Source organism: Pholis gunnellus, assembly GCF_910591455.1.
Source record: "Pholis gunnellus genome assembly, chromosome: 1".
In the NCBI taxonomy this organism is placed as follows: Eukaryota; Metazoa; Chordata; class Actinopteri; order Perciformes; family Pholidae; genus Pholis; species Pholis gunnellus.
Window position 1 is genome coordinate 20795210 of NC_136528.1, and position 288358 is coordinate 21083567.

The 288358-nt window shown below is 39.9% G+C and overlaps 14 protein-coding genes across 24 annotated transcripts; 7 read left to right on the plus strand and 7 right to left on the minus strand.

Annotated features, from left to right (window-relative positions):
• Positions 1-23920: 23920 nt before the first annotated feature.
• On the minus strand, positions 23921-46828 carry cpne7 (copine VII; the record flags this gene model as incomplete). Its single annotated transcript, XM_079156994.1, has 15 exons — positions 23921-24073; positions 25351-25587; positions 26521-26654; positions 27189-27240; positions 30634-30688; positions 35004-35137; positions 35758-35817; positions 36189-36275; positions 36473-36571; positions 36774-36863; positions 36951-37034; positions 40483-40557; positions 42282-42356; positions 42563-42745; positions 46655-46828. 15 exons carry the CDS (start codon positions 46826-46828, stop codon positions 23921-23923), a joined length of 1692 nt encoding a protein of 563 aa, XP_079013120.1.
• A 5706-nt stretch (positions 46829-52534) lies between these two features.
• rpl13 (ribosomal protein L13) lies at positions 52535-56567 on the minus strand. Its single transcript, XM_079159372.1, has 6 exons — positions 56542-56567; positions 55948-56065; positions 55029-55170; positions 53935-54108; positions 52940-52996; positions 52535-52736 (listed from the first exon to the last, which is right to left on the minus strand). Exons 2-6 carry the CDS (start codon positions 56049-56051, stop codon positions 52578-52580), a joined length of 636 nt encoding a protein of 211 aa, XP_079015498.1. The 5' UTR covers positions 56052-56065; positions 56542-56567; the 3' UTR covers positions 52535-52577.
• A 2681-nt stretch (positions 56568-59248) lies between these two features.
• Positions 59249-63104, minus strand: gcshb (glycine cleavage system protein H (aminomethyl carrier), b). The gene is made up of 5 exons (XM_079163363.1): positions 62915-63104; positions 61651-61730; positions 60010-60073; positions 59785-59916; positions 59249-59641 (listed from the first exon to the last, which is right to left on the minus strand). The coding sequence occupies exons 1-5, from the start codon at positions 63063-63065 to the stop codon at positions 59544-59546; spliced, it is 525 nt and encodes a 174-aa protein (XP_079019489.1). The 5' UTR covers positions 63066-63104; the 3' UTR covers positions 59249-59543.
• A 1376-nt stretch (positions 63105-64480) lies between these two features.
• kars1 (lysyl-tRNA synthetase 1) lies at positions 64481-72667 on the minus strand. Of its 2 annotated transcripts, XM_079164888.1 has the most exons (15): positions 72605-72667; positions 71624-71791; positions 71176-71320; positions 70921-71086; positions 70713-70806; positions 70101-70287; positions 68053-68178; positions 67715-67834; positions 67409-67571; positions 66827-67000; positions 66532-66617; positions 66331-66416; positions 66118-66244; positions 65841-65984; positions 64481-65153 (listed from the first exon to the last, which is right to left on the minus strand). In XM_079164888.1, exons 2-15 carry the CDS (start codon positions 71761-71763, stop codon positions 65082-65084), a joined length of 1830 nt encoding a protein of 609 aa, XP_079021014.1. In that variant the 5' UTR covers positions 71764-71791; positions 72605-72667; the 3' UTR covers positions 64481-65081. The 2 variants fall into 2 exon arrangements, with proteins under 2 accessions (XP_079021014.1, XP_079021015.1); XM_079164889.1 differs by lacking the exon at positions 71624-71791 and having other exon boundaries at positions 72605-72658.
• A 1811-nt stretch (positions 72668-74478) lies between these two features.
• nfat5b (nuclear factor of activated T cells 5b) lies at positions 74479-106629 on the minus strand. Of its 4 annotated transcripts, none has more exons than XM_079170007.1 (13): positions 106408-106629; positions 92329-92454; positions 88708-89338; positions 87177-87366; positions 86035-86225; positions 85532-85704; positions 84331-84465; positions 84174-84226; positions 82267-82399; positions 81800-81874; positions 81512-81615; positions 79473-81294; positions 74479-78953 (listed from the first exon to the last, which is right to left on the minus strand). In XM_079170007.1, the coding sequence occupies exons 1-13, from the start codon at positions 106478-106480 to the stop codon at positions 78715-78717; spliced, it is 3945 nt and encodes a 1314-aa protein (XP_079026133.1). In that variant the 5' UTR covers positions 106481-106629; the 3' UTR covers positions 74479-78714. The 4 variants fall into 4 exon arrangements, with proteins under 4 accessions (XP_079026133.1, XP_079026132.1, XP_079026134.1 ...); XM_079170006.1 differs by having other exon boundaries at positions 79473-81297; XM_079170008.1 differs by lacking the exons at positions 92329-92454; positions 106408-106629 and adding an exon at positions 90731-90745 and having other exon boundaries at positions 79473-81297.
• A 1179-nt stretch (positions 106630-107808) lies between these two features.
• On the minus strand, positions 107809-126272 carry LOC306697064 (polycystin-1-like protein 2; the record flags this gene model as incomplete). The annotated part of the gene is made up of 41 exons (XM_079160806.1): positions 107809-107999; positions 108108-108239; positions 108326-108427; positions 108557-108767; positions 109083-109243; positions 109327-109454; positions 109549-109682; positions 110268-110598; positions 111083-111268; positions 111352-111492; positions 111568-111664; positions 112016-112488; positions 113146-113365; positions 113456-113682; positions 113859-114058; positions 114176-114322; positions 114432-114610; positions 114711-114812; positions 115261-115491; positions 115610-115800; positions 115972-116197; positions 116287-116415; positions 117059-117179; positions 117272-117396; positions 117476-117622; positions 117931-118068; positions 118182-118361; positions 118686-118828; positions 119192-119371; positions 120915-121056; positions 121144-121255; positions 121361-121559; positions 122502-122640; positions 122739-122866; positions 122963-123373; positions 123460-123689; positions 123784-123931; positions 124377-124487; positions 124893-125081; positions 125168-125326; positions 125957-126272. The coding sequence occupies 41 exons, from the start codon at positions 126270-126272 to the stop codon at positions 107829-107831; spliced, it is 7437 nt and encodes a 2478-aa protein (XP_079016932.1). The 3' UTR covers positions 107809-107828.
• Positions 126273-127567: 1295 nt separating this feature from the next.
• On the plus strand, positions 127568-129056 carry bola3 (bolA family member 3). The gene is made up of 4 exons (XM_079166253.1): positions 127568-127721; positions 127828-127951; positions 128114-128202; positions 128433-129056. Exons 1-4 carry the CDS (start codon positions 127653-127655, stop codon positions 128496-128498), a joined length of 348 nt encoding a protein of 115 aa, XP_079022379.1. The 5' UTR covers positions 127568-127652; the 3' UTR covers positions 128499-129056.
• Positions 129057-130152: 1096 nt separating this feature from the next.
• vat1l (vesicle amine transport 1-like) lies at positions 130153-139893 on the plus strand (the record flags this gene model as incomplete). The annotated part of the gene is made up of 9 exons (XM_079164234.1): positions 130153-130370; positions 130902-131035; positions 131234-131445; positions 131862-132004; positions 133819-133922; positions 134553-134608; positions 134748-134942; positions 138892-138975; positions 139795-139893. The coding sequence occupies 9 exons, from the start codon at positions 130153-130155 to the stop codon at positions 139891-139893; spliced, it is 1245 nt and encodes a 414-aa protein (XP_079020360.1).
• A 3456-nt stretch (positions 139894-143349) lies between these two features.
• On the plus strand, positions 143350-144805 carry clec3a (C-type lectin domain family 3, member A; the record flags this gene model as incomplete). The annotated part of the gene is made up of 3 exons (XM_079162936.1): positions 143350-143461; positions 143541-143633; positions 144320-144805. The coding sequence occupies 3 exons, from the start codon at positions 143350-143352 to the stop codon at positions 144715-144717; spliced, it is 603 nt and encodes a 200-aa protein (XP_079019062.1). The 3' UTR covers positions 144718-144805.
• A 915-nt stretch (positions 144806-145720) lies between these two features.
• Positions 145721-163038, plus strand: usp47 (ubiquitin specific peptidase 47). 2 transcript variants are annotated; one of them, XM_079164639.1, is made up of 29 exons: positions 145721-145944; positions 149053-149109; positions 150213-150407; positions 151795-151911; positions 152002-152155; positions 152264-152360; positions 152456-152601; positions 152727-152806; positions 153892-154041; positions 154230-154325; positions 154415-154567; positions 154760-154918; positions 155868-155999; positions 156204-156280; positions 156539-156594; positions 156837-156949; positions 157077-157178; positions 157298-157505; positions 157715-157830; positions 157973-158092; positions 158221-159019; positions 159230-159405; positions 159492-159572; positions 159679-159794; positions 159874-159992; positions 160280-160410; positions 160889-160936; positions 161048-161178; positions 161356-163038. In XM_079164639.1, exons 1-29 carry the CDS (start codon positions 145900-145902, stop codon positions 161528-161530), a joined length of 4149 nt encoding a protein of 1382 aa, XP_079020765.1. In that variant the 5' UTR covers positions 145721-145899; the 3' UTR covers positions 161531-163038. The 2 variants fall into 2 exon arrangements, with proteins under 2 accessions (XP_079020765.1, XP_079020766.1); XM_079164640.1 differs by lacking the exon at positions 149053-149109.
• A 1852-nt stretch (positions 163039-164890) lies between these two features.
• On the minus strand, positions 164891-168464 carry dkk3a (dickkopf WNT signaling pathway inhibitor 3a; the record flags this gene model as incomplete). Its single annotated transcript, XM_079160817.1, has 7 exons — positions 164891-165030; positions 165117-165273; positions 165369-165513; positions 166423-166515; positions 167663-167722; positions 167810-167935; positions 168183-168464. 7 exons carry the CDS (start codon positions 168462-168464, stop codon positions 164943-164945), a joined length of 951 nt encoding a protein of 316 aa, XP_079016943.1. The 3' UTR covers positions 164891-164942.
• A 485-nt stretch (positions 168465-168949) lies between these two features.
• Positions 168950-203576, plus strand: mical2a (microtubule associated monooxygenase, calponin and LIM domain containing 2a). 6 transcript variants are annotated; one of them, XR_013767099.1, is made up of 25 exons: positions 168950-168992; positions 169609-169800; positions 177740-178109; positions 182388-182595; positions 182805-182921; positions 184036-184137; positions 185724-185879; positions 186032-186132; positions 186596-186853; positions 187398-187513; positions 187644-187770; positions 187898-187988; positions 188586-188733; positions 190251-190450; positions 191044-191147; positions 191376-191447; positions 191551-191685; positions 192080-192184; positions 193776-194042; positions 195695-195802; positions 197829-198009; positions 198103-198179; positions 198266-198362; positions 200088-202743; positions 203033-203049. XR_013767099.1 is itself a non-coding variant. In XM_079159947.1 (25 exons), exons 3-24 carry the CDS (start codon positions 177849-177851, stop codon positions 200144-200146), a joined length of 3090 nt encoding a protein of 1029 aa, XP_079016073.1. In that variant the 5' UTR covers positions 168950-168992; positions 169609-169800; positions 177740-177848; the 3' UTR covers positions 200147-200148; positions 202353-203576. The 6 variants fall into 6 exon arrangements, 5 of the variants coding, with proteins under 5 accessions (XP_079016073.1, XP_079016075.1, XP_079016072.1 ...); XM_079159947.1 differs by having other exon boundaries at positions 200088-200148; positions 202353-203576; XM_079159949.1 differs by having other exon boundaries at positions 200088-200148; positions 202356-203576.
• A 16361-nt stretch (positions 203577-219937) lies between these two features.
• Positions 219938-268338, plus strand: tead1b (TEA domain family member 1b). The gene is made up of 13 exons (XM_079156522.1): positions 219938-220056; positions 220537-220669; positions 234156-234408; positions 251748-251812; positions 254894-254956; positions 257891-258022; positions 258286-258332; positions 258436-258494; positions 259286-259410; positions 260661-260834; positions 263500-263640; positions 263774-263926; positions 265062-268338. Exons 3-13 carry the CDS (start codon positions 234252-234254, stop codon positions 265173-265175), a joined length of 1230 nt encoding a protein of 409 aa, XP_079012648.1. The 5' UTR covers positions 219938-220056; positions 220537-220669; positions 234156-234251; the 3' UTR covers positions 265176-268338.
• Positions 268339-272199: 3861 nt separating this feature from the next.
• rassf10b (Ras association domain family member 10b) lies at positions 272200-273516 on the plus strand (the record flags this gene model as incomplete). Its single annotated transcript, XM_079165471.1, has 1 exon — positions 272200-273516. One exon carries the CDS (start codon positions 272200-272202, stop codon positions 273514-273516), a length of 1317 nt encoding a protein of 438 aa, XP_079021597.1.
• Positions 273517-288358: the final 14842 nt, after the last annotated feature.

The following is a 288358-nucleotide window of genomic DNA, read 5'->3' on the forward strand; positions in this document are numbered from 1 at the left end:
GTATATAATGTTCACTAATTCAAACTGAATTCAGAAAATTGCATTTAATTACCCAACTACTGGGCAAAGAACCGTAATTGAAGTTGGAAACTACCTTCAGAAAGTCTTCAACTTGACTTTTCTGAATCTTGAGTCATTGCAGCCTGAAAATGAAAGTGATTATTACATTCAGTCCACCTCACACGCCATCGTACCCTCTTCATGAATCCCCTCGCTTGGGGCAGTGACTCACTAATTATGATAAACGGTTCTGATTCTGATTCCAACCCGGAGGGCACAATCAACTGTTTTCCGGCAGAGAACCACGCCCTCAGACGTAGTGACTGCAAACTGCTCCTTGTGTGCTGAAGGTCACGGTCTGATTAAGCCAACAGAACCACATCATTTTGAAAGAGCAGGGATACAATTCTGAGGTCTCCAAACCGGTCATTAATGGAGAGTGTTAAGCACCAGCAGCAGTAACTAAAGTTGCGTTATGCATCATATTTGTAATCAATCAGGATGTCGTGATCAGTGCTGCAGTTTCAACATATTGACATGACTAAATAATGTGGAATGCAATCTACAGGCATGTGTGCTCCTACTGGTTCAAAAGGAGCTCTAATAAATTTAGATAAGAGTCAAAGCCAACTGATGTCAAGTAAACTGATTGTTTAATGTTTTCTCAATAAAATTGTCAGCTTTCTAAATTACTGATCACTGGAGCATATGGAAAATAAATCATATTCTAAAATCATGATTTGACATGATGAGATCAAGGTTAGTGAAACAACGGGCAACTTCCAAAAAAAAAAGACAGAAAAAAGTAAAATAATGAATGACTTTGCGAGTGAATGCGGAAGGAGACTTGAATTGGAATGAGACAGGAATGTGAGAGATAGAGCTGTCTGCCACTGACCAATGACTGCATGATGATGCAGGAACCCTAATTATCAGAGAACTCATTTAGTCTGACAGAATGATTCACAGCCACTAGAAATATATGTGCTGTATCCATGGTCACACACACACACACACACACACACTATATTGATCGATGTCTAGTACATTTCCGTTTAGTTTCTTGTGTCTCTCTTTATCAATTAAAGAGTCTTTCAGTGGAGATCCATAAGTTATTATACAAGTAATTAAAATGTTTTTTTTATTTAGAAATTTCCTGTCGTCTCTAATGTTGGCTATCTAATAAAAGGCATAATATACCCAAATCGATCCAGTAACCATTTTCAAAAAAGAGTTTGCCAATATGTGCATGAAATTGTGGGAAATGTCATTAACTTAGCTTTTAATTTTGGCAGGTAATGTAATAATAAATGTTCAGTTTGGTATGAAAAAAAACATTTGTGTGTAGTGATATTAATGTGTAAATCAGAATGTGTTTCACTTGTTTACCTTGTATTTGCATCAGAGAAAAGAACATGCACCGGGATATTACAAACGCTCTGTAACTGTTATTCTTACAGAATTCAGATATGTGTAAGAAGGATGAATTATTGTTGAGAAAAGTCTCAAAAGAGACAATTTCATAGCTGGGTTTTCAGCCCATGGCAACTCAATTGTGCGAATTCAAAAAGCAAGGTTATAGCACCGGCAGTGATTAATAGCAAAAAGTTGTTTTTTTATTTTTTTTCTCTATCAAAAGGTAAACACGGCACTAAGGACACACACACACACACACACACACACACACACACACACACACACACACACACCTTGATTCTCTGCTCAGGACTTCACTTCACTATATCTTTATATAGCAAATAGTTGTTTGCTGCTTTTAATGCTCTGAATTTCAAATTTAGCACCTTTTATGTATGCATTGAACAAGTTTATTTCATATTAAAATGCAAACATCTACAAACAATTAGCCCATAAGGTTTTTAATTAATATGCTCCGACTATAAACCAGCGTAAAGTGATCGTGACATTGTGTTTCCTTCAGTATACTTACATTTTTCTAGCGTCTCAGTCCAAATATAGTCCACGTCTCACTGTCCTGACACAAGACTGGAAATTGGCATAATCTTGACGCCATCCCTTCAGACAAAATATGTGGCAGTGATAAAGCGTCAGTCAAACATTTTAAAATGTCAGGCACATCGATGCGAGGCACTGCGTAGGTGGAGGTCTGTTTGTGCCAGAGGGAGTATAAAAGAGAGAACTTCAGGGATGGATTTTTTTACCGCTGGAGACACATCACTCTGCCTTTTAACACTAAGCCATGGCCTGAATATCTGAAGAACAAAAAAAACTAAATGAAAAAATGGTATGATCTACGTATTGATAAATTGTTATTACCATTCCTCACCTTCATTGCTTCAGCTGCCCAATCTGTTATGTTATATGAACTACAGGCATATTTATACTCAGATAGGAAACAAATGTGCGTTTGAAGACATAAAATGTATACATTCATTTTTCTGCCTTGAGCTGCGTATCAAAATTGAATCATCCGTTTCCTCGACAAAGAGCCTCATTCTTCTCTTCGTGGAGTTCTGCTGCAAACTTTTGTTCAGGTCCTGTATACAATCTTCAGCACTTTTTTAATCTCTTTGCTGTTTTTTCTTGCGTTTTTGTCATCGGTGCAACACGTTTTCACTCCCAACTCAAATTACTCTGCTTGGTCAGTGTCGTAACCAGTACAAACGCGTCACTTCACACACTTTGGGACAAGCAGCCTAAAACACAGCGCTCCTGGATGAAAGTCCTATGTTTGTCTCCTCCTCCTCCTCCTCCTCCTCCTCCTCCTCCTCCTCCTCCTCCTCCTCCTCCTCCTCCTCCTCCTCCTCCTCCTCCTCCTCCTCCTCCTCCTCCTCCTCCTCCTCCTCCTCCTCCTCCTCCTCCTCCTCCTCCTCCTCCTCCTCCTCCTCCTCCTCCTCCTCCTCCTCCTCCTCCTCCTCCTCCTCCGGACTCTCGCACGTTTTATACTATCACATGCTTTTATCGTCCACTAAGGCCGCAGGAGGGTTAACATTGAAGTAAGTTGAAAGCCCAGAGCATCCAGTTGGTAAAGGGGGCCCCCGTGTGTCGATCTCCAATGCAGAAGGGCACCGACAAAGCGACGGTATTTGACCAGCAGGAGTGTGGGCGGGTTGATCTGGGGGCTCTGTGGCAACCTTCACTTCAAGGTGTAGTTGTTACAAGGCTTTCTCAGCTTTGTGATTTCTTCCTACATCTCTTTTAAACATGTCTCACATCATTCAAGTTTCTCAGGCGTGTCTTTTCCTGGAGTATATCCCATGTGTGCCGACAATTTTTCAGGGCCTCTGTCTTCTTCCAGGGTTATGGCCCTCAGTCTCTCTCCTGCCTTCCCAGGTCTCTTTCTGGTGCTCCATCTGTTTGTGTAGAGACTGTCTTTCTTACTCCTGGCCCTCTGTCTTTTTTTTTTTAATGGTGCCATCTTTTCTACCGTACAATCCTCGAGCTTCCTGGCCAATTTGAAGGCACCCCACCTCTGCTATCAGCCTTGTCCTTCATGTCCTTTATGTTTAGCTGGGCGATTCAGTGTTTCTCTCTGAGGTTGCTGTCTGCAGCGGTGTGTCTCTGTATCCGTCGAGCTGATGATGTTTAACCTAGTATGGTCTTGTTTTGGGAAATGGTGTTCCTTCAAGGCAAGTAAAAGCTGAAAAACACATCAATAATAAATTGTTCTTTAAAAGATTACCGTCCTTATCTAGACATATTGATTGATTGTCATTGTGATTTTGATTGTCATTTTGAGTCGGGTTTTCTTACATTTGGAGGAAGTTCCAGTTTCACTTAAGCTCTCTATATCACAGAATAAGTGAATGAATGGCATTAGCCAGAAAGTACAGATAAATAACAGTAATACTAAATAGAATATCATGTCTTATAACAACTTTGGTGCAGAAAGATTGAAATACGTGTGAAACTTGTGTGCACAGAGATTAAACTCATATCAATCCTACCATCTAATTTATCACCAAACAAGCATATTTTCGCAAAATGTCAGATTGCTTCTTTAAGATTAACAGTGTCTAATCATCCAATCAATAGGAATGTTATGGCACTGCGTACTCTACATATTCTGGCAGTAAGATCCTCTGATGGCTCTATATCAAATGTACTACGTTGGGTACAAAAACCGAAACATCACTCATTACTGTATGAATTGTCAATGACATGAAATCAAATGTTTTTTTTACTTTGATGGCAGGATGGTAAACCTCATTGAAAGTCGCTGAAGATCAAAGGTACTCATTTCAAAGTATCGCTCCCTCACTTACAGAAATGACATTTTGGAGGATTAAGCCATCTGTATTTTGAAAGGTTTGACTTAGATGATTTAGAGGAAGGATAGAGTGTAACACCTGATTGAAAGGAGTTCAAATACAAGAATTTTAATATATTCCCCGGTAAACCATTGAATGTCATGGTTGTGCAGAGCTGTTGTGACTAAAGGATTTACAGAACAAACAAATACCATATGTGGTCTCTCAAAGCATGTGGCCATTGTAATTTCAAACAAACAAACACATCCTGATGCTCATAAGGGTGATAATGAGCAAAGCACATCAGGAAATATAAACACATATTAAACTCAAGAAACTTTCCACTGTGAAGTTTTATTATTCACAGCAGGTTGCTGAATGTTCATGCCGGTGATCTTTCTGACCGAGGGTCAACCTTGTCCCAGCTGGCTTCTGTGTTGTAACTGTGACTCTTCCCTGACCCCAAACAACCTGCCTGTCAAATGATTAAAAAAATAGATAAATACAAGACAGAATAGTTTAATAAACTCTGCAGCATACCCAGTGAAAGAAGACAAGTACGCATTTTATCTTTAAGAAGCGCTATGTCTGCCTGATTGTTGTTATTTCACTACAAAATCAGAGGTATTTTCTTATGTTTTCCAATAGGAATCTTCCAGACCGTGGAGCATAAAACATGGACTCCATTCTAGACTTACATTGATTTTCTTATTTCCACAGAGCCGTTATCCATTACAAGACACTACAACCAACACCAAACCAATTTGCAGAGACATGAAACTTGTCACTTTTAGCCTTTTGTTATATTACCACTGAGTAGTAATGCAGGCAATTGTGTTGTCCACATGCTGTACAGAAAGGCATTGTTCAAGGTAACAGACTATTATTTTGAATACAAGAGCTTCATAACAATGTAGATAAATGTCCAAAGAATCCTCAAGAGGTTAAGAATCACCTCACAGCATGATGTTTCTCAACAAAACACACATTTTTAAAGGTATATTTAATTAGCTATTTCAATAATACAACATTGCTCCTCTGCCAAGCAGTGTTGGTCTCACAAGAAAAAGATTTTCGCTGCAAAATCTGTGCGTTGATTAGATATTTTTAAACAAGGATTTTATACTGGAACGACACAATCTGTTATATGATCACTTTAATAAACGACTATATTGTTTTCAAGTGAATTCATGACATTGCTTCTATTGAACCGTGTAATTTCCTGGCTACAGCTCAGGAAATGGAATAATACACAGAGCACTCTTTCAAAGCGACCAACAATGTCTCACATAATAGAGCTGCTTTATGCCAAATGCAGGCTGCATTCACAACCTGGCAGCTTGTTTTCTTTGTCATTGTTTTTTTCCGGGAGTGAACTGTGGAGGTCATTGACTGTTTAGACCCCTGAGGACGCCTGCTCTGTGTGAGTTCAGGTGGATGACAAAGCCTGGAGCAACCACAGCGTTCCAGCTCAAAGTCACCCGTTTACAGACTTTTTACCGTTACCAGTTTGACCAGGAGGTTTAAAATGTCTGATGCACTTTACTGACTGATGCTGAGTGAATATTTCACTGAAACACAGTGCAGTTTTCACAGTTAGCTTTTTATTCAGATTCAGTGTGTTTACGTCCTGGCAAAGAGCTCAATACAAACAATAAGAACAAATATATGTAGTTGTATCAGATAGTCTGTTTGTATACATGTGGCTTTACAAACTCACACTTGCAAAGAACTGCCTGTTTGTCCACTAAAAGTGACAACTAATCTGCCAAACGTTCAATGAAACTGGGGAATAGTGATAGCAGAGAGAGACAGGAAAAGGCATGGTGTGCTCGCTACACGTCTGATCTTCAGAACACAGTGGACCTGTGGAGAATCAATGGCATTGATCACAGCATTGTTGTACAGACCAGGGTGTTTAGGAGAAATCAAGAACTTGACCAATATGCTGCTCGGCTGCCAAAAAAAACACAGCTTATACTCTGTAAAAGTTGCTTTACCAAAGATAGATAGACAGACTGTGTGGAGGAGGCAGCCCCACATCCCTGTTAATCAAATACTCTAATTAAGTGGAGCACTTATGAATTATGTTGGTGGATTTTACCATTGGTAGAAAGCTGTCATGGTTCCTTTAGTTTGTGAAAAAATTTGCTGAGCATTAAGTTTATGATATGCTCCTTTACAATCTCAATTATTCCCACCTTAAAGCATTTTGTGGCTGATGGACAATTACCCTAAAAATCCCGTCTCTTTGATGTGTGTATTTTGACATCAAAACCTTTTCTTTGAGATGAGGTTTCACCACATCCACACAAAGTGCCTGATTTCATGCACAGAAAAATTAGAGCTCTGAAAATTAAATTAAATAACAGTGGGGATATGGGGGAAGTCAGAGGCTTGTGAAGGTAGTTGTCATTCATCCGTGCAGTCTGTCAGGGAGTACCAAAGCACTGAGGCTTAATCCAGGAAGTGCAAAACAGCAGAAATTTCACACCTACTCACAGCAATTCAGTGCTCTGACTGGTTCACTGTTTTTTCTTCAACTCTAAGCTTACTGAGATAAGAAGGAATTCCTTGCACCTGCTGTTAAATCTGGACCAGTTAACCTAAGTCACAAATGTCTAAAAATAGTTGACGCTATCAAGCTGAATTTTCGAAAGAGAGCGCAACTTAACCGTGTCACTTCCTGCATTACCCATAAATACCCGCCTAAACCACTGCTCCAGTTCCTCTCTTGTATTCTGCGCCCTTCCCTCCCACCCACCCTGTTCTTATCATCCTTTCCTCCACGAAGGGTCCTGGGGGTTTCGTCATTCCCGGGTGCCAACGCGGATTCCCTGACAAAGCTCTCCACAACTCCCTTGGCTATGCGGATGAGCTACAAGCGGTTAGGCCTCCCATATCATTCATGTTTTTTCTTTACTACATCGTTAAACGCATCACATTGATGTTGTGGTCCTTGCTAGTGAATGTATAGAGTAAAAAGTGAGACTATCCTCTCAAGAGAAACGATTGTTTCAGAAAGTGCCCCATGTGACAAAGCCCTGGGTCAATTTTTGATGAATTGAGAGACTATGGCACTTTGTTGTTTTCTCAACTTCCCAGACAAAGCGTTTTTTTGGATTTGCTCCCGCACTTATTCTCACCTATGACTTTGCTTCTTCTACATGGCAACGGTGGCCAAGACTCGTGGGTATGGAAGTATTTAGAGCCATGTGCCATGCCAAAGTGATGGACAAAACATGATTTATCTGTTAAAACAAAGCTGAAATAATTAAAACTGGTGGTCATTTCATAAACCTATAAGCGTGTTAACACATTTGGAACAGCCCAAATGGAGAAAGAAAGCTGAGCATACAATGTGCTGATGATTGGTAACTAATCTCTTCGGTTTACTGATAAAAACACACACACACACACACACTGAAGAGCGGGACCAACATTTATCTCCACCAGGTGTTCAAAAACAGATTTGGGGAGATTTAACTCACTGCCAATAACACAAGTCAACCAACTCTCTGACCATTTGTCTCCGTCTCTCAACTCTTCTTAAAACTAATTGTGGGCATTCGTGTGTGTGTAGAATAGAGTACAAAATCGTGCACTATCACATAGTGGCAGTAACGGCACATTAACATTTATAGCATCCACCTCAGTGGGTAAAGAGGAATTGCGTATTCTGGCCTCCAGATTAATCTATAATTAAAATGGGACTCGGACCCCTTCACTCCCATCAGGGCATTTTGTGCTTGCAAAACACTGAAACAGGATCAACATGACGGTGGTGTACTAATGAAGGGACAATGGCATTAACTCATAGACAGTCAGTCCCAGCAGAAGCTTTGACTTTGTCCACACTGGGCAAATATTTAATGGGCCAACATAACCATTATCAAGTTGCTAATGGACTATAAACTGTTTCTGTGCATCACCCACTCCTCCCCAGATAATTTATGACTGTTAGTATGATAAATCAATATTAGTGTTGCAGAAAAGGGTTCACTTCAGTCAAAGTGGCCCGGTTTAATTAAATACATGCTTTTGGGATTAATACCAGGAATTTCATCTCTATAAAGCGTCTAGTTTTACAACCGAGTTCTCACAGTCATTGTCAGTCAGATTAATAGAGGGATATAAAAATAAAGCACAGTTCCGTTATCTAACCTTTTATTTCTAATGTAACATAGCAAATCTTTATCAGGTTTCTGTATCATAAAGTTTTGCAAGTGAATTATGAGGGAAAATCTATTTAGCTATTTCCTGCACTCAGCTGGTCTCCTTCAAAAAAATCGAAAGGACACAAGCCACTCCGCACACGTGGGCATGCTGGGAAATTGTGCCTCTATAGTTTCAGTCAATGACACCACACGATACCGACTGCAGAAAAACACGTCAGATCCCTCTACAACTGAAACCCCGTTCTCACTTACGAACAGGATGAGGTTATCACTGCTGATGTGTGCGAGGTCAAGCCGTTCTCACTCCCAAGGCGTCACGTAACGCAGCTCGGTTAGTGCTCCGTGGTGTCTGACACCGATGTTCATTTAGAATATGTTTATTTTGAAAAGACAAGAAACAAGTTTTTATTGACACACTATCACTGGGAGATATAAAACTGACGCTGGAGGGGTACGAAGATAGTCATAGTTTTAAACTCATTGCCAACTGCTTATTGCCTGATCAATTTCAAATTATTTGACGCTTTGGTGCGAGAATATGTTGGCGAGTTACAAGGGAAGGACCAAAAAGCAGGTTTCAAGCAGTGCAGGCAAAAAAGATCTAATTGTCAGTGATTCATTGAAGAAATCAGCTGTCGCTACAGACGGACAGGAACAGGTGTAGTCACAGGCCCTGGCACAGGTGGCCAGAAAACAAAGGCATGAATCAACAGTGTAGCATTGCAACTTTGATGCATTATCAGGGTACAAGTGGAAGTGAATTGGTATATTTACTACTGGGCTAATGAGGGAAAATTGGAAGGAGGTGAGCAGGTGGGTGGGGAAGGTCAGGTGACTGGAAGTGGAGGGAAATAGGTTACTGAAGGGCAGCAGGGAGTGACTGGAGTCAGACGTGGCTGAGGCAGAGTCAAAGGACATATGGTGGACACATAGAAAATGGCCATGAACAGGTGTGGAGAAGTGGGAATGTGGCTGAGGGAGGGATAGAGAAGCAGATTATGACATGTTGAGTCTACTTTCATTCTTGAACACACTAGCCACATAAAAAAAAACATAATTATACTATTGTCAATACACAGTAAAACGTACCAAAAGTTGGGTGAAGTATTTATGTTAACTTCAAGGCCCTGCAGTAGGCATTAGGCTGTGCCATCAGAAAGCTACTGGGCAGGTGACACTATTCCCTAATGCTGCCTTTAAAACCTTAACTCTCACCTGAGCAAAGAGCAGATGCTCTGTGGCATGATCTTGGCCTTATGTCTACATTATATTAGGTTAAACTGCCGTGGCTGGTCCAAATGGCTTCATAGGAAACATCATCTTAATGTTATGGCCCACTCAGTAGCCCAGCAGTCATCAATACAGTCGTACAAATAGTTTTAATGGTTATTGCCACTATTCAAATGCTTTTGAGGATCATTTCAGACAGTGAGAAAAGAAATGCTGACACATTATTTCTTCCAAATCTTTTTTCAAATGTACTTCAATAATTTTTTTTCACAACAATAACTACTAGCATCTTCTGTGATTGAGTGAGGAACTGATTAATCAATCATGCGGCAATTCCACAGAAACATAGTGACAGATATATTTATCCACTTTGTCAGTTCTGATAGATGGCACCTCTGTCGTGAGTGTGCAGTTAGAGGCAGATACTGTTGGTGGCCATTATAAGAAAATGTCTTGTTCCCCTCGCACATTGTTCAGGGACATTAAGAGAAAGATGTTAGCAATGCATTACTCCCACAATGGATGTGCTTGGTGATGACAGACTGCTCTGTCTTGTGGACAGCACAAAATAAATATTAGTCTCCTTCTGGTTATTTTGCTGATGTCCCTCTGATTGATGATTTTAGAAAGTGCAGCACAGACAACAACTGTCCACCGTTAATCAAACGACTGACAAAGACAAACTCTGGACCGGAGACTATCTTTCTGTCACGGGGCATGGTGGAGGACTCAAACGCAGACCAGGCAGAGTAGAGTGAAGCAGGTACTTTAATAAATGATGAGATCGGAACAGAAGACTTACAGAAATACAACGGGGAATCCACGGACGAGACAAGAGACGAGGGGGGAAATCCAGCAGGACGCGACAGGGTAGGCAGATGGGAAAACTGGGAACAGGACAAGCCAAAACGGGCAGGTAGACATGGCAAGGATCTGGCAGTGAATGACTGAGTGACAGGAGTTTATGTAGAGGGATGAACAGGTGAGGGGAGTTGTGCTGATGAGGGGGAAGTGCTTGATTAGTGATCAGAGGCAGGTGAAGGGAATTAGACTGAGGGAGTGACTGACAGGTAGAGTGAGGAAGGTGTGGCGCAACGCAAAGACACACAGAACACAGAGGCAAAGCCTAATCGTGACACTTGCGATGGGATAATACCAGCATCGGAGCCAATTTGGGCGAGGGGGAAAAAGTCAGGGGGTCAATGACCCCTTCTTCACCACTCTCGTTCCCTACTTCCAGCGCCCTTGCTCAGGACTGCACCCATCTTTGAACTCAGACTTCATGATGTCAACTACACATCTGCAAAATGTTTCGTGACCCAAAATCGGGCCAGGACATAAAGTTAGGGAGAAAAGAGGAGGGGCTCTTGGCCCTTCGTCCCCCCCTAACTCAGACCACATCCATTTTTTAACTCAACCTTCATTTTTGTCTCAACTACACACCTATCGTGTAGTTCAGTGACTGCTTCTGGCACGGTTGTGACAGATTCAAAACCTGGTTATATACTACTTCTGTGGTAGTTTCCGCTACAGTAGGCATCTGAAGGACCACATTTTGCCGTGATGACACAGACTGACAAGGTGAAAACTATACCAGCGTCTCTCTCACGGCTGATAACAAAGGGATCTAATTACATGCATGTTGATCTATATGAAAACCAATTAAACACTCACTCCTTCTGTCTCTCGCTCTTTCTGTCTTTTCTCTCTGCACCTTTAAGTCTTATTCCTCTTATGAAATTATTACCTTTGTTGGGGGCCACCAGTAACACACTCTGTGCCAAATCTTTTTAAAAGTCTGACTACAAAGAACATAGTGTATGGCATTTCAATATCTAATCTAATATAATAACTGCAACTGTAAATAATTATGCTCAGCAAATAGTCTGGTAACATGAATGGATATGAACAATCAAAAATGGAAAGAGTGTCTTTTATGCATATATGTCTGTCCTTCAATTTTCGTGACAGCCGTTCATCCAATCGACTTCACAATTGGCAGGTGTATTGCTGAGGACCCACGATACACAGTGGAGGACACACAGTGGAGGACACACAGTGGAGGACACAGTGGAGGACACAGTGGAGGACACACAGTGGAGGTCACACAGTGGAGGACACAGTGGAGGACACACAGTGGAGGACACACAGTGGAGGACACACAGTGGAGGACACACAGTGTCGAGTGCAAGCTCTTGAGATCTACGGGACATATTTATTAGCAGTGTGTTATGTACACACTGAGTAGTGTATTGAGAGGGGAACCCTGTTAACTGCTATTTATATATATTATGTAATGTATATTGTATCTATTACTCATACCGATATACTTATATTGTACATACAGACAAGGCTTCTGGAGTTCTATTACAGGATTTATTTCGTACAAATACTTGCTTCACTTACAGTATATAGCCTGAAATATTGTAATGTATATATTTTTTATTTCTTATTGAACTTTTATTTATTTAACCTGTCTGTGTTGCTGTAACATGTGACTTTTCTCCCTGGTGATTAATTAAGTCTTATCTCTATTATTTACCTAGTGTTATGACATTTCTCTACTTCTTATTAAACAGATCGTTCAAAAACACAGTCAAGTGATAAAATATATCCTTAGTACAAGTAAGGACAAAAGGTTGATAAAATATTCTTAGTACAATAAGACAATAGGACAAAAGGTTGATTATATCTATACACAAAAGCTGCCAAAGAGAATGCAGACGTAATGTTAATCGAAAAAGGTCAGCAGAACAATGAAGAACCTCTGCCCGTACTCATAATAATGTTCAATTACATTTGAACTGTTATGACCAAGATCAAGCCCCTTCTTTAATAGGCTTTTCCTCTCTACGTGCTTGGATAGAAACTGGGCAGTAGCTCTTCAGTATGAACGAGATCAATAAAGAGTAATGTCAGTTTTCAGTGAAGCCGAATCATTTAGAAAAGTGAATCATCAAATAGACAATTGCTTTTCAGCCTGTGAACATCTAACCAGTAGAATTTGAGAAACAACAATGAGTAGCCGGAGGGTGTACTTATAGCGGTCAAAAAGTGTTGACACTTCTCACCATCAATGGTCACCATCTTGCATCTCGCAGAAGAGGAGATTCCAGCAGTGGTTGCGGTTGCTCTGATGAACACCGCACTATACAATAAGTCAAATATCGATCCTTGGCTGGGACTTGTTCTGTGTCGAAGTGTCCTTGAGCAAGACACTGACCCCCTAACGGCTCCCCGGGCGCCTGTCATGGGCAGCCCACTGCTCCCTGATACAAGGATGGGTCAAATGCAGAGACAAATTTCCCCCTTACGGGGATGAATATACTACTATAAAAAAAAGTTAAAAAAAAAAAAAATATATATATATATATAGTTTGTTGTATAACATAGATTTTTAAGGTGTCTGATTTTTCTTTTGCTGTTTTACATTTGGCTATATTTTGCTTCATAATAACGTTAAAAAAGTATATTTGACAATTTGACAATAACCACCTCCCTCTTTCATATAACCAATAATTGTCAGGATATAATGCCCAATTACAACTCAAAACATCAACCACATCATAACTCTCAGAAGTTGCAGGCCACAGGGAACCTAAACATGTCAAAATGGTTTGACAAACTCAAATGTGTCCTCCAGTGGGAAACCTGGGGCAACTTCTCCTCCAGGCCAGAATGAGGAAAGATGCTTTTCCCTTTTTCCTGTGCTGTTATCTTCCGTTTCTGTCTCTGTGTGACTCTTTTTGAGCCACAGAAGTAACCGCAACGATGTGGCTCCTTTTACTGTCGCTCCTTTTAATGTCGCTAGTTGGCTTTCTTGTTATGTGACTTGATGGTTATTGGTTTTAAATAAACAACTCACACAGTAACAAAGACAGTATTTCAGTCAAACACATTGATTTCTACCAAGGTTAATAATAAAGGCTATTTAACTATTCATGGTTTTGGATTATTCTCATCATTACTCATATGTAGCTGTCGTTAAGGGCATCCCATCTCTGAGCCACTGCTAAAGCTCACTTTTACGTCTTTAATTATTTTGGGGAAAGAAAAAGCTAATCAACGTAGAAAAATAGACGAGGTTAACAGGATTGAATGATAAAATGAATTGTATATAGCTACATAGTAAATTAATTAAAAAGTCTGAATAGGCTTGAAAGTTTTGAAAGAGAAATTGAACTCTATATCTTTACCTTTCAGAAAAAGCAAGGCAGAAACTACAAGGAAACAGATACTGATTTATCTATCAGTAACTGTTTTCTTGTAGTTTCTGCCTTGCTTTGTTGGTTTGGCAAAAGATACATGCAGGCTGAGCACTAGAGAAAATTAAGTCCATTTATCTCCTGCAGAGACAGTGAGCCACTGGAGGCTGTATATTGGTGCCTCTCTTTGTTGGCTTATTAAAAAACAAAGAAACTGAGTTGCAACACATTAGTTTTTTAATCTGATAATTTCTCTTACTGGTTAAAGTTATACAACAGCAAAAAGAAAACAGCAGCCAGCCCTATATCTTCTGTATCATTGTTAACGCACGAAAGATACTGAATACACAAACATAAAGTCACCAATGAAACTGGACAGAAAAGAACAGTAGGGGGAAGCATAAATTCATTGAGATGTCTTTTTAAGTGTGACTTGCGGTTTTGATTAAGTTGATGAACAGATTGACTGAAAGAGACTGAAGACTGGACTGTAATCACGGTTTTTTTGAGTCACCTTTAATCCTCCTACAGGTTACATCACTGTCTATGTGGCAGTTGTCTACCAACAACATTGAAATCCTTCCTTTCATACTTGAATACTTCTTTCACGCATACTTCACAGATCTCTGTGACTTTGGTGAGTACAATGCTATAGTAACCAGTAGAAATATGTATAATGCTTAAGCAACCAGTAAAAATGATGGCTAACACAATAAAAACAACATCTACATTGTATTAAATTGGAATGATTGGAAAGTGCTTGAATAAAATAAAACTCTGGCATCAGTTGGAATGTCATAGATTTGAATGCAAACTTGAGATCACAAGCACGAGATTACATTGATTACAAAAAAACAGACCATCAGCCAAAGGCAGTGTTGTCTCTTAAAAGACATCACCGATCAATAGATAACTAACTCAGGAGTTTAGCCACCTTGAACACTTAGGAAAGAGTTAGGATCTTAAATGGCATTACTAATCAATAGAAAACCGTCTCCGAAAAAAGATAACCTTTCTACACAACATCAGGAAACATCACCAATGGCATCCCTAATCAATACAAAATCTTCACAAATCCAATTTAAACACATCTTGATGTTGTTCTGGGATTCTTCTCATGAGCATAACTAGCTTGTACTCTTGTAAATACAACTTGGGATCAACAAACATGGTTGTTGTATTGCAATTTGCCCTCACAATCAATACAGCCCATCAGGAGGTGGAGGGACTCAATTAACAAAGCATCCACTTTAAAGTATTTTTTCAGACTGACACATGCATCAACCTGTCTAATTATCAAGCCTCTAAAGTTTCCATTCTATCTCATGTTCAATGTTATGCTCATTTCTAATAGCAAATAAACCTTAAAAGAAGAAACTTTTCTTATTGTCTTTGGCAGATTTATGCTGAATCACAGATGCACACTGTCCTTTATCTTGAATTGAAGGTCCCATAATAGCATGTTGTCTGTAACAGATGTCATTTTTGGATATGACATCACACACTTATGACCTCTGTAGTTTGGAGTTGACTTGCAACATTACTGTTACTTGATGCAGATGTTCAAATCTGTCTCTCCTTTAAAAAAAAACATATCACTGTAACTTTGACTGGACTGCAAGGGATAACATATTAAACTAGTTTGTTACTTGTGACTTCGTCAGTTCTTCTACTTACTTTTTCTGATAAAAAGAAATATAATCTCTACATCCTTCACTGGTACATAAATCATCAATTTTCATGACCAATTCAAGGAATTATTTTGTGATGTGTTGTGGTTATTGACTTCTTTTTTTATTTTTTATTTACCAGTCGAGGTTGAGAGTACCGGTGATGAAGTAAATGGTATTATTCTGTTCAATAACAGATTATGTCCCTTTATGATAGTTAAATTCAATATTTTGCACTGCATGTAAGTAGTGAGGGTAGAAACATTTCTCTTGAAGTCAAAGGACCTGACACTGGTGTCATTTTAACTGGATGAAAGATTTACTTTTCTTCAGCGAAGCTGTAAACGTCTGAACATGAGGTCACGCTGTCAAATTCACCTTGAGCCCGACGGACCCGGCATGTTTCCGGTCTGAGGAGAAGTTAAAATAAAAAGTGGCGATGGAATGTGGTCTATTTATAGAGGATATGCTAAGTTAAATATGTTAAGCTATACTGTTTTGAAAACATGGGGTCTTTCACTTTCATAATCTGTTAACCAAAAGTATGTTGTCCAAACTGTGAACTCGAAACATTAACGATGTGCACTCCTTTACAATCCTAATGCCGACTCCCACGGTTAGCGCAAGAGTGTACACAAGCCCGTTTAACTTGGTTCACACATAATTGGTGACATCATCACAGACAAATCAGCAAGGTCTCTTAAGACTCCTTGTTCCCTGCGTCTTGCATCATCCACATCCTCCAGCAACCCCAAAGCAGCCATTGCATTACACACAGATATTAAACACCAATATGCAAAATGTCTCTTTTTTATTGAGTGTGTGAATTATTCTTGTGATGTATGCCAGCACCGGGAGAATCTCATAAGGGAGGAGTCAAAGGGAAAAATGGCCTTCTCTGCTCCTTGTGTATTATAGTGTCATTCAGGTTGTTCTGCTTCACTGATTAATGCAGGTGCTGCATTCTCATGGCTCCAATGTTGCTGCCAATATATTGTGGATGACATCATTATCCATAGCAGTTGTTCTCAACGTGTTTGACTCATGGCAGTTTAACACCAACAATACAAATGTCTAATCCTGACCCTGCCGCATGTACAGTGTGCTAAACGGTTCACAGTAATTTCATTGTCTGTTATGCCTCTAAAAATCCACTGTACACATGCTCAGCACCAAATGAAAGACAACACAGTAAGCAACTTGATGGGGAACATAGTGGAGCATTTAGCAGTTAAAGAGCCAGATACACCCCCCATTTTTTATTATAATATGTATGGCTTTCATTTGATTGCAGAGGCCTGCAGGCTGAACACACTATTCATACACACATATATACATTTGTGTAATAAATGTGTTTGCCCTCTGCCACAAATGTTGTCACAACCCCTAATAAATACATTTTTGCTAAATTGGTGAAATAACACACCAAAGCAGCATTAGATGCACAGATTTGCCAATTTAAACATAATTTCGGTGTGATGCTTTAGTTTGCACAGCTTCTCTTGGTATTGTCAGCGAGGAAATTAGCAAGCTGCCGCACTGAGCAGTGACAATGATTATCAGGCATCACAAAGAAGTCAAACAAAAGTAAATATGTCTTAACATCTAACAAAACTGGACAAAGAAGATGGCATGAAATGAGGATTATTTACAAAGTTATGGATTTCATCTCTCACAGGCGTATTGTCTTATATCCTCAAGAATTATGATGATGATGATTTCTCAAACACAAACCTTCTGCCTGCTTTGTTCCATCAGAAACGGGAGAAGTGGACCAGTGCTTTAAGTGCAACTTAGAAAATGTTGTCATGTGAATGTCCAATCCAACTTTTTAAAACTAATTTAAAGGTTTCATTTCATATTGGTCAAGGGACACAAGGGGAGGTGGAGAAGAGTGGGAGGTTTTGTCAGTGGGACCGGCCCACAGTCGAAGTTGTGCAGTTACCGAAGGCGGTTCATGAAGCAACAAATGAGCGCTGCTGTGAGAGTAAAGAGCATTCAAGCTGGCCAACTAGACACTAGAGCCTAATTAAATAACTATATCTGTGGGTGTCAGAGACTGAGACAGAGGAGACTGGGACTGAGGCACAAAGTCACAGCGTGTCCTGCAGTCCAAGAAGCTTGTTAATTCTTCTGCGGTAGTCCCACTTCCAGCGGAGAAGAGACCCTTAGACCCTCTTTGTAACACCGAACATTGCTACATGTCAGTGTAAGAAAACTGTGTCCCACTTGAAACGTGTCTGGCTTACATTTTGAAACTAAATGAAAAATGGTATGGTGATACATATTTACAGATACACAGACAGTGTGACTTTCTGCTGGGTGCATATGATCGTTGTAGGGAATTTGCAAGCACATTATACTGTGCATATACATGTTAGATTTTATTGCCATTTTGAGTAAAATGGCTTGAGTATCAGATGGATTGCAATGAAATGATGTCCTGCTCCATCATCAGTTCCAAATCAAATTTTGTGAATGACCAAATACCTCCATAACTAATGACATTCCCATTAGCCTCAGCTCAATTATTTGTTTAGTTCCTTCGCATATTTAGCATGCTTCAACACTAAACTATGATGGTTAACATCGTAAGCATACTTGCTAAAAATCAGTATGTTAGCGTTGTCATTGCAACCATATTAGCACGCTGATGTTAGCATTTATCTCCAAAACACCACTGAGCCTCACAGAGCTGCTAGCATGGCCGGAAACTCTTAAGTCTTGTTTTTAATATCTTCCAATATTATGTTGAGAACATGTATTTAAAAACCCATATTATGGCAACGCTCATAATAAATGCTGATAGTGAGTTTTTTTTTTTGTTTTCTCTCAAGCAGTGACAATGACGAAGTTGAATCACAAAATGAATGTGAATATTGAAAAGTGTGTGTGAGAGAGCAGAGAAAGGATGTGAATGGAATGCATGAGGGAGCAGGAGAGTGAGACAGCAAGTGACACACAATGCAAGGCTGTGATATGACATCGCTTGATGGGGCTAAATGGTCCCGAAAGGTCATTTTAACTCGACTAAAAATCACAACTACAGTCCCCTCTGTTGAGCCTTGTCTGCTCTTCTTCCTCAGCATTGTGTGTGTGTGAGTCTTGATTCTAGATGACTCATCTATTTACATGTTTCAATAGACTAGCTTCCAGCTTTCTGAATGCAAATAACAGAATATTATAATGCTTGCAATGTATAGCACATTTTCCTTATTGTAATGTGCTGCATTTCTGTCTTTTGCTCACCAAAAGTATAGACAGTAAAGTATTTTCTATTCTATTCAAACTTTATTCTATATGTGACACAATGGGCTTGTCACGAAAGCCTCATTTATTATTATCAACTTTATTCTTCAAAGTGTGTTTGTATATATGTATGTGCTGTACAGTAAATGTACAAAGTAACTGGGAGATAGCTAGCATGTGAGAGACAACATCAGACGAGCTAGCTGGAAGCATTTCAAAGGTACGTGTTGCTCACCCGGGGGAAGGAGGAGACAGCTAATTACTACTGAGATTTCCCATTCTCCATCTCTTATTAGTCATTTCCTCATTACAGGCAGGCAATAGGCAACCAGCCACTGAAAATAAAACCAATGAATCCTCTGTCTTCCCTTTAACAGTGCTTCGAGCTAGACGTCCAAGGCATACCAGTGTTAGGGAAGCCCAGCTGTGTTTAAAGGCATTAAAGGTAATCTGATAACATGGAGGCAATGAGCTGATTTCACTAAACAACAGCACCGTGTCCCAGTGTGCAAATGTTCTGTTGATTTCATTGCCAGTGAATGTTAAGCAATGGTGAGTGTTTTTTAATTGTGCCCATAAATCAGTCGGTTGGGCACAAAAGGGGTTATTGGGGAGTGAGAGAGAGGAAGTGTTTATGTTGAACACAAAGCTCACCTGAGGCTCGGAGCCCCGCTAGACATTTAGTGGCCTTGCGAAGGACAGCAGCCATCACAGTCAAAGCCTCATCTTTTTCATAATAATGTGCGAATGGCCTCCTCCCAGAGACCTCAACACATCCTGGATCTTTGTCCCTGAATCTGACAAAAATGAAGGTCTATGTCTCCCCACAAGTAGGTGTCACCATGGAAACAACCGTTATTCAGTGCTCTCAACAATAGCAGTTAAATGAAAGGAGCTGTCTGATAGAATTAAAGGGTAGACTCAGACCCTCTTCCCATGTAATAGGTACTCACAGCATCCGCAGCATAACCACACAGTGAAAATGTATACATGAGAGCATAACCAGCATTACATCAAAGAACATCAATATCTTTTTCTTATTTCTGTTAATCCGTCCTGCACAGCGGTGAGCAATGAGAAAATGTCACATGAGTGAATAGGATCAAAGGAAACTGGATGACAAAAGCAGACAGATGTGATATACAATTGTTGACCCTCAAAAAAATCAAAACTTCATTTAATATGATAAGAAGTAACAGAGACAGTTTCAGTTAAATTATGAGATTTATTTACTTAACTGCAAGCATAAAGTACAAGAACAGAGGTTTGTGTAAAAGTAGGCTTGCATATAAGCACATCATAAGACCCAAAGGAATGACTGAACAGCACAGCTTAACAATAAAAGTAAGCATGCAAAAAATCCCTTTCCTCCTTTCGAAGAAATCAAATATTTACTATTGATGCATGGGTTGCTTCTCCCCCACACGGCCTGCGGTTATACCAGTTGCATATTATGGTTATGGGCTGTTAACCTTGTCCTGATTAGTAGTGGGTGGGAGAAAGAGAGAGATAGAAAGAGTGTCTATGAGAAATTTCGAATCCATCAGTGTGGCGTACAACCTACGATTTGTTAATTTTGTTGGACAATGGTGCAAGTATAGATAAGGGGAAATAAGCAGCTCAGTTAATTCTTCCCAGCTTTTTTTTAATCCGCAGTGCAAGATGGCCACATGAACTGTGCTCTTAATGTCTCCAGCGTTTCAGCTCGCTGCTGTTGCACCACTGTGGTACAAATGAAGGTTTCCCATTAAAACATGAATGGGTTCTTTTGTAAAAACATTTTTAAATAAATAAGACACCCAATTGCTGTGCACTTGGGTCCAGCTAGCTCTTGCACACAAGCACACAATGATAGACACTTTATACTTCATAGATCATTAATTGCATTGAAACTTAATAAAAAATAGAAAGAGTTAAAAAACAGGTCTGAACAGTTATTTGTTTGGGGCTAATCTGGTGAGGCATTAAAGACCCATGCTGTTTAACATGTACTACCATAAAACATCTACATTTTGTAATTCAGGTAATCCCAAAAGAGCATGAAACATTTGAATGGCTTATTGTATTCATGTTTGAATACAAACTATTATTAACTATTGTGTTAGCTGTTTGATAACAAAATAAAATAATTTAAAAAATACTTTTAAAGGAATACAATTTTGAATTTTATCAGGTCAATTGTAAAATCACATCTTAAATGTTAAGAGTACAGGGCAATGAACCATTTAAGCTGGTGCAGCTCGTAACTTCAGGCAAAGTAGCAATACATGGAGGCAGGTAATAGGGTGCAGATTCATTTTAGATAATATTTGAACTAGTGTGCTCTCAAGGAACATGAATATTGGCTGATATCTGCACATCCTGACTTATTTAATCAGAATAGGTAGCCACTAAAGTGGGAAAGCTATTAGGATAGTTATCATTTTAGATTGGTAACCTTTTGCTCAAACTTTTTATGTTGTAAGTCTTTTAAAAACCAAGAATTATTTTTAAGGATTTTTGGTTTTTAAAAGACTTACAACACAAAGATGTGTAAATATAAAAACTAATAATTCACCATACAGGAAAGACAAGGTCTCTCAATAAATAACCTTTTCATCTATAACTCCAACCTACGACTCCCTCCAGGATGATTCACATTGCAGTGACAGAGTATGGCTCCGTATCTAGGCCTGCTGAATCAATAGGGCTCATCCTGTGATCCACAGTGACAGAAGACTCCTCAATAGGTGATCTTCAAAGGAATTCAGAGAGCACAGCAGAGCTGAGCTGGCTGTGTTTAGGTGCATTCATGAGAAGTCAATAGTCTGTGTCTGGGGAGGAATGGTGAAGCTCTAGAGCACAAATCAAAGTCAGATTTATATATTTAGTTTGGGGGTGGATATGTGTATGTTAGAGTAGCTGTAAAGACTAGATATTCTTCCAATGCATTTAATGGCTTTTGGGCAGTTGAATTAGTCGCCATTCAGCGTCATTCAGGGCACAAATGTATCCTGTCAGATAAATGCAAAAGCCTGATGCTCTTCAGTTAGGCTGCTGGTAGGGTAACAATTTGTTAGGTTTTTTCATAAAATCGTTTTAAGGAATATATTATGCTTTCTTTCTAAAAGATCCACATTTGACTACTTTAACAGTTTGCATATGCAATCCAAAACCAAGGGACAGGCAAGAAAATGATCCATTACAGTAAATAATTTGCTTAGCTCTGATAGAGAGTTTGTGGGATTTATATTTCTATAATTCTTATCTCTAAAAGTTTGCTCTTATAGATGCTTGATAATAAATTGTCCACGTCATCTACTTCTGAAGGTGAAATCTTTGTTTTGGAACGGTTTGCTTAATAAAGCTAAGAAAACATTTCAAGGTAAGTGAAGGTTGTGTCTTTTTGAATATGATGAAGATCATAAAGCTCAATAGAAAAACAGAACATTCAAATGCAGCCTCTCAAGTAAACAGGGGTCCTTGCAGGCAAGAGCTTCTTAGAAATGAAAAGAATAGATTCACAGAACAGTTTGTTCTGGAGATGCACATTGATGAGAAAACAGTTAATACTTATTGTATGGTAAGAAACATTTAAATGATCACTGAGGAATTTTGGTAATAATTATACATTTTTCATATTCTGATATAAATGTAACTGATATAACAAGTGTTTTACAGCACTCACTGATAGGTTTTGTGCTTTCATTGGATTTAAACTGTGCTCATAAATCCCTTATGAAACATTGAGTAGAATTATATTGCATATAAAAAGCAGCTGAAAGGAAAACATAATGAAACACACTGCAGAAACGTGACGAATGCTACCTGTGTGTCGACTGGCTCAGGGATGACAACAATAACGAATAATTTAGATTTTCACAGTTTATACCATAGCCACCTGACAAAAGACCAAAAATGGAGTGCTGTTGTTCATCTTCTCTTGGAGGAAAATGTTATTTGGGCTTTGTTGGGTGACAACCTCAGAAAAGGCAGAAACCCAAACACATATCATACTTTAACTTGCCAGCTGATGACCTGACTGTATTTTCTGTCTTGCTATGATCTATTAGCTCCCTGTTGTAACTGAAAGAAGCATAAAGAGCTCAAGCATATAGCAAATATATCACATTGCGGAAAGTTATGTCACTTGCAGTTTCACAGATGTACGAGGTGAACAAGTCTGAAGCGGTGACACATCAGAATTAAACAAAGACTTTTCCACTGCTGCGGTTTTCTCCACTGGTTTTAAGAAGGCCTAATTACTGGGTGATTAGCTAATTATTTTACATAGAATACACTAACTTGGCAACTTGCACCTGCTAACTGCCAAACACGGTCAGCATTGCTTGCTTTCGTATTTGCTAGGTATTAGGGGTGGTGTCACTCATGTTTCATTTTGGGGACATTTTGGGGTTTGTTGAGGTTTTGCTTGTGCACTTTGAAACAGAGCTTCCATTTTTAGTAATCGATTATACTGTAGCTAATTCATGATTTGCCACTAGTCCGTTCCAATGTCAATGTTTGAAATTGTGACATGTGTGTGTCTGAAAATATTGTCTTATTGTAATCCAAAATAAAGCCAATCCTGTAGATGGACAGACTTAGGTACATGAGGGAAGGCCAATGTAATAAAGGGTCTGAATGCAGCATTGCCAGCAATATTTATAATTCCTGTAATTGAATATTGTCAGTATTTTCAAGTTGAGCAATCTAATTTTGATTGCTGCATACAGTACATCTTCAAATGATCTGAAGATATGACATTAGGGAAACAGTAACATGAAAGACAGAGGTGCTGAATTTCAAGGCCAGTAAGGAATAATTAGCCTTCATCCGATTGATGGATCAGCCCTGAGGGATTGGTCTGCATGCATAAAAATTAGGGAGGAAAAACAACACAAGCCTCCGGGACTCATGATGCTGAAACAGCTGGATGGTCATGGTTTGCACGGCCAGAGAGAAGCGCTGGATCCACACTGAGCAGAGAAATTTAACCCACAGCCTCTGTCGTACTGTCCTTGTGTAAACACTTTGATAGGTGTGAAGAATTAAATAAATGAGAAACAACACATTTAGAAAGATTTTCTCTCCAGTCCTCCAAAATTGCAAGGCATGCGTCTTTTCTCCCACTGACTGATGCTGTGGTCAAAGCTTGGTCCCAAAAGCAGGAAGGATGGTTATTCTGTTGGGGTGGTGGCGACAGGGCTGAGGATGGGGGTCAGTAAGTCCCTCATCGGAATCATAGGGGAGATGGCCTTATGGCTGTAGTACTCCACTACTTGCTTGGGCACCTCCGCCAGAACACATTTGGCCAGGGCTGCAGGGGAAGCCTGCAATAGAGACAGAGAACAGCTGGAGTTGTCAAAACAACTGTTCGATATTGTTTTAATCTGAGATAAAGAACATTTTCCAGTGGAGCTTTTAAGTTATTTCTATTCCTGATCAAGGGATAACTGACGGTGTTAGGATTACCTTTTTTGTTTCAAACTAATTAAAAGAGGTATGTCAGTGTCAGATATTGTATTCAAGGGTAACTGTTCTGTTCATGACTCTGAAAAAAGTCCCTTCTACTTTCTTCCTAAGAGCTACATCAAAATATATAATATGTCTTGCAGTGTTTTATAGTTTTATAGTTAATTATGTATTTGTTAAAACCAGTTTGCATTATGTTCTGTTGTTAAAGCATATTTAAAAAAACGATTTTCAGTACAAAAAACTCATTACATAAGGGTATAATTTATTACACATGCACGGCCCTGTGCAATAAATCCTGTCTAGATCTCTAACAAACGACTACTTTGTGAAAAAGGGGAGTGCAATTATGAATTTTGCAGATTTTATACAATGTAAGTGTTTCCTCAAACTGGGCGATTTACATACAAAATTATTCAGGTTATCTTCAAGGAAAAAACAACATGTGTTTTAAGAAAATGGGCCACCAGGAGCCTCTAGATTGCATAAATTCTGTAAGACTCTGCAACTTTACCAGAGGGACGACCAACATGTATTCCCTTAAATGGTGTCTTGATGATGGTGGTGAAAAAGCATTGTGCAATGCATCAGTTCAAAATCTCCCATAGGTGTTTTATTGGTGTAAGAGCTGGTGACTGTGAAGACCATATATATGATTCACATAATTTTTATACCCGTCTCCTCACCTCTCATCACCTTGTTTCCTGTATGGCAGTGTCTGCATTTGCTAGGTTTCTCCACTGATTTATTTCCGTTTTTTTCTTAAATGTGCCACCCTCAAAGAAAATATATAGGCCTAATACAATGCAAATGTTGGGAAATGTTTCAATTTAGAACGTGAGACATCAAATCTGCAACAGACAGTATAATTGCACAGCTGAAATGTTGCAGATTGCATGTAGCTACATGAAGAATACAGTTTTTTAAAATAATTTTTGGATCTTCTTCAGTCCATGATGTCCATCTGTGTTACTGGCAAAGTCAGTGAAAGCTTGCCACATGCTCTTTAGAATAACAAGTGAGGGGGGCGTTATGTAAAAAATATTTAATGTCCATCAACATCAGCAGTCAGAAGGAGTGTGGTTGAAGCTGAAAGTAAACAAGTGAAGATTGACAGACGGAGAGACAAACTGACCGTTTTGAAGTCTCTGAAGGGCACGAACTGCACAATATCCCTCAGGACTGGCTCGCCCTTCGGTGAGCGTAGAACTCCATCATCTCCATCCAAAATCTGCATGTCTGTGAAGTCTGCATTGCCCACACCAACAATGATTATGGAAAGAGGCTGATAGGAGGCTCGCACAATAGCTTCACGTGTGTCTGCCATGTCTGTCACGACGCCATCCGTGAGGATGAGCAGGATGTGGTATCGCTGGAAGAAGATAAGAGCTTTCAGTGTGTATTAATCCATAGGGACAATAACCCATTCTAACAGCATAGTGTGGTTATAAGCAAGAACACCTCTCAGTGTGTGTTGTGATCTAAAGGCCTCTCGTGCTATCTTTGGTAATTGTACAGCCTCCACTGAGCAGATAAGGGTATGTGTGTATGTCACTTTATTAAAGTGTTACATAGAAAACAAGGAGATCAGGAACAGATACAAAAGGAGGATATTCAAAACAAAAGACAGAGAACTCACAAATCACAAACGTGTGTGTGAATGTGTGAAATGTGTGTGTCCACCAAGCACTATAATATGAGAATATAAGAATTAGCATGGCATTGATGGTTTCTGATTGGTCCCATGAGTAGTAGTTAGTTTGTTGTTACCGTGTTTGTGTGTTACTCAATGTCCTGAGTGTGTGTATTTCTAGTGTGTTCCCTGGAAGTCTAATTGTTGACTGCAGCTCATTTACTGACCAAAATAAGGACTAACATTGAGAAGTAAACAATTAAATGGAGGTCAGCGCAATTACAAGAGTGTAAAAGTTTCGAAACACGATGTCCATGCAGCCGGTGGTAATTTAAGAGAGTAAATAGATAAAAGACTTGTGTTCTTACTCCCAGAGGGATGTCAAGGAGAGATAACTATTTGCCACTCATATTAAATCCCATTCAACAGCAGTTAATGAGGTAATTTCTAACACATAAAAGGGTCAGTAACATGGAAATATATCTAAAATATACAACAGCAATACGGTACTGTATGACCGGGCCCCTTCTTCGTTTTTGAGTCGTGGGGCATTATCACTAGAAACGGGGAGGTGAACCAGAGGCTACTCACTCTGGGAACTCAGTGGGAAGCATTACAACAAAGCCTGTATTACATCCATATATTTCTAATGGAGTATAAAGAGTCACTCACAGAAGCATCTTTAATGTTGCCGTCGCCTGCTGCCAGCTTGGCTATCCTGTTAATGATGGGAGAAACATTGGTTGGGCCATACAATTGGATCTTAGGAAGGCAGTTCTGGTATGCCTCAACCACTCCTTGGATCTCTGATCAAAAGAAAGCACAGGACAAAGTGAAGGACACATCAACATAGTTATCTACACTTCATTAAACACACATGTCATCAAACAAACCACTGTAAACTGAAAAAGGTACAGTCAGAGGAATTATCTGTTTATCACTATAGTTTTCTGCCTCACTCAAGTTAAATAAGTTAAATACTCTGAAAGAGGCAAAGTTTCAGATTTCGGCTTGTTCATGTGTATTTTCGGTAATAATCAATTGTGTAATCCATAAAGACAATCAAACATAAACACTACTATGACTCTGGTACAAAAACTAGGAACGAATGCACACCGAAATGCTCACAAAAATCTGTACTTAGGAGTTGGCTTTCTTCTTTACTATTGGATGTTATGAATATGATCTGTCAGGTATTAATTTACCTGACATTTGGGATGAGGGACCAGCTGAGTAATACTGATACTTTAGTAGCTGTGTTGTCAAATTACAGATGTTAACTCTAGTATCACTAGGAGATACACTTTTAAGGGAAACTGGTGTACAAAGCCCTTCCTTACCTTCACATTCATCATCCTCTGGGTTGAAATTAATGGCAAAGTCATGGGACACCTGTGGATTGAAAAAGAGGACATTGTGAAATACTTATTAGGTGTACATTAGGACTAGAAAAGTCCACTCAGTAGAGTGCTGATCCAGGTGTGTCTCCAGCTCCCCTCCCAAACTAAGAGGAATTGAATGTCACAAGTCTCACAATGGGACCAAAATGTTCTATGGATGTCAGTTTATGAGCCATGACAAAAAGCCCAAAATGTAAACAAACTAGGTTGGCTTGTTTGCCTAGCAGATGGCGTTGATAGGCATTGATAACTATGGTTAAGAGTAAGTCATAAATGACGTTGTAAAACAGTCAATGAAATACCACCACAAGAGGTCCTTGAGCATACAGTAACAAATATTAGGCTTATGAGTCCAGTAGTATGCAAGATTAGCTGTGGACAAACAGACAGAAAGACAGACAGACGCACACACACATGATGGAACAAATGATCGCCTCCCGACTTAAATACAGGTGCTAATACTATGTTAAGAGAAAACTATTTTTTTATTAGGAACTAATAGCAAAGGTGTGTTAACTGTATTTAGGGTTTGCACATAATTTAAGCTAAAATAGTCAACATTTTATTATGAATACAATAATGTCTATTTCAACCACTGATTAAAAATACCTCACCTTTTCAGGGGTATTTTACAGTGAGACCTGGTTATGTGTCATCACTTCATCACAATAGACAGTAATGAGCATTAAGCATGCACTATATGCTTAAATTCTGGTTTCTGAAAAGAGATTGCCACCCCTCTCCTTCTATCTGGTCCATTCCAAACATCATATTTACTTTTTTTTTCTCAAAGCTGTTAAATTGGCAAAAATAAAATCCCCTTCTTGATACCTCCCTCACAAGAAACCGTTTTTTTTCCCGCAAGCACCAACTGTCAGCCAGATCAGTGACAGCTGACTCCTCTCCAGCTGGCTACTTTCTTCTAAGTCATTTTTGTCTTTAATGTGATTAACAGCCTGCATTCAGACAGTGTATAGAAAGATATTAGTTGTCCTAGAGAAAGTAATCATACAGACCACCATTTGGTTTTTGTATTGGGCCACTGCAAGAGACGGAGTCTTGTTTTGTATCTCATTTAACAGGCCGGTTTCATAGCAGACCTTTTTGACATGAAAACCACAGGTGTAACTAATAACATTGATAATGGCTTTCATTTTGGTCTTCCACTTGTGAAGCTCTGGTATTGTTCAGGCTGGTTCAATGGCATAGCTTACAGCGACACTTAAATGGAATTGTACTGTTATTATATACACCTATGTTTTGTCCTGCCATACAATCTTATTTTCTAGCTTTGCCTTTTTTCCCCAAGTACATGAAAAATATTTTTTTGGCAGGTAAGCAAGCACCAGTGAAACAACAACACTTCTTTTAAAGACCCTGAAAAACTGTTGTCTTCGTCGTCTTCTTACTACACAACATTTTCTGCCAAAGGTGGGAGTCAGTTTTGTTTTTTGTGTTTGTCTCACTGGTTTGAAGAGGAGAGGGCTCATTTGGAAAAAGGTGTGGCAGGTCACTGCCAATCAAATATAATCAAACCACAATCACACAGTCGCAATGAGGCAGAATTCTTTTGTGTTCATTTGGTCCCGACTAAGGAAAAATGTGATAAATTGTTGCTTTTTAAAATCAGAATCTAATTTACTGCCCAGCAGGTTTTCACTTAAGAGCAATTTCAGTTCAGAGCTGGTTTAAGTGTCTTTTTTTATTTATGTTTTCTGGTGTCACAAAGAGCAAATACATAACTGATTAGGAGCAATATACAGTAAGTGTTATTTGCCTTACAAGCAGTAGGATACAAGCCCAACACGCTGCACTGCTTCCGACTGTCAGATTGTTCTGAAAAAAGCCCTGCACTCACATGCATACATGCATGTCACCATGGTTACCAAATGATTTGCATAAATATACACATCCCTTCCTGGACCGTTTGGAACCAGCAGGTGAATATGAATGTAGCTTAGCTTTAAATTCATGCAAAAATGACATATCTATTATCATACAATCCTGTGGTTTGCTTCCTCGTTTAGTTTCAAACCACCGACGAACCGAACCAGAGTCCGATTGGAAGCAAACCTGAGCCGAGACCGCCTGAAAGAGGGCTTCTTGATGTGGTTGTTAAGTCTGCATCAGAGTTCGATGGACATCTTTTACACCAGCAACCAACAAACCGCACTAAACGGGCAAACGCACTAGCGTCCAGCTTAACAAAACCAAACAAGTTAGGTGTGAAAGCACCCTTAAACTCTTAATAAACAATAGTTCATGGGAAGTGATGTCCTCTTCTAAACTTTAGCTTTGACGAGAGCAATTTTTCAGAGGCATTAAATTAACAAAACACAATAGCCCATAGTCGTTGCAATGAAATGTGAGGCTTAACATTTATCCTCAAGACCCACTATCTGATGCATCCTTGGCTGGCAAATGAACATCTTGGATATTTATTTATTATTTGTTTTCAAATCACACTTAGTGTGCATAACAGGCAGCATATACTGAGAAAGAGTCCGTCAAACCTGCACACTGGTGTAGCCTACATGAGTTAGATGCAGTTCGTGATTAGTCAAATAACTTAATTAGCATTCACCTGCACCACCAACCACAATGTGGCAACAGCATGGAGTAAAATGAATTTGACTCCTGCTGGGCATGTCACTGTCATGGTAAATTCAGACAATAATAGTTTGTATTTACTGAGCCACAAATCTTTGCATGATTGAAATGATAATTATCAGTGTTTCACATCAGCACATAGAACAGAACAATCTCACATAATAATATGCCGTTCTAGATATTAAATATCAAACAGCATTGTGATTCCACCATGCATGTGTCTGTGTGTGCGTGTGTGTGTGTGTGAGTGTGTGTGTGTGTGTGTGTGTGTGTGTAGGTGTTTGAGTGTGTGTGTGTGTGTGTGTGTGTGCGTGTGTTCGCGCACTCACTCTTCACATGTCACATGTTTCCCCAGGGCTTTAGTCAGAATCACTGATGGCTTTTGGTTCTCAAAGTCCAATTTGCTTAAACAAATGCTCTCGCACTCATGAATTCTTATGTAAATTGAGCATCAACACTATGGGGTTTTTGTTTCTTTGGAGCATGTCATTTTCTCAAGACAAGTTGATATTTTAAGGCATGGGGTTTATGAATAAAAATAAAGTATAGTAGTTCTAAATGTGAAATTTTGACAGAATGACAAATTGAGTCATAAAACAGTTCATGGAAATCAGATGCTTGACGTAAAGTTCCAGGGTAGTGGAAAGAGCATACAATACGTGCATCAAATTGTTCATGTGAAGGGAAGAACGGTGTTATGGAACAGAATAGAAAAAGAGGTGGTTGAGTATCAATTAAAAACAAGGAGTGCAGAGATATGCAGAGAGATACTCACCTCATAATTTGGAGGGATTCTGGCACCAAACCCCAAAGCTGAAAATCTTTTGTCACTGTAAAGATAAGCAAATTAAACAGTTGTGAACAGTGACTGCAGTTTAATCATGGAATAGCTTTTGACAGTGATCTAAAAAATATGGATGGCTTATCCATATGTTCACGTTTACAATGGCAAACCCTGTGCTTGTTTGCATTTCAGAAATGCTAAGAGCTTGAATTAAAATTTGAAATCTGTCCCACAGTCCCTGCAGCCAGCGCTTGCACCTGTTCAATAAGCTTCTCACAGTCTTTACTCTCTCCATTTTCCATTGTACCATATAGATGGGTAGATATTAGTTTAAGAGGCTCTGCTATGCTGGATTGTCAAAGTCCAGGGTCATCCTTTTAATACCCTGGCTGCACCGACGTGTGTAAATAACAACCCAAAAGCTGTGTTTCACCCTCACTGTTTAACAGAGTTGAAATATATCCACTATAGAGTGCTGCAGGAATGACTCCTTAAACCCGGAAATGAGTTAGTATTTTTGAACTTCTGGTTCCCTCGTCGTGAAGACAATGGGATTTTTTAATAGTTTTTTTGATGCCTGAAATAAGGTCTGTGGGTAACACAAGATTAAGATATTTCAACATTTTTGTTCTACAATATGACATACAGTATGTCTAGAGAAATACGTCATCCCTGCGCCACTCTAGCCACCACAATGTAACAAAAAACGGACTCTCCATGGCATATACACTACTTTCTGCTAAAAGTACCACAATGCAATGTGTCACATTTAAATTCACATGTGTTAGAAAAATCCTCTTAGCAATTTTTGCTGTACTCATTTCACTTACTATATCTACTCCTTTTTGAAAGACACAAGCTTTCACCAGGCAAGGATGAGCTTTAAAAAGAGTTGCATTATGGGAAGTGTAGTATATATATTGATATATATATATGACTGGCAAAACAGCCCCAAATCTCCAGCCCAGTGGAATCACAAGTAGCATCTCAAGCTCGACAGAATCATGAAATTATATTTTTGATTAGTTTACTCTGGAGATAGTGTGGAAGGGTACACAGCAAAATGTACACTGTTAATAAATGTTGATTTGTTTGGTTTCTTGACAAGTGTTGATTGGAGACTTGTTTGTCCACTCATAGAGCTAATATGGCTTTAAGGCAGTTGAAGTTTAATTAACTCTGATGGGTGTGGACTTATATAAACACTGGCAGAGTGAACGAAAGCTTAACTGTGAACTCTTGACAGAAGCAACTTTACTTTGGCAAGTTTTAGTTACTATAATAGTAGCAGTGGCAATCACTGTTGTTGCAGCATTTTTCATACACTTACACCAAAAAAAGAGGCATTTATTATTATTATTATCATCATTATGAGTAGTTGTAGTAATAATGTAAGTAGTAGTAGTAGCAGTAGTAGCCGTAGTAGAAGCAGTAGTATTGATCATTTTTATTAATACTTGGAGATGTTTTATTGATATAGCAACTGTATTACTATTGATCCTCCTCAAGGACATTGGATAAAAACAAAGATAATTTGTGTTTTTTCCATAACCTTGCAGAAATGTTTATTTTACAGTGGCTGCAAATGGTAACAGCAACAGCCTGTAGGCTTAGTTAGGAAGACATCGTTGCATATCTTACAACGGCCATATTGAGCACATATTTGGTTACCATCATTATCCTCTGTTCCAAAAAAAATCCTTTGAATGAGTCCAACTTTTATTCTCTGTAATGCAAACTCTCCACATGCCCTGGCTAATGTGCTGTACTTTAGCCAGATATAAACACACTCCAGTAATAATGTTCCAAACAAATGAATAGATTTCAGTGTCCAACGAGCTCTGCAACTGATACAACAGCATAACACATTTCTTTTCTCTACACTCACCTTCAACATTTACATGTTTTTGATTCACTTTTTTATCCATTTTCCCATCTCCGTTCTCCATCCACTGAATACAGGCCTTCCTCCCACTAGTGAACTTTCAAACACACAGGGGTATGTTGTATGGATGCAAAATAATAGGAAAAAAATAATTATGTGTTTGGTATTATATTGGTTTTACCAATGTAGAGCAAGAATTGTAATGAAAATATTCTTAAGGGGAAGGAGTGATTCATGCTGAGCCAATTTTATCCTGAGATGTATTGTGCAGGACTCATTATCTTGACCTCTCACTCCTTCCATACTTTTATAAATTTGCTCTGGGGTCCTCAATGAATTGATTTCTAAGCGCAATTTACAAATTTCTTGAGAGATTGCCTATCATCTCTCCAGGTGTAGAGTTATTATACAGTACCTTCAGCCCAGACAAGAGGGCAGAGAAGACTGACAAGTAATTTTCATTATATGAATTTAGCTGATAAGTCTAGTGGTCCTTGTTTTCTTTCTTCATCAACACACGTGAAAAGCCACGAGGAGATGTGCCCGGTAAAATAGCCCTCTCAGCGAGGCAAACGAGCCTCTGCCCACACAGACAAAAGCTCGTCACTCCAGCTCCATAATGCACTCCTCTGCAAGGACTCTAAAATCCCACATCACCTATATTCACTAAAGGCTAAAAGGTGTGCTTGCCCACGTAGTTTTACACCTCAATAACATTTGCAAATTAAGAGGGAATGGCTGCCTACACTTGCTGTCACTTTTCATCCAGAGGCATATTTCCATGTATGATGCTCTTGTTTAGTAAATAGGAAAATGATAAAGCTACGATAAAGAATGAGCTGCTAATTTTCCGGCAGTTTTTCAGTGTCTCCGGTGCTATCTCTTGGATGCTATAATTAGTCAGACAGTGCTCCCCTGATATTCAATAGGAGGATCTGCATAAATCAGGAGTCAGAGTGTTAATCCTCATCTAGTTTAGTTTTGACAGATGAAAAGGTCTTTCTCTGACACATATCATATTATAAATGATTTCCCATTAATTACCAAATACCTGCAAGCCTGCCTGCAATAACTATTCTTTTTTGCACATAATAACTTCATAACTTCATATTAGTTTTCAACAACAACAGACAATCAGTCATTTTCAAAACAAAATCTGTCATATATCATATATGTTAATATATCAGCCAGTTTTTATATTTAGAGTAAGAGATATTCTCATATGGATGCATAAGTTCATTTTATTAGCTTCAGTGTCTTTAATGATTCCTTAAACAGGCCTCCTGCTGCACCTACATCTGATTCTACGCCACGCTGTTATTTCACCACCCATGATGCCTCCCACTTCATGTTGAAGTGCTTGCTATCCTGGTATTAGCCCCTGTCTCTGCATGTGTCTGTATGTAGTTCAGGGTAATGAGCCCATGCAAGGTAAGAACGGGGACCTAGCTGCAACAGATGCTGAGAGAAAACTGTATCATTGAGTTATCCACAGAAGAAAGCACATGCAGCCACCACTGTGAGCATAGACACTGTGAACTACATGCAAAACATCACTGTCCTTACAAACAGCAAAGACACAGGGCATATAGAAAGAAGAGGAAAGGACAGAGACATCTATCCTTTTTTTTTTACTTTGGTTTGTTGTCTTATTTGCTCAAATAAATGTGTGAGAGATGTGGTGTTTGTTATCATTATCTCTTTATCAAACTGTTATGCAAGAACAGATTACAAGAGAAATCTCTGCCAAAAGTCAGTCAGTGAAAAAACTGACGTTTCTCAGCATTTAAATGCACGTGGCTATAAAGGTCAAACATGTTATCTTTTTGATGGATTGTTAAAAACTGTAAAGTGATGGATACTTTGACAAAATGGTTTGTCAAGTGTGTCCAGAATATTGTGTCAGTGTCCTTGACTGCTGCTACCAAGCACCAGCTTCAGCCCCATATTAGCCTCATGCATAAGTAATGCCAGTGAAGGCCAAATTAGTTTGCTCCAATTTTCCAGGTACAAACACTTTCTCATGCATTACTTTGCCACGGTTAAACAGATTAAAATACATGTGCCAATGTGAACATGAAGACGACATTCAACAAGACTGTAGTTGTGCTGCAGGTAACCGGCTGCTGTTTTGACAATAAGAGAGGCTATTCCCTGCACAAAATCCATTTCAGTAAAAAAATGAATCGGAGATGGAGGAGCTAGCGGCCAACAGTTCAGTTCCATCAGCTCTAGACCAAACTGGTGAGCAGAAATGTAATAACATGCGAGATTTACTGCCATTCTGTTTCAGTACTCCATGAGTTCCATTTCAATCCTTTTGCTGTGATACAGATAGAGTGGCTCGTTTTAGTGTGAGCGATCCCATCACAATGGCGTGCAAGGGACACTCTGCATCTCTATTTTACAAAAGGAGACACTGACAATCACTGTAGGCACCAACGAGCCTTTACCGAGAAACAAAAGACTGACAAACCTATCGTAGTCTTGACAGATCTCCCCCACTGCTATCAGAGCCTTCAGGTACTCGTTGGGCTGGTAAGGGTTGATGTAGTGCAAAGAGCAGCTGTTCCTGGGGTCTCCATTGGAGGCTGTGAAGTCAATGGCAACCTGGTAGAAAGAAATGTGAAGCAAGAACAATATAACAGAATCAATTAGGTTTTCATTTTGCTGCTTAACATTTTTATTTGGCTGCTTATGATATTGTAAATAATTCAGTATGAGCGAGCCTGAAATATGCATAATGGCAGTATAAATTAACTGATCAGAGGTAAGAACTTTAGCTTTTTACACCCACATAGATGGAAACAGCTACAGCTCCAGTACACTATAGATCTAAGTAGAGAACTATTTCCACAAGGGGGAACTGCATCTACCACAGCAAATTCCTCATAATTAATATTCATTGCTTCAGTAATCCAGTGAGTGAGAGGTAGCACAACGGAGAGCAGACCAAAGGGCAAGGGTTGAAGGTCCACAAAGCTGCCTACAAGAAACCCAATTGGTGGACAGTTTTTGATGGGAAAAAACACCATGTTTCAAGGATAAAAATATTTCTTGTAATCTTTCACAATCAGAAAATGTAACCTTTGCTGCATACGGAATCCATCCCAAAGCAATATCGTCTTAAAAAAAATGAGCAATCTGACAGTATTAGGTAATTCATACAACCAGCCAGTGCAGTTAAAAGTTCAATGACAGCGTCGCTAAACACGGACTGCTCAATTTACCGTAAAGTGAATCTGGCATCCTCCCATGATGTAATCTAAGAAGGAGTACACTCTGTGGAGCTGCAAAAAAAAACACATAATATTTCTTTGAGGCAAAACCCCAGAGACATCTGGTCATTAAAACGGAATTAACTCAACAAATCTGTTGACAGTAAAGGATAAAAAAAAAAATATATATATGAATATAAAAACACCTTCTGTTGAGGTAGCTGTGACATTTCTCATTTAGCTGTACAGTACGAGAAATCAAACAAGCTTGTTTCTGTACAGAGCATACATGCATACAAGTATTATTATAAGTTATTCATACTGTTCTTCAAATTCTAAGCAACTGTTTCCTACAACAAAAAGCTTCTGTGACAAGTTTTTTGTTCCTAATTCATAATGTAAAATAAAAGGATAAAACACTGATCGGTTCAACTGATTCCTACCTTCATGTCACTGAGGATGACAACTCCTGAATTTTTATAGTTTCTCTTCTTCTGTTTGTACTTGGGATTGACACAATCCCACGTAACCTTAAACAAAGCAAGTTGAAGACTAAGAACATGAGCCAAAAACAGCAGCATTGTGAATATTGCCGATATGTCTTAATCAACATGACATTTGTTTCATCTGGGATGGATTTCAGCAGAGTAAAATGAGAGGCATATTGAAAATGGATGAAACGGTTACACGGCTGTCTCCACTCTGCTCTGCCTCTCCATTCACTGACCTTATTTCCACTGGAAATTTTCTGCATTTCCTTGAATGTGACGTAGAACTCGCCGATGAAGTCGTGCTTCCCCCTGGAGTCATAATCCCACACTAGGCACTGTGGCACACAGGGACAATACTGTTTACTACTTTCTTTCTGTCGGTTTGGCCCTACATACAGTATTCTTACAATATGTATTCAATCATCCCTAAAATATTCAATGAAAGTCTTTTATTCTACTACTGTTAAATCCTGGTTGCAACGTTTCTTACCCCTGTGGTTTTTACTGATGTGGACTTAGTTGCTAAAGCTCCCTTACCTTGAGCTTCCGGTCCTCATCACAGCTGCACAGAGATATGAGAGACACTTTGAAGGGCTCCCACACAGGATTCAGGTTGTTTTTAATCACCTGTTAGAGTAGGAACACATTACACATGAAGCAAAGTTGCAGAAAAAAGCTGTTGCTTGAACTGAATAGTGTATATGATGAATCAACCTCAGTTCTGTGCACAAGCTGTTCAGTTTCATCGTCATTGATTCGGTATATTTCCAAAAATGGGTCAGACTTGCTGAAGAGATCCTGCAGAGAAAACAGAATATCAAAACTACTGACTCTCAATGTTAATACAGGACCCTGTAACAATCGATCTATAGGAAAGATTAGAACGTTTAATTAACAAGTATTGCTTCTGGTATCATCAGGTCAAATCATCAGGTTCTTCCAGACATCGCTTTTAATCAAATAAGGAAAAGACAGCAGGACTCATTGAGATCAAGATCTATTAAATGAGAACAAATTACACAAAAAACCTCACATTTAACGCTGAGATTTGACTTAATTTGATTTACAGTATTGAAGCTAATGTGTCGGCTGTTACATACCATGGAGCTGGGTTGAACTTTTACAAAGGCAATATTTGAGAAAAGCATTACCTCTATGTTTGGGTTATTTCAATATCTTTCTTGGGTTTTTCAGATTGTTTTTATCATTTATACAGATGGCTGTTGACACTGATTGCTATCACTGCTGATTGCATAGGTAATTGTCTCCGTGATTAAAGGTCAAGTAGAAGCAAGCATAGCATTCACAGCACAGCAGGGTGGATCTTTTTGAGGAGACACCATCAAGATCGAGAAAACAATAGTGTGTTTTATAACATTTTGGTAAGAAGGAAGTTTGAGAATATCTACAAGATTCCAGCTCATGCCATTCCCTGGTTACTCCTCAATCACTGACCTTTTCCTTGAGCCAATAACTTTTAATGACCCGCCATTTCCTTCCTTACAGCCTTCATTGCGGTTCTGAAATACCATTATTGGTTTCTTCAACCAATATTTGAAGCTCCCTAGCAGAGAATTTAATTCTTTCTTTTGCACTCCATTACTTTATGCAAAATGCATCTGAAATCGCCCAGCTTCAAGTTGTTATCAACATCTTGCATTTGAGTTAACTCAACGGTGGCTGTGTCCATATTATAATCAGTGATAGTAAATACCGTGATAAGTTGAAAACATGCATGAGATTTTGCATCCTTTACTGTTATTTGGGGTAGCCTTAAATCATCTTTTGAGTCTCAAGTACAGACGTCTGAGAGCAGAGCAACACTGATTATTTAGGTCAATTGATTCTTCAGGGAGGAAAACAAATGATTGCTCTGTGTGTGTGTGTGTGTGTGTGTGTGTGTGTGTGTGTGTGTGTGTGTGTGTGTGTGTGTGTGTGTGAGAGACTGTGGTGGCTGGAAGGGGGGGGGGGGGGGGGGGGGGGTTGCGGGTGAGGGGGCTTTGTGCACACCAAATGAGACAGTTAATGCTGCATTTCCCACCACATTAGCCAGATACATCTCCTGAGGGAGTCAAACAAAAAGGGATGTAGCATCCCCTCTCTGTTGTCATGGCAACCACTAGCCAGGAGTCATCGGCGGCACGGACGCAGATGTCAAAATCTAATCCTGGGCCAGTTATGATATCTCATCATTAATCCTCCTGCTCATCAACATCTGTAATATGATCCAGTAGTTTGAGGTGATGCAGACAACAAGCAGCTAATTAGAAACAGTTTGCTGCCTCAGTCATCATCTGTTTGATAAATTGCAACGCCTGACATTAGATTAGTGGCTTCTAATTTGCTTTGTTAAGAAAATGAGCATGATTTACACCTGATTGCCGATGAAATCAAATAATGGGAACTTGATCATAATAATGTTAAACAGGTTTATTGTGTGACCTGTTGACATCCACGTTTACCTTCTGTACAATATCTTTGTTTGCATGAATTATCCAGTTAAAGCTACACCCTAATGGCATTGAGTTGTGCACGAATGCGCTCTAAAACCGGGAAATTATTTAGCATTTTCGCACTTATGGTTCCTTTGTCTCAAATTCAATGGGTTGCATGTGGTTTTGGTTGGACGCCTGAAATGAGGTTTCACCACGAACACAAGCTTGAGAGATTTTAAGGCTTTGTTCTACAATATAAAATACGTCAGTAGAAAAGGCTTCCCATCTCGTGTATTTTTAAGCTTTTAAAAAAAGGCGGTTGCTAACAAGTGACTAAATTAAACTACAAAACATCATCATTAACTTTCGACGGCCATGCCGTTACCATTGCTGGTATTATTGCTTAATTTTACTGTCCTGCTCTCGTCCTCTAACATGATATCTGGTTTGCCGTCTGCCGGATTCCATGTGAGTGTAGCATCAAGCGGCGAAAAAGTTAAATCTAACCAAAAACCCGTTAGAGCGTTTATTCGTCCCGTCCCCGGTGTGTTAACGCTTTAACACATGGAGTGGAAAACGAGACACTAAGCTTTAACACGCCTACAGTTTGGAGGTATCTACTGAAAGAAGTAATCACATTAGTGTAGCCAAAATATATTTATATCTTAATTCTAACTCTGCATGAGTGACAGCAAACACAGCTTACACCTATGTTTGTTGATCACATCTAAATATTTGAGAGATGATGCATAAATGAGCCCAACTTTAGTGAGAATGCCAAACAAGATGTCCCAGAACCAGCTTTTCATGGTTTATTCTGACCAAATATTGTTTGCAATCCTTCACCTCAGGAGGGGATGTTTCATTAACCAGAAAGAAATTGTCTGTGTGCATCAACAAAGACAGTGTCTATTATTTTGTACATCAGTGTTGTTTGTTATTTGGCATCAAGAACCCAACTCTGTTCCAAATAAGCTGCTGAAATGTTTGTTCAGAGTGAAAACATGAACACTTTTGTGTCTCTGTGGTACATGATTACACAGCACTGTTCCACAGTGATGTGCCCACAGCTGTAATCAGTTTAAACAAAGCAAGCGGGTGGACTCTCCAGGCAGAAATTCAATACTTCCAGAAGCACACTGGATATATGAAGCAAATATCACATGCAGGGGAAGATTCACTTTTTTTATAATTTCCCTCGTGTAAGAGTCTGTCAGAGTACTGTCAGAGTAGCAGGAAACTGCACACTGCAATCTCAAAAATAAATGTACATGCTGCAGAAAATTTGAATTTTTCTCCCAATACCTCTGTGAATTAAGGGCAAACTGTGAGTGTGGCATCCTAAGGCTCGCTCCCAAGAACATGGAGTGACTTCCGATCATCAGAGTTGTAATTGGATGTAAGCTCCCGCTGTCTTTATGATTGAAATATGCCTTTAGTAAAGTTTGACAGCATGAGAACAGGAGCGGTTAAGGTCAGTGATATCCTGACTCAAAGTAAAGCCATATGAATTAAAAAAGAAACAATATTTCACATCGATATCATATCACATGTTGAAGCATTATGTCTCTACAAAGATGTGATGTGAAGTGTTTTTTTGTCTCACTTTAACATGAAATTATATAATGATTTAGAAAATAATACCATACATGTTCATACCTTCAAGGCCAGTGATGCATTGTGGGTACTTTCTGAAGTTGCACTACAGCATCACGATCATCACCTTACTGCTACTACTATCTCTGTTAAACCATATCTAATAAAATATGAACTGTGTTGGTATTACCATCAAAACCATGTGCTTTGCTCACCTTGTCATCAAGCTTCTTGGCACAGAAGGAGAGCTCCACATACCCGTTGTTGCCAGAAATTTCCTCAGAGTGCACCTGAGAGGAAATACGATTTGTCAGTAATATTTTGTGCTTATGGGATTTATTCGTAGCAAAGAAATCACAACCACATGATTTATGTTTCAGGAAAGAAAAGACTCATAAAAGCTATACTTTTGTGACCGGAATTGAAACTCCACTCTAAAAATATATATTTTTGACAAATGACATTTGGTTGCAGAGTGAGATTATTATTATGTAGAATATTAACGTAAAGGTAGTTACGTGCCAGTATTTTAAACAAACTGCTTTACTTCTTTTTTTGTGAGTTTTTATTATGTATGCCATTTTCCTTTACATTGCAAAAAGTAAGTTTTACTCTAGTAGCGGTTGCACTGTGGTAAGCAGTTAACAAAGTGACGTGGCTTTTACTTAACTCGGGATGCTGGACATGAGAGTAGAGAGCCCCATTAGATGCAAGCTAATGAGGCTGTTACAGCTTATAGTCTCAACTTGAACATAAAAGTTACACTGTGCAACAGTAAAGGCTTGTAACAGCGCTCTAACATTTTTAAGTGCCTGCTTTGTGTATAAGACCTTAGTTATGACTGCGTGTTAGTTACAAAGAATCACCGAGCACTCTATGCTGCTCCCTCTGGCCTACTCGCAGAGAACAGAAGTTTGCTCTCTCTCCGTTGTTCTTTTTGAAAATGCCATAAACTTTACATCAAACTGCCAGAGCTGTAGCTGCAGAGTAGGCTCAGCCATGGCTTGACACGCCTTGACAGTGATGATTGGCAAAGTCGGAAACTTGGACTTTTTATCAGACAGCTTATCCTGACAGATAGTTCAGGGAAACAAGGGATAAAAGGTGTGGGCAAAATATGTTCAGCTTTTTCGCCGGATAATATTTGCTTTCTGTGTGAAACAACTCATGACAAAAAAAAAAAATTGGTAAAATAATTGCTCGGAAAAAAACATGACGTAATGATGGTGCACTGAACTATCCCCCAAAAAAATCCCCTTGTGAAAGTTCTCACAGTTGTCCAAAGACCTTAATGTCTTTGTTGGTTTGAAAAAAAGTCTTTAACTTTTCCCTCAGCACAGGGATCCCATACTATCTATAATAGCGCTGCATAAAAGTGCTGCAGGTCCTCTTATCATGTCCACATCCTGTCTCTGTTTTCTCAAACAAGGTAACGTGAAAGACTGCACAATCTAGCTTGGCTTGTTTTTTATTATTATATGCTACCACCACTGGCTTGTTAACTGTAAGATTGTGGTTAATGAACCAACAGCTTTTCTTTCCACATCGGACACACGTGATTTCTTATACATGCATCATTTCCTCTTGCATCTCTGTGTGCATTGGCACGTTTAACATGAATGGAGCGCCATGGCACCAATGACGGGCACTAGCATATAGAAAGTACTCAGAGAGGATGTATACTTTGAAAAAGCTACCGCTGCAAAAAAAAAAACAACGATGTGCAGCAGCAACATGAAGCCATTCTGTGAAGTGTCTTCAACTTTATCCTAATATATTATGTTTAATAGTCTGAGAGCATATAGAGGTATAATCCATTATGGTGCCTGAGAGAGAACAGATGTGAGACTGGAAACAAATGTAAAATAATACAAAACTCAATTTTACCCATTCATTTGCCATTTATTATTTCTTTCAGCTCTCACTGGCCTTTAGCTATTAACTTTCATTTTCACATCTAAAAAATGCCATTCACCAGAGCAGCAAGGTCACAAGCACAAAGTAAGAAACTTACTGTGATGGTGGATTTGCCGGCATATTTCCCATACTTCAGCAACAGAGGCTTCACCATCTTCTTTTGGGCCACAATCTGCAAAGAGCAAGATTAACACATTTTTCACCTAAAGCCTTCCATAGCAGTAAAGAGCAGAGTCATCATCACCAGCATCAGGTATAATTACCAACATTTACCACCAACATGTTTTAGATTTTTTACGGCAGACAAATTACAGTTTTTAGGGCACAAATGTAACTGACACAACTGAAATAAATAGATTTGTAAAATAATCTACCTACCTGGCCAAGAGTACACTCCACCCCACCCAGAAAGTCATCATCCCGGGTCCCGATGCTGTGAGTGCCATGGATGTCATAGACTTCAAATCGCAGCTTCTGAACCTCCTCAAAGTAGTAGTCCAATGAGAGAACCTTGGCAAAGACCGGATGCAAGTTGCTCTTGATGACTTCTGTCCTGTCCAGCTGAGAGGGAAGACACACTTTCATTTAATATATTTAACCATTCTAATGTTTCTTATTTTAATTCACTACATGTGTGATCAAAGCAAAAGTGGACCTTATGGAGGGATAGCACAACAGATTACAGATCTCACAATATTAGTGTAAAACATAATATTCTTCTGTCTTCCTGCTTATTTTGAGGAATACCAGCGACTACAGAAGGGCAGATGTTATTACGTTTCGTCAAGCGGATGATGTGAGAGAAGATTGGAGGGCTCGGACACTTAATCTGAGCATACAGAAAACGTCCACGCTGGTCTTTCAATGCCTGACAAGGAAAAGCTGAGCTCTCTGAAGCCCCATCTGCTCATGACGGAGGATTCAGCTCTCACGCAGCTCTACACACACGTCTATGCCGCCCACTTTGTCACAAGGACAAATCATCATGGAACATGCAGCAGAAATCCACACACTCATTTTCATGGTATACTGTAGTTATGTTTATGTTCAGTGCCTGTTTTTGGACTCAAACCACAGGAGAGAACCGACCCATCAAAAGGTATAATCTGGAGCTGATATATTGACTGGTTTTAGACCTATAGATCCATCCTAAACATAGTCATACATTCGGATACAAGTCCAGACTTGTGTCCTAATGACATCGGAAAGTGGTGACATTGCTCTCTTATGTCTCGCTTCGGTATGGAGATAGTCTTTTTCAGAAAAGTTGAGACGGTAAGCTTTGTTTAAACCTCTCTCTAAAGCTGTGTCTTCTTTCCTTCTTTACTCACTTTGTCTGTCACTTTTCACAAGCAAAAACAAGTGCAACACTGTGAATAATTTCCAGGAGAGAAAATGTGTGCCATTATCTCCATTTTCAGATGATTACGGGATCTCCCCACCTCTATGACGGCAGGCTTTCACACCGTCTTCGAGTGTATTCCAAAGTGGTTGCCATATAAAAGTTAATTTCGAACACACCAGCGCCTTAAGGGGTTGTTTTACCACGAGCCACCAGTACAGCGTCAGTGCTTCATTGACTCTATCTGGGATCAACAGCATTCTTCCAAAAGACATTTGGTGTTTTGATGATTGTGGTGGAGGACACTGTCTAACACACCGTAATCTAAAATCTCACATAGTTGTTCAGTTTGTGTTGAGATCTGGTGACGTTGAGATGTTTTAAATTATTTTCATACTCATCAAACCGTTCAACAAGTGGCTCCCTTTGAGTGGCGGCATTATCATCCTGAAAGAGACCCCTCCCATCAGGATGGAAATATTTCAATAAAAGTGATGACTTTTGTATTGATTTGCAATATTATGATTGATAATATGATTCCCCCTCCATCTAATGGAACAAGTGCCGTATTTGTAATGTGTATGTCATTGCATTATGAAACCTATAATGTCACTATCCTTGTTTATTGTATTTCTACAAGTTTTTGTGTACCCTTGTTTCACATTGTTGCCAGTTTACACCCCAAGGAAGGGCGTCTGCCTGAACATCAATGCATGAATAAACAATTTAATTGGAGTGCTGTCCTGCTGTTGACTTTTTGCTTTTGCTTTTGAGCATCTTCTAAACACAACGAATCATCAATTTGCAATTACATTTTTTACATTTGTTGCTTAAACTCTAGGGTTTGTTTTGTCACATCTTCATTTGCTTGATCTGAAGAACAAACAGCACTGGGTTGAAAACAACCAGACCTTTGTCCCTGTTACAGTTCTATAACCTCACTAGTTATCTAGTTAACACCCACCTCACCTGAGCTTTGTATTATGGAAACAATAATAATAATCAGACAATTACAAATGCGATGGATGGCTGATAGCGGGGAATGCTCTACTGGTTCCTTCTCACTCTGGCAAACATCACAAAGAGAAGAGCGTCAAGCTAGGACTTGGCTTCCTCAGCCTCATTCATCTTCATTTCTCTTTATTGTCTTCTCCTGCCTTCTCCTCCTCTCGTTGTGCCATCTGGATCGACAGATTTGGAATGAGTCTGTCTGTTGATGAAAGCTTCTCAGAGCAACGAAGGATAGATGGTGCCGAAGTCTGTGACGCCTGTTTGTTGTTGGAGTGGGGCCAGAATTACAGAGCGATCCCTGACATAGAAACAAAGGCGTTATCTATCAGTTCTTCCAGGTAGGTTGAGCGTTATCTCTGTAGCTCAATCAATACAAGCCCTTGTAGCTGAGGTCAGATATCAGCAGAAGTATCTGGTTTTGAATGACGTCACCATCACCGGAGCACAGAGGGTCCAGTTTACACAAAAAGAAGACAAATCTGCTGTGAGAAAAAACCTCAAGTCATCTCCAGCCTGCCTCTGAGTTTGTCCTTGGAAGGGAACAGGTGGTGAAATAAGGTAATATTGAAATAAATGTTTGACAAATAGCAGGTTCAAGTCACAAACACTATATGAGCTCAGAAAAGAGGAAGAGGGTGGTGGTGGTATGAGTGGGCTCAGCTTCTTACTCAGTTGTTGACGTAAGTAACAATTTATGGTGCCTCCCAGTACTGAGGGATTTGACAGCGGAGGATTGGACAACTTCAGTACACTGTCATGACTCAAGTCTCAGAAAGACAGACAGACAGACGGATAGACGGATAGACGGATAGATAGATATAGATAGATCGATAGATAGATACATACATACATACATACATAGATAGATCAATAGTTACATACATACATAGATAGACACAGACAGACAGCTCTTCTGACAGTGTAATTGTAATACTTCACTGTGTGAGTGGTGCGTCATCGTTATTTAATATCATATGAATTTGCTTCAGTTAGTGGAGCTAAAAATAGTCACTCATACATGCTACATTGAACGCAGGTCAGTCATTTTCATATAACAGCCTCCTATCAAGTTACAACCAAGAAAAAATCCATAACTGTGTGCTCAACACTGCCAGCCGAGTGTTTTCGTCATAATAATATCTCCACATTCATACAGACCAAACAACCAATGGCTCTCGTGCGTGGGAGGAATCTGAGATAGCTTTTTTGTTGGACAAAGGGTAACGGGGGAAAGAAAAATCTGTGTAATTAGATATCCTCTGTCGTATTTTAACACATCCTCCAAATATTGGAGACCTGTGCTTTGGCTTTCCCTAATGAGCTAAATGACTTAATTAACAGGGAAATGAGAGACCTGCTGCCTACGCTCCAAATTAGCTTGGGACCAATCCAAGAAAGTAAACATTTTCAGCTGGTACACACCTCATCACACTGCTTATTAACAACCCACTGTTTATCCACACATGGACCAGTGAAATATATAGAGAGCAGACTGAACAATCTGCTGTGACTTAGTGAAATGTGGAGACAGACAGTGTTCACGTCTTCTCTGAAAATATACTCTGCGTTTGACATTTCTAATTCTGAATCAGACAGCTGTTGTCTAAGCCATGAACTTTTTCGAAAGAGTGACAAACGGCTGCAAGTTCAGCAAACCATTAACAGATGTATCTCCCTGGTCGAGTTTGTGCGACATCACACATTTTAGGTATAACTGGAGTGGGACTGAAAATTCCTCCCAATGTATAGCATTCCACACATCACCACTGCTTCATCTTAAAATCTGAGCTTTTCCAGATTTGTGAGGCAACTGTGCCCTCTCAGTTTCCTTCTGTACAACAAGTCTGTGTAACCATTATGAAAACATGTTGCTCAGATCACCCCAAGGCGCTGCAATTTGAACAACTCTATGTATGTGAGATTCAAGGCACGATTCTTTACACATTAAATTATGTGGTTAATGACTCAGATAGGGAGATTAATAAAAGATGGTGCATTAATTTTTAAAAGCTACATACTGCTGCCTATATGTTTTTTGAGTAGGTTCATACTTTTTCCCGACTGGTCCACCTATGTATTTGTCAGATGTAAATATAAAAAAAGGTGGGGGTTCTCACCTCTGTCCACTGTCCGTTGGTCTGCACCATGATAATAACACATGGGTCTGACTTATTCAGCGTGTCTCGGTCCAGCAGCGCTTTGCAAGACACACGCAGCTCTACTTTGGAGACGCAGGTAGCTGGACCGCTGAGGCTGGTCGCAGGGGAGACGGCCTCCAGAACATCGTTCATCCTGGCTCACGGCGAGAGGAGCTGCCAACCAGCGAAGCAGTGCGATGTGGGAGCTCCGAGGGATGGGAAAATGTAGTGCCGGGTCAAGGGATTTCAGTAAAGACGTGGCACGCTCACAGGAGACAGGCTCTTTTGACTTGGTACAGATGTCATGAAAAAGAACAGAGGTTCCTGTTGAGTCCCAGGGGACCAAAGCAAACCCAATCTGTTATCACTGCCTGTCAGAGCTATCCCCTCGTGAGGAGTATCATCTCACCTCAGTAATGACGAAAGACAGGACATGAAGGTGGTGGGCTTGTGTCTTTCAGGAGCCTGGATCAGATCCCTGGAAAAAAAGGTATTTAAGACGGTCAAATCTGGTGCGTCCTCTTTTTAAATGCTCCTAATTCCATTAAAAAAGTCAGAATTACAGCGCTAGGCACAAAAATATATACAAAGAAATAGACTTCATATTATTATTTTCTGAATGCCACTATTTGTCTTGTTTCCTGTTCAAAACATGAGAAATTATGAAAAAAACTAAAGTGGCAGATAAAATCAGGATTCTAGCAGACACATGGCTGTGTGGCTATATTGCCCGGAGGATAAACAAAAGGACATAGATTTTTTTGTGTGTGTGTGTGTCAAGCATCCACCCTGTGTCCTTGAGCTTGAGCAAAGGCTGTCTGACCCTGCTCAACTGTTTTTAAGAGGAAGAACGTGTAAGGGGTTTAATTTATCTGCCAGCATCCCTCGCTGTAAGTGTATTCCACTTAGGAGATAAACGAGCAAGTAAACGGTTGGCTTTCAGCACGAGGGACAGCGCCCGTATTTTGCTTTTGTTTTTTTTGTTTGCCAGCTGTGAGTCTGGAAACCAGATGTTACCCAAAAGCATCAATCTCAAACTTAACACAATAAAGCTCGAAATACAATCAGATTCAGAAGCTATGAATCCTGACCTAAGCAAAAGTTATAATGTAAAGAAAAAAAACGCCTTTTGGTAAAGCAACACGTCCTCTACCGTATCCTTACGACAACTTAATCATGAAGGCGATACAGGAAACGCTCCTAAGCGGTTTCTTAATAATGTATCACAATGAATCAACTCAGCTACAAATCTGTAATCCTTGAAAATTCAGTTAACGGTCAGGGTCGCACAATGACGACCTGGCGTTAGTTGTCCTAATCACAATCAGCAAAGCGTCGTACTGAAAATGACCCGTCTACTTTGACAACCGTTTGTCATTGTCCTACTCACTTCCGATAAGAAAACATAGGCTACAGCTGATCAAAACAACCGCACTTAACCCCCCTCGTCAACACCGATAAACCGCTGAAGATCAAGTTAAAAGCGCAAAAACTCACTTCCTACCTGTCGTTGTTCTTTACTCTTAAGCACACTTGTTTTAATCCTCTCTCATAACACACTGCTTGATTTATTTATTTTTTTTCCTTCTCCGCCGAAACTCATTGGTTCGCTGGTGAGGAGGGAGTCGGCTCTGCCTGTGGAGAGATGGGGAGTGGAGAGAGTCCTGCTGCTGATGTAAGGACGGGGCTTTCGCTGGGACTCGATTATTGGGAGTTCAATTCAAAATCGAGCATTAAAAACAGGACACTATGCTATGGAAATGCATTAGAGGAGAATTCAATGGGTATGAGTATCTGGCAGCTTTCACAAAGCTTGACAGCAGAGTTAAATCCGGTAAAATACATGCATAGTTTCTGTGTGATTTGCTGACATTCCGGCTGTGAACTTGTGAATTATGAACAAATCAATGAAATACATTTAAATCTAAGGGTAAGACATGCAATATCTCTCACTTAGTTGAAGTTAAACTCTTTGCCCCAGCAATCCTCTGGAGGCTCACTAGAGGGGTTTTTAATGTCAATCTAATCTAGCCATGTAATTAATGCGTCACACTGAACATGCCTATATGTTGTTCCATCATTATCACTTTGGTCATGTTTACATATTTGCATACATGGCATAGTTCTGCATACAGTCGGTAAGCACGTGACACCAAATAGACAGATGTGCCAACAACTAGCTCACAATCTCAATCCTCTCACAAAGAGCTATAGTTTGTCAATTTGCAATCAGAAAAGAAGGCAGTTGATGTCTAAATCAACTGGTCCTGGCAGGTTTTGTCACACCTCGATGATAAAAAAATAAAATAGCAGGGACAAATGTGAGACATTTCACAGCAAAACAACAGGAACTTAGAGAAATGGATTGTCCTGCAGCAGCACATCACAACCACATGTCCATGTGGGAGCTGCAGACAGCTTTGGACCTGTGACTCTCTGCACTCTTATCGTCATCACATGGACACATGCACACGCATACACCCACACGTAGCCTCTACATGCACATGTCTGGTGTCACTCACTTAAAATGGTCATGAGCTGATTGACAGTGTAGATTTTGTTGACAGCAATGTATGTTATGTAAGTATTGTTTCTACACAACGTTTATGCTTGAACCTTTTCACAGTCCACCCACAAATGTATTCTTTTCATGAATGTATTTCCAGGGATTACATAACGTTTATAGATTTTCAGATTGCACTGACAAAACATCAGCCCTCTAGTTTCTGCAAAACAGAAGCCAAGGCCACAAAAGCCAAAGCAGCTAAAAAAATAGACTAAATTATCAAATTTGGCCTCATCAGAATACAGTGCAAGACAGAAAAGAAAAGCTTTTATTTGACTGTTTAACGGTACCTTGAGTGATTATAGTGCACTTTATGATAGTATAAATATGTAGGCTTCAGCTGTTGTTGCATGTTATGCCTGAAGGGTTTGATATTTCATGATTCCTTCATGTCCTTCAGACAGAAAGAACTTCTTTTTTCATTAGAGCTTTGCATTACGAATGTTTTTTATTTGAAGAGGACTGATTCTCTGAGAGCCACCCCTGAGCCACTCAGGAGCTTTCAGCTGGCAAAATGAACTAGTGTGCAGGCAGGCAGGTCAATCAAATTATTCAGACAGCTTGAAAAATGAAACATTTGGCTCCCTGCTTTTTAATTATCTGCTCCGGTAAGCAACCGTGCAACTTGCACACTAAACAACACAAAAACCACGCCAATTTCCCCCACAGGTTAGTGTAACTCTTTCAACAAAGGCAACAAATCCGTGCCTGGATCTGCACACACTGTGTTAAACATGAAAAACAGGCTGCTTTCTGACATGGCCATCACCTAAAGTCATGTTCTCTCCTGCCGTTTTTTTTTTTTCAACCCCACTGCCTCTTCTTCCGTGGGTATTCAGAGTAAGTAAGAAGCGTCTGCTTTGGGGCTCACACCTGAGCCCTGTTACGCCACAGCTCCAAACAACGGCCATCTGCTGCTGCTGCTGTGTCGGTTCAGCACCTCACAGGCCGTTTCCTGCATTTACACATGGATTATCTGTTCAGCCACTGACTACGTTGCATTTACAACAACTCAAATAGACGGATCTCTTAAAATGGCCAGACACGCTCACATTTTCTGTCAAACTATAGCTCTGTTGTGTTGGTGTAACATCATACAGTTTTCCGCCAGCAGCCCCCTCTGAGTCGGGGTATTTTTGTACATAACTCATGTAGGTTTTTGGGGGATATTTTCAAAGACACTATCCATTCTAAAGTCTATCTTATTGGTGAGGCCAGCATCTGCATCCCTGTTAATTGGAATCAATCACTGAGGTTGTGTTTCAGCAGACTCTACTTCCAGTAACAGTTTATTATATTTGCCGTACTGACCTACAAATACAAAGATCTCCTTTCCCTTTTTACATAGTAAACGTGATACACACAATTCATCATAGGAGTGAAGCTGATACTGCACACATGCAACCTCATTTATTTCAGTTGGATAGTGGAACATTTGAGAGGCAATAATCAGAGAATTTTCAGGAAAGACTTCAAATGATCAACGATCAAATTTGTTGCCCATTTAATTTCTGTCAACAGACAAACATTTAGAGCAAATCTTGCATCACAAGTAATATTTGACTGATATTGGTATTGCTTTTATATACTTTATCAGAGGACAAACACAATTCTCATCGCTGGCGATTAATGAAATGTGGGAGTCGTTTTGGTTTAAACAACACATTTAGGAAAGGTGGTGAGAGGAAATGCTTGTCAAAACCCATAGTGTCCTGTTGTGTTGTGTTTTAGTACACCGATTATTTTGCTGTACCCTATCCCCAGGATAAATAGAAATACCCATTTGAGTTTCCATTTCAGCCGTATCAATCACCCCTGGTCCAAAATGTCTCCACTGTCCACTCACCTTCATTAACTGAATTATTTATTTGTGTTCAGGCAGATAGAACACAGGGAGACAGTAAAGGAGACACAGACAAGGACATTCAGTCTCACCCCATCCAGATTTTTTCAGTCTGTGCATGTTGACATTTACATTTTTGGAAGTGGACATTTTATAACGGTAATGACTAATGCATTTGATTGGGAGTTTCCCTGCACTTGTCATTTTTATTAACTTTTTATTTAATCATTGATCAGAACAACAGGGGCACACCGTTTAGAAATGTCCAGATTTTCTGTTGTCATGGTAATGTTTTGTAGTAAGCCTGTTGTGGTTCATGTCTGCCAGCACATAACCTCCAGTATGAACATTAACATTTAACTTTGCCCCCCCGTGCAGAAGCCTGGTGTAATATTGTCCCAGTGGAATGAGATTTTTATTCTTGCTTTCCACCTCATGACCTTCCTCTGTCTCGACGGCTGTCGTTGAACTTGACTTCTATCACCTGTACACTAATTAATGCAGCAGGTAATGTACAAGTCTTTTAATAATATAACATTCTTTTCCTGGTTTAGACAAATGGTCAAGAATGTTTGTATTTTTGTTGTCCTGACTAAAAAAAAAAGCCTTATTGGTTTAAGTTTTAAGTGTCAATGAACATGCATCAGTTTCTGTCACATGCTACCTTCTATAACGGCAAAGACACTGACCAAATTAATCCGGTAATGCGTCGTTTCATTGTCTGGCAATTACACTGACAAATCAGATTAAAACCTGCTATCAAAAAAATACATAAAAAATCCTCAATTACACACAACAAACCGTGCTCCTAAATGTTTTTATGTGTCCGTTAATGAGCTACATTTTGTGCCTCTAGTGCCACCTACTGCTGCAAATATGAACCAAATTCCTGACTTTGAAACTCTAAATCAACTGGTCCTGGTGTGACTCCCCACAGCTGTCCAGGGCTCAAATCGTTTTAAGTAACTGAAACGTCTGCAAAATAAGATTTGCTCATGAAGTTTATAAGCCTTTTGCTTTCTAGTCCTGGAATCCTGCCTGTCTTACTGGACAACAGAGCCCTTACAGTCATTAACGCCTGTGCTTCCCTTACTGCGAGAGGCCCGCTGTGTTAAAAGAAATTTTCATATTGAAATTTTTTAGCCATCAGCTTTACTCCTAAACATCTGTCTTCATCTTTTTTTCTATCCACGGTTCCCAAAATAAAATAAAAAGTATATTCTGGAGACTTTAATTAGTTCTGACCATCAGAGGTGCAATCTGAACCCAACTGTTATTTTAACACATTTGACATCTATACATAACAGCGTGTCGGTTTACATCTTTAAAAGTTGTTAAGACAGACACTTCCCCGATCAGCTGAGTGGCTCTATTCCATCAACACCTCTAATCTATGACTGCAGCATGAAAACAATAAAAAGAGATCATAATCACGACATTCTCACATTGATCTTTTTTAACACTTTATTCTGCAAAGTTCCATAGCGGCATTTTCACTTCTTCTTCTCCACATCCTGCTCAGCAGCCTCCTTGGCTCTCTTGGCACGGATGCCGAAGAGACGAGCATTGGCGCGGGCCATACGCAGGCTGGCGAACGCCTTGAAGTTCTTCTCATCCTCAGAGATGACCCGAGCCTTCTCCGTCTTGGGCACCTGCGAGAAGAAAGAGACAATCACGTGAGTGATTTTTCACATATTGCTTAATTTAATAATTCTATATCCAACACAATCCAGCCAATGTAAAAAAGCAGTCATCAGAAAAAAGGTTCAAATGTTTCATCAAAGAAATACAGAGATTCCGGAGTTTTGTCATCATCTGACCGCTGCGATGGAGGAATAAAGGAATAAAGACTCACCGATTTGATGGGCATGACTGGACCGCCAAGCTGAGTGGCCATCTTGAGTTCCTCCTCCTAAAAAGAGAAACCAACAGTTCATTCTTCATGGCAATGGAAAAAACATCCATATTACACAGTAAGGCGTGCTGTGAGGCAGATTATCATCTAGCTGGCACCAGCGTGCAACATAACATCTTAATGAACACTGAATTGGGAGTATAGGGGAACTGATGTCAATAAGGGTGCAGTCAAATGAGGCTGTGTTTGGCCTTCAGGCTCCATTGTTGTTTTGACTGTGCAGCAGATGTTTCTGGAACAATGACGTTTTATCAGCTGGGTAATGAACAAAAAGACTCAAATGTTGGGTGAATTAGTTGTCACATTTGATTGAATATAAAAAGTTAACTAGTGTTTCATGAGGTCCCATGTTATCAAATAAAAACTTGTGACACAACCAATCTAACAAACTAATGAGATTAAGAATTCAAATTATAATCGTTTACTGAAGGCGTGAGCACATCAGAATTAGCTCAATAAAACGTGTCCTGCAGAGTTTATGGAGGACTAATCTCTGTACTGCATTTAGAAAAGTTAAAATATATAGACACACAGGTTAGGGCTAAATGTTTGAGCTCCCTCATACAAATCTCTACATTTCCATTATTGGTGCTAAACTCATAAAGTTCATTATTCCAAAATGCGTGAGGAATAAAATGTACTTTTACACAGGGTTCTTTTGTTTTCACACATTACTCTTAAAAGCTGTTATTCATTTTCATAAGACGGAGCAATAGTAAACAAACACTCGAGGACTCTTGGTATTTTAAGGATGACTCACTCTTACGAACCACATGCCTTGGATGAATGTTTTAGCACTTGTTTTGCTCAGGAAAATTACCACACAATCAAAACATAAAACAATTCATTCACAACCACGACAGTCTGCCACATGCTTTTGAGACTGGATGGGAAGTTTATTGTTAATCTTTATGTTCCATGAATGAGAAACTTACAGTGCTGTCTCCCTTCTTGGGAGCAGAAGCCTTCCTGGGGAACAGGATGAGCTTGGAGCGGTACTCCTTCAGGCGCTGCACGTTGGCCTGAAGAGATTCTGTGGACCTGTTGCGGCGGCGAGAGTCGACTGCGATGCCGATGGTGCGAGCTGTCTTTTTGTGGATGCCAGCTGCCTGTAGGGAGGATCACAGCACAATAAGAGTTAAACATAAGAACTCGATAAGATGCTGATTAGATTTTCCATTTTTTGAGTAATAAAGAGCAGTCATCAGATAAAAGGTTCAAAGTATTCATCAAGAAAATACAGAGATTCCGGAGATTTGTCATCATCTGACCGCTGTGACGCAAAAAGCACATAAGATGGTGCTTACATTTCTCTACACGTCTGTCAATAATGACATGCTAGCCCAGGTGTGTTATGCTATATTCTACGTACATGGGACGATGCTCAACTTGCTCAACAATGCTGCAAGCTTGCAGCTCAGCATTGAATGCACATTGACTTGTGCTTTCACTTCACGATGGGCATTTGTTTTCCCTCTACAACTTGAATAAAACTGGTGATTGAACTAAATTGTATTACTGAAATTGAGGTCCGACAGAAAAGCAATGCGTACTGGTATACCGTTAAGTGTACAAAGTAGGCTGATCAGTAAAAAACAACTCACTAGTACTCATTTCTGAGCGTACAGTAAGCTAGTACAGGGGAGGAATGGACGATACAGTTTGGCAAGAACATCACGTCTTTGAGCAGCCTTCATGTTTCTCTACAGCTAGTGAGTGTTTTATTGGTTGGGTGGGATGCATGATTCAGCACCGAAAGGTTGAGTTTGTTGTTGTTGTTTGCATCCACAGTAGTGATCAATAGCATTTCTGCTAGGTTTTACAGTTTAGTTCATGCTAATTTTCTACCCGACTACACAACAGACAATCAGTTGCTTTTCTGCTTTATATTTCCCGTTGGTGTTGACGGATTAAAGTCAGTTATCAAACAGTGGCCAATATTTTGGGATAAAATTGTTAAAGAGTGACATTGCTGATTAATTATTCCTGCATGTAAAACTACCATCAACCAACAAATGGAAGGTATTACCTTGAGTTCCTCCAGTGTGAAGCCACGTCCGGCACGAACCTTGGTGTGGTACCTGATTGTGGGACACCTGACCTGTGGCCTCAAGGGTCCAGCGACAGGACGGGGAGCAATGAGACGGGCCTTAACCTGACGAGCCTTTCGCCTAAAGAGAGAGGTATCGTAATTAAACCCACAGCAACAGAAAGGGCCGCTTTCGGTCCCAGGAACCAAGAAATATACAAGTCTGTTTTGCAGACTCCTGATTGTGTTTCCACCATCTCAACCATGAAATAAACGGCAAATAACAGAATGGGGGGGGGGGGGGTAGTATTGCATGACTGAGGTATGACTAGATGTAATGAATGAACGCAACAGAGACACAGAGCAATGCAAATAAGCATGATCTGCTGAGTGTTAACCAGTCTTTTGCTTTTTTAAATATCAGAATTGGCACAATTACCAATAGTTATGTTCTGTATGTTTCTCTTAAAACTTTTCTCCCACATCTATCATGTGCAGTATCCACACTGCATGTTAACATCAAAAGGTTTACAGACATCTCACCATCAAAATCATAAGAACCAAGTAAATCTCAATTTGAAATGCACATGTAGTCACATCAAAGCAGGATCACTAATATAAAACGTTGCATATGTTTATAATGTAAAATATACCCCAGTGAGTAAAATTGCAATAGAACACCTGAGGTTTTGACTAACAAGACACATATCCACTATGTAATGTGTGTAGAGCCCACCTTCAGGTTATTATGCATTATGTTGTGTCCGTGCAAACAAAGTACGGATCACGTATAAGTTTCCTTTTACCAAATACCTTATTTCATTTCTTCTTGCCAACAAAGTTGGTCTTTTCTACTTCACCGTGATGGGACTGGGCGGCTTGCTGCTGTAATGTATCACAAGCACGAGACGGTTCTCACCTGCGGAGCTTCCTGGCTGGCTGGTTGAACCAGGTGCGCACTCTTTTCTGCCAGTCTTTGTGGAAGTGAGGGTTCAAGAGCATTCCATTCCGGCTGGGGGCCATGGCTGCCTACTTCCCTGCGAAAACACAAGGACACACGGACATGAGCAGACTGTCAATGCCGGCACACCACGATTATCCGAGGCTACCACGTCGATGCTAAGCTAGCAGGTTAGCGAGGTTACTGTCCGATTTAATAAGTAACTCCTGTATGCGGCTGCAACAACCCACGATGACTCGTCCATGACATTTCGGCATTCGTTACGTATTATATTACGTAACTATTTCATGGGACATTATTACAATATGGAGCTATAGTTCGGCCTCTCACGGTGTGTGCTAACAGTCACACATAAACACCACTCGCCCGGGGAGCACTTCTAAAACAGATGTTGTTCAGCTATTTACAAAGAAAATCTTGAGACAATAATGACCTTATTACAAAGGTGGCGAAACGTTCTACCTCAGGTTGTATTTTAAATGAACATGTACCGATAAAATAACAAGGATTAGAGTAGATTATTTCTGAAAATGTAGAGAATAAATATCTCACCAACTAGGGAGGAAAATGGCCGAAAGGAAAAAGGAAGTTGAAACGCGGTGGATTGTGGGATATGCGTAAAACAGCCAATGGCCGAACAGGCTCGATCAAAGAGTATATAAATGAGGGTTATCCTCACAAAGAACATCCGACAAAACGTAAAATGTAACACAAATATTTCCGATTATTTCATGTAAGAATAGGGAAGAATAGGGAATATAAAAAATAAAAAAATGACTGTAATGAATATAAAATTCAGCCATTGTGATGAAAATATATATTATGAAAATCCAGATAATCCTGCTATTTGACGTCTTTCTGTGCAATACATGCACCCCAAACACATATTTTGTCGGTATCTTAACAAATAGATTAATATGCATGAAGACTTTCTTACATACATTCTATGGATAAAACGTGAAATCACATTTAAACCGTACACAGAAGGAATAATTTCGATTCAGGAAAACTGGAAGTAAGAATGTATAAATCCCACTTTAATCATCTTTGTTATTGCAGGGAAATTAAACATGCTGTATGCTATTATAACAATATAAATGTATTATTATTATTTATAGATAAGTGTTGTGTTTTGAAATAGAAGTGGAGTTCCAAAAAAAGTGGAGATTTATTAATCCTATGATTTAGGAACTTCTATTTAGTTACCAAAGATCGGACTAGGATAGTAGCCGTACGATTACACTTTAACACCTTTAAAGCCTCTTAATTTATAAGTGTGTATTATGTTTAAGCCTGCTGTGAATGTTTTATAAATATGAAATTTGCATTTGTAAAGCTTTTCAATTATGCACTCACATTGGTACACTTGCAATTTATTTTGCAAGCTAATGTTTAATGAAATTATTTCATGATGCAATTTTATGTTCATTACAGTACAATAATGTAGTGTAATTGTGTTCACAAGTTTGACTTACAATTAGAGGGGAAGTTTTTGCCCTGGCCACTAGATGTAGGCCTAGCACCCTCCATTAGCAGCCAGCAGTAGTCTTCACTACTGACAGTATAAAGGCTTCCAATGATACCACACATTATTTTCTGTGCTGGACATTATGGTAGCAGGGTATCAGCTATAAGTAATGACCAAAGATAAATCTTTCAAACCGGTAATTTCTATGTTTTTAATATTAGTTGTGAAAGACTAAAATAATTATGAATGATGTGTCTTATTTACCACCGTGTGTCACATATTAAGTCAATAAAACCAAAGTGTCACATAACAACTGCAGCAGTTGGATTACCAAACGGGACAACACAGCATAGGCCCAGTGGCCCAGTGGCCCAAGGGGTCAGGGTGTCCCTAAGACCGGGTTTAAAGGTTACACTAGAGATGACCTGATTCTTTTTTTTTTGTTGCTCTTGCTCCTGATCAGTCATTTCATATTGAGAGAGAACAGTACATCTGTGATTTAATTGTATTCATGTTAACTGTTATTATGGTTGTTTTCTGGAAGGTGGGAGTGGAGAGGATTTACATGTCTATGACCCATTGTCTCATGAAGCAGCAACAACAAAAACCCTCCGAATATGAAGACGAGGCTTTCATCTCCACGTGCTGAAGGGACAGACAACAGCGTAAACTAAACTGCTCTGCAAATTGATATAGTGAAGACATACTAATTTATATTCTGTGTTTAGATTTATGATCACATACAAAAAACACCCCTCTCAGGGAAATGTTAATTATGAGCATAAATCAGAACGGCACGGACTTGGGAAATTATTTTTTAATTTTGTGCTTCATGTGCAACCTTCAGCACACCGTGACAGAGCGGTGCAGCACACTGCTTTAAGTGCTACAAGTCATTGATATTTAATGATAAAGATCACAGCACTACATCTAGAAAGATTTAATGAAAGACATCCAATATTTACTTATTTCTTACTAATCTCAAGTCTGATCACATTTGAATACATTCCAGACTTTTTTTATGCACTTTTCTAAGCTTGAACCAGTCTCTGCATGGCCCAGAGTCTAAAGTAGTAGTGGTTGTGAGACTAAAGTAAAAACCATACAACAGCTTTGTGATTCTTTGATATTACTGATGCAGTAGATTACTTGGATTGCTTTTAGAACTCAGTTGAGGGTTTTTAAATTGCATCTGAAGAGCATAATGTATTATTTTAGAGCAGGACGTCAAGTGGAGACGGGTCACATTTGAATGTGAGACCTGGATCGTACACAAATAGGTCAGCACAACAGACCTCTTTAAAAAGGTGTTGTAAGGACATTTGGTTCATAAATTAAATGAATTCAAAATAACTCTTTTACAGATTATTTAGTATGAATGTCATATGATGAAATGAACTAGATGTCCCCAGTGACAATATTTCAATTATTCAGTTTTAACCAAGAAAACCAATTACTGTTCTAATTTTCACATTTTCAGCTCGAGTGCAGTTTTGTTCACCGCGTCATTAATCATTGATCAACTGCAATCTCTGTCTTTCTTCACACAGGGCAAAGGTCAAGGTGTGTGGAACCATATCAAGCAAAAAGAAGCACATGTAGAGCAACATGATATGAACATGCCTACAGCTCAAACTCTACATGAGCTTCTCTTTAAGTTGAACTTAACATTGTCCTTGTGTGAATTTGTGTCATCTTGACACTAAAGGCATCACAACACACTGCTTCAACTTTAAAGTTCAAGCAGTGAGTTCACAGACATAAGTGGGAAAAAAAAAGAAATCACAGGGGTGAAAGGACCCAATTTTATTAAATGAATGTGACACGGCTCTTACAATCACTTGTGCACATGGAGCAAAGCACTAGAAACAATGTACCGACAGATCTGGAGATTAGGAGCCCTTTTGGTTGGCTAGTGGCTAAGCAAATCCTAACCTTAGATGCTAGTGAGGATGTTTTTTTTTTTATTATTTTGATAGCACAATTTCAGTATCAAAATAGAGTGTCACACAAGATGTTAGTAACCCTGCCTACTAATCTTTGATTGCAGTTACATTATAAAAACAGCACAGTGGAGTTTATCCATTTATTCTTCAAGTGACATTATAAAAGAATCATATGCAGCTTGATCCATGAGGCCTTCAAGTTCTTCAGGCTTTTCAATCGTCATCTTGATGAGCCACCCTGAAAAATAATTAAATACATTTAAAAGATGTTCCCATGAACAAGCAGTTACCTTGTTCTTGTCTGGCAACTTTTCATCTATCTTGGCAACAAATGTAGTGGGAAAAATGTACTGAGAAGACCAGAGACTGCGAGACGATTACCCTCCTCATAGCAGGCTTTATTCACGAGTCCAGGATTCACTGCCAGCTCTGTGTTGATTTCAGTCACTTCTCCTGCCAGTGGCGAGTATAGCTCACTGGCAGCCTTCACGCTTTCCAAGGCACCAAACTCCTCTACAACACACACACACACAAAACATAACGGATACTTCTTATCACACTGCTGGAATTACTTTCAGAAATGTGCCGTGTAGTCCAGGCTCTTACCCAACAGTTCAAGTCTTTGGCCAACTTCAGGGAGTCCACAGTATACCACGTCACCTAATGCTTCCTAAGATGATAGAACACAATTTTAATATACACAGTATGATATAAAGTGAGTAAAAACAGTAATCCAAGAATGTCTTACAAGTCTGCACTTTAAACAGGAAAAGGTGGTTTCTACTGAAGACGTACATCTTCAAAAATAGGTCACAAATTTATAATAATATTTAAAACATGGTCACTGTAGTTTTTAGCAAATATCACTCAAACAGGAGTAAATAATCCATTTGCTGGGGATTATTTTTTAAACTACATATAGCAGCAGGACCGTGATGTCACCCAGTTTAATGGTGTTGCTCTTGTTTAATTGGTTTTGAACAACAATGGAGCCCATTGGCACAGAGGAATAAGCAACATATGAATTATACACAGAAAATACTTGTTAGTAGGCTTATTCTTTAAATCCGTCGACATCTTTTAAAATCAGCATAGAGTCAGATTTTCAGGGCCATCAGTGAAGACACAATTAGCAATAAGAAATCAGTTCATCTCGACCTGCAGACTGTTGCAGCACGGACACAATCTACTGAGATTACTGGCGTAACTTTATTATAAAGTGCAGCTAATCCCAGTCAGCCTGATCAATACTTTAGAAGCAGAGATACTGGACCCAAACTGTTGACGTCACAAAAGGTGTAAAGCTTTCTCATTCATACACAATAAACTGCAATTGCTATACCTAGGGATAAAGACACCATTTCATCTTAAAAGAAGAGTGTTTAAGATGCTGACAGTGACTGAATACATTGTCCATGGCCATCTGAAATGAGCTTTCCATTACAAATTTAAGTTTCTATAATAATATATTTTTGGGCAACATTACATTTCTGGGAGCAGTCAAACATAAGGAAACTATTTTGAGACTCTGGAATTGTTGAAGCCTCAACAAACTTGAACGTTTTAGAGAAGTGCAGGAACACCGACTTGGTCATTTTTATACTTTAGTTTATACTTTTACAACACCCTGAGAAAACTACCAGTAGTACTTGTTCTCTCTACTAGGGTATAGGCCGGGTGGTTTTTCATTTACAGTTCACCTTTCCAAGATGCTGTGAGTTCAACACACAATCACAATTCTGCTCAAAGTTCACGTTCCAGAGTACAATACAAGTATACACTTTGCTCAGAAATAATCACATCCACAGTTGATGAGCAGTTCTTCTTGAACGCAGTGGTGATACGAGGCTCAATGGATATAAACGAAAAGGCCGTAAAACACCTTGAGGTGGTAATCTATCGGAGTATCAGAGAACATTAAAGACGTGGCAGCGAGCCGGTCTTGATCCAAGATAGACTTTCAATATTTGACCATATAAATAATTTCCTCCGCAGATATTACATCTGCAACAACAAACACAGTAGACTGCTTCACATTAAATGATTTTTGTCCGTTCAGCAGCAGTCATCAATTGTCTCAAACAATAGTCATAAAACAGTAGATTAGTACAGGTGCTGCAGGTGAGGACAAAGTGCAGTTCTGAACTGCAGACATTAGCGTTCCACTATTTTTAGATTGCCACCAATAAACCTCTGAACCAATTGTGTCATAAATCAAAAGATTAATACCAAGAGCCATCGACCTACCTGAGCATAATTGCTGATACCAACCGTGCCGATTGCACCTTCCACTCGCACCCACTCGTGCTTTTCTGTGAACTTTAGGGCTGCGGAGAGAACAAGGGAATAGTTTAGCTTGGAACAGATTCATTTATTTGTGAGAGTCAACAACAGGGTCATGGATTCATGTATACAGTACCTTTCAAATACAACATGAAACTATTAATAGTGATAAGAACACATGGAGTACATGGAGGGTGAAAGCACATCATTTGGATGTTCCAAAGAACATCTCACTAAACTATGAAACCACCGTTTCTGATGCAACAACATATGCTTTCAATTAAAAATAACAAGTCTGTAGTTTACAGGTGGCAATGAGACAACCTAAAAAAATGAACATGAGTGTTCTGCAGATGCAGTTTTTTAGATCAGCGTTTCGACAGAAAAAATTTGAGTATCTGGTTGAGGCAGTTTTTGATTCCAAGCTCATGCTGTCATCTTCACAATACCCTGAGGGATGAAGCACAATCCCTCAACACCTTCCACTGTTGGCATCGGACTATAAATAAAAATACAGGTTTGAACCAGATTGTGAAGAAGACTCTGATGCATGACAGGGGAGAGCAGTCGATCCTGAGAGCTGAATATTTCTGCTGTAAAGGGCAGCGGTAATGCCTTTCTAAATATTACAACGAGAGCCTTAAAAAAAGCTTTTTACATTTCACAGGTTTAAAGAATAACGATTGAAAGCAACAACTGGGTGAAAAATAATTAAAATTGTTGACATTTTAGACTACATGTAGGCCCACACATGCAATTCATCACCCCACAGCTATCTGTGGCACGTATCTAGGATCATGGGTGACTTCTGTTTAATAAGCTTTAAGTTACTTGGTGCACGAGACAGGCCTAGCCTGGGTCATTTGTTGTTTACGTTAATTAATTAATTTGATGCTCGTGATTTGGCCGTTTTCAAATTACATGAAATAGAGAAGAAAAAAAAGAAGTCCTCGTTGTACAATTTAGAAAACATAAAATGCGGCTGCTAAAGTTTTTTTTGTGCTTGACAGCCACCTCCGTGTAAAAAAAACAAACTACTGTCCACCCTCCCTGCACTTCCTCTTGTCCGCTGTGGGAAAGTTTCTCCACAAACTGCGTGAGTTGTTTCGCCCATTGCAGACAGACAGGAATGTGAGAGCAGCAGCCCGCATGTTAGTATGTAACATTACAGCTCTTTTTGGACAGCCATATAAATGTAGTTTGTTTATGTATTTATTTATTGTTTTACCTGTGGACAGGACCGAGGTCGTGCTCAGTGTCCGCGGAGAGTCGCTCCTCCACAGCAACCGAGTCGCTGCAACCTGTGCTGCCGACGAGAGCGCAGGCAGTCTGGGAGAAAAGTTTGCAGAGAGGCAGCGTACAGCCACTCGCATCGCCATCTTCTGTCAGTGTGTGTGTCTGTCCGACTCGGGTGCACTTACATTTGACTGCGGGAGCGCGCACCATCCCACTTTGTGCGGACTCCCGCCGGGAGGAAGGAAGCACGGTGGAGGGAGGAGGGTGCAATAATTGCACCCGTTTTCACTTGTTATTCATAGGATTCAGATCTTCTACTTTAGTAATAGTAACTGTAAAAATATTACAAGTAAAGGTTTTGCATTCAAAATTGGACTTGAGTAACTATCACAAAATGGCTACTTAAAGTACCAAAAATACAAAAAATGACCCTTTTAGATTGTTATATTGAATTATTTTTATAAATGCATTTACATCTAAGGAGCATGTTAATGTAGTGGGTGGTCGAAGTAGAGCTAATATCTAATTTTATACACATTGATTCATTTTTATAAGATGATATGTTTTGCATGTAGAATCTAAATGTATAAAGTAACTGGTAATAATTGTAGCTGTCAATAACAGTGTCACAAGAAGGCTACAATACGTTCCTCTGAAATGCAGTAAATTAGAAGAAAATCTAAATAATCAATTAAAGTAAGGCCTAGAAGTTTACAGAGTACAGTCATTGAGTAAATGTACTTAAGTGACTTCCTCTCTTCAAAAAGATGGCTTTGATGGCATATCCACTTGATGCTGACATTTTACATCTCATAAATAAGTGTGGATTTTAAAACTTGCTTTAAATATGAAAAGAATAATTTTGAAGTTGATTCGGTAGCCAATGAATTTATGTAAGTACTTGAGTAATATGTGACGTTCCCTTAGAGACTTGGAAATGTTTACACCAGTAAGGCTTGTGCAGCCGAGAATGCAGACTTGCAGGTTTGGGGACCAGGGTGGGAAATGTTGCAAAACAACGTGTTCAGTTACTTTTATTACATAGAACAGAAACTGTGGGAAAGAAAATAATTGTGACATGAATTTGACATTGCACACACTAATTAAAAAGTAAAAAATCATAGATTGTCTTTTTAAAGTAACTTTTCTCATTTAATAAAAAAATGAAGGTATCTAAAGACAGCCGAATGAAAAATAATTTCTTACAGGCATTTCATCATAATTGTATGCTTAATTATTGTCTTGCTGTAAATATTGATTAAGCTATTTATTCAGCTGCAAGGTCAGTGCAATTATGCCAGACTCTGCTCTGTCCCAGTGGAAGAGTCAAAGAGAATTTCCTCCCTAGCACTAAAGAAAGTCTAGAATTCATGTAGATCATTATTCAAATAGCTTTTCTCATGTAAAGAAAAGATAGTTATCATTATTACTACTACCAGGATTTTGAAATCCATGAGCCTCAAAGCCACCAAAATCCTATAATCATATTCTGCAAACTCTTAAAATACATTAAATGTTCTGTAAACAGACCAAAAACATCACAAGAGAGCAAACAAAGTTGATTCATATTCACTTTATTCTGACAGTCTTGTTTAAACTTCTTGGCAGAGGAATATTGAATTTGTGGAGTTTTGCTCAAAAAGTCTCAGACACAATACAAGCAGACCTGGTAAAACAGATGGCTACACTGAGAGCACAGGTGACTGAGTGTTATTATGTGGTGTATCTACATGTATTTGGTAGCCAGAATCAAGCACCCTGTGAACTATTTCAAAGTATATTCAAAAATATTTCATAGAAGTTTGCAAACAACAGCAGATCACACGATTTCCTGATCAAATACTATCCATTTATCGTCTGGGTGACAATGAGGATTAAAATGTCTCCTTACAATCACGCGAGGTGGACGCAGCAAATATGATCACAAACGTGTAAGAAACACAAAAGGAAAAAAAGAAGCATTTGTCATCGTTTACCAGTCGTTACCATGTAACTGAGACAAGAAGAGTTCCCTTAACGAAAGCAACAATCAAACCTTTGACAGACTTAACATTGATAAAACAAAAAGGCTGCAGGCTCCACTGATGACCACAGTGAGGTAAAGGCTCCTACGCCAGACGGACTCCTGAACAGATGTGACAGCAGGAGTGGTCCTGTCATTAGACGGAGGTGCCTTCTGTGGGCGCCGTCTTGTTGTCGTCAGGCTTCATCGCTGGGAAGAGCAACACCTCCTGTGAGAGAAAAAAAACGTCCACTGAGGGTGTAAATCAAAGACGTCTGTCTGACAGATGTTGGCAGCTAAAGTATGTGTGCAACCAATGTGCTTTCTTGATGATGTTATCTCTTTAACCCCCTGTGTCCCGTTAATGTGTTCTTCTATTTTTCAGTCTGAACAAAGCCTAAGATCCTAATGAGGACAACACACTGAGGGAAGGCATCATGTGGTCACACAGATTACCTGCAGGATCAGCAACAAGCCTGTTCTGATTTTAACTCTTTTTATTTTAATAATTTGTTACTTTAAATAGGTCCTTTTAGAATTACGGTTGTGTAATTAATTCATTTCTACCATGTACCTGAAAGGGTACACAGCGAGACTCTACAAAGTGGGGAGGATGGTAGAAACACGCTATGCAGGACATCCGTTGCTACAGAATATTGTCACCATAACTGTGCACTTTATCCCTGTATGTATAGTTTTATCACATGTTCCAGAAAGCATTATTTCTGTATGAGAGCTGACTGCTCATTGCCTATAACAGGGGATTGGTTAGAAGAGAAGTCTGTATTGTTTATTTGTGAATAACACCAAAACACCACATTCTCACATTCTATCTCTTATGTATTTTGTCATTGTGGTACAAGGACTTAAACATGACATGCATGTGCTAGCATCATGATTCATACGACAGCTTTACCTTGATGTTGTTGGAGTCGGTGAGGAACATGGTGAGACGATCGATGCCCATCCCCCAGCCGGCAGTTGGTGGCAGACCATATTCCAGAGCAGTGCAGAAGGTCTCATCAATGAACATGGCCTCATCGTCGCCCTCCGCTTTGGCCTGAAAAAGATCCACCATAGAAATGATTAACATACACCAATATATACACTCACACTGTAACAATACAGAGCCTTAACCTCTATGATGTGACCATGTACCAGTCAGAAATATACATTTATACTTCTATACACACCATGGATTGCTGCTCGAAAAGCTCCCTCTGTCTAATCGGATCATTCAACTCAGTGTAAGCATTGCAGATTTCTTTCTTCATCACAAAGAGCTCAAAACGCTCCGTCAGGCCCTTCTGTGATCTGTGCCTGTAATAATTGAAGCAGTGTCAGCATCAACCTGAGCATCACATCTTTAAAGGGTAGATATGAGGATGAAATGGGGCGTTTCTCACCATTTTGCTAAGGGACTCATGATTTGAGGGTGTTCACAGATGAATGTGGGGTTGATACAGGTGACCTCAAGGAAATCTCCAACCAACTGTGGAGAAAAACTGTATCAGTAAAGACTTCATAGTAAAATAAATAAATAATTAAAAGGAATAAAGCAACAAAAAACATTGTACAACAGACGCTGATGTTCATCAATGGAGCACCTTGTCAAGGAGGCGGGCCGTGGTTCTGGGTGGAGGACATTCAACTCCTTTCTGTGCACACAGGTCGTCAAAGAATTTACGCGTCTCTGAAGACAAAAGAGTGAAAGAGAGAAATCTGCTGTTAGAATAAAAACATTTGAAATATAGAAATGACATGAAGACTAAACCCTTTATTTGTGAAAGAGAACATGCGAGAGAGATGGAGAATGTCACAGAAAACAAAAGCTTCTCTAACATTTCAGAGGCAGTCGTCTCCTCACATAAAGTCCATCTGTACATCTCTACAGGCTCTCACCATCACTGTCGTAGCTGTCAGTAGGAGGGAACTTCACTCCCGTAATCTTCTCCAGGTCGTGTGTCATGCTCACTCTCCTGAATGGCGGCGTGAAGTCAATCTCTTGGGCCTGTCCCTCCGGACCGTCGGGGTGATAAGTCACCTTGTATCCTCCGGTGATGTGTTTTACCATTCCTGAAGCAAAGAGGGCACCACTGAGTTAACCAGAGCCGTTCAGTGGATACCTTTCCTGTGACAAAACTGAGAAGAAATGGTGCTCTGGCCGATTCATATTTTAAAATAGCTCATTACCGACTTCATACTTCAAAGATTTTTTTTATGTGGAATAGTCTCCTTATCCTAAATGGGAAACATTAGTTAGGAGACTGCTGTGGCCTCTTAAACAGGTGGCAACAGGTCTGCTCTTGTTGCATCTGACGTGACAACTTCATGTTTTCACTTGTCAAACAGAATTAACAAAGACAATCTAAACAAGTCAAGACTGCCAAAAGTTTTTTGCTAATGACTGCCCCTTTTCCCTTCATTAGTATGTTAGCCAGTTTAACTGTTTCTCACTATGCTAACTATCTATGTTTTACTTACCTGAGAGCAGTTTCTCTGTGATTTCCATCAAGTCATGGTAATCGGCATAAGCCATGTAGAATTCACAGGTGGTGAACTCTGGATTGTGAGTAAGATCGATGCCTTCGTTCCTGAACTGACGACCAATCTCATACACTCGGTCTATTCCTCCAACCACAAGCATCTGTGGGAAAAGTTAATATTTAGACGTTTGACCCTTCAATTACAGTTGAGGGGTTAAGTTAAGTTGATGTATTCAAAGAATGAATGTATTTCTGTACACAAATTTCACAACAAATAAACAGAAATATGAAAGTAAATGATTACCTTGTGGTAGAGCTCAGGTGCGATCCTCATGTACAGGTTCATATCCAGCTCATTGTGGTAAGTAACAAATGGACGGGCCACTGCTCCACCAGGAATAATGTTCATCATCGGTGTCTCAATCTAAAGTAACAGCAAACACGATTCAGCAATGCTACACTGACGAACTCCATGTTCCTTCAGTGTGGAACAAATATACAAACTATTGGAGCATTATGAAACACCTAAGTGTTTATTTTGAGTCCTCAGCTTGTAAAGACATGAAGTATGCTGTTCAATTGATTAGTTGTGTGACGATGTCAACTTGGATGTCTCAATACACTACAGACACCAACTCTTACCTCCAAAAAGCCCATCTGGTCCAGGAAACTGCGGAGGTATGTGATGATTTTGGCGCGAGTTATGAACTTTTGCCTCACGTAGTCGTTGAGAATCAGATCCAAGTAGCGCTGGCGGAAACGTGTTTCCTTTGAGAAAAAGATGACGCATTGGTGAGAAAAAAAAAGGAAATGCTTCAACGTTGGTCATTGCTGTTGTATCGACTGGTCACCTTGTCCTCAAACAAACTCAGTAAAACTAACAGAACATTTAACAGTGAAAAGCTTTGAGGTTTTTCACTTTTGGGACACTGCAACTGGGGCTGGCTGAAAATGAAAAATGACAGCAGAGGTGATTTTCAAATTATGTCAAAATCACTTCTCTCAAATCTTCTCTCCCTGTAGAGCAGGGGTGGCCAACCCGCGGCTCCCGAGCCGCATGCGGCTCTTTGCCCGGTTTCATGCGGCTCTTACGTTCATATCGAAGTTTGTATTTGTGTTTTTTTAATGTGCGTGTTCGTTTCGCTTGAGTTAAATACGGTATTTTCGTCAAACGCGCATGTGCAGCCACAGATTACGTTCCTCGTCGACCCATTTAACGCTGAGACGGACTGTTTGAAAGCCCCGCTAGTCACAGATGAGGATGCGGCTGAGTTAGAGATGATCGATCTTTGTGAGGAGGACCAACTCAAACCTGCTTTAAGGGACGGGACCATTGAGTTCTGGAAAAGTGTGCCAATGAAAAAATACCCCAATGTCAAACGGGCTGCGCTTAAGATACTGTCAATGTTTGGGTCAACATACGTCTGCGAGTCTGTGTTTTCTACCCTGAAACACGTGAAATCAAAGCATCGATCTGTTCTGACTGACACCCATGTGAAAGAATTGCTTCGAGTGGCAACAACGGAATACAAGCCAGATTTGAAGAGGATTGTTCAAGGCAATGAATGCCAGAAGTCCCACTAAGTAACATGCATAGTAAAAGAAAAACACTATTGTAAATTATTATATTTTTGTTTGTGGACTTGGTTGAACTGAGAGCTTGTCTGTGTGAGACAGTGTACACAATGTTCATTGTTGAAAATGACTGGCCTGTGGTCTTAGGAGTCAAATTCTGTCATTATCATGTTGGTGTGTGACATTTACAATAAATCTGGCTGAGCAAAGGTATGTGTGTGTGTGAGGAAGGGATAGGGTGATGTTCATGTGTATGATGTGGCTCTTTGCGGTAACACAGTAAAAAATGTGGCTCTTGGTCTCTGACTGGTTGGCCACCCCTGCTGTAGAGAATAGAAAGAAGACTCATGTGTCCTCATCTGACTATTCCTGAAAAGGTCATGAATCTTCCCTTCAAGCACATCGTAATAATTACTCTCACTGTGAAATTTTGAGTCGTCGTAGCAGGAAAAACAGGATTCTATCTTCTAACATAATTATAGCTTTATTCCATTGTCGGTGTGCCAGTAAGCCTGCAGGCGGGCTGGCCTGTATTTACTTGTGATCATGTCGCTGCACGTGGAAGTCACCGCACTCACTCCTCCTTTGGTAGCAACAGTCATGATCTGCCATCATGCGTTCAGTGTGAAAACAACTACAAACACCGCTACAATGGTTAAGATTTGCTGTGCAATCGACTCCAAAAGCAGATAAAAGGTAACAGTTAGCAGCTAGCATTAGTGCTAAGCTGAAACATTAACAGCCAACATGAACAATGAGATAAAAACGGTAAAGTCTGACTACATGTTGCAGTAAAGTAGACCAAACCCAACCGTTCATATGGTGCTTTTTATCTTCTGTGACTGTAGCATGAAGTCAACAAGGAATTAGCAAGCCAGCTAACCCCTAAATGAATAGAATTTAACAACTTAACGTGATTTAGTCTGACTAGCCACTTCCCTAAATGCACTGAAAATAGTGATCCATAAGAACTAATGCTTCTGCTTTGTGTCGTCCATTCTCACTTTTTAAACGTGGTATTTGCAGAAGTGTGTAATTTTGTGTCTTTTTGGGAAAGAGGACATGGTGCAGTGCGTCTCTCACTATCCGAGTGTCTTAATCACAACGGTCATCACCTTGTCTTTGAGGCCAAAGTGAAGGTGGGGCAACATGTGCAAACATGGCGACAGTAGGGTCATCTCGATGGGAATGATGCTCAACTCCCCCTTTTTTGTCTTCCCTGGGTTACCGCGGACACCGATGATATCTCCGCGGCGCAGTTTGTTGTTGATGGCCGCGAAGGCGTCCTCAGACTTGTAAGTCCTGACAGAGTGAGAGAAAATAAGCAGAAATGAAATCACTGCTTAATCATCCACAGGGAGAAGAACACATCGTACGAGGTGAAATGATATGCTGTATAACATTTCACAACACAAACATGTGATGATAGGAACAATCTGTCTGAGATAATCACATAATCAACAAATCTTATTAGAGAGTTGAGTGGTTTTGCAGTTTTTTAGGGGGGGAAGCAGCTGATGAGTTCCCCCGGTAACAGCACGGACATTTGTTTCAATAACAAGCACTACATCAGTGTGTGACATCATCAAACTTCCCAAGAACAATTGTTCTTTCTTTCCGTTTTAACTTGAACTCACCAATCCGTGCAGCGCTGTACGACTCTTCATCTGTCTGCAGTCATGATGCCTCTTAAACTATGTGTTCTAACCACGGCTATCATTGTGTACCTTGAGTTTGCCATGACTTGCAACTTGACGCCTTCACCCCGCAGGTCGTAGAAAATCAGCTTGGCACCAGAAGCTCTCTTGGCATGGACGCGGCCTGTAAATCATACAACATGATTAACAGAGATGATTAACATGATCTACTGCTGGGGGTACAGTGCACATACAAAATGGAAAACACAAATGTAAGATCTTAAACCATTGCTGGTACCTGACACATTGAGGACAACATCCGTCAGCTGATCTCCAGGCTGTAGATGAGTGTATTTATCGATGAAGCCTGTGAGGGACAAGTCGACATGATACTTGTGAGGGTACGGGTCCTCTGCTGTGCCCTTCAATTCCTGGATGGCCTGGGTGCGGATCTTGTAGTATTGCTACATCAGAGGGAAACAGATTACATTAATACAAAAAGATCTAAATATTAAGGGTATAATAAATGTAAGAGTAAGGTATATAATCTCACATTTGGGTCAAGCGTTTCCTCATCCAACCCACAGGCATTTTCCACTCCTTGGTCGTTGGATTCCTTCTTTTGGTCCAACTGCTCTTTGATCTTGGCTTCTTTATCGGACGCCTTCTTGTCCGCTTTCATTCGTCTCTTCAGCTCACTGATAAGAAAGAGGAATCAAAGATCAGTCATAGGTTAGATATTGTAGTTTGCCGTCGATGATGCAACCACAAAATGAAATTGCATGGATGTTCAAACTGTTTCACAAAACACAATAGCACAGACATACATGATTTCCCACATAAACAAACTGTACATGTGATTCTGTTCTGGTGTTCGAAATTAAAGCAAACAAGGCCACGCCACAAACAATCAACTAATAACGGAGACAAGCACTCATGCAGAAAAGGGGATGACGACAAAAGGTTGGTTGTTTTTCTCATTGGAATGGAAATCCACCAACCTTTTGTCACCTCTCCAACGGATCCCGTAAATGTGAGCCGAGACTGCATCTGTACAAGGGGCAGCGCATTTTAACCACTGTCCCCTGACCCCAAAGGCTTGGCACAACTGCTGCCTGGCTGCCCTGACCAGACACAGCATGCTGAGCTACCACAGTCAGCGGACAGACCTGAGAAAATAGACAGACAATGTCGCTTACAGCATATACAACAGAGGCCCACCAGGTAATTTATATATATATATATAAATATATATATTTATATATATATATATATTAAACTGTAGGGGGAATAACTCTACAACCCCAAACAAAAGACCCTTGCCAGAGCACACATCCAGCCTATGAGGTGAAAACACTCACGTACACAGAAAAACAGAAGAAAACTACATTTTAATTCAGATTAGGTTTCCTTTTACTTTTAGCCAGGGGTGTGTCAGAGATAACATAACGTTACTGCTAGCACATAACGCTACAGAAAGTCAAGAACAACGAAGGACAACACAGTTAGCATCATTCAAGAATTGTCTGGACGGTTTTATACCCACTAAAATACAAAATAAAGGGCTCTGCGAGAGTAAAATGATTAAATACACCACACGTTAAGATTAATATCGAACACAAGGAAAGAAACCAAAACGATTTCACGACCAAAGTGTGTAGAACATTTCTTTGATTGTACTGTGGGTCTTGTAGTTCTACCGAGAAGTAAAAGGCACTGTCGCTATTGGATTCAGGACTACAACTACCAGAGACACAAACGAACTGCATCCCGGGATGTGTAGGCTTTATGGCGTTTCACCATATGGAGCATGGACGTAACCCTCACTTCGCTATCATCTCCCTACCTGATGCAACACTTCACATTTCATAGCCGAACTGAAACGCTCATAACTGCTCAAACAACAACTTGACCGAGGACAAGGACACCGCGTGAAGAGTTGAGAGTGGTTAACATGCGACGGAAGAAAAGAATAAGCTCACTTTTTGCTGAGTTTCTCTCCGTCCACCGCTGTCACGTCAGCCATGTTGTAGATGCTGCGCTCAGAAAGATCAAATGACGCGCACGTGCCGCAAAAACGCGAGATCTCGATGGTGCGTTTGGGTTAGTGGCGGAAATCCGTAAACGGGAAAGAGTGAAGTATACGTCAATCAAATACAATTATATCCACAGTACCACAACAAAAAAAAATCGCGTGTGGATCATTGGAGCTACTTTTGTGCGTGTGTATAATCTGACTGGTCAACAGGTAATTTTGACCTGAAGAAGTGCTAATAGAAATATTAGGGTTAGTAACAGCTTCAAATTCAGCATAAACCGTTGTCTTTATTTTAAACAGACACGCGTTATTAGACTTTAGCTTGTTTTCAAGCTTTCAATTTATCTAAGTCTGGATCAAATCTCAAATGGGTTTTCACAATCACACTTGAAAATGTAATGATACTCATTTAGTTTAACTCGAGAACAAAATTGAATGCCTGAATAATAACAAAAGTGTTTCTTTAAATCAATTAATGAATCCCCTTTCTACATTACATTAATTTAGCTGAACCTATTATCCAAATCAACACACAATATGTGCATTCAACCATGAAGGTACAACCCCAACAGTGCCACAATCATGCCAGTACATCAACTTCATTAATGCTGATGTACTTCAAGTGCCACACACGCCACGAGATAATAAAAGATGTAGAAAGATTTTTTTTTCCTTCTTTAAAAAACACTATTTCATGGGTCAAGGTGCAGCTTGAACAGATGAGTTTTCAACCTGTGATTGAAGATGTGTAGAGTTTCTGCCGTCCTGATGTCAGTGGGGAGTTCGTTCCATAATTAAATAACAGTTGGCACTCAGTGGAGCGTCAGACTGAGCTTACAGGTGTTCTTTGATTGTGACTTTTACTTTTGTAAAGATCTACAAACCAACTGTGATGACACTTCTTATGTACAATCATTTATCAGGTGGGCATTCAATGTGGTTAATAAGGCCTCGACCAGTTTAAATGTGCAAGTCACAACTTCAAATCCAACACGAATCGTGTTGTGTTTTACATCTAATGATGTAAAAACAGAACACTTTACTTCCTCTTCTGTCCAATTTGACACAGATACACCTTAAAGCTCAAATTATTACAGCACATTTTTAAGAAATGTATCTTAAGTGTAAAAAGTCTGGATCAAATCTCACATGGGTTTTTAAAATCACTTGAAAATGCATTTTATTTCTCATTTAGCACAATAAATAAATGAAGCCTGAATAAAAGAAGTGTTAAACAGGACACATGCTGTAGCTTACAGTACATTGTATATGAATGATAGCAGGATGAAGGAGCCAGATGTTCTCATGCAGCTGTGGCCTAACTGTCATCTTTTGGTTTCCAACTTGATGTTCATTTTTAGGTTTAGGTGTTATATTTTCCTGTGCGGTAAAAAAAATGTTTGTTGCATTTTCTGTATATTATATATTCATGTCTGAATGCAATTATTGCTTATTAAAATAACACATAAATGCCAAGCTTTCTCATTATTTATGTGAAACATAGCACAGTCTGTGGGAGGAGGGAACATTTCTCAACAACCAAAAATAAATGTTGTACACAAGCTGTAATGAAGTGGGTAAATCTCACAATATTGGTCTTAGAAGATATGACATATGAGTGTGTGCATTTCTGTAAAAAAATACATGAACCCACCAGCCATCAGTCACGGGCCAACAGCTTTAGCTGTGTCAGAGCAGGTGCTTTGGCACGGTATCAATTAAAACTAAAATCACATATTTCTGAATCAATGTGTATCCTCATCCCCCCCAGCTTACACCAAAAACATGAAATAAAAGCTCAGGGGCCTAATATTTAAAGAATATATGTTTAATATAGATAGCAGCAAGTTTACAGAAATGTAATTGCAATATAATTAAAAACATCCCGACAAAAGCCAAATATTAAGAAAGAGCCCCCCCCTAGGCTGATTATGTGACAGTTGTTCACATAGTTGGGAACTAAATGGCAAAACAGGCTGTTTACTAGAAGAGTGGTTCACTTGTTGGGAGTGAAGATACTTTAAAGATGTTACAGAAATGTGGAGTAAGCAAATGGATTTAGGAAAATAATTAAAACAGACTCTGAACAAATGTTCTGCAGAATTTGTAATTGACATCGTTCCTAAATTACAGGACAAAACAATTCAAGGCAACAAAGGCAATATAGATGACTGAAAAACAATTAGTGAGCCTTGTTTCTCACACGCACACACACACACACACGACTGAAATGGTTGTTGAGAAGAGAAATTTGCATTTTAACTGATTAAAATATTTAAAATCGGTTTCAGGCGACAATGAAAGCAAAGAAAATATTTCAACAAGCAACATAAATAACAGAAAGAACATCTACTTTGGTTTCTCCTTTTTGCTGAAAACAGGAGATGCTATTTAGAAAAATATATATTCAAAAACTAACAGATGTACATTTACAGTATATTAGCTGCATAGCAGTTTCAGGGAAAATGTGGATACTTCAGTACAAACAAGTTAGATGCATGACAGAAATTGCACTACACATTTATCTGGTCACTGTTGTCGAGCATTTAAAGTACATTTAAAGTCTTATGGCTTAAAACATAATGAGAACTAATAATCACTGGCAGAACCAGCAAGGTGTTAAACAGGCAACAACATCTGGTCGCTACTACATCACCTCCTCAAGGCACATGTACGATATCGACTACTGTCTAAAGTGACATTTTAGGGGGAATCACCTGTGATGGCAGATACAATTTGTCGATATTAAATGAATAGGTAATGTTAAAAGAAAACCATGTGTTATATTGCAAGAAACAGAGAAAGTTAGAGTCTGTAGCATCTGAAGGAAATATGGGAACTTTTATCAACAATTACCCTCTTTTCCATAGTTAGTAGTGACCCTATAATGAGTCACTCTTTTATCTATTTCTGATCTCCAGTTACATTGTAAATACACAAATGAGGAAACTGTAATTTCAAAAAAGTAATTACCTCCACAGTATGTGTATAACAGAACATTGTTAGTGAGACATTTACAGGCAGCCTACATAATCCCATCAGTTCTATATTCAGAGTAAAAATACTGAAATTTGTTGGTCCTGTTTTGAGGGATTAAAACCTGTTTAACCATTTGGTCAAGAGGGACTACAAGACCAGGGGTCCAATAATAAGCCTTGAGCAAGCACCTGATAAGTACATTAAGTTGTGTATTATTACAATATCCCAAAAGATAACTGTGCACAGGAATTTACATGTTATTCATGGTCTACAATCTCATTTAAATGCATCACCACCATCTTCCCAAGGTGCCAGTTACAGTATCAGCCATTGTGGGGGGGGGGGGGGGGGGGGGGGGTATCTTAGCACAACTGATAAAGGAAAACAATTTAGATAATAAACAACACACAAATAAATTAGATATGACAGAGACTGGTACTACACAGATTAAAATATAAAATAAAAAAGATCTAAACTTTGTAAAACAAACAAATAGAAATAAAATCATAAATACTCAACACTGGAAAATCTTAGTTCTTCTATTTCACAAGTTGAAGAAAGCCGATCACAGATAGCTCTTTTCTCCAACGTCAGGTTTCCTTCAGGAGTAGGGTCCCTTTAAAAACCACCCACAACCGTTCAGACTCGTACTTCCTCAAATCACATTAGTCAAGTTTACATAATCTCCATCATAAAACAGCGGTTTGTGACTTTAAAGTGTATAAAATGTAACGTGTGTATGTGTTTCTACCAATCTGTACATAGAAAACCAGACAACGACCGAGGCATTAAACTGACCTAATTCTGTCATCATCAGAGACCAGCCCCTCGTTCATGCACACACTTACAGTGAAACTAAACATGACACAAACATGTGTTTCTTTCCCAAAACAACACAACAAACCAACGGAAAGAAAAGTGTGGCAGCAGGACAATCGTGACTAACAATGAAACCATCTATGTCTATGTTTTTCTTCAGAAATAAATGGAAAATAAAAGCTCACGAGCCATAAAACTGGCCTGTCATCAGGATTTAAGCAAAGCAAGATTTGAGTCAAACTTTGGTCCTGAGGCCACCGGCCGACTCCAGACGACTGCATTTACAAGAAAACATATAAAATGGGCTCCGTTACTGCATGTTAATACCTTAACCTGGATAAGATGTATAATGTACAGTTTGCTTCTCTTCTACATTCACTAAATCAGTCACATTAATAAAACTGGTTAAAGAAAAGGCTCTTTTCTAGCTGATTTAAGAATACTATTCCAGTTCATGCGTGCCTGACGCAGAATGATGCAATCAAAATGACACTAAAACATATTAATATTAATAATATACTATATTAAATTCCACTCTCTCTACTATAGATGTGTTTGATTTAGAGTTACATGTCAACTGACATAATCTTATTTGAATAAAAATGTCTCGATCCACATTTTGAGGAATAAATAATGTTTTGGGAATGAATAGTTGAAAGTTGTAACAGCATGTTTCAAAATGTATCTTCTTCACTGTAAACAATGAGGAAGAGGCGGCTGACGAAAAGCCCCACCACCTCCTGTGGGACTGTACCGTACCCTCGATGAGTAAAGTGGTCACAAAGAACAGCATCGTAACGTGCCGAACATACATGTAAAAAGAAAAGCCTCAGTCAATATTAGTTTTATTTGTTTCTATTTTTCTATCATATTTCTACCACCACACTTTCTTAAAAGATCCATCTCCTTGTAATGTGTTAAAAGGAGAATCTGCTCTAAAAAGTAGCAAACTGACACAGTTTGGATTGGATGAATACAGACTAAATGTTAGCCTGAAAACGGTGGTGGAGATGGTAAAGGATCTCGGATATGTTTCACAGCTGGAGGCGAGCTTCGCTGCAGAGCCACACAGACAGCTGTTGGCTGAACTTCGAATATTCTTTACAGGTATTACTGCAACAAACTGGTCTAAACAAGACTAGATCTAATTTATCCAAGCCACTTGTAGAAAGCAACAAAATGCCACAATACTTTAGTCATACACCTGCTGAGCACAGCTTCTTTCTATATCATTAATGCAAACCGAAGTCACTTTGTCGCCTATCAGAGACAGCTTGAGTGAATATATTCATATTATCAGGCACAAGCTAGCTGCTACAACATTTAAACAATCAGCACCCACATATAAGACACTTGTTTGGGATTACATATCAGATTAGTGTAGAAGACTTTTCCACTTTCTTCTGCCTCTCATTTCTCTGCCTCATCTCTAACCTTCTTTCAATACACTTTCTGCACCGTTGGGTGAAAATAATTTCAAACCACGTCAACTACCTTCCACATCATCGATGTGTTCACCCATACATACCACAGTCTGTCGAAACCTTGCTGCTATACCGCACGCTCCACCTTCCACGCAACACGAATATAAAACAAGTATTAAAGGGAACACGATTCAGGGAAACCACAAGACACTTTGGAGACTTTAGAAAACGGCACAAGAACCAAGAAATGCTGCAGATGACATCACTGACAATCTATCTACAGATACACACTAAACTTCACAAGTTAAATGAATAACAAGACCACTAAGTTACTGTACTTCTGGAGGAAAAGTTGATGACAATTTGCCTGTTCTCACCTGGAGTCCATCTAATTCTGCACATGTGTTACAATGGGGAGTCAGTCAGTCATGAAGTCAATAAGAGATTTACACTTTTCTTGGCCAGCCCACTCAGCCAAGAAATTCATAGTTCACTGTCTGGATATTGATTTGTCCAGTTTGTCCGTAACAATGAGATAAGGGGGTATCATTCATGACACTCTGGAGAACAATCACAAGAGGAGGAGACTGGCTAAGCAAGGACAGTAGCACCTTCACTACTCTTTCCTGATAAATCTTCAGTCTTAAAGTAAACCAGATATTGTGTTAGGGCAGAACAATAATAAGAGTTCAGATTCAAGAACATAATATTTGGTTTGTCTCAAACTTCATGATGCAGGGCTAATTCAAAACTATTTTACTGCATGTAGTAGTGTTTTGTCTATTTTTCTACATTTTACAATTATTCTACATATAAAAATGAAATGGCGAGGTTAGTATGAGCGAGCTAAGTTGCTGCCGGACTCGTGCATGCTGACCAGCAGGTCATCCATCTTCTCCATGTTCTGAGAGGCCGTCATGCGGTTCTGCACGGGCCCAGACTGAGACAGGGACTGGCTGAGCAGAGACTGGATGTGCGCGTCACTCTCTCTTTGGTTCTGACCAGACTGGCTGATGGCTATAATCTGATCTGACAGCGTGTTTCCAGGAGTATTCATCAGCTGGTCACATTCTGCAGGGAGGGAACAGAATGAGTTTACAAACCTCACACGTTACAGAGTAAGCTTGTACGGCAGGTTCAATGTTCCAAGTTTCTTTCTGCTTTTGAAACGCACACATACTTTCATGTTCAACTGTAGTTTAGTTATCCACTAAGGAAGGCCACAAGGTGTGGCTGAAAGCTCAAGTCAATGGACCTTGTGATGAGAATGTTCTTGTCAATAAATACAAATAAATTATAGAAATTGTAAACCAATGTTTTGGGAGAATTAAAAGGGGATTTCTTTTTTCAGGTTGCACATAGATTTCCCATTTGGTTTCCTGTTCACCATTTGACAACTCTACTATCGTTTATATGAGTGCGAAGACCTTGTCATGAAAAAAAACATGTCAATTTGCTAAGGGAGTTAACAAAGCTCTCATTGGCAATCAGAAAATTGAGAAGGTGGTTCATATAATATTTGCCATCGGCACTTGTTGGCAGTCATTCATACTACAAGATTAAAGTGCACCTGTGTAATCAATTCCTTACCGTTCTGAATCCCAAAAAGGAAGAGGCCAGGTTGTTGAGGCTGGCTGGGCTGATTGATGCTCCCACTGACAGCAGTCTGAAACAGAGTCCCTGGCTGTTGAACAGGGGAGGAGGTGGTCGTTTGGAGGTTTGCCACGCCATTCTGTGAGGCAAACATGGCTGACTGTGTGAGCTCCTGAGTAGCCAGTCCACCCTGCAGAGAGGCCATGTTAGACTGAGGCATGAAGAGGCCCACAGGCTGCTCCTGCCGGTTGTTTGAGCTGCTGCCCAGCTGCATCGGCTGTTGCTCCTGAAATATGACTTGCTGTCGTGGATCGGTGGGGTTCCCTAAGGCCATGGGCTCAGAGCGATCCTGCTGGTTTACTGTCACCATGCTGGCTTGGGAAAAGTGCAGAGAGGGGTTTGGAGGCTCTTGGGAAACTAAACTGCTGCTGGTCAGCGGTGGCATTTGGCCCTGGCTGCTGAACAGGAGGCTGGAGGCCTGATCCGGAGTGGACAGGGGGTTGTTGCAGAACAGTAGGCCAGTCTGCTGTTGCTGCTGCTGGCCTGGGGAAAGTGTGTTTGCAGATGGATGTGGGGAGATGTTCTGAAACAGGGAAGACTGCTGGGCTGGCTGTGTGTGGGGCTGAGGCTGGGAGGGCTGCTGCTGCTCCATGGGGCTTCTCTGTTGGATGGGGGGGAGCTGAGTTTGAGCCTGAAATACTGATTGTGGTTTAGGGGCAGGCGTTTGTAGAGCACTGAGGAAGGCCAGCTGCTGCTGCTGCTGCTGTTGTTGTTGCTGTTGTTGAGCACTACTGGTTGTGAGCTGAGAGGACAGGGATGTCTGAGGGAGGAAAAGCCCAGGGGTTGAGGGCTGTTGGTCTGGAGACTGTAGTACTGTCATGGTGTTTTGGAAGAGAGCGGCCTGGACCTGCTCCTGAGAGGCTTTCTGGAACAACGTTCCCTGTGAATCTTGTGTTTCAGCCAAAGAACTGGGATTGTGGAACATGGGTGGTGAAGGGTGTGATGGTGTCTGCTGGAGGAAGTTGGTCTGAATTGAGAGCAGATCACTCGCCTGTTGAAAGAGAGCTGCTTGTTGTTGTTGTTGTTGTTGTTGTTGCTGCTGCTGCTGTTGTTGTTGTTGTTGGGCCTGTTGGAAAAGAGTCCCCTGGTTTGGCACCACCCCCTGTGATGGGCCCTGCTGCTCTGCGTTCTTGGCCTGTGGGGCGTCCTGAAACATACCACACTGCATCTGAATCTGTGACTGAAACAGCTGCTGCTGTAAATTCTCCAAAACCTGCTGCTGTTGAAGCTGTTGTTGCTGGATTTGTTGCTGTTGTTGCTGCTGAATTTGCTGTTTTTGGATCTGTTGTTGGTGCTGGATGTGTTGCTGCTGCTGTTTGGCCATTGAGTTGTCAGACTGAAGTGGTAAGTTACAGTACCCTTTGGCTTTAAGCTGCCTCACTGCCTCCTCCAGCTGGGCTACTTCGTCTGGGGGAAAAAGAGGCAGTTGCTGCTGTTGAGGTGCAGGTTCTCCACACAACCTCCCCACAGCTCCAGAGCCACTGCCGGGCCTCTCCGGTCCGAGGCCCTCTCTGGGCTCCAGGAGGAACTGCTGTGATCCCTGCTGGAGCAGAGAGTCGGCGGGCACAGAGAAGGAGCTGGTGGCTGCAATGTCCTGCTTCTGAATAGTGCCTAAGGGCTCTGTGTTGGGAAAAACAGGAGCCTGGGCTTGGTCAGGTTCGCCCGCAGGCTGAGACAGGTTATTGGAGAATGGTCTGTTTTTATTTAGATGGCCTGCAGTCATGTCTGGGTTCTGCTGGGTTGGACACAGGTCACCAGTCTGCTGAAAACACAAGATAAAAGATAAAAGATGTGCTTTATTTTGCTTTTAGATTTTGTCGTCAGTTTTATTGCGTTATCGTTAATGTTAAAACTGTCCACAAATAACACTTCTCTTACAGACTAGATAATTAAGTATGAACTCAACTTAATTTTACTGAACATTTATGTGATTTGACTTTGAAAAACTTTAAATAGGTTACAGATCAATATATCACCTTAAAAACACCAGAAGATTGGAGGTTGCTGGTGACCTCCATCGGAGTGACATCTTCTCTCTTCACTAAAGGCAACATCGAGGGCATCAAGGCACCATCTAGAACTGTAGGAGCAACACCAAGGAATACATATTATTCTTAAAATGTTATATTTTGCTTTGTGTTCAACTATTCAGAGAAGTGGCAGTCAACCGGGAGCTGACAAGTACAGTGTATTAGAAATGAACAGCTTTCAAACAGGATGTTACAATCATTGTTACAAAGAGTAGTTAACAAAGGGAAAACAACCTTTAATTTGTTCATCAAATGAACAAGTCTTCACTGGAGAGGGCGCCTCTCTCTTCACAGGAAAATCATTTTTTGCTGCAAGGGCAAAATTTGAAAATCAATGGAAACATACAGCAAGATAATAGCTTGGTTTACTTTGTAGACGCGATAGGACCGTACAATTATGAAAAGTGCTAATGAAAGAGAGTCCTGAATGTGGAAAACCCTGGATTTCTAAGTTTAGACATTGGCTGTTTATTGTGCTCTTGACTGATTGCTAATACTTTCTCTGATCCTTCTTAACTGTAGGTGGTGAGCCAGCTGTGGTGCCAGCAGGTAAATCTAAAAAGTACTTTGTAAATAATGACCTCGTCATCAAAAATGTACATGTTTTTTAACCAGCTTGACTCCTCATTAGTTGATTGTAAAAAGAGACGGATGTAGAGAAACTTGTGTGATTTAATAAATAAACTGAAACAGGAACAAACCTGAATCTGGAGTGTAGGTAAAGGGCTGAACGTCATGGGATCTCCCAGCATTCGTCACCACGTAGATTCCTACACACACCGAAGAGGTGATGGCTTGGTTCTGGTACGGAGGAACCTTCACTATCACGTGATTCTAAAGGGGTGATCATTCAAAGAAATTCAGCAAAAAAGAATGACAACTACAGTAGGTATAACTGCACTAGTCAAAAGGTGATTTGATTAGAACAAAGTGAAAAAATATTCATCACGTTGTCTGTATCTTTTGCCCTATGGACACATCATGAGCACGGGGGTGACGTGATACACGATACTGTGACTGCTGGAGGTTGTAATGTAAATGTGTGTACTGAACTGGAGGTAGTTTTGATCTACACAGAGATGACTGCATTCAGTTATGATGATTTGTCTTATAGATTTACAGTTAAATATCTAAGGTCTGAGCATAAAACATGCTCACTCTTTTTTACACTTTTGGTTCTTAAAATATTCATCAGTAATGCTCATAATGTTGTTCATAACTCAGTGCAACCACGTACGGCAATATCTACCAAATGACAGGGGTAATCGCTGAATCACTTAGTTTAAATACGTTATAATTCCACCTATAAACAGCTGGTGGCAGTAAAGCTTTGAAAAATGTAGCATTGCTTCATAAAAGGGCAGAAAAGAAGACTACTTGCCAACTTTAACAGTACTGGTTAAAAAAAAAAGAAGTCTAAGATGTAATGTTAGGTGAAAATGAGGAAATGCATTCAATATATTTGTTAGGCTTTGCAGATACACAACATGTGTATCAGTCAGAAACATTGAATGTTTGTGTACCTTAAACAAAACACAAAATGATCTACCTCTGACCATTTTGTTTACAAGGGCAAAGGTTTAAACTGGACTGTTGAGACACACTCAGTACAGCTTTCGAGACTGAGGGTAATTAGGTCAGAACACAATGAGACTACTCAAACATTTGAACCAGCAGTCGTTTAAGATGATTACATCTAAAGCCCCATACAAATCTGAAAAGGCTGCTTCTTTCTACTCAGCTGATTAGTAATAGGCATTAAAGCGATAGTTCAGAATTTTCAAGTGGGGTATGAGGAACTTATCCTTAGTCAGTGTATTACCGACAGTAGATGACGGGCGACACGCTCCCAGTTTGCTCCCAGTTTGGAGAAACAAAGCACCGGCACGTAAACTAAAAAATGAACTGCTGTGGACGGGGGCAGCAGCAAAAATGTATTTAAATCTATATTAGTTTAAGTGTACGCTATATTTAGAATATCTTTACCACTTTATCTTGCAGTCAGGCAGCCCTTTCCAGCGGGGAACTTAAGCTGTTATCTACGCTCTCTTCAGAGCCACAAGACTCCTCTGACAAAAGTGATTTTACCTCGCAGAACACATGAGTATTTGGTCTACCGCTGCCTTAATCGGTTAGTTTGTTTGTGTTACTGTGTGACTCAGGTGAGTCTGAACTAACTAAAACTAAAACACCAAAATTACACGATAAAACAAACAAACCGACCGAGACAGCGGTAGTTCAGTAACTTCACAGTTCTGAGAGGTAAAATGAATGCCTTCTTGTCGAAGGAGTCTTGTGGCTTTGAAGAGATCGGGATAGTAGCTTCAGTTCCTCGCTGGAAAGATAGAGCGCGATAAAGCGGTGAAAATATCTTAAATGTAGCGTACACTTAAACTGATATTGATCTTTTTGGGTGGGCCTTATTTTTAGGCAGCATTTTGCAGCTGCCGTCGTCCACAGCTGTACATTGCTTTGCTCCTGTGCAGGTATTCCTGTCTGTTTCTCCAAACTAGGGGCGTGCTGACAGCCATCTACAGTAGGTAATACACTGACTATGGATAAGTACAACACCAAGTACAAAACTACCACAAGAGCAATCACATTTTACCTGGTGAAACAGCTCCATGTCAATTTCAGCCTCCGCCTTCCACGAGTTGTCATCTGGAACAGACAGAAGATGCAGCATGTTTAATGGAGAACAATTATAATGCATAAAGCCAAAATATCCACAGACAATCATATTCTTAAAAATAATAATTTCTTACCGGAGACATTCTCCTGAAATATGACTTTGGTGTCTTTAAGAAAGTTTTTGCCAATGATAAAGACCTCTTCTCCACCTCTCACTGAACAACTGTGCAGTGACTTCTTCAGGATTTCAGGCACTCCTGCAGGCTGAGCTAAAAACAGACATAAACAGTTTTGATAAGTGTCACTTTCACTGATTTTCACCAAAAAATAGCTAGGTTTCATAAAAGAAACAAAAGAAGTAGATTGGTTTAAACTCATTTTCACTCAAATTGTATAATGTCTATAGTGCCTCAAAGTAATTGATTTGAATGCTAAATGGTTAAACTACGGTTTGTGCTTACAAAATCAGACTAAAACTCTACAACAAAGGATTAAACAGCCTCCTGCAGCACGATCCACTGTCGCAACAATCCCACCTGAAGTTTATATTTGTGATATGTCTCCCGACAGCCTGCAATCTAACAAGAAAACATTTTAAGACTTTTGAATGCGATTTAAGACATTTTAATTGCTTCTAAAGCCTTTTAAAGATTTTTCACGCCCTGCATGTACGCTGAACAAAGACGTGATCTTTATTTCATACGATAGAAATACTGGCTATTTCTCATCGGCCTACAAAATGGCCGTAAGAATGCTGAAGCTCACACACAGACACACATTGTCTTTTTCACTTCTCTACGCCACATGCACACACGTACAGATGCCAAGGGGGATTACTATTTTTGGTGATTTTGTGGAAAGATATTTCCCTGGATTGCATGCTAACTCTGTGTAAACAATAGAAGTCCACACACCTCTATTGTTTTAGTCCTTTCCTTCCCTTTCTCCCCTGTCTCTCCCAAATCAACTTACATAGAAACGTTCTTATAGCCTAAAGCGTCTTTCCTGTTATGAAACCAACCCCACCCATCATGCTTTACACATTCGCAAATAACACTTGAACCTGAGGGGACCCTTACACACTGTCACCAAGTGTGGACATAAAAAGACAACAGTCTCCCGACCGCAGGCTTGATTAAACTTCAGAATCAGGATTTCTCATGTTAAAGAGGAGAAAATAGCTCAGTTTAAAATGGTAATTATTAACTATGTAAATTACAGATCAGCCGTCTGTTTTGCTTCTTGCAAATCTAGTGAAACTGGTTTATTACAGGAAAATTAATTACCAGGATTTCTGCATATATAATGGAGTCAACCACAAGGAGACTGACTTACTACACAGGATTGGAGATGAGGGAGTCTGTAGCACGAGCACTGATCCATCTGGACGGGGGATCTTGACCCGAAACACCAGCCTAGCGCGTGTGCTCTTCTTCTTAGACCCTGCCACACCAATACGAGCCTCGACATCAGCATTACGGAGCTTCAAGATCCCAACACAGTCCACCCTGTAGACAGACCATGTTAGCCAGGAAAACTAGCAGTTTAAAAAAACAACTGTACAGTGTTTGGTAAACTAGCAGCTCTTTACAACACCAAATACTACAATGTGTCATTATAATAACTGATTTCACAACAGTAAGGGAATCAATGAAATATGTATCAATAATGCAATCTCTTTATTAAGCAATTGGTTCGAATTATCTGTGAAGTACAACTGGGCACATAAAAGCTACGCTTGTGTTGTTTGGGGTTGAATATATTAAAATAAAATTGATTGGGAGTAATATTTATCACAAAAACAACCCAATTTCGATAAAAAAACAAAAAGTACATACGCTAGCGTCATGTTGGTGCTCGGATCAAGGGAGACCTCGATGACAGTTGTGCCATCAATGTCCACCTCTTTGCAGGCTGTGGTGTTGCGGCCGGTCACCCTGCAAGCTTGATAGAAACCGTGAGGCTTGACACGCCCAGCGTCGTTGCCCACAAACACCTGCAAGACCACTGGCTCATTCACTCCCCCCAGCTGTGTAAGTAAAAACAAAAGAAAAGCGATATATGCATTACAGAACGGGTTTTATATAGATGCTTCCCTACCTGCTTCATGTGTCCTGTAATCTTAGCTTGTTTATCAGCACATCTTTTTGTGCAATCTAGTCAGCCTTTTAAAAGCCAAACTGTGTTTGTTATGTTCTGCTGTTAACTTCTATGCCCGTTATTTGCATCTGGTTGCACATGCTCTTCACAAGTCCTGACAGTACAAAGAGTACCTGATCAGGTAGAAATCTGACCTCCCCGTGGCCTGACTTATGATCACCTCTTGGCCTACAAACAGACTGACCACATTAATGATCAAACGCTAGACAGCGTATCAAGTCTTGCTCCTAACTCACAAGTCTCAGGAAATATCAAAATATATTGGGCAGATTGTCACAATTCTTTTTTGCAGATTCACCACACACACCTCAAAAGTAATGCAGGTGGTTGTCATCTGCAGACATGAAGTATTTCATTCATGCTGGGGATGAAGAGAACCTGTTCAAATCCAGTTCAACCTTTCTGACTCAACAGTTCTAAAATCTCTCTCCACATATACAATACAAAATACTAAAAGACAAGATATAACACAAGTACGGGATCAGACCTGGTTTTGAAAAGCAATCAGTATTAACTGTCCATTTGGAGGAAAATAAAACTTGATTTAGGCGTCCATACTGAGCATATTATGTCTCTGCAGAAAAAGACTCTTTCCACATTTTGACACACTGTGACCTTAACCCTTCCACCTCAATCATATTTGACTTTTTTCTGCCCCACTGCGTCTACGGCTCTAGGAATAGCAAATCTAAAACACTCTAGCTTCTAACAAAAACCCAATTATTAACTTAACCTTAAACAAGGGCACACTATGGCAGAAAAGTCAAACCATTGACTCCAGCGTTCATTAAAGAGGCTGTGTCAGGGTTTTAACAGTTACCTTTACAGTGGGAAAGCCCTGCTGAGTGCGGTCCTTCACTGACCCTCTGCTGCCTTCAGTCAGATAGCGAGCACGGTGCTGAGTCTCTGGCTGGACGAGGATCTTCACCTCCTTCCCCTCACTCTTCTGTGGGTATTGCGTCGAAAGAGTTCCTCCTTTCTGGCTCGTTGTCTGAGGATCATTAGAGCTGCTACAAAGACCGGTTTGACAGAGACACCAGCAGATTACTTCTAATTCTAAGATTTTATAGCAATTTTATTTTAGTTGGTACAACCTATCTTCTGGTACTGTGGTGGAAAAAGCACAGAATGTTGCTTTAACGGATTATGACCCTGTCCGTATTTGTTCAGAGCCCCCCCCCCCCTCCCTCCATCTCCCATGATGCTCTGAGCAATGCAAAGTTAACAGGCCCTCCATCAACCAAGCATATTCCATCGCCTGCTCTTAAAAGCGTTCAGTTATCTGTTTATTTAATCTGCTCTGCTAATCCTAGGTCTTTGAGAGAGGCTCTGTGATTCACTGTGCCTGACCATTGTTTGGACTTCAGTATCCTGCCCCTCTCTCCCCTCTGATCTAACCGCTCTTCTTCAGTCAACGCCTGATGGGAAATTCAGAGCCAGAGCCATTTGTTGGAAATTTACTTCTGTTCTGTGCAATGTGGGATTTCCTAATAATACCTATTCTGACAGTCAGGAGGAGTGCCGTATGAGAGTATCCACAAGGACCCTTCAGACAATGGATTTAAGAATTAAGTACCTACTTAGGAAGTGTGCAACTACCACCGGGAGAATATTAAATGAATAAAAAGTAAATTAACTTCTCAGTAAAAAATGATTCCTACAATAAGTGGAATCGTTGTTTTCTTTGGTCACTGTTGGGTGACAGATTGAGGGAAAAATATTAGTAAATGAGTAAATCAAAAGACAAAATGCAGATGCTTCCATACAGGGCACCAGGCTTCACTGAGTGGTTTGATGAGTGTGAATATATAAACCTTTGCATTGACATTCTGTTGCTAGTGCAACAGCTTTGGCCCAAGATTACTTCATGTCAGCTACTGCATTAACAAACATTAAAACGAGAAATACAAAGTCGCCCATTTCGAATATTTAAGTTGTCAAATTTGAAAAGGTCGACATATACACTTTCAACTGACTTATATATATAAATTACAAAGAAAAACAGCAAATCCTCACATTTGAAAAGCTGGAACTACAAAAAGTTAAGGTATTTTTGTCTTAAAAATGACTGAAATGTATTAAGAAACTAGTTCCGTGATACATTTTCTCTCAACCGACCAATCGATTAATCAACTAATGGTTGCAGCTCTAGAAAATCTTTAGTCTCCAGTAGAGCTTTGGAGACTTTGACCTGGAAGCTTGTGGTGGCTTAACATTTTATCTTAAGACACCTAATGTTAACCTCTTTTGACAACTTCCTGAGATGTAGAGGATCATGACTTGGACATTAGGATCCAACAGGTCAAACTCAGTTGTATTTCAAAATAAATACATTTACAGGAGACACACACCTTCCTTTGGATCCAGTCTTGTTTTCAGGGCCTAGCTGTGACAGGACAAAGTGTGGACCTTTGGCACTGTCTGCGTCAAACACGTCCATGCTGGCTTCCCCGCGTCCTGCAGACTTCGGGCCAGGCCTCTGACGAGGGGTACGTTTGCGTGACTTTCGTGGCACCTCTGTGTTGTCATTGTAAGAGGCAGAGCTCATGATGCTGAAGTTGGAGAGAGAGTCTTCCATCCAGATGCTGTTACTCTGCTCTGAGTCCTGGGATGTTTCATTATGGCAAGACATCTGGCTCTCATCCAACAGGTCTTGTGGAGGTGGAGAGATGTTCAGTACAGTGCGGCGCTTAGATGGGGTCATCTGATGATGTGGCTGGCCCTCCTGGGATGTTACGCCTCTTGTTCCTCCTAGCTCACCGCTACTCCTGCAGTTACCGCCACCGCTGCCGTTACCATTGCCACCTTCTGCTCCGACAACCTCTGGAACCAGTCGGCTGCTCCTGGCGTCCTCGGGGTCAACAATGCCGCCGTCGACTGGGTTCTGGTCACTGGCTGAAGCACTGGAATGCATGGTGGGGCTGGAAGAGGTGGGAAAAGCACTGCGGGGGCCTTCCATGGTCATAGAGGAGGACACGGCATCTACAGTGCAAATAAGTAGACAGTGAATAAAGGCCTCTCAACCAGTGTTGGCTAGCAGTCCCATTTAAGCAGCAAAATTTATTTTTTATTCATCCAATGAAAATGTCTCCCTTTTCATTGGATCCTAAGTGTGTGCGTGTGTGGTGCTGATGATATCTGAGGATTTGTAAATGTACAGTATAGGTGTGGCTAAAAAGGGGCCAAAGAAGAGATGAGAGGTGAGCAGTCCCCCTTATTTAAAAAAAAAAAAAAATTAAATAAGACTTAAAAATGCTTGTGAATAAACTAAAAAAATAAATAATTAATTTATCATTATTATTAGCGTTTTGTTCATGTTCAACTGCAAAATTGGCCAAAATAATGAAATGGAAAGGGAAGTTCAAAACACTAATATGTACAATATGATGCATGCCAATTATTGGAGCTTTTACTTTCAAATTTCTTTTTTTTTTGCTACAAATGTTCATTGCGTTGGGACTGAACGTAGCCACAGAGACAAAATAAACAAGCTTCTGACCTATGAAGCAGAGAACTGCAGACCATTTTATATGCAGACACTCCCTGCTTCAGAGGGAACTTCCTGGAATATAAAAATGAGACAGCGAATGAGCAATAAGAGCTGAGCAGTAAGAAGGTATTCAGATTTTTTTAGAAAGAAGAATAACACAGATTATTTTGTTCGTCAAAAAGATGTTGCTCCAGCATGCTGACATACACTGTAATTTCAAAAGCATTCAAATAGTTACAATGAACTAGATGAAGAGTGGGGAAAAGTCTGGTTAAGTTGCAGGTGGTAAAAAGGAGTTAAACTGCTGTTGACATTCTGGATTGTGTGGTGACTCATTAGTTTGCAAGACACACAGTCAGAAAGAAAAAGAGGCACATACACAGTGTGGAGGTCGTGTCATTTTGAGCAAGTATCAAAACACATACAGTATATTATGATCACAAGCCAAAAACATACAATAGCAACCCAAATGTATGACCAAATACTGTCGGTGGGTAATGAGTGTGTTCCCTCTATTATACTCTATGCACTGGAAGAAGGATTTTAAACAGTGCTGTAAATTAAAAAATTATATTGCTGTTCTGCTGAACACTGGAATTAAGAATGAAGTCAGTTTAAAGCTGGAATGCAGAACATTTGTCTCCCCCATCTGGCAGTGAGAGTAAATATAACGGGGGAGGGACCAGGAGCAGCAGCTAGGAGTATGGCGGACACTATGGAGAAAAATCCTCAGAAGCATCCTAGAAAAGTTTCTGGAGTGGATGCTGCAGACAAAAAAAAAGAAACTCTGCATTCAGAGGAAGGATTCAAATAAAAATAAAAATGCATGGGGAGACTTGAGGAGAGCACTCCTGTGGTCGGGGGGGGGGGAGATGCATGCTCACCTGCAGGCATGTGTGCACCAGCGAGGGAAAGTCACCACAGGCACCACATCTCCGGTATACTGCGGAATACAGAGCCCTCTCTGGCGACAATAGGCTTAATTAGCTTTGTTTGAACTCCTATAGCAACGGCTTGAATATGTAACCGCCCTGCACTCCAGCTTTAAATAAAATTATTTTTGAAACAAAAAATAAAAGCCAGGTAATGCTATTGGCAGTTTTCAATAAAACTTAGTTTCACCTTCCTCCTCTTACAGGCACACAAGGTCAAAGCTCTGCAAGTGGCTTTGATGGAGCCAGTCCACGAATTTACTGAAACTCTTTTGATGGCTTTTGGGGAATTTTCCGAATAGGACTTGCAGACATCAGACCCCGGCAGGAGAAAGGACACCATAATGTATGTATGTAAAACCAGTGAGCTCTTTTTTCTTTATACTTCTTTTGGTGTTTTTTTCTTGTTTTTGCAATTGTAGATCTAATCCACTGTCCTTAACATTTCATGTTTTTCTTTAATTATTTGCCAATTATTTGTTAATTGTTGTCAATGTTTTGTTTTTGGACAACACTATGTATCAAGAGAATGCACAATGAAAATGTGAAGGATCAAAAAGTCTCACAGAAGCATAAGCTCGGATTTCTAAGAACTAGAGAAAGTTCTTTAAATATGCTCCAAACCTGTATGTCCTCTGTTCTGTATGCAGTGTACACTCATCATGTTTTGTCCTTTTGCCATGTTTAATGTCAGAATAAAACCTGACAAATTGAAACTGCTCATTTTAGTGAAACGTTCAACTTTTTTCAGATGACCAGTAAAATATCTGTTTGAATGATATACTGTGTTATTGTGAAACATCCAACAAAACGTCCGTGTTTCTTCTGAAATGCACCAAACCAAAGTGTTTTAAACATTGTGAATGACCCGTTGCCATCGGACCACACTGTAAGCATACTGATATACAGCTGAAATTGTATATATTGTAATATCTCATTTCTGGACTTGTGAGTTTCTCTGCCAATGAGATTTTCTCATGTGAACAATAGCTCCACATTGGAAGTGTAAAATGGTCAACAAGGTGATTACAGCCACTCAAAGCTTCCTAATTCTCTCAAAAAGTGAGAACAAAACTCTATATAAATGAATAATAAGCTCCATTGGGCTCTGTCATCATTGCTGGGTTCTTTGTATGGTTTGAACCATTTAACTATTTTATAGTCCGTTTCCCGAAGGAAAAAGGCAGAAAAGGTCTAAATACTATGTAAACCTGCGATACATGAACCGTATTTCAACACTTGGTTGCTGCAAGACACCACAACATACAATAGAGCACAATCCTCTTGACCAAATATTTTACATGCAGGTACAGATGGATGAACTCCAGTGATGTAACTTCCTTTAACGCATTTGTTTTTTGTTTTATTTTTGACTGACGTGAGGATCACAGAGCAGCAGCATGGTTGTCCAACATGCTTTTCTGTCGTATGCAAGTGTTTGTTTGCCTACAGGTACCGATTGTTAACATGTGCTTTGTTCTTTTTTGAGGTGGAGTATAATCAGTCCTGTTCACAGAGGAGAAATAAAGATAAAAGGAGCATGATCCTACCTGATGCTAGAGACGCTGAAGGGGGAGGCCCTGCCTCTCCGCCGCTCTTTTGACTCATGACTTTTGGGCTCTGCTGAGTGGAGATAGGCAGCTGTAGCTCTCTGGGAAGAAGGTCATACGCTGATTCTGTTCAGAGAGGCGGGAACAAAAAAATATTCAGGTCAACTTTTATATGTCAAATGAGAATCATTATCCAAACTTGTCGTGGACATGAAACATGAAAATGAGATTACTCCCTTATTGAAGTATACTTTTCTCATACAATTGCTCTATTTATTTTGATTTCATGTCGTAATCACAGTGTTGCCCATTACAGTACAGCACAACTATTACGCAATTTCAAGAACAAAGGTCTACCTATTACCTGGTTGGCAACAATTATTTGAATTGCATCTCTTTGTTACCGCAAAACTCTGCCGGAGGCTACACATGAAAGAAACATGACACACTGTTGCCTATCCTCTCCAAGATGGTTCCAATAATTTAAGGAAACAAAAACCCAGTGCGCGATTTTAGTTTGTCAATAGACTCTGACAATAGAGTAGGTACAAATGTCTTTCTAGTTAAATGAACAGTGTGTAGCATTTAGGGTGATTTTTTGGAAGAAATGGAAAATAATATTCCTAACTATGTTTTCATTAGTGTATAATCACCTGATACTAAGAATCATATATGTTTTCGTTAGCTTAGAAGGAGTCCTTCACATATACATAGGGACACAGGTCCTATTCACAGAGTCCAACATGTTCAGAATGGACAAACCAAACACTGGCTCCATGGGGCCTTCTGCGTTTCTACCCCACTTAAAGGCCACCGTAGGTTCTCTTCCCGCTTGGAAAGGGAGGAGTGAGTGGAGGTATTCAATTGATTGCAATCTGCAACCTCACCACTAGATGCCACTAAATCCTACAAACCCGTCCTTTAAAAAACGACAATGACCTCCTAAAAGAGAGCTCCACCGATTTAGCATTACACCTCTGTAACAACTTCTTCTTATTTATAAGTTTGTACATCCTCGATTCCTTTCCTCACCTCCTATTCTCGCTGCTTAGTTCTTTCCCACCTGGGATGCGAGCGAAGGAGGCGAGGGACAGACGCGAGGCATTAGATCTTTATAGATTATGCATGTCCTCGCACAAGATTGTCCATTTCTTTGAAGCTAAAATGGTAACTCTGGTCTCTGAGTACACAAAACGACGAGACTACTGAGGTAAAAGCAAAAGCTGTAGCGTACTGAATAAACCGCACATCTCATTAGAAACAGGCTGCAGGGTCGCACAAAGCCTTTTTCTCTCCTCTCTGCTCCTCCCTCAGGCCCAGCAGGACATGGGGAGGGGAGAAAGCCTTGGGTCAACAGCATGACAACACTTTTACTAGCAGCCTGATTCATCATCCAAATATTATGGTATGAACTTAGAGCGGCCATTACAGTCGCCTGACTCTCTTCTCTGCCAACTGCCAGCTTTAATTACTTGCAGCTGAGTCCCAGGGTTCGGTGTGTATATCAGATACTTAACCCTCCCATTGTTACCACTCGCTGTGTACAATAGACAAACCTGGGACATACTGAAACCAGCCCATGCCTCTTCATTCCAAAAGCCCTCCAGTCTCCTACAGCTCGCTTTAGATGAGCAGGGAATGCTGGTTCCCAGAATGGGAGCTTAAATCTGGACTCATATAACTCGCACTGAACCACACATACACACAGGACTCTAGTGTGGTTTTGCTGGTTATTTGCTAAGTTCTCCAAACAAAATAACAGACACACATGCGTGCACATGCACACAAACGACCCCAACCACCTCCACAAAAACACTTTCTCTGCCCCTGCATTTACACTTTAACTCAACGGTCTTATTGGGGCTCACTGACTGACTGCACATGCAGCAACATGTGCTCTGAGTGAGCAGCACTTCCAGTAAACAGATTGCTAACCGCACAGACAGAAAATATGTACTCTTCTCTCCGAGCAGTGGTCTCGAATCACTGGCTGGCCTGTTTAAAGTGTTTCCACAGTCTCTTGACTTTTTCAAAGACAGAATTCTTTTGGAATTTTGCGGTATACATGTTTCTTCGTAAGCAGACAGAGTGCTATTCTTTATTTACAGGTGACAGAACACTGTCCCTTTCACACAGGAGAAGATTTAAAAACTAAAAGGTCAGCATCGTTAGCTGGCAAATAAACTCGCACACCACGTGGTGTTTTGATTTTAACTCAAGACTGCAGTCATGTTGTGCAGAGCACTGAGGAAAACCTTTCATTTTCTGTCCGTCTGTGATGATCATAACAGATTAAAGCCTGACCAAAGATATTCACATCGACAGACACCATGCTCATGTGGTCAGTGTTAATTAGGCCTACTCGTGCTATTAATACATTTTGATGAATAACAACTGAGTTGAAAAGTGGCTGTACTCATTAACCATTTCACAAATGTAGTTTCCACTCGTATACAAGGATAAACAAACCACATATTTCACACCAGAAATCCTGCATAAAGTTAGATATTTTTGCAGCCAGCCAACAGTCAAACATTTTTGCTCTTCCTCACCATACCTTGTGATATGTGTGTATGGTAAGTAGTGCAGTCTGTAGGTGAAAAAAGAAAGCACTCACCATGTGAATGGCAGGACTTACACTCCCATTCATTTCCCTCACATTCCTGCCGCTTGCTCTTACTAGCCCTGGCACCTGGGGCGTGGCAGGTTTTTGGCTGAGTGACTGATTTAACTCCCCTTCTGTCCCCCTCCTCCACTCCACCTACCTCTCTCCCTCTCCCTGTCTTGTTTACTGTGCTCCCAGACCCCTTTCTGTACTTGCTCAACAGGTTAGTGGTTTGTCATGTAGAATCCTGTCAAGCAGAAATGAAGCAATAGAATAATCTGCGTATGTGTAAATTACAACGAAACTACAGAGATTGAACTCGGTGGAACTGAACAAAAAGTGATAAGGTTAAGCGCAGTACTTTTGGAGATTATTCCAAGCAGCAAAGGAAAGAAAGAAACCGTGACGGGGCTGGCACCTGCAGCAAACCATGTACAACAACCCTGAAATGTTTACAGCCAAGCCTACATGAAGGCTGCCAGGGAATCCATAGCAACACCAATCAGGGGACAAGTCTTTGGAGTGTTTGCGTCTCTCGTGAGATTGTGTGGAGAAAATTTTAAAATAAAACAGCATTATCAAAACTGAGACTTAGGAACTGGGCAATAACAAAGCAGGATATGACATGAACAACATTAAAACTGTGTGAATCTGAATCATCCCTGTAAAAAGTCACCAGCATATATTATCTTATTTGACACCATCAGAGATAACACTGATACCCCAAAAAATACTCTTTAGAATATGAGCATACATTCATGCTTAATTAATGAAACGCTAACTAAACTATTTAGTGTATTATAGATCATTATATAATATCATTATTAGAGCCTGGCTGATACATTTTGAAATTTGGACTGAAAAATGTCCTCCTCTGGTCACTTATTCTTAAATGATCAAATTTAACGGATCCTTATTATAAATGTTTGTTTACGTTATGTATAAAATTAATGTTGGCTTATAAATCATTATGCATTTCTTTTAAACTCTCAAATATGATGTGGTGGATATCGCCTAGAAATTTAAATACTAACTTACATTTATGACGTGACAGAAATGTGAGCTTATCTTTGAGCTGATCTGAATATTTACATTACTAAATCTCATTACTTCCCAACACCACAAATAGCCATCCCCAAAATGCCAGCCGTTCATATCACCACACTTGAATATTGAGGTTACTTTGGTGAAACTTAAAGTATCAACGAAGGTAGTTATCTCTCAGTGTAACCCAATACAATTCAACAGCAGCACAAACTGCAGCCTTAAAAATTACCAGAAATTTGTATCGATACCTCTTCAAAAGCTGAACATTAAGTACAACTTGCAATAACACAGTTACTTCTACTGTACTTAATAAAGTGGCAACTGAGAGTGACCTTAAAAGCTGGAAAAACCTGGTGAAGAAATTTGCATACTGTAAAAGTGGAGTGACAGCATGACGAACATGAATGGTTGCAGAGGGTGTCTGAGAGCGATCAAGTGTTTTGTCTTCTATTTCAATAACAGGCAGCAGATGGGAAAGGTTGCATGCAAGAAAAGCCAAAACTTGTGACAGCAGTGATAAACACTGAAACGGGCCAACTGCAGGTAATGTAATGAGATGTAAACTACTGCATGACCTGCCTGCAATGCTTCCAACGCTGCCTAATTTTGTTAAAAAAACAACACCAAAATGCCACAATTTCCTCCCAGCTCTCATAAATTAGTAATATATTGACCTGTATGCACATACTTTTTCAAATCATTCATTTGCTTTTACGTTATTTAGCTGTGAACCCTTTAAAAGGGATCAAAATCTGTTGTAAAAGTCATATTTTAATCAGATTATCTGAGGTGAGTATAGATGGTTTTATCAATACAGATAACCATGATTTGAGTTATAAATAGAGCTCTACATATCTATATACCACATACTGCAGTTATCCTGCAGCTTCATTTCGCACGTTTGACCGCGCTTTAAGTGTTTTATCTACATCCTTTATTCCACATAAACCCACAGCATAATATCAGCTAAGAGTAAACCAGGTCACCGACTGTAGAGCCTGTCACTCATAAATACCACATGATTGCATCAGACACAATGACTCAAAGATGTTGAAATAAAAGTCCTACGTTTGTTACAGCCTCTGCAGCCTAATGCGCATTAGCAGCCTTTATGACTGGAAGTGTCATCATTGCATTTAACCACATATTGCATTCAGGAAGGATCATGAGCCCATGATTATATTTGATAAAACGTTCACCTGATGAAGAAACAGACGAGAATTACAACACTTGAATAGAAAGGATGTGTGAAATTGCAGTTGTGCCTGTTGAATAACGTGTAGCAATTTGGATTTTTTAACAGCCACAGCGTTTTTAGTCAGGAACTGAGAAAGACCCCAAGTGTATATTATGATATTATCTTAAAAAAAAAACGATTTAGTTATCAGACTGGATCCCTGTGAACAAAAGAAAGGAAAAGTATACATACAGATCAAACAATGCTCACAATACCAATTCATGTTCAATCTGCACATTTACATTGGACCTGGTCCAAGCTACATGTCAACCTACAATTCAGTGTCAAGAAACAACAAAGTGAAGGACTGTATTTGAACTGCATTTCTTTTTGGTTTTAGGCCCAAAAGAAAAGTTCAAATTTGGAGATAGCAGTAGCAGTGAAGAATATGTGCCTGCAGCTTTTAATTAGGTCGACTCCAAATAAAAAGACAAATGTAAACATTTTCTATTTTGGCCATTTATTCCATAATTCCAAAGATCTTTGAGTTCTGGTAATTTTTGTTAAAAGTCTGTGTTTTATTCTTTCTACAGAGTCATTTGAAAATGTGAAAGTAATTTGTGTGTCACACCAGGCTCAGACTCTGTGGCATGTAGCTCTCTCAGTCAGCTAATCCTGAAGTGACCAGGAGCGACAACCAGGCATCAGTTTACATGACTTGCTTTCAACAAACACCCACCATTAACCGGTCTTTACTAAACAGCCCACTGAGGCTCCTGTGAGGGCCAAACCAGCAGCTACAGGTCAGGTTTAAGTCGATTTAACATCCTCACAGCAGTGCAACGGGATTGATTATTATTATTATTGGAAGTTAATACAACTGGGAAAAATATAGTCCAATTTTGGCTCAGCATAATCTCTCTCTCTACAACACATCTGCTTTTGGCTCTGAGTTTCAAAAAAGATGGAACAGACACCGAGTTTAACATGAAAGCGTGACTTCAAAAAGCAGAGGAATTCAAAGTATTCACAGAAGACAACAGACACACACATGCACCCGAAAAACACCCCCAAAAAAAGGTGTGCTTACACACAGACACTGGAATGTGCTAAACTTCTATAAAGCTTTCACGGATGTCCAACTGGTAACGGGAAGTTCCTCAAATGACTCAGAGAACACACACACACACACACACACACACACACACACACACACACACACACACACACACACACACACACACACACACACACACACACACACACACACACACACACACACACACACCAAAACATTTGGTGTGCCAACACTGGTGTTTCTGTCTGCTTCTCAGAAAAACCGTGCTGAGGCAACAGGAAGAGCTTTTAGCAACAACGCACGCGCTCACTCATCGACAGTGTGACATCACCAAGTTGTCAAGCTAACCGCATTTTTGTTTTCATTCCCATTTCATGCAAAACATTTGGCCCAATCCACAAGGGTAAACAAGACACCAGTAAATATCAAAACCACTAACCTGGCTCTGTCTGAAGGTACTACAGTCATTCACAGTGGCCTTTGTGCGGACTGAACAAGCAACACGTGACGTGTTAATAAATGAGTTTAAGACGAGGTGGTATGCTGATTTCATTATCTTTGGACAGAGCCGGGCTTCGCTGTTTCCCAATGTTTCCAGTCTTTGTGCTAAGCTACGAGGTTTGTATTGACTGTGCAGACATGAGAGTGATATGAGTCTTCTAATCAATCTCTCTGCAAGAGAGAAAGGAGGAAGATGTCACAACATGTTAGGTCTGGGCCGACTGCTGGGGTTTATGTGAAAAGTGCTTATGAATACTGAAGTACTTTCTATTCCTCAAAACACCACAGTTGCAGACAAAGTGTAATCTTAAGAGCAGCTAGCCTATAAGGTTTTTAGTTTAAATGGGGATATAAATGTTGTTGTTCTTCCTCCAGGTGAACTTGTAAACAAGATTACCTATTGATATCAAGGTTGTTTACGAAAATATGTATTATATTGTATATTTGAGTGAATTGGAATGAGTCAGGTGAGAATGAGGTGAGTTGGATGTTTGCTTGAGAACTGTCTTCCGTTTTAAGCAGGTTGTGGCTTGCCGAGAAGTCACAAATGAACACTTATGATGACGTCTTATTTAACTCATCAAAAGAAATCTTCCTCTTTCCCAAACTGTGATCCATGAGGGAGTGGACAAGAGGGAGAGAGAGACAATATGACTGACAATTGAATGCTGTTACTATAACACTATAACACAATGATTAATACGAGACTTTGATTGATAATTAAAATAAACAACAATTACTCTTTTCTGAGTTACTGTGCCTGACTTCAATAAGAGCAAGGACTTAAAAGTAACATTGGCAGCCAAATTTAAAAAAGGGAAATAACGGACCAAATACATGTATGCAAAGCTATTGAAGAGAGACCCAGTTCACCTTGACTTGCCTTGACTTGTCCTGAGGCAACCGATTCTACTGTGTGTGGGGACGAGAAGCAAAGGTGACCTTTGATTTGAAAAAACACTGCTGCAGGACAACTTGACACAAGGTTAAAAGGACCATCATGTAGTCAGGAGCTAAGCACAATGTGCCAAAGGTTTAATAAAGAAAAAAACATAGCGATCTTGTGACCATGTTGTAGATTCGAGTTTAATGTGAAAACAAACTTAATGGTTTCCAAGCTTTATATAATACTATTATTAAACTCGTAAAATTCTTGTTTATCTGCTCAGTTATAAAGTTTCAAAACTAAATGATGGTGAAATCTGTCTTTGGTACTGTGATTGGAACAATAGGAGGTTCAGGATTAACAAAGTAGAACAAAATAAAAACATTGTGCTCTGCTAATATCAATAAAGAAAGCTGGGCTGCAAACCAAAGTCAGAGTCCAAAATGTTGCACCAAAATCAAAAATACGTCACGTGTTGCTTGGTAATCTTGTTTACAAGTTCACCTGGAGGAAGAACAACAACATTTATTGTACATTGTGCCTAAGTTAAGTAGATAAGATAAATGAACACATGAATGAGTTCTACAAAGCTTAACCTCTGTGCAGATTAAAGTTTATTCCTTGTGTTAGCGCCCCCTTCAGTGACACCTTCCTTTTTCTAAATACATCAGTAGACACATTAACAAAGAAGAGTTAAGTGCTACTTCAACTGAGAATTCATCTGCTACAGCAGGGGTCCCCGATACAGAGAGCAGGGGAATTGAAAACGCGCGACCATGTAGTGACAGACATGACATGCCGGCGTGTAAATAAATTAAGCACAAGTACTCGTCCTTCTAGCTCCCGTCTCTCGGCTCTTCTACTTCTTCTACTCTTCTACTTCTACAGGGTGCGCGCATGACAGCTCTCATCTCGTTCGCCCCCTGGTGGTTGGCTGATTCAGGAAGCGTTTGATTTGATATGTAGCAGAGCACGTATTTTAAACGTTAATATCGCAGACGATCATACTCATTTAATCGTGGCAGCCAAAATCGTGATCGCGATTAAAATTCGATTAATTGTGCAGACTGAAAAAAAATCATAATGCGTCTCTGGTATTGTTCAGGGCCAAATGTGGAGGCGGGCCGTATCCGGCCTGCGGGCCATAGTTTGGGGACCACTGTGCTACAGTAATCTGTCATCCTTTCTCTTGGCCTCGGCCCGACCAGGCATCTCACTCAAGTTTCCAAACCCGTCAGAGTCCCCTCACTAAAGACAGCGAGAGACAGAATAACAACAATGACAGGATGCAAAGGGAAATCGTTCTAGCCGTGCCAGTCTTCCAAGGAAGCAGCAGATGACTTAGAAAAGAGACATGAAAACACAGGATATTGAGATACCACAAGGCTGAAGGATGAATTGTTAAGACTACTTTATGTCAAAGCTATTCAGCATTCTTGAAGGTCATGAAATACCTCCCTGTGTGAGCCTCTATGAGGAGACCTTGTGATGGGACAGGTTTGATAAAAGTCAACAAAGACAGTTGTGGCGGTGTCTCAAAACACCCATATGGCTTGAGGGCATTTTTCATTTTGCGTCAAAAAAAAAAAATGTCTCCTGTGAGCTGATAGCGAGTCCACTCAGATCAACTGGGATATTAAACATCTTGACATGCAGACCTGAGTCCAGTAGCAATAGATCAAGGCCCTACTCAACCATATTATGTGCCGGTGCCAACTGTAATTTGAACAGCAGAATCAACTCAGGATGCCGCTAAAAAAAGTAAGTTGTAAACATAGTAAGTTGATACATGAGCTAATTACAGTCAGCCATTAACAGCATAATTCACATTTCTAACAAGACAACTGCTGCAGAAGGAAGGTAGTGATGAGAGAGGGGAGAGTCAGAGTCCAACGATTTTAAAGCTTATTGCAGAACTTTACAACTAAACAACACACAACCACAACTTTCAGCCTCATCTCGGTCCCAACTAACCTTTTGGATCCAGCCTTAAGTGGCCATTCCATGCTGTTTTTGGCACTTTTGTGTCGGCTTCATTTTGCCGCACCAGAGGTTGCCACTTGGTCAGTATTCATTTAAAGCACAAAACTGTTAAAAAACAATTGTTATTTTACTACATTCTAAACAGAGGCTATCTTATCAGATAAACATGTTTAACATCAAATCACTTAACTCATAGACGCTGCTTCCTACTGGCAGGTTGGCAGATGAGGCCTCATACATGTGCATAGCATTTATTATAGACATCTATTAAACAATTATAATAAATGACACTTCAATAGGTCACACATGAGGTGCCACCTTTCCCTTTTTTTGAGCCAGGAAATACCCTGGCAGTGTATAACACGGTGTGTACACTCTATGAGTGCCTGACACCTAAACTACTGCTTCTCATCTGCCAATGGAAAGCGTCCTGTCAGCCAAGATTCACCACACTTAATAATTAATGTCTTACTTCAGAATCATCTTGCTCTGGAGAGAAACACAAGGGCTGGGTGTGAGATCTCACAGGGGCTTTTGGCTTTTCGCAGAAGCGTGTGAGAAATCCTCCACGCCATAATTGGAGGTAAAAGCATCGGGCAACGTGGCCTCCTGCACTTGACCTTTCGACACTAAACCAACTAAATAGGAAAATGCATCTTTTCTGCTCTATTTTGGCCGATGAGGACAGAAATCCTATGCTAAACTATAAATCAATCCTCATGCCGGTGAACCTACAGTTGAATCGCTGGAACACTTCCATCCAGCTTGACACACAGAAATAAAACAGAAACCGTACTGTCTGCACGATATACAGCTTCTTGTTCCACTTTGTGGATTTTCTGAGTGATACCTCTGAACAGCCGATAAGTGTTTTGGCTGCTTCGGGGGAAAGCAAATATCTGCTTCCATTTCATAAGTACTATTGACCTGCTAACCTAAAATATACCAAGAGGACAAAGTGTCTGCATATAAAGAATTAGTTGGTTTGCTGATAACTTCATTGCAGATCATAAAACCTAAGTGTGCTATGTAGTACATATGTATAAACTTGCATAAAACAACCACAAATGATGACATATAATACAGTACTATTACCACCAAAATAGTAGTATGAGTAGAGTAAAGTAAATCAAGGGTATCAAGTGATAGAAATGTTTGTGTTAAAATACTAAGATTCATTGAATTCTTTTTCCACGATATTTTCCAAATTTTTGTCAGATAGTATTGTTTTTTTTCTGATAATTTAACAATATTTTTTTTTTTTATGTTTGCTGATATATTTTCGATATTTCACTATTTTTCACATAATCTTTTGTGTGGTAAGTAAAATATTTATAAAGTGTAAAAATTATAGAACAACAAATTGGAGGTGCACCAGCTTCAACAGGTTGAACTACTCTATTGATTTGCAACCAAAACAAAGTCACAAGTGTGCAGTAAATACCAGCGGAGGTGATATTTTGACCTGGCCTCAATTAGTCGTTTGGTTAGTGTTAATGATTAACCAAATAGATTTAAAAGAAGTTAAGGAGGATTGAGTAATTTGCAACACTACTTTTGTTTTTGTCAAGACACGTACACAACGAATATATCAGCACTTAACGCTAACACTGAATATGAGAGAAATGTATATCATGAACCAGGCTTACATTTTACGCATCATTATGCGTTAGAGAAGTGCACATTCCTTCTTATATTAATGGTCATGTCGTCAATACTTTGGTAATTTACTATTCATTTATTTACTGTTGCCTGATTGTGTGACATTTAAATGGATGTTGAAAGGATTCATGCAGATGTAGTAACAAAGACCAGATATACAGCTCCTGAGGTCCTAAAAAGGTTCCCAGAAAACAAGTTCTTAGGCCATTATACACATGTGTGGCTTTGCATTTTAGCACCAGTTTGAACAATAGAGTTCCAACACTACACTGAGGCATTGTAGACAGAGGGTCCGTATGGCGAACAAAACCAGAAAAGTGCAGCATTCCTAGATGACCCAAGAGCCTGAGGGCTGGAACCAAAGGCCCAAGGTGAATATCACGGACCCGAGAAGAAGTGAGGAACCATTACCAGTAAGTAGACAGTAGTGGAGTCTTGGACAGATAGTATCTGACCCATTCGTTTGGTACTCAAATTGGTGTCTCATCCGGGGTTGGTTGGGCGTGCGTAATGCAAATTAACGTTAATATCAAGCATGATCATGTGGTTGCTTCCTTTATCTCACCTGGCAAATAACCGAGCAATGTGAGTTGCAGAACGGGTCGGGGTTGATGGTAAACATGTGACGACACCGTAAAGAATGCTCTGACTACAAAACACTGAACCTCATGATACTTTCAATGATCTCTACTTCACAAGACTACCAAGTCATGAGTTAATTATGTCGGTATTCAAAACAGTAAGAGAAAATATATCCTTGTATTTCTGTTTTAAAGACAGATTTGAGTCCAGAGTCCATCTGTTGGTGTGTTTATTGCAGAACAAACACTCACTAAACCTATTGCCACATCACATTTATGAACTCTGAATACACTTTTCTGATGTTTTCTCTCTACGGTATATTTTCTTTCATCATCAGATATCAACAAGCTTTCAAGGCAATCAAGTCATTTTAAGCGCATGCCGCTAAGTTTGCTTAACAAAGCAGAGTCAATATTAATAGAGTGCTATTTAAGCCCAGGTTTACACACAGGACAGCCAGAGGGTTAATGATTGACCAGGCTTTGGTGGGTGTCAATATGAAAGAAATAAAAACTAAACTATGTTGAGATCTGCGGTCTTACAATTGTTAACCGAGCTCGATAGAACTTACGGGAAAGCCATAACATTCTTCACCTTTGATGTGAAACTGGTGGGAAGACATTTTACGACGTCTATTAACCCGCTGTCCCTTACCGACCACGAAAGGTGGTATGACTAGCATTCCTATCCTGAGTGCCATTGTTACAGCTTTTCCTTGGTATTCCCTGAACTACTCGCATCCTAAAAATATGTATTCCTCATCGTTAGCTGTTCAATGTAGCCTTCTAAAAATAACAGCCTTTTTAAAAAAAACAACCCAATCAATTACTACAAAAAGCTGCAGCAACTCACTCTATATTATCTCCATAATAGAGAATAACTATTTGTATCCAGGTGTTGGGTATGACTTGTCAAAACCGACTTTGATGAATGAAAGGATGAAAGGGATTCTTTTCTTTTTGACCATCCCACAGACAAACTGGGTGAGAGTTCGCCGTGTCGGCAAGATGCAAAACTAACTTTTCACACACGGCCGAGTTGACTGTGCTGACAGAAATACACAATAGTGTGATTAGTAAGTAAACAAGGTCGATAAGCTAAAGAACAACTTACTAATGGTGAACATGAAATGATTAAAGTGGACAGTATAGCAGGCGTTCTGATGAGTCACAAGTAAAACTGAACACATCAATACATAATAATGTGAGTTGCAGATATATCGGTATCGACAGATGTATCAGTCAATGAATAACAATAAATTGCAGTATGTAAGTGCCAAAGATATGTTGGCAGTAATGTAGAAAAACAAAGTTAAGCTCATTTCTCAACTGTAAAATATGCTGCTGAGTGCATGCTGTATCCTGGTCCCAAATCTTAAGTAACTTCATTAAAAGGTATACTATGCAGGGTTGTCCTTAAAAAAACGATGCACAGACTCATACAAAAGTAATCCCTCTCGGTCAACAATCGCGGCCTACTAAAGGTGTGTGGCGGTGTCTATAAGTACCTCTGCCTGTATTTTATTATTATTTTGCTGTGTTCGAGACGTCAGGACGTCAGCCTCTGTGTGCACTGGGTATGTGGCCCCTTGCACATGCGCTACCACGCATCCAAGAGGAAGCTAAACACAAAAAAACGCAAATATAGTTCTTCCAAATTCGAGAATGAATCTGGGGTTGGCTTTCACTTGCAGTGTTTAATGCTGCAAGTGGTACACTGGGCTGCGTCCAGGCAAGGGACAGGTCGACAAGCGCCGGGGGGGAGGAGAGGCCAACTTTGAATGTTGTGTTTACAAACAGTAGGCAACAACTCCTGCATATTATGCATGCATGGGCTCCTTTTAACGTGTTTGTTTATGTTACGTTTGTATTTAAAAGAAAAACAAAAAGGATGATCAGTTGCTAGCTTTGCACATTGTCATGATAGGTGTACTGACTACCAAGCAAGACATTGTTGCGAATATCTGCATCTAAAAAAAAAAAAGAATCTGTGAATAAGTATGCTACAAGACACATTCAACAACCGCTTCAGGCTCTAACACAGTTTATGTCCATGGGCCCACTAGGGGCGGTGTAGAGCACACGTGTGTGTGTGTGTGTGTGTGTGTGTGTGTGTGTGTGTGTGTGTGTGTGTGTGTGTGTGTGTGTGTGTGTGTGTGTGTGGGGGGGGGGGGGGGGGGGGGGGGTTCCAAAAAAACTGAGAAAATAGACAGGCAGGGGGAAAGTAAACTGGTCTGACTGGTGCGCATGCAGCTGCTGCTGCTGCGGGCTTCCGTTTAAAAGAAAGAAAGAAAAACACTACTTCACCTTCCACTAAGAAAAATAAATCAAGAGTATAAGGTGAAAGACGACATGGGCACCTTTGTACAGAAAGATTAAAAAATATTATCTATTATCAGCAGACTTGGGGCAGAAGGCAGTTTTAAAGATGTGTGACACTGAGGGGGTTGAACGTCACCAAATTTAGTTAGGTGGGAAGTTACACACACACACACATCCATAAACAACAAACAACAAAAGCGACCACACATGAGAGAGAGTAATAATAAGAGCTGTTACCTTTTGAGTAGAAGGATCTGGGAGAATTGAGGTCGAGGTCCCCGCTGAAAAGGGAGATAAAGTCAGAGGGCATCGCAATCCCTCAGAGTGAGGAAACCGGACACTCTCAAGTCAGTCAATACCGTCACTGCGCGTTGTTATCTTCTCTCTGACTGTCAGAAAACCTTCAATCTAGTGTTCAGACAACTGAAGTGACTAAGTTGACCCTGTCGTTGTGGCTGGTTAACCGTCTCCGCTGACACTTGGCTCCTGGGTCCCCTTCGGTCCGCCTACAGACGCATTTTGTTTTCAGCAGACGGCACCGGGAGCCACGCCCACACAGATGACGCAATACGTAAAAAGCGACGTAGGGATTATTTAAGAGTAATGAGATGAATCCATGGTTTGGTTTGAATCCATTTACCGCACAGCACACAGTATTATATGGAAGCCCATTTCTGACAGCAAAAAAAGAAGAAAGAAAAAGTATCCACCCCAAATAACAATACAAAAATAAGGATTTAAATTTTTTTTTTTGCCGGCGGAAAAAAAGGAAAAATAAAAAAACTGATCATTATTATTATTTATTTTTTTTACTTTTTTTCTGTCTGCCTAAAAAAAAACAAAAAAAAACCCAGATGTTTCCAGTTGCTGTTTACCTCAGCCACATCGGTTTTATTCTTTCTACTCCAGAGCAGCTTTTTGCTTAAAATTCTATTCAAGGGTGCGTTTGCTCAGTACAATCCATGTGAAACATCAAGCAATTGAAGTATTTCATCTGTTGTACAGCCACGTTTAAAGAAGTCTTCAATGTACTCACTATCCATTTATATGTCAAATGTAGGGTAACCTATGAAGAGCTGCTTCTATGACTGTTGTGTTAAAGTATCTCATAATAACTTTCTATAGCAACTGGAAACATCTGGTCAGTGTTATGGTTACAATAGGGTGCAACAAAAGTGTTGGTGCATTTTTTTTTGTGCCGTTTTATAGTTTTATGATTATAATTATTAATTATTATTAGTATTGTGAGTGCTAAATTGTGTGATATATGTTTTATACTACCCATTGGAAGTGATAACAAAAGCTTAGTCCTGTTTCAAAATAAGCCACATTATGAAAGAAGTCAGATTTATGCAAATAGAATTTTTCAGTAGTACCCATGAATATTTTTTATTTATTTGCTTAACAAAATATACAGCAGCCTAAAATACAGTGCTTCAGTGCGTAACATAAGGATCATCCTCGGTTCCTACTCGGATCATCCTCGGTTCCTACTTCCTACAACTCTCTCATTGTTTGAGCTTCTCCTACAAGAGTGACATATCTGCAGCAGTAGAGACAAATGCTAATCATTTACAGACTTGAAAGGACAATTTATTGCAATTCAGTCACAAAGCAACATAAGCAAAAACTGAAGCGAAGGACTCTGTGAGAGCATGTCAACCATCACGGATATTCCCAGAAGACACCACTGAGGGTCCATTATTTGAAGCAGATGAACCAACTGGCCTCTCAGTTGGGCAGTCGCCAGCTTGTTTCTCACATTTGAGTCCAAACAAACTGAAGAGTTTCATCAGCATCAGGTTCACAATCTCATCTTCTTCTGACGGCTGTAAGAACAGTGAGAAATGTGCATAACTCAAAGAGTATTAAGTTATCTGTAATGGGAAGATCTCACTTCTTCTACAACATGTGTTCAATAAGCATGAGTGGGTTACCTTGTGATGGATCTGCTCTTGACTGAATGCCACCAGAATGACAGAGATGAAGAGATTCAGCACCACAAATGTCATGAACACAATACAGGAGCCGATGAGGAAAGCTCCAAGGACTGGATTGTAATTCAGAACCTGAGGGATCAAGAGGAAGACATGCACTGAAGAAGGCTCAGCTGTCATAATCTGCTGTGGTACATTTATAATAGCCTCATACTAACCTCGTCATAGTTAAAAATGCCAAGCTGCAGGCTGACCATGGTCTGTGCCGCATTCAGCAGAGTCCGATAGGAGTATAGCTTCCACCCATACATCAGGTTAGACTGAAAAATAGAAAGTTAGTCTCCGTTACTGTATTAACCACCCTTTGAATGAAACAAATATGATAAAATGAGAACAAAATGCAGTGACTCCAGCAGCATGCTGATGTTGAAGTGTGGGAAACTGCTCACAGCGATGGAGTAGGCCAGGAACATGATGGTCATGACCACCAGGAAGCCTGAGATATCAGTCCAGGCTCGCTGCAGCGTGGCTGTGATCATGTGCAGCTTAGGGTTCAGTCTCAGCAGGTGCCACAGTTTGACTGTAGCCAATAGCACCAGGAAGGCAATCAGATACCCCAGCACTGCATCGGCCTTGGCTGTCTCATGGAAACTGGCGTATCTGGAGACAGAACATGAGTCTTGTTTTACAATCTATTGAAAAAGGTTTTGAATAGATTGAGGAAATAATAGTTGATCTAGTAATGCTTTCCTATTTATTGAGTTGAAATTAAATTCAAATAACAGATTCTTTGTGTACATATTCATTTCAAAAAGCATTTGTCAGACAATGCTAATTATATAGCATTGTCTGACAAATACTATATACCACCAGACTATAACACTTGCACGGTATATACTGTAAAAAATGTTTGCAAACAACTCAAATATTTCTCTCACATATACTTTTATGGGTTGTGTTTCTCTTATTGCTTACTGGTCTTTGTTATTCTGGTAGTACTCCATGTCCCGATTCCCAAGTAAAGTCCTCTTGATGAAGACAGACAGCGCGCTCCAGCTGAGGAGGATAATTGCCAGCTCGAGCAGATTCAACTTGCTCTTGAAATAAGCCCATCTCTGCTGCTTCATCAGCTTTCCCTATCAGGAGGAGAGGAGTTTGTGTGAGGACTAATCATTATCAGCAGTGATGATTGTAGATTTGAGGTATAATTAATGAATACCTGGACAAACATGTAATAGATGATGAAGAGGAAGTAAATGGCTTCAGAGGCCATGACAAAGATGTGAAGGCCTCCGGTCGACTGGTAAAGACGCACACTCTGAAGCTCACTGCGGAACTGGAAAGCTCCTGGAGGAAACACAAGGCGACAGACAACATGCTTCTCATAACAGTTAAAGTTTCTGTGCAGCTCCCACACAAGAGCTGGACACGGACTACTTACCTATGGCTGTGGTCTCCAGCATGAGAGTGATGATACAGAAGAGGTTGACGTTGGCATTGTACACAGTGAATTCTACAAAGACTGCTTGGGTGTACACATCAAACCAGGTGTTGTCATAAAGGTACTGAAGGGATCTACAAGGAGAACGACATGATACGATTTATGAATGTCATTATAAAAGTTCTGATGCAGAGGCCAACTGTGTGGCACAATTGTGTCATTGCTTTACTAATTTGGGGCTAATTACGAGTTGAAAGACAATGAAAACACTTTTATTAAATCTAAAGACGCAGTATTAATGTATTGTACAAATGTGAATTTACAATGAATGTACAATAAAAGATGCCTTTGTCACCGCTCTGTCATATAAGGCTGCAACTAACAATTATTTTCTAATTATTGTTTTGTAGAAAAGCTATCAAGAAAAGCTGTAATTCCCTAAACGTAACGTAACAGTGCATAGCATTTAGGGGGAGCTATTGTCAGAAATGTAATATAATAGTAATAAGTATGTTTTCTTTAGTGTATAATCACTTGTAAGAAAGGAACCAATTTCAGTTGGTTGCAATTTGAAACCTCACAGTTAGATGATGTAAAATCCTACACACTGCACCTTTAAGGAGCTGGAACTTACAAATATTTGACAATCATATTCTATCAATCAATTAATAAATAAGTAGACTTTTCTTTTCACTTATCATCTGTTTTATCATGCCTACCTGCTGGAATTATGTAAATCTGGCCCTAAATCCACCACAAACCCTCCTCCTCTGTAGAGCTTCACGCTGCCCCAGATGGGGAAGGCCCTCAGTTGATGCTGGGACTGGTACGTCCACGGGCTTTGAAGGTTCAGCGAGGTGTTATCACCCTCAGAGCGGCTCCAGCTTGGCCCATAGGAGCCCATGTCTTCCAACTCCCATGAGTATGGAGCATGACAATCCTGCTCAGACTGCTGCATGGAGGGAGCCACGTGGCAGGAGTTTTGATGCACCCTCACCTGGCGAAGGCGAGCATTACCCACCAGCTTGGAGTTTCCATCTGTGATGAATCCTGGGACAGATTATCAGGTAACAAGAATAAACACATTTAAAGAAAAGAGCAGGAAAACGTTTTGCAGATATAACATCATTTTATGTGTATAAAATCTTAGTCACAACGATCTCCATATTTTTACACCGTTTTTTGAACGGAAAATATATTATAATCATCACAATTCTTAATATTTTATAGTCAGATCCAATTTACTTATTTAGATTTAGCTAGATCTAAGTTACTTTAAGAAAATCAGGGTACACAACAATATACAAATACAATGACTTTGACAATGCAAGGACCAGGTTACCATGCAAAAATAAACAAAAAGCTGATATTAGCTACATATCTATTTACCAAATGATGACCGCTGAATAATCAGCATGTGTTTTCCATTTTGTTATCCATGTAGACAAACACTAATTTACAAATATTAAAGGTGATTCATGCAGTCATGCAAATCAGTGGTGTGCGTCAGTTAATAACGTCCTGACATACTGACCTGGGTGCTCTCCAAACAGGTTGCTCAGCAGAGTTGTGTTTGCCCAGTTGAACATATCCTGCATACTCATACTGTCAGAGATCCCTCTGCTGAAGCTCTGCCGAATGTGTTGGGTCAGCAAGTAAGCGTTGGGGTCCCTCTGACCATACGCCACCAGGAGCAACATCCACATAAATCCCATGTAGGCTGCATTACAAACAAACATATCCCATCAGCATCTGAAGACGTATTACATTGCTTCATATGTTGTATCAATGTGGTTCTCCTACCAAGGATCTCCTTTATTAGTCCGAAGACCTTCTGTTCTTTAATCATGGTGTTCCTTATCTTCTCGATGTCAGTGGGAGGTGGTGGCCGATAGAAACTGCATGTGCTATCTCTTCTTGCTGCCCGCACTGTATCAGGATCATCTGAGAAAGGGATGTTGTACCGATATGTTTTGTTTTTCCACACAAAACAATACAACAAAAATAGAAAAATCGTACCTGTGTTCCTCAGGCTCTCATCTATCTGAGGCTCTCCGTACTCCTCTTGGTCAACTTTCTTCAGAACAAGTGCGAAGAAAGCAGCAAAGCCAAGAACCTGTGACAGAAGAACTTCAATACCAGGGCACTTCATACTGATCAATGTATCATAAATACAGGCAGTACGTACTGAAGTACTGGGAGGTACATAGGTGACCCAGAATGCCTTGCAAATGTTTATAAAGTAATTCATTGAATGACATCATATTTGGTAATAAATACTCAAAATGTAAATATTTTAAAACAACAAAAATATGTTTATAGCTGAATCAAAATGAAAAAAAAAATGTATTCATTAATTTATCATTTTGAATGTCGTCTTAAGCCCAAGCTCACTTAACGAATGGCTTTCTAAACATTTGCAATGATATCCATGTTTGTTCTGACCATTTAGTGTAACGTCACTCACCTTCAGCGGTTGAGTAATAAAGAGACTCTCAAAGAAGGAGACCACCATGGAGATGAGCCAGCTTATGGAGCGGTCTTTCCCGTACGTCAGCCCATACATCATAGTGAAGTACCCTGACACACCGCTGGTTGCGATCACCAGTATCCAACCGACAAACACAAACCACCACGGCAGCCCACCTTGACCGCCCTTCTTGGTGGACTCTTCGTTGATGCTCTCTTCTGGACTGGGGCTGCGGTCCAGCTGGTCTCCCTCCAGGCTGGACGAGTGGAGGTGGAACTCCAGAAGACCCTTCATTCCCTGAACTTGCTGCAGGGCTCGGTTGTAGCTGTCTGGGTTTGGAAAACGAGAAAGTCCCAACAGACCCAGCTCCTTCTCAACATGACGCAGCTGCTTGTACAGGTACCGGCTGTTGTTGCTCTTCTTCTGAACTTCATCTGATGTCTTCTCAGGGCTTCCCAACATGCTGTTTTCTGAAAAAATAAGAAAATAAATAACAAATCAGGATTAGCCGGTCAAACTAATTATGCAAATGTCAAGGTTAATTACTACATTTAATATTCTGTCAACATATTGATTGTTCTTCCAGCAGGACTTTGCAGGTTATTGCATTATTTATTTGGTCTTTAGGTATGTAAATGAGACCACAGGTAGGCCATAGTCATTCTAAAAAACAAAAAACAGTTGGGCCTAATTTAGACCACTGACAATGTCACCAATCACATCATCATCATATCGGCTATCAAGTCTGGGGGACTTGCTGGGAGAGCTTGCTAGACAACTCTTTGATTTGTATGTAAAAGAAAAGATACAGTTTGCCCTAACCCTTAATTCAATCTTTCAATTGATATCTCATAAAATAATTATACTTGATCATTTTTATATCTGTGTATCATAAATAAACTGCATCAAGCCAGTCCGCTGAGGAAAATATTACAGAAGAAAAATAAATCCTGAAGATAAAATACTCTATATGTCTTTAGATATTGATAGATTCCCAATTTGTATGTATGTTATTTAAATATTTCCTTTGTAATAAATAGTCATTATATCAATTCATTGCCTTGCCTTTTTTCCAATAAAAATGTGAAACGCATGATATCCGAGCAGTATGAACTATTATGTTGTACCTTGTTCTAGATTAACTGCATGTAAACTGAGAATCATAGAGGGATCCCTCTTGGAAGTGTCAGTGTAGAAGTCTCCAGCCGCACGGTTCTGCTGTCTGATGATGTCCTCCACCAGAGACAGCAGAGTGTTGATGTCCACCTGCTGACCAGGCCGGAGCTCCAGGTGAGGGAGCGGACTCTTCATGGCCTTTGAGAGTGACTGAGCAATTCTCTTTATGTCCTAGCGGAGAAACCACATCAAGCCCTTTAGAGGTGTAGAACAGAGGAGTTATTACTTCCAAATTACAGATATGGATCTCTGTAAACTCACCTTGATCACAGTGTCTGGTGTGATGTCCTTCAGCGCTTTCTGAGGGGAAGACGTTTGCGAGGGAGAAACTCTACCAGTCTTTCCTTGTTTAGACGTGTCCGTTTTGGCGCCCTTCTCTCGAGGCCGAGTGTTTCTGAAGATACTCACGATAAGGAGATTGATGGGAAACATTATGATTGAACTTTGAACTCCAATCACAACTTGTTGCCAGGTGAACTCGATGTGACCTGCAAAGTAAAGTATTACTTTAAATCCAGTTCAAATGGATGTGAATAAAGGTCATTAAGATACTCATCTATCCATTCAGCAGTGCTACTGTCACTGTTATACTTTCCTTGCCCCAGGTCATTGCCAGGAAAAACTTTCATAAGAAATATTTTTTGTTTTATGTTTTGTTACCTACCCAGGTCCATGGTCTGCTCAGAGGGGTCAGTGGGGATGCCCCAAAACATGATGCTGGTCAGCATGGTGCAAAGCAGCAGGGAAAAACAGCAGGACACTCGCTGCACTCGTGTGAAAGTGCTGCAGGGAGGCCGACTAATGACAGAGAACCAGATGTGGCCGTCCCTGAAATCCTTGGCTGTCTTCATGAAGAACAGGTTACTTGAAATAAGTATTGGGCGAAAGAAAGGAAATTTGGATTCAGGAGAAATAATAAATCACAGACTCAAGTCAGATTCCTTGGTAATGTGTTTTTACCAGATCCATGGCTGGTCCTACCTAAACCTCTTCAAGTCCATCTCTGTGGCTACTGGGAAGACCTTGTCAAGAGCACACTCTCCTACATCGACAGCCAGCCAGGAATTACACAGGAAGTGCCATTTCTGTCCTCTCTCCAGATCATGCACCATTACTTTGTTGACGTACCTGCATGTAACATTCAATAATTATCTTGTGTGCTGATAGTAATGATAGAAACCCAAGCTCAACTTCATGATTTAGTCCTCTTTGGTATCACAACGTGTTGCCCTCTTACCATGCAGGATGTGCTCCCGAGTTGTCGTGCCACAGCCTGATGCTCTGCAGATCTCCAAGGGAAAAGTGTGTGGTCAGCAGGAACATGTCCGCCCCACCCCTCTCAAACACTGGCTTCTCAGTGTCCATCAGGTGGTGGGGCTCACTTTCTCCCTCTGTGCCCTGCAGGGTTATCGTCACCTAAAACCAAAACAAGGTCAATCAGGATGGACAGAGTTGTCAGCATCATACATGTGCAACTGAAGCAGCAAACAGGTTTTGTTTCTGTGAGTCCCCTCACCTGGGAGGAGGTGGATGCACCATGCCGATGACCTGTGCTGATATTCAGCATGTAATGATACTCAGCCAAGGGGTCATTATCCTCCAGCACTGTGATCTTGACCTACAAGAGAATGTGAAGACACGTTTCTTAGTTGGTAAATTCAATGACATCAGGTGACTGTCCCACAACTATGTATCAAATATAAGATAAATGAAGCAATGAAAGGCATTTCAATTATAAACTGCTTGAATACTTTGTAGAGGGTCAGAGCAGGTGTTTCCTACAGGTACTTTATATATCTTTAAAAGTGCACAAAACATACAATGAGCTCACAGAATTTGATCGTTGGAGTATAAACATGCCAACTAGCGACATGAACATGGATGCTGCAGTTTAAGATAGTACAGTGACGTCTCAAATATAGATGTTTTATTTCTGCCATGGTATTAATACTTTGAGGCTTTCATAATATATGAGTGAGCAAACACATCTGAATCAGAAATGATCCAAATGGTGTGGCATTTCAAATCAACAATATAAAGTTGTGAAAGTCGGTCCTGAAAATCACCTTGGCTGAGTCCTGGATGTCTTTTCTGCGTGCCCATACTACCATCAAGAGATACGCAACAAAGATGGCCCCCACAAAACACACCACCACGGGATTGGTAGTGAACGTAGCAAAAAGTTCTGCAGTGCGTGACACATCAACCAAGTTCGGCATGACAAAGAAGGAGCTGCCAAAGAAGGTCAAGTGGTTACAGAGGCAGTGGGTGACCAGCGATGTGGTGAGCGGACCGACCTGAAGAAAAAAAGAAAACCAGCCGGTTAGACTTCACAGCTCATTTTTAAAGGTGTAATGCACAAAACATACAATGATGCAACCACTGTGGATGTGTGTGCTTTTTTTTTTTACTCACCCTGCACCCATCTTCACTCCAAGAAGACTCAGTTTCATTCCAGTATTTGCACTGGGCAGCAATGGAAATGACAGTGACAGTGGCATTCATGGATTTGACGCCCGGCTCGACAATGGGCTTCATCACAAGGTAGTGCTCTCCAACTTCTCCTGATCTGTCTTTAGGACTCAGCACCCAGGTGTATTTTCCCTCTGTGTTAGAATTGCATATATATTCATACAAACACACACACAAGCGGAGGCTTACACACACACACACAGATCTGGCTAATTATGTCATTATGATAACCATGAATATAATTGAAATGTGAATTTCTGTCATATTAGGTATTCTAAAAGTAAGTCTGGTAGTTGTAATTGTACCTCCTTTGGCGTTCTCTAGAGGCATCTGAGTCATGGCTACATGATTCTCATTATTTGGATAATCTTTACATCCCAGGAATAGCATGAAGGATATGTTTTCAGATGGCTCCATTTTCAGCACCAGTGTTACATCCGGCGAGGGAACGTTAATTATTAATGTGCTGAAATTGGCCAGGTCCAGGACCGTGCTGTTCTCTTGCCCAACATCAAGCCTTGGGAGGAGAATCTGAAAACCCAGAAAACACATTAGGCAGAACAATCCATCAATGTTATCCAAAGTAAATGAACTAAAACTATCTCTAAAGCAAACATTACCTCTATCTCCTCAGGTAAATTCTCTACAGAAATGACAGTGCCGTTCACTCTGGTGAGAGAGACGGATCCTACAGTTCCTGTGATGTTGTCCTCCTTCCAAGAATATGGGTTCTTCTCAAAACTCATCATCTAGAAGGAGAGGAACATATGTTGCTATATGTTAAAATCAAATTGTGCCACAGATTACTTTAAATAAAGCAGACCTAATCTGATATGACCTTAACCTAGACTTTTCAAAGACATTACTGCTCAGTGTTCTTCTGTTGGTTTGCTTTTTTCCTGCTGAATGACTTATTTCAAATAAATGTAGGAGCACATCTCTGGTAAACACAAGATTTAAAGTGATGTTTTTGTGTGATTCTTTGTGAAAAACCTCAGTTTTACAGATCAATCAGTCATTTAAATCAACTTAGTCAATTAGTTGACAAAATTGTATCAGTGTTACTCAACTAAGAATGTCTTAGGTTGAAGACAGACCTAATGATTTTAGATATTAATCATGTTTTGAGCTACGATTATATTTATTGACCCAAGAGAGTGCAGAAATGTATGTTAAGGAGGCAGATTTGTAACTGATCTAATTAAGAATGTAAATATTATGAGGAAATAGTTTTTTAACTGGTCCAGGTATTGTGGATGTTCAACATTAAGGAAAAGCATACCTTATAATGTCCAGATAAAAGCAGACTACAACTAAACAAACTTGAAAAAGGTCATGATGACAATCAATCTGGCTGTATCAGCATCTTCACTGCACACTACACACACTTACTCTGACATCAACTGGCTCCTCTGGAGAGACAATGTGAGCAGGCAGTGCGGGGAAGGAAAATCTGGAGGAGCTGTTCTTCTGGACATTTATATCCTGCATTTGCATCTTTCCTGGAGAAACTCTGCAGGAAGCAGAATCAGAATTATCTTAGTCATTTCAGTAAACACTAGTTTGTTCTTAAGTACAAGCTCCAGCCAGTGTCAGTCATCTTACCTGTTGACATACACACTGATGTGACCAGAATCAATGATGGCAGGGTCTCCATTCAGCTTTTTATTATTCAGCAAAGCACTTTGAACATTGCTTATCCCAGTAAGAAGAAAATCTGAGACTTTTTTCTGAGGAAAACATATGATATGATGTTTGGTGTTTGAAAAAACAGATATTTAGCAATATCAGTGATAGTTTTGTTCTTACATTTGACGAAACATTCAAAATATTACTGGCTGCTTCAAGTATTGGTGTAGCTGCTTGCGCAACTTCTCCGTCATCTCCATCTTCCTGATTAACACTGATAGTGTTGAGGGAGGAGCTGAGGTCTACCAACAAGGAACCCGCTTCTTCCTGGAGAGGATATAACACAGAAACAGAAAAGATTACAGTTGATCTGTGTCCAAATTGCAAAGAGCTAATGAATATGTATCTACATTTTATTGATATCATTTTCTAAACATTTAATTTTCTTCTCAGTTCAGGCTGAGGATGGCAGTTAAAGTTTTGGAATGCTACATCCTGAACAGTACATTTATTCATTTGTTGTTTTGTGACTGTAATTCAGACCGAAGTCTCCTCTTACAATGTATTAAAACAAAGTGCTGTTTGTACAGCATTTTCTTAAGTTTCCTGATGAAAACTAATCTACTGTACTGTACTTGAGCAGCGGGACTGAGCTCGTCTGGGCGCTGGGTGAGTCCGGCCACAGCTCTGGCCGTCACTTGCACTTCCTGAGTTGTGTTGCTGGGTGAGTCCAGCAGAACTGTGGTCATTTTGGTCAGCATTTGCTTTCTGAGCTGAAAGAGGAGGAAGGGCTGATTACCACCATGGTGCACTCCACTCGCCCACAATACACCAAATATCACAGCAATATATCACTACAGATTCAACATCGACCACATTCTCTTACCTTCGTCCTTGCATCCTTCTGATCTTCGCCGTCCTCTGTATTCAGCATATCAGAAACTGAAGTAAATATTTGTCCGAGTGCCTCACCAGAGAGAAGACCCTGCTGCTCTAACTGACTCACACTGTCCTCCACTGCAGATTGGAGAGCATCCACGGATGTACTTGAGCTGCTTTGTAGTACCTTGAGGGACAGAAATAGTCACTCTGAATGATTCAAAGACTTTCAGATGGACAACCTGTTTCTCTAATGCTCTGTTTTGACAATGACCACCCCCCTCGATCAACACTTCACATTACTTCCATCCGGTCGGAAATATAGGGCTCTTAAATATAGAGTTGCTTCAGCAGAGGCTTTTGCCATCTGCAATGACAGCCTGAACAAACTGCCTCGTTGGCACTGTTATGATCTGGTTCTGTGTACTGGCTGTGAAAACAAATCTCCCACTGGGACAATAAATCAAAATCTTGTTTCCTCAAGATACAGGATTACTGATAGATGACAAACCTGAGTGGAGACAGTAGTGCTGGCTTTCTCATATTCATTTTTCACAGTCACCACGACAGACACACTGTAATTGTTGTTCTTATCTCCGAGAGGCAGGAAGACAGATTTCACCTCATTTGCGTTACTGCAGCGCAGATGTTTTCCTTCAGGACAAAAGAGACAATTAAATAAAACAGTTTTTCTGCATTCATGTTACTAAACGGCCTACGCATTGGCATTAATCACAGGCACTATTTTTTAGAGGAAAAGCCATTGTGATCAAACTCAATCTACATTTTTTTTATGTGCAAACATTTTGAAGTAGCACAAAAAGTTTCCACACCACGTTTGTGTAAGTTTCATACTGGACCAATTGGCTTCTAAACTAGTTGTGATGACACAAAAACATGGTTTAACATCCACGTCTAAAACTGAAATTCAAGGTAAGCAAAGAGCAACTTCCTCCTAATGTTAAAACAGACTTCTAGTGTCAAACTCTGCACACAGGTAACAGTGCACATTCTCACCTGTGTCTGTTTTGAAGCAATACAAACAGCCGGTAGAGCAGAAAGAGCTTGATTTGCAGGTGATGTCAAAAGCATCGAGAACTGTTCCTGACGGTGGAGAGATGCTACATGAGGGAGCCTCAGTTGGCTCAGGACCTGGTATTGGCAAAGTGTACTTGGCAAAACCTGGCTTATTCTTGCCTGTAAAAAAAGAAAAAACATACATTTTGTCAATCAATTTCTTTCAAAGCCAGAGGTTCAAAAAATATGTATATTAATATATGATGTATTTCAGTTTAAGCAAAAAGGTAATATGTAGTTTTGAACAAAGCACTAGGTTTCAAAAGAGGTTCAAAGGGGCCCAAACCTCTATTTATACTAGTCTTTAAAGGAGCACTACGCTCACTTTCAAAATTCATACATGTTATTCCTATGGTCTATAAATATTAAAATATTAGTAGACATGACAAACTCCCTCCCAAATCCCCAAACTAGAGTGCTAAAACTCAAATTTGTGATGTCATCAAGTATAACGCTTGGAACTGCGCCATAGACGATGAATTGAGATAGAGGTTATAGATGACACTGAGAGCGCCCAGGGGACTGTTCTGGGTATAACATCATAGAAATAGAAGAGGAGTAGAAGGGACATTGAACTGTTTTCCATGGTCATTTGACTAGTACAAAGGAAGATGGCGGAAATTGTTGTCACAGCTCGCCGGGAAGAGAGGAATGTCCGTTCTACCCCTATTTTATTTCTAAGAGGTACATTTTCTGTTACAGAACTGTGAACACTTCGATAAAATAGGAGGAAATGATTTTCGAACGAAAGTCAATTGTTGACCTTAGTCAAGTAAGCATTCACAATGTACCCATAAACCAGGTTTCTTCATATAAATATCTTGGTGTCCAAATTGACAGCTCGCTCACATGGCATGTGCGAGTTGAAAACCTTTGTCCAAGGCTACAACAGATGAGGTATTTTTTGAGAAGGCTTAGACTCTGATGATTTTAAAGAGTGTAATTCGATATGGCATACAAATATATTATGGTAAACTGTCAGTACAGTACAGTCTAAGCTTGCGGCCATGAAGATCATAGGGAAAAAGAACATCACTATCTTCAGCCCTGAAAGAAAAATCTGTGCTCAGGGAGGCACAGAAAATTCTGAATGACCCAACACATATTCTGAACCCAGAATACCAGGTGTTGCCTTTAGGCAGATGGTTCAGAATGCCAATCTGCAGGCTAAATTGGTACAAACATGTATTCATTCCATCCTCCATCAAAATATTAAATAGAAACAAGTAGTATTATATGATATGATTTTATTGGGGTCTAATATATTGTGACTTGATTATTCATTATCTGTGTTGATCACACCTGTTTTTATTATTCGTAACTATTGTCGATAGTGTGTATTTAAGCATGTTTATGCATAAGTGTATGTATGATCTATGCGTGCATGTGGATTGTGATGCTGGCAAGTGTATAATGTGCTGCAGTGGCTTGGAGCCCAAGACAAATTTCTCTATGGGACAACAAAGTATATCTTATTTTATCTTAGAATAAAGCTAATTTGGGCATAAAAAGAAACATTTTGTGTGTCCACAAAATCATTCACCCAGTTTTTGTAATTGGAGCAACTCCAGACTCTTAATTTAGGTGGTGTTCCCATTTAATCTATATCTAAAAAAAGCTACATTGCTGAAAAGAACATTATGACTATGGGATGAAAACGCACCATAAGCAATCACACTGATGTTGTGCAATATGTCCCTTGAAACTTTCAGACGTTGGCTATGTACAACATATTCAGTGTTGCCATCCTGCCTTTCAATTAGTGGCCTCCTTCCTGCTTTGGAGTAACATTTTTTAAGGTCATCCTGGGAAAAGAAAATCAGTTAATAATTGACACATGAATCACTTACGCCACTGTTACAAATCAATTCAAGTTGCTGTTCCAGTCTTACCGCCAAAGGTTCGGGGTCCTCAATATACCAAACTACATCTGGGCAAGTTGTCGCACAGCTCAGTTTGAGCTTTACATGGTTGTTGACATTTATCGAAGCACAGTCATCACAACTACAAGAATACAAGTAGGTAATTGTAATTTTCAGTATTTATAAAACCTGTGGAATAATTATATTGAGCATATTTGAGCATTTATTGTAAATTATCTCCATTTACCTGATGGTGACATCTGTGAATTCTTGTGGTGCAACAGTTATGCACTTTGAAGCTGAAGCAAAGTCAACCCATTTCCTAAACCAGGTTGTTCTCCTCACAGTTAAAGTGTATTTGAAAATATCAAAGGGATTTGGAAGGCAATCTTTTTCAATAACATGAGTTTCACCCTTTGTTTTGTTTCTGCATTTGCAGTTTCCTTCTGTGTGGAAAGAACATCATAGCATTACAACAATAAAGAGATTACAGAGACAAATATCACAAATCATACTGTCATTATATTTACAGGGGATGGACAAAATAACAAGAACATGCAACCCAGTAGAACATCACCACTAGATACAATCTCAGAAACTACCACGCAATTGAAAATTGAAGCAACACCTGTGAGTGCGTGTCCCAGTTATGATCAGGGTTTTTGGATGTTCTGTGTTTGTAGGTAACATGTTAACGTCATATCCTGTCTGCAGAAATCTGGACAAGCACTTATCGTATCTAGGTTTTGAGAAACCAGAATATGCTATTTGGAGTGTGCTAACAGAAGCCAGAATAGTGAAGACATTAGATATTAGGCAGGTTTCTGTTCAGTGTGATCATTGTAAGAATGAATGGATGATTTACACAGAAATGAGACTGAAAGTGTGACACACCAGTAATGCTGAAATGAAAGTGAAGGTTGGAAAATGGGTACATTTTATTGGTCCTCCTATCATTCACATTACTGGTGATCATATGGGGAAATTAAATCCAGCAGTGTCTGTCCACACAGCCAGAGAACAAACAGGGAGTATCCGCAAAGACACAAAGAGACATAGTCAGACAAATGATATCAAACCTGTTAAGACTCGTCTACAGAGAACTGAATAGGTCTGTCATGTTTGATGTGAAGTTCACATCCTGAATATTATCAAAATCAGGATAAGGCTAAGGCCTAAGAATAAAAACAGGACTTATAATGTCTATGAAAATGTTCTCACTGTTACAAACACTGAGCATCTAAAGCTTCACTGTTGTTAAGGTGTTACTGTTTTGGATTGTCTGTGTTCTTCTAATTGTGTTCACCCCCTGTAATCACTTCAATTATGATTTTAACTGTTAGAAACAAATTTAAAATGATCAGTAGTCAAGTCATTGTGGTACTTACTACATTCCCATTCAAATGCGAGTCCTTTGCTGGGCAACGATTCAGTTCCAGTTACACTCAGTGTGACACTCTGAGTGTGGTCAACCAATGTGTCCGGTGAAGCAGTTATTTTCAAGGTGTCCATACTCACACCACCTGTCTGTAGATGAAACCAAATTAATTGTGCTTTAACAGAAACAAGCAAACACCTCAACATATGCACAGATCATTATTGTTTGATACTAATCTTCAACATACTGTGTTTTCATGTTTATCTGGTGAAAAGTCTGAGTGATTCTGGCAAGCTCGAAGTATGTTCTCTAAGTCCACGTCCACATCAGAGGCAGAGTGGGCATTCACAGCTCGTAGCGTCACCTTCAACGGCCCTTTACCAAAAGAGTTGTAACAGCATTGGACGCATGTATTACACACTATGAGTGATTGTTTTCATTTAATTACAGCACAGCTTAAGCTGTAAGTACCTTCAAGTGGGCTGGAGAATGTATAAGCTTGTAAGCTGCCATTGAGCATGTCTCTATTCTCGGAGAGTGCGTCGCTGGCTCCAGTCAGAGTGAAGAGCAGCTCCACAGGGGCTCCCCGCTCCAACGAAACACCAATAGTGATATCAGTAGAGTCTGGACACATGCCTTCCTCTGCTATCACCGAGGCCTGCAGGCCTTCAATGGGCTCCAGCAGACACAGCTTCAGATCAGTGGACACTGTGTGGGCTGTGACCGTATTAGAGGCGGCTAGAGTCAGGTTGTGGCAGCCGTGCCCAAGCTTCTCCACCACACTTTCACTCAGTGTAATGTTGTGGGGTGTGATCCCATTCTCCACTGACACGTTTGCAACCAAATGGCCTTCATGCTGAATTGTGTAGGAAACATTTGTACCTATTTATGAAAAAGAAATGGAATTAATCTGTATTTTGAAAGATTTATTGGAAGCATTTAATCCCTACAGTATTAGACTGACTCACCTGCCTCTACCACAGCCTGGATCTGAACAGGTCTACCATGAAGCACATTGCATTTAGTGCCACCTGTTGACATATTCCTGCCATAGCACTTAATGACACCAAACTCTCCAACAGGCTCCTGAATGGTTATGGGTTTCTGAGCTGTGACATGCCAGTCACTGGTAGTGCACTCCACTCCAACCATGAAAACACCGGGACGGGTGAATTTGTGCATCATAGTGCTCTCCGTACTGTGATACAGGTAAAGTAAAGCTTTAATACAGTTACATAAATAGTGAATGAATAAGAACCTGACTGTCTGGTTGAATGCCAAGTCTTACTCACTCTTCTGGGTTGTATGGATCAATAATGTGGCCATCTCCAGCATTCAGTGTGCATGTGAGGTTCCCCTGAAAAGGATTAAGGAGCCACTTCACAGTGATGGTGACATTATCAAAGACGGCCGCCAGCTTGCTCATCAACAAGTGGAGTCCTGAGAGGAAACGTTGCTTCAGAGAGGTTTGTTCAAACATAATGAGCAAGAACATTTCATCACTAGCATAATGCATCCTGGAGTTAACTCCTGTTGTTACATTATATACATAACAGTCAAACGTCAACGGGCAAGTTTAGCAGGAGAGGCTACATGGCTCTGTGGGCAATGTAAAGTTCAAGGACAAGAAATGTGGTTCAGCCATTGAAAGAGGAACGCAGGACATACAGAACCTAGTCGGAGGGTGACGACATCGGCCACTATTATGGCTAAACCCAAACTAGCTGTGAACTACACATACCGTGTAAGGCAGTAAAATAAAAAAATAAATGTATTTGTAGTTAATATGGCGAAAAGTTATAGTCCAACCTGATTTCACTCATAGTGATTGAGCATATTATTTCAGAGGGATAAAGTCTATGTAATAGTAGAAGTAAAATCTGACCATGTTTGCAGGTGTACTCTATAGACAGGTAACTTCCCAGGACAGGACATGGTTCCCCAAAAGAGCTCAAATCCACTGGAGCTTGGCAAGCCTGCAGACTGTGGCAATGGGCTGAAACAACACATAAATCAAGTAAATGACAATTGGATTGGATTGTTTTCAAGATAATTAATCAAGAGGCCAAAAGGTTTAAAAGGCATTACACTGTTCAATTTGCATCCTATTGAATTTAAATAATCTTGCTCATGTTTCTGTCCTGATATTTCTTTTGTGTTTGACACAAAGCATGAAACTAAAATGTATTTTGTGGTGATTTTATTATCTGGGCGTTTTGTTAAAGCGGCTTTAATAAAGCCAAATATGTTCCCATAGCTTTTACTGTAAATACAAATATTCCTTTAAACAAAATGTTCCTTTATTCAAAGTACCAGCTAGTAAGTTGAGTAAATATCTTGTCATGTAAATGAGGAGTAACCTGATCTATTATACATGTATATACTACCTGTATAATAATACCTGTTAAAGAATCCATCACATCTATCCAGCTGCACTCCTCCTGGGAGGATGTGGGTGAGGCTGTAAGTTTGGATCTGCAGTAGTGAATTGTTTTTCGACCATAGAAGCTGTCATCTATCACTATAACTTGACCAGAACCACATTGCAATGTTGCATTTTGGCCATCACATGCGATAGATCTTCCAGAATCTGACAAAAATAATCAAGAATTACATAAAGGCAGCAAACAAAACATAATTTAAATGCTGTTTGGCAATTTATTTACGAGTACATACCAAACTGGCAAATAAAGTTTAGTTCCTGGCTGCAGTTCCCTGCTGCTTCCCACTGGAAGCCTGAATGTCTCAGGATATGTCCGCAGGCTGCTTGTGCATCTGGCATGTTCAACCAGTTATTATAGCTGACATGAGAGCCTTCCAGCCATGCAAGGGAACCTGGGAAGGGACAAAAACAGATACACCATTTATTTACATCAAACTTCTATATTGGATTCTGCTATTTAAGCCACAGATGTTAGGACATGGTCGTTTTCCTTATCTTGTCTTTCTGTTAAGATGCAATATAGCGATAATAAAACAACAAAGCAATAGATTGAGCTGGTGACAGGGTGAATGAATGATTAAGACTCATTCTCTGTGGAGGGACATAAAGACACATTTGTAAATCAGACCTCTCGACAGCAAGCCTATTGAAAAGTTCAAATGAATGAGGAATATCTCTCAGAACACCTGCTGCTTGAGGGAGATACCCAAATGTGTCTTCTAACAAATGTCAGTAAACAAACACGTGACAGATCTATTCAATGGACATGCAAGCTGCCCAACGAGATAGCAGCTGCGGTGATAATTTTTATTTCTGACATTATTCGCTATAACCACTGATCACAGATACATAGAATTTTAAAATGATAGTTACTGAAATAGGTTTCAGAGAAATTGACCGGCTTTTACGAATAATCTTCATCACTTGTGACTCCAAAACATGCAAACTCACTACAAATCTATATCAAGCCATTAGAAGTCATGCAGTGTCTACAGTTGTTCCCCACCCACATGCCCTCTCACCTTCGGTGGCAGCAGAGTCGAGTGTGAGGTTTGGAGCTGCAGGTGCCAGCCCGAGCCACCAGTCCTTCTCCGGGTCCAGGTGCTTCTGGAGGAACTGCTGTGTTTCATCATTCAGGATGAAGGCTAGGTGTCCTCCACCTCGCTCACACCACCCCTGGGCGCTGAGGAAGGGTCGCTGTAGACCCACAAATTCGTAGCAAGAGCCGTCAAAACCCTCCTGGTATTCTGGGCAGGATAGAGCTTCTGCATCCTCCTGAGCAGAACAAGTGAGGAAGAGAACCATCAAAGTCAGTGTGGGGAACATGGTGCTTTCCATCTCTGCATCTGTACACTGTTCAGACTCTCTGGTAACATCGTGTCTTTAAAGGGCATTGACGTCAGTTATTCTGACACTAGACAGGACTTTAGAATGATTTCTGACATGATCGCTTCCTTGATGGCTGTCCAGCTTTGTATTGCGCCCATAATTCTTGTGTACAAACAAAGCTCAGGCCTGTAGTGAAAAGGGACCAAAGCCCACTGTCAACAGTCACTGATTACTCTTCTGCCTCGATTAATGTAGGGCTCCACAACCTGCAGAGTGAGATAAGCTTCTTATTCAGACCTGTTCCGACCATGTAAATGTCAACCTGAACTTTAATAGGAGCTGGAGGCTTCAACTGTCTCTGCTGTTGTTCAGACTGATTTGTAAGGTTGAACTAAAGGGTGTTAGCATTTACTTTTTATATGGGGTTAACTTATATTAGGTTAAAATGTTATTACTATGATGAATTCCACTGTATGGAGAGATCAGCAGACATTTTAATGGCAGACAGAAAAAGGCCAGGTGTCACTAATTACAAAATTACAACTGCATGTCATGTAGTTATGCAGGGTTCTGGTCAGGCCATTTTTTTTTTTTACAGAAGACATTTTGACATGTAATAGCAGGAATAGCACAGGTGTAAATAATAAAATCATGATGACTGAATTCACTTCAGCTGCTTCAGTTTCAGGGTCCAGGTATTGTACGCTCGCTCACTGCCGTGGCTTACTGGGACACATGAATAGAAGCAGATCATCATTCATGTTATTATCCGCCTGTGTTTTATCTGCTGTGACGAGTTTAAAATGTCCGCAGTGAAAAAGATAGCTCTATTAGCTTATAGTCTGGTCAATTTTTATACTTTGCATATGAAGAGGCAATGTTTTGTGTATTTTGTCTTCTCTTCTGTATCTGTCTGGGCTCAAACATTGTACATAAAGAACAAATATTAACAGGAGCAAATTACAGCGTGCACATTGGGGATAGATAATTCACAGTAACTTTTTAGACTTGAAAAGTAGAGTTTCTCTTAAAGTTTGATATATGACTTATCGAGTATAAAAATCAAACACATCATTCTGCGATTAGAAATGCTATGATTAACATTTTGTCTAACTAAAATAATCCTTTAATCAAATCAATCAATCCGTTGATTTGTTGTATCTTCTCTCCTTAGTGGTTGTATTACACGTGTAATTTATGTATTTATTGTGCTTATATGCTGTTTTTATTTTGATCGTTTTTTGGGGGGGAAGCGAAACTCACCAAGTACCCGGATGTGTGACGTCATCTACGTGAGCCGACGCTCTCTGAGGACATGACTTGTGGAACAACACAACCTGTGTGGCTTTTATATATGTCCCGTCATTGAACTGACTGAACATTTCCACAATGTTGGCTTGTAAACGGATCTTAACCGGCACTATGCTCTCTGCTCTCCGGGTTCATCGCAGTAGTAAAGTAAATACACGTTGTAACAGTCCTGGCTCGCACTGCGGTGCACAGGGTCGATCTGTTATGCTAACAGCAGTTTGCTAAACGTTATCCTCGTTTCTGCCCTCCTCAGGTTGTTGTGTCTGGTCATGTGCAGAGGTGGTTTTCGTCACAAACGGACGGAGAGACCCGCATCGCAAACGTATTGAAGGAGAAGTTCCCGTTAGCCGCGTCGCTCAAAGTTGTGGATATATCAGGTAAACACAGATCTATCAGGTGACTGGTTACACCACACTCCACATGTTCAAATGTAGACCTCATCGTAATTATTATGTAGACCTGTTGTTGTTGTTGTTGTTGTTGTGTAGAAACCAGGTGGTGACAACATGCTGTGTACACTGATTCTGTGCTGTGTTTAGGTGGTTGTGGAGCCATGTATGAGATCCATATAGAGTCCAATGAGTTCAAAGGAAAAAGGACCGTCCAACAACACCAATTAGTTAATCAGGTAAGGAATAACAATATGCCCAGCATATTACCTGTAGCAGTATAAACTGACTAAGCTATGTGTGCCATTTTGTATTGTCTTTGGCTATATGGTCCACATCTCTCTGTCATCATGCTTGCGACCTTTTTAAGATTATCCCCTTAACTTTGGTGGACATAGTACGCTTGAAGATGTTTATACTTGTACTAGTTGAACATTATTCATTAGTTGTTGTGTTTTGTCCTCCACAGGCACTCAAGGAGGAGATTCAAGGAATGCATGGATTGCGAATATTCACTGATGTTCCAAAACATTAGAGAAAGTCCTTCCACTGCTGACCCACAACTTTCTCCTTCGTTCAACCTGTGTACCATGAATGTACAGTTTTAAAGAGTGTTGTTGTTAATGTGTCAGTGGCAGAAAAGCAGAGGGACATTGTCTCATTGTTTCTGGCAGTTACACATTAACAGTGGGAAATGTGAAATAAATGTATGGTTACACTAGTGAGATATTATCTACTCTGAGATAGTACATACAATGGATGAAGGCTACAATACGCACAAAATGACTTGAGAAAATGCTTTTAAAATGTCATGTTATGTAGGTTTTTGACCAATTGGGGGTTTTCTCAGGGTTGGTAACACTGGTCTAATAAATAGCAGCCGAGGAAGTAGTAAATACAATCTTCCTGAATGTTGTTGAATTACTACACACTCTTGTTTGTGGAGCATTATTTTTCACTGTGATCACAATTTATCTATTACTGTTCAATGAAAGTTGATTGATTTTAAATAAATTACTAACCATTGGATTGTACATGGACCCCGTATTCGTGCTATACATTGATAATGCATATTGCAATAAAAAGAAGCTTTCCTCCACTCAATGCTTACTTGTTTGACTTTGGAGGCATTTGTGACAAAAAACAACAACTTAATAATCAAGTTTAAAAAGGACATATAGTTAAATTAAGTTAGTTATGTAAGAGCCATGAGATGCTTGGTCTCACTTTTATTGGTTATTCACATAACACTTGCCAACTAAGAGCCTAAACATTAGTTATTTTTTCCTATAAAAATAATCACTACAAATATAATCTCTTCTCAAGGAGGAGAGAGAAGAGAGGGGTATAGATAAAGAACGCGGAGGGTAGATAGTTTGTTTTGAATGTTTAGTTTTAGAGAAGAAAGCTGTTAGCAACACGGCACATTGATTGCTTGATATCAGTAGATTTTGCCGAGGGTTTTTGGTGAAAAGTTGTTCTGTCAAAGTGAAAATTGTGGAGTCGCTGGATCGGAGGACGTCAGTGCTGACAGGACAGGACAGTTGGTGTGTTTCGACGAGGACTTCACCGCCGTCACCGTCACCTCCCGGTTGTCAACGTGTTGAGAAACGTGTGAAATAAATAGCTGTCAATAGCTATTTATTTCAGGTGGCGCTGCTTCCAATAACAGTAACAGACGAACTGTAACGTTCAGGATTATTGGACTTTAACATCAACTGGATTTGATGTGGCGATAAACTAGCGTACCTGCCATGCTCATGAGAAACTTGAAGGTGAGGAGATGTTCATCCTACATTTCCATAGCGTACCTGAAGGCACCACACTTGTTGAAGGGTTTCCATCTGTGCATCATGGATGTACGAGAGATAAAGTTGTGTACACACTTCACCAGCAGATGGTGCACTTCATACTTTAGCCCGTTGCATTCAAGGCAGTAACGTTGCCGGATGAATCATATTTCTGATTCGTGAAATGGCAAACTTACATCAGTATCCATGTGACTTGACTGAAAAATAAAAAAAAGACTGTTGAGCCCTTATCTGCATGATTGACTACAAGTGTAGACGGTGAGATTTCAGGCTCCGCCATCTATACAGCGCCGGTCCGTGCACAGGCTGCACAGGCTGCACACCACATCCATCTGCACCCAGAGGAGGAGCGGAGAGGCAGGGCAGCGGGTCTACGACATGGCGAAAGAAGGAGCAGATATGACGGAGGAGACGCAGTACATGATAGACACAAATGTCTGCAAAGAACCAGTGGAACACGTGGAATCGTCGGGCGATGCTAAAGAAATGCGAGCGGTCGTACTGGCAGGTTTTGGAGGTCTAAACAAACTCAGGGTAACCAAGAAGGCAATGCCCGAGCCTCAGGGTGGTGAAGTGAAGATACGCGTCAAAGCATGGTAAATATAAATATCAGTTTTAGACATTTCATAGGAACTTATGGATTGTGATGTGCTATGGCCCCTGTTGCGACCCCCCCCCCCCTTTACAGTATTTCTGACAAGTATGAACGCTGAATCTTTTTGGAATATCTGGCAGTCATGAAGCAACAGGTCTTTTCTTGCGCAGGAGGTTTGCTGCCTATATCACGCTCATACCAAGCAAACACGAAGAGCAATCTGACTGTTGCCAGCCAAGCAGCATTTTTAGTCATTTTAAATCATCATTTTTACATTTACATTTACAAAGTATTGACCAGCAAAGGATTACTGCTGTACCAATAACATGTACGCCAGTGACTTATTGCTGATACTATAATCACATAAATAGTTCTGGGCTATCCCTAAATCTCTCGTTCTAAGTATTTGTATTATTTGTTTAATAGCTGTCAGTGGTTAGAGGCAGTTTAGATGCATGGTTTCCATTCACATATAAGATCAGAGGGATTTATTGTAAACAAACTGTAAGGTCCTATTTATTCTTTGTTGCAGTGGCTTGAATTTCCTGGATCTGATGGTACGTCAGGGAACTATTGATAACCCTCCGAAACCCCCCATTGTCCCTGGGTTTGAATGCTCTGGAATAGTAGAGTCGGTAGGGGAAAACACAACAGGATTTGAGGTTAGTGTCATTAAGGATCATAACTCTGTCCTGCTGGCATGTATGAATGAATGTTGTAGGATTCTAAGCAACCAAATCTATAAACGTGCTGAAAGCCCAATAATGACATATCTGTTTAAATCAAACAACTTAGTGCCACGTGATTGTTTCACATTAGTGTCTGCCTGTCATCCGGCTACTCTAACATGTTTCTTTCAGATAGGCGACAGAGTTATGGCTTTTGTCAATTACAATGCCTGGGCAGAAGTTGTTTGCACGCCGGTGGATTTTGTCTACAAGATGCCAGAGGAAATGACTTTTGCTGAGGCTGCTGCATTCTCCCTGAACTTTGTGGCTGCTTATATGATGCTCTTTGAGGTTGCCAATTTGCGAGAGGGGATGTCAGTGTTGGTACACTCAGCAGGAGGCGGTGTAGTAAGTCAATTTCTTTTATGACTATTGCACAACCACACAACACATTCATCCAACTCTCATTGTAACTGACTGCCTTATACCTACAATTGGAACATGTTGTTTATTCCCTGTTATTAATGCTTGATAACAGCTGTTTCTGACTGAATTCTTACTTTAACGTCTTAAACATCCTTTTGAACAATTTACGGTTTGGAATGACTGAAATAAAGCCTTAATAAAGTGTTGGTATAACTAACTATTTAATTATAATTTGTACAATGTATATATTCTACAACACTAGATCTCAATTTCTATGAATATTTGATTGTTGTTTAATGGTGTACCAACTTATGTCTTTGTGTGATCTTGGTGTACTTGAGTTAAACCCCTGTGTTCTCAGTCATTGATACATTGTTGCAACTGTTTGTTATTTTCAGGGTCAAGCAGTAGCTCAGCTGTGCTCAACTGTGCCTAACGTGACCGTGTTTGGGATCGCCTCATGTTTCAAACATGCAGCCATCAGAGACTCTGTGACTCACCTCTTTGACAGAAACGTTGATTATATGCAAGAGGTGAAAAAGTAAGCATGAAAAGTTATGTCCTTATTATGATTGATTTGAGGCTGAAGAGTCTGTTTTTAGTTCCTCGTTGTGTATTTTCACAACAATAATTTCTCCATGTAAAAAAAATTTCACGGCATCATCAGGCATGGTGGCTGTAGCATTTTATACATGTGCACTATTGTGTTGACGTGGACCTTACTGAGTGCAGAGGGCTGTGCAAGGAGGCAGATGTTACCTGTTGCCTTATTTGGTCTTGTGTGGCCGTGGTCCCCATGGCAACTCACGGCTCATCTGAGAGAGCAGCATCATTGTGTTGGGCGGAGGTCTGCACTGGCAATGTGGAACAACTGAGCCAATTAGGGCAGAGCATTGATGCCCTACATGTTCCATTCAGTAGACAGCACGCCGTCAGCCAGTTTGCACTACAAAAAAACCCCATCTTGGAGCAAACACTGCCTGAGATTTCATGTAGTATGATGCAGGTCTACTACTATTATGCTGTGATGTTAAATCAAGCTTTTGATGATTGAGAGAACTCCAACACCATGCTGCCTCCTTTGAGTCACTGTGTGCTGTTGAGTAATTTAATCAGGATACATGCACCATGCGTGAAACACGCTGTGTGATTATATTTTTCAGGTTATAATATATAGGGAATCAGATTTTTTTTTTCACAAGGACTGATTGTTTCATTTGTTCTGCCTACATATCAACAGTGGTAGTGGATTATTATGCCTTTCATCTCTCTGGCCCACACATTCTTCTCAGGATCAAGAGCAAAGTACAATTAAATTCGTCTTTTTACAAAAGGCAACCATGGGAATCACAAGACCACCAAGCAGTTTAGCCAAGCAGGTGTCCAGGGCCACAAGGCAGAAGGTAGTGGCCTTGATTATAACATGCCGTTCATTCTTTCGTATCTGTGACTTTAATGAGTCTCATTATGGCAAACTTTTTTGTCTGATTGATTCTGTGTGCGAGCATTAAACTTTGTTGTTGCATGCATGTTGCTGATGAGGAGTGATGTGGGTATTGAAAAACAAGTTCTTTATAAGGAAACTGTAGGAGTTTTTTACTGTAGTCAAAAGTAAAAAATCGTGGGTTGTACTGCAACTTTTTCTCAGAGTAATACCCCAGAGAATCAATGCTCATAACTTATAAATCCATGATTGGATAAAAACTGAAGCCGCACCACAGTATGACTCACAGGCTGAATATAGAATTCAGTTTGGCACTTTTGCTTTAAGTGCTCACAGTTGTAAACAAGGTAGTACAACCACCTCACTGTAAATGTATGAAGCTGACCTCTGATTGCACTTTATCTCAACTGAAAGCCGAAACGGTTAGTTGATCAACTGATTAGTCGATAGACAGAAAAGGAATCTGCAACCATTTAAGGGCTGCAATTAATTTTCTTTTCAGATTAATCTTCATATTAGTTGAACATAGAATGTCAAATAATTGTTAAAGAAACAGTCCAAAACCCAAGGATACTCCCTTTATTATCATAAAATATTAAGAAAAGCTGTAAATTCTTACATGTGAGAGCCAGGAACCAGGGAATGCTTGTTTTTTTTTATCAATTATCAAAATAGTTGCCAATAATTGTCTGTCAGTCAACTAGTCATTTAATTGACCAATTAACTAAGACATTAGCTTGGGCTCTGGGAAACTGTATTGGGCAAATCTTTTAACAATGTTGACATTTGATGTACCAAACAAATGTCTGGGAAAAGAAGCATTAGTTACAGCTTTAATGTTTAAACTAAATAATTAGTAAATTAAATTATATGAATCATTTTTCAGCTTTACTTTGTTCTTGATGTTTTAGGATTTCTCCAGAGGGAGTAGACATTGTCTTGGACTGCCTGTGTGGGGACAACACAGGGAAAGGCCTGACTCTGCTGAGGCCTTTGGGAACCTACATACTCTACGGTGGGAACAAGACTTATGTTTTCTATTTAGTACTTTCATAGCGAAAATAACTACATTTGCATTGTTTTTGTGTCGTCAAACTGTAGTCGATTTGCTTCAAGTTGATATTAGCAGTTAAAGGAATTGTTCAACATTTTGGCAACACACTTATATGCTCTCTTGCTGAGGGTTATATGGAATGATCGGTACCACTCTCACATCTGTTCATTAAGTATGGAGCTTGAGCCAAGAGACAGATAGCATAGCTTAGCATAAAGACGGGAAACAGGGAATCAGTAAGCCTGGTGATAATTACATTAAAGACGAGTCTGCATTAATTTATTGTGTTGGCAGCCAGACTGAGTTTGAGAAAGTGAGGCTCACTTGAATACTCCATCCATAAACTGCAAATGAAATGTATTGTCCTTCATAGCATACTTATCTGATCTCTGTTAATTACTTTAGTTTGTGTTAAGCCTCATGAATCAAGTTTAGTTTTTGACTATGTGCAAAGGCATGCTTTTACAGATCTAAGGGTCTAAAGGTGCCAACTGTTCCCCCCCCCACCTTCACCCTTCATGCAAGGCTGCCTGTTATTGACAAGTCACTTCTGCACAGCATACAGCAATCCTTTTATTTTTGTTTTTTCAGGCGCATCAAACATGGTAACTGGGGAAACAAAGAGTTTCTTCAGCTTTGCAAAATCTGTGAGTCAGAGATGCAGTCTATCATCAACATTTGAGGGAAACAATACAGAACATTTCATAATTTCATGGCAAATGAAACACACAAATGAGTCCCTTGGGATGAACGTTTTCTCTCTGTGTTTATTTTCTTGTTCTCCAGTGGTGGCAGGTGGAGAAGGTGAACCCTATTAAACTGTACGAGGAGAACAAAGTCATAGCAGGATTCTCGCTCCTCAACCTTCTCTTCAAACACAGGAAATGTAGTCTTGTGAAATCAGTGATGGACAAACTCTTGTGTCTCTATGACCAAAAGAAGATCAAGCCGGTTGTGGACTCCCTATGGGCGCTGGAGGAGGTAAGACCCTGGGGTGATCAGAGGGTGTAACACGGTGAATGAAGTCAATGATGAGCAAATTAAGAATTATCTAAATACAGTGGTCATATAAACGGAGATTCCAGGTTTAAAATGTAAGCGAAGATTTCATGCAAACATCTCGGACAACATATAATCTGTGGTTTGTTACTGCTGCTTTCTGTGGGACGTTGTCAGCTGTTCTTGGACATTTTTCCACAGATGGTGGGTAGGTTGTATCATCCCGTGTCACAATTATTTCACACCAACACAGAGCCCGACAGGCCATACTGTACATCAATCACTTTACTTTCTACAAGCTCTTTAACTGTGGTTATTCCATTTCTGGGGGATCTTTGTACAGTACACCTGTCCTTCACAAACATATTCTAATCACGATAGCTACCTTTCACATAGACCTTAACAAGTAGTAGTGCAACGTCTGCTTGCTTAGGTCTTTATCTTGGCTCAGGACACAACAAGTCTGTTGCAATCCTCAGTATCTTTGTGTCGGCTGTTTGATGCTGAGTTGAAGCACTATGACCGTAACTTATGGTCCTTTCTGACACAACACGGTTTGAGGTACACTTGCTGCTGGGTTCAGCACACATCACAGCACTCTGCGCCTGAAGTTCAACCAGGTCGGTGCAGTGTAACGCCTTCGTGGTTGGTCGCAAGCCATGAGAAATAATGGGTTTCAGAGCGCAGTGGTGCTGTCGTCGTGTTGTGTCTGAAAGGGCCATTACTGGTAAATTAAGTTTACAAGAACCTTTAGTGGGCCATTATCTCTTCACATCCCAGGTGTTACCCTTGCCAAAAGAAAAACTCTCTACCTGCAGGGCCTACAGTAGACAGGACACATGAGGATGGTAGAAACATCTAAATCTTATGTCTTGTTGGCTATTTTAGTATCTTTTAGGACATCCCTCCTTTGGTCGGATCATAAACACAGCAAAAAAGTTGCTACTGACCATTTGAAAGGCTCTACACACCTATAGTTCAGTTACACCGATGTGTTCACTTATTTGCCTGATATGACATGTAAAAAATATCTGCGGTGAAATAGGTTGACTAAATGTTTATTCTGGGTAGCAGGAAGTACTTGTCCTTAACTTTTATGAACCACAAAATGAGCCACTGTCTGTGGTAATGAGGTTAATTTCCATTTCCAGTCGCTCCATATTGGTGTGCTTATGGTCCCATTAAAACTTAAGCTACAGCCATTTCTTCAGCATAACGTTTACCTGAAAGCAATTTGCCTGATTGTTCCCATCAGTGATATCAGAAGGCATCTAACACATCCTTATATACCCTCTTTTCAAGTAAAAGTTTGGAATTTGTTTCCCATCCAAAAATGCTTTAAGAATTCAGGTAGCAGTTGAGGCAGTGCGGTTAACCCATCACAAGAAAGCTGATAACAAGTCATTCTGAGCTTCGTAGCTACAGTCAGAGAGGTAACAGGTTGATGAAATTATCTTTTTATGATTTTTATTTCTCATGGGAAACTGCCCCGGTACTGCTTGTTATTAAACTTTGGCAGATTTGTCAGGTCATTCACTGGAACCATTGCCCATGAAGAATCTCATTAGAGGGGAGGATGGCGTGGGATGTAGTGTCAGGGGCACATCCTGCCTCATTTGTTCATATGCCTGGACGGAGAATTCAGAGGGCGTTAGTTTGTTGTTGATCACGGCAAACTTTTTTTACTGGAATGAAAAGTTAGAGAATGTGTGACCAAAACAGAATAACTGGACCACCCAGCAGTTTTAGTTCGGAAAAAAATTAATCTGTCTCTTTCACCTCGGAGTCCCAAGGTCAATGCTATTTAGGATACTTAAAAAATAAAATGAAGTCAACATGCAGTATCTTGCAGATATTGTTTTAAAGTATCAGGAGGCCCTATTACACCTATGATACAAGTGAATCTTACCCCCCAAAGGGCTCGACGAGCTGCTGACCTATTTTTGCTCTTTCTTTTAGCAAATGAATGCTTGTGACACAATGGTGTCCAGACAAAGAGGCACAATCAGTTGTCTGTTTGTGTGGACTGTAATGAGAAAGCAAGATATGGCATCCTGAGTAATCCTTTGTGATGTGTGATACTTTATCTTTGCAACAAGTGAGTCAGACAAGCTTTAACGAGTAGCATTGGTGTTTCCTTGTTTACAAGTTTTGACCTGCAGGTGTGTTTGTTGGATGTAGAGATTGTTGTTGGAGAAAACATCACAGTGAGAAAACATCACAGTAAATTCACTGAGTAACTGCATTATTTCCCTGCACATGCAAACCATGGAGACTCCACCATGCTGTGATCATTGGGGTGTTGGGGGGCTCTACACTGATGGCAGATTGAAGCTTTAAAGCTGTGGTGTGTTGTTGAGTTGGAGAAAATCAGGAAAATGATTGCACCTGCTCCACCACTCCCATTCCACCACCGCGCAGCTTTATGCCATCAGACTGCTGATGATTAACAATATGGACCGAAGCTCTGATTGTTAACTGGTCAGATTGCACAGCCTTTAAAGATTCTGACATTTGGTTTTACTCAGTTGTGTTCACCTAGCAGTAGTAGCTGGGATAAGAATTGAATTTGAACACAATATCAGCTAATAAAACATATTGTGGACAGATGTTTCAACAGACTCCCTGGTGACAGAAGCCCGGCCTTCATTTGGAGTGTAGCGTGATTAAAAGCCCTGCCTGCAGGAATACCGTCGTTCATCAGCATAACACACTTGATGAGTCAGTCATGGATCAATCTTTAATGTTGTCCACAGTTTTTAGTATTTGTGAAAGAAACATAATTTCTGCATTACTATGCAATGTTTCAATTATGTTATTCTAAATGTATATGTTCCCACCTCCATAGACAATGAAAATTCTCAATACATGAATCTGTTTGAAAAAGGGGTGTGAGGTGTAACACTGTGTTAGAACAGTGTGTCTAGTTGGCAGAGGTTTGTGTCTAATGTTACATTTAAGTATTCAATAAATCATCCTTATAACAATTCGTATAAAGTTTCTTTTCATACTTCATTCATACTCACATAAATTAAACAAAAATAAAGATCTGGATCCGGATATTACGTCTTTTCAGAGATGAGGACCTTATTATGTTGGTGTAAGCTTTTCTCAAGATCGAGAATATTAAAGTAATTAGTTTTAGCAGGATGCAACTCACTTCAACATTGTATGGGAAGTCATTTATTACTTATTAGAGCCCACGTTAGGCGGCGTCCTAAAGCTGGTAAATCAAATCTCCAATGCACGATAGAGCTTACATTGTCCCTGCAATCATGAAGCTGTGTGCTTCATATAAACCTTCGAGGGACTGTTCTACAGGCAGTAAAGTGTTCAGTGTGACGTCAGCGTAGCCCAGCAGGATGAGTCAGCATCACTTAGTTTATTAAGGCTATTAACTTTTCTCACAGAGCGAGTTTAGATTATCGCTGCTCTGAGGAAGTGGGCTTGTGTCTGTAATGACCAGGAAATAATTGCAAATGTGACTTTGTGTGGATTCAGATGACAAAAGAAGTTTTTCAGCAGGTGCTTTTAAATGTTTTTTCCAGTGAGCACAACGAGCTTCCTGTTGGAGAGCTTTTATTGTTATTGTCATTCACCAATTTTATCAGCAGAAGTGAAGTGTTTTTGTGGCACCCTTGTTTCTTACACATTTAATACAAAATGTTACAGCTCAAACTGTTAAAAATGTTTTACTGGGCGCTTTGTGTTTTTCTATAAAATGACTTGGACTTAGATGTACCAGCCTAATACTGTTTAAAAACAAGAACTTGAAGAACTTCTCTGTTAGTATAAAATAGTCATGCTTTTTTATGTCAAAAAAAGAGTCATTATTTGATGAGATTTCATTTGTGATATCACAGTCGATGTATGTTGTTGTTGTTTGTCACTAGTTCTGCTTGTTGAAAATGAGTTATTGTTGTGTTTTCAGGTAAAAGAGGCCATGCAGAGAATCCATGACAGAGGCAACATAGGAAAACTCATTCTGGATGTTGAGAAGTCTCCCACCCCTCTGGTAATATTTTGAATGTTTTTTGTTTTTTGTTTCAAATTAATCATAGGAATAAAGTATAAGGATACATTAATAGACAGGTTAAGCTCTTGATCTGAAGTGCAAATCTACAAAGATTTATAATTGTCACACCGATTTATACGACAGCACTTTACATCCTTTTCAGTAAGATTACAGTAATTACTAGATGACATGAGGTTGAGGGTACATGACTAACAGGAAGAAGAGAAAAGGAGAAGATGGCAATCAATTGGCAGATATAAAATGATGCACAACACAGAACCATTTTGGAGGAGCTACAATAACTTATAGAAGAAAATATTAGTCCCTTGTTTCCCTGATCTTATTTCTTTTACCAATGTAGAGCTCATTTTTTAAAAACATCTTAAGTAAAAATGCTTCTCAGAAAACCTGTAACATCGGATTTTCTGATCTATGTGCTTAATTAACGACACAGCTACTTTACTGGCTGACACGCTGTGCAATATTTGTTGTTGATAAATAGTTACATTTGACATTTCTGATGCCTACAGCACATTTCAGGTCCAGTCAGGGTCATAAAGAGGCAGTTAGTATATCCTCCTGTTTTATAGCAGTCATTTCCATGTTGATATTCACATCAAACCTAGAGATTATTATATTCTATTAGATGTTGAGACATGTTCGTATTGAAACTATAGACCCCGTATACAGCTTGCCATTAGCATTAGAGGAGACATTTACATATTTGCCGTACCACTCACATATGTGTTCGCCGCTGTTTCTCTGTATTTGGTAGCTCAGTATACAGTTAATGACAGCTGCATAACATTTCACCGCTAGATGGCCAGCGACAGCACAGAGACCAGTGAGGCGGGAGAGGAAGAAGAGGAGCCAGAGGGAGACAACGACAGCAAGGAGCGAATGCCTTTCATCCACTGAACAGGTCTAGAGACTGCTGAGGCTGCACAGATTCACCAGAGGAACCCAACCACACACGCGTGTTGTGTAGTACGTGCGTATGTATGTATGTATGCATGTGCTGTATGCATGTATTCATGTATGCATGAATGGATGTATGTACGGTATATGTTTGTGCCTCTTGTCTGTTACCTTTTGTTTATCAGCTGATTGGTCAAGCAAAGGTTTTGGATACACCCAGACAAACAGCATGTTTGTCACCCAGGCAACAGATGCCAGTGCCATTCTCAATATAGTATTATATTATTTATGGTATTAAGACGTCATGTCATGCAAGCCAATAATGTAATTGTGTCCAATTGTTTATTGACTGAAAGGGCATTCAAATCTGCTGACTTGCTATTATCACTTTAAGATTAGTGCCCTTAAAAACAGATTTACTAATGCACACACGGGTCGTATACTATAACAAGCTTCACGTGTCTTAATATTTCACAATACAGTGCTATTTGATTCTCACCTGTCCTCAGTGATGACAGCTGTAAAAATGAAAGCAAACGATTGACATAAGTTTGAGAAAATGTCGACTTGATGCTTCTGGCCAAGGGAGTGAATTACTTTCTCATGTTACAAACCACGAGAGCTAGAGAGGTCTGTGTGTAGATATTAGCATGATTCTTAATTCTTAGGGGCCAACCTTGTGTGTTATGGGATCACCAGTGCCTTCAAGCTACAAATGAGCATTTGATACTTGAAATGGTTTCCTTGTGTGAAGTTTGCATTCAACAAACCAACAAAATAGGTATTTTTAACTGGAATACGAAAACAGATGCGTACACTATTAAAAACTCCTTTGACTTAAATACACTATATATGACACCATACAGTGCTACATTTATGGAAAGGTCACAAACATTTGATAATAATATACTGTATGTAAATACAAGAAAACATGAGATAAATCAGTGAATTCTGAATGTTCTTTGGGTGGGATCATGAAGTGGTCAGTCAGGCTGTTTGTGGAGCCTCTGCTTTGCTTGTCTGATCAAAGTTGTTTACTTGCTGGTGCCTCACAACAAAAGTGCCATACGACTCCAACATGAATTATTTTTACAATGAGCTGGTGTCTCAAAGCAGGGCGATTTAGGTCTGAGCAACGCTGCGTATTACTTTATTTAAGTCCGATGCCCTCTGCTTTACTCCACATCTACGTGTTGTTGATGAAATGTAAGAGAACGTTCACGCTCACATATTCAAATGACTGATCTGTTTTTATTTTTAATTTAATCCAAGTAAAAACAAACTATTGTTTTCACTATTTCTTGGGCCTTGCTTATTCTGTGTATTTTATATCTGCTAGTCATCTGAATTATTTATTACTTTACTTTAATTATGAAATTGAAACCAGAGTACACATCAAAAAGTATTTTCTCAATGATAAAACAGTGGCACAAGTCTCTCGTATAAATGCCATTTCAACAGATTAAAAAAATGTATCAACTTAGTATCACCAAAACCAACGCTGCATGCTTTGAAGTTGAATAATAAACGCTGGAGAGACAAACGTGTTAATGAGTGTACACAAGTGATGATTTAAGTCATTTTAGAAGTTGATTTCTAGACTTGGAAGTAAGGATAATGATGTGTAGACACTGTGGAAATAATTATAATTTTGATGCCTTTAATGTCAGGTCTGCCGTGTATGTGTGTGAGTGTGTAAGAGAGAGAGAGAGAGAGAGAGAGAGAGAGAGCATGTTTTTGAGTGTATGTATATTATCTTGTAAAAAAAACCTGAAGTGTTTAGTACTGTAGTTTGTTCACAAAATCCCTTATAAACTCTGGTTAACCTGTGGTCGTATATATTTTTGTCAAATTTTCTGTTTTGTACTTTCTTTGAGTACAGCTCTGTTTACTTGAATAAATCGATCTGGAAAGTATGCCGGGATTGGGTTTTAATTTATTTCACATGAGATTCATATCGTCCCTTTCCTGTTTAAAGTTGTCTTTCTTCTTCTTTAATATATTATGTGAATACATGTATTTATTTTGAGCTGATGGAATCAGTGAGGAATTCTGGCTTCTACCTGGATTCAAATCACATGTGACCTTGATGAGAACTTGAGATGTTTAAATGTTTTTCGCTTTAGAGTACGCTTCAAAACATGGACTCGGGTACTAATAAACTGCACATTCTGCACAATCCCCCCGTTTGGCACAAGGTGGCAACAAAGTCAGTGATTTTTTAATTTCTGCAGACAGTAGTTTAATGTTTCTGTGACACTGAACTAAGGGACTATGTATGTCAAAGGAGAAAAAAAGAAACATGCTGGTGTCTAATGATTAACGATTGTCTAGCAGTACTCCATTGTACCACTGTTGACCTTTGCAAAGATGTTACCAGGTAGTCAGTGCATGTGCTATTACCAGAACTGCTGCAAACTAAGATTTATTTGTACATCTATGTTTTTGAAATATTAATCATGAATTATTGATTAAACCAGAACTATTGGCCATTTTTCTTTTCTCTAACTAAGGGTCTAACCTACACATTTAGAGGACTATCTTGGCATACATGTAGTATTGCAACTAATAAAACTATCAGAGATTTCAATTATCTTATTTGCTTAGAATACATCATTATTTGTATTATTATTAATTTCATTACTATATTTAACAGGGGAGGAGCTAATGCTTAGAAATGTACAATTTAAAGTCAGTAAAATGAGAAAGATTCTTGAGCTAGTTTTGACAGTTGTATTGCTATACTTAGCCTGTATGCCCAAGGGTTTTTCTTATTTAACTCCCCCCTCCCATCTGTATACATCTCACTCTAAAAATAGCTTTGCACCCGAGCAGAGAGCTGCACTTCATCTGGTTTAGTAAAAGCCTTATTTTGAGAGATTATACAACTGCAAGTCTGTGTGATTGAAATATTCAAAATAAATCTACAGTGTATAACAGCAACATTTACTCAGTGATACGTTTTCATGTACTCAAAGTTGTAAATGACTCTTAGTAGTGTGTACCACTTAGTGTACATGAATCATATATTTTACATCTTTTGACAGTTATATGAAGCCCAGGTGTGAGGTTATTTTTCACATGTTAAAAAGTGGTTTAGCGTGTCCAAAGCTGACATGGAACAGGGATGGGATGATCAACACACAAAGCAGTCAACGAATTTCCAGTTTGTTTGTCAAATGAAAGGAAATACTGCTTAGTGCACCTTGTCCCAAGTAAATATTTATCAAAAGCCAGACACAAGGAAATCATTATTTGCCACTCCACCCTCATACCTCTCTCACCTCCTCCTGATGTTTGGACGAAAACATTTGGAGCCAATGCAGGCAGAGTACCCAGAAAGGCATACAGAGGGGCCAGTATATACTGAGCTGCCTGCAGTCGTTTTGGTTTATTTCACGGCAGTACAGGGTGTGCTACTGTGTGCTGTCACTGTAGGATCCACTGGCCTCAGACATGGCTCGTCTGGGCCTCCCTGTCCTCCTCGTTCTTTGCTTCTCCTTGCTCCACTTCAGCTACAGCCGTCCATCTCGCACCAGGAAGGCTGTGTCACCCCGTCAGTCCGGAGGTAACTATACACACAGTTCCTAAATAACATGCTTGCCACCCAGGCGTATCTCACCTGTTGCTCTTCCCTCTTCGTGGAGATGCAGCTGCAGAAGAAGATGAAGTGAGGTCCCAGCTTGAGAGGTTGTGGCAGGAGGTGAACTCACTGAAGGAGATGCAGGCGTTGCAGACAGGTACCGCCCTCACTACATTAACGGAGATTAAAGACAGAGGGGAGGACAGTAATAGATTAGATTCATAAGCACTACTGTGACTGTTTGTATGTAAATAAGAAATACATTATTGGTCAATGGTTAGTTAATGATATTGTGATTAAAGGTTGAATTTTAAATACGTTATGGTGCTTTTTCTAACTGTTACTTGTTATTTAAGCCAATGAAAGAGTGTGGACTTGCTGAGAGATAATATAAATAGATTTTGAACTTTTTAGTGTGTGAGTCACCAGCAGAGAGCAGCAGCACTCTTATCAGCCATTCATGTATGAACTAAAGGGTTGAATTGCACAAAGGGAATAATGTGAGTGACAAAGTATATAGAACATAAAAAACATGAAAATGATATTCTTATAATTGTGTGTATTTTTTATTTTTACTGTGTGTCTCTTTTTTAATACTTTAAATTGATTATATAAAAAGACTATAAATGTATTTATTAATTTACTGTTGTTTATTATTTTGTATTATTTTCCTTTCTTGACTAAACAATTACTGACTATTCAGACTGTGAAGCAACGCTTCAGGAATTGCTACAAATTCTGTTGTAAAAAAAGGTAGATTAAAAAAATGGGGGATTAAGTATTAAAAAAAAGATTAAATTACACTTCAATTCGCTCATGTAAGTAAGTGCTTTGTGTTTTCAGTCTGTCTCCGTGGCATCAAAGCTCACAGGAAGTGTTATCTCACAATTGAGGAACCAAAACATTACCATGAAGCAAATGAAGACTGCATTGCACAAGGAGGAACTCTTGCAACGCCACGGGACATGAAGGAAAACAATGAACTAAGAGACTATGCAAAGAGGAGCGCTCCTGGATCCAAGGACTTCTGGATCGGTGTAGCAGACATCGTGAAAGAAGGCCAGTATGTTGATGTCAACAGCCTGCCAGTCAGCTACTTCAACTGGGACCGCTCCAAGAAGCAGCCCACAGGAACGAAGAGGGAGAGCTGTGTTGCTCTTTCAGTAGTTACACAAGGAAAGTGGTACGACGAGGTGTGTCGCAGCCTCAAAAATTACATCTGCGAATATGTAATTCCCTAATGGAGACAAATAGGTTGTTGACAACTTGATGATCGTTACTGCAGGTCATTCATTAAAAATGTGTTGTCAAATCTGTTCTGTATTTCATTTTGTACATACACTTTTTTCTCTATTAGTTTTCTGCTGTAAGTCTAATTTCTTCATCATCAGTGTACTTAAACATTTATGAATTTGTATTCATAAATAACCTGTGAGTTCCCCAGTTTGCCGCTTTACTGCTGACCACTTAACAGTTTGATCTGAGCAAATGTGGGTGTAGTGAGTTACTCAAGGGTATCATATCAGTAATAGGAAGGGAAGGGATGGTCAACTTTTGGCTACAACCTGACAATGAGGCCTGAGCAGCATAATGAAGCTCTGATGAAACTGGAGGTTGAGGCTCTTTAAAACCCCTTCTCACCCCAAAACCACATCTGTAACCCCAGACTTAACTGCAGCACTAACATTTAAAAACAGACTCTCACATACACATTAAATCACTTTGGAATGTGGGAGGAAACACCAAAAATAAACTTGAACAAACACAGAAAGAACATGCAGAAAGGGATCGTTATTAAACCTAGACCCTTCTTGCTGTGAGGTGAAAATGTGAAATATGCATGTGGAATAATGTCAGTTCGTATTCTGTTTTAGTGTTGTATATTTCCTAATCCCCAAAAAAGTAAAACAACAAAAACAAAAGACATTGATCAAGTTGTGCAGATGACCAATGGAACTATTTCCCTCTCTCTCCCTCTATGTGTGTGTGTGTATATATATTTGTGTGTTGTATCTATGTTGTGCACTCATTTTAATATATAAAAAATGAGCTGTGGTCTGTGTGGATCAAAAACAATGAAACACACACACACACACACCGACACACCTACGTCACTATGTCCGCACACATCACGCACGCTTGTCTGGATGGAATGTGACGCCAAAGCTCCGTGAGTGAAGTCTCGCGGAGTAAAACACCGGCCATTTTTATCTATGTATAGCAGGGCACTTTGTGCTTGGGTAGTAAAACCGAGTGTTGCGATCACTTTGATAAGCCTACAACTTTTGCCAAGTTTAATTTTATTATCCAAGTATCGAAACTTACTCCAAACAGGACACAAACGATGCTTGTGTTTACCGCTGCAAAGTTTTTCCGCTGACATCCTTGTCCGGATAGATGCTTGTGTCTAAACTGTCGCACAAATGGAAATGGTGCCCAACGAGGAGAACCAGTTCGTACCCAAAGAGGTGAGGTTATCGCGGACCCTGTGCCCATGTCGGAGGATCAATCTCTGGTTAGCTGTCAACCTTGTAGACCATGGTCATTATTAATGGCACAACTTTTGCACCACTTTGGGAGTTTGCGATCTTGTTGTATCATTTAGAGGCTAACTCTCAGCTGCTAACAGTTAGCGTTAATGGTAGCCAAACATGACTTGGACGGCCTATCATGACATGGCTAACCAACGTTGTAGCTAACATCAGCTAGCGGCTAGTTTCGCTATGAGTTTATGAAGGCAGCTAAAGCTTTAGCACAACCATCATTTAGTTACCTAGCTTTCGATTTCGGCTTTATGGTCATCAAAAACATGAGACATGTTCAAGACGTTATCCCCAAAACAAAGACGACATTTGCCGATATTAGATAGCCAACATGCAAATAACATTAGCTAACAGTCAGCGTTAGTAGAATAAAGCTAGCCAATATCGTTATCTATTAGCTAGATGTTTTTGAAGTTGCTAAACCAAATGCAAATAGCTACGTCGCTTGACCTGACTGCCTGTACCGAAGCAACCTTAACTACTAGTTTATAATAATGTATACCCTTACTTTGATTCAGTCTCGTCCCTGTTTGTGAAGAATATAACTTGTAGCCTTACTGTTAACGTTAGCATAACATTAGCTCGTGAAATGTGCAAGCTAACGCTAATGTTAGCGGATTTGACTCGCTAGCGTTACTTATCGAGATGCAGGTGCGTGTAATACAACATTTATTAATTATTTGTGTCTCTAATATTTGAATATAAGTGTTCGCCCTTCCTGTTATATCGTCCTTAATGAACTTATTGGTCACAATGTTAAGTTACTTAGCCGTTGCTTGTTTGTCCTGCCATGGTTAGCCACGGTGGTTAGCTACGTGTAACATCCTATTATTCTACGATGCTACTATGTTGTCATGTTTTCCACACACGTAGAAAATGAATCGGTCGCTTCTGTAAACACCATTAATGTTTACCAGATGGTAACGGTGTGATTGTAACATAAACGTCCAACAGGATAACGTTACTATTGGCCTGGCAGTCATATTCATGGTTTATGTTATTCTCACGTACATCTACAAGTTACCTGGAGTCCCTATATGGATGTTTTTATATGACTGCATTTACGTCAGCTGCAGGGTCATACGTCATGCATAGGACGTCACTCGTTGAAGTGGCTCGTGGGAAAATGGATTTGATTATGCACCACTGCACACTCATTTCAGTATGTTTCATAGTAACAATTTAGCCTTCAATTATACACTTATTAATTAATTATGGATGTAATCTAATACAATTCTGCAGTCAAATGTTTAATAAAGAACGAGGCTTCAGGTTGTGTGGAGGAAACAGGTTTATTTACTAATCTTTTTTTCAGCAAAGTAGGTATTTCTTAAACCTTCAGACTTTCAGCACAAACAAATCCCAGTATACTGGTAGAAGGAAATTAAGACACTGAAAGGTTGATGGAAATTTTGTATACATTAGTATTTAATTATTTCATTTTGTGTATGCAAGGTGAAGCCCCATTGTTTGGAAACATTGCATCTGTATGTACAGTCATTTTACATAAAAAAACATACATTTAACTGTCACACAGACTGGTTAAAAGGAATACTCAAAGCAGATAAGTTATAACACTCCCTTGTTGTCGTCTTGTTTGAAATAGAGGTGAAGCCTGTGCAATGTGCCTGTGGTTAATTGTTTCTTCTCAACCAGATAATAAAATCAGCTGATCATTTTATGTGCGTCAGACTATCTGTAGACATGCTGATAGGACAGGAACATAAAACCGAGTGAAATATCACCTCCAGTACTTTAGCTCTGTTGCTGAAATCGATGGCCAGTTTCATTTAAGAGACTTATATTGTGGAAGAAAACATGGTCTCAAGTGTTGGTAATTTAAGCTGCGGTTTTGTGTTGAAAGTAGTTGGCAGCGGCGGTGTGATGCTCTGGGATACCAGAGGTCACCCGGAGCTCTCTGTTGATGCCATGGGCCCAATCGAATGAAACACTTGTGAGGAGAGACACACTCACACATGCAACCCTGTAACATTCAGTGGCTACTGAATGGCTTTGTGTTTAAGAAATATCCTTCTGCCCTGTCATAACAATCATCTTGGATTTTAGGATGCATCTTGACTTGCTAAATTGCCTTTGGCTATGCATACAATATATTAATTGTTAATCATTCATTTTTGCCAGTCCTTTCTCCCATGAGAAAATGGACTTCCCCATTATGCTACGCTGCCACATTCTCCTCGCTACAGCTCGTAGCGCAGTGATAGCATTACGTTTGAAAAAGTTAAAGAAGGTAAATACTTTTAAATTTGTACGTTATTTTGTTAAGCCACAATTAGGAAAACATACAAAAGAGATTTAGCAGAACATACTCTACTCACAATAAAGTGCTCATTATCATCTCTGTTGCCTCAGCTGTCTTTCCCACTGCTGTCAATGGCTACTGCACCTGTCACCACCAAAACCATTTTTGAGGATATTGTAGTTAATTGAAATTGGTGGCTGGTCACTTGCAAAAGTGTCAGGTTTAGTTGAAAAATGTCCCATCAACAATAACTTGTATTTGAATAAGACTGTTGGCTATTGTTCACCTTCCTGCATCTCTGTTCATGTGCAGTAGCAGTTACATGACATTGTATTTATAGGATTTCATGGTTACTGATGTTTCACAAAAAATTGTAGCCTGTCATTATTACAGCTGTAAAGAAGTACTGCCTGTACTTTGTCATACCCGTGGCTTCATGTCAGCACCTTGTGATTATATCCACGGTAAAAATAACCTTTAATCTCATAATACACTTGTGTATAGTCAGCTGCAGCTACTTTATAGGACCTGTCAGTCACATTTTGCCAATATCACAGACATCAACAAGAGGTTGCAGTAACCAGAATGACTTGAATATATTTCCTGTAATCATCACCCGTTTCACCAGCCAAGAGGTTGATTTGCCAGCCAAACAATAACAGGTGTAGGCCTACACGTCAAATTTAGACAGGCATGTTTTACAACTTAATTCATTGTTGTGTTTTGTTTGAAGTTGTTTTCCACTCAGACTCTCTCCATTATATCATCAGGGTGTGTTTTGGAGTTGCAGACAGAGTCTTTTTGATGAGATCAAGAGGATTTCTCAGGTAGCCTTGCCTTGTGTTTGGTATTGGTGAGAGAGATGATGCATGGTGTTAAATAGACGCATGAAGCAGCACCATGATGACATTCTTCTTCAGGAGTAAACAGCTTTGCAAACAACAGCTTTATCAAACATAGAATACATGCAATGAAAACATGTAAATACCCATATCAACACATCAATTCATGACTTGAATTTGATCAATGGTTTATGCAATAGTTGAGTAATTTTTAAATACCAAACATTGTTTTGTTCGTCGTCAATCCCTGAGGATAAGGAAGCTGGCCTGCCATCATCTTCACATGCTCGGTACATTAGCGCTTGTTAAGTGAGTTTTTCCTCCAGTTTTCAGTCTGCAAAACATTTGAGGCTGAACAGTAACGCCACATAAACCAATCAGAAAATAAACTAAGGCGAGTGTTCAGATGATGAAGTGACTTTCTGTGTCTTGAAACAATTTACAAAATTGAAGCATGTGTCCTCAACTGCATGGATTTTTAATTTTTTTGCAACCGATTGTGGACAGTTTGGGAGAAATTTGATGACCTGTCCGTGTTTTTGTGTATTGAAAATTTGTAAGCAAAGATCAGTGACTGGGCTTGTTGCTGACGTTCCAGTGAATGAGATAACTATCAGTCATGAATTGTACGGCCTACTTGATAAGAGGCCAGTCTGTTATGCAAATTTCTATGAAGCCTTGAGGAAACAGAAAGATAGACGAGGACATGTGAGCTGCTATTGCAATGCTGAGAGAGAAGAGATGTGCTCCTTTACAGTTTGTTTTATTGTGAAGAATATAATTTTTCTTTCTGTGATTGGCAAGAAAATCCAGCACAGATAATACTGTTTAGTCCTGTTTAGATATCCAGCTGTATCTTTTTCCAGAAATGCAACCTAACTTGTACCAAGTAGGTCATATTTGTTCTGAGGCGTGACATGTGACGGTATTGTTTTCTGCACTGGCGTGTTTCTGTTGCCCAGCCTTACTAACCAGTTATTCCAACGCTTAACTGTTCACCAGTAAATGGTGCTCAATCACAAAATGCAGAATGAACATTTAGCCAATTCATCATGCTAATGTTTTTCTCCGTCGTTCTTGATTTGCAGATCCAAAATGCAGCCGAGGAGCCCAGAGTGCTGTGCATCATACAGGACATCACCAGTGCAAAGGCGATCAATGAGAGGCGGACCCTCAACCTGCCTGCTTCCACCACCCTCTCCAAACTCTATGAGGACGTTGCCCACAAGGCGGGATACGTGAAAGCCACTTTCGACCTGGCCTGGGGAAATACACCGGACATGGTTAGGAAATGTATTACTCAAGATGGTGACTTTTAATGGCGATGAGGTGGTTTAACACTTTGATCTGTAGGCTTTAGCCTCTGTCTTTATCTTTTTAACCTGTTTTCGTATATTGTAGACCCTTCTGTCTGCTTCTCTCTGAAGTCGCTTTTCTGCTTTTGCAGCAGTAAGTGACAGTGTGAGCTCCATGATAACTCTGACAGCTTGACGGCGTAGCGGCTCGGCTTAAAACGGATGTATTCATTCAGTTTTAAGCTAATGTTTTGGTTGGTGTAGTTGAGTTCAGGTGAAGTATAGCACAAGTGAACTCTAGTGAGATTCACGATAATGGCTGCCAGCCTGTGTTTGCAGTTGCTGTTCACTCATCCTCCACTTAAAATAAGTTCACATCACGATTCATTGCCCCGGCCACTTCGACATTGGGAGGGCTATGTCACCATACCATGACCTCAGTCAAAGCCAGACTGACATTTCTTATTCATGCTTTCAGTGTTCAAACATCCGTTTGCCATGCCATTGTTCTCTGCTACAAAGAAAACAAAGTGTGTACGAATGGTGTTGCTGAGCGAGAGCTCTCAAATGAAGGAAATTAAGTTATTGGTGAAGTTTTAATCACACGAGTTGGAAGCAATCCTTTGCTGTAGTGATGCGCGGGTCAGAGATTTTAATAACGGCACTCACTCGAGCCGTTGTGAGAGCTAATCCGCACAATAACCAACCATCCAAATCACTGACTTTATGCACTATAGTAGGTTAGCACAATTGTCAGGACTGAGGACAGTGCGTGCGCGTGTGTGTGTGACGCAGCCACCACTTGACTCTAAATTTACAAATAGTTTAATACTTATAATAACCGTGTAGCCTAATCTTTATGTACTGTACAGAAATACCCGGTTTAAACAGAATTAATATCTGTTTAGCGTTCAAATGTTAATTTAGAATTTAAATGTCAACGTTATTAATGAAGCGTCCACACTATTTGGTACAGCCCTGCTACTCCCTTTTCTTAAATGAGCACAAACTAATCCTGCTGCTGACCCAGCCCACAGCCCAGGTGCTGTGTCTGTTGTTATGTCACCGAGTAGGTCAGTGGATTAAGCTACTGTGTGTTTCCACTGCAGCACTTTACTTGTTGTCCTCAGCTCGCCTGTGAGAAAGAAAGTATTGCATATTGCATACAAGCATTGCTCACATGTTGGCTTCAAGCTGCTTTCATCGTATGCGTTAACACAGAGAATTTTGTGAAAATGAGTTCAGGGGTATTGTAAGTCTTCCTGTGAGTTCCTCCAGTTTTTAGACTTGTTTTCAACATTTTGTGGCTGTTTTCTGAATTTTCAAAGGATTGTAGTCTTCATGTGATTTTTGTTTTTGCTCTGCCTCCCTCTAGGCACCACTGGACCACAGCAGTGAGATGTCCCTCTCAGATTCTGGTTTTGAGCCGGGTGGTAAGAAGAATTTCCTCCAGCTCACAGACAAAGATGGAGAGCAGCCCCAGATTACATCGGTAATATATTTTTGCTGTAAAGTGAGATTGTTTGTTTCTTTGGAAACTAAGGACGTTTAATCAAAAATGTCCCTCCCTGTATGTGTGCAGGACGAGTCAGGAACAGCAGATAGCAGTGGACTAGATGACAGCTCCCACGAGCGGTTAATTGGGCCCCTGCCGAGAGACGGCACTGCAGGCTGCAGCGGTGACTACAGCAGTCCATCCTACTCCTACTCGTCCATCCTCAACAAATCTGAAACGGGTGAGGCTTTGTCACCTGTTGAATGTGTGACCTCTCTCCTTTTTTATACAATCCTAACTATCCTCTTACTTTTTGTCCCCCCCCCCCCCCCCCCACACATCACTGTAGGTTACGTGGGCTTGGTCAACCAAGCTATGACCTGCTATCTGAACAGTCTTCTTCAAACGCTGTTCATGACCCCGGAGTTCAGAAATGCACTCTACAAGTAAGAAACTACGCTCGGGAGAAATCTTTGTGAAGTTTTACCTGCGAAGTACAACTACTTTTATACATTATTTTATAACTTTTGTCCAACTTCAGCTGGGAGTTTGAGGAGATTGAAGAGGATCGAGTCACCAGTATACCACACCAGTTGCAAAGGCTGTTTGTTCTGCTGCAGACTAGTAAGAAACGGGCAATCGAGACCACTGATGTGACGCGGAGCTTCGGCTGGGACAGCAGCGAGGGTGAGGATTTGCCCTCTCCTGTGACTAGACTCGCACGGCTTGTCTGCGTGTTTGTGTGATAAGGAGAAACCTTGTGCCTCTGCATCTGTACATTTGGTGACACTTCTTGTGCGTTTGTCTTTTAGCTTGGCAGCAGCATGATGTCCAGGAGCTGTGCAGGGTCATGTTTGATGCCCTGGAGCAAAAGTGGAAGCAGACAGAGCAGGTGGGAAACAGCAAAAATGTTTTCCGAAAGATTATTGAGAAATGAATAAAGAACCCCCCGCCCCGCCCCACAATAGAAACAAAAGCGCTACTGTGGGCAAAGTGAAATGGGCCAGTAAGCCTCAGGGTTAGCTGTTCTCTGTCTTCTTATCTTAGGACTGAATTATAAACTGCAAACCGTTCATCCAGTGTGTGCATTTACAACCATGTGGTCTGTACACATGAGCTCCTAGATAGTAAATGTGGTTGAGCCCCAATTAAGAAATTACACAAGTAAATAGGAGTGCAACAGATCACAAAACTCACAGTTCGGATCACATTTTTTTTAGTCTTGGATTGGATCAGCTGGAAAAAAAGGGAGCAAATGTAACTTTTAGAGAAGCCCTGATCACGTTTTGTTACAGCAGCTGGAGGCTCCTGAAAGTCCTGAAAAATCATTTCAACCTCTGTGAAGTCAGTGTAAACCATCAAAATGTCTAGATGTTATCCTATCCTCTATTAAAGTCATCTATAGTGGTTATTTAAAAACACCCAATTAAAATGATAAGGAAATCAAATATTGTATTTATAACAAAAATCTTGGCATTAATAGTTTTTTTTTCATGTATTATAAGCTTGTATTATAAGCTGCGTGTTATAAAGATAGTGTACTTAAGACTCATCAAGCCAACATGCTAAATGTAGCATACTGAATGTCAACATGCTGACTCCATGCGTTAGCTGTAGTTAGAAAAATTGGGGCAGACAGAATACAACTAAGACCTCTGAATGTTGAGTCTGACATAGAGTCATAAAATGTACAAAGTTCCCTTTAGATTTAGAAAACATGGCAGTTTCTTCCATTAGACCAAATTTTGCTATGAGGAAAAACATTCAAAGTTGTTTTTGATGTATTTAAAGTATCTATTTTTAATCCATCCAACAGTTTTGGATGGCAGGTAGTTTGATTAATAGTTGCACACTGGTGCCTCCTTTTAGTGAGAGAATGCAGCAGGGTGAAAACAGTTTTTAGTCCAAACAAATGCTGTATTGTTAACAGTAGAACATGGCTGAGAAGGCCTGACTGTCATGCCTCCATGTCCTCAGGCTGACCTGATCAACCAGCTGTACCAGGGGAAGCTGAAGGATTATGTCCGTTGTCTGGAGTGTGGCTATGAGAGCTGGAGGATTGATACTTACCTGGACATTCCTCTTGTGATCAGACCCTTCGGAGCCAGCCAGGCCTACGGCAGTGTGGTGTGTTGTCTCTCCATATTCCATTCATTTAAACATTTAGCACAAAGACTCAAGCAACACTCAACACGCATTCCCTCTTTGAGATTCACAACTAATTCAAGGCTGCATGCTCATTTTAATATAGTTTATGTCTATTAAGTTATTTTGGCCTTCGTCTAAATAGTCCTGAAACTATTCTTCTGCTACAGGAAGAGGCTTTGCAGGCATTCATCCAACCAGAAACTCTGGATGGGCCCAACCAGTACTTCTGTGAACGCTGCAAAAAGAAATGTGACGCCCGAAAGGTGAGCACACGGAAAATGTGACATGGAGGGACGTCACGTTCAGTGAAGACGGTGTTGACCGGCCTTTTGATAAATGCTTCTCTTCTCAGGGTCTGAGATTTCTGCACTTCCCCTACCTGCTGACGCTACAGCTGAAGCGGTTTGATTTTGACTACACCACTATGCATCGCATCAAGCTTAATGACCGCATGACTTTCCCTGAAGAGCTTGACATGAGTCCATTCATCGATGTGGAAGATGAGGTGAGAGCACAAATGGCTGAACTTGCTTCCATCATTATTACAGATTTACATCAGATTAAAACCCAAATATGATTCTCCTTCTATCTCCGATCGACCATAAATAACATCACTTGATCCTAAGCTACGTTTTGGATAAAGATAAATGTAAAGTACTCTACTTTCATGTGTTTTTTTTCATGGTGGTCTCTCCAGAAGTCGCCTCAGACGGAGAGCTGCACTGACAGCGGCGCAGAGAATGAAGGCAGTTGCCACAGCGACCAGATGAGCAACGATTTTTCCACCGATGATTGTGTGGATGAAGGCATCTGCTTGGACAGCACCGGCAGCACAGAGAGGGTGTTGAAGCCAAAGGTACTCATCGTGAATGCTCACTATATAGATATTGTTGATCGTTGTTAATATCCTTGGTTAGTTAACTTTGAGTCAATTAAATTTATTTGTAAAATCACAAAATTTGCCTTTTGAGGGCTTCACAATCTGTACAGCATACGACACCCTCTGTCTCAAACCCCTCGCATCGGAACAGGAAAAACTCCTGTTCGGTGTTTAGGGTCCTTTTTTATTTGGGGTAATGTTGATTAATTATATATCTGACACATTGAAACAACAGACACAGCCTTTTAAATTTGGTCCACTTCATTTTTTTCTGAGCTACTTGATTCAAATACTGAACGTCCTGATTTTAAAAACTATAAAGTTGATTATTTTACATTGATATGATATAGATGAAAGCTTAACTGGGAGAGTATGTTGCGATCAGCCTAAAGATAAAACGTATCACTCCCAGAGGCAGACATTTTTTTTTATTGGATTCCTTTGCGAAAGAAAGAAAATGTAGAATCTTCCAAGAAAATTGCTAATTTTGCTCAAATTGCACTCGTTTACATCGTCTCCCATCTGAAGTTGCTGTGGCGATATTGTAGTGATGGGGGAGACTCCTGGAAATGTCGTTGAGCAACTGTCAGACAAAGCTGGAAGTGATGCGTTACTTCCCTGTCCTCATTACATGAAATGTTTCTTTCATTCACAATGTGCACTGCAGTTTCCAGACAATGAGCCAGCCGACACTTTGCAGTCTCGCCCGCTGTGCATGCTTCCTTCATTTGACCAGTCGGTGTTGCTTATATGATGCGACTCTAGCTCTGCAAATATAGCATATCTTGAGCTTATATCTTGTAATTTCATCTGCAGTATCATTGGTTGGTGTCCCTGTTGTCAACATCACTTGCATGTATGTTTCAGAACACATCTTGGTCGTTGCTTTTATATGACCAAATATATTTTCCCTGTCCGTCCTCAGAGTTTCCCAACCTTTGAGCTGTTCTCCGTCATGGTGCATTCTGGGAGCGCTGCAGGTGGTCACTACTACGCCTGCATCAAATCCTTCACTGACGGCCAGTGGTACAGCTTCAACGATCAGCACGTTAGCAAGGTGAGCCTCAGCACTTGAGTAACCTGTTTAGTCCTCTTACAGCACTTCAGTGTCAGTCAGAATGACTCAGCAGAGAACTATATCTGCGTTAGGTAGTTAGTGCTAAACTAAGCAAACAATCCTTGTCATTGTAACGTTTTACTTATTAACATGGTGGTGTCCGTTGAATCCGTCATTAAGTTTCTGTGTATTTCTGTTGGGCAGATCACCCAGGAGGATATCAGGAAGACGTATGGGGGGTCCTCAGGGAGCCGAGGCTATTATTCCAGTGCCTTTGCAAGGTGAGTTGTCTCGCATGTAACACTCGGTGGGTTGACACGCATCACATGCTTAGGGGATACAATAATAATAAACTGGAGCTGTTTATTTATCTGAGTTTCAAAGGAAAGTCAAGAGGGTTCTTGTTTATTCATGTTCATTGTTCTTTCATGTTTCTTTTGAACCAATAGACCGTTTATTTGACAGACAGCCAACTGTATATTCTCACTATATATTCCAATACATTCAATAACAAGACATCTTTTTTTTTCTCTCATCAGCTCTACAAATGCATATATGCTGATTTATAGATTGAAGGATGCCTCGAGGAATGCAAGTAAGTGAAATCTGCTGTGAGTAATGCCAAAATGACTTGTGCCTTTACGGTAGTTGAGCTATTGTTCTGTAATGTGCTCCACGCCTGTAGAAAGCACAGCCCTACAGTGTGGCAGACTTCTGCAGATGTTTTTAATATTTTGATCATCATCTTACTGTCTCCATCACTCGGGTTGCCTTGACTGTGACGGTCATAGAAATAGTATCCAGTTTCAATGTGTACCCTGTCTGTCCTGTCTGCAGAGTATTTCGCTGCGGAAGAGTTCCCAGAGCACATAAAGAGTTTGGTGCTGAAGGAGAAAGAGTCCGAAGAGCAGGAAAAGCGACAGCGGGAGATTGAGCGCAACACTTGCAAGGTACAAGGTCCTTGTTAGACTGGTTAAAGATCTATTGTTGTGCTTCTGAATGAGGATCAGTTGACGAGTTGCCCCTCTTGTAAAACAACTTCAACTATTATTGCTCTCTTTCTTTTTTTACCTCCAGATAAAGCTTTTCTGCATGCATCCTGTGAAGATGATGATGGAGAGCAAGCTGGAAGTACACAAGGACAAAACTCTTAAAGATGCAACAGAAATGGCCTACAAGGTTTGTTGGTTTATGGTTTGTCTTCACCATCTGATTTTCCAACAGCATTACTGATCACTATAATACGTTTCAGCAGCTGACCTTTGAGTGACCACAACTGTGTATGTTCTGTACCTCAGATGATGGAGCTGGAGGGAGTGGCGTCTCTGGACTGCTGCCGCTTGGTAAAGTATGATGAGTTCCACGAGTACCTGGAGCGCTCCTACGAAGGTGAGGAGGACACACCGATGGGCCTGCTGCTTGGAGGAATCAAGTCCTCGTATATGTTCGACCTACTGCTGGAGACCCGCAAACCAGAGCAAGTGTTCCAGCCTTACAAACCTGGAGGTCAGTGGCCTGCTGCTGTTGAGTCACACTCTTGTTTCACACAGTGTGGTAATTACTGCAACACAAGAGTATATGAGAGTAGTTACTTCTGACTCTCTACAGACCAGCTCTAAAAGTTGGGGGCAAAGTGACTGTACACCAATGGTGGATGTAGATTGTCAGAACACAAAGCAAATGAATGTAATAGCTTTATGTCTGATTTCCTTCAGAGGTGATGGTGAAGGTTCACGTTGTGGATCTGAAGAGTGAGACCATCGCCACTCCAGTCAGTGTTCGGGCGTACTTGAACCAGACGATCAACGAATTCAAACAGCTTATTGCACAGGTGTCCTACTCTCCTCCGTTCCATCCATGCATCATCTCTTTCTTCCTCAACTCTATTATCTGAAACATCAACATCGAAATATATTTAGTGCATTAGCCGTGAGGATGTGAGACTTGAGCGTTATGTATGTGTTTGTTCCTAGGCTACAGGGCTTTCTGCAGAAACCATGCGTGTCGTCCTGGAGCGCTGCTATAATGACCTCCGGCTCCTGTATGTTCCCAACAAGACGCTGAAAGCTGAGGGCTTCTTCAGGAGTAACAAGGTTTTTTTATTTTTTTATTCTCACTTTATTAATTCCACGCGTTTTCTTTATATCAGAAAATCTACTTGAACACTTCTAAACCAGATTAATCTTGAATTTGATCTGTTTCTCATTTTGCTTTTGTTCAGATTTTTGTAGAGAGCTCCGAGTCTACTGATCATCGGGTTGCTTTCACCGAATCACTCATGTGGAAACTGTTGGATCGTCACGGGAATACGATCCGGCTCTTGGTCTTACTCCCTGAGCAGTCTCCTGGTACCTTGCCCAACAGGACTCTTTGCCAAAAAGTAGGCGGTGACTCCGATGTGCTCTTTGACGGTTCAAAGGGTAACAGGAAATCTGTAGAGGCGATCCTCGAGGAGAGCACAGAAAAGTTTAAGAATCTGTCTCTCCAGCAGCAGGGCTCCAGCACCAGTGACAGCCAGAAAAGCTCTGACGCCAGCGACTTTGAACATATCGAATCCCCGACCCAAGAGGCTGACTCCAACTCTTCGCCCTGTGTGGCTGCCGACAACAGAGAGTTGGAGAACCGGATCAGGGCCACAGCTGGGGGCGGCAGCAGCGCCTCCTCTGACCCCGAGAACCACTTTGCCGGCGAGGAGCGCTCGGACTCTGAGGTGAACAACGACCGCAGCACCAGCTCGGTGGACAGCGACATCCTGAGCTCCAGCCACAGCAGCGACACGCTGTGCAATGCAGACAGCGGGCCCATACAGCTGGCCAACGGCTTGGACTCGCACAGCATCACAAGTAGCCGTCGCTCCAAAGCCCACGAGGGCAAAAAGGAGACCTGGGACACTGCTGAGGAAGACTCTGGAACGGACAGCGAGTATGACGACAATGGGAAGAGCAAGGCGGAGGCGCAGTACCTGTACTTCAGAGCAGAGCCTTGTTCTCAAGACGACTCCTCATCGGCTGCACAAAAATGTACGAACCTTCTATTTATGATGCAGTTTAAAGGATTAATCATCCTTAAGTAAAGAGAAGTAGTTCAAATGATCAGAGGCAGGCACAACGACTAATTCTGTGCAGAACGTGATTGACTTTGCATTGTCTGTTCATCAGTGTTTCCCTTTTCTCAAGGGGGCAGAAAATGAGACCGACTGTTTAATTGTTGTTTCTTGTGATGTGCTTCAGGTTTAGTGGTTCACGTGGACAAGAGAATAACGTTGGCAGCATTTAAACTGAACCTGGAGCCGTACGTGGGAGTCCCCTCCACCCAGTACAAGGTGTTTCGTGTGTACGCCAACAACCAGGAGTTTGAGAGTGTTCGGCTCAATGAAACGCTCTCGTCATTCTCTGATGATAACAAGGTCAGAATCAGCTTTACAACCGATTTGTCGACTGTCTGTTAAGAGTGAGCCAATACTTGACTTGTGCATTTTATTGCTTCCCATAGATAACTATTCGATTAGGAAGAGCACTGAAAAAGGGTGAATACAGAGTGAAAGTGTATCAACTGCTGGTGAATGAAACCGAGGTAAGAGCTGTCACTGTGCTAAAGAAGATTGTTTCTGAATGACCTGACTTAAGTTGAGCATTGGGATCACAGATATTCACCATGTGTCCATGCTTGTGCTTCCCAGCCCTGCAAGTTCCTTGTGGACACGGTGTTTGCCAAGGGCATGACTGTCAGACAGTCTAAAGAGGAGCTGCTCCCTCAGTTGAAAGAGCACTGCAAGCTTGATCTCAGCATTGACAAGTAAGACTTTGTTTCTACACATTTTGTTAAAAAGCAAAAAAAGTGTAGGTGTTTATCAACTGTGTGTGTGTGTGTTTAGTGTTCGTCTCAGGAAAAAGACGTGGAAGAACCCAGGCACGGTGTTTCTGGACTATCATGTCTATGAAGAAGACATCAGCATCTCCTCCAACTGGGAAGTTTTCCTGGAAGTTCTTAATGGTAACGCTCATTCTGTGGTCTCTTTCAAACACGTTACAACGGGTTATTTTATAATAAAGTTTATTTTTCATACCATGGGACTTCATTTAGCTACTGGTAATAAAAGACACTTTTTCACTTTGAGGAAATGTCACAAAGATGAAATTACTACTTGATGGTAACGTCATTCTTGTTGGAAACCCGTGACATGAAGCTACAAATGTGAGCAGTTAGTACCAGAGTGCAGAGAAGCTTGTTCTTTCTCCAGGTGATATAATACTGTACTTGCTCTATGATCGGTTTCTCAGAACCGGAGAAGATGAAGTCCATGTCGCAGCTGGCTGTCCTGACCCGGAGATGGAGCCCAACTACAATGAAGCTGGGGCCCTTCCAGGAAGTTATTCTGGAGAGCAGCAGTGTAGAAGAGCTCAAGGAGAAGGTATGTCTGTGTCCCGCTGGGTGCTTTCACTGCTTTTCATAATGTCTTCTTATCAACGGTTCAATTTGTTCAACCATAAAAAAACAATTACAGTATTGTCATCCCGGTCAACCACCAGTGAACACCAAACTGCAGGAAATAAATAACACTGCATGGATAAAAGCATGATGCTATGTTTGATAATATTATTGAAATCGATTGCTTGATCAGCAAATGGTCCAAGTACATCTCACTTGTTTATAGTCCTGCTATCTGTTCGTTTGTGCACTTTATTATTTTATATTTCACTTTATTTTATATTTTACTTTATTCTATATATTTTTCTGTACATTTTAATATGTTTCTACTTGCACTGTGTTGATTGTTAATTGTTAAATGTTATGCACCTCCCGTCATGTCAAATTCCTTGTATGTTCAACATACCATGGCAATAAACGGTTCTGATTCTGATCAATCTGTTTCTTTCTTCCGTTTGCAGCTTAGCGAAATGAGCAATATTCCTCTCGAAAACCTGGAGTTTGCAAAGGTACGTGAGATGCAGTAGCTCACACAGGACATGTCATTTTTCTTCTAATGTTTCTTAACTCTCCCGTCTTCTAAACTATTGACTGAGAATCCATCCGTCTGTTCTGTGCAGGGTAGGGGAACATTTCCGTGTGATATTTCTGTGTTGGAGATCCATCAGGATTTGGACTGGAACCCTAAGGTGTCGACTCTTAACGTGTGGCCTCTGTACATCTGTGACGACGGCGCTGTGGTATTCTACAGGTAAAATAATTACAGTCCACCTTCAAGGACCGATTGATGTTTTTTTTTTCTGGTCCTCAGACACACAGGACTATGGACAGTAATATGTTACTAGAGCACCAGATTTGAGTTGTGAGCACACGCTTCTTCACCATTTCCTGGTGACTTGAGATTAACATTACTGTGGTCCTTGTGCAGGGACAGCACGGAGGAACCTATGGAGCTGTCGGACGAGGAGCGCAGTGCGCTGATGAAGAGGGAGAGCAGCCGCCTGCTTAAGACTGGACACCGTGTCAGCTACTCGCCACGCAAGGAGAAGGCCCTCAAGATCTACCTGGACGGAGGCCCCGCCAAGGACCCGGGGCAGGACTGAGGCGCTGAGCACCGCTCCTCGTTATCTGGATCGCGTTGCTGCTGCAGCAGAGCAACCAGGCTACGGGACTCAAGTCTGAGTGTCGGGCCTGATAGTGACTTGAACATCAAGCAGCGGTGCGAGGCTGACGTGCTCCACTCTGAGCCCCAGGACCGGCTCAGAAACCCTGTTGTGCACTATAGTGTATTGTACTGTAAAGTTTAAAGGGAAGTACAAAAGCTATTGAATACAGAAAAAAAAAAAAAGAATCAAATACTGTATAGACAAATCAATTGAACGTATAGGCTCCAGAGATGGATGCAGGAATGTTAGGACTGTGAAACTGGGCTAGAAAGTATCCATCCTGTCTATTGAAGTCTGCCGTCTACTTTCCCGTCGGTCTCTTTCACTCTCACTGCATTTCTCATCCTGTTTCAGGAATAGTGTTGATTCTGAGTCATCCGTGGGCGTCTTTTAAGTCCATATGCTCACACTCCATGAGCACTGCTCTATTATCGACATCGTTCTCATCATACATTGCTTACCTTCCTTTTTCAATACTTTAAAACCAACAGCACACACACACAACCAAGAACTTCTTATCCAGCCTTCCTCAGCCTCACCTCTTCTGGTGAGGCTGACCTCACTCTCTCAGCGACTTTGACAACTTCATTCACAAGATTCGATTCATCCGAAAAGCAACAATTAAGAACTTTCTGCTCCTCTAATAGCCAGAGTGATGATATGAGTTGTCCTTACTGCTGCTCTTCTTGCTTTATAGGAGCTTTACCTTTTTGTTGCGTCACTTCCACTAGATTTAATGATACATGGCTATTGGTGGTCCTGTATTACAAAGTACAATGAAACAAATCCAAGTAGACTATGTTAAGAATCTCCTTGTTTTGTTTTTGTTTGTTGTAGATTATTATTTTGCTCCAGACGTGACCATTCAGTTAGGTCTGGGTGTGAGGCACCAGGCACACATCTGTTGTCTGTATTTACTTTTAATTTAGAAAGTGGATTTCTCTGATGTTTTTTTTTTTTTGCACCATGTGAGCTACATCTCTAGTGTCATCCGTGTGTGTGTGTGTGTGTGTGTGTGTGTGTGTGGGGTGTGTGTGTGGTGTGTGTGTGGTGTCGTACTGAGGGGAGGGAGCTCTCTGGGGTTATGGCAGAGGGCGTGAGGTTGTTTTTGGCACTTCTACCGGATGCTGCTTGACGGACTGACACCAGAGGGTGTAGAAAGCCCAATGGACTCCTCAGTCTGTCCGGGCAGCTGGTTTTAAAGACTGAGGCTCATCCCGGCTCCTTTGGGATCCTGATGCTGCCACCAGCTATTCACTGTAGAAATGCCAATATCTTTTTTTCTTTTCTTTTTCTCCTTGTTGTTGTTGATGTTTATTTCTTTGAGATTTAAATCCTGTGTGAAAATAGTAAAAGATGATTTTAGAAATGAATTAAAATGCTTTTTTTGTTTTTCAGAACTGCAGTTTTCTGTCACTGTAAATTAAAAATGGCTTAATTTAACTCTCAAATCCTAATTACCTTTTTTGAGAAAAAGGGGTTTTGGTGTTAGAAAAACATTTTATTTTTCCAAAGGTAGGAGTTGTACAAGCGTCATGTCAGGTTTCAAGTGCTTAAGAACAGTGCAGACAGTTGTATGTAAGATAACATCCAGCACAAGCTATATTCACACATACATCTGGTATTGCTTGTATTCATATCACACCTTCCTAAGTGTAGTCACATTACTGTACAAGGAAGACGGAGCACATACAGGCATGAGGTTTTGGGGACTAATGGCATGATTGGGACCACAGAGGTGTGCAACATAAGCTGGAGATGCAGGTGTTCAATCGTCAATAGTTCCTTGACGAGTTAAAAATGGCTCTTGAGTTAAAACGAAGTGGTGTCCATGATGGGATGAAACAGGCTAATAAGTGATGGTTAAGGAATACTAATGTCCTTTTCTTTTAAATATTCCCAGTTGTTAATAGAAGTGGATTTTTAAAGTAGAAAGCCTTGAAGATTGTGGTGAAAATAACGTCAAATGATTATCGGCCCAAGCTGAAATCTCGTGGCACGACCGCAGTCTGTCAATTTAGTAATTGGGAAATATTTTATTAGGTATAAAACTGATAACTTTTATAGTTCTACTAGAACTATAAATACTATACAAGTACACCATACCATTTATAGTTCCTGATCCAAATCTTATGATGGTGTTCAATCTACAGAATAATTTATAGTTGAATTAGTTTAGTGGAATAAGCTACTGTTTTGTTTGTACATCTGATGGATATGAGATACTGCTTAAAAGACAAAAGTGGACAATTGAGGCAGAATTAAGTACATATTTAAAAGAAAAAGCACATTACATATACTGTGTGTGTGTGTGTATATATATATATATATATATATATATATACTGTACATACATACGCATATAAACAATATGGATAAGAAAATCCCAACATGGCATGTTGGAAAGTGTTTCATCTTGTCGTGCACATAACATTTCCTCTCTGTGCCATAACAATGTTGAGGCCTAGGTCTTAAGCAAAAACATACAGTACGTCTGTGAAACGAAGCAGAAGACCGGATACTGCTGGGATAAAAAAGGTTAACCAAAACATTTTCTCAGAAATAACAAGAACAAGGAAAAGATTTTGTTACCAACAACTTTAGGATATGGAAACAGCTAGAATTAGAACGATCAGACATGTCTAAAGATTCAAATTAGTTTCCTAGATGGCAACATGACCAATTGTAGTCATTAGTAGCAGCTATTTATACGTTAACATAATTCTTTACCCGAGCCTGCTGACATCTCATGTAGTGCTTCCTGTGGATGAATACAGGTGTAACATTGAGGGGAGAGTTAGAAGGCCGAGCATAATCTATTATTGCCTGCCTCTGTGATACTGTTTCATTGATCATGCACTACATTAAGCATGATTGTATCTGGTTTCTTTTTTCCTTCCTGGTGCATAGTGATGCAGTGGGACTGCAAACTGGGTGCTCACTTTGTTCTATTTGGGTTTTACTTTATTAGGAGGACGCAGCTGATGATCTATGTGATACAGGTGACACAAGTTAAAAGAGTGAGGAGTCAACAGCTATTCAGTGTTTTACAGTTAATTCTATGTCTGGGATTATTAGCATAAGAGTTAGAGATAAATAGTATGGTGTTGTTTAGTATCAACACAGGACTTTGCAAATATAGTGTTTCCTGTTTTTTACAAGTTACTTTTATTACTACATTAAAATACAATAAAATAAATCTATTCTCATTATTTTTCCATGCAGTGTAGCTTTACCTCTTTGGATTACGCTGGCAAACAGAAAGTGCTTTTGCTCTTTGCAACAAAGCTGTGGAGTCAGTGGAGACCCCTGTTGTTTACAAGGCAATGTATACGGAATCAAGCTGCGTCTAGATTATATAGTCTATCTCTGAGTATAGACTGTCTGTCAGGTCCTCTTCACTCGAGTCCTCTCCTTTAAGGCACATGGACCCTCGCCTGTCAAAAAGCAGAGCACAAGTTAGTGACTGATATGCATTTAAAGCTTCCGTATCATTCTTTGCTTTCAAATGTGCTGCACTCACCCCAGGTGCTGGCAGTGGAGATCTCCTACACAGGGGCAATGTTTCCTGGGTCCCTCGTCCTGAATGTCCCAGGACAACAGCTCCAACAGGTGATTGGAGGCACCCAAGCAGCGCTCGCGCTCGATGGGCTTGGCCGAGCAGATGGGGAAGAGCAGGACTGAACACGGAAAGGAAACATACAGACATATTTTTGCGAGAAAATGTAGAGAATCTGTAAGCATACTGTACACTGAACTGTGTGTTGTACTGTACCTTTATGGACAAGACAGCAGAGGTCTGGGCTGCAGTCAGTCTGGTATTGACAAGTGCTGCCAGACTCTCCCTTTGTTGCATTTAGACTGCACTGACCCCATACACACAGCTGTTCACCACAGCACTCATTATCCTTAGTGCAGGACTGAAAGAATGAAAAGATATATTTTAATTTCCTTAAAATAATATGTCAGCGAAGCCAACTTTTCAGTAGATATCGTTCATGTAAAGTCTTTTTGTAACACGGGTGTCTTAAAAGTCACACAAATTAGAACATGGCATGCTCCTTCAGTTTAAAAAGGCTGAAACTCACCGGAGCATTAATGACATTAATTATTCTCAAAGCGTGACGTCTACGATGTGTGTTTTTTTTTTTTGTTAAATATAAATGAGATCAGCAGGTCAACTGGTCTCTGATAGCGGTGAGACAAGCTCCTGTTCCTGCACACCCTCGATGAATTGTTAATTATTGGATATGGGCAACGGTGTTTCTGGTTATTTCCATGCAGAGTTTTCCAGTGCAGTGCTTTTGACGAGACACAGATGCTGTCCTCTGTGTATTTATTATCCATGTACACTGTTCCCCTTGTTTGGCAGACTGCCAGTATCTTTATCCCTTTGCATTGCTTTTTACTCTGCCAAACGGAGGCCAGTTCATCCAATGAAGACACTACAGAATCAGCAGCAATAAAGGAGTCTTAAATAAAACCAATGGGTGAGTCTCTAGATGGAAGACTCTCATTACTAATGTTCATTTTGTTCTGGATGTCCTTTGAGAGATACAGAGAGAGAGAGCAGTGGGAAAAGATGGGCTCTTATTTAACCTTGACACATGCTGTTCTTTCATGTGAAGCTCATAGGACAGAGTGTTCACAAACAACACACTCCGGTTACACTTGTGGACATACTGCAATGCAGTCGAGGTGAAACCCCAGCTGGCCGGAAGTGTGTGTGTGTGTGTGTGTGTGTGTGCATTTGAAAGCAACAGTGCATTACAGAGAAAACTGTCCAAAATAGCGCAGGCGGCATATAAAAGGGACTTTGGTTCACTCACCATATCGATTGCTTTGCAAGGAAGACACTTGGAGTTGCGCATGTCATAAAGGCAATAACTTCCCTTCACACAGTCTCCATCACTGGTGCATCCCTAAAGACAAGAAAAAAAAATGGTATCTTACTCCATGGTTGGGTCAAACAAATCTGGTTATTATGGGAAATAAGAAAGACATTGTTTATGTTTTCAAGATGTGAGTTTCTGATGGTCTACTTAAACAGAGAAAGAATTCGTTTTTGTAATAAAATATGCCAAGCAAATAGATCAGTCTTAGAAATATCAGGATACCCCATCTAGATATCATGTGACCTTACATCGGATTTAAACCCTAAGGTAAAAAAAACAACAACTCTGGATTTAACACACATTCATGACACAAAATGAATGAATACAAAATGAAACCAAATTAAAGTTTTAGATTGCTTGGCTTTTTTTTGCAGCTAATTAGGCAGGCAGAACATCTGCCACATATTTATGGAGAAAGAGGCATCTCCTCCAGTTTTATTTTTACCTCTTCTAACTGGGACAGACTCGTGTACCAGAGATACCACGTAAACAGCTATTTACTTTATATAATGTGTCTAACATGGCACCATTCAACGGACTCTCTTCTGCCAATATACAAAGTGACAAAAAATATCCCAGAGTGTAAAAGTAGACTTACAATTTACCAAAAAAACTATGATCCACATCTTTATTATTTAGGCGATTAAGGTAAATGTTTAATCTGATGTGTTTCCACAATCTAAGCCATATAAAAGACATCATCAGAGAAAGCTGCTCTGGGCTTTTATACAACTACATTGTGAATAATGTTTCTAAGTCAGTGTTGCAGAAGTTTAATCCTGAAAGTGTATTCCAGTTATAAGCAACCTAAGCACACTTCATCATTTATTTATCAACAACATTGTACAGTCATCATTTTTGACGGATCAGGAACATTTAACATTTCTTTCAACTTTAATTTCAAACATAGTGCAGCCAAAAAAATGATTAGAGCTGATTGAAAATCCAAAGAAACCACACACACACACACACACACACACACACGGTTGGACTATTTTGCAGACATTATGCTGTGTCAGTGGCTGGGATGCTCCTGATATTATGCAATCTTAAGGCCTTTCCATGTTGGGAAATTCAAACTCAGCAGTCAAAGGTCATTAAAAGCACACAAGAGTGCTGCTTCATGATTTTCTCGACTGTATTGAACATCATTATGTAAACAGAATATACTTACATGATCAATATTGTTCCCCAGGTCACTAGAGTGGACAGAGGTGGTGATGTTGTTTGTCTCCTGTGTGAAGGTGGGACATCTGTTAAGCTTCATTCACAAAGGGAAACAAACACTATCTCACTTTTTGTTCACTGTTCTCAGGCTCACCGGTTCTACTGAGGTGTGGACATATTCATTATCAATAACTTTATCGGAAGCGGTTTCATTGTGATGACTTGGAGGAAGGTTATCGGGATCGGGATGAGGGCTGACACTGATGCTCTCGTTGTTCCTCTGGAAGATTCAGAAGGATTATCAGAGACAGATTTCAGGTTAAGAGATGCATTAAGAAGTCACTCCCATATTCTAGCTCCTTCCACTGCTGCCTCTAAGCTTTTTATATTTCCCACCAGAGCTATAATGCTAAATATTTCAGTCCCATTAACCGATTATCATTATACCAGCCAACAACCAATGATTGTTTTCAGAAGTGAGCAGTGAAATAATGCTGCCTCATGTAAAACGCTAGATGTCTGCCTACTTGGTGAAACGCATCCTCGGGCTCTTGCTGCGGATCCTCTGGCAGTTGCTCCACTTCTATAAAGCGGTCCGGCTCCGTCTGTCCCTGGGCGTAATTATCCTCAAGGATGAAGTCTGAGTGCACTATCTCAGGGAGGATGCCATGGCAGACTGTTGTGAGAGCCACAACTAGCAGGGCGACTCGCATCATGTTGCTGCTGCTGCTGCTGCTGCTGCACTCTGAGGGTGTGGCGGTGATGCTGAGAAACACAACCAGCGACACCACACAGCTGATGCATCTCATCACTGAGGGGTCATCACCTCAAACACGTTAATCCCCATAACATAATCTCCTAAACAGGTACAAACTCGCATTAGCTGGTTTTAAAATGATGAGGAAAAAAAACTCGTTTCTAAATGCCTCTTATAGTGTTCGATAAACTTGACCTGGACCATAACTTGCACACCTAAAGTATAGTTCCGGTCAAGTTTAACCACCGTTCTAAATTAGTGCGCGAGGTAAACGCTATCTCTACAAATCAGTACATAAGTACACAATAATTCATATTGAGCTATATGACACATAGCTGTGAAAAAATGTGATAGCCAATAATAATTATTGTGGGCAGTTTTCACGGGAACAAATTTCGGGCCAAGAAATAGTCCGCATTAAAAACGTGCAACGTTACAGGTTCAAACACGTGTTCTGAAATTGGGACACCGTTTCCTAATATCGCGAGCACCACAACAGACAGACCCGTCGCCATTGTTTTGTAAAAGGGGCGGAAAGGTGGGAGACATTAAACCGCAACAATTGGCACGGTCACTTCAGGTAAGTATGAACACACTTTTCATATTAAGAGGTGAAATTATCCAATTTAACGGGACTCTCTGCAAAATGTAGTTTCACAATCTGACCACAGGATGGCGTCATTTGCTTTCATGGTAAATATATCCGGGCCACGGAATTAACTTTGTACGCACACGTTCGCTGTGTTTGTTCAATGGTTTTCGTCCATGTGCTGCGTAGACTATAGTTTCTGCTGACACGTTGTAAAATGCATAATGTGTTGACTGTCTGCGGTCCGGGGTCGTATGGCGCCCAGGTGGTCACGTGCAAAACGAGGAACCACACCTGAAAAGCCAGTGTTGGCTTTGTTTGCTTCTTTATATTTTCATTGAGTTATTGGCGTATTTTGGAGCTATATCAGTTAAGCTTTTTGCACATACCTTTAAATAACCGTTTTGTATCTAAACGTATTTAATGCTGTAGGCCAAGCTTTTATTCAGTTTCTTAAGAGTTGCAGTCGAACCACATTCGATTGAACCCGATAAACCCAACCTGAATGAGTCGTCATTTATCTCTGTGGGTATATATTTAACTCTGAGGCTGTCAGCAGACGGCGGGTGGTCGCTCAAAGTAGTGAACTTTGTCTTTGACGTGACAGAGCCGGGATCCTCTGGACTAAACAGCAGCCACAGTAGCTGCCTGCTTTGGGATGTGTCCGATCCTGCAGCCCCGCCCTCAAACACTGGACACAGCTGCACAGAGAAACTGCTGCCTGTCAGCTGGCTGACTGAGGAGCGACACACTTCACACAACAAGGGAACAAGAGCTTGGATTGAGTTTGAGTTATGAGGTTAGTTCTTTTGTTTTACTCCTTGTAGTGTTTGTGTCTTTCCTGATCTTGTTGGGACACCTTACAGAAGTGCCGTTTTCCTTCTTTGAAAATGTGACCTGTATTTCAACAGTAAGTTTGACAAAAGCTCTGATATCACAGCCCGGCAAGGTTGTATTAACAGTTAAGGCACAGGGGCTCTCATCCAAGTAGTCCACGGTTCACTGAAGGAACTAACACCGGCCATTAGTCTACATAAGTATCAATTAAGGAGTTGATGTTGAGATAATGCTGAATTGTTGTGCTGTGATCAAGGTGTGATTGCTTCAGTTGAGCTTGTAGTTTTATGAACACGTGCTAAACCTTGTTGTGTTATTCTGATATTGTGAACGTTGTCTGAGAGGAGTCTGGGTTTGTCTCTGCTCCCTGTTAACAAAAAGGTTATCTCCACTTGCGCAACCTGCGTTTTTGTTCTGCTGATGTTTGTACCACAAATCACCTTTTGGGTGACTGTGTAACTCCTTTTTTTAAACATGCCTGTAGGCAAAAACCCATTCAAGAGTGGACTTCCAGCTTTTCTGTACATTCAAAGACAGTAGAAAGACCAGAACAGGTACATCCAGGTTACAATCAACCCTCTTCTTTACATTTGTTGTAATCCCACCATTAACTATAAGTAGCTTGTGAGGAAGCTACAAGTTAATGAACTCTGCCGCAAGTTTTTTTAAAATTCTTTTCAGCCTTTCTTAAGGCTGACTTCACCTGCTCAGCAGCCTCCAGACTGTTAATACTGTCTTTGGGATGTAATGACACAAACTGCGTCGTTATGAAAGGTGTGGCGTTGACAAGCTGTACTGTCAGGTTACTGAATGAAGCTCAGTGAGCGACAGAAACGGCTACTGTTAATGTTTTCTAGTCTGACTACAGGTCAACATACCTTTGCTTCCTGTTGAAGCAGGAACAAATGGCCAGATTCAAATTTGGAGCAATGAGCTAAAAAGCTTCTTCCACATTTCAACATACATGAGCAGTCAGTCTGGTGTGATTCATGTGTCTACAAGATGATGCACGATTTGTTCAGCAACATTCTGAAGGGGGGTCAAAAGAGTCATACAAACAGTGGTAGTTCTGCTGTGTGAGCCATCATTTCCTGTGTACTTTACGACTATTGAGCTGCTCTCCACCAAACATAAGATCCAAACTTTATTGCAGAGTCACTTTGCGAGTGAACGTGCTAACATCTATAAACAGTGCTCATACATATATATAGTATCTGGCCCAGACACTGATGGTCCATGTGATTTATGCTCCTGGTGATTAACAACCTCTCTGCTCATCAACATTCAACAGCAACTACATTATTCTCCTTTTGCTGGAATTTCCCTCTCCGCAAACCATTTTTTGAGTCATTCATGTGCTATGATATAAATATGTGGAAAGACACTGTAAACAGTGTGTTGCTCAATAAGATAAGTAGTCCTTTGACGAATGCTTTATCAAGCCCGCTTGTGTTTTTGCCAAATAGCTGCAAGGCTTATATTGTGAACATGCGCCATGATTACAGAATCATGTTCTCCTTTTAATAAATAGTTATCTTTAGAGCCGAGAGAACATAGAAACATTTGGAGATCACACGGCTGTATGATGTCCTGGACTTCCCTGTAACGCAGTGAGAAACCGGTTTAGTAAACCACTTCACATTGACATGTGAAGTAAATTGCTTTCTAAATATCAGTGACATTCATACAAACTTCCACATTTTTCAAACGGTCCTTTGATTGTTATCGAAATGTCAGAAAACACCCCCCTCTAAGCATGACTTAGCATAGCTTCAACACTGCTTCAGTGGCTTACAACTGCATATTCCTGTTCCAGCCTTCCATTTTTAGTTTGTAATTACCGGCTTTACTGAAGTTTAAGACAGGAGGACCTTTCTGTAATGCTGTTTTATCTCCAATCATGCAGCCAAGCGAGGGCCTACATTATGATGAACTCATTTTTTACACATCATGATGATAAGTCACCAAATAATTTCAGACTCTCAGTCCTGCAACTTTGACACACAATTGTGTGTTGTGTATGCACCACTCAGATCTCAGCGGTTTAATGCTTGCTTCTTTTAAGCTGCTCTTATTGTCACATTATGAGACAGTGGTTTCAGCCTCTTGCACACAGGTAAACAAATAAGCAAATACTGTGGACAAATGGATAAATCCGTGATTGAAAGCCCTCGTGAATGAATGAATCCGTAAAAACATCAGTAATGAAGGTATGTGAGGACGTCATGCTGTGGATGAAAACAATGCAACTGTGTCTCACGCAGCCCGATAAACTAACTGTGAGTGGAAGCTTGTGCTCATTATTGCCAGGGAGGTGTTGTAAACTTTCTCCTTCCTCTCCGCAGTATGTTTCCTTCCTTGTTCCACAGCACAAAAACGGACACGTGCGTCCAGGCATCAGCGACACAAAAGCGATAGAGGAACTCCCAGAGATAGGTGGGGCACGTTGTTCTTTGTCGCCTGCTAGGCATGATATCTGCTTTGGTAAAGCTGTTGCTACATTTCAAGATATGTGGGGACATTTAACAACCAAACCAACAGCACATTAAAGAAATGCAGCCACTGAAGGAGGTACAAGGAGACTTTGCTGTGGTAAATTCACTCCAGGATATCATTAACCCATTCCATCTGGTCAGGGACAGCAGCGCACTGAAAAGGGGTTCAAACGTATCTTAGTCATGCTTTACAGTCACAGAAGTGGAATTTTACAGAGGCAGCTCTCCTCCGAGCTTTGATCTGGACAGGAAACCGGACACACTCTGCAGCAAGAGTTTGGATGGGAGGCGTCTCAGGGAGCTTTCATTTAGAGCTTTTTGAAATGTAAAATAAGGCATTGTGTCTCCTTCTCAGCGCATCACCATGATTCAGTTTAACTACAAAAACACTCCTGTTGTTGCAGAAAGTCGATAGTGTCCAACGTAACATTTGGTTTTGTGTGGCTACCAGCCAGGCCCTGCTTGCTGAACACCGGTGAACCCTTGACTGGTATTGATTTGAACTTTGAACAGTTTTGTTTTCATCTCAGGTAGTCCTGTTTACAGGGTCCAGTCCTGTTGATATCTTTTCATGTCATGTGCTGTTTGCTTCTGCAACATGATGCTTGTCTATTCTGAGCCTGGCTTTACTGATTGTTGGCTTACAGGATTGGCTATTCCTGCTCTGCAGTAATGCCGCAATCTAAACCTTCACGGTGCCCCCCTGTGATATGAACGAATGAATGACGCCCACTGATCTTTGACCCTCAGTGCCACTCAGTTTGCAGCCTGTCTTCGCCTTGTGGTTTATATTTACTACATTTTTGGCTCTTAGGAGGATCCAAGTTCACTAGGTTGTAAAGTTCTGATGGCTACGTGAATGTGTTTACCTTGGCCACTTGTCTTTATTTTATTGGACACACTGTAAATGATAACACATTCAGTAGACACCAGAAGGTGTAGTTAGGGTCAGAATAATTGTTCAAGTGAATTGTTTGTGTCAGTAGCTGAGCAGGCGCTGGTCTGTGCTCAGTGTGTCCAGATAACGGGACGGGCCTGCAGACAGCAGCCCTGAAGCTCCACAAGCCTGCTCCTGTTTGTGTAAATTAACAGGTTTTCTCCTCTGAAGTTGACTGGCATTCACTGCCTTGTGCTAGTGTTTCTACCTCGCTTGTGACAGATCTTCTTTTGTTTTGGCACTGCTGCCCGAACACGCAGTCAGATTTCCGAGGGCTGAGATAATACTGTGGAGCTCTGGGGCCTGGTAGAGGGCAGAGCCTGCGGGCTGAAGTCCACATAAGTGCACTGTTTTCTGAGGCACGCTGCCTGCTTATCGGGCCTACAGAGAGTTCCTTCCTGGTTTTCTTCAGTCCAGTCTGTAATTACTGTCGCTGGCTGGCTGCACTACAGTCTGTGTATTTCCCAGCACTCCCAATGTTTTCCTTGTGTTGTCAGCTTCCTATTGTATCCTGATAGCCTGAAGCTATGCGCTCTGCAAAAACAAATGTTCAGCTCAGCATTGCGTCACTGTCAGAGTCAAAACACATGGCCTGTTTTGGGGTGGTCATATACTGTACATGAAAATGTATAAAATTAATTATTTTGTGTTAAGAATACTAAAAAGCTATAGTAATCTATTAGCAAATCCAATGAAAAGACCAAAAACAACAATACATTGATCGTACTAAGTGTTTGTGTTGCCAAAGTGTCTTATTCTTTTGTGCCATCAAAAATGAAGTTCTAGTTTATTTTGAGTCTCTCATCGTTGCTGTCCTGTGTTGTAAATACTCGAAAGTGGACCATGTGTATATTTATACACTGCTAAATATAGTCCCCAACAGATGTGCTATTTACTTCTGTTTGAGTCATTCTGGCTGAAAACTACATTACCCAGCTGTTTTATGAAATCCTTTAGCTTTTTAAAACAAAATGTACCAATACATTTCTGACCCAATTTTAAAGAATTCAGTCTTTAGAGAAAAGAGTGTCACAGACAGGGTTGGGAAGTTGCAAAGTAACACATTGTTGGTTTTCATGGGGTTTGTTGACATTATGAAAAATGTAGAATAGTGCCAGCTTTGTTCTCCGAGACTTGAAATTCCCGTGGTTGTTCCTTGTCTGGCCATCCATGTTGTACACTAATGATGTATTAACTGTTTGATATCATAAGAAATATGTGTGTCTGTTTTCCATAAATGTGGCAGGATATGTGTGTTTTTTAAAAGTGTGCATGTTTGTATTATCATCTAGGTGTAACAGGTACATGTTTCACATTCCTAACATTCCCTTCTGTCATACTGGAAACTGATGGCTTGCTTTGTCTCTCAGACACACAGCAGTGCTTTCATTCTTGATCGCACGTTCATGCTATGGATTTGTACTTACACAAAGTAGAAGCACTTTTCTCTTTGGGCAATGTGCGATATACAGTTAAGTAATTACGTTGAGTAATGGTAAAATGATACATAAAATATCAGGAGATAGAAGTGCGTAAATTGTTAAATAAAACTATCAAACCAAATTTAGCATTGTATAAATTCCTCGCTGCTTACAAAGAAATGAATCACTATCGCTAACTTTCTCAATTAGCCACAGTCGGTTTCACTCAATCAGATCATTTTCTAAACAGACAAGAAACTTAAAACCTGCTCACTATTAAACTCTCTGATCCTCTTACGCATTCTATGGATCGATTGTGATGTGTGTGTGTGTGTGTGTGTGTGTGTATGTGTGTGTGTGTGTACTCTTTCCCCTTTTTTTTACAGCCGTTCTGTGGGTTTGTTCTGTCTGCCCACAAGTGACTTTCCATTCTGTCAGACTGAGATGGTGAAGTCATTGGACTCTGTCTGAGACAATGCAGTTTGAGTGTTGAGCACTGACTTGGCTATGAAGACAGTAAGTGGTACCTTTTCATTAGTCCTCGCAGACTCGTACAACAGATGGTTCCAATAGTTGTGCCTTTTTTTTTAACCTCTTTACTAGGACTGAAACGTGAAAGCACAAGTGCAGTCAACGTGTCTTTATTTTAATTTTCTATTAAATTATTGAACACTGGCCAAAGTTTTGAATAGTATGTTAACAATTTGAACATAACATTATTTGGGTTTTTGTGGAAAAACAGCCACAAACGGCAGTTGTAAAAATGTAAGTTTTTTTTTTTGCGGCACAATACATTTTGTCCTTTTTAAGGCATAAACTTACATCTCACTACCTCAAACAAAATAATTTAAAACTCAACTGTCAATGAAATGACTCCACAGAAGTGTTTAGAAGATATTATATAGGCCCCAAATGCTCCACATACCACATGCTAGAATACACAGCAATTTTCCCACCACAGTCTGCTGCCAGGCATGAAAGATTAAAGCACCTGCATCTTATATCATGCCTGTCTCAGTCATCGCCCGTCACTCATTGACAATCAGAGTGAAAAAGCCATGGAGGTGGTCGTGTGACTATCTGTCTGGGGGAGCCAGTGAGAAGGCTTGCAGAGTGTTGGACTCGTGCTGACGGAGCGGTTCAGGGCTCTTCTATGCTCGTGGCAAAGGAATGTCAGCCCTCAGACTTTGAGGCTGAATGTCTGCTGTGAAAGGCCTCAGGGGCCCACAATATCTACCCACAGGACAGGGGCCTTTTGAAGCTACAAAGGTGTATCAAGCAGACTGGAGGTCACCCGGCTGTACAGCATTTCTACGGCCTGGTTGTTGTTTCTTTCTCTGCCTGAATCTTTCTCTGAAAACAGGATGCAAATACACAGCCAAACAGGATGTTGTGCAAATTAATATGCTAATTTTAGCTTGGGGACAAACACTGTTGCTGTATGAGCAATATTCAAAATCTTACCGCATTCAAATCACAATCAGACATGTTGTGACCCAAAACTGAAGGAGTCATCGAATGTTGCAACTCACTTTGCATCACGTTGGTGTTCACTGTCCTCGGCTAAAGCTCTCTGTGACCACTTTCATGGTAGTCACACTACCAGCTGAGGCCCTGGGGTGGGGTGTGACAGTAATAGTGGATTACTGTGGGGGGCTGTTAGAGTCCTGCACAGCTAGCCTGCCCTCTCCTCTAACCCTGCCCATCCCACTCCATGGGACATTGAAATATCAAAGGCAGACTTAACCCAAAACTCACAGAAGCTGTGGTCTCCACCCAAGTGAGCACGCACACGCTTAATGCAGAAAATGTCCACGTTTTGCTTTGATGTTGAGTTCTGGCACAGATTCTTTGGGCATGGTTTTCAAAATGCTTAATGGTTGATTGGCGGAAAAAGAAACTGCATTGTATTTAATTCAGTTCAGCGCTATTCTGACACAAGCGTTTGTTTTAGTAATGGTGTCTTTCCCACGCAGGCTCATATGTAAGCATACTGAATGTCCATGCCTCAGTAGAAGGTGGACTATTTCGCACGCATACCCAATCAAAGCCAATCAATCTGTGTTAGTGTGGGTTTGCATTATAATTGACTTCAAAGTCCTCTCTTTCTACTGCTGAAAACATGGTCTGGTTTTCAGCTGGAATGAAAAATACCACAAGAGAAATACTTTTCTGGTCTACTCATCCATGGTCAGTGCTGCACACCAGGAATGAAAGCTTTGCATTCCTGGCAGGTTGCAATTATAAGGAAACCACTTTTTCAAAAGTTATTTTTATATAGATATATTTATATATATTTTTTTGACTCCCTGGAGCCATACAAATTAGCCGTCACTGCAATTAAGAAAGTTTATACTAACATATGGAGGACTTATTGATTAAAAAATATATATTGCATACAATTCCAGACTCTACTACAAACATACACCGCTGAGGCTCATCCAAAAAAGGCTCCAGTTTTAGCAAGGTCCTGGTATCTTGTAACAATACAGTATAGTTTTGACTATTTGTCCACTGAACTTCACCAGTTTTGTTCTGTGTGAAGCTATCATTGAACCCTGAAGCTGTTGAAAAGTTCGGTTCTCTGTTAAACCAATAAGTAGTATCAAGAACCACAAACAACTCCTTTTTATAGGCCACAGGGTTATGCCTCTATAAAGTACAAGTGGTGAATATGCTCGACAGCTGTCTGACGGCAACACACTGGCTCATTGTACATTTTTTCTTGAGTTTCTCTCCTTCTTGAAATGTTATCTTGTCAATGTGGGTGTGAGCTTACAGCATGGCGACTAAGATATCGACTCTAAATGAGGACTGGTACTGAGTGCACTCTTGATAATTCGGTAATGTAAGCTTGAGTCATGGAGAAAATGAAATACAGCTGTCTACAGTCTAATCTATAAACCATTCAAATTAAATAATGTAATGAAACATGTCTATTTTATTAGGCTAATAATAGAATATGAAAAACAAAAAAGAGCGAAAAGCCATCTGTTAGTGATTTTCTGCCATGAGATGACATCAGACTCTTGTGTATTGCCTCCACAGACTGGGCATGACAGTGAGGGCCAAGCTGAGGGTGTGACCACATCAGGCAGAGACGGCTGAAGTAAGCAGGAGCCTCAACACATTAAACCATCTACTGCAGCCGGGAAAGATGGGAGAGACAGAGGAGGAGAAAGATAATGTGGGGAAGCTGTTTGAGGACTTCGTTCAGGCCTCGACCTGTAAGGGAGCCCTTCAGGCCTTCAACGTTCTCTGTAGGAGGCTGGACATCGACCCTGCGGACAATGCCAACTTCTACAGCAGTCTGAAGGAGAAGGTCACCTCGTGGAAGGCCAAAGCACTATGGAGTAAACTAGACAAGAGGACGTTCCACAAGGAGTACAAGAAAGGCCAAGCCTGTGTGGGCACCAAGGTAATTTTAATTATAACTTTGTATCACCACAAAAATATTTACCAGTAGGCCAGATATGAAGATGGTGGATTTACAGGAGATGGAGAGCAAGATATTTGTAAATGTAGCAAACCAACAGGTTTTGGACAATAGATGCTGAATGTATATTTTTGTTGCTGCTGGCCGAGTATACTCTACAATTTTTAGATTTAATTTCCAGGCAGGCATTGTTTTTCTTTGTGGTTTGGTATGAAAGTATTTTCAGCACGGGCTTAGACAGGTGATTTGTTTCTATTCACATGGCCCAAATGTGCACTGTGTTTTTGTTTAATTATTTTTGTGTGGAAACGCATCAATTTTAAGAAGTCTACTTTGTGGTGCAATCAAGGACCCTCCACTATCCCAGACTGTTTCTGCCAAACAACAGACTTTAAATAGAAGAAACAATTCACATCTTTCTTATTTGCTTTACAAATATACTTTAGCTTGTAAATGCAGCCAACTCTCAAATCTTGACTATTGGATAAATCTTTTAGTTTTCAGCTAGAATAGCAGAGTTTTTCACTGCAGTAACATCACAATGATGAAGCTGACTAAATGTTCACTCTGATGGGTTATCTATCGCAAGCATGTCTGTCCAAGTTCATTTTCATTGTGTGCTGAAAAGTAAAAATTAAAGCATCACAGACAGCACGGCTAAAACGTGTATGGTCCTTTTTAAAGCCTGAAATCCTAAAGTCCCTCTCAGACAGATGCTCCATGACAAAGCTGCGCAGAATGAAATACAAACATTAAATTATATCATGAACAAATGCATCACTGAACCGTCAGTCTACCCACCATATGTATGCATTTAGCCATGCAAACAGTAAAATGATACACATCACAGCTAAGAAACATAGACACTGTACATCAAACACAACAAGCAACAGATGTTCACATAAATGAAACATAACAGAGAATTTTATAAAGAAGAAAAACACAGTGACAAAAGACAAATTCCTTAAGCACATGTAAGAATAGAGCTATTGAGGAGCTCTCCTTGACTTGAATTATGAAGAGATGGCTGCATTAGCATTTGGGACAAAGAAACCGTATCAGGGTGTAGTGGGTGTGTGTGTGTGTGTGTGTGTGTGTGTGGGGGGCACTTGGCAGTAAAGGTGATGAGGGAAAGTAGGAAAACCTGGAGGAGTGTGATTACCTTTCAGGCATCAGCTGCCTCCAGCTTGTTTTTACTGCACAGAGAAACAGACAGCATCACTCAGCAACTATGATTATTTGGCCCCGGTTGTTCTGAGGGTGTGCTCTGCTCTTTACAGGCTCTTCCTAAAACGTTGGAGAAAGGCCCAGATTGTTATTAAAGTGTGTTTTTAAAAGCTCCAGTGTGAGCTCAGTTTTACAAGTTCTTTAAGCCAACACCAAAATAGGAAGAAGAAGGTAAACGTTTGAAGAAAGTGTGACTTTCCCTAAACTTCTGAGCCAAAAGTTTTAGGTCAAATTTTGTAATTCTGACAGTTCACAGGGTTGTGTTATAAAATGAAAAGTGGTACTATACTACTGCTTTAGTGGCACCAAAGTAGTAAACCAGATGTACAAACTATTAAAACACTTACTTATTGTGAATTCATGAGATTGCCTTTTTTTTCTTTGCGTATTAATTTCCACACATATACAGCACAAGTGCAGTATGAAGCCCGTTTTAATCACTCTGTGGTGGAGCGACATTCTGCTTTTACTTGATAACTAATTTCTCCTCTCCCTGGGAGAATCACAAGGTGACGACTCATGGTTTTATGGCAACTCAACACTTTAACAGGGACAGATGTGATATCACTCGGCGCCTCGCCTTCATATATCCACCGTAGCAGCAATCTTTAAAGGATGTGATGTCATCCGTGTTTTATGGCGCGACACAGCTGGCTGCTGTGACACCGACTCATAACCACAGTGCAATTCTTCCTCATAAAGCTTCACTGTGCACAGATACATTGCAAATCAATCTTTTTTTATAATGTGATGTTGTGAATCACTCTCAGCAGACTCAATCAGAGCCCTGTGACACAATGCCCCTTTTAACCCTGAGACCGTAAAACATCTTGAGTCAACAAAAGAAGTGCATTCAAGATATCTAGTTTTATTTCAAATTTAATTTAAAGGGAAGACAACTTTCACCTCCATCGGATGCATGTTGAGCCCCGATTCAGTTTGCTGTACAGTGCACAGATATCAGATATTGTCACGCTTTGTCAGACAGTTTGACGCTTGTGTTGTAGGTTTGAGATGATATTGTTTGTGTGCCCTGTGGAGCAGAAATGATTAGTCAAGTTTGAAGACTCATTGAAAAATAATTTACAAAATATTTCATGCACAATGCTTCTTAAATGTGAATATTTGCAGATTTTCTTTGTTAAATATAACAGTAAACAAAACAATCATGGTATTGTGACTGTTGGTTGAACAAAAATATTGTTTAGTTGCAGCTCTAGTGTCCTAACATTTAAACGAAGATGCTGTGATAGTTAAAGAGCTCCTTGTATGAGCCGAACTGTCAGCTGAGATGAAAATGTAAACAGTGACACTCTGACTGACAGATAGGGTTCATTAATAAGGCGGGGGACAAATGTGAGCAGGGCGAGGTGGAGCTGGGATGAGAGCGAGGTCATAAGTGGGAAGTTGAAAGGAAGTTAGTGTGTCCTGACTCCACAGATATGGAGCAAGCTGTCAGGAAAAGCCTCATATCTGGAATAATATATCCGTGGAAACGGGCTTAAACAAACAGCCTGTTACTGCTAATGTCTGATAGACAGATGAATACAGTTTACATAAAAATGTGCACACTGTGAACGTACATCTGAATAAACTGAGTTAGTACTGTGCACGTAAATGATTTTGCAGCATCCTTCTATCTCTGTCTCTGGCTCACCTTTTTGTTGAGAAAAAAACAAAACGTAGCCAGCAGGAAGGCTTGTCCGGGCAGCGCTTCCACCACCTGTGTGTGTGTGTGTTTCACACTTAAAAATTACCTCATTCTGATAACCTCAGACAAAACATGATGACACCCTGTGTTCCTCATCACCCACATCCACTGTGAAGCCACCACAAGGTTTAACCACACACCCACAGAGGGAGAATATGTAGTGACTAAAGCACAAACATCTTGTTTTTGGTACAAGAGCAGAGAGCCATTTAGGGTATGATTTGGGATTTTGGTCAGCTTGCACTGGGTACTCTGTATCAGCCCCCAGTGTGATTGTCTCACAGAAAGGGTATGGGCGGGTGGCACCCTCGTCGCACTATGCTCACTGTGTGTTATCGTGTTGGTGGACACACAGGATTGCATGAAGTGAGTCCTCCTGCTCAAATATGCTGCAAACCCCTGTGTGCATGCTGGTGGGAATATTTAGAGGTCGGGCAGAGTGGTAGCTCTTTGTGCTGTTGGAGTCTTTCATAGAAAAGGTGAAAGAAAAGATACCTTCAGCACTAATTTGGTGAAGGCTATCCAGACAGGAGACTGTTCACCTTGTTTAGCACAGCAGGGGAAACCTTCAAAAGTGGTTTGGTTCTGGATTAAATGTCACAAGAATAAAGACACACAGACACACACATCTCCTCTCTCCACAATTCTCTATAATGCCTCTTGACATGTTTAGAAGGAAAGAAGATAGTTTGCCAGCACACATGCGTCACTCCTTTCATCTATCTCTCAAGAGGATGATGTCATGTTCGAGCCACACATTCTCAGACAGGCGCCAACCTCAACCAACTGATTTCACAACGAACCGAAGATATGTAAAGGTTGTAATAATGGAACCTTAGATATGTGAAGGTTGTAATAATGGAACCTTAGATATGTGAAGGTTGTAATAATGGTTTCGGTTGATGTTCCTCCTCTTGGCCGTGTCTGGATGAATGCACTGCTTCAGGGTTGTGTAAACTCTCTTTATGTTTTACTAACAATCCTTGCACACACATGAAGGTCTGGAGAAGTCATTTTAAGGCTGCAGTGATCCTCATTGTCTTTGTCATTGTCTATCCTGCTGAAGTGTCTTTGAGTGAGACACTTTGCCTCTAAATGCTCCAGAGGGGCAGTAAAGTGCTGCTTCCTGTGATGATCTATGTAGATGTTATAATGCTCCCTGGCATGTTAATAAACTAGTAAGCAGTAAACCATTTTTCATCTCAGCCTCTTCTGCAGGAAAAGTCCCAGCCGTCTGTGATTATAGACGTCTCCATGATGGAGCTCATTTCTCTGTGCCTTGTGTAAGTAATGAGGTCAATTTGTCATTCTCTTTTATTTAGTGCTTAATCATCGGAGGAGGCCCTTGTGGCCTGCGGACAGCCATCGAGCTCGCTTTGATGGGTGCCAAAGTGGTGGTGATTGAGAAGAGAGACTCCTTCTCCAGGAACAACGTGCTGCACCTTTGGCCCTACACCATTCATGACCTACGGGGCCTCGGGGCCAAAAAGTTCTATGGCAAATTCTGCGCAGGGGCCATAGACCACATCAGTGAGTATCTGACTTCACAGAAACAAAGCACGCTGCTGTTTTTTTTGCTTTTCATGGTTAAGTCCAGTGGACCATAAATGGAGCTGATTGATTGACTCTAAAACCACTTCTAAGAGAAGGAAATGGATGAAGAAAGAAAATTATTATATTATTAAATACAATTACTTTACTCTGTATGAAACACTGATGTGTGTGTCTGTGTCTAAAAGGCATTCAGAAGCTGCAGCTGGTCCTGCTGAAGGTCGCTCTGATTGTTGCAGTGGAGTTTCACATCAATGTGGAGTTTGTGAAGCTGTTGGAACCTCCAGAGGATCAGGAAAATGAAGGTATTCTTCCACACGTCCAAACAATAGATCCAACAGTGCTTTTATATTCACCTGCTGACCGATGTTTTATGATCTGCAAGTTTTGGGAGTATAAGGAGATTTGAGCAGCTGGATAAAGCGCGACCAGTTTGTCAGACAGATACTGTGTAGCTTACTGGAGGATCTGTATTTACTCTCCCACATTGTATTTTAGTGCTCTGCTCTGCGTGTGAGGCAGCAAGGGACTTCTCAACCTGCAGTATTTAATTTCCTTGACAGCCACTAATAAACAGGAGACAAACATTGGCACTGATCTAGTTTTTCATCATATTTAGATGAAGTTCGCAGAGGTCAAGTATATTGCCTTACTTTACTGTTCCAAATGCCTGCTGTATACAGCACCCACCTATCACATTAATACCAATAAATAAACATTGTTCCCTTTTTTTAAAACAAAATGTAGCAGTAATATCTTCAACTCTCATGTAATGATGTTTTTCTGACGTTCAGCTCTTCACATTGGCTTTAGACTCTCAGGACGAAAATAACTTTCATGCTGTTGTCAGGTGTTGTCTCCTCAGCTATAATAACTTTACACTGATAACAGCAAAAGCCTTGCCTACATTTAGACACAGACTTATCCCTTTTGTGCTGCTGTGACGAACTTAGCTGTGCCCTTGACATCATGGAATGCATTTTCCACATGGTGATATTACACAACAAACTGCCAAAGCGTTACTGTGCTGGTCTCACACACTCCTGTGCCACCCACACTGAACTACTTCAAACAACTAATATTAAATTTGAAACAATGTTTTGTTTGTTAGTCAAGGTGGCAGGCCGGATCCATTTGGCTTTCATTTAGCATTCCTTTGTAATACATCTCATGAAAAGCACAATCTTTCCTCATTTTACTGGCATCGTAGCAACAAAATGTCATCAGTGTTTAAGTGTGCTATTATATTTCTCTCTACTGACATCTGTCTTGACTGAGACACTGTCCTTAAGCAAAAGTACCAAGCTTTTATCAGTTGACATTCTACGTGCTGATTGTTGAACTACAACACAAAGGAAATAATCCTCGGATTTAAATTATGTGTCTTAGTCCTTCTCTGTCTTTGTCTCCATCTCTCAGGGCTTGGGTGGAGGGCTGCAATCCGACCTGCTGATCACCCCGTGGCTAGCTTTGAGTTTGATGTCGTGGTGGGGGCTGACGGACGCAGGAATACTCTGGAAGGTGAGAAGCATGCAAAAAAAAGGGGTGAACAGTAAAGATTCCTCAAAGATGTACTTTGCTTTGCTCACTTAGTACAATATAAAGTTACCTGTGTCTGGTCAAGGAAGTAAGAATCTCTGAGGCAAATGTATATTTTCACACCAAAAACATTCAAACTGGGTTGGAGTCTACTGTCACTCTCAAATTCACTGGTTTCGTTGAAACAAGGAGTTTATTTAATATGTTCTGGTGCTGTTAAATGTCACTTAAAATATATATAGTACATGTAACTTTATTTTATTGTGTTTGCATTATTGTGAAAATCTCTGAAGCATCACTTCGAGCACGAAAGCCTTTTTTAGAGTTAACTTGACTCTGATAAAACCCAGCATACCTTCTGTTGACTGAATAATGTTTCTGGACTCTCACTTTGAACAACTTGTGCTGCATATTTTCTGTTGTGAAGCTATAAATGATAATCACCTTTTTGTAAACTTATACTTGTTTGAAGCCATTTATCTCTCCTACTGGAAAAGGTTATTCATGAAACTCTGTACATAAATAGAGTGAAGTAGCTGATGCAATAACGCTGGACTCTCTTTGACTCTTTGTCCCTCTATTTCGGTCTCTCTCTCTAAAAATGCTGTCATCTAACAACCAATTCGCATCAGATGCTTATTCCTAAAAAGGGCATTTTTGGCCAGGACAAGCTGTTTAGCTCATTCTTCAATTATGATGAAGCCTGGGGGAAATGATTTTCCCCTGCAGTCAGCCTGCTTCTGAGCAGCCTTTGTGGCCTAGCTACGGTAACACAGAGTTAAATACAATCAGATCTGCACTGCAAAGAAGAGACGGAGAGGGGAAAAGCTCCCCCGAGATTTTAAACAGTGACATCATGTAGGAGTTGTGCCGTTTAACCTCTGCCCCAAATAAGTACTTTCACTGTCTCATACATCACTTTGTAGTAAGCAACCAATCCATTTCCCTTTCCTTACTGCACCTACAGCTTCAGATTAGTGACATTGTTGGTGAGTTCTTGCTGGTTTGAAAATGTCATTTTGATCTACCAGTGAATCGTTGAACCTGGGTGTTACTCTGTTTTGATTTGATTGAAAGAACCTTTACATTTTGCTCCTGTGTCCCTGTATTGTCTTTCACATTATTTAAAATAGACTGTTGTCAAAAAAGCTATTTACCTGGTTCAGTATTGCGTAGCATCGATTGTATCCTATTTTGTGAAGATATGAATAAAATGAAATTTCTTTCTAAAAACTCTTAACAAAATGAAAGACTGTTTTCTTATGTTATACAACCTTTACTACACTTGCAGTTCTGAAGGTTAATTGAGCAAAAGCCTTTTAACTTTGATAATAGGATTTAATTCCTGGTGCTTCTTACAATCCATGGCTTTTGTTCCCTCGGCTATATAAAGGCTTACCTTCAGCTGCCTCTTATCCAGAAATAACTGCCTTGTAATTATGGTTTAAGGGCAGATTTCTTTTGGTTTTGACAGACAAGCAGATTGGACTGATTTGCTTGGCCCCTTCTTTTTTTTCTCCTGTTTCTCTGTTTCATTCTTTATCTGACTTTGTCTTTTTCTCTCTCAGGTTTCAAAAGGAAGGAGTTCAGGGGGAAACTGGCAATAGCCATCACAGCCAACTTCATCAACAGGAACACCACTGCTGAAGCCAAAGTAGAAGAGATCAGCGGCGTGGCCTTCATCTTCAACCAGAAGTTCTTTCTCGACCTTAAAGAGGAGACAGGTGGGAGAGGAGCTCAGTCAAACTGCCTCACTGTGGTGTTAGCTGCCATGAATATGAATTAGATTATGATAGGTTTCCTTTATAACAATTTAATCCCCCTTTTGTGCTTTTAAAGTTTTTCGGTCATTCTCAAACCATGTCATTTGTTGCAGGTATCGATCTGGAGAACATTGTGTACTACAGGGACAACACGCATTACTTTGTCATGACTGCCAAGAAACAGAGCCTGCTGGACAAGGGAGTCGTCATTAATGTAAGCAGAACATATGTTCAGGGTTCCGTAGTGTCTTTTTTCACAGTTGTATATCTTTAACTGTAGTTTTGTTAATTTTATCACAATAACAACGAATCAATAATGCAATCAAATGCAACAGCCCTTCAGCTCTTTAGGTTGGGAGATAAATAGCATGGCAGCCAATGATTGCATTAGTTTTGATTGGATACAACCTGATAATCAGACTTATTCTCTTTGAATCTTCAAAATTGTTGATGTGGGTTAACACTTCAGTGGTCTACAACCAGGCTAGTTGTATTCATTTCAGTGTATTGTGTCCACAATCTGTACTCATAAAAGCCTTTTAGTATATCTAAATGTGTAAGATAATAAAAATCATTTAACTTTAGCATTACTAAAAAACTCTCAAAGGGAACAGATCATAAAGAAAATAATCTTGGTAAGCTCAGACTCTCCTGACAGTCATGCTTCTGTTCAACAGGATTACATAGACACCCAGATGCTGCTGTGCAGTGAAAATGTCAACCAGGAAGCTCTTCTTTGCTACGCCCGAGAGGCTGCTGACTTTGGCACCAACTACCAACTTCCCACGCTGGATTTTGCCGTTAACCACTGCGGGCAGCCAGATGTAGCAATGTTTGACTTCACAAACATGTACGCCTCTGAGAACGCTGCTCTGGTCAGGGAGAGATCTGGACACCAGCTGCTGGTAGCACTGGTTGGCGACAGTCTGCTAGAGGTAAAGAAGGGCAAGAGCTATTAAGTCAATAGCACTGTAAAAACTCAAAATCCCACGAAGTATATTTGTCTAATTACTAGTCAAAATATCTGATAACACACACTTAATATAAGACACGATTAACTAACAAGTAACATTTCAGTGAGATGTAGGAACATATTTTAAAAAATACTACTTTTGGTCATTACAGGTTTATTATGACACAAAACACTTCTTAATACTCATGAAATATAGCTCAAAGTTAGTTTCCCCAGCTTATTTAAAGATCTCTTTTTTATCTTGAAAGGCCTAAATATACCTCTCTGTTAGATCACCTGTAAAGTGTTGTTTTGCCTGACAAATTAAAAAACAAAGAATGTCAACAGTCTCAAAATCATATTAGCATAATGCCTAACAATATTTAGTGCTGCTAATTGATTTACAGTCTAATCACAATATTTGCAATAATGATTTCATTGCTTTAAAGTATGTTGATGTTGTTTTGTCTCCTCTCGTACGCTGACACACAATTATAATCATATACATATTATGTGTTCCTGTGCAGCCCTTCTGGCCCATGGGCACGGGTTGCGCCAGAGGCTTCCTGGCTGCCTTTGACACAGCCTGGATGGTAAACAGCTGGGCTCAGGGTCGGACAGCTCTGGAAGTGCTGGCAGAGAGGTACAGACACACACACACACACATTTTATATCTTAGAAATATAAAAGTGTGTGTTTGCATATTTACGTCATCCGATACCGTTGGAAATAACACCATGTATCTTGCACTATGTTTCTTTGTGTTTCTATAGGGAGAGTATTTACAGGCTACTTCCACAGACAACAACTGAAAACATTGCCAAAAACTTTGATCAGTACACCATAGACCCTGGGACTCGATACCCCAACCTCAACTCCTCTTGTGTCAGGCCACACCAGGTGAGAGGGAGTACTCACTGTGGCAATATAACACTCTTCCTAACATCTATCCATCCGTTTTTATCACATATACACAACATCTTGTATTTCTTGTTTGTAATCGTTTTCCCTTCCCTTCCTGTTTCAGGTGCGTCACTTGTTCATCAGCAAAGAGCTGAATTCCTGCTCTCTGGAGCGTGCTGCTACCATACGTCGGCCTGTCAATCTCTGCAGACGAGGTAAATCTAGCTAGACAGGATCTGTAGTTCAAAGCACAGATTTGCTGACCCTTCTTTATATTATTATGTAGAATCTGACTGATTGATTAGGGTTTCCACTCTTCTGTTACTTTGAAAGGATCCTCATGTGATCAACAGAGAAAGCTTTTAAAGAAGAGCCGCCGGGTGTCCAACACAGTTATCTTGCTCTTCAATTTTTGAAGAGCAAGGGTCAAACACAAGGTCCTTTTTAAAGAGGGACGTTTAAAAGGACCCTGTGTTTGTATTTAAAAAAAATATACTTACTAACAGTAACACAGAAGCTCTATTTGCTGAACTAAGCTGTTCAACTGAAGTAACTCTTGAGTCATCAAAGGCTGCGAGGAAGTACATGTCCAGACAGAAAGGACAAAGATGTGTACATACCTCAGCACCACATCTGTCATGACCTTATTTACTGGCACGCCATGTGTTGGTCCACGCCTGTGACATCATATCCTCTTCAGCCTCTCTGAGGGTCTAGATTTTCTAACACAGCATGCATTAATGTCAGAAGTTATTTGAGAAAGAACTGCAGTATTTTTTGGAAAAGTCTAACTAGCCATGTTTCTGTTGTAGAGTCAGAGATCAGACCGGCGAGGCTGCTTACCTGGTGCCAGAAACAGACCGAGGGCTACAGGAATGTGATGATAACAGACTTGACGTCTTCTTGGAAAAGCGGTATCGCTCTCTGCGCCCTCATCCACAGGTTCAAACCCCAGCTGATGTACGTAACACACATCAAATTAAATCACTAGCAGCCTGCAGCGCTGCATCTTTCCATCTAAAACCAGTTAGCATCATCTTATCTCTTTACAGTATTACATTCAGACATGCATTCACATTGACAAATGTGTTGTTGTTTTTTAAATGAACTCTGCCCCAATTTTTACATAACATCTAGTTGTGAGGAATTTATTTCTTATGGGTGTGGTAACTATATGCTCGGCATGAGAGCAACTCTTTTATCAATGTGTGTTCTCTACCTCCTCATAACTAAAACACTCAACCCTTTTTAGATGGTGATAGATGTGAAGAGGACTTCATACATAGCTGTCTTTTACGTAAACCTAGCTGGTAGTACAGAGTGCAAACAGAGGAGTTTTTAGAGGGCAGGTGTGTACATTTCACACGTTTTTACCAATGCCATTTTGTAAGTGAGATTACCAACTCAACTGAAATTAATACTGGTTATTTCGGTACCTTTTATTAATGTGGATCCTCCAACAAGAAAAACAACTCATCTGGGACTTGGTGTACTTTAGCACCAACTTTTGGGACAAAATCTTCCCAAAATAACAGAAACCGTGCATTAGTTTCCACTTTTTAGAGTTAGACTGCCTTGCACGGCATGGAATTAGCCAATGCAATGGTAGATTAGTACATTTACAGATCTAATTATATCCTCTCACTCTTTAATTATTGCCTTCATACCTCGCCACATGCCACTACAATTTCATGTGGTCCTGTGAGTTTCCAGGAACTACTGGCATTTTTCCCCTTCCCTCCTCCATATGCATGCCTGTCAGCAGAGCAGGCTGCAGAGAGTTGAGCAGGTTCGTAGAAAAGAAAGAAAGGAAGAAAGAGCAAGCCTCTGTACTTACAGAATAACCCCAACGTCTGTGTGTGCTGCTGCTAGGTTACTGCCCCCCTCTTTACAATATTTCTGATGGTGTCTGCACACCGTCGGTGTAGGTAAAGACGTCAGAGCTGTTTTTTTCTCCTGCAATATGAGAAACAAGTTCTTCTGCAGGGCTTAAAATAGTTTGAGTAAGTTAAGTTTCAGTATACAGTCATTCCATTGTGCTTACCTCAACTGTTTTCATATCAGTGTGCATATTATCTTACACTCTGCCCAACATCAGTCACCTGACGCCTACATGAAATGGAAGTCAAGAAATAATCCTTTAAGGAATCTCAGCCCTTCAAACCTCACTGTTACATTCCTGCCTCATTATTCAGGGAAATTCTGCTGGTCATGATACTGGAAAGTCTGCATTTTAGAAAGAATAAGAAGTGAACAAATGTTAAATGAAAATCTAATTAAAGAAATATCATTATGTATGCATGGCAGAATGATCAGTGGAAATGCAAACCAGGAATAGACAGAGGTAAATGGTTTCACAATAACAATGTAAACCCTACTATGGCTGAAACAGTAACTATGACATACAGCATGTACTCAGAGTCTGTTTTTATTACCTTCCTCTTACTCAAGCCACCATTACTGTCTTTTTCCATCAGAGATTTTGACTCATTAAACGAGGAAGACCACTCTGCAAACCTCCAGCTGGCTTTTGACATCAGTGAGCGTGAACTTGGGATCAGCTCCTTCACATCTGTGAAGGAGCTGAGTCCTGATCAGGAGCTGGATAAGACCAAGATGATCACCTACCTGTCCAAGTTCTACGAGCTGTTGCGTGGCACACCCCTACCTGCCTTAGGTAGTCTGCTCTACTGTACTCTACTGTATTGTAATCAACTCTGTAGTTGTCTTCTCTGTTTCTGGTCTTCATCTTCTTCAATGTATTCTATCATTAAAATGTTTAGAAAACCAAAATTCCAGTGAGAGAGAATGTATCAAATTCCATTTGGTTTCTTCTAAAAATGTGTGTGTTGTGTAGTCCTATTAGTCAAGTACGGTGGCATGAGAGGAATGTATGTCTGTACCAGAGCTGTGGACTTCTGTAGTCTGGGAGTCTTGACGACATTAAAACATCTGCCTGTCTCTACTGAAAGGATATTTAAGGCTTACCTACAGTATACTTATGTTGTTTTATTTAACGTCGGCCAGCCATTCACCTTTCTCTGACATGCAGCTGAGTGATTCAATAAGCTTTGAAGTGGCCGCGCCTGTAGCGACGCGTCTCTGTGTGATCGGGGCCTACGTTTACGTGCAGTAACTCTCTTTTTTTCCAGACCATTTATATGACTTTCCTAATCTACATGGTCATTGTTCATTGATATTATCTGACATTTATGGCTGTAACCTGTGGAAAGTATGAAAACTCTAATGCAGCCACGTGTTTTACTGCAGGTTCCAGAGGAGTGGATGAAAACAATGAAGATTATCCATCTAAGGAAGTCAGAAGTAATAATAATGTGCTCAACCTGGCTCTGCCCAGGAAACGGGTACCAAAGGTAACTCCACACTGAAATGTTTCGATCTGATGTACTAAATACAAAAAGTTGATTCTCTCTGACTCCCAATATTTTTATTTCCAGTTCATATGGGACTCTTTCTATATACATACAGCATGTCATTGTTAGATGCGTTTTAAAGGACAATGTATTTTTCCCAGTCGTTTTTGGCTTGAAGCTCCCCTTCCTTTGACCGTTGGATATTCAGTCTTTCCTTGTGCTTTACAGGATGAAAAGAAGTCGGACGGTACAGATCCCATTTACAAAAGGAGGCGGAAATTCTGCAGTTATCTGGAGGAGGTTTGTTGTTCAACTTCCTACTTGTAATTTCAAACTTAACATGTAGAAGAAAATTCTGTTGATCTTGATGTAGGATCTTGTCTGTTGTCCCGACTCTCGTCAGGCCACCAATCTGTCGAGTAATGGCTCTGCAGTGCAAGAGGACCGAGAGCCCAAGGAAAACAAAGTGCGCTCAATGGCTACTCAGTTGCTGGCCAAGTTTGAAAGCACACAAAGCCACACCGTCCGGAGAAAACAGGTATAAGCCCCATTGATTAAAAAATATATTTATTTACTGTACTATAGTTATGGTTTTCATTGTTTTATTGTAATTAAGTTCATATGTGTGAATATACTGTGTATGTTTTTATTCATTTATTTATCGACAGACAAATACTTTGTACATCTTTTCTTCATAAATATAGTTAAAAAGGGCCATTTGCCTTCTTTTTCATGGATCATGAATATGTTTTAAACTTGTTGTGAGCTGGAGCTCTGACAGCAGTCTGCGGTTTTAATCTGACAAAACTTTCCTTTTGCTAATTCTACAAAGTCTATTCTTGTCTGTTTTTTCCAGCATTCATTCTTTTCAGCCTTTTCTATTTCTGTGCCTTTTTAATAACGGTCTTCCTAACCTTTCTGCAAAATCTCAGTCAGACTGTGAGGAGTCCTCCCCGCTTCAAACTCTTGACCTGGCTGAGGGTCTGCACATTAAACTCAGGCCTCCGATCCCACCTAAACCGCCTCCTGAGATGCAGGTAGTCTGGAGCTGCTAGACGGCAGTTTAGACACACAAACTGTACAAGCAGTAATCAAAGGCATCAGGACAGTCTTTACAACTAGTGACAGTCTGTAAAGCTTCATGTAAATGACAAAAGTCAATCAAACATACACACAAATGCATGCATGCGCACACACACGCACGCACGCACGCACGCGCGCATACATACATGTATGCCATGTTTATGTACACATAAACAACCCATGTTTTGCTGAAATGATATAATTTACCTAAAATAGGAGTTTCCGTCTTTCCTGGATATTTAAAAAACCTTACTGGTAGTTTTACATTCTGTAGTCTTGACTGACTTGGACCCTCATTTCACACCAGAAACTAAATAAGAATGTAAACTCAAATAAATACACAGTTATATATGTACTTAATCCAGTAAACAATACAAACCACATCTTTTGGAAATAAAGTTAGGGCTAATATTTGGACAGCAGTACAAAGTTACTTTTTTAAAACTCAAAAGAATTCACATTCAATTTTGACAAAGCTGACATGAAAGGAAATTGGCTTTATTGATGCTCGCTTATTCACACAATGGTGATGATTCATTTTTTAATTAAAATTGGTAAAGAAAAATAAGCACTTGTCAATGCAATGTGACTGACCGTAACTCCAATTTAAACATTTTTTTAATCAATTTGTGTGTTTTGACTTTTGCTTAATTACCAGGTTCACATCCATTACATTTTTTGTAAATATTTTTTGTAACTATGTTTTGTGATCAGAAACTAATACAGTATATGCTGATATATCTGCCCATTTATCCAAACAAACCAGACAAAAATTATTATTCCTCATAAGAGCCTTGCAGTTGCTGAAGCAACACGTTCTCATCCCAACTCGTCACATACTGACGGTTTGTCGCTTGGCTCCCCTCCCACACTCCCAGAGCATTTTCTCTTTCACTCTATTAATGATGCAGATGTGTTTACATGGTAGATACTTAAAAACCAGATGCATCTCAGATGTTAAAGCATGCCTTGTGCATCTGTATATTAGAAATCAAAGGGAGCGTCAAAGCGCCAGTATTTGACGCCCTGAGAATGAGAATGAGCTGGCTAAAGTTAAAACATTTGAGCTAAAAAATAAGAAATCATACCCAACAAGATAAACAAAAGCAAACATAATTGTAAAAAAGCATAGTGTGAATTTAACAGTTTCTCTGAGTTACATGTAGCTATTGGTTGTAGACTCGAAGGTCTCAGATGTCAGACTGCCCCTTCAGTTCTTGACTTCCCTTAAAAGAAAGTTTTAAAAACAACCTGCTTGATTACCATTTGATGATTCATAACTCTGGCAAAACATGAAGCAGACAGAATAAAGTTTTAATGCTGTGCTGGCACGACTAACACCTAAAAAAAAATTGCAAAAAAAATAGCTTTGAAAATATTTGGCAGCATTGTAAAGCACTTTGATGATTTGTAGTTAATGGTCTAAAACAAAACCACCTGTGTGGATCTACAGCCTTTAAGTGAATTCATTTTTCACAGTTTGGTTGCTTGATGAGGAGCTAAACCACAGCTCACATGTGCACTACTGTATATTATCCCTTTCAGTTTGAGGTCAGTATCAGAGAAGCAGCAGAACACTTAGTGCGCCTGCCTCCAAAGACTCTGCCCAAACCTCAGCTCCAGCCTGAGTCCCTGCACCCATTTTCAGTAGTGAAGCTCAGACATGTTGATCGGACGCACGCTGAGACGAAGCCCCAGCCTCAGCCGGAGAGTGCAGACCCCCCTGCTTCTTCTCCCTCCTGCCTCTCAGCAATCCATTTCATGTCAAGAGTGCTGCAGCGCCTCAGGGAGGTGGACGAACACGTCTCTGAGGTGATCACTATCTGTCTAGCAACTATCTCCTCCTTCATATATTTAACTTCTTCTCTGTTGTCTTTTCAAACCTTTGTGATTGTTGCATGACCTGATCCCCAAAAATGCCCCTGAGTGAATGTTGATTATATATCATACCCTGATTATACATTTAGGCTTGTGTAATGTGTAGGCAGAGGGTGAAGGCAGCCCCTTAATTATCCAGCCCTGACGAAAATGGCAAGAGCAGGCCTACAGACCTGGCCACGAGCTGAGACAGGCACGTAGGCGGATTGCTGGCCAGTCAGAGTCTGTGTGGAACCGGTCGGCCAGGACCGGGCTGCAGGCATTGGCTTACGTCTGCAAATAAGCTATATTGATTATTCAGATTTGCCAAAAAGCTGCCTGTCTTGGCTTAGATCTGCAAAATAGTTTTCCTGATCAAATCAATTAGTGAGTTTTTTTTGTTGAGAACAGTGGTGATGTGTGAAATATTGAAGCATCACATCCAGTTTCACCTGGATTTTCTTAAAATAATGAAAACAATCAAAAGAAATTTCTACTAATTCACTATTGGAAAAACCTGCCATAAAAATGGGTTATTTTTGTGACCACTGCTCCTCTTTGTCATTGCAGCTTGTCTGTGTTTTTACATGGTCACTTATGGGACTTCTTTGTATTCTTACATATTGAAACATTTTCAGTTTTTTTTGACAGATGCACCTGCAATTTCCACACGAATCATCTGTCTTTGCTCTGTGTGCATGACAACATGTTTCGCGTTTCTTTCATGTGCAGGTTGTTATGCTTCTTTTATAGCTGACAAAAAGCTGCTAACCGGCATATACTGTATGTAGGCTAACAGTGTTTGTAATTATAATTAAAGGAATAGTTTGGCATTTTTGGGAAATTTGCTTATACACTTTCTTGCCGAGAGTTAGATGATAAGACACTGCTGTCTGTGTGTTAAGTACAGAGCAGGAGCCAGGAGGTGATTAGCTCGTCTGTGTAGTCAGTGTTAAGCTAGTCTAATCGCTCTCTGGCTCTGGCTCGATACTCTACGTGCTGACATGAGAGTATTGAACCTTTAACTCCAACAAAGTGAAAAATATTCCTATAAGTTGGTGTTTTCATTATTTTGTCCACCCCTGTTTTATCAGTGTATAGATAATCCAACTTTGTTCATAATGCTTTTCAAATTATCTTACATTTTATGATTATCCTTTTAATTGATATACTTTGTATTTTGGCCTTGATGACTCCATACTTCACTATGGGATTTATTAATGTCTATGTTTTTTTGGCTGAACCGACATACTTCTGTGCCAGGTCTTTGTGGCTGTCTCGGTTTTCTGCTCCAGTACAGTATGAGTAACCACATCAAGTAGGGTGTGAGATTAACGTAATAAGGCAGCTTTCTTTCCACACACCGACGTTATTGTTCTCGTCCCAACAATAGTCTACACACTTAGCTGTCAAATCCTGCTTCTTATTGGGAAAGCAGAACAGAAAGGTCTTTCATCGTTTAACCGTGCACTGCTTATCAAATGGTTATTAGTCTGCCTAATTATGTCTACTCACAGAAAGCTCCATTTGTTAGTGGGAGAATGTGTCTCACTGTCCTGAGGAGGCCAGACTCATGGCTTTTCTTTTTATCCTGTGTCATCCTGCAGAAAAAAGCTCAGACACAACAGGCTAGAGAGTTTCACTCAAAGAGTATAAAGGAAAAAGCTGTTCACCTTAGTGGGTTGTTCTCATCAGACAGCTCTGCTGAACTCAAGGTGACTATCTCAAGCTTGGTGTGTGACGCCATCCTGGCCTTGTCTTTTGCACTACCTGCCCTTCACAGTGTGTGTGTGTGTGTGTGTGTGTTTATTTATTTGCATGTGGAAACATGTTATGTTTGGCATCACCAGTGATACATGCAGATCATTTTCTCCCTCGTCCTTTATTTTGTACATGTATTTTTTGGACACTTTCATATCTCTCGATGCAGGAAATTCTGTCATAATGACTTTTTTTCATCACGGTGACACTTAAAGTGACTATATTATATTTTATAATAACAATGTATCAAATGACAACATTAAAACAATGTGATAGAGGTCAAAGGGGCTCATATTGTTGAACCTACAGAGAATGAATTCCTGAATCTGCAGCTCTTCTCCCCTTTACGGGGAAAATCCACTGTTCACTACCTGATGATCACCAAACAGCAGATAGACACAGGTGGCAATTAGCTGATGAACATAGAGGAGTTACTGGAGACCAAAAACCGAGCTAAAAGAAAGGGGATATTTGACTAACGTTCATCAGGTGACCACAAACATGACTCAAAGTGAATGGTGATGGTTTTCTGTCACTACTAGACGTGTAAATAAGCAACTGTGTGCGAACAAGTTTGCTATGTACATGTCGTTCTGAAATGTTCCCATAAAGTTGAAAGACCAGCTCTCTAAAACGCTGCAACAAACGTTGAACACTTAACAACTTGATGAAGTTAAATCTGTTGTAGTATTAGACTAGCTTAGTTGTATCTAGATGTACCTAATAATCTGGCAAAAAGAGCTCATGTGTATGATGTAATATTTGTTTCAGCTGTGAAGGCTCAACATATCTTGGTCATCCTAAAGGCAGCACGCAGAGGGCGCGTTCTAAAACAGCTTAAAAAACAAGCATCAAAGCCCAAGATTTACATTGTAGCCATGTACTTTCTTAATTATAATGGACATATTGATGCGTTAGGACTGCTGCTTTGCATGAGAGATTTGCTTTTAACTGCTGTTTCTGCCCCGTGTGCTTTTAATTACCAGCAGTCCTCACAGAAGAGAAGCGTGCGTTCTTGTGGTGGCATTTTGTTTGTTCCTCGGCTCCACCCAACCTCAAACACCCTGCTCCAACTCAACAGCCAGATGTCACAGTTTAATATAAAAGAACAACTCCTGGTACCCAGTGTTAGGATACAATTTGATTGCTGAAAAGCAATTGAGAAACAATTTAGACATGACAAACTTTCTCATTTTGATTATCTCCTTTAATAATTATCTTACTTGCTTCCCTTAATAATGTTTTCCTCTCGGCTAAAATATTAGTGAGCAGTTGCAAATGAGTCTGAGGCTGTAGACTTTAAGGGGAAGACAACAGTCCCCCTCCCTGAAAATGACCCCAGACACAGAGTCTCATGAACCTCGCCATCACCTCTACTGTCACTCAGAATATCCCCAAGATGATATTAATACAAGGAGGTGACACTGACAAGAAAAGCATTCTGTGTGTTCCCGATCTTCTCACATTCTCACTCTTCCTGCATGTAATACCACCTGAGTTTCTACACATGCCAACACCTCCAAGTGTAACTAAAGCAACACAGAGTTTCTGGCAAAAGCTATGTGACCTGTAAAATATATTCAACATGAACGTTTAATCTTGAACTTGGAAAAAGAAACTCAAAGTCTACTTGCTAGCAAAACAAACAGGTATGTAGACTCCAGGTTAAGACCGAGTTAAAAGTGCAGAAATAAAACTAAATTAAACATTTTCAATATTTACAAAGGCTTTCTGAGGAAGGAATGTTTGGAGGAATTTCTTTTTGTGACACAAATTGTAAAGAGAGTTTTAATATTCCATCTTCATGAATGTGCTGTTTCGGTTGATAGGTGTTCTTGTGTTTATGATCTAAGTATTTAATTACCTGGGTTTAAGTAGTGGTAAATGCTATCTGAAGGATTAAGGTCAGTGTTTAAGCTTGAGTCATAATGACGTTTTTTACATTAGTGCTCATCACTCTGCCTGTACTCTGTTTCCCAGGGCGGCTCAGTACGAAGGGCGTTCCCCCCGTCGGGTGACAAGTGTCACTCATGCGAGAGGCGTGTTTATATGGTGGAGAGGGTCTGTGCCGAGGGGCTCTACTTCCACAGGGAATGTTTCCGCTGTTCCACCTGCAGCTCTACCCTGCGACAGGGAGCACATGCCTTCGACTCTGAACAGGGTATGTGTCATCCGATATCATCTCTCTGAATCTGAATCCAGACTTTATTAATACATCTATACTTTGTACTGACACTTTGCTGTAATCTTACAGGAAAATTGTACTGCAAACTTCATTTTGATCAACGCAACAATGGGACAAGCCTACAGAGGACTTTTTCTCTGCGCTCAGTGAGTACTTTGCATTTCTAAAAGTATCCATCTTATTCTAGCAATATTCACTGTGAGATATTGAACTCCTCTGTCGTCTGTCTTAGGATCTTTCTGGAGCTGGAGCTCAGGAGCTATGTGTTGATGGTGGACAGAGCTTGGAGTCCAGCAGCACAGAAGACCTGGAGAGTCGATCCTCAGCAGGTATCTTCAGCTCGTTCATGAGGAAACACCTGAGCCGGCCCCTGAGTGTGATTCGTGCTGTGTGTAACGCCCCCGGGTATCTGTCCCATCGTGTGCGTAGTACAGCACAGGCCCTCGCCGGCCACCTGAGGGACAATGCCCAAGACTATGCGCTCCTGTACGAGCTACTGAGTATGAGCTTGCCCCTGCTGCTTGTTCTACAAGAGCTACTGCTGCAGATGTACTCAGAGGCTGTGCCTGATGGGCCCAGCTCTCTACAGGCTCTACTGCTGTGGCTGCAGGAGTATATAGGGCACAGGCTCATCTAGACACTCAGCAGACTCCAGCTGTTAATATTTGACTGCAAATGCCAATAAATATGTAGCTGGGGTGCACATTAGCAGGAGAGTTCTTGTCATAATACCATTTGTAGCCGTGCACAAGCACCTTTTGTATTGTTTTGCTTTCCTTTTGTTTTGATGATACTGCTCTGTGTCTTGGATGTACTCAAACATCAGTCAAAGAAGAGACACTGTACGTTGCTCATGCAACTTTTTTGCAAATTACCACAGGGTTAATGAAAGCTGCACCAAATATTTTTGCAGTGGGTTTGATGTGGAAACTGTACATAATTTGCACACTTAGAATAAGGTAAACAAATAGATTTAAGGTAGTTAGAATGAAAATAAAACGGGCCAAAGTCAGTGCACTTGATACTGTTGAGATCATCTTTTGCTGTAGAACTTTTTACAAACTGTCTTGGAAAATTGACCCTGCAGTTAAAATTGCTTAACTCAGGTTATGACTGACTAACTTGATGCACTTTATCTTTGGGATCTGCCTCGTTGGCGCAGCAGTAAACTGTCGCATTAAAAAGCCAGCTCTCATGTTAACGCTGACCACCAGACAGGTTTTCTTTTGACTATGCATATGTGCTCTTGACATATCTTTTTTTTCTTTAATGTGTCAACAATTTGCTCATTATTTGTTTAAACTCTTACCATTCGGTTTACTTTCATGAGCAGTTTTTATTTATTCTTGAATGGATAACACCAAAGAATCTGTCTGGTGAGTTTCTCTCTCAGTATTTTACTTTGCTGCCATCTACTGTTGACTTTCAGAAAAACTATGAAAACAAAATGATAAACCCCACCCCTTCATTTTTTTTACAACCTCTCTCTGTATAACAATACAGACAATTACATTTTAAAGGATTGATTTAAGAATAACTTTTCTGATTTACTGTAGACAATAGAAGCTGGTGAGCATGTTGTGATGTGTTTCAATGTGCTTGCCACTCTTGCCTTAATTGTAAAGCATGTTGTTGCCTCTTTGACTGGAAGCTACACAGTTGCTTCCTATTCAGATACACTAATCTAACGATGCTTATGAAGCACTTCATGGTCAAGATTTGAAGTTGGATATGAAGTTTATGGTTTATTGTCAGCTACATAATGTTTCATGTTGATTTACTTAATCTGCTGCATGTACTATGAGCTGGTTGACAGTGTTATAAGATACCAAAGAACTGTTCTCACACACACTGACTGGACTTGTGTAACATTTACTTTATACATCTGTAAGACAACAATCAACGCAGCATGTGTAATGGTGCCAACATACAAACATCGTCTTCATTATGAATGTCAGTATTTAACTTTGTTTCCATAAATATTTTCTACTTTGGTGCTTTCAGCCGTTATTAGTGTCTGTATGTTCTCATTTTTCTCTTTTCCTCTTGTTCAGCTGAAGAATGTTATGAAGAGGGTGAGCCAGCTGCATGGTTAGGAGAAATTACATTTTAAAGGTGATCACCTGCATGTCGTCATGTCGTCATACGTCATACTTGTGATGTGTCTGCAGATACTGACGATAAATAACTGACCAAAAGTATCTGGTGTCACTTAACGACATCGCTGAAATGATTAAAAATGTTTGTTTGAAGTTTTGACAAAACTAAACTCATAACTAATGACGGCCTCAGCGTTTGTCATTGATCCTCCAGCTGTTTTTGGAATGGTACTAACTAAGCCTGGTTCAAGACCCCTGAATTGCTGCCTAAACCACCTACTTTTCTAGTGGTCCAAATAGTATGAATACTGAAATTAAAGTCTGATTTTTGCACCAGTACTAACTTGTAAAGAGAAGAAACCAAGGAAACGTCAAATCAGGTTTTATTCCAACTTTCTTTTTCTCAAAACATCAATTTGTCAGAACAAAATTGGTTCTCTTTAGTATTTACCAATAGTTGACAAAACTATTTGCACAAAGGACTATTCTCATTTAGAGCTTTTGATTGTATCACAAAAGTTGCCAGGCAGTTGTCAAGGTTTTGCAGATGTTTGAATTTTTATTTCTCTGACAACTTCCAACATCCACTTTTACAGACTGTTTTCCAGGTGAGTAATAATATTTGCTTAAATGTGTAACCAAGATGAAAAGGACTCTTTAAAGTGCTCATTCAAATGGTACATTTTTTTTAGGTAAATCAACTGTACGACCACTTGTAAAGTCCTTGATCAACTTTTAAATAAAAATAAAACAAAGTCATTCAGTTGTTCTGTCAAACTCACCGTGCATGGCTTGTGCAATGGCCTGTGTAACACTTCCCTGATTTAAAAAAAAAAGAAAAAAGGTTTTTATTTGTACAGTCGTATTTTCTTGATGATCTGACAATAATGGCAAAGAATCACTTAACGTTTCCATTTAGAGGTTCAATACAGCACCTTTTAGAGAAACCTCTTTCGGTGCGTGCATTGACCTCTGTAACTTTATATTTTCACTTCACAACTGACCCGGTTTATAAAACACATTAGTGGCATTTCTCTGCCTCCTAACTTAAAATGGAAAGTACATATGTGTTGTGTTGAAAACTATTCAGGGATGCACTTTGTGCACTGAGGACTGAACCTCGATTGACTAAAGAAATTGCTGTGATACATGATTCTACTTGTGAAAAGGTCCTTGACTCTACAACACCAGTTTGGATTCTGTTGAAACTTCTGTTCTTCCTTTGCTTTTAGAGTAAATATTGAAGGTTAATTACACTTAATAAAATATAAGGTGTCCACCATTTAACATTTCCACCATGGCTTTTGCTCCTACTGCTATTTTAATGATAATACAGTCTACTGTATCTTCATAAGTGTAAATATATGCAAACACTAAATGGATTAAAGGCACCCTGTTCCGTGCATGCCAGTAGCTAAACTGTATTAAATACACGGAAGTTATTTTATTTATCTCATTAATGTTGTCTAAGTCAAGGATGAGATCTCGTGAGTTCATATTTCGAGTCATTTTGGCATGTGATGTTTAGCAGAGAACACGATTTAAACCAGAAGTTGCTGTTTATGCACCAAAAGCTCTACTCCTTAATGCGCCACGACAGCCAACAAACTAACACATAGCTTTGCTAATGAATTATCCAATCCATGCTGTGTTGTTCCTTTGTCAGTTCTAAATTTATAAATAATGGTTGTTGTTCTTCTAATGCTCCTTTTATGCCATTTCCATTATGTCACCCCAAAAAAATAAATTTGAGCTCTTTAGATAGTACTTAAGAGCATTTCAGCCTCTAAAAGCTTGTTTTATGAGCACAGAATGTGACGGAGCCTAACTTTAATAACATTTATTGTGCGCATATTACAATGTATCAGTGAATCCCTACATCTCTACGTTTTAAAATCAGTAAGCACAGGTTGACACCAACAAATCATCAGTCTTACGCAGTAAAGGAGATGAGCTACATAAAAATATATTTGATTGTTTATATAATAAATACAAAAACTGATGATCATTTCTGGCATCAGCTGCCGGAACAAATTAATGTGTTGTCCTCTTTGTTCTGAACTTTTTAATGGATTAACAGTACTGTTAGTAAAAAACGTAACGCCTCAAAGATCCTTACCAATTTCAAGATACACAAAAGATACACATTTAAAATTGTATGCAGCAGTCAAGAGTGTGCATGTCTACTGATCTACATTACAATGTTTGTTTCTCATTTAGAAGCTGCCATGCAAGAGAGGTGTCACTTCACCCACAGAGGACTGAGATTTAAAGAATAAATATAATTCTTCGTGACATCGTTGTATATAATTGTTTATAATTAATGCTCACTTCTTGAAAGGGTGTAAAACATTTATTCTTGTTTTGTGGAGCGATTCCTGGATTGCTTTTTGTGCCACAGTATTTCTCAATAAATGTTATGTGCTGTTGGCTGATATCTGACTTTGTTTATCAGACTTAAATGATTTTAAGCTGGTTCAGTTTCATTGCCTATAATCTACAATGTGATTCTATATAAAAAGTCAAGTAAAGGACTGAAACCAATTATCAAATGTAGCTTGTCTGTACATCAAACTGGTTTCTGTCTGGTTAATTAAATCATTTTTGCAGAGTTATCTTTAGAATAAAAGATCTTTCTTACCGAGCTTGACCAACAAAACATCATGAATACCCTCACATCTCTCTCCGTGAGCAGAAATTCACCTCTGTATCTCTGAATAACTGGCCTAAAACCTGGTTGGTAAAGCACATATTAAAAGAGAACTTCCCTGTGTGCTCTTTAGTCCTGAAAGTCTTAACGTTTTAAAAGGCAAGTGCTTTCCTGTGTCTTGTTAAGGAATGCACTTGGAGCTGCGAGGGCTAGGCCTCTATTGACTTGAGAAAATTGCTCGGTACAAAAGATTATTTTAAGTGTTGCACAATAGTACTTCAGAGTGTGAACTAAAAGAAGTCCTTGATTCTACAAAATGAGTTCATATTGTGAATGAAAGTCATTATCGCCTGACGTGGTTAAATAAACTTTTTCAAGTTTTTAAGAATCAAAGAGTAGAAAGACCAACAATTTGACTCCGAGTTTGATGGCAGCACTTTGTGATATAAGAGGAGATGATTTAGTTGGGTAGCCTCGTGTATATGAAGTAGTCCGAGTGTTACTTCTCTCACCTTATTCATGAATGGGTCATTTAAAGGGCGAAATAGTACAAACACATCCAGATATTGAATGGAATATGTACATCTTACTGATGTGTTTTACTCTCTGTAATTCTAAAACTCAAAGTATAGATGTCAGCTTTTAATATTTTAAGTTATCAATGTGTGCACAGTGTTATGTTTTCATATATTGTTCTTGTACTCTCTTTCTCTGTAATTGCATTAGTATCTGCTCTTTAGACCGGAGCTGTTCAGTTTATGAAAAAAATCTTTAAAATAAAAAACAGAAATTCAGATTCGTTTAATGCAGTTACTTGTTACTTTGTGTTCAGTTTAGCCTCAGTCACTTTAATATTTAATTCGGTACCGACAGCAACACCCGGCAGAGTTTAGGATTTGAGAGCAGGAAATACATACAGCCTTCATCATTCGACTGTATACTTTAGAAAAAGACACAGACACACAAACATTTTACACATGAAGCCTGCATGTTACACACTTAAACTTCAGCTATTGTCTGTTTCTTACAAATACTTTGAGATTCTGAAATATGAGAAGTGTAAAAGCCTTCATCTTACAAATAAAACGTAGAATTCATAAGCAAACTAAATAATATTGCTTAATTCAAGACACTTGGTCTGGTATGACCAATGGCTGTTAGCAAACTTTAGATAGATATTTCTGTGTAACTGACATTACTGAGTCAGTTTTCTGATTTTATTTCCTCCTTATGATCTCATTCCATCTGCTCCCAGTCGGATCACATAATGATGGTGTCTTTGAAGCAGCAGCGAAATGTGGGGATGTCCAATGTGGAATTGTCCTGTAATTGCCACTTGAGACCACAAAGGCCGCTGTTTAGCAATAGTTGTGTGGTCTTGTGTTAGGTTTTTAAAGCAGCTACAATTGATATTGTATAATAACCATGTATCAAATGACAATGTGAAAACAATGTTACAATGTGAAAGTGGTCGCTTGTAGTGATGAACCTGAAGTAAATCATCAGCTGAATCTGCAGCTCCTCTCAGCGTTATGGAGCATAATAGAGAGTTTAATTAGGCTACTGCAGGTAAATACGATTTATTAATTTGGCATCAGTAACTACTAAGCTGACACGGCTTTCCAACGCTGAAGCATTTCGTCCTCCAAACAACCACGTTGCCAAGTCGTGGTGAAGAACTCCAGACAAACTCAGCTGCAGAGGAGGCCGGTATACATTGAATTTGAATATATTTCGGCGTCCGTCCACAGACTGTTTTTCTCCTCTGTGTTTTTTTTTGCTGTCCATACTTGGATACAATCTGGATATCACAAAAAACAGTATTGGGATTTAGAGTGTTTATATCATGGTGGGGCAAAAATGCATCAGGGGATGGAGCCAAATGCAGGGAGACACGGCAGCAGAAGGATGATAAACAGTGATTTTAATAAAGAAATATCCAAAACAGAACTTACTTACAAAACTTACTACAAAAAATGAGTAACTGAAAATCCAACAGGCAAAGTGATACGAAACAGGACCAAGTAAACGGACATGTGTACAAGGGCCATTAACAGGAACACATCAGACGACCCAACAACCAGCAGACAAAAGACAGGACAATAAATCAGTGACGGGCCGTGTATTTTATACCTGGGCCTGTAGTACAGTTGAACCACCTCCTATTAACCTCACTATGATGCCAGCATGACGGGATGCTTCGTCATTGACGGGCAATGCATATAGTCAAAATCAATGTAATTAACACAATGACAAGAACAAACTCACAACAAACCAGTCGCATATATTTATACGACAACAAAGCAGGGAGAATAACATAAAACCCAAATAACACGATTCAACAGGCCTCTGCACATTTCAGCAAAACTGCAGCACTAAAACACGTATTCCGCCACAAGAGCAACATTCAAATATTATTCAGAGGGAACAATATTAACCATATCATAAAAACGACACCATAGACAAATTAACACAGTAGTAACGCTACTGCAGATGTAAAAAAACAAAAGCACTTCACAAAGCTGCTGTTTACTATTTAAAGACAAAGTCCATCCTCCTTTCTTTGATTACAAATAGTTTAATGACGCGGTTTTACACGTTTTAGTTCCAGTAAAAGGTTCTTCTCGATTCATGGATGCTAGTGATGACAGTCGAGCTTCCCCAGTTGTACTTCTTAAATACGTTTTAATGCGTTTGAGGGCTAAAAATGTCCGCTCGACAGAGGCAGTAGATATTGGGATTGCCAAAACGCTAAAAATGTAATGTCACGGAAAATCTTTTTACATATCTTTAAACTTGAACTCGTACTACTACAAAGTTCTGCTAGTTAGTTTCACAACAGTCACGCTCGTCCACTGGCCAATCAAGCCGCAAGTTAATGCTGACTACTTGTAGGCCAGCTAGAAGCTCTGGCACGTCAAAGAATACGCCCAACATGTCAAACTAAAAATCTGATTGGTTGAAGACTATGACAATCAACAATATCGTCCCCATTTACTTAAACTGCAAAGGGATTCACTTGTAATTCTGACGGCCTCGTATAAAATCTCTACTTAAAACAAGTTGCACATGAAGCAGCGCAACTGAGGAAGACAGTAGCTATGCTATGAGATAAGCTAATTGGACAAATATTTAGAATATATGTAGTGTATTGATGAAAAATAATTAAATTATAAAATAGCTATAACTTTGGGATTCTGTGAGAAGGCCTTGCTAGCCCCAATGGCCCACCGCTGCTATAAATACACAAGAAACAAATCAGACAACAAGACACAGGTGGGCAGACATTGGGGTGGTCTGACAGCAGATTGGTGGAAGAAACACAAGGGAACAGGGCAAGGCTGACTCAACTAATACAACACAGGTGATCAAAGGAGGGACAAAACCACAAAGACATGAAGTCAAACTACCACAGGAGACAAGAGGCAGGGAATTTCAAAATAAAATAAGGAAAAAACTAAATCAAAACCAAGATCGTGACAGTTTAACCATATACATATTTGTTTAAATAAACAGTAAGTGGTTTTTATTTGCAGGAATATTTATGTGATTCCTTGCTGAGGGAGCTCTTTGAAGGAGCTCACGTTAGATACTTCATTTATTTCTTGTTTTTGCAAATCTGATAGTCATCCTGTCAAACCTACTAAAACAACTCAGTGGATACAAATGTATTGACAACATGATAGACCGATGTTCACTAAATATTTCAATTCATTTGAGAGAATTTCAGTACAAAGCTGGTCTTCTGACTAATTTCAGACATTTCCAAATTGTGCGATTGTATAAAACACAGTCCTGCAGAAGCAGCAGTCCCTGCATTTTGTTGAGTATGGATCTCTTGTGGAGTGCACTCTGTTTAATGACTTCATTTCCTTTTATATGAAATGACCTTTCCTTAAAAGCAAAAAGAGCAGAATAGAAAACAAGTTATACAGTAACAATGATTAGCATCCACGCAATAGAGCAATCAGAGCCTGAAATTGCATTGAAATTGCAGAAGCTGTGAAAGTAGATGAAAAAAACTGGGAGGACATTAATCTAAAAATATAACGTCATTATTTCAGCACTTTCAAGCAAATAGTCCTTTAAAGATTCAGACACTTGCTGGGATGCTGGAGTAAATAATCAATATTTTATTTGAACATTTACATTTCATCTCAGGAGGAAATTAAACGTAGAATAAACAGAAGTTGATTTTTATTCCCAATACTTACAATATTTTGCAGTAAGGTTATTAAGAAATATTTATAAGGTAACATTCAGATGAACAAACCACTGCTGCTATATGACATAAAAACATGTTTAAAAACAAATGCCAGTAGAAACAGGCTCCTCACATAACAGAGCATCACAGAGGAGCTGATATACATGCTCCTTGTTTCATATTGATAAATGTAAGAAAGGGACTAATAGCAGCCGATGTCATTCTATATCTTATAACAAACCACTCAGACCCAATCCGACCATCTCATACTAAATAACAGAACACAGAGAAATACAGTTAAGGCCCCGCTGGACAGATGAAAGAAACAATGAAGTTGTCTTCAGTGTGGTGATGCTGCCGGCCTGCGAGGCTCCTCTCAGTCTGCACTGAGCTCCTGCTCCAGTCTGTTTGATCAGACAGCAACAACATGGAAAATGTCTTAAAAAGAAAAGTCTTTAATCGTAATCACTGGGCATGAAAAGTCCTGTTGTTCGTGTTGTTGCTCAGTGTGTCTGAAAGGAAAACAGAGATCTATTTAGTCAGCATGAGACTGTAAAACACAACAGTAACATACAATTACTGAAAAGAACATATATATTCACTGGTGGAAAAAAAGGGTGACACCAGCTTTAGTTACTTTGCAGATTAAGATTTTACATACAAAACATTTGATGAGTTTTTATGCACTGTTAAAGATATATATATATACATATATAAATTAGCTATAATTTACACATTAATGCATCAGTAATAATGATCTAATAACGTACTATAGTATACAGTAACACACATAGGAGCTTTTTTTCTGCATTATGACTACTTTTACTTCTAATACTTGAATTACATTTTGCTAATAATGCTTTTTACTGAAGTCACATTTTCAATCACATGTGGAGCCCAGAAACTGACAAAATGCGGTAAAAGGTTATTAGTTAGTTAGTATTGGAGTGTAAAAACAAAATATAAAGCTAATAGAAACAAACTGCTGGATAGGTTTCTTCTACTTTAACCTCCAATAAGTTGATACAAAAGAGAGCAGCTTTTTGTTTTCTTTCTTGGAGCACCAGTCACCCATCTCATTAATCATATTAATAGTAGGAAAATTAAAATAGTTTGTTGGGAAAACCAGAAATAGAAAATAGTAAAACCATTTCATCAATTGATTGGAGCTTAATTAAAGTACAAAGCTCTATTTTTCACTCCATTTTTAACAAAATCGAACTCTATCATTCATTGACGTTAAATTTATTGACTCATCTGACAATCTCTTCCTGAATTTTGACAGTTTTGTTGCTCTACAGCTGCACAATAAAGAAATTATTTATTTTTCAGCTGTGTATTTTGAACGTGCAAATGTGCAAATATTCCACAAAGTATTCAGTAATCATTTCTTAAAGTCGTCAGAGTACGTTTTATTAACTGAAAGAATGTTTTTGCCTGAGATCCTTGAATAAATCCCGGCTGAATTTAACTGCAGCTGCAGCTGCAGTGGGTATGCAATTTTCTAAAAATAGGGCTAGAGTTTTTAAGCTGCTCAAATCGAGTGCAGCTCACCCGTTTTACTTAAATAAGCTGCTAATTTAAATGGGATGTTTCTATATTGCCTCGGATTGTCAGTTAATTAAGGGTTAATTGTAAGTTGTATTTACAATATTTTTCTTTTACATTTTTTTATGTATATATTTTTGTGATTTGGGTAAACGGACCAGAAAGCATTGACAATTCTCCTTGTTCAATTCAAAACAGTCCAGATAATTCAGATAATTTCATTCAGATATCTCAGAGTGACAGGGAGTTTGTCCAGACCTCCCTCAAACATCATGAAGAGATATGTGGTGTATGGCATTTTTATCCGTTTTTATAATATCTGTGAGAAGGAAGAAGCATGTCTGAAAATGGCAGCTGAATAAAAACTTGAAAAGTCCTACCTGAGGCAGAACCATGAAAACATGTTGTTGTTACACACATGGCATGTAACTGTGTTTATAGAACAATGCAATCACATGTAAAATGGGTCAAACCTAAGACACTATTATAGTCACTCAATTGGAAAAATGTCACAGATATTTACTTAAATATAGCATTCAGGGTTCAAACGGTAAAAGGGAAAATAGTCCCTTTTGTTTAAAACATAAAACTAGTTTCCTGTACTGACTTTAAAACCCACCACACATCTCTCGGGAGATGCCTCCAGTAGTATCAAGTAATACATGTTTTCTTATAGCAATGTTGCCTATATTTGTAATAAGTGTAGAATACATCTATGGAAAAGACTAATTCCACTCAATATGTACACTATAATAATATATAATGTGATTTTCTAAATTTATTTTAGGCAAACATAGCCAGCTCTATGAGGGGCTGCAGCTGCAGACAAGGATTGTAGATCTACCTCGCAAACCTCTTTGTTATGTCTGACTCTGGTTAGTCCATCTGTGATCAAAAAGGTAATTATTTGTTTAATCTTTCACGCCATGTATTCCCATGAAATCCAGCTCCCAAGATACTGCAGGTGTACGTAATACATCAAATGCCCTCCACCATGTTTAGAAAATAGACTTTTGAGAGCTCTAGACTCTATTATTGGCTGTACTTTTGTACTGGAGCAACAATTTTATAAGATTATTCTACTATTGTCTACAAAACTATCAACTATGTATAATATCAGATATTCAAAGGTGGATTCCAAAGGATAGATGCACCCGTCAGAAAAATGGGAGAGGCCACTTGGAAAAAAATATGATGAGTGGTGTATCCTTCCTTGAGAACATTTTAATCCAAGAACATTAATTCAAGCGGCTGAGAATCTGCATAAAGTGAATAGATGTTCCAAAAATACAATACAGTGATCCTACTGAGTGTTTAGGTGAAACATTTCTATCCTTTGGTTAGACTAGGAGCATGTTTACACAAAACATGTTTTACTCTGATTAAATTCAGATTCAGATTTTTTAGTCAAATGCACCTACTGCCAGTATGCGCTCAGGAGCTGATTGAGTGATTGAGACCAGGTGTGCAGGTGGGCGGGAGAATCATGTGAAATACTGGAGACTACTGCAGGGCAGGGAGGGAATAGCAGGCTCTGGAATGATACGGAGTGACAGGCAAACCCTAATTTATAGGACTTTTTACCCTCCAGGCATTTTAACATGTCCTAACCACAGTGGTAATTAATGACATTAATAGTGGCTGCCTTTTAATTGAGGCGAGACAAGTCCAGGGCTGCATACAGGTTCGCTGGCATCGTTATTTTCGCCTGTGCTTTTCATGCTATGAGTGTGAGTGTTACCTGAGCAAAGGTGAATCTGACTAGAGCGTAAACTACTGAGAATTTTGTGAATGAGCGAATGATTTCACACACAGCCTCACCTGCTCTGCATTTTCATGATTTCTCCCTTAGTCCTCATTAGTCCATAGTTTATTTAAGGGGAGATTTCATGCACCAGAAGGAGACAGAGACCGTGTTTTCACATGCAAGGCTGTGGATAGGCTCTTTGATGCTCCACTAGTGCAGTGTGCAAATGCTCCTCTACCATGCAAATGAATAGAGACGTCTGGAATGGACTCAAACATGATCCAGAGACACTGGAGTAGCCGTTAGCAGTGTTGATATGTCCTTGAACACAACTTAAAAAAAATGTAAAATGTCATCACAAAACAACAAAGGTAAGACATTTATGGTTATGTAGAGAAAAGTTTATTTTTTCTCTTCTTTGGCTGCTAGTTCAGTGACACAATGACATTTGGTTTGTATGAGCCGCTAGTGTGTTTTTTGCTATGTGCTCATTCAATTGCTCGGTATTGGATTTTAATTTTGTTTAGTAAAAAATTGTATTATGAGCTTTTGGTCGAGCTTCTTACCGTTTTGTGGGTGTGTAAGTTGTGAATGTTGCTACATGTTATTTGTTCTTAATCCGGTGTGCGCAACTGCGCACATAGTAGAGTATTGTACAAGTACTGCAAACTAAAGCGGCTATAACTGATGTTTTTATAATAACACTGTGAAAGGGGTCACTCATAGTGATGAACCTATAGAGAATTATCACCTGAAAAGCTCCCCTCATCTTGAAAGAGCTTTATATAAAAACACACTGTACAGTTTACCTGCTGACTACCAAACTGCCGACAGACAGTTAGTTCAAGGACCTGAATGATTCTTCCATATTATGTGTTATACTGTCCTACAGTATATACTCTCTTTTAATATGGCAGAATTGTTCTGTTCCTGAGGCTTCAAACCTTGCTGTTTTTTTCCTGTGTAACACTCATTTCAGAGTCCTTGTATGAGTGACAGCTCTTCTTTAACATCATCCGATTTTCAGCTCATTATTAGAACAGTAATACAAATTAATCTATCACTTCACATGTTAAATGCACACTTTCTTTAGTTATAGTGTATATATTATGTTGGAAGGGTTGTTTCGGATCATACCAGTGTGTCTTCATTTTGGTTGAGGATGCTACTATAAACTGAGCCCTTGGTTTCTTGTCAGCCTTATCCTCTGACATTTAAGCTGGGATAGTGACAATGCTCTTCAATAGCCCATTGTTCTGAACCACTATCATCAGTAAAATCCAGGACCAGGGAGCTGTGCTTTTTCACCAAAAAGCAGAAAATGATCACCCATAATCAGACATCGTACGCCAAGATGTCTTGAACAGGAGCATTTCCAGCCATTAGGTGTAATTGCACTCCTGTATCTGCCTTTCTATACCTCTGTATTCATGTCAAATAAGCAGCCCTGTCTGCCCCTCATAGAGGACAACAGCAGTTCTGGCAGCAGTTAAGAAAAACACCCACAGGTAAGGTAAGCTTGGCAATACGACCATGAGGATGAGTAGTTTATGTCTATTAGAGGTTGAGGGACTTGTATGTGTTTGTTATTGATTTGTGCTAAGGCCTCAGAATAGAAGAATCTATCAATTGTATTCCATGTTCTCCACTATTATCAGCGCTCTTTGAACATGCACATTTGTGGTTTTTGATGTTCTTCTTTTTTTAAATTACTGTTCAACCATTTCATATGAAGCCATATGTCTTTATTTTAAACATATACACAAGTAGCAGCTAAAAGCACCGTTGCTACAGGAATCATTCCTTCTGAATTTTTTTGTATCACCCTGTAGGTCCAACTCATTTTTTGCCAGATGGCAGAAATTCGATGGTGAGCTGATTCTCTTTGATGGCAGGACATGAAGCTCTGTTCTAAAAGCATGCATCTGTGTGATATCACAAAATCCTCTGCCTCAGATACAATCTGCCTGCACATCTGGTTATAATCACATTTTAAACATTGGTTATGCAATAATCTGTCTTTAATGTCTGTGTCCTCCTGGCAGAGTCTTCTATGACAACTGAGCTACAGATATTAAGAGATTTGTAGGCAACTAGCAGGTATGCAAACTCTTTAAAACTGTGATTTAAAAAAACCCAAACAGGAGTATATTGAAACATTTGAAACTGCATTTGCGAGGATTTTATTGAAACTTAGTTTCCTTTTTCTCCTTTATAACCTCCACACACAGCATTGTATGTTTATGTACTTGTAACAGTAGGTACAGCGCGTTGTGGGGTACTGACACAATGCAACGGGCCATTTCATTTCAAGAACTAAATCTTAAATGTATTAATTGATGTGCAGCAACTGTAACTACACATTCACAGTTACCCGAAAAGCTTCTCATGGCATCTGTGCAAACTAACCAATTCTATGCAAAATAATCAGATGTATAAATACATTTCTTTATTTATTCACATAAATAAGAACTGTCGATCACTAGAAAATAATATACATTGTGACGCTTCAACTGTATGTGGTAAGAGAAATTGATTACTGACATCTGAGTTCCTCCTCCATAGAAAACACAGCAATAATTTCTCATTTCATTATTACAAGGGCAGTGATGGAATATTGAACAAGCACTGGACCCATCACTGTCGGACATTTCTGCACAAATGCAACAGTAATTTTCTTTCATTAGGACCATTGGTCAACTACAGACCTACCTGCTTTTTAATGCAGCCCTACTTAATGACCAGAGTGGAGGGCAATTGTACCACAGACATTTATTATATCTTGCATAGAATAAATCATCAAGGGCAGAAACGTGACCTTACCAGTCTGATTCAATCAGAATCAGACTTACGCATTACGCTTCACTTTGATCATTTTGTTTTAATATTAGGACCAGGAAGGAATGGCCACTTAACATTGCCAGTGTTGACTGGTTAGGGGAGCTGTTTATGTTTTTTTATCTGATCATCGTAACCTGGTACAGCATAGGTTACCATGGTGACCAAATGTAAGCAGCATCATGAGACCAGGGAAAGATTCAATACTTTAATTCAACATAGTTCGGTGAGCTCACAGTGAACAAAAACTAACCAAAACCTCATATCACGTAGAGTAATCACCTCAGGACCTCGGGTGGCAAACTTAAACAACTTAACAGTCTGAGAGTTGTAAATACACATATATACAGCATATAACTGTGGAGACAAAACCTCAGTGTTAATAGCCATGCTTTTCAAGAACTTGCTGTGAACTCTGACCACCTGCTTCTTCCACTGCAAGAAGACCAAGATCCACTGACACAATGACATTTGGAGTCCCGGTTGGAGGAGTTTATCATACAGCCTGAAGGGTAGAAATGCATTAAATGCTGAGTTATAATTAACAAACATAATGACTCTGCATCATTGACAGACCATTTTGTCCTATGTTCAAGCTGTTTCAAGCACAACACTGGACAAGTTACTGCAAACCAGGCCCTCAAACACCTCATTTTTAACGGACAATGTCTAGTCATTCAGGCACATTGAGTTGGATTTTTCCTACTAGCATAATGAGGCAGTGCAGCTTTCAGAACATGTTTCATTTAGACTATTACTACATTGAAGGTTATTTTTATACAATCAGATAAGATGTTGTGAACATTTTGCCTCCTAACCAATCAGCTTTCTGTAAAAATGGTTCAGATTTCAGCAATATCTTGTTATGCCACATTCATAAATGTCCTATAGTGGACTGTGGTGACAGACCATTAGAACAACGGCACCTTTCATGATTGCTTTTCTTATTGTAGTGTATATATGTTTGTACATGTACAATTGGTTGACAATAGTGTTTTGTACTGAATGTAAATCCCTGCTGCATAATAATTGCGTTTGGGACAACAATTGAATCAAAGTGGTATAATCATATTTCCTCAGAATTGTCCCTGAAAAACATGATAAAGCAACTTTGGGAAACAGAGTATTTTTAAAACCCAATCAGATGGCAAGATTTAATAAGATATGCTTACTGTGAGAAACAAACCAACTCCTTTAATCCAAAAAGGAAGATAATCTGTTTACTAGAATTAAGTGTGAAGTGCAGATCAATAAGAAATGTTATATCAGTGTATAAAGTTGGATTTTACTCTGTGCAGCTTAGGTCGAGGTGACACTTTTCAAAATTCACGATGTTTAATGGTCCATTACTTTTACATCCAGGAGGCTGTTGTACACATTCAGAATACAAGGACTACATGCAGTTTAAAGATCAGTGAGGGTAAAAAGAAAGGACCCTGTTCGAAAGCCCTATTCCCACTATTGTACATGTTTCATTGCAGATCACCTTTACTCTACTCCAGCCTGAGGAACACAGTGTACATAATTCAGTGTTTTCAGGAGTCAGTGAGGAATTCTAACTTTTTAATTCTGTCCAACAGCTAGTGTTAAAAAAAAATAAAGACTTCTCCAATTTACAAAAATATATTCAAATAAATGTTAACATTTCTTGATAAGTGAAACAGAAAACCGTTTTTAAAGTTGCCACAAGGGGCCATTTCCAGACACCTTGCTTTAAACATGTTCATCAGTTCATCTGTAAGCCTTGAAAGCAGCATTTAATTTATTATGAACACACATGGAATTCAGACTATTGTAGTGTAATTTGTGGTTTTCCTCAAGGTGTGTCAAGGAATTATTTGGTTATACAAAACTTTAGTTTGGGTTTATTCAGGCACATTTGCTCATACAAACAAACAAAACATACAAAACAAATGCACTTAAACAGAAATGCAATGAATGAAATAATCAGAAGCTCTGCTGATTGGGATGTGGGCTCCCCACTCCTATTCATTTAACCAGTAAGTGGCCCTCACTAGTCCGTCTCTGATCTCTAAATAAAGCGAATCAGCGCGGCTGGCTGAGCAGTCAAAGCAGAGAGCCAGCAAAGCACCTGGCCTTACATGGCTATCTGATTAGAGGAGGTTGCAGGCCAGAACGAACCAGACCAGGCCAGGCCGTGGCAGATCTGGAGCAAAATGAACTAAACCAGGCTAATTCTATTGCACCATGGCCTCCCTTAGAGGCTTGGACCAGCAGGTTCAAATCAAAGCCATGTGATAGCGCAGACCAACCTTGTCAACCAGGAGTGAGGAGTGCAGTGGAGAAACTATAGCTTCACTGGTTCAGAACAGCTGATTGGTGTTCTCTGAAGCATGCATTTAATGATTAAACTGTTATTATCTGCCGCGTCCCCAAGCTCCCAAATTGGCTTGCTTCTCTGACATATTTTGTCGCAGCCGAAAATGGCATGAATGTTGAGATTGACACAGTAGAGTGAAGGCATTAGTGAGAGATTTTTGAACACAAAGGTTTTGGAATTTGTACTTCTTTTATCTTTTGATTTTATTTTATTTTTCAGCTAACTTTCATTTAGACATCAGTAGCTACATGCAGACTACATGTGGCTCAGATGAGGCAATGCATGACACATTTTGATGCACAGGTAGTCTTTGCTAGGTTGATATATTTGGATACCGTCGTGCTTGGAACGTCCAACTGAACGGAGGTTTTTAGGCAGTGTGACCCAATGTAGAAGTTTAACTATGAATGGAAAAACAAAATAGAAAAATCAAATCACAGCATAAACCTTTGCAAGTTCAAGGCCTATACGACTGGAAAATAAAAGGAGACATACTGCACACTGCAGGGAGTCACTAGAAAACAGCATAAGTCATGACCTGGCTTTGGGCCCATTATACTCATTAGTTACTGAAAGTAAGGGATACTATTAAGCAATTAAATCGACACAGAGGCATCTGAAAACAGCAGCCTGTTGTGTAGACAGAAAGTGTTTTTTATTACAATGTAATTCCTGAACAACTGTGAGGCTGCTTCATGACAGGGTCAGTTCCATTAGCCTGTTTTTGTTCAGTTTGGGAAAATTTGTTGGCCATTTGTGGCAAAGTGTACACACAGTGCAGTGTAAGTGCTATACAGGAGAGTGTAGGTGTGAGTAATGCTGGAGTAGTCCGAGCATTCATGGCCAAGATTTCATTTTGGCATTGGTATCATTTTGAATCTACATGTAAGCTACACGGATTCATTAAGTGCAGAAGAAAATGTTGAAAAATGTATTAAATGTATTAAAATTTCTTTTTTTTAAAACGTATTTTGTTTCTTTTTCTTGTTCCTTTTCTACTTTACAAGTTCATAAGGACTGTCTGAACAATGTTTAGTGGACGTCTGGCCTGAAGGTGTGGAGTCTATGAAGGCCGTTCCGCTGGTCTGTCTTTGCAAGACTACCACCTGGGCAAAGCGGGTAATTTCCACAGGGCCCCTAAAAGCTCCAGATTAAACAATTTAATTGACAATTAGTTTGGAAATATGCACCACTAAATCAGTGACAATTGACGTGATAAAGGCCTTAAAGTGGGTCCTGTTTAGCTGATTTTGAGGTGCTGTGTAAAGATCTGGTTTTAAGGCCTTCTTTATTTCAATTTTGTGCTTACAGTTTGGCTATCATTCCTAAATGAATGTGTTTTATTGAATTACCACACAGTAAATCAAGGATCAGCTAGTATTCTTGCATAGAAACATTGTGCCTGTTGCACAGATAATAAAGGTTGATTGGATCCTAACCATCAAATCCAAACCCTGAACTGGTGTTCTCAATAAGAAGGAAAAGATTACATCTTTTTGTTGTTGGATGTCATCATCAAACTAATTTGCATACATATAGGCTCGCAGGAGTTAAAAATAACAGCTAGACTTATAGTAAAACTATTTACAATAACAATCAAATAAATGCTTCCTCTAAGATACTGCTCCACACAGCAGATACTTGACATACAGCAAATAATCTCAAAATATATCATGAAAATAATGAAATAGTTTGGCAAGGCTGAGGCAAAGTTTCATTGTTTATAAGCGACACAGTATGTGTTTTACTTTTTAAGTGTTGATGTAAAAAGCTGTCAGGGGTGTGTGTGTTTACAGAGGTGTGGACCTTAAACACCTGTCTCTAATAAGTGGAACATGCATTCGAACACAGGACTCTCCCACTCTGTTTCCCACTCATTCACTCATTCATTTGTCTCGTCTCATTTGCCGCCTATATAGCTTGTCCCACTGCTCCCGCTCGTATGTGGCAACACCCTATATTACACAACAGCTGAGTGGCTGTGCATGGTGTCATATTATAGGGTGAGCTATTTGCTTTGGTGTGTAGGAATAATGAAATATAATAACTGCACAGTGAACACAGAGATAAGAACATCAGGAATACATATATATTCATAATTTAACTATAATCATTTGGCTCAGTAACCTACAAAATGTAATCTCTTCTGCTTGCACTGACACGACACACGTGAGGGGGGATTATTTTAAACATGTAGCTTTCAAACACTGTTAGCTGATGAATCAGCACTCTGAGCTCCTGGAGTTACTGCTGCAGTCATCTTTGGGGGAAAAAAGCAGGGATTTTCATTAATGACGTCCTAGATACAGCTGCATTTTGATGATTAATAGTTTGTTATTGAGGGAACAGCTAACTCCCAGGACAATATGAAAGTGATACGACTGCTAACAATGGCTTTGAGCGGCTGCTGCTCATGCCATGAAGTTCACTCTAAACAGATTAAGGAATAAAAGAGACAGACAGTTAAATATGTATTGAAATACAATCCTGTATAGAGGACATTTAAATCATTCAGCTCCCTATGTTTCTCTCTCAGCTAAACATGCAGAGACAGGTGTTAAAAGGTGTTGATGGATGTCCTCGGAGGGGCAATCGTTCGTCTTCATAGATCCTTTTCTTTTGAAGGATTGGTGTCAAAACACTGGCTTCTAATGGATGACTTGTTCAGACAGGACCACAGATGTGTCTTTGACTGGGGTTTCTGTCTATAAGTGTTTGAACTCACTCTTGTAAATCTGGCCAACTCAACCTTTATAACAAATATAGCAAGTCAGTGAACATAGCTTATTTCTTTTAAGAATATAGATCTATTAGATTTAAGATGATATACTAATTATTTCATAGCATGTTACGTAACTGGTATATCACTGTGCAGATGAGATAGACTTATTAATGGGAAAATACATGACATAATGCATTTAAATGAATTCAAATGTATCTGTATGCTTTCAGTGATACCCAGCTGGAGGAAATGGTTTTGATAAACTGTGATTATAACTTCACAAAGTTTCCCCGCACCCAATCTGCAGGAAGGCCTGCCTTCAACACTCCCCTCCTATCTCCTGTTTGAATCTGGCCAGATTTGTGAAGTCTGCTGCTGCCTTTAAGTCTTGTAGGAAATATCTTATCCCTGAACTAAGCGACAAGGAATGAGCTGAAATCTGTCTTGAGGGAAAATTACATATTTCATAGAAACCCTGACAGAAAATCACATTGTTTGTTATATCCTGTGAATTCACATTATGTCTGTGGATCAAGTAATCTTACTTCACTTCATATATCAAGTGTCAGTTAGTTTTGGCCAATGGCAAAGAAATACATGGATCCAGCTGCGACAGATATTTTCTGTTAATAAAATAACAAAGCACTCCTCGTGTGCTATAAGGCAGGGGTTTGTTATACTTATACTTGAGGTGATCTGAGAGCAGTATTGGAATGTTACTCAGTACATTTACTCAAGTAATTGCTTATTTAGATGTACTTGTATTTTACTTTTTATTCTCTTAAATGTTTTGCTACTTTATACTTATTCTCCACAACAAATCAAAGGCAATATCATACGTATTACTTCACTACATTTACATGACAGCTCTAGTTACTACTCTCTTTGCTGATTCAGATTAATACAAAATATAATCAACTCATGCATTCTGACATTATTATATTGAGAACACTTCACAAGCTACCAGCTGCAACATATAAGTAATGTACACATTCATGCATCACAAATGTATTTATTTATTTATCGATCTATATCGATCTTTTTATAGCTATATATAGAGAGAGCTATATATAGATATAGATAGATAGATAGAGCGCGAGAGAGGTAAATTATGTCAAAACCTGTTATATATATATATATATATAGAGAGAGAGAGAGAGAGAGAGAGAGAGAGAGAGAGAGAGTGAGATAGATAGATAGATAGAGCGGGAGAGAGATAAATAATGTCAAATACACTGTATATATAAACCTGTTTATATATATATATATATATATACTGTATATATATGAATTGGGCCATTCTGCCATTCTGCTATTCTGCATAATGAGTACTTTTGGTACTTTAAGCATTTTTTTTAATGCTGATACTTTGTACTTTTACTTGTATCTGAGTACACTATCTGAATACTTCTTCCACCTCTGTCTTGAGAGGGACTTTGTTCTGTATTGATAACTGCAGCTGGATCGATGCTATTATCAAGTGGGCTTCAGGGTGCTGCGGAGCTGTAAAATCTGATCTTGGTGGAGTCCCTGAAGGCGTCATTTCTCGGGCTGTTTTGAACCCTCCCTGTCCCTGTCCCTGCTGCTGCTGCTGCTGCTGCTGCCCGCTGCCCAGGCTGGCTCCTCGGCTCGGGATGACGCCACCTCTCGCTCCGCCCCGACGCAAACTCGCTCTTTACGTTCATTTCATTCCTCTTCTCATTCCGAGCATTCTTCGCATCTCTGTCAGTGCGCGAAGCGATTCACCTACACCTTCCTGGCTGGCCCAGAAACACCAGAATAACTTGACATAGTATTAAAAAAAGAAATACCCTGTAACATCCCATTACTCAAAAAAAAAGGGACATTTTTTTATATGAGCTATCAATAACGAGGTAAGTTTCAATGGTAGTTGCAGGTATCCAAACTGGTTGTGGACTTCTGTTCGTGAGGTTTTAGTTGACGTCTTTGGAAATATTAGACAATCTATTAAAAATGTCTGCTTATTTAGGTGTTTACTATTTATCCCATGGCGTGAAGTAGCGTTAGGTCGTCTGTTTCCATCGCTGAGATAGATGGCCGATCCTGGTCGCTGTTTGCAACAGGGTGCTCACTTTGAACACTCACTGTTGCAGCCGATGGCTTTGACACAGCAGCGAAAATCTTTGACATTTTTCACATTTTTTGGAAAAGCAGCCCGATCATACGCCCCTATAAAAAGCACCAGAGGCCGTTTTGTCCGGTCTCAGATCAGCAGAAAGTCCCAGCGGGATGAACTAAAAAAAAGAAATTTATATATATATATACCGCACGAATAACGATTTTTTTTTTGGACAAGATGACGGTTGAAAACGTTGCTGTCTTCCTCTCCGTAGTTGGCTCAGCCGGGACTTGTTGGAGATCACGCAGGAGCATTTTCGGACCACCTCGAAGAGGAAAACACGGTGGAGAGACTTGTTGCTTCAACGCGTTTTTGACGGTGATCTTTAATCGCCATCGAAGTTTTGTGTAAGTACATTTTTCTAAATGTTTGTTTGTCACTTCTCTCAGCAGTGTGTATGTGCTCCATGTTGTTACTGTAACTCTTAACCTAACCGAGTGGACCGGAGGGAAACGTTAGACCTTTTACTGTTTGGTGGATTAAAGCCCCTCACCAACACCAACACTTTCACAAAAACAATGCCAGTCACTATTTGCATTTTTAAAAAATGATGTTTTTGTGTTAATTTAGTGGTTTAGATTTATATTAAAATGGCTAATTTAAGCTAAACTCCTTGGTTATCGTTAGTGAGGACAATTAGATTAAATTGATGCTTATTGCTTTTATTTGGGGTTTCCTTCCTCTACTTTGGGAAATGCCTGCTCAGCTAAAACTGAACTCTCCTCCAACTGTATGCCAGCTGTGTGTGTGTCACAAAGTTTTACTCCTTACAATAATTTTGTGTGGACAACTGCACAGCCTCTCGTGCAAAGGGAAGGATGAGAACGAGGCCAAAAGCTTTCATTAGCAACAGTAACGTTGGATTAAACAGTGGGAGTACACCCAGCTGCACCAAACTCTGAAGGATCTCCTCAATTTGTTTTAATCCCTGACACTTAACTGGATATTTGTCGCTTTAAAGATGCAGATGTGGTTTTGCTTTGAATAACCACCCAGTCAGGTTGTCAGGTCACCTTTAAACAGCTCAGATGTGCTGCTGTGATTCAATAAGTGTCTTTATACTTCATTAATTAAGCAGTTATTAAATAACCTCATTGGTTCTCTTGTGAGCTTTCCTGTTGTGCCTTTTCAGTATCTCAGCTGTCTAGTCACACTAGTCTTGACATCTCACGGCTTCAGTTGTGTTTCATCATAAGCTTGGGGAAAGTAATTGATCATCTCTTAAACAAAAGATAGTTTGTATTATAGCAGAAGAAGTGACTCAACTGAGAAAGCTGCACAAGCTTGGAACACAATCCATGTTCAGTCCGTAAGTTTTGGCTTACAGTTAACTGCTTTTTATAATTTGATGTAACTTATTATGAGAAAAAAAGACATGGAAAAAGACAATGATTTTTATTTGATTAACGTGAAAGTCCGTCATCGTTTCCAGCAAACAGCCTGAATGCAGTCAGGCGTAACCCCAGACATGTCACGATGTAAATCTGCTCGCTTGGAAGAAAAGAATTAGGGGTAGAAACAGATGCTTTGTTTTCAGCTTATGCAACCAGTGGACCTGTTGGACGAAAGCCTGCATAACGTTTGTGCAATAATAGGATGTAGTCTTTGTCTGACTGAATGAGACTTTACCTCTGAAACTAGGAGTTACTGAACGCTCTCTGCTTTTTGATGGAGCATCACCAGAGGTGCCGCCAAGGGGGGCCACAGCCACAATACAATCACGCGCGCCCCCCCCCCCCCCCCACCTCACGCTTACATACGCATAATATGGGAGGCCTTTGTGTGAGTGGGCTTGATCCCAGTAAATGTTTTGTCCCTTATAATCACCGAACTTCTGCAAAATAAATGTGTACATTTGTATTTTTGAGGAAAAGGACAAAAAGCCTATTTGAAAAACAATGAATTGTCTAACACACACACACACACACACACACACACACACACACACACACACACACACACACACACACACATACATATATATGTGTGTATATATATATATATGTTACTAAGCGGCAATCCCCGGTGCTAAAATATAGCCAACTCAACAGAACTGACGAAAACTGCAGTTCATTGAATGGCCACTTGAGGCTGGCTCCAAAAGTGAGTCAATCCTCATAGACCCTCATGTTAAAATGTCCAACTTTACAGCAGAAATAAACATGTTTACCGGCTGGTACAAAATATATAACTCACCCGTTTAAATTATGTTAAGGCTTAAAGTTAGCCATGAGTAAGGGAGTGGCCGCTTTGAGTGTGGGTGTCGTCTCAGGTCGCTAGCTGCTAGCTGTCTCCTCTGCTGGGTCACTGCCTCAGCTCCACCGATGATCCACCTCTTTGACCATTTTTGGATTAGCCGGGAGTTCGTCTGTATCATCACTGCCAACTTCTAAGATGGCGAAGATCGGAACAACCTACTTTAAACTAACAAATGCTCTTCGGAAACCTTTGGTGAAATCACAGAGACTACCTCCCTTGTTTATAGTCTACAGATACATAACACATTAAAACAAGATTGCTGTAATACTCAAAAATGGTAACTGTGCCGGTATTAGTCTAGTCGTAACATCAACTGTAAAATACAAAACCAAAGTATATCAGTGTGCAAATCCCTAAAGGTGCTAAAGTCAAAACTCAGAGCATTAATATAGAAGCAAACAATTATTTGCTTAGTAAAGATATATTGGAGTAATGGCGTTCTGAGCAGGACATTAAGTCACACTCTGTTTGAGCTGTAATCCAAGCTTGTGTGAGCATTAAACATTAGGCTGCCGTAGTATATTAAAGAGACTACAACATAGATATGTTCACAGCTGTGATGACACTGAGCCTGTGTCTTTCTGTATATTATCATAAGTCTAAACTTTTAAATAATTTGGAATTAGTCATTAGTCTTTGTATCGACTTGCAGAGTTATTTTAGTTTTTTATGTCCATGTATTATATTGCATATTTCTTAATTGGCTACACAGGCGATGTGCAACTTGGTTTTGCTGCCTTGTTGAGGCCGCAGAGTGTAGTCTCTTCATCTGTCGTGAAGTGTGGACACAATAATGTGCTTTTGTGAAGCACAGAGTGGACTGTGTTACTTCTCGGGGCAAAGCGACACTCTTCTTTTCTTCGTCTGTCCATCCTGTTGGAGGGTGTTCACTTTTCAGAAAACTATTCTGTGGCCAAACATTTGTCAAATGTCTTTGCTCAATTTATGCTTCACGAAACATTGCAAATATGAATGCTTTTGTCTTTCCTGTGAGCCCGGCGTCACGCTCACACCAGTCTCCTTACCATAAGCATGTTCATGTGTTTAAAGCTCTTACCCTGTTTCTACAATGACGTACGATTTTGTGAAGTCTTTGCATACAGTGATGACAGATTATTATTACTTATAACTGGTGTAGTGTGAGGATGAAGCCAGAAACTCATGTCCGTTTGAAACATAAAACACTAATGCTGAATGACACCTCAGAAAGAGTTCAAACTCTCCTTTTTAGCCACGAGGATTCTTGTCATTATTTCAAATTTTACAACAACCACAACTGGTTCCTGACTGTTTTTAATTATCATATTAAGAGATACAGTCTGTGGTTGAAAGTCATAATTGCCAGCTGGAGAGAAGCACCTGTGTAGTCCGTGCTCCATGCAACAGGTGCGTTAGAGCTGTGATGTATGTAGTTTCTCAGGATGGCATGGAGGCACACTCTAATGTTGAGCATGTCTTTGTTTTCTGCACTAGGATGCAAATACCTTTTAGCAGTGATATGTGTTTGTCTGTGTACTCAGATGAGGAGACGTCTTTATGTCTTGGTTTTTGGTTTGAGCGCTACACTTTTGTTAACACTTAAATTAGTTGTTCATTTTTATTTTTAGGTTTGTTGTATCAAATGAAACTATATATTTGTTACTGTCAACAGTTACAATTGTTTCTGGATACTCTATAACATTCATGCATGAACGGGATATTGATGTTGGAAATAAAAGCTTCACCTGAATGAAAATACAAACGTACGTTCAACAAGGCATGCTTTCTATTTCTAGTAAAAAGCCTGTGAAATTCCTCACGGGAATGTGAACACATCGCCTCCCACGTTTTAATTAAAAGAATAATACACAATATTATTAGGCTATTTTTTGTTATGAAAATTCCGGGCTAGAAAAAGATGTGTGATCTGTAATTGAATCTGGACACAGAGTCATTAATTGTCTAATTAGATGTGATGTGTGGCAGCGGTAGAGTCACATCAAAACATCAGTTTTCTCTGCGGTCAAAGCACGCTTTAAAAAAAAAAAAAAAAAAAGGACACTCCTGCAGGCTTCCAGACTGTGTGTGCCCTGAGGTAAACCCTGGTCTAGAAAGGGAATTTTAGAGTATGTGCTGCTGCTCAGCAGTTTGAGCAGGGCCCACTGAGGCCAGCGGAGAGTGCCACCAAAAAGGAAAAGCTGGCTCAAAGCCACTGACGTCATCTAAGTAAATCTGCTTCAGTACTGCAGCCATAAAATGACTGCCAGCTACCGAATGCACTTTGGCCCTGTCAACCACCTTAGTAAGTGCAACACAGTTGGTTTCTCTCCTCGTGCATACTTATGGAAGACAGGCTGTGTTTAAACCTACTCTCATTTTAGCTTGAGTTGTATCAGACGGAACAAGTCATGTTTGAGCCTTTCTAGTTTTACATTGAGCACCAAATGATTGAGCTTCTATGACCCTTTGAAGGCTTACCACTTTAATATTACAGACTTTAAATGTGTACCATATGGCAGTCTCCTTCATTTTTGGAAGGAGTTTGGACAGCGCAATGTCTCAACCACTCATAATTGATGTGTAGTTCCTCAGAAGTTATTAAGTTGGTGGGAAAAGCATTTTTCTTTCTTACTATTTGGAATAAAAAGACAAATAAACGAGCTGCCTCGTGATCACACACAGATGAAAAGCAATATGTACTCCATGAATCATTAGATGAGTCAGTTTCTGAAACCACTATAAACATTTTGAGTTCTGAACCACAATGAAAGCAGGAAATCTCAGCTTCAACAACTTCCTTTCTCAGTGCTGGCCATAGTAGCGGTAGTGGTGTTCAGCTTGCCACTAGTGAAAGGAAACCCGTGGAACAAAGGCACACAGTCACTTCATTTAGTGAAACTGCGTATAATTTGTGGCTTGTATTCAAATGTGGGTTATTCAGTCTCTCTGGCACCGTATTCCCCAGTCGCTGCTTGTAATAAATTTCCACAAGACCTTCCATCAATGGTCGCTGCATTGTTATCATGGCTGACACAGATCAGGCAGGCTCCCTCTCTGCCCCGAAGGTGTCCTGGATTCAGCGGAGGCACAGATAGACTGGAGGGTGAGCTCCCAACATTAATATGCAGGCTGTGCCCAGTAAATTAGTTTGGAATCTGAGCCGGGACACAGCAATGGGGAGCTGTGTTGTCCCAACTTTTTTTCTTCTCTGTTTGGTCTGTTTAATAGGCCCAAATACTAGACGTTTTCAACGAGAAGTAACGTTGCTTTATAATTACACCATCAACAAAGGTTTGCTGTGCTGTGAAGAAGCAACACACCATTTATTATCTTGTTTTCCCACAGCGTATTTGATGAAATTATAAGATAAGTTGCTGATATTCTATATTTTCATTAGTGAAAAACAAAACCAAAGGTGCATAAGTCTGTCTCTCATAGTTTCTAACTTCCTGTTTGATGTACTCAGTCTGTCTTTTGAAAAATAATCAAATAGTTCCCAGTGATGATATATATACTATTTTGCTTGAAATCCATCATTACTGTTGTGGGAATAAACCGTCTCTGTTGTATCTTTTGGGACGCACAGAGCAGTAATTACGACGCCACTTCCTGAGGGCCTTGTTACCGGTTGGAGAAGTGTAACCCGACCCAACCTCATGTGACTAAACGATGATTTGTGAGGTCTGAACTCATTTTAAAAATATATTACGCCAATCAAAATGAGATCTTATACTTGTTATATGTACTTTATTGATGTTACGGAGCTGTCCGTCACTGTCTGTCATGAACGTTGCCGTCATTACGGCTAGGGATGCCCCCCCCCGATACCCGGTTCTAAACGGGAACCGATAAGACAGTAGTAAATCCCCGGAGTCAAAAAGAACCGATAAGAATATCGATAAGAAACCGAACCGATAAGCAGTATCAATAATAGTACTAGTATCGATAAAATCTTAACGATACCCATCCCTAATCACGGCACTGCTTTGTGGGATATTTATGCCAGCTCGGTGTAGTGTCCATCTAGTGTAGTGTGCATCCGTTCTGTAATATTTCACTTGGAATTAAATGCAATTCATGTACTATTTTGGTTTCATGCTAAGGTTTTGGACATACTACAAACCCTTACTTATTGTTTTAGAGTGCTAAATGTCATGTCAATATGGAATTTGGGACGCAGCCTTATTCTTCAAACACTGCTCACGTTACTGTTTTAAATGTCCAAATGTTCAGATGTGTCGATTTTTTTTTTTTCATCCACGTTTTTGTTTCCTGATGGACGCATTTTCAAGAAGACATGTATTAAATTCCTCGTCCAGCATTGGCTACTCTTAAGACGGCACATAGCGCCTTTGTATTGTGTCTAACTTAATGACTACCTGCTTAGTGTCTCAGCCTTGGATCTTTATTTCTCATTATCCACAGAGTGCCCAAAAATGAATGTAGCTTTAGTTTGACCTATGATTTACGTGATCATGTCAATACTTTAGGGTAGTGGGATTCATTCCTGAATACTGAATAGGGCGGCTTCAATACCAGTAAGTCACAGGTTTTTGATTATTTCTTGCATAGCTGACTTGATCTTCTTTCAATGTCAAACAATTGACATAGAAAACGTCCAAGTATTTTCACACTGTACATAGCCAAAAATGTGAAAGGGCAAACAACCTCTAGTTAAATAAAATTCTCTCAACAACTTGTACATTTTTAAGGTAAATATATTCATATGTATTTTATATAATACTGTTGAACTTCCTGGAGCTAGGCAATACGTTATACGGTGTAACATCAAATTAATTAAAAAATGCTGTTGGGTGTCATATATACAACTGATGATGATACCTCAAAAATATGTGTGTGTAGATATATCTTTAATCAGCCCCGAAAAACAATATACATAATTGGTAAAGATTTTTTCAGTTTCACCTGGCAGCAGATCACTTCTTAGGAGGCTGTTTTATGACCGATGAGTCCAGTGTGACATGCAGATCTTGTCAAGAGACAAAAGGAAGTAGAGGAGAAGACGTATGTGGAGAGTCAGGAAAGAAAGAAGTATGTAAGGAGATAAATGATCGTGCGAGGAGAAGAAGAAAGGAGATGAGAGTCTGTGTGAATTGGCACAGCCAAATGCAAATGGTGGCCTTCACGCTCATCGCTGTGATTTGTTTTTTCATGCCCCTCCGCACGCGTCCTGAATGAGCCAGCGGCCAGCTCTCGGCCTGCTCTGCTCTCATAACTGTCAGGAGATCCTTTATCTGACGGACCTTTATTTACAGCTTTAATTTCCTGAGCTTTATGTGTTCCGCTCGCAGTCCACGGTGACATGGGCGTATGCTGTGTGGAATGCACTGCAAATTTTTGATAGGCAAATGTCTTCTGAGCTTTCATTACATTTCACGTTTGAATGGTCAATTGTATTTTTTTTTATATATTTTGGTATTATTGACAGGATCCGCAGACAATTTTGTGTCTTAGATTTACAGTCAAATTTCCCTCCGTTCAGACTGGAAGACCTTTAGCCGACATATCTGATGTTGTCCAGGTCGTGTTGTTGCTACCTGTTTCTTAGAGGCAGGTAGAGAGGGCTGCTTTGACAGAACCTGTAAATCAATCCTATTCTCTGGCAAACAAAGATTGATCCCATAGTGGCCTGATGGTTGCTGGGCGGTGGGATCCAGGCCTCAGATTTGAGTGGAATGATATCAGACAGATTCGCGGCATCTCAGCCTGCAGGTTCAAAGAGGCATGAAATAAACACTAAGCCATTGCCAATAATGGAGGCGGAAAGTAAGCTTTCCAGCCTCTCTAGTGGACCTGAGGAAATTGGTATTGAAAACCTTGTTTATTCATTCATCTGTACTCCAAACCTGTAGATTTATTCATGAAACCTAAAGGAATATCCAATACAGAATCAAGATTTTTACCCTGACATTCTTGAGTAGTTTGGTGACATGCTGTAGTCTGTTTGGAAATGTTTTCAACATGACCGCGGTTATTAAAAATGGCCCTGCCATCCGCTCGATTTTCTTTTTTAAAAAGGAAATTGCAGTCGGTTAATTGTGTGCTCCAAAAAATGTTTTGCCGTTTTTTTTTTAATTGAAGGTTAAAACTCATTCACCTTTTGATTTTGCTTTATTTTAAACAGAGGCTGCATGCCTGAATTTAGCCTTGTGTAGTAAAGCTTTCTAAATAAATTCTATTCAAAGAGTATTTCATAGATTTCTGATTAATTTTATTTTGCCCTGTAACCGCATTTCAAGGTCCTCAAAGACCTGCTGTCAGACTTCATTCCATAAACATACTTTTCCCAAAGGTAATGAACAGAGACTAAATGGAATTTCAGTCATTGTAAATGTTCACAGTAAGTTACGTGTTGCTCAAAATTGAATATTTTTGACATTGCTGTTATAATTATGCAAAGGCCAGGATCTGTCTTGACAACAAGCTGAAAATGTTGAGTTTGGAAATCACATGGTAATTACAGTTTTACACACTGTGGCTTTAACTACTGTGGACCATGATGGGGTGCACAAAAGTCATTCACAGAATCATTATTGCACCCTCTGAGATAACGGCACAAAAGAACTCCACATGGAAAATTGCATTTGAGACCTCTCATCTGCTATTTCATTACCTTGCTCTGTCTGATGGGTGAAATGGGTTCTCTTAATTTAAGGAGCTGGATTCCAGCTTGCTGAGTGGTTTATGTAATCCCACAGTAAGTGTGATTTCCCATAATGCCATGTCACAGCTTCTACTCTGCTTAGTTACCACATTCACTTATGGCATTGCAGGTGATCTTTACCTCGCATCTCACAAATAATACCATTTCTATGGTGAACACCCTGCAAAGACAGAAGTATGCAGAAGTATTATCTGGAAGCCGCAAGTGTTTCTATAGGTGACATTCATACTTTCTTTTGGCGGACATAATCAGTGCACAGATTCTAAGGCACTAAGAGACTGTCTTCGTTGACAACTGGTTCACATGTTGCACATGGCAAAAGCATCCCATTGATGCCACGGGATGCTAAGAAACCGGTCTATTAAGAATGGGGATGACTTCTATGCTGTATTGTTTCGGTGTTTGTATGAGGACAAGTCAACACACCTTCATTTGGCATGATACGATCTAGACAACAGGGTTACCAGTTTAGTAGATTTTCGGTTGTGGTATGTAATACAAAATGTATGCACACCTTAATATCCCTATAGCACTATACTTATCCTCCTTCATTGCAAACGCTACTTCCCTCCTTTGTTATTCCACCACATCCCATCAATATATTGGTAATCATTTTACATTTTATAAACAACATTGTAGTTTTGCCAGTGCAGCATTGAGGACCAAGAGTTGAATGAATGAAAAAGGGTCAAATTAAAATTCCACAGAGCTTCCAAATAATAAAACATTTTGGACCCACATACATCAAATAAGAACTGGTTCTGCAATTAAAAAAATAGTGAGTCAACTGTCAATTTATAATGAAGGAATAGCATTCATTTGTGCATCTTACATAGGAATCCTGTTCCTACATTTTTTTTTTTTAATAACAAAAATCGTCAATAAATAATTTATGGTTGCAAAATAGTTTTACAATAGTCTGCACCCATATTTTATTCATGTTCTTTTAAATGATTAGTTTGCACATTCTCCAAACATGTTATTAGCAGCCACCAAGCTAAAGTTGAATTAAGTTAGTTTAATAATTAACTGTGTTAGCATTGCTTACACTTTATGGACTTTTAAAAAATGAATTCCCAAAGTAAGTATCAGGATGAAGACCATTTGTATAATTTGAATTCAAGACAGGAAACATCACTGAAAATTAAAGCAGATGGAAAAAGGCAAAGGTGTTTGTTGTAGGCTGTTAACATCTTTTAAGGCTTTGTGCTACTTAGATAAAAAAAAAGTATCAGTTGGGAATTTATTTGAGAAACTTTCAGCAAAGATTGATGTGGAAATGTGCGTAGCGCCTACGTCTGCAGTTCTAGAGGACCTAAGAGAAAGAGTAGATGCAAGGTTATGGACATCACCACGTAGTTCTTCACCAAAAATATATTGTTTTTGGACTTCTGTGTGACTTGTAGGTAAAACTTTTACTACTTCAATTGCGAGTGAAACTTCAAATCTATCTTGAAAGCTTCAATCCCTCGGGGTCTTAGAGATTGTTGCCCTGCCTTGCATTGATACCCTATCTTGAACCGCTGCCCCGACCACGTCGGAGCTCATTATTACACATTGGGATATTATATGACAATACAGAAATCTATTCGTCGTTGCTTTGAAGAGAGTGGGTTGGATGTTGACAGTCAGTTTGTACAGTGTTGTCAGGTTTGTTGTGTTATTTGTGCTGGTTGACTTTCTGTCTCATTTTCCCTCCGATAATGATCGGCATCCTGAAGACACATTTGATCTCATGTTAGAGAAAAGCCCTCTGGAGAAACAGTGTTTATTGGGTAATTTTTGTAGATCAGAAGTGTTAATGTTTATCTGATTTGAGACATGCTCAGTGATTTATCCAATTCAACATTCTTGACTTTTTTCTTCCCTCTCTTGATGCTCTCTGAAACAGATTTGGGTTTTGATAAAATGATTGTATTGGAGTTGTTTCATAGCCTTTACAGCGATAGCTTTTATTGATAGGATAGTAGTTGGAGTTAATTGCAACAATCATAAAAATAAAACAGAGCCAGTGCTCATTGAAAACATTTTATTAGGTCTAGAAGGATGTACACAAATGTTTGTCAACTTGTGCATAAAGATAGACTTATATTTTATAGTTTTCTTGGGTTGTTTTGGTAAAGGTGTGAGAATGAGTTTGTGCGAAATAATGTTTTAGTCGACTCTGCATTATAAGGCTTTATTGAAACACTGGTTTCAAATCTAGAGAAGACATATCAATGCAACGTTTTACAAAAGCCTCTATAATTCTATGTCTGGGCTTGATGAGGATAGAAACAAATATGTTCTTCAGAACTTGTAAGCTGGAAGTGATTACGAGCGCATTATTATATCATTTGGTTGGGATGAGAGGAGCACATCTAGAAAGAGTCCCAGACTGTTAGTGGTTGAAATGGGATTTTTTTTCCCCCTCCCTCATCAGTTTGTGAGTTAGTTCTGCTGTGTCAGCAGTCGGCACACAAAAACAGAATTCAGTAAAAGCTCTCTCTGCTCGCTGGGAGTTTTTTTTTTTTTTTTTTTCAACAGCTTGCTCCCATCCCCCCTTTTTCCCCTCATGAACTGACATGCTGGAAGAAACATATGCTACTATTCCCACTTCCTGACAGCTTGTGCTGCTTGAATGGGATCTTGCTCAGAGAGGAAGCAGTTGTCTGGAAAGAGGGGAGAGATTAAGAAAAGAGAGAAACCTCAGTGAATTTGTTAGTAAAGGAAGTAAAACATTGTGAATTAAGGCAGAAAACAGTTTGACAGTCGAGACAAACTCTGAGATTTCTTTCTTTGTTTTGAATCTGTTTCTGTGTTTGTCTTGAGCTAGACTGCAGATAAAAAGTTGCTCCAACATGCAGTCAACATGTTACCGAATGTTAGAGTGAATTTAATTTGCATGTGAGTAAAGCGGAGGACACTGTCACTTCATTTTGAGCTCATCTCAACACATGTGTCACAGTGTGTACACTGGACTCGTTCAGCCACAGTGCTGTCGTGCACTCAAACGTTTGACAAGAGCTCAAATCTCGATATACAATCATGTACTTAGTGTGTTTATGTGACAAAATGGACATGAAGCCCAAAATAGCACTTCAGGTTGCACAGTGTGAGTGAAGCAGGAGCAGTTCCAAGTAAGACAGCTGCATTGGACAATGAAAAACAGCTGAAACGAGTCAGAGAATTTCCTCTTTAGTTCGCTCAGGATGTCTCATCCACTGGTTGCTTTGCCCATTCCCTCCGGGAGGAGAGAGAACTTGCCTTTCAGCCAACGTGCCTTCATTGTGTTCTTCCGTGTTTTTGTGTTCAGTTGCTGTGCCTCGGAGCAAGCTTTTTCAAACATTCAGTCCCCTGCGTGCATTATTTATTTGCCCATAATTAAGACCGTTTTGTCTTACATGCTTTGAGTTTACCAGTTTGTTATTGTATCCTTTTTTCCATGCATGGACACATTTAAGATGCTAATATGCTCATCTTCATTTGCAACATAATCTGAGAAAAACAAAAACTTCCGTCTGCTGTGTCCGTTTTTGGGCTTTATCCACCCTTTAAGCCAGCACTGCCATACAAGTCAAACAAGTTTTGCAACTATAAAGTCAACCTCTACATGAGCTAGTTTGTCACTCTATCTCCATACAGAACGTTTGAAATCAATTCTGATGTTGTATTATGTAATTTAACCCCCTTGATAAACTCTGTCGAAGTCTCTTGCAGTCCTGTGTGTCCTGGCTGCTGAAGCCACTTTGTGCAGAACGCTCTCCATTCGTGAAGGCCGCACAGTTTATTCTGACCACAACTCTGTCGACTCTCATTTTACTACACATGCGCTTCGCCGAAGCCCATCATTTATGAAGCTGTCGTGTGTGTGATAGTCATTTCTCATAAAATGTGGGATAGTCCGCTGTTTTATGTTTCTGGACATGCAACGCATTCTGCTCCAGATGCTGTCGCCGCATAATGATGCAGTCCTCAGTTTATTAGCTGCAGATTCACCCCGGAGCTTGTTGGTCTTGTCAATAGCTGCCGGTGAGATGAGACTTTGTCCAGCTGTGTGAACAGCTTGGTAAGATGCACAAAGGGGGCTGCTTCTTGGATTGAGCCACAGTCTGTAAACAGTAGTGTTCTTGTGATGCCTGCAGGTCTCCAGCTTGTTTCTTTTCTTCTTTTTAAGAACTCCTTTGGCTTCTCTGTGGGGCTTGAGTGTCTAATGTCTATATGCCGTCATGGTGTGACGGCTGTGGATGACGTGTGACGTAAGCCACAATGCTTTCTTTTCTACTTTCATTTGTGCAGCATAGTCTTGCCGTGTGCTTTCTTCCCACCCACAGAGTTGCACACATTTACACCTGGAAGCTGCCAGCTACAACCACAGTCTCACCTGTTTGTAGAGTGTCAAATGGTGCTCTCTCATTTCCCCACCCAGATCTATCGCCTCAGAAATCAACTTTGGGTGACAAGTCTGATGGGGTTCTTGTTATAGCTTGTTAAAATATAAAAAGCTAAAAATAATGGCACAGGTACTTTTTAAGGGGGGGAATTTCAATCGCACCTTGACTTTCTGCAACTGTATAGTGTTTTATGGACTTTTTCATGCAGGGGTTGCATTTTTCATCATAGTCTGCAGAATTTCTCTTTTTTTTAAAACAAGATTTGAACAATTTTCTCCGTGTCCAGTCATTTAATGAGAAGGAAGTGCCACAAATCTATGAGAGAATATGTGCAATTGTTTAAACCCATAACATCCATTGTAAATCAAGTCAACAACATTCTTGGCAATGTCCGAGCTTGTTTGGCTGCTTGTGCTCCATATTGTGCTCTCTAACAGTGTGTACTGTGATGTTGTTTTTTTTGTTGGGAAGCAGATGTCCGCTGTTCTGTTGTGGAGAGTGACCGTTTGGTTGTGTTTGTTTATTTGGGAATTCCAGGTCTCTCCCTAGTCTGCTCCAGGCTTCAGCTTGGAGAGCCCAACCGCCACGATTGATCCCAGCAGCTGGAGCGGCAGCGAGAGCCCTGCCGAGGACATGGAGAGGATGAGCGACTCGGCAGACAAGCCCATGGACAGTGATGCTGAGGGGGTGTGGAGCCCTGATATTGAACAGAGCTTCCAGGAGGCCCTGGCCATCTATCCTCCTTGTGGACGCAGGAAGATCATCCTCTCTGACGAGGGAAAGATGTATGGTGAGTACGGATGACTGTATGCGTGAGTTTGAACTCCAGTGTTATCTGTGTAGCTGCATGATATTCGTATAGGTGTGAAGCTCAAATAAATAATTTCACATTTTGGGGAATACATTTCTTTAGGAGAGCTAGATGAGAATATCAATACCACTCATGTCACAGCCTGCAGCTGGTTAGCTTAGCTTAGCTTAAAGACTGGAAACGGGGGAGAACAGCTAGCCTGGCTTTGTCCGAAGGTAACGAAATCTGTCTATCAGCACCTTTTAAAGCTCACTGGTTAATATGTTGTACCTTGTTGGTTTAATCTATACAAAGTAATTATGCATATAAACGACCAGTTGTGGTTTTATTGGTGTTTTTTTTTTTTGATGGCTGTAGTTTCATATTTAGAGACATGAGAGTGGTATCAATCTTCTCATTTAAATCACAGCAAAAAAGGGAATATGCATACTATTCCTTTGAAAAAAAAAAACACATCAATACATGGCTGTGCCCAGTAATGTAATATTATGAAACTGTCAAATGTATCTTTGATGGTGACCATACAGCCACTATTCTGGTCCACAGAAGTGCAAGTTTATAAGTAAAGCAGCATGAACTATTAGTCAGTAGCAGATGGTACTGTGGCTTCCACCAGCTGTGCCCCCTCTCCTCCCGCCATTTCCCCCATTCCTGGCTGGGTGATGTCATGGAAAGAGGGAATATTTTCTCTCTGTGGTGTTGGACCGTCTCACAGCCAGTCAGTCAGTGTCAAGTGAAAGCATAAAGCCCCTCTGAGCATTCGCTTGCAGCTGTCATGTGACCCGCTCCGGCCAAACAAAATGTAAATTCTAGGAGTTGCAGTGAAACCCCTCAGCTGCCACTACAAAGATGTGGGCTCAGACAACAGGACCCTCCCCACTGTTTCTTCCTCCAATTCCCTCGTCCCCACACACAGTGAAGCTGCCAGAGAAGCTGTCCCTCTGCTGTGGATTAAAGCATGTCCGTTTGTTTTCTAGGTATAAATGAGCAGTGCTTAGTGCAGTCCTCGCTGTTACTCAACGTACATCCTCAATATGATGCCAATGATCTGCTTTCTGGTGGACTGGGACATTCAAAATGTTAAATATTCTCCTAAATATATTCTTTTTGACAAGTTATGGAGCAAGTAGAAACTTGGCGTGACTCATGCTTTATGTTGATTTACATTTACTGCATCAAATACCAAAATGACCTTAAATGTAGGTTGTAGGTGCTTCTCTTTAAAATCCTACAATCAAATTAAATATATAACCCAATAAGAAATATTGTAACTGGTATTGATTAAACTGAGGCAGAAGACATCCTGCTTAAATTTACCTCATGAAATCACTTATAGACAAAAAGATACAATTCACAAACTGAAACGTTCAGGTTTTCTTTGTCTGAACAAAGATTGTTGCTGATTCAAAACTGTAAAGATATATATTTTTTTGTGATGTTGAATCTGCTTTAAAATCCTGCTGAAGAGACAAATGTAGTGTTGAATAGAATTTGGTCCTGCCAGATGTGCTCAGTATCTGGTTACACATTGTCTCACCAGTAGCAGAATCACAGGGCCGTCATTCCTTTTATTAGCGAGTCCGAACTGTTAGACACAAGAGTAAAGTGATTTTCTTCAAGTTTGCAAACTGAAAAGAGACAGTGAGGGAAACCAAATGCATGGTTTTATGTTGCGAAATGATGACAATACGGCTGTTTTTTTTTAATAAAGCCAGAATTATGGATGAAGTGCTCCTTCTTAGCATATCAGAGTTTGTTGTGCCTTTGTTACAGAAGACAGATTGATATCGGTCTGAAGTAAAGGGGCTTTTTCTGTTGTTCAACCCTGCAACTGTTGCTGCTCAGTGTCAATCCCATCATGCCTGAAGTGGGAGAATCTATAAAAGCTAGGAAGGCATTAGGGTGTCACGGGTCTTTTCTTGAAAAATAAAAATAACGGTGACTTTTTTTCTTTCTTTCTTATGTTTCTTATTCGAGCACAGTATAACATTAGAGCAGGAACATCCAATATGTTTTCGATGGTGTTAGCCATCTTAAAATGGTGACATTTAGAGGCATAAGGACAGTCCATGCTGGGGGTGGATTGCTACATTCACCCTGAAGTTTTGTAAACGATAAGGCCTTAGCTGTAGGGAGAGTTAAAAATGAACCCAGTGTTGGTAATCTTTTGAGGAATGCTGGGAATGTGACTCCATTCATCTTATTCCTCCCACATATTTACAGTATTCTTTTGTGAGCAGTTCTTACAAAATGCCTAATGGTGCTTTTGAGTCGCATGTCAATTTCCTCATTCATCTTAATCTCAAAATAAACAGGCATTTGCACCATTTCTTTTTGTTTAAACATAAAATATACTCCATGTACGGAGAGTCTTTCCCACTGTCACTTTAGCATGTAATTGATCAAATGTGTGTAAATATTGTAAAAGTAAAAATCAGTATTCAGTATTTTTAAATAAATGTTGCTGTGTAAGCCATTTATGATATAGGATACAAATGATTGCATTTTAATGCTCAGTCTCAGTATTTTGCTTCATCTGAGCCACCACATCTGACAGGTAAGCCAATACACATCTCACACCTATCCTGTTCACTTTGGGGTGCCGGAGTACAAGATGAATTGTTGTAAGAAATAAAACATGTAAGCAGTCAAATGTATAAAGGAAGCTTTACTATTGAGAGAGCTCAACTGGAAAAATATGAATTAAAATCCAAACCCTGGCTGGATGCCGATATGAAAGCAAACAGGATTTGTTGATCACATGAATGTGTGTTCTTTGTAGGAGTCTTCCGATTTACATTTGTGCGTTGCTCCTTACCAACAGTGCACTTCTTTGGATTGCCATCAGAGATGATAAGTAACCAATGAAGTGGTCCTCCGTGCTGCTACACGGGATTTATTTTTTATATACATCCAGTGATTTGTCTTTTAAGAAAGGAAGGGTTCAGCTAATCACGGTGAGGCTGATATGGGGCTGTAATCCAGGTCCATAGGGTTTAAAACAGCCGCAGACCGACGCCACACAAAACCTCTCATGGCATCTGAGATGAAAGTTGGCTGCAAGGAGACTGGTATTTTGTATTTGAGAGACCCTGGGGACGGCATAGTGTTCCATACACATAGCTCATCACAAGAGGATCTGCCCTGAGTGCCCTTAAGCCCTTTGTTATCCTGGGGTAGAGTGCAGTTAATTAGCAACAGTCTCTATAGCAACTGTGTTGCCGTACAAAACAATTTCTAATTTCTGCTTCTTAGCTTATTGTGGTGTTTACCTGAAGTGTTTCGGATGTGCTTAGACCAGCGTTGGCTGGCGCTGTGCCAATTCTCTGAGGCTAATTGTGACTGCAATGGAAGACACCACATCTGCATAGGCCGCATCATCTTGCCCCGGCCCCAGATTTGACTTTGGAGAATATTTTTTAAAAAGTAAAGGGAAATAGTGGGCCCTGGCCCCTAGCCAAAGGCCTAAGACTCTGCACTTGCATAATACACCTGCTGTGCTAGGCTGCATTCATTTATCCCAGAAATAGAGTTGATAAACGAAACAACACGCTTCACTCAGATTGTATGTTTATTCATTGAGTTATATATTTGCACTTGCCCCGCAAGCTAAATGACACTGGTGAATTTTTTTCAGTTACTGTTGGATACTGTTTCCCCATCTCCTGACAAATAAATATGTAAATACATACTCTTCTTGTAGGCTATACCATGTGGTGTTTTTTTGTTTTGTTTTTGCTGCTGAAGAGGCACGTCCACCAATTGTATTCGATGCTACAAGTTGAGTTTTCAAACACTTTCATTTTCATGGGAATTTTAGGCTACTTTTGCTCGTGTCATTATATCAGGTGTACATCTGGTTCTGATCAACAGTAGCAGCAGTCAGACCATTAAATGCAAATTTAGCTTTACAATAAGGAATGCCGTCACCAAATACGTGAGATAGCCCTACATGTTGTAATATTCACCTCCTCAATGGACTGCTGGACACTATGAGTCTGTCTGCACGTGTCTTTTAATGTAAAGCTTTTCCTATTACCACTCTGCTGTTTGCTCTGCCATCTCGTCAGTGATCCAGCCCAGACCCCTCCTGTGGGAACTAAGTGGCACTTGGTTTGCAGAGATGCCAAGGATGAGTTAGATATAATGAGCAGACCTGGCTTGCCCCCGATGGCCCAGCACGGTGCTCCTCTGGGGCTCGTCTCACCGGGCCGAGCATGCTCTGAGACAGAGCGAGCGGACCTGATCCTCCCCGCTGGGCGGATAATGAGGAATTCTGGGATCAGCTCAGGCTCTCCGAGTCACCTACATTCACGCAGAATGGAGTGTGAGGAACTTCATTGCAGGAGAGGCATCACACACCTCCAGAATAATCCCTCATTTGTTCCCCTGCCATTGTCTGTGTAAGACTACCGTGTTTTCACACACAAGGTAGTGAAAAAAGTCCAATTATTTGATGTCCCTCCTCAAAAGGAGTAACTGCCGAAAGTGTAACTAGTGTTGATGCAGGTATGGTGAGGGAGGGAAGAAGTCGTTTTGAATTAGGAGTTTAGGGTCGGGTTGTGACAAACTGGTTATATATTCATCGTGGGTCGCAATGGAGATGTCTTTCAACCTGACTCAGTGGCAGGGATAGAACATGCAAATGTTGTTGTTAATAAGAAAAGAGAGAGAGAGACGAAGAACTACAGACAAGATACCGTGAGCGTACTTGGCTACCACGGCGCTACCAGAAATTACATTTTGTCCGGTCTGATTTGTATGTAATTCTGCCAACCAGCAGTGATGTGTATGGAAACTACTGTCGCAGACCTCTAGAGATGACCGGTGACAGAGGTCTCATATGAATGGTTCACATCATTGTAAAGCTACACAAAGTGTGCATGCGGCTAAAAACGACAACCGTGTAGTGTACCGAGGAGCTGCACATTTGGTTTAGCAGCAAATCATTTTTCGGGAAAAGAATCGTCTGCAGGCTTGTATATCAGCTGCTATAATAAAACAAAACAACAAAGAAACAATCGGTATCGGCCATGGATCGACCAAAATGACTCATCGCCGGTTGTTTTATAGTTCTCGTCAGAAAAAATGTAATCGAGGTATCTCCACAGCGGACATGTGTAATTCAAATATTGTATGTTCTCTTTTCTCTTGAAGCAAGCCATTTGCTCACAGTCCTTCCACACCTGTTGTTTTGCACTGCAAATGCAAATGGGTCTAAATGCCCAGTGGACGCTAGTCAGGATATTTGGACAACAGCCGATGGAAACATCAGGGAAATAGATGATTTGAGTCCTAGTTGATTTCACCGTGCTTGTTTTGTTTGATTGCTACATATCTTTAGCTTATGGCCCATGTGTGTTTCTGTGGCTCTGAGAACTTGCAATTAATGAGACTCAGAATGGATCTACATTTAGAAGCTATCCTGTTGCTCAGAAGCAGGATTGATTTTGAAGTGCGCATTACTTGATGGCAGTCAGTACATGGGGAGCAGATTTCCTCTCTAACTCTTGTCTGTGTTGTGGTGACCAAGCATAACATGTTGTGGCTTGTGATGGCTCCTTCCCACAGCTTCGGCTGCTTACTGTGAACAGTGGTGGGGGGGTTCAAGGTGTAAGCAGTGCTGATTCTTACCAGACTGTGAGAAGATGTCAAAGGATTTGATTGTGGAAAAAAGACTACTTTCTGAGGCAGAGATTCTGTGTTGTGCTTTGCATAGTGTACCTGTATTAGCTTATCTTAAGTGGCACATTTATAAGTGTACAGTTGACACAGCACCTCAGATCATCCTTAAAATGTTGCTGAATGCAAATGTTTTGCCTAAATTAACATTGTTGAACATGTTTTCATATAATAGAAATGTAGTCCCAGTGTGTGCGTGTGAAAGAAAGCCAGACAAAATGATCAGGGAGTCTGTGTTTGTGATTTTCTGACCGTCTGTGTGGAAGTGTTTGCACTGAATGGTTGGATAGCAGGCCGTGGCTCTCTGCCTGCCTGAATCAGGCGTACACGGGGTGTGTCCCTGCTCTGAGGTCTGTGTGAGGCCCTCTGAGTCAGGCTTCTGGTTTCAGGTTGCACATTCCCAATTGGCTGCTTTTGTTTGGCTAAAACACAGTGAGACTCCGGGCTTCTTAAAGATGCAGTGTCACTTTCGTGCTCTCTTAGAGAAATCATCTGTTTCGTGCTGATTACATCATATTTCATTGATGAAACACTTTTATTCTGATGAGATCATCTCACACTGATGGGACCATTTTGTGTAATCAACATATGAATGGAATCTGAATGCCAGTGTTATTCTCTCATCCAGAGCATAGGGACTACACTCCACCGCTAACAGAGACAGTCATCTCTTTCTCTGCTATTTGTGGAAGAGAGAAAGGTCTCTCAACACTGAACAGCATCCCTGGGAACAAAGGAAGTCTGTAACCATAGCCATAAAATGATCATACTCAATGCTGTGTTATGGTCTGACCCCATTATAATATATGACCAATCATACTATTATCCTTGTAATGTATTAGTAAGTTCATGTTTATTACATTGTGACTATTTTCATGAACTATTTGGGGCCTCTCTCCAAACTTGAATTCAATTACTACTTTCAGTCCAGACTGCCTCAGCTTGTGCTCATGATTACAAAAGAACGCGAGACAGAGGAGCCCATCATGACCACAAAGTTTGACTTTTCATTTACCCATATTGGTCACAGCCAACATGTCTTCCTTTGTGCTCAGATGCTGAATTGATCCTGAGAGATTGAAAATATTGATTGGACTCAGTGTCTTACTTTGTTGTGGAGGAGGGGGGCAGTGCACCTTCCTGACTGTTAGCGCCATGTTCACACATTGGGACTCGCCACACAGCCAGTTCCTCGGGAGACTCATAATTACAGCCGTCCTTTCAGATTAGTCCAGCAGCCTGTCCAACTGTGGCTTCACTCCCATGTCATTTATTTCATCCCTTTCCCTCTCCTGAGAGGCACACCTCAACACAATGGCCGGGCCAGCCTCTACAATAATGTATGTGATGATAAACACAGCGGTTCCTAATTGATAGAGTGATTCAGACAAGGGCTGCCTGTGCAAATTGGTCCCCTGTGAGTATATTGCAAAGAGTTGGGACTAGTGGGTTTTCAGCTCTGGCCTCGTTTGAGAGGCGTAGAGCTGGGAGTGAGGAAATAGAACGGGCTGGACCTGCTGAGTGATAAAGAGGCTGTCGTTGCCTCCTCAGCCCCGTATGAATACAGGCTCGGTTCAGCAGAGGTTGGCTGCTGTAATCCTCTCGGTGTCTCCAGGAAGGCTCAGGTTAGTGACCTGCTGCTTTGTGATGTCTTGTAAGATTTTGAGAGAACACCTCACCTTTAATCCCCCACTGTTCAACTAACACATTAGCTCAACCGCTCCTGACCCAGCCCATGCAATAAAGCCTTTTATCCAGCTCAATAAGGTCATTTGAAGTTAAGTATTGATTTCTTTTGGTGTCCAGAGAAAAAATGGATTTTTAAAGAGCTGTTAATTACAGTTGCACACTGCATTATGGAGAGAACTTAAATGTGCCGTTGCTGGAACCTGAGTGATACTTATGAAGACCGTAACGCTCCTCATATTAATTAATGAAACAAACATTAATATACCCGTCACGTTTTTCAAATCGTTTTAGGTTTGACTTTTTTGTCATCTTGTTGTGCCATCTTCTTCTGCACTGGTTTAATAGCACCCAATGAGAGAATTAGCACAACCAACTGTTTATCTTAATTCACCTAACTCCTAATATTAGCATAAGAGTAGTGGATGGAAATGACGCATGGATTTACTTTTTCTTTTGTTGATTTATTGAAAAGTTGTTTAACATTTTGAGATAAATTTGGGTGGAAACTTGGTCAGTGAAACAAAATGACTTGAATAAATTAGCAGATTTGTGCTCTGTAGTACTGTTTTATATTGAAATATGGATATAAGCTGATGACATAAGCTCTTTGTTCACCAGAAAGATGTTTTATTAGACCAAAAGACCCTTCTGTGCAAATAAAAGCACATATGACAAAGAATAATAACCAAAGGCAGTCCTTCCGTGGTCATAAAATAGCGACAGGTTTTAAATTCAGTGTCTGGAAAGGGTATTGTTAAAGGTACAACATAGATACACACACAATACAGAAAACCCCACTCGCCGTCTTGCCTCTATTGGGCTTCAGTTCAGAAATTCTGAGGCTTGGAAATATACTCCTCTTAATTGTAGGCTTTCTTGTTTTTATGTCCCTGCTTTTCTTGTCTAAATGAGGACTGAATAGACTTGTTTCCTGTGGATATGGGTGGAACACCCATGTACATGTGAGGCTACAACTGAAAGAGCCTGTGAGAATTTGACGACATTAAAACCACTGCTACATGTAAATTAGAGAATGTTAAAAGATTACCATCATAATCACCATCTACTGAATCAAAAAAGTGTGAAATATACTACAACAATGAAACGTTTCATCATGTGTACTGTGTACATAAATGCAGAGCTAGTTCAATAAGAAGATACATGGCTTCAACTTTTCCGTTTTAGCCCGCAGGCATTAGGATGGTGTGTGTGTGTGTGTGTGTGTGTGTGTGTGTGTGTGTGTGTGTGTGTGTGTGTGTGAAGAAGGAAGAGGGATTTCTAATGTGTCTCAAAGAATAGGCTTAGCGTTTGTGATCATCGTGGCGTCACGGCTGGCCTTGAAGTCTTTCTTATGGACCCACTCTTCCTGTGCAAGGGTTTAACAATACGAGAAGTTAAAGCTCCCGTAACAAGCAGCTGGCGGACTGGAGTCAGATTATATGATCAGTCGACATTATCCTCATACTTCCTCAAGAGAGTTCACTGCTAAAGAGGCCTGAGTGCCCGGTCGCTCTGACCTGCATTACTACCAAACGGAGAGAAAATACTTGAAAAACACTCATATTTTAGGAAACACCTGCAGGCTCTGGTCAGCTGCAGAGCTTTTAGTTGTAACTGTTTAGGCTTACATAACTGACATGTTGTGTTCTTATCACAACAGTTATGCATGATTCATTCCTGTGAAATTATTGCTCACACAGGAACCTAGTTGCCAGCCTAGCCTTTGGCCTCTCATCCGGGGCTAACGTGATGCTTAACTGATAGCATAGAGTTTTCCCTCCAAAAAAGGGCATTGTCAATTTTCTTTCAAGCCACAGGTTCTCCTCTACTTGGCAAGCGGTGGTTTCTCATTGATATTGCCAGTAAAAGGCTTCCTGCCCCTGCCTGCTATTCCCAAAATTTGGGAGTATGCCTTCATATTGTTGGTTTAGTCTATTGTGATGCTAATGTCTGCTAGAGACCCTTGAGTCATCTATCACGGATGACAGGAAAGCTGGGGCCATTGTGTTGGCCCACCACACACATGGAAACACACACACACACGCACACCTACACACACACACACACACACACACACACACACTCACTCACAGAGAGAGAGAGAGAGAGTGAGAAACAAACAGATACTGAGTTTTGGTCTACATAACTTTAAAGAGGAAGAAACTAAGTAGAAAGGTCAGTACCAACAGACTAAATCAAATGTTTATTAAAAATGAACAAATTATCTTGCCGTTTTTTACGAACTGTTTGAAATGATTTGATAAGGCTGCAACTAACTATTGATTCATTTGTTGATCATTTATTTGATATACTGATTTTTAGTTTATGAATAATTGTGAAAAATAGAGCTCAAGGTTACGTCTTGATGATATAAAAGTGAATATGTCTACAAAAGCTCATGTCTGACAGACTTGAACCAGAAAATATTTGGAATTTTTCCATTAGTCTTTTTCTGATTAATCTGATGGTTTCAGCAGTATATTGGATATTCGTTGCTCACATTAGAAATGAGTATTGTTCAGGATATAGCGACGTATAGTAGGACAGGGCTGCAGCTACTGATTATTTTCATAATTTCAATCATTTACTTTGATTAATCGCTTCGTCTAAAAAAAATGTCTGTATAATCACGAAGGCCCAAGTTGATGTCATCAACTGTATTGTAGCTAGTTTTGATTATAAAATGAAGAATTTCATGAGGGGTTTATGATAGCTCTGCCTTTACAGTCTGGGCAGCGTCATACTCTGTTCTGTGAGGCTGCCCTCTCAGGCCCTGCAGAGAGAGAGACAGCCGAGCGGTGGAAGCCACACACATGTAGGCAATCTGCCGACTGATTCTCGGCCAGGCCCAGCGCCGTCTCATGGCAGAGTGCTGGGCCAGATGTGACTGTGGTTGTGCCTGCATTAGAAAGAAGTGCTGTTACAGGAAATGGATGCTTTTAAAACGAAGAAAAGAAAAAAAGAAACTGGAGCAGAGCAGTAAAGTATTGTTCTTGCCGCTCAAAGGACGAAACCAAGCCAGTTAAATTGTTTAATATGCCATTACTTAAATTAGCCCCAGGGTTTATGTTGCACAGGTGCATAAAGGCTCTGCTAGTGAATTCAATGACATGCCTTTGTGTTTCATTCAATGCTGCTTTACTAATTTAGGCATGAAAAAACAAGCCATGTAAAATTCATCTGTGGTATGGATTTGCCTGTTGATTCACTTTTATTTTATTCTGTATTGATTTTGTAAAACCTGTTTTAATGCAGATAAAAAGGTGGATTCATTTTTGTTTATTCTGTATCTAATGGCTCTAAGATAAACTTTATAATCTTTATCATTACTTTTAGCAAATTTAAGATGTCTAAAAGCCAAGAGACATTTCAGAAGCTTTTTCTTAAACAGCAAATAGCCTGAACTGAAATTATTAATTTATCAGTCAATAGACTATTTTGATAATCATTTTTAGTAATTTGCACAAATATTCACTGGATCCAGCTGTAAATAACTAGTCTATTTTCTTTGTTGTATATACTGAACATCGCTTTGCTGTTGGTCTAATATACGATGGTCAAATATAACAAGATGTTCAAATAGGCGATATCTAACTTTTCATAATTTTCTGTTAGTATATGAAAGAAAATTATTAACAGAGTAATCCCGGAAATATGAAGATGACAGTTGTTGGAACCCTAATGCTTTGTATTAGTATGTTTTATTGTCTGGTGGTGTGTTTTTACAACATATGTTGTTAAATCCCCTGAAGACCTGCCGTAAAGTATTTCTCCATAACATGAAATATTAATGACCGAAGTTAAATTGAAAAGAAGACCCGTACCTTGGTATTATTATTATATCTTTTTAGAGTTTACCACTCAGAAACCTAAAATGTTGCTGAATCCTGATTAGTGCACAGAAACACGTGATATCAGACAAAAACACAAACAGAATAATTTCATGTGAAACTAAAAATGTTTAATATTCTGGCAGAAAGTTGTGTGTTTATGTAGGACCACACTGCCAACAGTAAGGAGCTGATTGAAAACGCAGCAACAATAGATTTTGATAACCAAGCGTTCATCAGTTCACCGTAAAGGTCACGATTTGGTGTCAGTCCCTCAGAACTGAAGAGCAAAGGCTTCATCCAGGTTGTATTTTATAGTGAATGTCAGTATACACAAGTTTATTCACTGGGAGAAGCCTCAACAAACCTGAATGCAATGTAAACCCAAAGTATGTTGTGTTTAGAGTAAATGGCGTGACTCTCAGTTTTCTATTATTGGAAAAATCTCATTTTCTTGTACATTTCTGTTAAACTGCGAGGGTCGTCATATCCACAGGATGACGCAGGGAGATAATTAAATAATGTAACAAGAAGCCCTGTACTGGCTCAAATAGCTATTTCAAATGACTAATGCTTGAACATACAGTTCCAGACTTTGAGAGCATAAATGCATTTTACAAATACCTACACTGAATCACAACAGATTGAAGGACAGCTTTCTCCCCAGAGCTGTAGCCTTTAATCAGCTGTAGCCTTTAATCAGCTGTAGCCTCAATCAGCTGTAGCCTGCAAATACTATTACCCACTCCCCAGCCCCCATCGGCTGCTAAAGCCAAGTTCACACTAAAGTCGTCAGATCTCTGTACTGTTCACGCTACACAATGTGCAGTCTTGTAATCGGGAGTCGTGGTTTTCACACTACATGACTGACCAGCGTCAAGGGGTCACGCACTACAAGAACTTCTACAAGAAGTGACAGGGGCGTAGCGTAGTCATGCTTATTGATGTTGTCGTCGGCTCACATGTTCACATGATAGCGTGTTTCCACATGTCTTTACTATTTACCCTACGTAGATCAGTCACTGTGCTATGTGTGATGTTTATGCATGGAAACATCGAAGACCCAATGTGCAACAACAACGATTGCAATTGCAACACACACAGGTATGCTAACGGCAGGGTGACCCCTCCGTCAGGTTTCCCCTTAAACCCGTGCGCTCCCATTGGCTGTATCTCCCCGACAGACTCCCTGACAGATCCAGAAATTTAGCATGCTAGATATCAGGAAAGAGTCTGTGATGCACCGGCAAGCCTCTGTTTGCGTTTTTGAACAGTTCACACATAGCGCTCAAGCGCAGATGTGTGAATAATGTCACAATAATAATAATGTACCCCAGCACTTAATTATTCATCTAAGTCTCTGTGCAATAGCTTTTTAGTATTTATTATCTTCAATTAGGTGTTTTATCCTGCTTGTTTTCATCTCATTGTTTTTGTTTTATCTTGTTCTCTTGCTGCTGGTCACTGAAAGTCACCATGCTGAATTTTTTCGTTGTATGGTTTCAATGACAATAAGGTCCCAAAAAAGCCCTCTGAGGCAATTTTGTGATTTGTGATTTTGGGCTACACAAAATAAATTGAATTGAATCGAAAGTGTCTTGAATCTTTATCAGTGGAGTAGATGATTGCACTCCTTTTCCATCTGGAGTTATCAGTGAAGAAGAAAAGAAGTCAAGAACCAAACATGGTACCACTACCGGCATTTTGCCAGGTTATTTGACTGGCCCCTAATCGTCAATGAGAACTGACATAACAAGCAGCAAGATTGGAGAAAGACAGTCTGAATTGGATGAAGTGTGTATGAAATGATGTTAATTTACAAATGGTAAATATTGGTCATATGAGGCAACCTATTTATTGGCTTACATAGCAACCCAGTTAATATCAGATAGAGAGAGGTCAGATACTTCTTTCAGTGTGATCAACTTGCGAGACTACTGCAAATACATGTTTAGATATATTTAAATGGATGAGATGTGACTGTGGGATGCAGAATAGCAGAAAACTCCTTGCTACATGTGTTGTTGTGGTTGTAGAGTTAAGTTCATAAAAAGTTGATTTAGACACTGGAGGTCTTAAGGGAGAGTATAGGGAGTTATTCCTGGGTGTGGTATCTCTGAGGTTGGCTGTGACAATACACTCCATTGTTATTCACAACAGAGGGAGCCTGTCCCAGGTTCCATGGAGGAAGGATGCTGAGGGCCAAATTGGATTTCTGGCTGAATGAGGAATCAGCTACTTGGGGTCGATCTAGAGAACGTTGAGCCACGGTCTCTTTGTGGGGCTGTTGCTGGAGTGCCTTTCATACGTCGCAGATCCTCCAGAGTTATTGAGATTCAGAGGAGAGTCCAGGCTGGCCAAGTGGAGGGTTCCTCCAGCTGCTTAGCAGCACAAATTTGCTCAGGGGTCACACTATAAATATTTAATCCCTTTCCTGCTGAGTGACAGGAACACCCCATAAAGAGTTAGTTTTCACCAGCCCTCTCCAGGCCAAACTAATGCAAGAAAAAGCCATCAGGGCAAATAGACAGGATTGACCATAAGATAACTCTTCAAATTCAAAGTTTAGATCAGCACTGCCCTGTTTGAAGATGTCTACAACTTGAGAACGGGGCTCGGGCCGAAAAGACACCGCAGAAGCCTCCGCAGGCTGCATTACACATTAGTAAAATAAAATATGAAATAAATACATAGATATGAATGTACTGAATTGTTATTTATCAACATAATGGTATCCGATACCAGATCGGCCTCTTGTCACCGTAACCCAATCCAGCTACTTGAGTCAGTATCTCCCCAGCGAGAGCAAAGAAAACCGGGACTGTAGCACAGCTGAGACCCACCGTCTCGTGTTAAGTTACTGCTGATGAAAACCCAACATTTCCTGATTTTGCTGCTTCAAAATAAAAGCCTTTAAATACAAATACAACAAAATAAACTTTTAGTGTGAATAATTTATAGGAAAATGTGTTTATCACTGTTTAATGGCTGCTTTTTTTCAATAAAACAAGTCTACTTATACTGCAGGGAGGAATGATAAGCTGCAAAAATAACTAAGAATTTATAAGAAATTGAATGTGTTTATCCAACGTTTTACAGGCCTTCCTCTGACCACGAAATATCTACGATCACGGTCTGATCAGCCTGGTCACATTTACGTGTCAAGTGTGAACACATATGCGGCTGAGATCCGATCTGCCACATCGTACTATACAACGTTGCAGAAAATTACTTTTTATATCCCATTAGTGTACAATGCTACACTAATGGGTAAACTATCCTGATTTCTGTTAGTTGACACTGACATCTTCTGCTATGAAACAGCCACCAAACATACTGTAAGATGTTGAATGAATTTCAAATGTCTGCAGTGTTGGTGACACTTATCTGGTGCTACTGGTGCTGCAGAATCAGTGAATTTGATAAAATGACAAGTGCACAAACTTTCCTTAATGCATGTGAACTCATTGCTCATGGAACTCATTGCACATGTAATTAACATATGAAAACAAAAGATTGTTGAATCTGAATTGTCTTTGCATCGTATAACTTTAAACCAATTTAGTTAATTTCGTTCCTGATCAGGTTTTCTTTCCTGAAAACTGTTAGTTTGATAAAATCAGCATATTAAGGTTTCATGTGCCTTAAAGAAAAACTGCCCTGTATTATTTGTGGGGGACAATTTCTTTATTCGTTTGTGGGAAAATGTTACGCTTTATGTCAGGTGGAAAAAGCAGAGTTGTGTCTATAAAGCATTTTCAGTTGTGAATGTGGACACGATTTTTTCAGCAATTGTTGTTTTGCAGTGCAAAGGAGGCAGGCAAGAAAAAAGAAATGCAGGCCAGCCAGGACCCACTGAGCTTTTTTTTCCAGCATGGTAAAAAGAATGAATTATTCAACAGTAAGCAAGCTTTCAGCTGGCCATTTGTGTGCTTTGATCTAAAAATGAGGAGTTTGCATGAATGCCTTTATTGTCATCTTATGCTTCCACAGTGTGTGAATGAGTGAAAATAGTGCAGCCCCCCCCCCCGCGTCATCTGGTAAAGTTTACACTGCGTGTGCTGTGGACAGGCAGGCTGGCATTGTAATGTTATTTATTTGTCCTGTGAGATCACATGGCTGGGTTCAGTCAGGCTGGCCTCGCCTAAATGTTCAGTGTGAAAACAGCTTCGGGGTCAACCTGTTACAAACTGCAGCTCGACGTCAAAGCACACCCCTCCCCCTCTTCGCTCAATAGAACAATAAAATCTGTAGGTGTGGCACGCCACCAGGTGCGGCAGGTATCAAAGATCTCATGTTGTTGACAGTTTTATACCCTGTGTTTTATTTAAACCCACAGATGACAGCTAAGATTTGCATTTTACTGGTCAAGAGTCTACAAAATACATGAGCCTATGAATAAAATCAGCACCTTTTTGAAAGCAACCTTAACCTTTAAAACGAGTTAGTGTGAAGGAAACGTTGTAGATCTGAAACAATGAGTTGATAAATTGATACATAAAAAATAACAAAGAAAACAAACTCTGATAACCAAATCATCTCTACTGGTTTTCTTCTATGATAGAAAACTGAAGATCTTTGGGTTTTGGAGTGTCAGGTTTAAAGTCATCATGGACTCTGAGAAGTTGTCATTTTTCAATATTTGCTGACAGTTTATGGACCAAACAATATAAGTAGATTAATCCTTAGTTGCAGCTTTATTATATGGATAGGTTTTAATTGAAGCTGCTTTACCCAGACCGAGCACAAGAGCCCTAAACATCACAAGATGATGCTTCACACTGTCAACCTTATATTTCCATTATACAAACAACAAGCAGATATTGGCATCTATCAGTGTTTTCTTATCTTAGCTTGTTTATACAACATGTCTCCTATAATCTTCTCTTTTCTATCTTTGGGATGTACTCTTGCGATCTGTCACACTCTGTGATCCGTGATGTGCTGCCATTCATTGAAAATGCCTTTTCTTCTGATTACCTAAGATACGGCTTATTAGCACATGTGCGGCACGTTGTGGTCCCATTGTGTCATGAAAAAAAATAAGGCCTTTAATTGATAATGATGTGAATGTAGAAAAATGTTTCATTACATTGAAGGTTCGGTGCATTTTATAGAGCAGAAAAGCAGATCCATGGCATTGATTGGCTACAGCTGGACACATAATTAGAGTGCCTCCTTACCAATAATTTGTGTAATAGTTTTTGTTGGCGGCATGTTATTACCATATGAAAGGGCTGAGCAGGGGTCATGTGCATTGCTACAGCAATTAGAGCAGAGCTAAGGGCAGAAGAATGTTTGGAGCCGTCGTTAATTGGAAATCTCTACAAAGCTATGCTTTAATTATAATTTAGTCAGAGCTGCACTGTTTTAAACCCAATATATTCAGTTGCCATTATTTTCTGTAATAGTATGAACAGCTAGATCTGTTTCCTTTCAAAGCGCCGGGCTTTGAAGAGAATGAGACTGAATTAGATTAATTTGAAAGGCTGTGCTGCTGCGAGTTTCTTTCTTTTTTTTTTCATGCTTATGGCTCTTTGTGTTCTCACTGGGAAACTGGATCTGGTTTGTTTAGGAGCTACACATACCATCCAATTTGCATGCACCTAAAATTATGGTTATAGTTTGCTTTATAGCTTTGTGTTAGATTTTTTGACTCTTTCCTAGAAGAGTTGTAGCTTTGTGAATGAATATATTACTCATATTGTGACTAAAGCCACTCATAGTCAGCCGGCTTTAAATATCCATTATTTACAATTTGTATGTTCAGACTTGGTTTAAAAGTATTTATTCACTTGGTTAAAAAATAATTTCAATGTTGTGTTTCTTATATTAACTGTAGCACATAACTTGCATGTGTGTGAGTGTTAAAAAACTAAACCATGAGCCATACAGACTATAGTCTGTATGGCTCATGGTTTAGTTTATGTAAAAAGCCTACATGAGTCTGTTCATGGCCAGGATGTCTTTTCTCTCTTTGTCTTTCTTGCTAAAATATTTCCCATCCTTACTTGATATGTAACATTTAATGTTTAATCTCTAAATGTTTCATGTTATTTGATGTAGATATCGTAATAAGATATCGTAAACACATTTCTCTTTTTTCTCTACGCGCAGGTCGAAATGAGCTGATAGCCAGATACATCAAGCTTCGGACCGGGAAGACGAGGACTCGGAAGCAGGTAGGACAAGAGAAGAGACGTCTCTCTTGCATGAGTGTCAGAGGGCTGTCAAATATGAATGCCGGCAGACTGTTGCCTTTGTTTCCAGACAGAGAATAACACAATGCTTTGCTCTCGAGGAGACTTCTGAGGCTGACAAGTCCCCCGTCAATGCTGTGTTGCATGAACAGATGCCCCTAGATTATGACATTTTCTAAAATTGTCACTTATTAGTACACATACTGTGTAAGAACTGTAGCAGATAATTTCCCCATAAAATGCAGACTTTCATTTCCGACAGTAAAGCAGCTTTGAACCATAAACATAAGAGCATTAAAAGAGAGCCACAGTAGCTTAACAGTGCAAGTATTCTGCTTCATGACTAAATCATGGAGGTCGTGCACTTGGTCGGAGTAGAAGCCCGTATTAATAGGAAGGTGGAAGCCTTAATAGATTGGTACAATCTCTGATCAAAGAGAGTATTCGCTGAGAGTGCATCCTGTCTCTGCAACACACTGGGTGCATTGCAGACTCACACCTGTCACCACAGCATTCAGCTCAGATTTCTGAATCAAGCTGCGATGAAATCATAGTCTGTGCTGTAATATGTCACGTATATATATATGTCTTTTACATATATGTATTTCTCAAAGGCATAATAGTACTAAAATAAATTAAAGTATACAAATGATTCGTGTATTCACATTAGCTGATAATGAGCAGCTGTGATGGTGCTTCAGTAACAGTATGAAACCCGCTGACTGATCTTCCCTCTAAACAGGAAATCCCCTGTATGACCACTGACTTGAATGGCAATGATAAACAAGCCAGTGTCTGCAGTGACATTCAATCACTGTGTGTGAATTGATCAGTCTAGAGAGAGAGAGAGAGAGAGAGAGAGAGAGAGAGAGAGAGAGAGAGAGAGAGAGAGAGGGAGAAATTCACATCTACACCAAGAAACACGCATCTGTTTCTGTTAGTTTAAATGCATGTTGTATTTGTGTGTAATTGCTGTGTTGTTTATTTTAAGGCTGCAACTAACAAGTATTTTCAGTAGAGATGAAATGTCGAGTCAATTGAGATGAAAATGTATCTGCAAAAATGTTGATATCGAGTAATTGTTTTTATTTCTTTTTTTTTAAGCGAATTTACAGTTTGAAAAAAATCTTCTATGACAGTAAATTCAAAATCTTTGGATTTTGGACTGGAGGTTGGACAAAACAAGCTATGTGAATATGTCCACTTGGGATTTAGGAAACACTTTTCTGGTATTTTCTGTCATTTTAAAGCCATAAAAACTACTGAAAACATATTCGTCAGTTTAATCAAATATGGAAAAAAATCGTTAGCCCCGATCTTCATTATCAGATAATCTGCTGATTATTTTCTTCATTGTTTTATCAATGAAATGAAAGATAACCAGTATGTTTTCCCTGGGCCCAACGCGACATCCTTAAATGTTTTGTTCTGTCCGACCAAATGTCCCAAACCCCAAGATGTTATCTAGTAACTAACTAGTGCAGTGCCCATTCAAAACATGCCTGTTCAGAGCGGGCTGAATTCTTAGCCCCTGTTGTTGTTGCTAGCAGCTTTCTCGAGAACCGCTCAATCAAAAGACTTCACACTAGACACTTTACTCTCTCTCCTCAGCAAAACACCTGCCAGGACATAGTTGCGTCACATACACACAGCCCACGGCTGCTCACAGTCAGAGAGACTAGTGAAATAGAATAACCATTTTGAATACTAATATGTGGTTTGTTTTTTCATATAATTCCTATTTGGAAATGTTATGCTATGCTGGATGCTACACTGGCCATTGCTTCAGTGAACCCATGATGTGAACAGTCTGAAAAAGAATCATTATTAAGTAGAGCAAAATGTATACAGTTGAAACGGCAGAGTTGCACTGTTCCTGTGTAGGCTATGAGCTCGTGCTCGTTGGCGCCAGGGAAGTGAAGTTGGGTCATAACGTTATCCAGCATCCATTTAGCGTTGGACGACGTGCTCGACTGAAGAGCCCCGAAGCTCCGCCCCTGCAGCTCCACAGAGAGCTGTTCGCTTGTTTATTAAGTTTATTAACATTGAGCGTGTCAAGTGTCCAAATTGCACCATATTCAACAAAGCACTCCCTCGGGTGCTACAGCAATACACCTGTGAAGTAGATCAGATGAGCGATTCTCGAGATATGCAAAGACCACACAGTCAGACAGAGAGACGGACAGATGGACAGAAAGAAGGACATACAGATTCCTTGCTTTATAATTAAATATGAAACACAGAAAATCCTCACATGGGAAAAGTTAGAACCAGAGAATGTTTCGCATTTTTGCTTGAGAAATGATTCAAATAGTTATTGATTTATTTTAGTTGATGTATCAACCTGAATAGCGACGAAATATGTTATATTTTGAATAACATAAATATTTACCTGCAGAGGCAGCACTTTTTAAATCACTTCGCTCACTAGAAAACTCACTTTCGGTGTGATTTGCGTGGATAGCGTCTCTGACGCCTCTCAAACCTGTCATCAAGACACTTTCACTTTCTAACTTGCACTGCTGAATGTTTCATGTGTGAATATTAAATAATTTAGCACTGTGTGAACGTCGGAAGGTAAACTTGGCCGGTGAAATGCCTCGCCAAGCTCCCGCAAGAATACTAGACCAGCCAATTCTCATTCAACACACAGAAGATCGCATCTGGGTGGTCTTAATGTGTGCTAAAGGGGCCTGCATCCTCCTTAATCAGTTCACTTAAGTGACGACAACACACAGGAAAACGCTTTATTGGCTGTTAGCTTGGTGTGTGGTTTGGAGATGCTTCTGTTATGCACCATTTCTCCCTCAAGTGTCTGTTAAACAAAGAAATGTATAATCCACTTTGTACTTCTTTTGAATTTTCTTGTTTTTTATTTTACTTTTTCTCTTGTGTTCTTTTTTAATGGAGGTGTCTAGTCACATACAGGTCTTAGCAAGAAAGAAAGTTCGAGAAATCCAAGCTGCCATTAAGGTACGTCTGGATTTGCCCAGTTGCAGGGGGCTTTTCATTGCCATGGTTACAGGCTCTTCCTTTGTTTTCCTCCCCTCCCCTACCCCGCAGGTGTCTAGTCACATTCAGGTTCTTGCCAGAAGGAAATCTCGTGAGTTTCATTCCAAGCTAAAGGTATGCGCTTTTCTGCTTTTGGGCTTGTTGGTTTCTGTGAGACTTAACTTCCTGTTTCCCGTGGTGACAGAGTGAATGCCTGGTGCTCTGATTCCTGCTAACCCAAATGTCCTGCTGACTGTAGTCTATTCACATTTTATGACCCCCCTCCAACTTCTCAGTCCAGTTTCTACTTACCCTCACTATGACATGTTGTCAATGTCCCGTCTGCTTGTTCTCATCTACATTTATTCACTTTTCTTTACGGGCCTTTACTCGTCATATCCATGAATTATTATAAGAATAGTAAAGACATTTTGTGTCAGTAAAAAATAATAAAATGGATTATTATCTATCACTCTTGAGTGGTCTTTGAGCTAAATGCTATCACCATCATGCTAGCATGCTCACAAAAACAATGCTAACATGCTGATGAAAACAGGTATAATGTTTACTATTTAATGTTTTATCTGATGGTGGTGCTAAATGATAAGTCAGAGATTCATCACAGGTAATTATAATTCATCCTAAAGGGGACATGAATGTTTGTACCAACAGTTGTTGAGACATGTCCCTCAAAACCACAGATGTCAACCTCATGGTGGCACTCGAAGAAAAGTCTCATTCTGAGGATTCATCCTCTGGAGATCATGAATATTTGTACCAAATTTCATGTCAATCCATTTAAAATGTTCAGTCTGGACCTAAAGTGACAGACCAAAAGAGATTATGATTCCTAGAAATTGTTAAGAATAATATGAAATATATATCTTTATATCTACCTGGTTTATTTACTGGTCAGGCTCAAATTGTTTAACTCTATCCATATTTGTAATCATTTAGTAAAATCACAATCAAATGTTGGGAAGCATGCTGGCATTGGCTGCTGGTGAGTGGCCGAGAGCTGAAGGTCCAAGGAAATGGGTCTGATGGCCGACTCTTGCTCTGCTCTGCTTTCTTATTCCTCCTCCTTCCTCCTCGCAGTGCCATAATAACGCTTTCCTTCCTCCCAGTTCAGATGTCCTCATTTCAAAGCGTTCTTGTCAATTGTTAAACAATAATGAATTCTGTTAAAATCACTGTGGAAAGCTTTTCACAATGGCAGATTAAAATGGGACCAAAGCATTGTGAAAGAAGCCGTCTTGAATAACATTGCCCTGTAATTTAAAGTATCTCATGAAGTAATGCTTGTATATCAAAGGACTCCCCACCCATGTGCCATTTTCTTCTTTTCATGGGGAGCCGACTTCATGTGTTGACTTTCACCATTTGCTCCAACACAAATGAATGACCCCTCGTGTGTGTGTGTGTGTGTGTGTGTGTGTGTGTGTGTGTGTGTGTGTGTGTGTGTGTGTGTGTGTGTGTGTGTGTGTGTGTGTGTGTATGTGTCCGTGTGCGTGTGTGTGTGGGTGTGTGTGTATGTGTGTGTGTGTGTGTGTGTGTGTGTGTGTGTGTGTGCGTGCACACGTGTGCATGTTGAGAGACAGCAAGAGTCAGACAGGCAGCTTGGCCTGCATGGTCTTTCAAGGGCACAGGCGGCTGTCTGAAGAACAGCAGACATCTTTTGTATGAATTCCTGTCTTTTCTCATTTAAAGCAAATTAGAGTGTCGGGGCAAAGAGAAATACAAGTGTGCCCTTCATTTCAGGGAGCATCAATGAAAACCTGCTGTTTCTGGTCTCGACTATGGCGTTTTTGTGAAATTACAGTCATTACGTTATTGTTCTGTTGTTTTGTCTTGAGTCATGACTACTGATCAAATTGTGAAAATTATAGAGAGCAAGACATTCACCACAGAGACCAAGGATAATTTTTTAATAATCCTTTGTTATTAAGTGTTGCACATTTGTGTTGTGTTGTGCTGTGTCAAGAAGGCTTGACATTCACAAATTAAAGTGTTGTTTTACTGATGTTTGTAGGTAACATACTTTGTCATGCAGACTTAAACAAGCGTTTTATTAATAAATGTTGAATTTGTTGAATTTACAACAAAACCCTGTTTTCTTTGCATTTAGGTTACAAACATGGTAAGTATTAATTTTCTCTTTGTGATGCTGTCTTTGCTTTTATTAGGGCCTGCTTTGTCCTTCGGCTGCTAGTCTTGCATTTGTTCTCCTGCCATAGCGACACAGTAGATGCTGCCCAGTGTTTTTCCAGTTTAGTGGTTTCTCATTGTGTCATCATACTATTATCATACTGTAGCTTGACTGTGCTCCATCAGCATCTGTTGCCAGCATGCTTACCTTTAGCTTCTGCCACCAGTGAGTCTGCATGGGTTTGCTAGTGCGTATGTGTTGTCCAGGTGTGCACTCTGCTGCACTACCTGAATTTAACAGGTTCAGTATGTATACAACTTTGTAAATGCTCATTAACAAAGGACTATGTCCAAAACAACATGCAATGTGCAGTGCACTTCTGCAAGCTTTTGTGGCTCTTTGTTATGATTAAGCATGACTATTCACTATTTACAATTAGATATTTCCTGATCATTTAAAAAAACGCTAGTCCAAAGATGAAAGAATAAGGAACTAACGAGAGAAGTGAACGTTTATTCACCAAGTAGGACTGGTAATCTTCAGCTTTACTTGAGACATTCTTGACAATTTTTAGATGTGTTTTGACTTGCAGACAAACGCAGCCTTCATAGAAATGCTGCTGAATGAGTTTTTGAAAGTATTTTATTGGTAAATTAGTCAACAAGAAAACTTTTGTGTAAGTGCATACCACAGCTATTGCACTGTATATTGGAATGTAATTGTCCTTGCTCAGCACATTCCGGTAAAAACACTTATAGTATGTGAATAGCGATGCACATGCATCTTCAATTAACCTGCTTGCAGTTTGCTGTTGTGAGAGGTCTGTGATGCTTTTAGTGTGTTGTTTGTTGCTGCCTCTGCAAAATGCCCCACCTTCCCCTTCTGTGTGAGTGCTAAGCCTTTTGTGACTGCTGTTAAAGGACCAAGCCGTGAAGGACAAAGCCCTCCAGAGCATGGCCTCCATGTCCTCAGCTCAGATTGTTTCTGCCACGGCTATTCACAACAAGCTGGGCCTGCCAGGCATCCCGCGCCCAGCCTTTCCTGGAGCAGGGGTAAGAGCCTTGTCGGCACCCCTCTATTGATCCATCCTGTCCAGCTTCACCCAGGGCAGCCATGGGGCCAACCACGCCGACTCCCGTGCCAAATCACATTACACACCCCAGCTTTGCATAACTGCTACTATCAGATAAGCACAATATCAAACGGAGTGTTAGTCAAGATAACTACATCCACTGAACATGGAGCTGTGATACATTTTGATCGCAATTGTACGTTCTCTGTTGTTTGTTTTCTATTAATATATGTAATTCTCCAGTTATGGCAGGGTATGCTATCAGCTGGTCAGCCAGGATCCTCACAAGAGTAAGTATCAAACTTCATGAAAAGAGAATTTAAATTCACTAAAAACTCTTAAAGCAATGGATCTAATATAGTATGCGTATGGGTCTGTCATTCTCTATTCCAGTATTAAGCCTTTCACCCAGCAAGCCTATCCCATCCAGCCAGTCACAACAGCCATTTCAAGTAAGAATTGACCTGATTAGAAAACTATTAAGGAAAAACAATGCGCTAACTATTTACTGTATTCCAACTTACTCCATCTCCACCATGAGCATTTCCCTGCTCGGTAAAAAGCATTTAAAATATTCTTAGCTGTTGAATCTGTTCCTTTAGATTTACTGGGAAACTTGGCAGATTGTCTAGCTGTAAAACAAATGTGTTGATAGAGAGAGATTAAAATGCTTGGGAGATGACAACAACAATAAAAGCCTGTTTTATAGAGGTCGATGGCCAGAAATGTCCCAAACACAGCAAAATAAGAAAATACAGGCAAGGGACTGCGTCTCTGCAGATACAGACACCGCTACACACTTCTATTAGGTAGAGCGATTATTGAGAGGGATTATTTTTTTATGAGTCTTTACATAGTTTTTTAGAAAGATTGCACTCATTCTGCCTTTACATTTTGTCAGCAGCTAAAATTTAATTTAAACATAATTTTACATTTGTTATGCACAAAATATATTTAACACATTTAACCTCATTCAGAAACCACTGATTTATTCTTACCCATGTAAAATGATTTTGTGATTTAGGATTGATTGTAAATATTTAAACCTGTGTAAAATTTGAAAAATAAGCATTCAAAGATACAGTAAAGATTAATTTCATTTTATTGTTGTTATCTTTTGGTTGTGTTACTTATTTCTTGTAGTTCTTGGTTGTACAGTTGTCTTAAAACTAACTCAATCTGGCTGTACTGTAAAACACCCCGCAGACAGGACAAATGTTGTGTTATTGTGGCGTTACTGTAGGTTACGAGTCCATAGCAGCTCCAGCTTCAACGGCACCAGCATGGCAGGGCCGCTCCATCGGTACATCTAAACTCCGACTGGTGGAGTTCTCCGCCTTCCTAGAGCAACAGAGAGACCCAGACACAGTGAGTGGAGCATTACACTAAAGCATGAAATATCACTATCTCTTGGTGTTCATTCCCACCTCTTATCATCCAGTCCTTTCCTCAATGAATACACTGGGACCTTTTCCCAGGCAGAAAGTCAGCTGAGAGGAGGCCAAAACAAGCTGAGAGCGGAGAAGCCTGGCCTGTAGGGACACAGAGCATGAAAACCTGCAGAAATAATGAAGGACTGTATATTAATCAGTACCTTAAAAGGCATGCCAAAACTGTATTTACGCGGCAGACGTCGGCTCAGCCAGACGATCCACAGACTCACAGAGTGTGAGTTGACAAATTCAAGTCTCACATTTCTTGTTTGCTTTAGCAATTTTTTAATGTTTGTCCACATTTTCCTGAGCACTTCCTTTTGTTATTACTACGGTATGACAACTGCCATTAATCTTACATTTAGCTTGATGCTGAAATTGTTGCATTGGCCCTAAAGGCTACACGCTGGATAGGCTGCTCTGTGAGCTTTTAAACTGAAGTGCAGTACCACAGCGTTTCATGCGGTCACGACAAGGGCAAAGAACCTCTGAAGATCAAGTGTTATTCTCTGATTTGCTTCTCTTTGTGCTTTTTGCTATGTATCATGGGTTTCTTGGGTTACCAGACCACAATATTTATTCTCTTTGTTAAACCAAATCCAAATATTCTCCGTGGAAAAGTTGATGAAATAGAGAAAACATATTTTTTCAAAGACAAAGCACTCATATTTCATTCCATATTGTCAATGTAGGTTGATTGTAGTTGCATTTGATGAATACATGTTGCTTTTCATGTAAATGAAGACTGAATAATGAGCTTTGTGATTTCATGGCTTTCTTGCTTATAAAAAAAAAGTCTCAACTTGTATGCTTCTAGAATTTGGGTGAAGCAGTCTGGCATTCCTGTTTTGGGTTATATTACATATTAGGGGATCAGTTTGTTTTTGGCTTTAGTGGAGCAGAATGATGTTTCCTAATTTGTACATCATAAAACCATGCAGACAGCCAGATAAAAAGCAGTGTTGCATAGGGTTATTATCATGAGGTTTTATTGTTACCAATCTGATTCTAGCCACCTCGTTTATTATGGTGGTTAATTTGTCAGAATCGGCTCATTTTGTTTCAGTAAACCTTTCTGTGTTGATGACTCTCTAGATATTGATACATAGATCACTTTTGATATAACGTGAAATGGAGCACCATATTTTAAAGTATGTTTCTAACCCTATTCATCTATTCTTTCAGTACAACAAGCACCTATTTGTACATATCGGACAGACAAATCATTCCTACAGTGACGCCCTGCTGGAGTCTGTGGACATTCGTCAGATTTATGACAAATTCCCAGAAAAGAAAGGAGGACTGAAGGAGCTGTATGGAAAAGGTCCCCAGAATTCCTTCTTCCTTATAAAATTCTGGGTGAGTGTTACAGCCACAGGATTGATAAATATCGTATAACAGCTGTGTTACAGCTGGATTGTATTTTTACGCAGTCTGAATATCATTGTGAAATGTTTGATGGCAGAATCAGGAACATTCTGCTCAGGTTCGTCTTTAGTGATTGGGTGTAATCAGTCTACACAGAGGAGATTGCTCTCTTAATGTTTGCAGAATGCACTCGGCTATATTTAGATAGCTTGCATAGCAGGAGAGCTTTTGATCAAAGCAGTCACTAATTCAATGTAATATCTCCAAACAATGGAGCGACCTGGTTGCACTCCTAATGGCTGTTTAAACATTGCATGTATTTCCTCTCTGATGCAAAATGCTAACTAGCGGCAGCCGACAAAGTAGGACCGTATGCACTTGGACCAAGTCCCCTCAAATTCCTTTTGAAGTGACCGACCAATCTAAATTTCAAATGAACGACAGAATCTGCACAATAATGAATGTATAACTGCTTTGCTTAATGAAGGAGGAGAATGTTGTAGGAGGATGTCTCCTCTTTTTGAATCCATAATGAACAGGATGTTCAGGGCATTGAAAGGCTGCACTCTGAGTAGACCAGTTCGACCTTGTTAATCAGTCTTTGAACGTAACTTCATTTAATTCAACTCCCCCCCCATTTTGGAGCAACAAAATAAAATGACATACCCAAATTAAATTGCCTGTATCTTCTGAACCACTTTGACTATATGCATAAATGAGGTCTGTCTTGAAAGAAAACCCCCTAAGGTACCTAGTGAAAGTGTCTGTAGACCTGTAGGTCATACAGAAACAGAGCAGTGGGCCTTAGAAGTCAAAATAAAAAGTGAAAAACTGACCGCGTCGGCCGACTGCTTATATCAATAATGAGCTCGGTTTGTCATATTTATACCACTGTTTTATACCAGCCGCTAGCTCCATGGTAGCATCCGCTAGCACATTTACTCGTAAAATCGGGTCTATACTGTATCTTTCGCCGTCAAAATGCTGCAAGACCCGACTTGCGGCGGCCATGGCAACTTTGGACAGTGTGTGTTTGGGCTCCTTTTGTGAAAAATCCGTGAGGAATTAAAGAAAACCGATGCTTTCTTCGCAAAAAACACGTTTCTAAGCATGCTGGGATTTTTTTTTTTTTTTTTGCGCCATGTTTTGTGACGTAGTTTTCGTAAGCAAGCCGTAAGAACGGAAAGGGAGGGGGTCGAGGGCGCCGGCGTCCTCGCGGAGTTGAAGAGGTTTAATCCTCTTTAAAATCTTGTTTCCAATATGGACACATTTACATGCTTCTTCAGATGTGGCCGAGATTCTTTTAATTTGATATGCGATGTACATATTTAATCTCGACCACTCTTGATGAGACAATGACAAAGAAAATTTACATTTTTAGATTCCACATTTAAACCAAATTCTTCCTCTAAAAGGCCAAGTACAGATATTTAAATTCCATCCTGTGTTCAGTTTATATGTAATTTATGCTAGTCTTCATAGTGTGTTGTCTTTGTAGTTAGTTTTTTAAGAAACCATGAGTTGGAAGAGACCAAAAACAGAGCAAAAATTGAATGATAAATTTGCTCCGTAAATGATCGATGTCCAAATAAGCCATATCAACTTCAAAGGTGATACGGCAATGTTGTTTTCACAACTTGTTTTTGCTGCTCTCAAGTGGTAAAAGATGAGAAATATTATATTGCAGGTTCAACAAAGAGAGCATTTCTCTTCTTCAAAAACTAAAGATCTGTTTTTATTTTCTGGGGTGTTCCTTGAGTTGTTTAACCATCATTAGCTGTTTGTTTTTAGCTGTGAGCAGCTCCTCTATTATCTGTGCTTTGCATTGTTGGAAAGTAGTGTGCATCAACGGCACATTTTAAAAAGCGGGGGTTTAGAGGACACTTAATTTACTTGATTTTGTCACTTTTCCAGTGTGAACAAACTACATGATCAAAACCTGCTCACAATGAGTATGTAGTAAAAAATTGACCACTTATTTATCAGCTGATATTTGTTTTTATTTGCAGACATTTTGGTATTGGTGTATATGTCAGCCTATAACGAGAAGTTGCAGAACCAAAATGCGAAACTAGGTTTGAGGTCGTATAGAAACAGAGTCTCTATTACATAGTTTGTCCACCAGAGAGCACTGAGTTTATTTTGAAACTGTAAAATGTCCCGCTGATGGATTTTGGTCATAGAGCTTTAAAAAAAAATCAGACCAAGGGTTTTCATATCAAGTTTGTTTATTTATGTTTAAAAGTGGCTACATATTCTCCTTTTAAAGGTTTCATTGAGTATGTTACAGATAGCCCACATTAACGGGCATTACAAATATTTATTCACTGTGATCCTTGATAATTAACTGTTTTAAATTGGCTGTTACCTTCTAAATAATTAATATACTCACAGGCGTGTTGTTACTTATTATATGAAAAACCTCACAGAGGTTGCTGTACCAAAACACAATTACTCAATTCATTTAGTTCATCACTTTTCTCCGGTACACCTTGTCACCGTTGTCACTTCTAGTATTTTATTTCATCATTTGAATACAATGTATTTACCTCTTTGTACCGTGGTTTTGTGTATTGTTTATTCCTGTAAATTGAACACCTAAATACAAACATTAATTGCCACAGACTGCTCATTTTTATGTTCCTATTTCTCCCAGGCGGACTTGAACTGCAACATTCAAAATGATACTGGATCTTTCTACGGAGTCACGAGTCAGTACGAGAGCTCGGAGAACATGACCATTACGTGCTCAACAAAGGTCTGCTCTTTTGGCAAGCAGGTGGTTGAGAAAGTTGAGGTATGAACTCAAGTCTTTTCATCCTGGGAATCAGAACAATGACTAAAGGATGTGAATAACTATCTACACTATACCATTATATTTTTAGGTGTCATACTATTTTAACTAATACATTTTTTCTCATTTTCCTCAGACTGAATATGCGCGGTTTGAGAATGGACGCTTTGTCTACCGGATAAGCCGGTCTCCCATGTGTGAATACATGATCAACTTCATCCATAAACTAAAACATCTGCCAGAGAAATATATGATGAACAGCGTGCTGGAGAACTTCACTATCTTATTGGTAATCATCACACTGACCTGAGTGGGCGAGATCCCTCTGCAGGACTCTCATTCTTCTTCCTCTCTTTGCTGTCAGGGTGTGTTGGTGGGCTGGCGGGGGGTTGACTGGGCCTTGAGATGAGTTCCTCTCGTTGTTCTTGCATTGTTCTCATTCCACAGGGGATGAAACTCAGTGTGAGGAGCGTCATTATCTGCAGGGGAAAAGGGAGGATAAGCGGGGGAGAGAAACCCCCGTTATTAGCCGTCACATGGGGTCTTAAAGTGTCATTCAGCACTACAGAGAGAGCAAAAAAAACAAATAAAAAGACAGGCATAGATCTTTACATGGGGTGCAACCAAGGCCCAAAAGCACCTGAAGCTTAAAAAGGTTTGTAAGATGTATATTCATTCTAGCTTTAAGAGGTGTTTCTCCAAGGCATCATGTTGGAAATAATCACAGTAGATTAATGAGCACCTCCTATCTGTTTTTAGACTGTCTTTAAAGGCTCTAAAATATTCAGGAGGAACTGAAACTGACACATGTCAGTGAAGTAATGGTGTTTCTACATCAGAGGGGGGTTGGGGAGACACGTGCTAAACAGAGTGTTTCTGACGGCGGGGGGGATACAGGTACAGTCATACGAACTGTATGAGAACAATAATGTGTTTTTTTTAAACATTAAAGCATGCTAACATGTTGTTGTAGATACCCAAAATACAAGTATGAACCATGTTTTACCCTTTAACTTCCAGCCAGTAACTGAAAACTCTAGACTGCTGACTGCACATTCATTTTCATACTGAAGGATTCTACGTATAAAACATTCCTATTGTATCATTTACCACATTTATTCTTAGCGATCTCTGTATTTTTGAATATACAGAATGGACTTATAGACAGTTAAATATGTCAAGTTAGTCGAAAGTGCCTTCAGTATTATCTTCGACACCAAAGAGAGTTTGCATTAAGAAACTCGTAGGGTTTTTTCGGAAAAATGTAAAAATATAACGTTAGAAGTTTACAGCGTTTAAACAGCGTTTTTTTCTTCAACCCTGAGCTTTGGATTCTATTCCTGTGTTTTTTGTTTTAAAAAATATGGCAGCTCCTTGAATACTTTCACTTCAACTCTAGAAAGTGACCGTCTGGTTTCTTGCAGGTGGTGACGAATAGGGACACCCAGGAGACGCTGCTGTGTATGGCATGTGTGTTTGAGGTTTCAAACAGTGAGCACGGCGCCCAGCATCATATCTACAGACTGGTAAAAGAATGAGAGGCTCCGAGCCCCCCTCCCCTCCCCTGTTTTCATGGACTTACCAACCTCAAGACAAGTGGCAGTGCCTCTACCTGAAAGTCACACCTACAATGCTTTTTGGTCATGGTATCAGGTTAAGTCAGTTGTTATAAATTTGTTTTAATATAAAGTGTTTGTTATTTGACTGCAGCTGTGATTTGCGGTACAGTTGTTTTGTGTTTAAATACGAGAATTCTTGTTTAAAATATGTTGAGTTGGTCTCTGTTGGGTATAAATGTGGCCGTTTTTAAGGAATTTACTAGATTAATTTGGTAAATGGAAATATGTGTGTCGTCTTCTTCTGCTTTGTTATGTAGATTGAGAAAAAAAGGATGCTGGCCTTTTCTTTCAGCGGCCTGATGTGGTCTGTGTAATATGTTTGAGTGTGTTTCGTGCGTCTGTAGTTCATAATTTGTGAGCGTACATACTGTAGATATACAGACATGCAGCCACAGCCAATAGATTTTCCAAAGAAACTAACCTAACAAAACACTACATGGACAGTTGAAGCAAGTGGTTATGAATATTGCAGAATTACTGCTATTTCTTTAAAGAAAACTCTGCTTTCAGTAGTATATTTATCCCTGTTGAAGCACTCCAAGTCTTAGACACTAACAACAGAATTATTGCACTGTGAAAATACTAAAAACATTTTGCCTGCATCTGCTTCCTACATGTAGGAAGTCTTACCACCTGCTAAGCATTTCTATGCTGCAAACAAGTCTTTTCTTTGTGACAACTGATGGGAGACTTTTAGATTTTAGACAGGTGAAAGTACTGCGAAAATTACTCAAGACAGACTCTCATCTTGTCCAAAAGCACTTTGTTCCCCCGCCCGGACTTGCCTTAGTGATGCTTACTTTTTTCTGTTACAGCTGTGGTTTTAGAACAGTTTAAAAATAATCAGCACACTATAAATCACATGTAGACAGAAGGCCTTGTTCAGTACGCTGTGGCTTTGCCCCCCTGAAAGGCTCAGAATATCATTCCACTCTGGGACGCTGGTGTGAAAACTCCAAAGCAGAGTGGTGCTGCCTTCACGCTCACACTGAGTTCACATGTTTCTGTGGCCTACGCCGATCCCGAGCCTTAAACATGTTATAGCTGTGAGAACTCCAAAAGATGCCCCTTAAACTGTGATCTCTACGCAGGAAGACTCTTTTATGTTTGCATTGTGTAAGAAATTCACAATCCCATCTGCCAAAGTGTAGATGTACAGTGCCTTAGAATACACTCTAACATTACCCTTTGCTTTGGTCTAAGTCTCAAATCAGTTTTGTGGATAAATAGTCAAAAATAACTCACTGCTATGTTACTTGGTACATCTTCACATCTGAGAAATTATGTTTCTTACAATTGGTACACTCCTAGAAATACAGTTTTTGTTGACGTTATTAAAAGGCAGTGCTCTTCTGTTGAAGTGTGCAAATTACAGCTCAGAAAAATTATAACACGGTTATATTTTCCTCTAACGCTGTAAATGTTCCTAATATATCAGCCTTTTCTTTCTAAGAGTGTACTATAAACACAGACTGACTGCCTTTCCTGTCGTAAAAGACCAAAAATACAGAGATACAGTCAATCTTTTGTCCTGTTCTGCATGGTAGCAAGGAAGTGCCTTTGGTATAAAATGTCCAGCTTCGAAAAGATCAAACAGAAATTACAAATTCAATGTTGCTAGACCAAAAATGAGACATACGTGAAACCAATCACCACATTGCCTTTTTAAAGGATTATTATGATAGCATGAGGAAAGCTGGTTACTGGTAAAAAAAAAAATAGATGAATTATATATTCATTTTCATTGATTTTGCAAATTATGTATCTGACGAAAACCCATTTCTTTGCTTGTGGTCAAAGACTGGAAGACCTGCTGATAACGTACAGCCGCTGACTGCATGCAGGATGTCAACTCGTATGGACACCACAGCTGTTTGCTCCGTGCACACTTGCAGGTTCAAGTGTTTATAAAAAAAAACAAAAGGTTTTTGGAAACATGGTTTCCTCTCTCCTGCATCCACTCGCTCGCACGATGTGAAAACATCCCAATGTTACCTTCGATTCTGCAGCAGACAGCTGGGATGTCCTCGAGGGGCCGACACAAGCTTTTATAATTTATCTTTCAGAACGAAAAGGGAACGTTTATTTAATGATTCTACACTACAAATTGTATAACTTTTAATGTGGTTGAAATAATTGTTTTCAAAACCTGTTTGAGATGCTGTTTCAGAAACTCATTTTTCACGGGTGCTAGTGTGGACGAGGCCGTTGAGGTTAATGCTTTTCACCATAAGGACCATAGCTACTCATAATTATAAAGTATATTAATGGAAGAAGCTCTAAATAATTGCAGACAATGTCTCTGGTGGATGCAGATAAAGTTCAATCAATCATTCAGTATTTTAACACAGTCCTGTGGACACTGTGGAGTTTTAATAGGCTTTCTTTTCTTTATGTTTACGCTGTGTATCTGTTCACATTTATTGATTACTTGGTGAGATGTTTTATTATTGTACTTGTATACAGTTGTACTTGGTTTTGTGATGACATCGTCTGTATATTGCAAGCCCAATAAGATGATATAATGATGTTGCTGCTGCACTGCTGGTACATTTTGACATGCCGTCTCAACACAAACAGCAGGACTGATGCCTTCGATGGCATGAATGTCTGGTGGACCATTTAAAGAGAAAAAAAAATCAGCCAAGTCGAGGAATCATGATATAAACATATCAGCAGTTTAGCTCTTGTTATTTGTAATTCTGTCGAAAGAGTAGGTACTGGTACCTTTTTTGTTTTATGACCATTTTCAGATGGTGGCTTTAAAGTGATTTTTCACATAGCTCACATATAGTTGTCATACACACATTTGGGTTTTGTGTGCAGAATAGTTTTTTTTTGTAAAAAGGTGCTTTGTACAAAATGATATATCTTAGCTTTTCTTGGTACAGATGTGTGATATCTTTTCGTATCCATGACAGTAAAGTGTTGGAGCAAAGGAGAGAAAAGACGCTCTGCTATGTGTCTGTGTTCTGCATTTGGTCTTGTCTTTGCTCCGTAACATTTCGATGCCTTCTTGATAATAGTTTTTTGTAGCTTTCTAGATACTTTGTATGTATACAATATTGAAGTTAAATAAATCTGAAAATAGATTGCCTGCTTTTGTTGTCACTTCAGTTCAACATTTATGGTCCTGAAGCAATCAGCACGGGTTGAGTATTTACTGAGAAAGCAGTATTACATGATTCTGTTTGGACTGAGGCCCCATTTAACTCTTTAACTGCAGAAACCTCCGATCAACAGTAGATGGAGCCTGTCACTTGCTTTGTATTTAACTGTCTGTGTTCCTGTTTTGCGTGTAAAACAACTAAAGTATATAATATTTTAATGTATACCACTGTAGTAACGGAAACCCTCACCAGAGGGAGACATTGTTTAATTCTAAAAAAATGCACAATTTAATTTTGAGTTTAATCGATTAGTTGAGGCACCAGTTAATATTATCTAATGCAGGGGTGGCCAACCAGTCAGAGACCAAGAGCCACATTTTTTACTGTGTTACCGCAAAGAGCCACATCATACACATGGGCACACATGAACATCACCCTATCCCTTCCTCACACACACACATACCTTTGCTCAGCCAGATTTATTGTAAATGTCACACACCAATATGATAATGACAGAAATTGACTCCTAAGACCACAGGCCAGTCATTTTCAACAATGAACATTGTGTACACTGTGTCACACAGACAAACTCTCGGTTCAACCAAGTCCACAAACAAAAATATAATAATTTACAATAGTGTTTTTCTTTTACTATGCATGTTACTTAGTGGGACTTCTGGCATTCCTTGCCTTGAACAATCCTCTTCAAATCTGGCTTGTATTCCGTTGTTGCCACTCGAAGCAATTCTTTCACATGGGTGTCAGTCAGAACAGATCGATGCTTTGATTTCACGTGTTTCAGGGTAGAAAACACAGACTCGCAGACGTATGTTGACCCAAACATTGACAGTATCTTAAGCGCAGCCCGTTTGACATTGGGGTATTTTTTCATTGGCACACTTTTCCAGAACTCAATGGTCCCGTCCCTTAAAGCAGGTTTGAGTTGGTCCTCCTCACAAAGATCGATCATCTCCAACTCAGCCGCATCCTCATCTGTGACTAGCGGGGCTTTCAAACAGTCCGTCTCGGCGTTAAATGGGTCGACGAGGAACGTAATCTGTGGCCGCACATGCGCGTTTGACGAAAATACCGTATTTAACTCAAGCGAAGCGAACACGAACATCAAAAAAACACAAATACAAACTTCGATATGAACGTAAGAGCCGCATGAAACCGGGCAAAGAGCCGCATGCGGCTCGGGAGCCGCGGGTTGGCCACCCCTGATCTATTGTGTACTTAAAGTGCAGTCGCATAAAACATCCGAAGGAAAACCTTTGATGCTGTCATCTAAATATACTGAAAGCAGAAATAGTGAAGAGATCAAATACTAAAAGGCTCAACCAATAATTATTGAGACCCTTTGAATGACAAATATAAGATATTGTGTTTGTCAACAAACATATTTGTCTGTTTTCCTGCTGTATTTATAAACATTATTGTTAAAAAACAAACTGTCAGATAATATTGGATTTATAGCAGATTGTTCCTGTGGGTTTGAAGTAAAGCCTGAATAAAGGCTCTGCCCAAATGGGAGTTGACGTTAGCAATTCTAGAGGCATGTGAAAGGACTCAAAACCGAACGTTTTTTCTGTAGGATATCTGATGAAATACTTGACAGATTTCAATAAAAAGAGGTGCCCATGAACCAGGAGAAAACAGAATAGATTGTGGAGTCTATAGCACCACTATGACTCCTGAATTGCAATTGTATAAGCAAACTGATTTATTCTGGATTATGTAGATCAAGGCCGTCTTTCATGTGCACATACAGTATGTGTGTTCGGAGTGAGCCTACGCATTGTTATTGCATGTTACTTTAAGGTTGTGCTACACCAATAAAGACTTTCTCACTAGATTTAGTGACATTTGTTTGGATTGGAGCTAGTGCTGCCAGTTTACCTTGCACAGCAGCTATGTTCTCGCGACGAGATCACGCGAGAATCAGTGTAACAAACCATCTGGCGGGTTCGGAAAGCTAATTTCATTAGCAAAGAGTTGGCAACACTGGGCCATGTTTTTTTCAATCTATCTTCCTGTTCCTCCTGCTGAATATTAACAACCCTTCAAATCCAGGTAAAGATTGAAGACACTTCATTTGAACGAGATATTACAAATATAGAGGATTGAGTGCTTTCAGGTTTCAAATTAGTTTCTTTGGCTCTGGTCTAAAAAGACAGCAGAGTTACCAACTACTGACTTTCTCTCTCACACACACGAGGTAATCCTCTTAAGCCTTAAGCATAAAACCTAACATCACAAGTTGCACGAGCAAAACCTGGCACACCTCTTACACAAGAAGTTTATATAGTACTTGGTCTTTATACGCCTCAAACAAGCCTCCTATGGGTACACAGGCAGCAGCCTTGACAACCCCCCAAAAAACTCGATATCAGGTCTTTCTTGAAGACAAAGGTGAGCTGCAATGTGCTTTGAAATATAAGCTCATGCATTCAGGACTCACCAAGGCCGAAATCTGAAAGGGTCAATGAGAAGGAAAAAGATAATGAACTAAAAGCTAACAGGCTCAAAATTATAGAATTTGAAATAGACATCCCTTTCCTTTTAAGCACATTATCACAACATATCAAGGACGGACCAGGTGAAGCAGCACACTCTTAGCTGACACTTATACAACATTCAGTATACTCAGCCATTGTTTTTTGGCATTTCTAACCCCCGGGTATCCTCACCACAATCTAAAGGTGTCATTTACACAATCAAATATCTGTCCCCTCTCACTCAAATCAACAAAAGCAAACTAACTCTGAAAATTCAGATCATCGAACACAAAAGTGTAATCCAGCAGACGGTCACCTCTGATCCACTCAGATCTCGCAATGTGTTCGATTGTACAGGAAGTTTCTTTGTGTCTCTGCCCCACAGCCTTGGCGACTGCAGGAAGTGTCTGCTCTGCAATAAACTGATTTGCTTTTCTTCCTCTGTCTGTATTCATATGACGGTTATCCATTGTTTGAAATGATGTCGCACCGTTGATACTTTACAATGTACAGAATCACAACCTGCAGCTGCATCATACGGGTTTCAAGGGTCAAATACAAATAGTTATGATAGTTATGATTATGATTATATTTGTGCTAGCGGGTTAACAGCTCTGTACTGTCTGTACATTTGCTGTTTGCAAATGAACACAAGCAGTCAACGAAAGTTAAACCAGATGTTTCCCTCAGGAGTCGGCAGACCAAACCAAAGCTAAAACGTCATAAATGAATTACAGAAAATCTCATTCAGTTAAAAAAAACAACATTCTTTTCTATTTTTTTATATAAATGATTTCCCACTGACACTGGATACTAGGCTACTTTTTCTATGTTCTTAAATTATTATCTTTAATTTATGAATTTATAGTTATGTGTTGTGTTAAATTGGAATACATGAATCCAAATTAAGCATTTTGATCATCACTATGTTCATGATGCTTTAAACACTTAGATCAGGATTTAAACGGTGCGGGGATCATTTATTAACCTTTTAAGAGCATTGAATACACTAACCATCAGAAATCTCCAACATGCCACAGAAAATAATAACTGGTTTGCTCACGCTTGCTGGTGGCAGTCATGTGATCACAGCAGAGGCAGTCTCGTGAGGGCAGGCCTTAATTTGGCCTCTGGAAAGTGCACAGAAGGACACATGGACCCTCAAACCTTTAGCTCCATCAGCAATATCTCGCGCCCGGGACGCAGCGCGCATGCACACAGAGAAGATGACACGGCTACGCTTTTCTCCAGAAATGCGGATTTACGTCGATTTTTAAAAAAACTACTTTTTTCTTATTTCTATTTATAAGAAATACGGTTTAGCAGACATTCGTGATGGAGGCGGAGGAGAGTAAGATATCGGTGTGGGTCTGCCGAGAGGAGAAGCTTGTCTTCGGCTTGTCAAAGCGCACAACCTGCGCTGATGTTGTCAAAGTGCTTCTGGAGGACCAGAACTCACAGCACGGCCTCTCCACAGCTGCACGTGCTCAGTCCTACTGTATCGTGGAGAAATGGAGAGGTTTCGAGAGGATTTTACCGAACAAGACAAAGATTATGCGGCTTTGGGTCGCGTGGGGAGAGGCGCAGAGGAATGTGAAGTTTGTGTTGGTGAAAAGCGAGGCGTCTTTGGCGAACCACGGAGCCCGGAGCGCAGAGGCGCGTGTGGTGCTCAGCAGACACAGCCCCTGTGTTACCAAGGGGACCGCACGGTCTCCCACGGGGGGCATCCCACCTGAGAAACAGCGTCGGGTCGTCAGGAAAGCTTTCAGAAAGTTGGAAAAAATCAATAAAAAGAGGGCGCAGAGAGATGCGTCCTCTGCAGAAAAGATGGAAACTTTGGTCCATCTTGTCATTTCTCAGGATCATACAATCCGCCAGCAGGTCCAGAGGATTACAGAGCTGGATGCAGACATCGAAATGTGCGAGGCAAAGGTGCATTTTGACAGAATTAAGAGACACGGGGTTAATTACGTGCAGGACACGTATTTAGTGGATGCTGCGGCGGTTTCCAGTCGAGATGGAGACAAAGTATGTTCGGCTGAAACTCTTGCCAACTTTGAAGAGTATGTCCGGCAGTGTGAGGAGGTTGTTCGACTACAAGAGGAGCTGTGCGAGCAGGAAGCCCTTATAGACATTTTCACGCTGCAGGTGCAGGAGGAGCTGAACCACCGCTGGATGCAGCGGAGGAAAGACACAGAGCCCGGCGAGGGCGCGCCATCCCCGCCCAACCCTGATGAGGCAGACACAGCGTCAGAAAACGAACTGTTTTTGGAAGAAGAGAGGATCAGAACTCAGCTAGAGGCGAGTTTATACGTCGGTCTGCGCCTCAACACGGATTTAGAAGCTATTAGGAGCGATTTAGAGCTGACCCAGGAGATTTGCGGAGCGAGGGAGAAGGAGATGAGGGATTTGCTGGAGAAAGTGAACACTTTGGATATAGAGGAAGGGACAGTCAGTGAGGAGAGATGTAGCCACGGGACAGATGATAAGATGGGGATGACGAGCACTTTGGAGAGGAAAAGCGAGTGGGTGGAGCAGGCCAGGGGTCTGTCCAAAGCTCACAGTGTGAACGACGACGACTCAGACACCGGCTTAAGTTCTCTGCACAGTCAGGACTCAGACAGCCACCCTGTGTGGGAGTCACTGGTTTAGGATTTATCTGACTGTTCATCAATTTTAAACATCCACAGACTCAGGGATCATATTTACTCTGAAGAAAACATGGATGATAAACTGTATTTATCTTACTTTATGGTGTTTTTTTTAAATCTTTGTAAGGCACCATAACAATCCTCACATATTCATTTATTTTTATAACATCCTTTTAGAAACTATGTTTCTTATTTGTTGGGGTAATAAGTGTTAATCTCACCAAGAAAGTTGTTTTGACATAAAAATAAAAGCTGTTTTTGAAGCTTGACCTCATTTGCTCCTCTTTTCTCTTCATCTCTTTTGGATGTTCGAGTCAGGGATGCAGAAAACCAATTAAGAGATGATGCCAAAATCACTCTCAGATCATTTCCACAACCTCTGACGTGTTAATACACACCTCGGAGACAGCAGGGCGACACAGCCAAAACAAAAAGTCAAAGGTCTTTAAGATATTTCTGCACATTGTGAACAACATCTCAGCGTTCACTGTGACCTAGACACTGAGGGATAAAGAAAACCTCTGAATCATTAAGTCATAATATCTGAAGTCTCAAGCACAAACGACCTCCAACAGATGATAAGACAGTTCACTGTCTGATAGACACAGCATGAAAACTGCATGATTGCTGTTGAACTATATCAAGAGAAAATCATCTCACAGCTGAAACTTGTCAGTGAATAAGTCATCCAGAGTATGGGGACATCAGCAGCATCTGATTCACCTTTCATTTCCCCAAATGAAAACAGAATACATGGTTGCTTTAGGTCTTTTATGTCTTATGAATCCCTGGCACAGTCTGCCCGCCTGTTCTTAAGTTTGACACACTGGCAACAGGAAGTGGCAGCTGCTGGCTGAAATCCAAATCTCTTCAAGATGCCTGATTGATATTGGCGTTGATTCTGGCCTCAGCGGATTAACAATACAGATCCACATTAAATACACTTCTTCATCAGTGTAATTAAAAAAACAAAACATAGTTTGTAGTACCACAGCCATAGCTTCATGTTACTTTACATACAAAATATTCCAATGACCTCTGTATTATACAGATTTTAAATGTGGGGAAAAGAGAGCACTGCTATTGGATCAGTACTCGGCAGAAGTAGTTAGTAAATGTATCGTATCAGGAGAGAAAATGTGTATGAGTGCTTTTCCTATTAATAACTTAATATCCTGGCAATAAATTGTTAATTATTGCTGCATACATAGTTTACAGTCTAATGTCAAAGACGTCTGGCAGACAGTATTGTTTCCACACTGTATGATATGCATTAGTCTACACAGGCTCATGTGTTATTGTGTCCAAAAATGTGCTCCTAAGTTTCCCACAAACTGGTTAATTCTAAATAATTATAAATCTGGTATTCAGAGTTGGTGTTGTCAAAAAAGTTGCTGATACTTTGCATCATGAAACTCGCTTTTATATTACTGCTGTTATAGAATTGGCTGAGCTGCAATCAAAATAACACTGTGGCCTACAGATGACAAACATGCTCTGTTTATATTCAGCAAAGTACAGCACGTGACATCCACTGCTGCAGCCACTGAAAAACACCTTCCATCTGAAGTTAATACAGAAAAAATGACATTACTTCTCATTGCTGACTCTATTTACTGTCTGTAAAGTTTCTAAGCTCGGTGCTAAAGAATAACAAACATTAAAACAGCATCAGAAAGAGTATTGAGTTTCCGTCCTTGATAAACCCGCCCAAGTGCAGCTTTACCTGCAGTACACAGTGATACACAAGACAACAATAAAGTATACATTACTACCTGTGTCCCAGGAGTTGTATACCTATACGTAATAGGTGTATTGAATTATTCAATCCACAGGAAGAATAAAAGATGTTAAATGTTATTTCTCAGCATATACAGTGACTGAGCAAAGAAGCTGTGACATAACTCACTTATAGGCCTATGTGTGAATACTGGTGGATTATTTGGGGTGAAGTCTGTTTTCCCAGTGTACTGTGTTACACAACGACGTGGGTTTGGCATTGTTCAGTATCATAATGATATTTTCACCCTGGTACTTCACAGAGATTATTTGTTTGCAAATTATTGACAGGCAACTTCGTACAATCACTATGATGTGCAGTAATCCAGTCATGTGCTTCAAGTTCTTGTTCACATTATCAGCTAAACACATTAAGGTTAAAAAAGGACGCAGACTGTGAAAAAAGCGATTTAATCTGCAACTCTTGATGGTTTTAATTGTTTTGTCAGCAAGATGTTATGTACTTTATTCTTGGCTATTTGAAAGAAAAATGTTTTAAATCAGAGTACAAACTGAAACTGAGCACAACAGCTAAAAATGGAAACGCAAACGTTACATATATATATATACTGTATACTGTATATATATTCATGTAAAAGCTAGCTGAGAACACGCACCACTCTGCCATTTCCTCGTGTGTTTTTTACTTTTATTTCTTTTTGCTATATGCCTACAATGTTTGAAATTCCAACATTATTTGTATTGGAAAATCAGATGCAGAGAGACACATTCGATGCAGCAATAGTTTGGACTCTTCATGGAAGATATGGGCATTAACATATTAAACTATGGCTGGAAGTCAATATTCTGCCCACTTCACTCACTCCGTCATCTCCTCATGTTGACTGGACTTTGTAATGTGAGTTTGTGACGAAATGTATGTTGTTCACGGTAAAAGGTATTGAAATGCCGTCCACATGGAGAAACTTTGGCGATGAACTGGAGCCTTTTTTGTGAGGAAAATAATAGAAAGCAAAACTGAAGCGCTTTAGTGTGCAGTGCTGCAGATAACTTCTTTGTGAGGGAGCTGCAAGCTGCTCATGTTAACATAATGTTTCCACATCTGCAGATTGTCTGTGGCTGCTATGTGTCTGTGTGCAGTGACTCGTTTCTGTGTTGCTTTGCAGTCACAAAGAGATCATTCTTTAAAAGGACAAAAAAGGACATGCTGTGTGCAGACAGGTTGTGTCCTAAGAGAAGAGATTGTGGGATGTGAGTTTTGGACACATCTACACCTCACTCTGACATGTCATGGATTAGATTTATTGTGTCATAATCTGCAGATGAGATTCTTGTTTGAATTGTTTAGTGTAAAAAATTTCTAAATTGTCAAGATTTCTCAGAGCCGTCAACCCTAAAAACAGTCAAAACCTAAACATATTGTAAAACAGAGAAAAGCAGGAAATGATCACATTGGAAGACCAGAAACTAGTGTAGTAATGTTTGAATTGTAATTTAAGCAAACATGCTATTGACTTATTGATTAATTGACACATTTTTTCTAACTATCATGGATTGTTGAAGTTTTCTGGGGGCCACTGACATTTTAGGTTCGACACATGTAACATTTGGCTGATTCAGGGCTTCAAACATAATGATAACTGCCGATAAAGATAACAGCTACAGTCATTAGGGTTGAGAATAATTCCTATCAAAGGAGAACATACACAGTATTATTAATTAGCTTGTTTATTTAGTTACTGCAGTCTCAGTTTCACTAGATCTGCAACACAGATGTCAAAGACTATACTTTCTTCTTAATGCAAGTGTCGACATGTTGTGATGCATTGTTTATGGCAGGTGAACTCTACGGTGCTCTGCGTCCTCCTTCTTTAGACTACTGGTCTGGCGTATTTATAAAAGCACACAGATACTATAACTCACACAGAATAAACAACCTGCTGTGTTAATCTGCTGCCAGAGAAGCAGATGTGACCTACAGAAACCCAACAGCTCCACACAGCAGGAGCTACATGACTACCTCCAAGGCGAGGCACATCGCTCCATCCTGTCAGCAGTTTATAACCATCAACTGTCAGAGTGAAGTGTTTCAGCTCTTGATAGATCAAACAAAGGTAAATCTCTTTCTCTAAATCACACTCGACAAGCAATTAGAAAGATTTTACTGCACACAGCTCACGTTTCACTGTCCACCGTATGAATATATTATGAACCTGAGTAAAAACAGGTTTCATGTTCATGGGGCAGCTCATGTAGTCTCCAACGTGCTTTGAGATTCTGGCAAACAAACTGATCAACAGTTAGTTATCAAATAGTCTGTAGGGGAAGAGTTTAACCTTGTACTGGTATTTCAGATACATGTTTTTTACTAAAAAGTGAGGCGCCTTGAGACTCAAAGACACAATTCATTCTCCAACCATGACTTTAACTATTGAAACTGCGTGCTGCTAAAACCAAATTCTGACATTAAATCTATAAAGTAAAACGGTCTTAACACTTAAACTTGATTGCATATAATTAAATCCAAGCTCTCCCAATAGATTTATTGTTTCTATTGTCTTATTTGTAATTCATGTTGTGGTAAAGCCAGAGACAATTATCCATATTGTGGACAATAAAGCTTTAAGCAAATAGCTCTTTGTAGATTTGAGGCCAAAATATCCTCAGTTTCCCAAAATTGTCCTTTCTGTCAAGGTCTGAAACTGAAAATGGTCCTCACAGAGATATAAGTACAATAACACACACACACACACACACACACACACACACACACACACACACACACCGATACAAGCCATCTTAAGTGTCTTGAATTTAGGGCAGCATCATTGTCAAACAAGAGGAAGTACTGTATTACATGCCTGCTGAATGGCAGCCTTCCTGCTATTCTTGACACATAGCAGCACACTCCTTTCACATGGCTCTCTTTTTTTTTGCCACTTTGTTACACAGAAGAACATAAATTAGCTTGACCTGATAGAAAAAAAACCTTTATCTCACATGTGACAAACACACATATAATAGGCTACTACGTACTGTATTCCCAGAAGAAAACATGAGCACATTCTTTTGTCTTTTGTTTCAGAAGTGAAGTCTGTGTGGACTGGAGTGTTTCCCACATCACTAAATGGGGGTTTGCATAAATGTCTAGTTTTGATTATGTGGAGTGTCCCCAGAACTCTGGAGGGGAAATTCAGGAATCTGAAGTGTCCTTCGCTTGAGCTTTTTGCTGAGCTGGCATGATTAAAGCCACAGGATTGAGGATTGTCATCATTTTTAGCGTATTTTCTCTATGCAGTCAAAGATTCTAGCACCCTGTCTGAAAGTCTATTTGCATCCATTATCACACAACTATATCCGAAATTCAGTCTTTTCTGGCATGTGATGTATAACTCACATCCCTATGCACGCTAACAAAAAACCATGCCAGGCCCTAACAAAGGATATGTCACAGTCTTTGTTCTGGGGTCATCACAGGGTTCACAGGTCATGTTATCAGAGGTTAAAGTCACTGAAGCGTCGTTGCCGACTCTTTCTGCCGTGGGGGGTCATGAAGGTGAACAGTAGGTGAACTCTTTAAGCAGTCGGGCTCCCTAACTCTGGCTCTTCATGGACAGAGCAGAGGGTTTGATGTATTGGTAAATCACTAAATCATTATGTCACCTCTGTTAACTCCATAAAGAGTCCATGCATCAACTCTGTCTAAATGAGGAAATTACAACTTAAAGAATATCCTCTTCAGAGGAAACTTTCACATGTCAGCAGCTGGTGTGTTTACACAAATGCTGATAATTCAATTATAACCTGATTAGGGTAATACTCCAATGTGTTATCTAAGCAGCATTAAAAGCAAAGGAAGCGTTGTAAGAGACCTGGGTTACTGCTCAGCTCAGGGCAGTGTAATTTGTATTAATTAGTGAGCACTAACAGAGAGACAGCACTACAAGGCTTAAATTGTAATCAATAGGTTATCCACACTCAATAAACAGCGACCTGTTCATTTACGGTTGAATATAAATAATGTTCTTGTTGTTGCCTTAAATAACCTTTTTAATCTGTAGGCTTACACCATGTCTATTAGACTGCTACCTGCTTGTGATTGAGTTTGTTGTTACAAGGACATGCTTATTGGGATTTACACAGTTATTGTTACCTACAGTACATTTCTGTAAAGCATTTTTGTTGGGCTATTTTGCCACTGTATATATATATTAAAATATTAATTGAATTAAATATATAATTTTTTTATGTGAACTTTTAGGCACACAAATGCCTCCGATATGTTGAAATATGTCAACACTACTTCAAACTCGTCAGATTAGTTACGTTGGAATTAATTATTTTTCCTGTAGTCAAAGCAAATTCCTTTCACGTCAAGAAAAAAAAAACCTTCTTTTAATGGCTCAACTGGCCAGAGTTTTCTAATCACAGGAATGTGTCACTTTGTGTTCCTGTTGTTCCTTTGTTCGGCCTCAGAGAGTGATCCGCCATGAAGTCACTAATGAAGGTATTGACTCAAAAGCCAGGACTTCAATAACCAGCGTTGAGGTGTGAGCCACTTAGAGAGCACTTGGCCTGCTGCTAACAGACTGGGGCCGCCAGTGTGCGCTCATTAGACCTCATTGTGCCGGTGGCAGGTGTGTTAATCCTGTAAGGCCGGGTGCTGACCCCAGGACCTCGCCTGTGGGATACTGTACAACCTCTTTCCGAGCATCTCAAGGCCTGTCACCTCCTGTAGGATCTTACGCAGCCCAGATCTGTCACCAACAGGCTCATTACCCTCCAATAACCTTCCTCAGAGGAGCTAAATCACAACTAGTGGAGTATGTATGGGACTTTAATGCAAGTCTTTGTTTACCAACTCTCCTAAAAACCACATTATAACTGGTGTCATGGATATCTAACTGCAATCTGAAAAAACGATTCAAAGTCTTTCATAAAGAATATCGGTGTAATTCAAGGCAGACATAATAGTGCACCTATACACACATAGTAAGGTCAGAAGAGTAATGGTTCTTACACTCAACCTTTATTCCTTTATTCCTCAAACCTCTGACCTTTTTCATGCAATGGAAATACATAAAGCCATTGCAGTCTGCCAACAATGCAATGTGTAACCAAATGACAGAAAGCGGAAAATGAGCAGATATTAATATTTTAAAATAATACTTTACCCCAAATCTATACTTTTAGAATCAAATACTTAGAGGTGACTGTAAAAAGGTAGTTTTACCACAAGAACACGGTCTATAGCCAACATGTATATCAGTTACAATGAATTCAAATGGTTATTAATCAGGTTATTTATCAGTAAGGAAGTACATTGTCAATTGATCGACATAATCCAAGCTGTCCAGTGGGGCATTGGGTTTTCAAAAGATGTCTAGACGTCTTGGTTACAGTTTTTCTCCATTGTTCGGATGCTTTGTTGAGAACAAAAGATCCGGCTTTGAGAATAGGTGATACATGTTTTGCAAAACAGCAAGTCATGCTCAAAACTGTAACTATATAAATGCAAATAACATACAGATCCATGAGTAGTATGAATGTATGTTTATTTCTTCATGTCTTTCCTGTAATTTCCATCGGGACATAGATTTTCATTCACATTACACCCAACACTCTACCCATCAAAATAAACCTTGACATGGCTCTGCAGTGATGTCCATCAGAGTCCATGACCTCAGTGAATGCGATTTGTAAGCTTTCAATGGGGAAAGGTAGACCTTTGATATATTTGGATGGGTAAAGGGCAATGCTGAACTCATAATTTGTGTCACAGTTGTGTAAAAAGTAAAGACAATTGTGTGACGAAAACCAGAAATCATTCAAAGTTAAGTTTAAAGTTTTGATAACTGCATCACTACATTTGAAGTCTTAGACCACAGTTGGCAGCAATAGGGAACAAGACACATGAAGAAAAGCTAAAATGGTCGATGCTAACATGCTGATGTTTAACAGCTAAAGTGTTTACCATGTTCAGCATGATAGTTTAGTGTGTTAGCATGCACATGTTTGCTAATTTGCACTTAATGCAAAGTACAGCTGAGGCTGTACACGGACACTGTGAAATGAAATAAACCAGTCAGTATTTTTTTGGGCTGTGTAGATAAAACTAACCTGCGATTCAGATTTGGCTCCTCTTCCTATGTCACATGAAGGCTTATTAGAATATACCGCCCCACATCTCCACCCACGGCCTGAGAACCACTTTTGCGAAGGTGTACCATTTAATTCTCGCAGGCCAATCAGAACAGACTGGGCTTTTTCGGGACGGGGGCTTAAAGAGACAGGCGCTGAAACAAACAGGCTGAATACAGGAATATACAGAAAGTATGAGGAAAAATTAAGGCACGTAAACATGCTCGAGTAACAACCCCAAATACAAGTATGAACTTGAAAATACAGATGAAATGTCTCCTCTAATTAAAGTGTAGCAGGGTTTAGTGGAATGATACACCACATTACATCTCACTAGTGTTCAACAGCTTTAGCTCGTCTGTGGCAAAAGGTGTCACACCCATAAGTGATGAAAAGAGAGCTGTAAGCATATTACAGTTATCTCCTCCAACAACACACAGACATTCCCCTCTCGTGCAAAATAAAGGATTTCATGGGTGTGCTTGGTGTATCAGTTACAGAAAAACTCATGACGACGTCTGAGTGTTTCTGAAATTCACTGAATTATCTTCCTCGCCATTAAAGTGAATGGATTCTGCTCGAGGCTAAAATCTTTTCTCTAGAACAATTGCTGTAACGCCCCCTCTTTATCACTTAATGGGGAAGTTTGGTTTCACGCACAATGGGAATGGATTGTGTTGCAGTACTTTTGTGGGTCATACCGTTTCTCCTTTTGAAACAAACACATGGTGTACAGTGAAGACTGAAATAGGATCAAAAACAGCAAGGATGTGGAAAGTGTCTGATTTTCTTGCCCTTCCTCAGTGCAAAGGGATATTTACACATTTTGACAGGAGCAGTTGTTAAAGTGCACATTTCATCTGGGGTACATTTCATCTTTTAACTTATAGTGTATGCACATTGAGCACGCTATTACTTATTCAGATTGTTTTGAATCTCAGAAAGAGTGCACAATATCCTGGGACAAGATTTGAAAAATGGGGCAATTCAGTCTATGAGGATGGAACAGAAAAATGACACACATTCTGAAATCTGCAAATGTGATCACTGGCAATAGACATTCTTTACAGCAGGAATTTATTTATTTCATAGCAGGTAAAGCACAGATTTTTCTAATGCCATTATCAGTTATTAATCTGTCTTTCAAATGCAGCAGACTATTGAAAATACGCTGATGTTTTGGCCGATGGGCCGCTAACTGATGTGGGCTTGTTGATGACTGTGTCTGTGACAATCCGGCAAAAAACCAAGGCTGTGTGTGTGTGTGTGTGTGTGTGAGCAAAGCAGTTATGTGTCTGAAATCACATTTTATTTATTTATCTATTTTTTATTATAGTTAGTTAGTTTTATCTATTATATAGTGCTCTAAAAAAATCAAACAATGGAGCAAAAACATGGATAATATACTTAATCTAATAATGCAAACATGACAGTTGAGCCACTCTGTCCCTGACAGTAGTGACGCAAAAAGGATGATGATTAATAGGTGTCTGAAATCTCACTATACAAGTGTCTATTGTATAGTGAAACAGTGAATGAGGGAAAAGGGGACGGACACACAGTCCTGGCCTTATTTTACAGCAATAGATTTGTCTGAACCGTCTCATTTTCACAAAGCAGATTAATAAAAAAAGTAAATAATAGTGACAACAAAGTTTGGAGAGAGCAGAGCAGGAGTGACTCATGTCTGAGAACTACAGATTGTACAAACACTAGAAGTCTGTAATTGAAGTCCAAACCATTGATATCTTGGATGCTCAAAGAAAGAACCAAACGCCAAATACGCTGTGGTTTTGTTTGTGGTTGTTAATATACTGCACTGAAGACACAACACACGCACTGCCACATGCTGCTTTTTCATTGGCTGCATGGTGTAGGAACTACTTTCTGTGAGACATCTCTCACACAAATATATTTTAAACACATGGCTGTAGTCTGGCAGCGTAGTAAACAATACCACTGGACTCAAAAAGGTACCTTGTTCACTCACGTGTCACAAACAGAAACTCTTAATCTTCACAATTTACATTGTAAGATATACTGATCTGACAACAGATACATAGAGTCTTGATACTTTGATCAAAAAAAATCATTGAGTAACATCATCAGACAATCAGAGCTCTCATTCAGTATAGATTACTGGGAGAGTAAAAGCTGATTATCATCAGGAAAGGAAAGATTTAAAGGTTGTCAATGAGTTCAGCCACTGTCAGCTTCATCATTGCTCGTCTTGCTCATCCTCTTTGTCCGGGCGCAGGGTTCATTCTGCCGCTATAGATAATCAATGAAATGACATGTCTCAGTGAGGATCGTGACCATTAACTCTGTGGAGACACTGGATAACTGTATATCTGGTCCAACTGCTCTATTTAAAAACAAGTTCAGGTTTAATCTAAAACGTAACATTATAATCATAGTGATGATGTAAAAATTTGATTTTAAATAATTGTCTAAATGTGGCTTTACAGAATTTAAGCTCTGCTGAGAGGGTGAACGCTCTCACACAGACGTAATTATTCCTGGACTGAAGCTTTTTTCTTTCGCTGTTTTGAATTTCTTTTGTGGTCACAGCCACAGCAAAGTAGCAGAACACTTATTGTGATGTGATTGGTGGAGCCCCATAGATAGTCTGGGCTGAATAACAGGCATGCTGATTAGCATTTAGAAACAGCTGACAGGAGCCCACAACAGAGTTCAGTCACTCTGTGTCTTTTGAGAGGAGGGCTGAAAGCTCTTTCACGGCAGTGAGGTCACATCTCAAATGTAAATTGCATGTCTGGGAGGCTGGAGGCCTGCTCTCCCTTATTCCTAAGTATAATGAACATATGTGCACTTTCTTAGCTTCTCCTCATAATCACAGAGACCCTTTGAATTATATGTATATACCATGGGTATCATGACAAATATGGTTTGTGCTGCCACTTAATTAGTCCCACCCTCATATTGTAAATGGTATGCATGTTGATTTGAAATCTAAATGAACAAGATTCATGTGGATAAACTACATGTTACTGCTTATTATAATGTAATTAATACAAATTGATTCATTTTGTTTCTCACGAATCATTCTGTGCAACCAGACCAGTTTGATTAAGGTTATTTAGAGATCATTTTAGTTTTAGTTTGCGTCTTAAATTGCACAAACATACTGTTGAGAGGCAAGTCTGCTTATGTTTACTGAACAATTTAGTTAACAAAGCAGTTTCTATCTTAAAATTCAACACGTACAAGTTGTCATGACACCAACGAATTAAAATTAAACAGTAAAAATTATGTGTTTCTTTTGTTCCTTTTAACTACAGAGTGGGATGAGAAGACGGTGCTGCATAGTGTCTATTTAGATTTGACATCAGCTAAATAATCAGTAAAATAAAACAGATCAGACAGTAAAAGATTAGATATATTTTGATATTGTTACATATTGAAAAACAACTCATGTTTGGGTTAGGAGAAAAATGCGGTCATAGTTATAATAAACTAGTGCTGACTGTGAGTAGACGAGATGCAAACCAGGGTCTACAGTGTCAACGACAATTTAAAGCAGAACGTAAACATATGTTGCTTGAGGCGTTTCTTGGAGAGGACACAGTACTTGATTATTTCAACTGATTTGTTAAACCTACTGACTGCACATGGATGATAGAGGGTGTGTGGAGGAAGTTGTGTGCAGTTGTAAGGTCTCTGTGCATTGGCACACCCACAGCAGCAATGAACAACAAACCACATGCCTCAAAAGCACTGTAAGTCATATGTGCAGACTGAAGTGAGGTACTTGCGCTCTGATGAAATCTTGCTCAAGAGTCTGGATTCAAAAAGAATCCCAATACAACTAATGAAAGCTTCGTCCATGTTTGTATCTTCAAAGACTACTCCTCACTCAGAAGAAAACCCAGTCTACTCAGTGAGCTAATAAAGAATGAGGAATTTCTGCCTGGCGAGCACTCTTGCACTCAAATGCAAACCTCCCTGGCACGATAAATGGTGGAGACTATTTTTGGTGAAAGGAGTGTTGTCATGGAAACCAGTCATCTGGACATCTGGGAAGCCAAACTGGGCTAAAGGGTGACACAAGGGGACATATTAAATTAAGTTGTCCTTTGTGTTATATTTCAAATTGTTGTCATGGGGTTCTTCATTCTTTTAGACAGGCATATTATCTTTTATACGTGTACTGTACTGTTGATTACCAAAGGACAAACTGTAGGACAGGGGTGGCCAACCAGTCAGAGACCAAGAGCCACATTTTTTACTGTGTTACCGCAAAGAGCCACATCATACACATGGGCACACATGAACATCACCCTATCCCTTCCTCACACACACACATACCTTTGCTCAGCCAGATTTATTGTAAATGTCACACACCAATATGATAATGACAGAAATTGACTCCTAAGACCACAGGCCAGTCATTTTCAACAATGAACATTGTGTACACTGTGTCACACAGACAAACTCTCGGTTCAACCAAGTCCACAAACAAAAATATAATAATTTACAATAGTGTTTTTCTTTTACTATGCATGTTACTTAGTGGGACTTCTGGCATTCCTTGCCTTGAACAATCCTCTTCAAATCTGGCTTGTATTCCGTTGTTGCCACTCGAAGCAATTCTTTCACATGGGTGTCAGTCAGAACAGATCGATGCTTTGATTTCACGTGTTTCAGGGTAGAAAACACAGACTCGCAGACGTATGTTGACCCAAACATTGACAGTATCTTAAGCGCAGCCCGTTTGACATTGGGGTATTTTTTCATTGGCACACTTTTCCAGAACTCAATGGTCCCGTCCCTTAAAGCAGGTTTGAGTTGGTCCTCCTCACAAAGATCGATCATCTCCAACTCAGCCGCATCCTCATCTGTGACTAGCGGGGCTTTCAAACAGTCCGTCTCGGCGTTAAATGGGTCGACGAGGAACGTAATCTGTGGCCGCACATGCGCGTTTGACGAAAATACCGTATTTAACTCAAGCGAAGCGAACACGAACATCAAAAAAACACAAATACAAACTTCGATATGAACGTAAGAGCCGCATGAAACCGGGCAAAGAGCCGCATGCGGCTCGGGAGCCGCGGGTTGGCCACCCCTGCTGTAGGAGGACATATTTGGACAGGAAGCAGCGCAGCAGTGGCAGCACATTCAAACCCCAGAATAAATTAACTCTGAAACTAAGCAAGCATTGTCAGACATATAAGGTATGAAGTAAGACGACGTGGAATTTGACCAATTTTATCCTCTTATAGCATGCAAAGATAAGTCAGCGATTTAACTTTATTATCATAACAATGAAACAGTTACAGTATTAAAACAACTACAACAACATTTTCATCGGCAGATTATGTAATCGATAGTTTTTTAATGTAATTAATTTTTAAATAAGGGTAAATGGAAAATGGCCATTATACTAAAACTTGCCATCTTCATGTTGCTTGTTTTGTCTGGCCAATAGTCCAAAACCCCCAAAATATTTAAATCTTGAGAATATTACATGGAACTTGAGAATATCGAATAAAAGTTGAAAAAGTGGAGGAGCACCAATTAGAGCAGGGGTATTCAATTAAAATTCAACGAGGTCCATTTAGAGAGAATTTCCTTATAAATAATACGTAATCTAATAAATGTTCGTCTCTCATTTCAAGTAAAATAAGGGCTGGATTTAAGAATAAACTACATAACAGAAAGCAAAAAATGTTTATCTTAAAATAAAGTACTTCAAAAATGAATTTAAATGAATTGTCCTGCAGCTTTAAATTAAGTTCATTCAGGTGTGAAGTGATGTCAACCAAAAAAGCCACAATAATATATTCTTCTCATCTTCTAAAAAGAGAAATGTGTGTGCAGGGTCTAAGGTTATATCTGTGGTTGTTGAAACCACTTGTTTCAGCCTCATTCCCCTCTCTGCTAACATCATTGTTGGGCAGCGAATTAATGTACAAGGATTCTGATCACATCGGGCCTTTAGATTTATTTTACAGCGCCTTAATTTCGGATGCGAGTGGGTATGTTTGCTCAAAAGAGTTGTGCTTTGTCATAGTGGCGCTTTACATTAATGCTTTTAATTATCGTCACGTTTCTGAACATGAGACATACTGGTTTTGAACATCCTGTGGGAAGAATGAAGATATTAGAGTACATTCTTGGTCCCGCTGACCACATTACTCTTTTGGAGAACGCCATGTGAAATAACTAATCTGACTCACGTATTATTCTCCGACTACTTGGTCTCTCCACCCCGTCTCCCCCGTGTGTGTAAATCTCACTCGAGTCGGGAAGTTTATCGGAAAATACACATATATGATTGGCTGAGTAGCACCACGTGAGATGATTTACAACGCATGTAATTGGTCAGTGTGTTTCCTGGACCGCTGAACGAGTGCCGTGATAAAAAGTGATAAAAATGTAATAGTATAGAATGTCGAAAAAAGTCATAATATAGTACAGGGGTCATTAATAGGTGAACAGCGGTCCGGGTCCGGACCTAAAACTGATAGAAAATTGAGAATTATTTCATTTTGACATAGCACTTCTATTTTAACTGTTACAGCTTTTCTAGCCTCTACAGCACTCGTTCAGGGGTCCAGGAAACACAACGACCAATTACATGTGTTGTAAATGTGTTCTTCTCTCTGGCTGTCTAAATGTAAGCCAGCCAGATGGGACACTTGTGTAGAGGTACTGAAGAAATCATGCTTTGGAATACCACAAATCAGTAGCCTATGCTTTGAAGCTATATACTGATTATATACATATTATTAATTCAAAAGAACAGATAATAACAAATACTTAAGTACATTAATTGTGTCAAGTCGAATAATAAAAAAGAATGAGATGACTACAAGCATTTAGCTGTGGACAAAAAGCATCTAGTCATAAGATTTTGCTGTGACTAGGTTTTGATCAGATAAACTATGTGATTTAATCTTTAAGTCAACAGCCACACAGTCTTCACCGATGTTACTTGG

What these genes read in the sequence shown, in the direction of transcription:
- bola3 (XM_079166253.1), top strand. Translation starts at nt 127,653, where the DNA reads ATGTTGGCTTGTAAACGGATCTTAACCGGCACTATGCTCTCTGCTCTC. An exon ending in GGGTTCATCGCAGTAGTAAA is followed by an intron (nt 127,722 to 127,827) that starts GTAAATACACGT and finishes TGCCCTCCTCAG; the next exon opens with GTTGTTGTGTCTGGTCATGT. An exon ending in AACACCAATTAGTTAATCAG is followed by an intron (nt 128,203 to 128,432) that starts GTAAGGAATAAC and finishes TGTCCTCCACAG; the next exon opens with GCACTCAAGGAGGAGATTCA.
- nfat5b (XM_079170006.1), bottom strand. Translation starts at nt 106,480, where the DNA reads ATGCCCTCTGACTTTATCTCCCTTTTCAGCGGGGACCTCGACCTCAAT. An exon ending in TTCAGCGTCTCTAGCATCAG is followed by an intron (nt 89,339 to 92,328) that starts GTAGGATCATGC and finishes TTTGCACTGTAG; the next exon opens with ATGCCGTGTCCTCCTCTATG. An exon ending in CTCATCTCCAATCCTGTGTA is followed by an intron (nt 84,466 to 85,531) that starts GTAAGTCAGTCT and finishes GTCTGTTTTTAG; the next exon opens with CTCAGCCTGCAGGAGTGCCT.
- tead1b (XM_079156522.1), top strand. Translation starts at nt 234,252, where the DNA reads ATGGAGAGGATGAGCGACTCGGCAGACAAGCCCATGGACAGTGATGCT. An exon ending in AGACGAGGACTCGGAAGCAG is followed by an intron (nt 251,813 to 254,893) that starts GTAGGACAAGAG and finishes CCTACCCCGCAG; the next exon opens with GTGTCTAGTCACATTCAGGT. An exon ending in TCTTCCTTATAAAATTCTGG is followed by an intron (nt 260,835 to 263,499) that starts GTGAGTGTTACA and finishes TATTTCTCCCAG; the next exon opens with GCGGACTTGAACTGCAACAT.
- usp47 (XM_079164639.1), top strand. Translation starts at nt 145,900, where the DNA reads ATGGAAATGGTGCCCAACGAGGAGAACCAGTTCGTACCCAAAGAG. An exon ending in TCATCGATGTGGAAGATGAG is followed by an intron (nt 154,568 to 154,759) that starts GTGAGAGCACAA and finishes TGGTCTCTCCAG; the next exon opens with AAGTCGCCTCAGACGGAGAG. An exon ending in GGCGCTGTGGTATTCTACAG is followed by an intron (nt 161,179 to 161,355) that starts GTAAAATAATTA and finishes GTCCTTGTGCAG; the next exon opens with GGACAGCACGGAGGAACCTA.
- rpl13 (XM_079159372.1), bottom strand. Translation starts at nt 56,051, where the DNA reads ATGGCCCCCAGCCGGAATGGAATGCTCTTGAACCCTCACTTCCACAAA. An exon ending in TCACACTGGAGGAACTCAAG is followed by an intron (nt 54,109 to 55,028) that starts GTAATACCTTCC and finishes TCCTCCCTACAG; the next exon opens with GCAGCTGGCATCCACAAAAA. An exon ending in CCAAGAAGGGAGACAGCACT is followed by an intron (nt 52,997 to 53,934) that starts GTAAGTTTCTCA and finishes TTCTCTTTTTAG; the next exon opens with GAGGAGGAACTCAAGATGGC.
- gcshb (XM_079163363.1), bottom strand. Translation starts at nt 63,065, where the DNA reads ATGGCGATGCGAGTGGCTGTACGCTGCCTCTCTGCAAACTTTTCTCCC. An exon ending in GACCTCGGTCCTGTCCACAG is followed by an intron (nt 61,731 to 62,914) that starts GTAAAACAATAA and finishes TTCTCTCCGCAG; the next exon opens with CCCTAAAGTTCACAGAAAAG. An exon ending in CCAAAGACTTGAACTGTTGG is followed by an intron (nt 59,917 to 60,009) that starts GTAAGAGCCTGG and finishes TGTGTGTTGTAG; the next exon opens with AGGAGTTTGGTGCCTTGGAA.
- mical2a (XM_079159946.1), top strand. Translation starts at nt 177,849, where the DNA reads ATGGGAGAGACAGAGGAGGAGAAAGATAATGTGGGGAAGCTGTTTGAG. An exon ending in CTTGTGTCAGGCCACACCAG is followed by an intron (nt 187,771 to 187,897) that starts GTGAGAGGGAGT and finishes TTCCTGTTTCAG; the next exon opens with GTGCGTCACTTGTTCATCAG. An exon ending in TGCCTTCGACTCTGAACAGG is followed by an intron (nt 198,010 to 198,102) that starts GTATGTGTCATC and finishes GTAATCTTACAG; the next exon opens with GAAAATTGTACTGCAAACTT.
- kars1 (XM_079164888.1), bottom strand. Translation starts at nt 71,763, where the DNA reads ATGCTGTGTCTGGTCAGGGCAGCCAGGCAGCAGTTGTGCCAAGCCTTT. An exon ending in AGGAAACGCTTGACCCAAAT is followed by an intron (nt 71,087 to 71,175) that starts GTGAGATTATAT and finishes CCTCTGATGTAG; the next exon opens with CAATACTACAAGATCCGCAC. An exon ending in CGGCCCGCCTCCTTGACAAG is followed by an intron (nt 66,417 to 66,531) that starts GTGCTCCATTGA and finishes TTTTCTCCACAG; the next exon opens with TTGGTTGGAGATTTCCTTGA.